Source organism: Rana temporaria, chromosome 5 (assembly GCF_905171775.1).
Source record: "Rana temporaria chromosome 5, aRanTem1.1, whole genome shotgun sequence".
Classification (NCBI taxonomy): domain Eukaryota; kingdom Metazoa; phylum Chordata; class Amphibia; order Anura; family Ranidae; genus Rana; species Rana temporaria.
Window position 1 is genome coordinate 157,977,371 of NC_053493.1, and position 288,358 is coordinate 158,265,728.

General features: G+C 43.8%; 2 protein-coding genes and 1 long non-coding RNA gene across 4 annotated transcripts; 2 read left to right on the plus strand and 1 right to left on the minus strand.

Annotated features, from left to right (window-relative positions):
• The first annotated feature begins 17,585 nt into the window (after positions 1–17,585).
• TRANK1 (tetratricopeptide repeat and ankyrin repeat containing 1) lies at positions 17,586–224,702 on the plus strand. Its single transcript, XM_040354425.1, is given in 27 exon segments — positions 17,586–17,688; positions 22,210–22,250; positions 42,733–42,864; positions 65,096–65,222; positions 66,105–66,255; positions 73,673–73,788; positions 82,923–83,009; positions 87,630–87,768; positions 90,487–90,627; positions 99,268–99,320; positions 99,323–99,508; positions 106,734–106,785; positions 109,014–109,160; positions 117,719–117,970; positions 122,551–122,727; positions 128,868–131,627; positions 150,522–150,721; positions 152,658–152,795; positions 158,659–158,802; positions 163,383–163,539; positions 168,828–168,916; positions 172,675–172,778; positions 177,912–178,044; positions 188,663–188,808; positions 188,934–191,857; positions 220,605–220,706; positions 224,053–224,702. Coding segments are annotated over 26 exon segments (8,769 nt in total). The 5' UTR covers positions 17,586–17,688; positions 22,210–22,224; the 3' UTR covers positions 224,139–224,702.
• A 3,827-nt stretch (positions 224,703–228,529) lies between these two features.
• LOC120939596 lies at positions 228,530–229,777 on the minus strand. Its single transcript, XR_005749294.1, has 2 exons — positions 229,368–229,777; positions 228,530–228,889 (listed from the first exon to the last, which is right to left on the minus strand). It is a non-coding gene; the product is annotated as an uncharacterized LOC120939596 (long non-coding RNA).
• An 11,469-nt stretch (positions 229,778–241,246) lies between these two features.
• Positions 241,247–284,111, plus strand: DCLK3 (doublecortin like kinase 3). 2 transcript variants are annotated; one of them, XM_040353297.1, is made up of 5 exons: positions 241,249–241,805; positions 268,944–270,721; positions 273,628–273,760; positions 277,720–277,887; positions 282,208–284,111. In XM_040353297.1, exons 1-5 carry the CDS (start codon positions 241,754–241,756, stop codon positions 282,375–282,377), a joined length of 2,301 nt encoding a protein of 766 aa, XP_040209231.1. In that variant the 5' UTR covers positions 241,249–241,753; the 3' UTR covers positions 282,378–284,111. The 2 variants fall into 2 exon arrangements, with proteins under 2 accessions (XP_040209232.1, XP_040209231.1); XM_040353298.1 differs by lacking the exon at positions 277,720–277,887 and having other exon boundaries at positions 241,247–241,805.
• Positions 284,112–288,358: the final 4,247 nt, after the last annotated feature.

Here is a 288,358-nt window from a genome sequence, read left to right on the forward strand (position 1 = left end):
GCCCCTTACAACTTGGCAGCAGACAAGACTTAGGGATACTGACAGCATCTGCCATGATGAGTGAAAGTGCAGCCTGGCCAGTCCAACCCAAAAGAAAGCTTCCTGAAGGGATATACAGTCCCTGCTTACTCCACTGGAACCTTTCCCTATGGCTGTCCCTGTCCCTGTCAGATGGGGAACCTGTCCCTAACCTACCCATGTGCATAAAGTTCTCCAAGCCCAGGAGCCAGGGTATTAAATAGACACTGCCTTACCCAAGATGGCCACTAGAGTCACATGGGGTGCCAGCATCCAATCAGATAGCTGCCTCCCTGTGACTGAGGAAGCCTCTTCTTCTTTTTTTTATGACAAAGCTCCTCTTACAGGCAAAACTTTTTCAGTTTTGGACAGAGTGGAAATGTATTAGAACACGTCAGTTTTTATTGCTGTCTGTGTCCTGTTAGGGAGAGTCACCCGATTTGTCCAGTTTACTGTTATCACCGAATGTAAGAATAGAAGGGAAAACTTCCAAAGAGGACGCAGGTGGCAAAAAATAAATAAAAAATCTGTCAGGGATTACAACTAGGTAGCACTGATACCGGTATCAGTGCCGATACTAAGCATTTGAATGAGCACTCATGCAAATGCTCCGATACCTAAAACTGATACCTATGCGCTGCAATTTGAGTCGCTACAGGATGAATGGGCTGAAATCGCACTGCAAAGAATCACAAAAGGAATGCGATTCCTGTCTGAATTGCATGCAGTTTGTCCCACCACTCCTGTGTGAACCCAGGCTTGTCATAGCGACTTTGGCCTGGGTTCACACAGGAGCGGTGGGGCAAACTGCATGCAATGCAGACAGGAATCGCACTGCATTACTGTTCAAATCGCATTCGATTCTTTGCAGTCCGATTTGAGCCCATTCATTTTGTATGGGCTTAATTAGCACTGCAAAGGTATCGGCATCGGAGAGTACTTGACTGAAAGTATCGATACTCAGTAAAAAAAACGGTATTGGTGCAACCCTAGCTTTAACCCTTTGTATAGGCTGGGTTCACACTGTCATGCGGAGCGGCTCGCGGCAGGGGTTCAGTGCGATCCTGTTCACCGTTTTCAGGTCCGATTTCGTCCCAGAAACCGACCAGAAGACGCACAGGATGCCTGTGCAATTAGTTCCGCAGCCATCCTGAAGCTGTGTGAACTGGCTACATAGAGATCCAGTCACAGTCTCCTGACATGCGAATTGAATGCAGGGATAACCACATCCAATTTGCAATAGTGTGAACCCAACCTTACTCTATACCCATGGTGCCCAATCTGCGGCCCTTTGGTATATGATGTGTGGTGGCCCCCTGCAGTTTGGAGTGTTAAAGCGGCGTTCCACCCATTTAAGAGTCAGCAGCTACAAAAAGTGTAGCTGCCGACTTTTAATAATCTGACACTCACCTGTCCCACGACCCAACGATGCGGGCTCACGAAGCCTCGCTCCTCTCCACGGCGCTGGCATTCTAAGACCCCATACACACACTATTAGATTGTCTGCAGATTTTTGTCTTCAGATTTACCAAACCCATGTAGTGCAAAGGCCTGCCTGATTGCATAACAATTGAAACTCTTAAGCTTTGACCTCATATTACATGGTTTTGGTAAATCTGAAGCCCAAAGTCTGCATGGGGCCTAACTGTGGGCACCCGGCTGTGCTTCACAGCTGGGCACGCACTGCGAATGGCCAGGCAATCTTCTGGGACCTGTGACATGTCCCAGAAGATTGCAGGGTGGGAGGGCGAGAGGTGAACTTCCTTCCAGCACCGCAGAGTCAGGGGAGGAAGTGGGAGCTGGGTGCCTGTAAAAACTGGGTACAGCGAGTACCCCCCCCCCCCCCAAAAAAAAACTCAGCTTAAACTAAAGGCCCCCTTTAGTTGACAACCACTGCTCTGTCCAAGCTGAATGAAAAGTTTGTTTTCCTTTTAGCTCTACACATGTGTACAGCAAATGGGGGATGAGGCTTCCATTTTGTCAGCTCCTCCTCTGCAGTGCTGCCCTCACCCCACCCACTGACCTCCTTGCTCAGTCACCCACAACTCCTGGGAGCTGCTTAAGGTAAGTACTGGCAGGGCACTTAATGAAGGGGAGCTTAGTATTTGTGCCATAGGGTGTCAATGGGCAGCAGCACTTTCTCTGGGCACACAGAATTGGCAGCAGAGAGCTGGTAGTACTGCAGGGTTCCTCACACAGGTGGTGAGGAGAGAAGGGAACACAATTCTTCACTTAGTGACCCTCATTTTATATTGGTGGCAGCAGCCTGACATTCAGCCACCTTCCTTTTATTGTCTCTATATGAAGCTCCCTGAAGGTGTGCCTATCGCTGCTCTGCCCTCCCTGTAATGTAGTCTGATAATGTCGGACACCACGTGTGTGAAAGAACACCTTCTCCTTCTAGAGTGAGGAGAGGCAGCGATTGGCTGTTCTGATCGTGGCCCCGCCCATGCCCTGGGACTTGCATGGAGAGAGGAGCTGTGCGGTGTAATGGCAGCCTGACTTGTCTTCCTTCCAGAGTTGGAGATCTTCCATCAAGTAATAAGCAAGTATTACACATACTAGAGAACGGGCATTGTTAGATGTGTGTACTGCAGATGGTAACATGAACAGCAGAGCATGTAAATGACAAATTCTGTATAAATAAAAAATAGGCCACCTCTGGAGTCATTTTTCCTATTACACCATAGGGTAATGTTCCCACTAAGCAATGTGCCAGGGTTCTTTCAGACTTGTGCTGCCCTCTGAAGAGCAATTCATGTTCAGCTCGCTTTTCAGAGCGCTTTTGACAGACAGTGAGGATGGATGTGTTACAACTACCTGTTTTTTCTTTTTTTCTTTCCTAATTGCGTAACGAAAAAGGGATAGGTTACTAAAGTGCCCAAAATTCTCGTACAGCAGAATAAAAATTCAGACGTGTTGTAGTGTATTTCTATTGTATTTTCAGACGACGACTGGTACTGATTAAACGAAAATCGTGCGAGAAAATTTTCGTGTTTATCCAATCGAATAACATCGGATGAACTGTCGTTATCAGCTCTCGAAAGCTGTGTACTAACGATCTGATTATTGGACCATCGCTTCAAATGCAGTATTTTTTTTGTCCTTTTTTTGGATCATGCGTATGGGCCATTAGGGTGGTAAAACCACAGCTCAGCTACCAATTATTTATTATATCCCCCCCCCCATCTTAAAGAGCATGACTGTGTGGACTGCTGCCAGTTTCAGCTTTTTTCAAAAAAGTTTTAGCGCATCGCACTGCTTACTTTTTATTTCAAGTGAAATGGGGGGAGGGGGGTTACTAAAACTGGAGAATGCAAAATCTGCTGCAGCTGTGCATATAAACCAATCGGCTTCCAGGTTTTATTGCCAAATCTTAAAGGAGAAGTTAACTTTTAAAAAAATGCACCTGCTATATGCAAACTGCAACCTGCATAGTTGTAAATCAGGCCTAAATGAACCAGCTGGAAGCTGATTGGCTACCATGCACAGCTACACCAGATTCTGAACTCTTCAGTTTAACCACTTACCAACCGCCTCACGACTATATAGGTCGGCACTTTGTAGAGGGATATCTCAGAGCCATCTGTAGCGGCGGAGGCAATCGGGTCCTGTCACTCCAGTGGTATGGATATGAGTGAGGGCAAGATGGCCCCCACCCGTCTCCATACCATAGCAGGGCGGAAGTGATGTAAAAACGTTGCTTCCGCCCATAGATTTTAAAGTGACGAATATATATATATATATATATATATATATATATATATATATATATATATATATATATATATATATATATATATATATATCGTATTTATCGGGGGAAAAGCGCGCACCCCCAACCTAGAAGGGAAATTTCAGGGAAAAAAAGAAAATACTTACAGTTTGAATGCCCCTCGTCAATGTCTTGCCCGGAGTCCATCGGCGGCCTTGTCATCCGTCTGCGGCCTTGGTGATGTTCTCCCGTGCTGTTTCTGAGCAGATCCCCGCGCTGTTTGAACGCCGCCGCCGACATATACTGAGCGCAGTACATTCGGGCACGCTCGGCTCCTCTCGCATAAAGGCTAGGAGGCGGCACAGGGCGTGACCACAAACGGAGCTGAGCCTGGCCGAGTGTACTGCGCTCGGTATATGTCGGTATCGGCGTATATCGCGCATCCACGATTTCCCCCTGATTTTAAGGGGAAAAAAGTGTGCGGCATACAATACGGTGTGTGTGTGTGTGTGTGTGTGTGTGTGTGTATATATATATATATAAAAAATAATTCTGAGGTCTTTTTTCCCCATTCACACCGTCGCACCCAGGCATGTGCTGATTAACGTCATTGCGCACCAACGCACCTGAAAGCTTGCCTGATGCTGCCATTATGAGTATTGGCGATGTTGCCAGTCATGCAGCCATTTCCCAGGCAGGGGGGGGGGGGGTTCTCTTAACAAAAGTGTCAATGGATGCAGCAGCAGGACTTGGGAGCACGCCTTCACAGGTGCCCCCATGGAATGTGGGTCTCTGAGGAAGCACTTGATGCGGGGAGGTGCCAGGAGCACTGCCAGGGGACCCCAGAAAAGGAGGATTGGTGCCACTCTGTGCAAAACCCTTGCACAGAGTAGGTAAGTATTACATGTTTGTTTTTTTTTGTTTTTTTTTAACAAACCTTTACAACCCATTTTAACATCTTGAACGTTGCACTAGCTTGGATGGGTCACATTCTGTGCGCATAAAGTGACAGGGGGTTGAATTCCGGCCACAAAGCAAAGCATCATGGCCACGGCATGTGTACACTCCTGGCCTCTGCAGGTAAAGTGCGTAGTGGTTGGGGGGGCATTTTAGCACTTGGACTCCTACCCCTCAGGGAATGTTTTATACAGTTAGAACAGGAGGTAATTGGGGAATATCCATTCCCCGCTGCCACTAATAAACCCAGAAGTGACAGGTTTTACGTCAATTTTATGTTCACAGTTGTCATTCCTTGGCTACTTACTGTACCTAAGGAGGCAGCTAATTAAGCATGACTTCTGTCTCCCAAAACTCTCATATAGAGGGCTTATTAGTCCTCTTGTGATAAGTTAAATAAAATAATAAAATAAAGAAAAAAAATATAAAAATAAATAAAAGTGAGTGAGAACAAAATAGATTTTTATTGAATAGAACACAAGGCAGTACAAGTTGCAATTGCATATGTATACAATCGATATAGAACAGGAGTTTCAGTCCTTACATCATTACATAAATGGTGGTGACTGTATAACCAACTCATCTAGCATATGTCTGAGAAGCATTGCATACTACCCTGAGTTCCCAGCTCTATGGGGAGAGTGTAAACAGACGAACAGTACAACAAACAAAGGAAATAAAATAAAAATTAATGAATAAAAAAGGTAAAAAATATAAAACCGAGTTAACTAAAAAGAAAAAGGTAAATCCAGCTGTCCAGGGCCATTTGCGGAGGTACCACCTCTGGGGAGTTCAACCAACTTTGCCAGATGCTCATAAACTTTTTTGGCGACTTCCTATAATGATAGGTGTGTTTTTTTTTTTTTTTTCCTGATTAGGATGGTAATAACCATTTGGATCCACTGTGTCTCCTTCGGGGCTTGTGCTGAAAGCCAAAGTCTGGCAATCGGCTTCCTAGCCAAGCATAGGAGTGACAATTAGCTTGGGGCATCCCCAGAACATATTGATGAGGTTGCCCGGATGAGCCTGACATTTTGGACATATGGTAGTCTCTCGTCTACCCCACTTATGCAGGTTAACGGTATACTCAGTGTAATATGAGTAGGTGCGACAGCCTCTGCACTGCGGACACTGCGACTAGCGGCCCCAGTCCCAAAATTTGATCCCATTGTTCCCTGTCAATGGGGCCAACCACTCGCTCCCATCCCTCCCTGCAGGGTAAACGGTCGGGGGCCTGCAAGTGTGATAGTAGGTGGGTATAAATCTGGGAAATTATACCTTTCATCTCAGGATCAGTGTATATGGATTCCAGGAATAATAGTTCTCTAGCTTCAAATTCGAGTGTTTACTTTGGGAGCGCATGGCATGTTTGTAGCTGTATGTATTGGAAGTGGTGACCTTTCAGCCCAGGGAATTCCCGCAGAAGTTGAAGATATGGCTTTAGGGCAGGGTCATTAAGTACTTGGTTGAGGAATCTAATCCCGCCCTTTTCCAGATCAGGTGTTTAGCCATGTTGGCTAAATCCATGTAAAAGCGGTTCTACCAAATGGGCATGTGACAGAGATACCCAGTTAGTCCAATGTGTTCCTGACCCCTTTCTGGATTTTCATCAGTAGCTGTACTGTGGGACAGACAATTAGATGGGACTCTATGGAAGCCCATTTCCATATGGGATAGGGCAGTGTAGTTTGTATCAGGGCCAAGGAGCAAACACTTGGAATAATAATAAGGGAGTTGTAGGGTAGCAAGCTAAATGTGCGCCTCTCCAGATGAGGGCCCTAAACTGCAAATCTATACGCCTGGTATCCACTGCCCTCAAGGAGTCCCTGGTATCTCCAAGGTACAGCATAGTTTTGTCTGCTTACAAGGAGATCTTGTCCTCTCTCTTCCTCCCTACAGAAGCCCAATATGTTGGGGGAGGCCCACACCATGGCTGCCAGGGGTTCCAATGCAAGGGCTTACAGCAGGTGTCACAATGGGCACCTCTGTCGTGTCCCCCGAAACAGAGGAAGAGGCTCCGACAAGGTATCATTTATCCTTATCTTCGCCGTAGGGGCAGCATACAGAAGTTGCACCCAAGATATGAACTTGTCTCCCAGCCAGAATCGATGCAGAACCGCCCACAAATGGTCCCACTCCACGCTGTCAAAAGCTTTGGCAGCGTTGAGGGAAACTATAGCCCTGTTGCCTGGGTTATCCATTGGGATTTCAATATTTAGGAATAACCTGCAGATATTTAATGCGGTAGACTGAGCAGGAATGAAGCCAGAGTGGTTGAAGTGGACCAGTTCCGCCACAATCCCCGACAGTCTAGTGGCCAACACCCGTACTAGTAATTTGACATACGTGTTGAGCAGCGAGCTAGGCCTATAAGAGTCAGGTTGTTCAGGTGTTTATCCATCACATTGTTATAATCCCCCAACACCCAGGTAGGGATGTTTGGAGTGTGAGACTATGAATAGCTGCGACTTTTGAGTGTGGATATAGAATTTTCCTGTAAGCACACCACAGCTGGTTTGTGGGCCTTCACCGTGGAGAAAAATGCCACCCATTTTACTCCATCACCCAGCCACCTCACATTCCATTAAATCAAAGTGCACACATTACATGGGACAACAAACTGGTAAGCAACTTGTCGGAACCTTTTCAGACGGTTTGAGTCATCAGGGGACTCCCCACATCTCCATTTAGTAACCTTAAGCAATAATCATAATGCGATTCTGGTTTCCCAGACAAAGTCCAGATGAGTGGGTGATAGTGACTGCCATAAAAAAGTATTCCCAGTTGGGAAAACAAGAAAAAAGAGCAAAATGTTCACCCTTTAACCAGCAGGTGTCAGGGGTGGTATAAAAAAAAAAAAGGAAGATAAACTTTAGGCAACCAAAAAGGAAAGAAGAAAAAAAAAAGGTCTTTGCATCCTTTAAACGCTGAAGCAGCTCAAAAACATAGTGCATGTCCACGCAGTACGGTGTTAGGGGGGGGGCAAAAGTCTCAGTTCACACAGGCTTGCGAGTCCAGGTCAGTGGTGAAATGTAGTGCAAACAACTTGCGTCTTCCTCTCCGCCTGAAAAGAAGAATTGAGAAAAAGAACAACATGCTCAAATCCACTCCTAATGCCCCGTACACACCATCACTTTATGTGATGAAAAAAAATGACGTTTTTAAAAACGTCACTTTAATTGACCGTGTGTGGGGGAAAACGTCGTTTTATGTCTTCTAAAAAACGACCAAAAAAAATTGAAGCATGCTTCAATTTTATGTGTCGTTTTTCAAAACGTCAACTTTTACTTCACAGAAATTGACCGTGTGTAGCAAAAACGTCGTTTAAAACGACGTTTTTTCACCCGCGCATGCCCAAAAGCTAGCTTCAATGGAAAAACGTGGTGAACGTAACCTCGCTTTGCTAGAACATTGTGAGAAAAACGATGGTGTGTAGGCAACTTCGTCTTTGAAAATTGAAGTTTCAAAAACGTAATTTTTTTCATCACATAAAGTGATGGTGTGTACGCGGCATAAGGCATCTGAACTCAGCAGTAGGAAGAAATAAAGGGTAAACCACAATCAGGCCATGGGTGCTGGTGCTCTCTTAAACGGTGTGCTCCACACAATCCAGCCAGTTGGGATGCATTAGAAGGGGTGTAAAAAAATTGTCTAGCCATTTGCTGTGATTAGAAGCTTGGCAGGATACAACATAGCGTATGCGACATCAAATTTGCGGAGGCGCTTTTTTACTTCAGTGAACTTGGCCCTGCGGCGCTGTAACAAAGCAGAGAAATCAGGATAAAATGATATGCGGGTGTTATCCACTTCACAAGGGCTCCTCTGTTTCTGGCCTGCTACTGTATGGCATCCCTGTCTTTAAAATTCAGCAGTTTGAATAGGAACGGCCTAGGAGGTTCTCCAGGTTTTGGTGGGACTCTGTGGGTCCTTTCCACCGCGAACATGGGGGGAGGGAAAGGAGTCCTTGCCAAATGTGTTTTCCATAAAGTCCACTGGATTTTTCCCCTCTGCCTTCTCCGGTATGCCCATCGCACGGACATTATTGCGTCTCTGCCTATTCTCCATGTCTTCTAAACGGGCTGAATGGCCTGTAATAATTGATTGCATATGGCGGACTTCCCTCTGCAATGGCACAACATCATCCTCCACGTTTCTCACCCTGTCCTCCAGGGCTGCCGTGTGGTCACGCAGTTTCTGCATATCCTGTCTAACTAGATTCAGCTCCAGCTTCACCTCTTTCTTCTCGGTTGTCAGGATAGTGATGGACATGTTACAGGAGGTATCTGCTGTGAAAATGTCTCTAAGGGTTGGTTCAGGGGCATGCAGCTCCTGGTCAACCTGTGCCCTGGCGGTGTTATGAGGGGCTGGTGTACTCGCTACGTCCCATGATAAGGCAGGCTCTGTATCCTCTGGCCATGCAGTCTCCGGATCTTCTGGAAGGGGTTTCTGGCCAGTGAAGTCTAGGTAGAAGGGAGGACATTTTAGGCAGGTTGCTCTTTTCAGGGAGCCACCGAACACCCTCATGGCCACCTCCTTGGCTGAGCGATGTGTCTGGGCGCCATCTTGGCCACCATGTTCTGCTGCAGGCAGAGAGTCTTTGCCTCCTTTGCGGGACATGTCTGCCGCCAGATCGTGGGAGACACAGCACCAACGTGATCAGGGAAGTTGTTGAGAATCCTCCGGGGTAGGTTAGGAGCGAATCGGGTGTGCCAGGAGAAAAGCCTGGATTCTCGGCGGAGCTGACACACCACGCTGCCTACTCCATCAGCCTCAAGCCACGCCCCTAGAGCAGTCATTCTAATATACCACAGTTAAAGTGGTTGTAATCCTTTTTTTGTGATTTCTACCTATAGGTAAACCTAGAAAAAGGCTTAAATATAGGTAGTAGAAATATCTCCTAAGTGTGCGCCGTTTAGGAGATATTTAATTTGTAGTCCGCCGATAATGTAAACGGCGCATGCGCTGGGAAGAAACAAAACTCTGTACAGTTTCTTCCCTAGTCTGTGCCGTCAATGGAGGCTCCCGTGCGCATGCGCAGGAGTGACGAATCGGAGCCGGAGTCCGCTGCCCGGAAGGAAGAGGGGCCAGAAGATGGACGCAGACTGCCCAGGGGACATGGCTGGATTATTTTGCAGGTAAGTGTCACATAATGGGCTAGTATGCGATGCATACCAGCCCATTATGTTTTCATTTGCAGGGAGCAAGGGCCCATTCACAGCTGAGCATTTCCAGTTCATAAAACGCCTATCTCAAAAGTTCCAAAACGTCCACCAAGCAAAATCGCATTCATTTATTTAAATGGCCTCTGTTCACAATCTGAGCCTGAAGCTCAAAATAGTACATGAGCTTATTTTTAGGCAGATTACAGGTGTTTTTACATTGGTGGCCTTTTGACCTGTGCAAAAACGTTCAACCTTTTGCCTAAAAACGATACGCTCAGGTATGAATGCAGCCTTAATTAATAACCTGTAAAGCCTTTTTAGGCCGGGTTCACACCTATACGAATTGGCATCCAATTTGCATAACATTATAAAATACATCGATTTTAATGAGGCTGGTTCACGTATGTGCGATGCATTCGCACTGCGCATTGCCCAAAAAAGTGTGCGTTTTCTAGGCATTGTGGTGCGGCTCAGGTGCGAATTCAGGCCCATTATCTTCTATGGGCACGCATCTGATTTGCACATGTGTTCCGTTCTGAACAGGGATCATGAGGGGGAACTCCACGCCAAATTTTAAATTAAAAAAACGGCATGGATTCCCCTCCAGGAGCATACCAGGCGGAATATGACTTGTGTCCCAATTGTATATGTGATATTATTTTTCCCCTAATCTTCTTTCAGGACAGCCACCTGAGAGACCTTGGCTCCACCCCTCTGTAGGAAACACCACGCCAGCCTTCTATAAATGTCTTTCTCTCCTGCTGTCTTCTCAGTTATTTGTGTTTCCTCCAGAGGGGAGACACCACAGGAATCGAGCCAGGAGAGCCAAAGGAGGCTCAGGCAAGCATGTCCTGAAAGAGAGCAGAGGCGCCTTGGACAGGCCAGGTCACTAACCTGGTGAAGATTCCCGCCCTCACATCCCTGAGTGTAGGAGGTGTAGGTCGGGGGGCTCCGCTTTCAGCACCAAGCGTGGTGGGGAGAAGTGTACAGCCTGCCGGCACATACCCCAGCAGCGTGTGCCATTACTGCAGTGTAAACCATGCTGGGTATTGGGACCGCTGGGAGCCGATGGCGGGTGATGCCATGTCCGGGAGACGGGGCGTGCACTTCCGGGTTCGCAGGTTCCGGTCGTAAATTATTAAAACTGAGCCAGGCAGAGGCTGGAGGGAGCCGCATATGCTGGGGAGACAGCAGAGGCTCCGTTGGTGACACGGGAAAATGTCGGAAGCAGAAGGAAGAGACAATGCTCCAGCAGAGACCAGCTCCAGCCATACAAAGGTAAGAGGGAAACTAGGGTGTAACTCCCCTGGCCTGAACCCACTACCCCTACCCCCGCCCCAGACTACAGGAAAAAAGGGAGGGGGTGTAGGTAAGGTCCCTCCGGTGTCAGAGGGTGGTTCATGGGGCCCCTGGTGAGGCAAGCCCGCATGAAGGCAGGGGAAGATTACTGGTATTAACACCGTTTTTTGTTTTTTTTCCCCCTTTGTCTTTTCAGAGAACAGACAAAAGCAGGCCTCCTCACAGCTTGCAAAGTCACACTTAGAGATTCATGGAAAAGCAATATGTAAGGATTGTATTAGCAAGCTAGTACAGGAACACTCCACAGAGCAGAGTGAGCTAGCGTCATCTGTTAAAGAGTTATCCAACACTTTTGAATCCTTTAAAATCTTCTTTGAAGGATTTTAGATCCCGCAGCTTCAGTCGGCTTCTCCTCCAGTACAGACAGCGTTAAATATACCACAAGTAATACCTTCCACCAGTGCAGACCCTTCAGTAACCCCTAGAGAGGAGGCAGAAGAGGAACCTGACAGCGCAGTGTCTGGTTCCCAAGAATCAGAAGTGGAAGCTCTGGAAGGGGATTGCAGGAAGCCATCCCGATATAAACTTTCATTAGAGGATGTCGATCATCTCTTGGGAGCCATTTATACCACACTAGGTATACAAACGGAGAACACTCTATCCCTGCATGACCAGATGTATGAGGGATTAGGGGAACAGGAAAAGAAGAATTTTCCAGTTCAAGAGGTGTTAGTAGAGGCAATTAAAAAAGAATGTCAGGAACTGAAAAGAAAATCATTTTTTTTCTAAAGCCTTAAAAAGACGGTTTCCATTCTCAGATGACCCATCATCAATATGGAACAAAATCCCAAAGTTAGATGCCGCCTTCTGTTTCAAGTGGCCAGAAATGTGGAGTTCTGGCTGAACCAGATCCAGGCACACATTGAGGAAGGAACTGCGAAAGAACAAATCCTCTCCTCCTTTCCCACACTGCTATGAGGCATAGCGTATATTGCAGATGCCTCAGCAGAACTGGTACGGATGGCAGCCAGCTCATCCGCACTAGCCAACTCTACAAGAAGGGCCCTATGGTTAAAGACATGGCAAGGGGACTGTGCGGCTAAGTCCAAACTATGCGGGATCTCGTTTACAGGGGACTTGCTATTTGGGCCAGGAGAAGTAGCTAGATTGTACAGCGAATAAAAAGAAGGCATTTCCGCTAAAACGCAAAGCAACCTGGAGTCAGCCACAACAGAATAAAAGGAGACAGAAAGGGGACACGACCCCGATATACAGCACCCAAGACGGATAACCAAAAAAGACCTTGGGTCCAGAAAGGGAAAGGTAAAGGAGGAGCGATTTTTCGTCCTCGAACAAACCCGCAACAAAAAATTACAATTTAGTCACAGTAGGAGGAAGACTGGGGTCCTTCCTCCCTCAATGGGAAAAAATAACCTCCAATTGCTTGTTTTTGAGAACAATAAGAGATGGATATCACCTAGAGTTCTCAAAATCACCCCCAAACAGACTTTACATCACAAAACGTCCGGAAAAAAAAAGGAAAGGCCAAAGGTTTAATGAGGGCCATAAAGGATCTCAGAAAACAGGAAGTAATCACAGAGGTGCCAAAGGAAGAAAGAGGACAGGGCTTTTACTCCCACGTATTTGGAGTACAAAAACCCACGGGGAAGGTCAGACCAATCCTAAACCTCAAACCCTTAAATGTATCCATAACTTACAAGAGATTTAGGATGGATTCAATATACTCAGTGAAGGCCTTATTACTCCCAAACAGTTTTATGGTTTCCCTAGATTTAAAGGACGTGTATCTACACATCCCAATACACCAAAATTGTCAAATTCCTATGGTTAGCAATAGAAGCAAAAAAGAAAACCATGCATCTACAATTCCGAGCCTTACCCTTCGGCCTTTCCTCTTCACCCAGAATTTTTACAAAGATTCTAGCGGAAGCCTTGGCACCCTTGCGAGTCCAAGGCATATCCATCATCGCCTATCTAGACGATCTTCTGTTCGCAGAATCTCCAGGAAGATTACAAAAGAGCCTCAAAAACACACAGACGTTCCTAAAAAAATCTAGGTTGGCTAATAAATATAGAAAAATCCAACCTACAGCCCACTCAACAGATAACATACTTGGGATGTGTAATAGATTCGGTCCAACAAAAAGTATTCCTGCCCAAGGAGAAATAGAAAAGATCCAAAAAGAAGTAAGCGCAATACAGGCAAACCTACCATGTACCATCATAAAGATAATGTCAACGCTGGGGTTACTAACTTCTGTGATCCCAGCCGTACAATGGGCAGCCTAACATTTTCGGCCACTGCAAATGTTCCTATTAAAAATATGGGATCACAAGCAGGAGTCCTTGGACACTCAGGTTCTAACACCAGCAAAAGTAAAAAGAACCCTATGGTGGTGGAGGACAGTAGAAAATGTAAGCAAAGGATGGCTATGGACCCTAACCACAGACGCAAGCGGCATTGGGTGGGGAGCACATCTAGGCTCCCAGATAACACAAGGGACGTGGGAAAAGGGAAGGGAGGATGAGATCATCCAACTGGAAGGAATTGAAGACAGTAGGGCTTGAGCTCCAATCCTTCCAGAAAGAGTTGAAAGGATATCACTTACAGATCAGGTCCGACAATGCATCAGTCATCGCCTACATAAACAAACTGGGAGGAACAAGAAGTGGAACCCTGTGGGCGTTGGCAGAGAAAATCCTGAAATGGGGAGAGAAAAACATACTCTCTCTATCAGCATTCCACTTAAAAGGGGATTTAAACAAAGTGGCAGATTTCCTCAGCAGGAAGCAAGTGAGAGAAGGCGACTGGGCATTTAAACAATAGGTGTTCAAACAAATTGCTCAAAAATGAGGAACACCTCAGGTAGACTTATTTGCCTCAAGAGAAAACAAACATCAGAACATTCTTTTCCCTAAAAAGAGAGGACGGAGCGCTAGGGGTAGATGCGTTGGCACAGAGTCGGACATTCAAAGTATGTTATGCCTTTCCCCCACCAGTACTAATACCAGCGATAATAAGAAAATTCCGCACAGAGAACACAACATTGATCCTCATAGCACTTCACTGGCCCAGGAGACCGTGGTTCTCTATGCTAAAAGAACTCGCTATAGAGCCCCCCTGGTTACTGCCAGTCCAGGAAGATCTACTCTTCCAGGGCCCAATATACTGCCCCCAAGTCAAAAGGTGGAACTTGGCCGCCTGGTATCTGAGGAGCAGCTGCTGAAATCAAGAGTTCTCAAGACTCTGCTAAAAAGCAGGAAAGTGGAGACACGCAGCATCTACCAGAGAGTATGGAAGTGCTTTAACAGATGGTGCACAGAAAACACCTTCAACACACAGAACTCTGTGGCAGTCTTAAGACGCGTACACACGACCATTTTTAATGTTCTAGAAAAAACGACGTTTTTCTCGCCGTGATTCTTGTCAAGCCTGCCTTGTATACACACAATCGTGAAAAAAAAATGCTCGAGCAAAGCGCGGTGATGTACAACAAGTACGACGGCACTATAAAGGGGAAGTTCCATTCAGATGCCACCACCCTTTGGGCTTCTTTTTCTGATTTTGTGTTAGTAAAGATTTTGTGAGACGATTCATGCTTTTCAGTATTCGTGCTTTTCAGTCTGTTACAGCGTGACGAATGTGCTATCTCCATTACAAGCTAGTTTTACCAGAACGAGTGCTCCCGTCTCAAAATTTGCTTCTGAGCATACATGTTCCCCCCCTCATTAAAGCCTACACACGACCGGTTTTCACGACGTGAAAAACAACGTGAAAAATTAGAGCATGTTCTAAATTTTTAATGGCTCTGGAGCCTACACACAATCGTTTTTAATGACCATTTTAAAAAATTGCATTTTTCACATCATGAAAAACGGTTGTGTGTACGCGGCATTAGAATTTCTACAGAGTGGCGTAGATAAAGGACTAAGCCTTAGTACATTAAAGAGTCAAGTGTCAGCAAAAAAAATTAGAATCCAATCCATGGATAATCAGACTCTTCAGATCCCTGAACAGACAAAAACCTATACAGAGTACAGTCTTTCCAAAGTGGGACCTGTCTCTAGTGCTGCAAACTATGACAACAGACCCCTTTTGAACCACTAGAAAATTGCAACCTGAAGATGCTGACACTTAAAGCAGTCTTCCTGGTAGCAATTACCACAGCCAAAAGGGTCTGTGAGATAGAGACCCCCCTTTTGTCAGATTTTTCCGGACTGCATAATTTTTTTAATGGATCTGGGATTTCTGCCTAAAGTAGTCTCGAGATTCCAGAGACCAAGAAATTGTCTTACCTTCATTTTGTCCGAATCCTTCTAAAGAACAAGAAATAAAGTTTCATAAATTTAGACGTCAGGAGATGCGTCTTACATTATTTAGAGGTAACAAAAACACTGAGGAAGACGGATTCCTTATTTATTTTATATTCTGGAGCTAAGAAAGGGCACAAGGCCTCAAGACGCACCATAGCTAGATGGCTAAGAGAAGTCATTGAACAAGCTTACAAGTTAGGAGGCATACAGATCCCAGAGGGTATCGGGGCACAGTCCACAAGATCAATGGCAGCGCCACAGGCAGAAAGAGCTGGAGCAACGCCAGAACAGATTTGTAAAGCGGCAACATGGTCCAGCTTTACCACCTTTGTAAGACACTATAGAGTGGATCTTTCGTCGGCTAAAAATCAGACCTTTGGACGCAAGGTCTTACAAGCCGTGGTCCCGCCCTAGGGATAAGTGCTCGGTTATCCTCTCAGGTGGCTGTCCTGAAAGACGATTAGGGGAAAAACGAAGTTACTTACTGGTAACGTTCTTTCCCGGAGTCTTTTAGGACAGCTGGGTACCCACCCAAATGTGTATTGAAAAAACATAAGATTTCCTTACAGGAAATGTGATATAGTTAACTATTTGTATCATATTATCTTGTGTCTTCCCAGCGACTGGAGGTGCTCTGGGAAACTGAGGAGCCAGCAGGGGAGGAGGAAATTTATAGAAGGCTGGCACAGTGTTTCCTATGGAGGGGAGTAGCTAAGGTCTCTCAGGTGGCTGTCCTGAAAGACTCTGGGAAAGAACGTTGCCAGTAAATAACTTCATTTTTTTTTTTCATTTGCTATTTTTTTCCCACCACAAAAGTAGTTACCCTCTTTTTAAAGTATGTTTTTTTTTCCAAAACAATTGCGTTCGAAAAATACCCTGTGACATATAAACTTGCGATGATCGCCATTTTATTCCCTAGGGTCTCTGCTAAAAAAAAAAAAACACGTCTGGGGGTTCTAAGTAGTTTTTCTAGGAAAGAAACACAGATTTAGGCTCTGTTTCCACTAGTGTGACCCCAAAGTCGCGCGATTTACAATGCAATTTTTGATGCAATGTAATGCGACTGGTGAGAACCATGGTAGAACAAGCCGCACCAAAGTCGGAACAAAGTAATACAAAAAACTTTTTTTGAGTCGCTGTGACTTGAGTTGCACCAATTAGAACGGGGATTCTGACTTGTCATGCGATTTCACATGTGTTAAGTCGCACAACAACTCGCAGTAGTGAAAACAGAGCCTTAAACTTGTAAACAAAAAGTGCCAGAGAAGGCTTGGACTTCTACTTTTTGGAATACTACCCCCCCCCCCCACTCACTTTTGGCACCTTTCAGGGGGAGGGGGGAGCAGATACCTGTGTAATACAGGTATTTGCTCTCACTTCTGGGCATAGATCGCAACCGCGGTGGCCTACGCCACTTCCGCCACCTATTCTGTATTCTGTCCTCCCACACTGTCTTCTGGGAAACACACAGGTCCCAGAAGACAGCTGGGACCAGTGAGGGATGCGCAGCGTGACTCGCACATGCACAGTAGCTAACCAGGAAGCGAAGCCGCTAGGCTTCACGTCCTGATTCCCTTACCGAGGATGGCGGCAGCAGCCGTCGAGAGCCGAGTGATAGATCGGCTTCGGCTGCCTACATCGCTGGCACCCTGAACAGGTAAATGTCCTGATATTAAAAGTCAGCAGCTGTAGTATTTGTAGCTGCTGGCTTTTAATAAAAATTTTTTTTTATATATATATACATTTTAAGGCAGACCTCCGCTTTAAGCTAGTGTGCATGGAGCCAAAAACTTCTGCAGTCCCCTAAAAATTGCTTGGCTTGGGTGTGGATTCAGACTTAATCATGCGGGTGAAAAGTCTTTCCTTTCACAGCAATTATGTTTATGATTTACAGTTTTCAAACTGAATTTAGTGCATATGCATGGAAAGGGTTAAACATTAATCAGCTTTGTGCTGTAGATGTGGCGCAAGCAGCTGACAGGTTTTGTTTATGAAAAAATGAAACCGAAACTCGGCTTTCTTTTCCCTTGTTTGACATCAGAAGACGGAAACGTTGCGAAGGGTTTATATAGCTCTGCCAACAAGGAAATGGTTAGATTGCAGCTGGAAAGAAAAAGGAGAATTGCTGCTGGATCCTGTTGTGGGACAGGTAGAGAGGCATTGTGCCTGTTTTAACACAAATTGCATTAACCATATAAAAAGGTATATCTTGATTTTATATTATTTATAGTTGCAGTAGAATTCTGTATGATTTGCTTACACAAAATAAAAGTTTTTGCAAGCTGTTCTGTATTTTAGGATTGTTCTGTTTTGGTTCCATTGTTTACTACTGTTTGTGTTTATGTAATTTATGTTTAAAGGGTGATAATTGGCATGAAAATAGGTCCCAGTAGAGTTGATTACATTTGGGATTATACTGTGCTGCTTTCCTAAGATATTTTTGTAACTAGCTGAGTTATTCTTCTTCAGTAGCAAGTGTCTGCAACTGTGTAAGGGCTTGTTGACACCAGAACATAGTGCAGGAAACCTGTGTTCCGTGTGCATTTTCTTGCACTGCGTTCATAATGCACTGGGTGTACGATCTACTGCAGGTGTCGCTGCGTTCCTAATGACACCCCAAACGCAGTGTGTTTGCCTGCACCGAATCACATGGTACCGCAATAATATGCGATCCTGTGCGTGCACTACTTTTGCTAAGGTTCAGTGCGATTTTGGCCCATTCAAATGAATGTGCTGGTAATCACTTAGTTGATAACCTCCATCCATCTCAAACATTAATCTGTGAAGAAAGCAACATTGTTTCCCAGTCTGTCAGCAAGTTCGCTGAAACTTTGCTGCGTAGCAAAGCTCCCAGGACCAATCCTATTTGACTACTCTGGTGTGTTAAATAATGGGGACCCTGCTGGCTTCTGTGGTTCCTCTTGCTGACCCCTAGTCACTGTCACTCTGCGGATTAGTGTAGCCTTGTCAGTGCCTATCAGTGCAGTTGCGTCACGTCGGTGAATTTTTTTCTTTTTTTTTTTTCTTTCTTTTTTGCAAAACTTTTATTTTTTTCTCAATTCTTCTTCTTCTTCTTCTTTCTTTCTTCTTTCTTCTGTATTTAGTTGTGGTTTGCGCAAAAGTTATAGCATCTACAAAATGGGAGATAGATTTATGGTGGCATTTTTGTTATTATTTTACTAGTATTGCCGGTGATTAGCAATTTTGGTGGGACTGCGACATTGTGGCGGACAGTTTAGACACTTTTTTTTGGTTCCAGTGACATTTATACAGCAATCGGCAAAACCTATACTGTGTTGGGAACCTGGTCATTGTGGCCAAGGAATCCCGTTGGGTTGATGACTTGTTTATAATGACATTTAAACGAACAAAATGCATACCAATATCAAAGGATCAAGGGGTTAATTGTGTCCTAGGGAGGTGTTTTCTAGGTGTGGCTAGGAGTACAGAGAGATCTCTGGGCCAGATCCACAGCCCCGCAGCGCAACGTAACTTAACAGATTTAAGTTACACTGCCGCAAATTTCCTAAGTTAGGTATCGATCCACAACACACTTACCTGGAAATTTGCGGCGGTGTAACTCAAATCCGTCCGGCGAAAGGCGTTCCTAATCTAATGGGGCGAGTCCCATTTAAATTAGGATCGCTCCCGCGCCGGACGTACTGCGCATGCTTGTGACGCAAATTTCCCGACGTGCTTTGCGCGACGTGACGTGATTTTTTGATCGGCGCGTAGCGTATTTCCGTATTCCCGTACGGCTTACGCAATCGACGTAAAATTTAAAAATTCGACGCGGGAAGGACGGCCATACTTTACACAGCAGTACGCCTGCTGTGTAAAAGTAGGGCTGCTTTACAAAAGTGTAACTAAGCGATGGGAAACTAACGTAGCGGCGATGTAGCGAACGCGAAAAAGCTTTGAGGATCGACGTAACTCCTCATTAGCATAACCGACGCGTAATTTCGACGATGAATGCCCCCAGCGGCGGTCGCGGTACTGCATCTTAACCACTTCCTTACTGGGCACTTAAACCCCATCCTGACCAGAGGACTTTTTGCGATTCGGCACTGCGTCGCTTTAACTGACAATTGCGCGGTCGTGCGACGTGGCTCCCAAACAAAATTAACGTCCTTTTTTCCCCACAAATAGAGCTTTCTTTTGGTGGTATTTGATCACCTCTGCGGTTTTTATTTTTTGCGCTATAAACAAAAATAGAGCGACAATTTTGAAAAAAAATAAAATATTTTTACTTTGTTGCTATAATAAATAGCTCAATTTTTTTTTTTACGTTTTTTTTTTTATCCTCAGTCTAGGCCGATACGTATTCTACATATTTTTAGTAAAAAAAAAAAAAAAAATCGCAATAAGCGACTGGTTTGCGCAAAAGTTATAGCGCCTACAAAATAAGGGACAGAATTATTATTTTTTTTTTTTTTTTTTTTTACTAGAAATGGCGGCGATCTGCGATTTTTATTGGGACTGCAACGTTATGGCGGACACATCGGACACTTTTGACACATTTTTGGCGCCATTCACATTTATACTGCAATCAGTGCTATAAATATGCACTAATTACTGTATAAATGCTTTTTTTTTACTAGAAATGGCGGCGATCTGCGATTTTTATTGGGACTGCGACGTTATGGCGGACACATCGGACACTTTTGACACATTTTTGGCGCCATTCACATTTATACTGCAATCAGTGCTATAAATATGCACTAATTACTGTATAAATGTGACTGGCAGGGAAGGGGTTAACACTAGGGGGTGAGGAAGGGGTTAAATGTGTACCCTAATTAGTGTTCTAAGTGTGCGGGAGGGGGGGTGACTGGGGGGGGGGGGTGACCGATCTGTGTCTCTATGTACAAGAGACACAGATCCGTCTCCTCTCTCCCCTGACAGCACCGCTGTCTGCGAGAGCCGGGAATGAGAGATGATCTCATATGTAAACATATGAGATCATCTCTCATTGGCCGCACAGATCGCCTAGGAAACGGCGATCTGTGACTGGCTGTGTCCGAGGGACACGGCCAGCACAGCAGTTCCCCGCTGCGCGCTCGGGAGCGCGCGCGGGGAACGCGAAAAGGGGAGGCCGTAAAAAGACGGCCTGTTAGAAATTGGGAGCCGCGCTGAGGCCGTACAAAGTCGTACGGCCGTCAGCAAGTGGTTAAGATCCGGCAGTGTAAAACTATTACACCTGCCGGATCTTCTGTCTATCTCTTGGAAACTGATTCTGTGGATCAGTTCCAAAGATAGAAACAGGGATACGCAGACGGAACAGCAGATCCGCCTGCGTATCTCTTTTGAGGATCTGGCCCTCTGTTCCTAATCTTTTGGAACAGACGATCACACTGTATTCCCCGGACGGAACGATGATCTGTTTTGTTTACATTGACAGATTCCCACTCTGCCTCTCTGGAGCGATCGTGGGTGGCAGCCACACGTATCAGCTTTGGCTCCGTACATGCGCCCACTATATCTGTTACACAAAGTGCTGCACCGATACGGAAATTTGCGCAATAGAGCTGCCCTGTCGCAGTATAACTGCAGACATGGTAAAGGAGACAGAGACTGCAGACATATCCATAGTGAAGCCACTGGGAAGAGGCGTACGGTCACCCCTGCCAAAATCATGATTTTTACATTTAGGAGAGAAATGCTAAATTGACCTGGGCTGGAAGTGGTTAAAGTGATTTGTAACGTCTCGTTTAGGTAAACTTGCTGTACCTGCTTTGTTGAAGTGTATTTGCACAGAACAGCAATAATCTTCCTCTTCTCTGGTCCCTCTTCTGTGCGTTTAGTCCCTCTCCCCTGTTGAGTGCCCCCACAGCAAGCAGCTTGCTATGGGGACACCCAGGTGAGTATTACATAATGAGCTAATATGCTATGCATACTAGCTCATTATGCCTTTGTCTTGCAGGTTTTAGTTTTTAAAAATCTGCAATTTTTTTTTTTTTTCTAGATGGGAGTTGCTATCTGTCAAATAAAAAAATAACAAACATTAGCTTTTAGCCAAGAGATTGGAGAAGGGTTATATTCTCTGTCAGGTTTTGGTGCAGTCAGTGTCATTGTAATTCCGTGCAATGGGGTGACACACGTTTTTTTGTAGCGTTTAAGAGACCAGTACATACAATATGAAAATCGGAAGTAAAATTTTGTCCGAACGATCTGCTTTTGTACCAACGATTGTTAGTACGGTGCTTTCGACAACCGATTCTGATTTTTCGTTCGACAAAAGCTGGATCTGCAGATTATAAAGTTTTTGTCGTACGTGAACTCAACGTCCAATTTCCGTCTTTAATTAGTACTGTTTTTGTCCAAAAAAATCGTAAGAGCAAGACTATGCATGCTCGGAAACAAAACACCACATACAAAACAATTCGACACATTGCATCACTTCTGACATTGTATTCTCTTACGAGAGTGTGTGTGTGTGTGTGTGTGTTTTTTTCTTTTAACTGTGTGTTCCTTCCTGCCCCAGTTAATTCTGCTGGAATGTAGTTTATTTTTTTAATTTTATTTTTTTAAATGGAATGTAGTTATATTGTGCTTACATATTACTTATGAACTGCCTGTTGCCCACCTCATTGATTTGGTACCAATTACATAAATCTTCCCTATTATAGCATGACTATGAAAATGTTGTTCTTAAACTTTTTGTTGCTTTATAAAAATTGTTTAATGCTTTTTACATCCTATCTTTTTCTTTTTGTCCTCTAGATTAGACTGATTACAATGAATAACATAAATGGTCCCCCATGGTAGGTAACGTTTGAATGGTTCTTTAATGAATAAAGGTTATAATGTTTGTGGTACATTATTAAGATTTTCTATGAGTTCTTTGAAGTAGAGGTAATTTATTTTATTTTTTCTTCCATAGAAGCTTGCCATTTCTATATTGCAGCTTACCAATTGGAAACTAAAAAAAACTCAATGGGAATGGGATTTTTAAGTCCCCATTCACATCTAGGCGTTTTGTCGCCTGTAGTGCGACGCCGCTGCCGCCAGAGGGATGAAAAGACATTGCCCTCTATGGAGATGGTTCACAGGGAACCATCTCCATAGAGGGGCACATCTAGGCGGACAATAGCGGCGTTTTGTCGCCGCAATTCGCGGTACAAAACGCCGCTATTTGCCACTGCAATTCGCGGGACAAAACGCCGCAAATTTGTCTGCCTAGATGTGAATGGAGCCTAAGGCAACAAATATAGAACAACAAGGTCATTAAAAAGTATAACTTTATTACAACATATAAATATATTAGAAAAAACAATATCAAAAGCAATTATAGAACTTTTCAAAAAATGCTGTCCGTCACCGCATGCCATCCGGTGACGGACAGTGATTTTTGAAAAGTTTTATAATTGCTATTGATATAGTTTTTTTTTTATATATTTATATGGAAAAAAACAAGATGCGCTACACATAATACAATGTAAACAAGTATCCAAAATCTAATGAAATAAATCATCCGTGAATAATTGTGGAATGTGAATGGACAGCAAATATTCAAAAACAGTCCTTAGTGAAAACAAAAAGAGTCCTTTCACCAGTGATTATGAAAAGAAAAGTCCGTATTGATAAGTGACAATCCAAAAGAAGAGAAGACCTCCACCAAACGAGTATTGGATCTGCTTACCAGATTCCCGGTGGTCTCTTAGTTAAAAGAAGACCCCAAGTAGCATGAAGATTTTAAACTCTGCAGGGTCAAAGCTTGAAGGGCAATCAGGCAAACGATCTCGGTTGCACTCCAGTGTTAGGGGATACGGTGACCATACAACATAGAAGATATAGGAGGCCACAATAGTGTAAATCCGTAAAGAATTATTTTATTTAAAAGTTAGTAACAAAAACGCACTTACAATTTAGTAGTGTTTAACAGGCTTATCAAGTAAAGCTCCGGCCGGAAGCAGACAAAACAGCCCATCAAATGGTGTGGAAAGTATGCAGACAACGGGGGGTGATACCGATGTGAAAGCACGTTCCGCCCGACCTGGTTTCGCGACAAATCGCTTCCTCTGGGGCACAGGCAACACACCGAATCACCCCCCTTAAAATAGCAAACAAACGCCAGAATGGGAGGAGCCAACGTCACCTACCACGCCTGCGCATGACTGGACGGTCCAAGCCTCATTCTGGGACCAACCAGTGCTAATGCGCATGCGCCGGCGGGACGCATGTCAGCAAACGCTTATGGTGGCGTTAGCAAGCTCCCATAGTGCATAGTTGCGACATAAACATAAAAAAGAGAAGAAGGATCTCGCAGCATAGCAACAAGCCGCTGCGGGAAACAATAAGCTAAAAAATCTTTACTGGGGCGCGGGGATTACTTCCGCGTCACGTGGTCACACACGACCACGTGACACGTCAGCGGCGTGATGACGCGACTGGGCGGAAGAGCTCCGCGTCCCAAATGAAAATTAAAAACAGAGATTCTGTATAGGGAATGTCAGCCAAGCCTCGTTTTGGTAAAAACCAAGGGAGCCGATCAGCTGGTCATATCCCAACCAATCGAGCAACTCCGTTGACAGAGGCCGGACAGACAATCCAAAAACCGGAAACAGCAAGAGAACCGGTGATTACAGCAAAAATAATCACTGATCTCATCTGCTGTGGCCGGCTTAAGTATATTTGTTAAAAAATATAGTATAAAATAAAATAAAACGGCAAAGTCGACATGACTACACAATATAAAATTTAAAAATTGACAATAACCCCTAAATATAATAAAAACCTAGAAAAAGGGGGTTATGTAAAGAACTGTGTCCCAATGTGGATGTTTAAGCTGGGAAACGAATCTTAATCAAAACATAAAGGTGACTAGCATAATAAACTTTCACTCAGTAAGGGCCCTAATAATGAGCACATACAGGTGTACAGCACCACATACTGAAAGGAGCAGACAAATCCAGGGTACAGACTATAATCACCTTATTCAGGACATGATTGAAACACTAATCAGAGAGACCATATACACTTGCATAATACATGGTATGATAATAACATCAGATTAAAAAAGGCACATGATGACATAATGTGACCTGGGTGAATAAATCTAAGAGTTGTTTATAAAAGCGTTAATATCTGTGTCGATATTCAGCCCAAATGGCGTGTAGGTTTTAACTCTATGGATCCATGCCATTTCTTGCTTAGATATTTCACGAACAAGGTTACTGCCTCTCCAATGTGGGCGGTATTTGTCAATCCCGACAAACAACGTCTTGGAGGGGTCTCTATTATGTTTCAAATCAAAATGTCTGGAAACGGAGTGTTTATCAAATCCTGCCCTAATTTTAGCAATATGCTCATTTAGCCTAACTGACAAGGCTCTCTTGGTGCGGCCAATGTACTGCAAGCCGCAAGGGCACTGAATAAGGTATATCACCCCCTTAGTTGAACAGGTTATAAACGGTTCGACCTCAAAAGTTTTATTGGTTGCCGTGGATTGAAAGGAACAAATCTTTCTACTTTGGCAGCTATTTAGAGAGCAAACTTGGCATCGTTTGCACCTAAAATACCCCGTGAGGTTCTCAAGAAATGTCCTAGTGGCCCTAGGGGGATCATGTACACTCGGAGCAATACGGCTCCCAATAGTAGACGCACCCCTAAACACCACATTAGGTCTAGCTGGAAGCAATGGCGCTAAGATCTGGTCAGTTGTCAAAATGTGCCAATGCTTCTGGATAAGTTTCTTGACACTGAAGTGTTGAGCGGAAAATGTGGTGATGAAGGGCAGAGAAAAACCCTCGGTTGGAGGCCCTTTAACCTTTTCTGCCAATAATGTAGGCCTATCGGTGTTTCTAGCTTTCTCCATTGCCTGTGAGAGAGTGGACCTATCATACCCCTTCTCCTCAAACCTCTTAGAAAGGACTAAGGCCTGTTCTTTAAACATCAGAGTGTTAGAACAATTACGTTTGAGGCGCATAAACTGGCCCAAAGGGACAGATTTAAGCCACGCTGGCAAATGGCAGCTGTCCAAAGGTATGTATGAGTTGCGGTCAGTTGGTTTAAAGAAGGTAGATGTCACAAATCTCCCATTATCGATGGTGATCTGGAGATCCAAAAAATGGATAGACTGTTGGCTGGATTCATAATTAAATTTAATGCCCCTGGTGTTCTGATTCAAATGGGTCATAAATTCAAGAAGATCAGATTCACCACCGTCCCAAAGGAGGAGGACGTCATCGATATACCTCGACCAGAGTATTATCTCTGGTCGACGTTGGCAATCGATGACGTCCTCCTCCCACTTGGCCATGAACAGATTAGCCAAGCTGGGGGCATATTTAGCCCCCATGGCCACACCCCTATCCTGTCTATAAAAGATGTTATCAAACAGGAAATAGTTGTGACTGGCCGCATATTTCAATAGGGTCATAATAAACTCTATCTGCATCTGTACAAGACCAGATTCTCTTGTCAGATATAGTTGTACTGCCTCAAATCCCAAATGATGTGGAATTATGGTGTAGAGGGAGGTCACATCAGCTGTGACCATCCATATACCTGGCTTGGGAGAGATACTGGCTAGTGTGTTAATCACCTGTTTTGTATCTCTGATGTACGAGGGGATTTTCTGCACAAGTGGTTGCAGGAAAAAGTCAATGTACTTGCCCACCCGGGACGTGATGGAATCAATACCACTCACAATGGGCCTTCCCGGGGGGCAAGTCTGACTTTTGTGGATTTTAGGTAAGTGATAGATGACGGGGGTCCTGGGGGCACTCGGTACCAGAAAAAAAGCTTCCTTACTGTTTAGAATGCCACCCTGGAATCCCTGCTTAACCAACCCTTCAAGTTCTTTCTTATAACTCACCACTGGATCCCTATTAAGGGGAGTGTATGTATCCTCATCGTCGACCAAACGATGCATCTCTTTCAAATAGTCGCTCTGATCAAGGATGACAATACCTCCACCCTTGTCAGCCGGTCTAATTACTAGCGACTTATTGAGACATAGGGATTCAAGACCATTAGTCAAGTCTCTGTTCAAGTTGGATTTGCGTATCTTGAGCTTATCCAAATCGTTCAGGACGACATCCCTGAATACCCTAATGCTCGGGGCCAAGGCACCTGGTGGGTTGAATAGTGAGGCATTAGCCAAAGGTGAGTGTTGAAACTCATTAATGGTCTGCTGACTAGAAAGGGGGTTGGAGAGAAAGTATCTCTTTATACTTAAGCGTCTGGTAAATTTGTGTACGTCCATATATGTTTGGAACTTACTAAGATTCCTGGGTGGGGCATATTTCAGTCCCTTATCCAAAAGCTTAGTCTCTGAATTCGTCAATGTCTGTTGGCTAAGATTGAAAATGCCTATTCCTAGGTTCTCTTTCGCTTTGGACGACTGGGCCCTCCTCCCCCCTCGGGTGCCTCTCTTCGTCCTATGTTGCCTCCCTGATTGGGAGGGACCCTGCGAAAATCCCAATTCTGGTTAAATGAATTGATAGGAGGGTTGACAGGATAATTGGGAGCCTGATGAGTCCCAGACATATCTAAATAACCTGGAGGGTAGGGGAATGGGTTCCCCATTGGATTGGGAAAACCAAAACCCTCCCTACCAGGTGTATAACCGTTCATGTTATCAAAATTGGATAAGGGCCGGAAGCGGTTCTGTGTTGGTACATTGGTACATTGAACCCATAGCCCCCTTGACCATAATCCTGTTGAAACCCATAGTTGGAACCAGGAAAGCCCATATTAGGAGGCGGTACTCTCTGGTTAGTTGGAATTCTCGTCCACGTCCGTGGGGATGATGGTTGGTCATAATGCACCACCCCACGTCCTAAATTGTTCCCATTATAGGGCCCTTTGGAGCCTTGTCCCCTCTGGTTAGGTCCCTTGGGAGGACCTTTAGTTTTCCGGGTGTTGGTGGAAACTTGGGTTGGGACCCCCTGACTAGAGGGGTGTGAAATGACACGTGGTACTGAGGAGATATTTAACAAAGAGGGGATCGCACCACTGGAAGGTAGTGGCGTGGTATCCATGGTTAAATCACCCTCATTGGTGAGGGAGAGTTTTTTCTGCCATAAGAATACAAGACCTGATTTGTAGTCATCACTATCCCTCATAAACTTCTTTTTCTTTTTGGCTTTTTGTTCTTTCTCCTCCTTATCCAGTGTTTTGAGCAGGTTGGTAGACAGTGTATTATACTCAGCTCCGTCTTTAAACGGTGTAAGGACCTCTTTAACAAGTTTAATGTCTTCATCCAACCTAGCCAACTTGTCGACCCTTCTTTTCAGGAGGAATCGCAAGAAGGCTATACCTGACTCATTAAAATAGTTGTACCAACCGACAAGGTCAGTGTCACCCTGGTGGGGCGACACTTCCCATCTGAGGCTTCGTGGTACCATAGACCCCTTAATGTAAGTCTCTAGGAAAGCGACATCCCATTGGGTGTGTATTTCAGCTACCAATAAGTTTTTAAGTCGCAAAAACAGACCCCCTACATCAGTACCTGGGGTAGTGGGGGTGGAGTCAAAAACCCCTTCCAAGTTAACTACTCGTTTGGAACGAAAGTCAAAAACATCCATAATAAAATGGAAAGAGAAAAAGCTGCGGTTGTGAGATATATAAAACAAGTATAGAAAAAATAGGAAAGCAACCGCGCTAATAAATTAGGTGATAAAAAGTGACTACTACTGAGTGGCAATCAAATGTGATACAAGTGAAGCTGCGTCTTACTGGATATATACAAACAGTGAAACATATGGAAAAAAACAAGATGCGCTACACATAATACAATGTAAACAAGTATCCAAAATCTAATGAAATAAATCATCCGTGAATAATTGTGGAATGTGAATGGACAGCAAATATTCAAAAACAGTCCTTAGTGAAAACCAAAAGAGTCCTTTAACCAGTGATTATGAAAAGAAAAGTCCGTATTGATAAGTGACAATCCAAAAGAAGAGAAGACCTCCACCAAACGAGTATTGGATCTGCTTACCAGATTCCCGGTGGTCTCTTAGTTAAAAGAAGACCCCAAGTAGCATGAAGATTTTAAACTCTGCAGGGTCAAAGCTTGAAGGGCAATCAGGCAAACGATCTCGGTTGCACTCCAGTGTTAGGGGATACGGTGACCATACAACATAGAAGATATAGGAGGCCACAATAGTGTAAATCCGTAAAGAATTATTTTATTTAAAAATTAGTAACAAAAACGCACTTACAATTTAGTAGTGTTTAACAGGCTTATCAAGTAAAGCTCCGGCCGGAAGCAGACAAAACAGCCCATCAAATGGTGTGGAAAGTATGCAGACAACGGGGGGTGATACCGATGTGAAAGCACGTTCCGCCCGACCTGGTTTCGCGACAAATCGCTTCCTCTGGGGCACAGGCAACACACCGAATCACCCCCCTTAAAATAGCAAACAAACGCCAGAATGGGAGGAGCCAACGTCACCTACCACGCCTGCGCATGACTGGACGGTCCAAGCCTCATTCTGGGACCAACCAGTGCTAATGCGCATGCGCCGGCGGGACGCATGTCAGCAAACGCTTATGGTGGCGTTAGCAAGCTCCCATAGTGCATAGTTGCGACATAAACATAAAAAAGAGAAGAAGGATCTCGCAGCATAGCAACAAGCCGCTGCGGGAAACAATAAGCTAAAAAATCTTTACTGGGGCGCGGGGATTACTTCCGCGTCACGTGGTCACACACGACCACGTGACACGTCAGCGGCGTGATGACGCGACTGGGCGGAAGAGCTCCGCGTCCCAAATGAAAATTAAAAACAGAGATTCTGTATAGGGAATGTCAGCCAAGCCTCGTTTTGGTAAAAACCAAGGGAGCCGATCAGCTGGTCATATCCCAACCAATCGAGCAACTCCGTTGACAGAGGCCGGACGGACAATCCAAAAACCGGAAACAGCAAGAGAACCGGTGATTACAGCAAAAATAATCACTGATCTCATCTGCTGTGGCCGGCTTAAGTATATTTGTTAAAAAATATAGTATAAAATAAAATAAAACGGCAAAGTCGCAGGGTCCCTCCCAATCAGGGAGGCAACATAGGACGAAGAGAGGCACCCGAGGGGGGAGGAGGGCCCAGTCGTCCAAAGCGAAAGAGAACCTAGGAATAGGCATTTTCAATCTTAGCCAACAGACATTGACGAATTCAGAGACTAAGCTTTTGGATAAGGGACTGAAATATGCCCCACCCAGGAATCTTAGTAAGTTCCAAACATATATGGACGTACACAAATTTACCAGACGCTTAAGTATAAAGAGATACTTTCTCTCCAACCCCCTTTCTAGTCAGCAGACCATTAATGAGTTTCAACACTCACCTTTGGCTAATGCCTCACTATTCAACCCACCAGGTGCCTTGGCCCCGAGCATTAGGGTATTCAGGGATGTCGTCCTGAACGATTTGGATAAGCTCAAGATACGCAAATCCAACTTGAACAGAGACTTGACTAATGGTCTTGAATCCCTATGTCTCAATAAGTCGCTAGTAATTAGACCGGCTGACAAGGGTGGAGGTATTGTCATCCTTGATCAGAGCGACTATTTGAAAGAGATGCATCGTTTGGTCGACGATGAGGATACATACACTCCCCTTAATAGGGATCCAGTGGTGAGTTATAAGAAAGAACTTGAAGGGTTGGTTAAGCAGGGATTCCAGGGTGGCATTCTAAACAGTAAGGAAGCTTTTTTTCTGGTACCGAGTGCCCCCAGGACCCCCGTCATCTATCACTTACCTAAAATCCACAAAAGTCAGACTTGCCCCCCGGGAAGGCCCATTGTGAGTGGTATTGATTCCATCACGTCCCGGGTGGGCAAGTACATTGACTTTTTCCTGCAACCACTTGTGCAGAAAATCCCCTCGTACATCAGAGATACAAAACAGGTGATTAACACACTAGCCAGTATCTCTCCCAAGCCAGGTATATGGATGGTCACAGCTGATGTGACCTCCCTCTACACCATAATTCCACATCATTTGGGATTTGAGGCAGTACAACTATATCTGACAAGAGAATCTGGTCTTGTACAGATGCAGATAGAGTTTATTATGACCCTATTGAAATATGCGGCCAGTCACAACTATTTCCTGTTTGATAACATCTTTTATAGACAGGATAGGGGTGTGGCCATGGGGGCTAAATATGCCCCCAGCTTGGCTAATCTGTTCATGGCCAAGTGGGAGGAGGACGTCATCGATTGCCAACGTCGACCAGAGATAATACTCTGGTCGAGGTATATCGATGACGTCCTCCTCCTTTGGGACGGTGGTGAATCTGATCTTCTTGAATTTATGACCCATTTGAATCAGAACACCAGGGGCATTAAATTTAATTATGAATCCAGCCAACAGTCTATCCATTTTTTGGATCTCCAGATCACCATCGATAATGGGAGATTTGTGACATCTACCTTCTTTAAACCAACTGACCGCAACTCATACATACCTTTGGACAGCTGCCATTTGCCAGCGTGGCTTAAATCTGTCCCTTTGGGCCAGTTTATGCGCCTCAAACGTAATTGTTCTAACACTCTGATGTTTGAAGAACAGGCCTTAGTCCTTTCTAAGAGGTTTGAGGAGAAGGGGTATGATAGGTCCACTCTCTCACAGGCAATGGAGAAAGCTAGAAACACTGATAGGCCTACATTATTGGCAGAAAAGGTTAAAGGGCCTCCAACCGAGGGTTTTTCTCTGCCCTTCATCACCACATTTTCCGCTCAACACTTCAGTGTCAAGAAACTTATCCAGAAGCATTGGCACATTTTGACAACTGACCAGATCTTAGCGCCATTGCTTCCAGCTAGACCTAATGTGGTGTTTAGGGGTGCGTCTACTATTGGGAGCCGTATTGCTCCGAGTGTACATGATCCCCCTAGGGCCACTAGGACATTTCTTGAGAACCTCACGGGGTATTTTAGGTGCAAACGATGCCAAGTTTGCTCTCTAAATAGCTGCCAAAGTAGAAAGATTTGTTCCTTTCAATCCACGGCAACCAATAAAACTTTTGAGGTCGAACCGTTTATAACCTGTTCAACTAAGGGGGTGATATACCTTATTCAGTGCCCTTGCGGCTTGCAGTACATTGGCCGCACCAAGAGAGCCTTGTCAGTTAGGCTAAATGAGCATATTGCTAAAATTAGGGCAGGATTTGATAAACACTCCGTTTCCAGACATTTTGATTTGAAACATAATAGAGACCCCTCCAAGACGTTGTTTGTCGGGATTGACAAATACCGCCCACATTGGAGAGGCAGTAACCTTGTTCGTGAAATATCTAAGCAAGAAATGGCATGGATCCATAGAGTTAAAACCTACACGCCATTTGGGCTGAATATCGACACAGATATTAACGCTTTTATAAACAACTCTTAGATTTATTCACCCAGGTCACATTATGTCATCATGTGCCTTTTTTAATCTGATGTTATTATCATACCATGTATTATGCAAGTGTATATGGTCTCTCTGATTAGTGTTTCAATCATGTCCTGAATAAGGTGATTATAGTCTGTACCCTGGATTTGTCTGCTCCTTTCAGTATGTGGTGCTGTACACCTGTATGTGCTCATTATTAGGGCCCTTACTGAGTGAAAGTTTATTATGCTAGTCACCTTTATGTTTTGATTAAGATTCGTTTCCCAGCTTAAACATCCACATTGGGACACAGTTCTTTACATAACCCCCTTTTTCTAGGTTTTTATTATATTTAGGGGTTATTGTCAATTTTTAAATTTTATATTGTGTAGTCATGTCGACTTTGCCGTTTTATTTTATTTTATACTATATTTTTTAACAAATATACTTAAGCCGGCCACAGCAGATGAGATCAGTGATTATTTTTGCTGTAATCACCGGTTCTCTTGCTGTTTCCGGTTTTTGGATTGTCTGTCCGGCCTCTGTCAACGGAGTTGCTCGATTGGTTGGGATATGACCAGCTGATCGGCTCCCTTGGTTTTTACCAAAACGAGGCTTGGCTGACATTCCCTATACAGAATCTCTGTTTTTAATTTTCATTTGGGACGCGGAGCTCTTCCGCCCAGTCGCGTCATCACGCCGCTGACGTGTCACGTGGTCGTGTGTGACCACGTGACGCGGAAGTAATCCCCGCGCCCCAGTAAAGATTTTTTAGCTTATTGTTTCCCGCAGCGGCTTGTTGCTATGCTGCGAGATCCTTCTTCTCTTTTTTATGTTTATGTCGCAACTATGCACTATGGGAGCTTGCTAACGCCACCATAAGCGTTTGCTGACATGCGTCCCGCCGGCGCATGCGCATTAGCACTGGTTGGTCCCAGAATGAGGCTTGGACCGTCCAGTCATGCGCAGGCGTGGTAGGTGACGTTGGCTCCTCCCATTCTGGCGTTTGTTTGCTATTTTAAGGGGGGTGATTCGGTGTGTTGCCTGTGCCCCAGAGGAAGCGATTTGTCGCGAAACCAGGTCGGGCGGAACGTGCTTTCACATCGGTATCACCCCCCGTTGTCTGCATACTTTCCACACCATTTGATGGGCTGTTTTGTCTGCTTCCGGCCGGAGCTTTACTTGATAAGCCTGTTAAACACTACTAAATTGTAAGTGCGTTTCTGTTACTAATTTTTAAATAAAATAATTCTTTACGGATTTACACTATTGTGGCCTCCTATATCTTCTATGTTGTATGGTCACCGTATCCCCTAACACTGGAGTGCAACCGAGATCGTTTGCCTGATTGCCCTTCAAGCTTTGACCCTGCAGAGTTTAAAATCTTCATGCTACTTGGGGTCTTCTTTTAACTAAGAGACCACCGGGAATCTGGTAAGCAGATCCAATACTCGTTTGGTGGAGGTCTTCTCTTCTTTTGGATTGTCACTTATCAATACAGACTTTTCTTTTCATAATCACTGGTGAAAGGACTCTTTTTGTTTTCACTAAGGACTGTTTTTGAATATTTGCTGTCCATTCACATTCCACAATTATTCACGGATGATTTATTTCATTAGATTTTGGATACTTGTTTACATTGTATTATGTGTAGCGCATCTTGTTTTTTTCCATATGTTTCACTGTTTGTATATATCCAGTAAGACGCAGCTTCACTTGTATCACATTTGATTGCCACTCAGTAGTAGTCACTTTTTATCACCTAATTTATTAGCGCGGTTGCTTTCCTATTTTTTTTATATATTTATATGTTGTAATAAATTTATACTTTTAATGACCTTGTTGTTCTATATTTGTTGCCTTAAAAATCCCATTCCCATTGAGTTTTTTTCAGTTTCCAATTGATTTAAGGGATGATGGCAACCACATGCCACTGTACATGAGCGAAACTTTTCTATTACAGCTTTCTATTGCAGCTTACCAATCCCTAAAGCGGAGCTCCAAGGGGAAGCTCTGCTTGTTTGCACCCTCCGCTACCACATTTGGCACTTTTTGGGTGGAGGGGGAGCAGGTACCTGGTTTTAATGGGTACTCGCTTCAATTTACGGGCAAAATCGCAGCATGATAGTCTGCGACATATCCGGCCCCTTCCTCTCCTCCCCCTTGCTGCCTTCTGGGCCTGTGTGTGACTTTTCAGAAAGCGCATGCGCAGTAGGAAACCAGCTGTGAAGTGTAAACGCTTGACTGCCGGTTATCCTTACTTGCAATGCGGGCGCCTGCATCCGAAGCTGATGGACGAATTGTCTTGGAGTGCCGACAACCTATGATCTTTGGACAGGTAAGTGTCCTATTATTAAGTCATCAGCTTCAGTATTTGTAGCTGTTGACTTTAAAATTAAAAATTCTCAGACGGCGCTCCACTTTAAATGTGGTGGCTCTATTATGACCTGGGAATCCTGCCAGTAACACACTTTCCTGTCTTAGGGTGTCTCTACTTCACTACTGCACTGGAGGAGCAACAGGGACACATTTGGAGAGCCGCATTGTCAGTCTCGGGAGGGTGTAGTGTTAGATGCAGATTTAGATGAACTTGACTGGAGCTGACCTCAAACACTTTTTAAACAATTGCAGCAACAGTTTTTTTTCCTTTTTTAAAGGTTGAGCTTGCCTTTCCCAGAACATAGCTGGTGTAGTCAAGGAACCCTAGTATATATTAAAAATCTGTGGAGTTACTCAACACCTCATTGGTAGAGGCAAACTATAAGGTGCTAGCGTGTTGGTAACTTGTCCCAACAAAGCTAGATAAACTATACCCTGCGGACAGGAAGGAGATATGTATCATGTCTGGTGTACTTGCCCGAAGGTCAGAGGTTTTTGGATCAGAATATTCAACCTGATCTATTCAGTGACAGGACAAAATATACCTAGAAAGGCCAAAACAGGGTTGTTTACAGACTTATCGGAGGCGATCCCCAGACATCTATGATCTCTCATATTTTTTTATTCCCCTAGCGGCTAAAATAACTATAGCCCTGCATGGAAAATTGCCTGTAATCAACGTTACCTTGGTGAAACATAAGTTGTCCTGGTTTATGATCAATGAAAAACTGGCCAGTATAAGACAAGATAGGCAAGCTAGGTTTGAGAGGGTCTGGAAAACCTGGATTGCTTGTCTCCAAGCTCCCTGAGAGCTGGGTTGATTGTGATGAGAGGCCGGGACCCATCCCTGTCTGTCCTATCTAATTCCTCTTTTCTCTTTTTTGGGGTATTGGTTTTGTTTATTTTTATGGTTTTTGTTTCTCCGTTCTTTTTTTTTTTTTTTTTTTTTTTTTTTTTTTTAGACCAGTGGTTCTCAACCTGGGGGTTGGGACCGGGACACCATCTGGGTGAAATTATGATTTGCCAGGGGTCACCATATCCTAGGCTGTTCCTGAAGCCTGCACCACTCTCCCAGCCTTTTCGTGGCTGCCCAGCAGGGCTGACCCCTGGAGCCTGTGGCCGCCCAGCTGGGCTGTTCTTGGAGCCCGCCGTCGCCCACACAGCCTCTTCGCAGCTGCCCATTCAATTCACAGCATGGCTGGGGGGAGGAGACTAGAGGTCAGCTGACTGGTGAGGAATCTGATGTGGGAGGGGCTGAAAGAGACCCTATCTCCTTATTTCGGCATAGGTTTCACTGCTACGACACACACCACAAAGTCAGAGACAGTGAATCCGGAGACACAGTGAGTAACACAATCTGTGATTAAAGTTGCCATTAAAAGTCCCAAATACAGTTCTTAGATCAGTGGACCTTGATCAAGAGCACCTAAGTTGGCTGATCAGAACTCCCCCCCCCCCCCCCCCCCCAGCACTGCCACTCATCCTATTCAGCCCCCCTCCCACCACCACCAAGGAGTAAGACCAGGAATACAAATAGGGAATACATGGAAGGGTGAGGAAAAGAGGGAGAGAACAAAGAAACAGGGAGAGAGAGAATACGAGAAAGAACAAGAATGGCGACTAGAGAGATGGCGGAAAAAAAAATTAGGATAGAGAGAGAGAAAAGGAAAAGAAAGGAGAACAAAGAGAAAGTGTGGTACATCCTAAAATGTACCATAGGGGGTTTTAATACTATACAAGTGGAAGGGGCTCAGGGGAGCGCTAAATGTCCATGAGTTAGGGGTGCAAATTATTTGTCTTGCCTTGGGTGCTGACAACCCACGCTATGAAAATAATTTTACTGTTGGGGGGGGCCCCACAACTTTGGAAATTTTACCAGCCGATCGTTCAGAACACAGGCAGAACGACGGTCTTCCTGTGTAAAGAAGGCAGATCGCCATTCTGTAAGAAGGGAAAGTTGTGATCCTGTGTTCCTACAAAGGAACTTGGATCTCTTCCTTTCTATAGTACAAGCACTCCTTATGTTAAAGGGTCACTAAAGGATTTTTTTTTTTTAAATAACAAACATGGTATACTTGCCTCCACTGTGCAGTTCGTTTTGCACAGAGTGCCCCCGATCCATGTCTTCTGGGGTCCCTCGGCGGCTGTCTCTGGTCCTCCCCGCAATTAGTCACCACAGTCATGCGAGAGCTCGCATGGTGGTCACTAATTGCGGGCGCGCTCCCGTGATACAGCGAGCGGTCATAGCCGCTCACTATCTTTTGGCCCCGCCCCTCGGCACGCCGTGTCACTGGATGTGATTGACAGCAGCGCCAGCCAATGGCTGCGCTGCTCTCAATCCATGCGCTCTAGCCAATCAGCGGTCAGGCTGAGCGGCGAAGAGGATATCGGGACTTTCGAGGGGTCAGGTAAGTATAACGGGGGCTCGGGGGGGGCCGGCAGCATCAGATGTTTTTTCACCTTAATGCATAGATTGCATTAAGGTGAAAAAACATTTTCCTTTACAACTCCTTTAACTCCTTTTCTGAAGGTGTCATTAGTACAGTGACAATGCATATTTTTAGCACTGATCACGGTATTAGTGTCGCTGGTCCCCAAAAAGTGGCATTTGGTGCCAGAATTTGTCCGCCGCAATTGTGCATTCCTGCTATAAGTCGCTGATCACCGCCATTACAAGTAAACAAACAAAAATCCTTAAATCTATCCCATAGTTTGTAGACGCTGTGGGGTTGATTTACTAAAGGCAAATCCACTTTGCATTACAAGTGCACTGCTAATGCACTTGGAAGTGCAGTCGCTATAGATCTGATGGGAAGAGCTGAAATGAAGGGAAGCTCAACTGATTTTATCATCCAATCATGTTCAAGCAAAAATTCATGTCCCCCTCAGATCTACAGCAACTGTGGATTTGCCTTTAGTAAATAAACCCCAATAACTTTTGAATAAACCAATTAATATACGCTTATTGGGATAGATATTGGCCTAAATTGATGCAGAAATTTTAATTTTAATTTTTTTTTTTTATTGGATATGTTTTATAGTAGAAAGTAATATATTTTATTATATATAAATTTATATTACACACAGTGGAACCAAGGATTACGAGCATAATACGTTCCAGGAAAATGCTTGTAATTCAAAGTACTCGCATATCAAAGTGAAGTCCCCATTGAAGTCAATGTAAACAAATATAATTTGTTCCGCATTGACTTCAATGGCATGCAATACCGCATGCTGCCAGAGGTGGAGGGGGGGTGAGGCGCCGGAGAGCCACAGAAAGGCCCGAGGACACCTCGGCAAACCTCGAAAAGACTCCGTTCCCGAGCCTTTCCGAGGTCAGCCTAGCTGTCCTCTGGCCTTTCCGTGCATTTCCGAATGGCGCCGCTCGGCTCCGGCGCCCCCCACCTCAGGCCAAACGCGGTACTGCACACCGCTTTGGCCTGAATCCTGCTCGTTTTGTGAGACAACGCTCGCAAACAGAGTTAGGATTTTTTTAAATACAGTGCTCGTATTGCGAAACGCTTGTTAACCGCGTTGTGTGTGTGTGTGTGTATATGTGTGTGTGTGTATGTATATGTATGTGTGTGTGTATATGTTATATATATATATATATATATATATATATATATATATATATATATATATATATAAAAAAATGTATTTTTTTTTCCTAAATTTTCAGTCTTTTTTTGTTTACAGTGCAAAAAATAAAAACTGCAGAAGTGCAAAAAATAAAAACTGCAGAAGTGATCAGATACTACCAAAATCTCTGAGAAAAATATAAATCGCGCTACCTCTAAAACATGTGAAAAAAGTGTTTAAATGACAAAGCATTGAAAATATCCAAAAAATTTGACATAAATAATGCATGATGGTATATGTAAATCACTCTCATCTATAGAGCACTCTCATACCCCCTCAATAACAGTGAATCAGTGATGACATTAATAATAAACATAAAAATAAATAAAATTAATTAAAATTATGCGTTCAAAAAAAATCTACTTAAAATTAAACCAAAGTAAAAAATTTAAAGTTATAAAATATTGTAGAAAATAAAGTCCATAAATGTTTAAAGTGGAGTTCCACCCATTTTTTTATGTTTGTCTGTGCTGCATGCCCTAATCTCATTGTGTTCAGAATGGACAATTTTTATTTATTTTGTTGCCTGTAAATACCTTTATTTTGTAGTCCTTCATTACTTCCTCCTCCTTATTAGCCCTAGGCTATTAAGTCACAAGGCTATTCGCAAGGGTTTCTGGGATAGGCATCATGTATCCCAGTAGTCCTTGCAAATAGCCTATTTGTATAGAGAAGGGGCGGCAACTTCCTCTGACACTCCCGTTGCTATGGAAACCTGACTGAAACCTATTACATCGCTTGTGCAGCACTGAGCATGTGCGAGATCTGCAAGGCTGAAATCCAGGAACTCATACAGTCTGGCTTCATGATGCCCACGGTCTATTTCTAGATTATAAACTTAACTAAATGCTCTAACAACCTAACAAAATGGACCTTAGTTTACAGACTAACTTTACTAGACTACATTAAGCTTGTGTATTACAGGGGTATTTATATTTAAAAAGTGAAATTGTGGGTGGAACTCCCCTTTAACACATGAAATGCTAAACACCCGTGCTCTGTGCCAAATTCCAGAATATGTTGAAAACGTGTCCAAAGAAAAGTGATGTATCCTCCACCAAACAATGAATTGACTTCTTACCAGATCGCCATGATCCCTTATGGCAGGGGATCATGAACAGCATATAATTGTTGGTCACTTCCAACCACGCAGTTCAGACAGATTCGATAACATTGGGTCTCATCCAAAAGTGATTACAGATCACCAGCATAAATGCCCACCATGTAAAAAACAATAACAGCTCCACATAGCGCATTAAATGTCTCTACCAGCTGCACATCTACAGTGAAATATTTGCCCATTCCTCTTTGCAGAATAGCTCAAGCTCTGTCAGATTGGATGGAGAGCATCTGTGATCAGCAATTTTGCCACAGATTCTCAATTGGATTTAGGTCTGGACTTTGACTGGGCCCTTCTAACACATTAATATGCTTTGATCTAAACCATTCCATTGTAGCTCTGGCTGTATGTTTAGAGTCGTTATCCTGCTAGAAGGTGAACCTCTGCCCCTGTTTTCAAGTCTCTTGCAGACAGGTTTCCTTCCAAGATTACCCTGTATTTAGCTCCATCTATCCTCCCATAAACTCTGACCAGCTTTCCTGTCCCTGCTGAAGAAAAGCATCCTCACAACATGATGCTGCCACCACCATCATGTTTCGTGGTGGGGATGGTGTGTTCAGGGTGATGTGTAGTGTTTTCCACTACCTTCCTTGCATGTCCCCCTCAGATCTATAGTGACTGCACTTCCAACTGTACTTTCAGTGCAAACTGGATTTTCTTTTAGTAAATCGACCCCATAGTGTTTTTTTCTTTTGGTCTTATCTAACCAGAGCACGTTTGCTATGTCCCCCACATGGCTTCTCGCAAACTGCAAACAGGACTTCTTATGGCTTTCTTTCAACATGGCTTTCTTCTCACCACTCTTCCATAAAGATGCCAGATTTGTGGAGTGCATAACCAATAGTTGTCTTGTGGACATATTCTCCCACCTGAGCTGTGAATCTCTGCATCTACTCCAGAGTTACCATGGGCTTCTCTGATTAATGCTCTCCTTGACTTCTGAAGGCAATTGGTTCCACTAGATTTTAGTTAGGGGTATCGGAGTTAAAGCGGAAGTAAACCCTTCTATTTTATCGTTTCAAAAAACAATTAACATTCCCGGCATGCCGGAAATGCTAGCTGTCACATTGGTTGTGCTCTCAACCAAACTGTCAAACCATCCAATGACCGGTGTCATAATGGATCACATGTGCAACATTATGGCAGTTGCAGATTAAACAGAGGCCAAGATGGCAGCTTCCTTGGCTGAAAACAATAGTAGGGTTTACTTCCACTTTAAGGAGGCTGAATACAAATGCACATCACAATATTCAAATATTTCTTTGTAAAAAAAAAAAATTTAAAACCATTTATCATTTTCCCACCACTTAACTATTATGTGCCACTTTGTGTTGGTCTATCTCATAAAATCCTAATAAATAATTTTTTATTTTTTAATAAACTGACGAAACAAGACACAATTAAACATCATACAAATTGGATCAAAATAATAAAGCAACTTCAAAAATCCAAATACATTGCATAGTAGCCAGCAATTCAAAATAGCAAGTTAGAGCACAAGACTCGAATGCGATCTAAACCATACCATTTATCAAATGGACGATCAACGCATATGCAATAAACGTAGATCCCCACTATCCATAGTGGCCCTGAACATCCAGTATATAGAGATAACTTTATTATAATCAATAACCCCCATAAACATTAGATGCTGTATACCAGCCACTTTGCCCAGACTTTGTCAAACTTACTGGGACAACCCATGTTCGTGTAGGTATCTCTATACAGTGGGATTATTATTTACCAATTGTTTCCAGTATAAAGAATGGGAGAAGAGAATTTCTTTCAATGCAAAGCAATAGCTTTTCTAACATAGATTAACGTTAATATTGACACTATAGGGAGAATAACCGCTACCAGACCCAACAAACATACAGAAATTAAACTCGGCAAGGGAGTAGAAGTAATACAATTCAACAAATCTACCACTTCAACCCAAAAAATAGCTATATGTGGACAGGTCCAGAAGATGTGTAAGAAATCCCCCCTGAACCGATCCACACCGCCAACACTCAGAAGAGCACTCAGAATTTACCTTCCAAAGTCTGTATGGCGTAAGATATGCTATATGTACCAATTTAAATTGGATCATACCGTCTCTCTAAGACACCAAAGATCGCAAAGGGTAATCCCACACTCCTCCAGTCTTCCATTTCCAGATCCGGTATGTCTCGAACCCACCTAGCCCTAAGACCCTCCAGTGGTAGTAGGGAAATTGGGTTAAGATGAGAATATACCTTGAGGGTGGACCTCTCCGTACATTCAGACTTTAGACCTAAGCACTAAAGAATAACTAAAGGCAAACCTTTTTCTTTAGTTTTGGATAGAGTGTAAAGGGATTAGAACACCTGGCAGTTTTTTTTGCTGCCTGTGCCCCCGTTGGGGAGATTGACTTGCTCTGTTTGTACTTTTTACCGTTGTCATTGAAAGCTGTCCCTCGAAAAGTAATAGAGGGTGAATCTTCCAGTGGGGTGACCTTGGGGGGGGGGGGAGCCCAAAGGATTCCCTTTTCAGGGATTTCCTCTCACTTCACTTCCAAGGAGTAAAGGTAAATCTCCCCAATGGGACACCATACAAAGAAATTAAAGGTGCCCTTGCATAGGTGTCTGTAAATCTAAATATAATGGAACAGTCAAATTGTAACGTACAGTCAACTTTTAGATGTACCAAAACTGTGTGGAGTGAAGACTTGCCTAACCAATCAATTAAAATTTTCAGTCAGGAAAACCCAAACAGTTCTACATATTGTAGCTGTTGGAAGCTCTAAGAAGGTTGTACAGTCAGATTGTAACCTGCATGGTCAGCTTAACACATGCGTGACTATATTTGTTTAGAACTGCAACAGTTTTTATCATTTTCGCTGCCAAGTCCATATTTATAATAATTGAAAGAAAATTCTGAAAGAACATGACCAATAGAATACAAATAAGGTGCTATTTATTTTTAGGGCAAAATATATTCACTACAAAATCTCTAAAATCATTAATGGCAGATATAATAAACACAAAATTCCTACTAAATATAGAAGCTTAAGCTGTATCTAGTTTATAACAAATTTTTGTATATTTTTTTTTTTTAAGGTTTTTGTTTTCCCTTAAAGCTTCCAGAGTTTGTAAAAGAAGCCCAAACCATAGTAAAACCTTGGATTGCGAGCATAATTCGTTCCGGAAACATGCTTGTAATCCAAAGCACTTGTATATCAAAGTGAATTTCCCCATAAGAAATATTGGAAACACAGATGATTTTGTTCCACAACCATTTATTCATAGGTCTTTCAGTTTATAGTTCATATAAAAAGATCATGGCAATGTGATAGGTTGTGTAACCATAAAATGTCCATTTACAAATGGCAGCCTCCACAAGGGGCTTGGAAGCAAAATCTAGCAGGAGCTACAGAGTATAAAAGAGAAGAGAGACGCCTCAAAGTGTGGCAATAATGGTTATATTTAATGAAGGTACACATGGTTGATGAATAAAACGGGCACATCGAAGTATGCAGGCATCTGGGGGTAAAGCTGTCAACAAATAATATCCTCTGCATCACTGGCTCTCACTGCTGTCAGTCTGCAATCGTGGCCTGGAAGACTACCCTACTGTATTTTCTGAAAGCATAGGACCAGTAGAATAAAAGGAAGGTGCTATTGATTTTTAAGACCTCGCAATATTTGCACAAGTGTTTACCAAAGCAATATATTGGCTAAAAATGCACTAAAATCATTATTTGCTGGAAATAATAAACTTTAAATAAATTCTCTCTTTTTTTTTTTTCCTTTTTGGCAGGCTGGTGTACTTATCGCTTGCAAATGAGATGAAAACCAAAGGAAATGAGTTTTTTAAAGCTGGTCACTACATGCAAGCACTTGATAAATATCAGCATGCCATTAATGCTATGACACACATTTTGCATCTTGGGTGAGTGTGTCAGTTATAATTTAAGATTCTGTGTCCTTTTTTTTTAAATCTGTGATCATTTATTGCTCCATTATCATTCAGTGATTTATTTTTACTTTATTCTTTATGCTATAATCTTGGATGACTTCACAAAGTAGCTCATCATGTAATACTCACCTGGGATTGAAGCCCCCGCTGCAGTGCCCCGTCACAACATCGGCCCACAACATATTGTCCCGGAGTTACTTCCGGGTATAGCGGCTCCGTCGCTGTGATTGGCTGGAGCCGCGATGACATCACTCCCGAACATGCGCGTGGGAGGCGCCAGTCACGGCATGACCTCCTTTAGAAAAGCCACGATCGCCGTTTCTAAGGTGTGCTACCGCCGTAGACATCAGCACACGTCTCTCTTGTAAATATCTCCTAAACCGTGGAGGTTTAGGAAATATTTCCAGCACATACAGGTAAGCCTTAATCTAGGCTTACTTGTAGGTAAAAGTGGTTGTACAGGGTGTACAACCGTTACTTTAACCACCTCAATACTGGGCACTTTCACCCCCTTCCTGCCCAAGCCATTTTTCAGCTTTCAGCAGTGTCTCACTTTGAGTGACAATTGCGCGGTCATGCAACACTGTACCCAAATGAAATTTTAATCAATTTTCCCCAAAAATAGAGCTTTCTTTTGGTGGTATTTGATCACCTCTGCGTTTTTTTTTTTTTTGTGCTATAAACAAGTGTGCAAAAAAAAGCAATATTTTACTTTTACTTTTTTTTGTTATAAATATCCCCCAAAAATATATAAAAATATATTTTTTTTTCTCAGTTTTGGCCGATACGTATTCTTCTACATATTTTTGGGGAATAAATATGCACTGATTACTGTGCAAATGTGACTGGCAGGGAAGGGGTTAACACTAGGGGGGATCAAGGGGTTAAATGTCTACCCTAGTGAGTGATTCTAACTGTAGGGGGAGGGGACTGACTGGGGGAGGTGACCGATCTCCTCTGCCTGACAGGACGTGGATCTCTGTCGCATCGGGTTCCCAGTGACGCGGCGGGTGAGCACAAGCACCCCCTAGTGGCTCGGGAAGGCGAGGACATCATGTGACGTCTGCCCAGAACGAGAGGCTTATCGTCCCGCCGTCATGTGATGCCTGGCGGTAGTCTAGTGCAGAGCACAAAATTTCAAGTCCTGAGCTACTAGCCAGGCCTCAAGGCATACTTGCCACCAGTTGCCCCGCCCAACCCCTATCATGTCCTGCCCCTAGACACGCCCTCATAAATCTCATGAAATTACACTTAAATGTTTTATGTAGAAATAAGTAATAAATATTAACAACAACTTAATCCGTGCCCAAAAATGCAGCCTGCCCATGTCTACCAATGCAGCAAAATGTCCCCATTTTCCAGCCAGAGTCCCCTGACCCACGGTGCAGCCAGAGTCCCCTGACCCACGGTGCAGCCAGAGTCCCCTGACCCACGGTGCAGCCAGAGTCCCCTGACCCACGATGCAGCCAGAGTCCCCTGACCCACGGTGCAGCCAGAGTCCCCTGACCCCCCCCCACATTGCAGCCAGAGTTCTCGTCCTCCCCCCCCCCCCCCCCCCCGCATCCTACCTGTGCTGGGTAGGAGTGGAGGAGCTGCCGCCGAATAGATCAAATCGTGGGGAACATTACAGCTTTCAATTCAATAGCTGTGTTCCCCGCAGCACGCGTCTTATACAGCCCCTCCCCTCTTGTCCCGGGAAACTTTGATAGACAGATCACCCATCCAATCCTGGTATGGGTGATCTGCCTATCAAAGTTTCCCGGAAGGGAGGGGCTGCATAAGACGCGCGCTGCAGGGAACACGGCTATTGTATTGAGAGCTGTAATGTTCCCCGCAGTTTGAACGCGGCGGCGGCTCTGCTCTGCTCCCCCCCCCCCGCTCCCAAGCAGCCAGCCAGACACTCGCCAGCCCTCAAAATTTACTCGCAAAATGCGAGCGGCGAGTGTCAGTTTTGAGGGCTGGTCTAGTGGTTAAAGCAAACCCATCTCTCCTCCGTGTTCTTTATTTCTAAGATTTTATCTCCAACTTATCTTCTAGCAAGGTTCGTAGTTTAGGGAAGTTGGCTCTTTTTGAAATTATTTGTATTCCCCTAATGTTTTTTGTTTGTGTGATTTATACTGAAGCCAATTGACCTGTGATCGATGTTTCCTAAATTGCCCCATATTTCCACATCCGTGATCAGGCCTATTGTATTCTCCCAGTACTATTTTCCCCTTAGCTTCTTCCCTTTTGGAGCCCTACCCTTTCACCTCCTCCCTTTTAAACATGTAACAAGGGTGCTCTGAGTTTCTGGACCTAGAAAATGTCTGCATTGGATAAGGGTATTCAGAGGATATGATCTTCAAACGCATCAGGCCGCACTCAAAGAGGAAAGCAATCTCTAATTGAAAAAACATAAAAGAAAAAGGTGCCTTTAAGTGCAGAATTAAACGTTTTAATATCCCCAAAAAGGATTAAAAACACTTGCAGCATCGAAGGTAAGACAGGGCATGTCATGAGTATGTACAATGGGTGATCCAGCATCACGAAGGTCCCAGTATATATAGCTTCCAGCAGAAAATCCAGGGAGACCAGCAGATGTACGCTCCAGGCACTGAAAACTGGTTAAGCAGTCCCACCATCTAGGTCAGCATGGAACAAGGATCACGGAAATGATGTCAGCAGAAGGGGACAACAACCAGCGTGGACCGCAAACAGGAAGTAGGTCATCAAAATGGGACGTGTTTCGGAACTACTTATTGGTTCCTTTTTCAGCCAATGACATCAAGTTAATAAAAGCTTAGCTTCTTATTGTCTGTGGGCGGGGGTGTGGGCGGTAGATCAATGGACACAGGGCTCCACAGTAAAACATAGAGACACACGGGATGCGTGCCACACACAGAACCGTCAAGACAAGTGCAACAGATATTTGCAAGAAAACATATAGGGGAAGAAGGCATGAACACACAGGACAAATGTAAAACAGAACACCGCATTCATACCGTGCATAGCTCCTAGATAGCAAGTGTCGCTAGAGATAAATCTTACATGGAAAATGCTTAACCGGTTAACGCCCGCCGCATGTATATGTACGTCCACAGAATGGCACATACAGGCATATGGGCCTGTGCTTATGTACGTCCCTGCCTTTCTGCCGGAAACCCCGCGGGGAGCGATGCCGGGACGAGGGGGCGGCTATTCGTTTCTAGCCGCCCCCTCGCGATCGCTCCCCGGAGCTGAATAAAAGGGAGAGCCGTATGTAAACACGGCTTCCCCGTGCTTCACTGTGGCGGCTGCAACAATCGAGTCATCCCTTTTTATAGGGAGACTCGATCGATGACGTCATTCCTACAGCCACACACCCCTACAGTTGTAAACACACACTAGGTGAACCCTAACTCCTTCAGCGCCCCCTGTGGCTAACTCCCAAACTGCAACTGTAATTTTCACAATAAACAATGAAATTTAAATGCATTTTTTGCTGTGAAAATGACAATGGTCCCAAAAATGTGTCAAAATTGTCTGAAGTGTCCGCCATAATGTCGCAGTCACGAAAAAAATCGCTGATCGCTGCCATTAGTAGTAAAAAAAAAAAAAAAATTATCCCCTATTTTGTAAACACTATAAATTTTGTGCAAACCAATTTTTTTTTTTTACCAAAAATAGGTAGAAGAATACGTATCGGCCTAAACTGAGGAAAACATTTTTTTTTATATATGTTTTTGGGGGATATTTATTATAGCAAAAAGTAAAAAATATTGGATTTTTTTCAAAATTGTCGCTCTATTTATTTTTGTTTATAGCGCAACAAATAAAAACCGCAGAGGTGATCAAATACCACCAAAAGAAAGCTCTATTTGTGGGAAAAAAAGGACGTCAATTTTGTTTGGGAGCCACGTTGCACGACCGCGCAATTGTCTGTTAAAGCAACGCAGTGCCGCATCGCAAAACCTGGCCTGGGCATTTAGCTGCCTAAAGGTCCGGGGCTTTAGTGGTTAAAAATGTGATTAGTGTAAACTTAATTTAAATATAAGAATTAGTTATAAGAAAGCATATATATAAAATATATATATATATATATATATATATATATATATATATATATACTGCAATTATCCAATGGGGGACATGCCCAAAGGGAATATGGGCACTGGAAAATGAGAATTTGATAGTGAATGAGGTTCTAGAGTATAGCACTAATTTCAAAATCCTCATTTAACCCTCCAGGGGCCAAAACATTCAAAGAGAAGATCCAATACATTTCTCTGTGGCAAAGCTTAAGGAAACGCTCAGCAGGGGGAGGTCTCTAGGCATCGCCTCAATGACCCAAACCAATGGACCATCATTGGATTTGTTATGGTGTTCAATGTAGTGCCTGGGGACGCTATGAATATCTAGTCCATCAGTAATGAAGCTGCAGTGGTCACCAAATTGTTTACGTAATGGTCTGATCGTTCGCCCAACATAAAAAAAGGCCACAAGGGCATGTCAGACAATACACTACATAGTCAGAGGAGGATGTGTGAAAACCTTTGATAGGATATGTTTTACCTTTCACACAAAAATCCTTCTGGCCATGTTTAACAAACCAACATGTCGTACATAGCCGCTTGCGGCACTCATACATGCCCGAGATGGTTAAGAAAGTTGAAAGGGAATACCCTGGGGGTAATGGCTTAACCTGAAGTTTGCTGGGTGCCGCCTTACTTTTAATATTAGGGGACTTTCTATAAGCAAATTTCGGCTTACTCGATAGAATAGGATTTATATATAATATTTTGTATTTTTTATATATGCTTTCTTATAACTAATTCTTATATTTAAATTAAGTTTACACTAATCACATTTTTAAGCATTTCCCATGTAATATTTATCCCTAGCGACATTTTATTGGGCAAAGCTTAGTGATAATCTGGTTGTTAATGAGTGGACTGGGAAGCTGGCCGGTGCATCCTTAGTCCCCTTTCACACTTATACGACTTGTCTCACGATTTTGTACTGCAAAATCGTATGACAAGTCATTCTCCATGATTTTCAATGAACACCATTCATACTGGCACGACTTTAAGTAGTGCCGACTTCAAAGTAGTCCCTGCACTACTTTGGTCCAACTTCCATGTAAGTTGATGTCCATAGACCTCAATGTTAAACCCTCAAGTAGCATGCCTGAATACTATAGACACGATTTCAGTACAACTTTGTAAGCACAAGCAGCTTTTTGACCCTTATCCCACCCAATCCTATTAGCATAGTAGCCCCCTCCCAAGCACATTTTTCCACCACACATTCACTTCCTGGTTATTCCCCCAGGAACAATGTGCTGCAAACGGGTAAAAAAAGATGTCCTTGATAATGAGCAAATCATTCAATTTATCTGGCCTCTTACCCACAGATTATGGCCCAGAAGAGACTGGAGACCTGGGGACAAGCTGACATTGAGATAATGTAGAGCTACATCCCTTCTCCCCCCCCCCCCTCTTGTTGCTGTGTCTAATTGTGTTGGTAAATGGCACATAGACAATGGTCTGGACTGGAGACATCTCTCTGCAGAGGATGTGTATTGAGAGGCTACCCGCTTACCATAATCCCTTTAGGTTTATCTGTAGTTTCTGTTTCAATGTACAAGTGTTCAGTTCCCATTGGTTGTTCCTTATCCCCCTACCCCCTCCCCTCTGACAAAGCTAAGGGGAGTGTCCCTAATTGTGTGTAAAAGTGAATGTCTTGTATTTAATAAACCGTTTATGCTCTGTATGTTTAACCCTCAACGCCTGTGTGGATGGTCTCGTGATTGAGGGGTTAAGGGCTGGTTATGGCAAATCTGCAGGCTGCGGGTGCGTTTGGAGTACAGGAGACACAGGTCTGGCGGATGTGCCCATCTGGGGTATTCGAGATCCGCCACAGGGACATTCTTCCCACTGATCACCAATGAAGGGGACATTCTTCCCACTGATCACCAATGAAGGGGACATTCTTCCCACTGATCACCAATGAAGGGGACATTCTTCTCACTGATCACCAATGAAGGGGACATTCTTCCCACTCACCACCAATGAAGGGGATATTCTTGCCACTGACCAACATGTGAACAACTAGTTCACATGGACATAGATGTTCTCACCTGTTAATTGACATCCGTGTATAGTTAAAAAAAAATCCATTATGTGCACGAAGATCATTATAGAGGACCCATATTGACCCATATCTTCACGATTAGCAATGATGGGATGTACCCAATATCGGCGTCTTATCCGCCTCCGCTTCTCCTCCTCCTCTTCTTCCTCATGCACTGCTGCTGCAGCAGCAATGACGACTGTTGTGGCAATATATTGAGTAGCAAACATTTTCTGTAACCGCACACCACACCACAACAACCAGGAAGCAAACAGGAACTGGAAACAACTATGTATGTTTTTATTGGTTAATGCCAAAGTTGTGGCAAAGTCGAAGTTGTACTGATCCCAAATCGTGGCCGCAAAATCGCACGACTTTGAAGTCGTGTAAGTGTGAAAAGGGCCTTAACAGATGAGTCATCAGCTGTCATTGGACTTGCCTGCTGACAGCCGAATTAAAAAAAAAAAAAAACATTGCCGGCAATGGAAAAATGAGAGAAAAAAAAAACCGACCTGGTATGAAGCATACCAGGCCACATACAAGGCACAGCAACTTGCATGGTTCCAGCAAACTGGAGAAATTCGAGATATGCTGTTTCAAACATTGGATTCAAAGTACAAAGCATCACATTAAAACCCACTTGCCCTGCTTGGGTTGTACAGCTCTTTGCCTCATATAGTACTCTTGTCAGGTATGCCTGTCCTTGAGGCTGGATGGCCAGCAGCCGACACCTGAGGAGCTAAGAGTGCTAGATGCTAGACTGATTGACATTTTGTGGGGAAAACTATCTGACAATCAGTCTTGTACCTGGTCTGAGACTCTTTGCATGCAAACCCTTGCATGATCCCTGTTATAAAATGACACAAAATCTGGGACACATTAATTTAGGAGTCTGGCTATATTGACACCTACAGGAGTTTGGAACACTCTCTATAACAGCCATCTTTTTTTTTTTTTTTTTTTTTTTTTTTTTTTGCTTCCCTGTTTTATTCTTTTTAATTTTTCACAAATGGAGCTTTATTTTGGTGGTATTTGATCACCTCTGCGTTTTTTTATTTTTTGCGCTATAAACAAAAATAGAGTGAAAATTTTGAAAAAAAATGCAATATTTTTAACTTTTTGCTAAATAGATATCCCACAAAAATATGTAAAAAAAACATTATTTTTTTTTTCTCAGTTCAGGCCGATACGTATTCTACAAATATTTTTGGTTAAAAGATAAAACGCAATAAGCATATACTGATTGGTTTGCGCAAAAGTTATAGCGTCTACAAAATAGGGGATAGAATTATGGCATTCTTATATTTTTTTTACTAGTAATAATGGGGGCAATTATTAATATTTTTTTATATCATGACTGCGACTTTATGGTGGACACATCGGACACTTTTGACACATTTTTGGGACCATTATCCTTTTTACAGTGATTAGTGCTATAAAAATGCAATGATTACTGTGAAAATGACACTGGCAGCAAATGGGTTAACCACTAGGTGGCACTGAAGGGCTTAAGTGTGCTCTAGGGAGTGCTTCTAACTGTAGGGGGCTATGTAGATGGGCTATGTGTGACACGACATTGATCACCGCTTCCGATTACAGGAAGCTGTGATCACTGTTCTGTTACTAGGAAGACTGGGAAAATGCTGGTTTACATCAGCATTTCCCCGTTCTTCCTCACCGTGAGACAATTGCGGACATCGGACCCGCGGTCGGGCTCATGGAGCTTGCACGCGCACCGCCCACAATGCCACGGGGACGTATATATACGTCCTTTTGCCTGTCCGTGCCATGCTGCAGACGTATATCTGCATGTAGCGGACGGCAAGCAGTTAATAAAGTTAATTACTTTTATATTTTTTTGTATTTGTACGATCTCCTGTGGGGATCCACCCAGAAGCCTGGATCTGGCCCTTGCTCAGCCTCTCAACAGGTTACTGAGAGCCTGATCCAGCTGCTTCCAATCCCTCTATGTGGGGTGAGGGGTTGGGGGCAGGGCGGAGCAGACAGCGGCGACTGTCAATTGCCAGCTCTCTGCTTACAGAGCACTGATAGCTGAGTGATCTGCAGTGCTTCATCCATCTTGGTAAGTATAATAATAATAAAAAAAAACATATTTTTTAATCATACATTACAGAACAAAGGTTCTTAGTCGATTTGGATTATGTAGCTACCTCCAGATAATTGGACACAAAGCTGTAAAGTACAGCCCTTGCATAACCTCTCCCACTTCCAGCAAGCCTCAGTTTTGCTAGTGTCCTTAGGTGTACAAACATCTTCTCTTTGCCCAGAGATCGGCCCAACCGTTTCTTTTATGGTTTTGTTTTTTCCTGCCTATTTTTTTTACATCATGCCACTATTAAGTTTGTAGCCCCTCCAGGCCACTGCTGCTTCTATTTTTGCAGCTTTCCGCATCTGTTGACTCCTGGGCTGAGCTTTGGGTGACCTGAACCTTGCTGAAAACTATATGTGGGGTGCCTATAATGTAGCTTTAGGCACTAATTCCTGCATTGGCACTCGCCTAGACTCTAGAGCAGGGATATGCAATTAGCGGACCTCCAGCTGTTGCAGAACTACAAGTCCCATGAGGCATAGCAAGACTGACAGCCACAAGCATTACACCCAGAGGCAGAGGCATGATGGGACTTGTAGTTTTGCAACATCTGGAGGTCCGCTAATTGCATATCCCTGCTCTAGAGCTTTGAGTTGCTGTACAGGTCAGCTGGGGAAAAAGGTTCATTATCCCACCCAGAGGCGTATCTAGTGAAAATGGCGCCTATGGCAAGCACTAAAACTGCGCCCCTGTCAAAACATTAGAAACCCATCTTTCAGATAACCTTAACAAAAAAAACAGCTGACAAAACTCTTTAATCTTCCCATTAACAAATTATGGATTGGCACTACATTAAAATTACAACTGCACCTTCCTTGCTTTCACTGATGCAAACTGGTCTATGATCTGCTCAAAGTAATTTTTTCTGTTTCTTCTCTTATATCAGCACCCATAAATGCAGTACCATCAGCACCCATAAATGCGGTCTTATCAGCACCCATAAATGCAGCCTCATAAGCACCCATAAATGCAGTAACATCAGCACCCATAAATGCAGTAACATCAGCACCCATAAATGCAGTAATATCAGCACCTATGATTGCAGTAACATCAGCACCCATAAATGCAGTAACATCAGCACAAATAAATGCAGTAATATCAGCACCCATAAATGCGGCCTTATCAGCACCTATAAAAGCAGTAACATCAGCACCCATAAAAGCAGTAACATCAGCACCCATAAAAGCAGTAACATCAGCACCCATAAAAGCAGTAACATCAGCACCCATAAAAGCAGTAACATCAGCACCCATAAATGCGGCCTTATCAGCACCCATAAATGCGGCCTTATCAGCACCCATAAATGCAGCCTTATCAGCACCCATAAAAGCAGTAACATCAGCACCCATAAATGTGGTAACAGCACCCATAAATGCGGCCTTACCAGCACCCAAAAATGCAGTAATAACAGCACACAGAAATGCGGAGGAATCGTGTGGTGTATGGGCACTTAGCATTAGGGAGAGAGAGTGGCCTCCTTGGGGGCGGATCATGCAGTGTACGGGAACAGCACTGGGCAGAAAGGCAGAGTGGAACGGAACATCAGAGACAGTGACTGCACACAGTGGAACACAGACAGGTCACACTCACTGGCAGTGGCACTGTGATGATCAGGGACACGCAGCAGTGCAGGGGATGTTTCCTCATAATGGATACAGTCCTCCGCCACTGCTGCGCCAGCGCCTCTGACACTGTCTGCTTAGCACACACGCACAATCGCACATTATGATGACTTTAAGGCAGGGGTCAAGTCCTGGGGAAAAAAGTGTGGGAACTCCCACCCAAGATCCACTCTCCCACCAAAAAAAAAAATGATACGCTCATATGCATAATTACTAAACCGCATGTTTTTTTTCGATCCACTGTACCTTAGTAATCCTTTATGTTACTGGCCGCTTCCTGTATATGGATTCATCGGGTGGTGTGCGGGTATTCCATCACTTCCTCGATGCCGCAATGTCTCCTGGGAGCTTTTGTCATTTTTCCCAGGAGACATTGCGGAGGTCTGCTGCGAGTTTTTGCAGGATTTAGAAAGAAGCAAGTTCCTCCGCAATGTCTCCTGGGGAAAAATTACAAAAGCTCCCAGGAGACATTGCGGCATCCAGGAAGTGACGGAATACCCGCACACTACCCGATGAATCCATATACAGGAAGCAGCCAGTAACATAAAGGATTACTAAGGTTCGCCTGCCCCTGACAATGACTCGAGCTGGGCATCGCCGCTTAGTGAAGGATTGGCTCAGGCGGCTCGGCTGCTCTAGTCCTGAAAAGGGAACCGAGTTCCTGCTGTGAAAAAAGTGCAGGAACTCTGTTCCCACGTGTTCCCACAGGACTTGAGCCCTGCTTTAAGGCCTATTTTACACTTGGGAGGTGGGGGCATTGGCGGTAAAGCAACACTATTTTTAGCGGCGCTTTACTGTCTTATTCGCGGCGCTATTCAGCCGCTAGTGGGGCTCTTTTAACCCTCGCTAGCGGCCGAGAACAGGTAAAAAAAACGCCCGCAAAGCGCCACTTTGATTTCAATGGGCAGAGGCGCTTTAGGAGCCGCTCCTACAGCGCCTAAAAGATGCTGCTTGCAGAACATTTTTTAATGTCCTGCCAGCGCTCCGCTCCAGTGTGAAAGCACTCAGGAAAAGCCCTGCAAAGAGCCCTAAAAGAGTCTTATTTCTTACTCCAATGTAAAAGCCCAAGGGCTTTCACACTGGAGCGGTGCGCTGGCAGGACGCTCAAAAAAGTCCTGCTAGCCACATCTTTGTGGCGCTGTAGGAACAGTGTACACATTGCTTCTGCGCCACCGAACCATCAGCAAAGCGGCGCTTTGCGGGTGGTTTTAACCCTTTTTGGGCAGCTAGTGGTGCGCTGGCAGGATGCTCAAAAAAGTCCTGCCAGCCACATCTTTGAGGCGTTCCACTAGTGGCTGAATAGCGCCGCAAAAACAACAGTAAAGCGCAGTTAAAATACTGGCGCTTTACCGCCAACGGCGCAAAGCCCCAGTGTGAAAATAGCCTAAGTCATAAATGTGCCAGGCACAGGTCCAAACAGAAGCAAGCAGCCAATCAAATATGGTGTCTGCTTGCTCAAAATGGTTTAAATAAATGATAATTATGCATAGCCATAAATATCATAAATAAAGTGATTTGTGCAAGTAGTACCTGCTGTTGCACAAATCATATTATTTATGATATCTATGGCTATGCATAATTACAGTTTATTTCATCCATATTGAGCAAGCAGACACCATATTTGATTGGCTGCTTGGCAGGTGGGCTGGCCTGGCACACTGTCACATCATATACACATGATGATAGCTATGTTGTACCTGCAGGCTGCCGCTGCTGCAGTGCTGCCTGGCTTGGGGGCTCGGGTTCCAGAGTCCAATTCCTGTCAGCTGAAGTTCTCCTCAGTGACGGCGACCTCACGTGACGTGACCGACTCGCTCGGGGAGAAGATGAAAGCCGCGCAGAGGAGGAAAGCTCCGCCACCGCCAGTTAGCCGAATCACGATGGTCTGGACAGTCACACTCATCTACAAGCATGGGGGCGCCCGCACCTGTCACTCTCTGAAAACACTGCCATCCAGCCAAGTAAGAGTACTACAAGTGAAGTGCTGTGCCTTCACCGGGGGCTATAGTGTGGGAGGCAGCCCGCAGGACTCGGAGGACGGGTGTGGGTGGGAATTTTTTTTTGTTTCTTTTTTTGTCGCCCCCCCCCCACATGGCGCCCATGGTACTTGCCATGGCTGCCATACCTTGGATACGCCACTGATCCCACTTCATACTTGCAAAGTCTTCTCTTAACACGTACTTAAAAAAAAAATCTGTATCCTTCCCTATCGTGATTAGCAACACTCTATTAAAGCGAAGTTCCACCCACATTTTTCAATCCTCACTAAATGTGCATCCTTAAAATGAATTGGCATTTTCTTTTTTTTCTGTTCACTTACCTGATTTAAAGGGGTTGTAAAGGTTTGTTTTTTATTTTCTAAATAGGTTCCTTTAAGCTTGTGCAATGTTGGTTCACTTATCTTTTTCCTTTTGATTTCTCTTCTAAATGTTTTTTTTTTTTTTTTTGTCTGAATTTCTCACTTCCTGTTCCTCCTCAGTAAGCTGTTCTGGCTGACTAACCCCCAGCCAGAACAGCTCGGATGAGGGCAAGCTTACTGAGGAGAAACAGGAAGTGAGAAATTCAGACAAAGAAAAAAAAATATTTAGGAAACATAAGGGAAATCGAAGGAAAAGGTAAGTGAAACAACAATGCACTAGCTTAAAGAAACCTATTTAGAAAACAAACCCTTTAAGCCTATATCTAATTTCACTTCCTCCTTTAGCAGCTGTGGACGTCCTTTCCGGTTTTGCATTGGCTCCTGGGAGGTCTTGATCAGCTTGGCATGGCACAGGCCCCCCTAATACTTAACATTGGCGTCTATGTAAAATCTTGGTCAGCTTGGCAAAAGACATATATTTTGTTTGGATACAACGTCGCACGACCGCGCAATTGTCAGTTAAATCGATGCAGTGCCGTATTGTAAAAAATGGCCCAGTCATTAAGGGGGTAAATCCTTCTGGGGCTGAAGTGGTTAAACAGAGTTTATTCAAATGAGAATGGATGTCTGTAAGAAAGGCAAGTTTGGCCCATCCATTTGGGACCATTTAAACTCTGGATGGCAACTCTGGATGGCAACTTTCTTGGATGGCAACGTTGAATTCAAAAATTTGTTGCAGAACTTTTACATGACTCAACTATTGCACATCAGTGGGTTCCTTTATCGTATTTAGTTTCAATTTTAAAACTGCTGGTGATACAAACCCCTTGCCCGGATGAAGTTCACAATCTCAGTGACTACTTTAATTACATTGACAAATCCTAGGGATTTTGCACACAGATGTTCCTGATGAATAATGCAGTGAGTGGTAGGAGAATTTGTATTCTCTTAAAAGTGCCACAAATCCATAATTCTTGCGATCAAACTTGGGGCTTTATCTGTCACCACTCCTACGAGATCTTGGATGCTCATCTGGTATTTTCAGAGGGTAGCTTTGGTTGCATTGAACATATTGACTCCCCTCGTAGTCCCTTTCAGTGGAGACATTACTAAAAGTTCTTTCAGCACTTCTAACTTGTCATCCATACCATGAATAGTTGAACAGTGTGGGTTTTATTTACTAAAGCTGGTGAGTGCAAAATCGGGCTCACTTCGGCATAGAAACAAATCCGCTTCCAGGTTTTATTTGTCAAAGCTTAATTGAACAAGCTCAGATTAAAAGCTGATTGACTACCATTCACAGCAGCACCAGATTCTGAGTGCGCTAGTTATAGTTCGCTAGATTCAGGTAGGCAGGCGTAGCGCTGCGGCGGCGTAGTGTATCGTGTTTACACTATGCCGCCGTAAGTTAGCGAGGCAAGTACATGATTCACAAAGTACTTGCCTGCTAAGTTACGGCGGCGTAGCGTAAATCGGGCGGGCGTAAGCGCGCCCAATTCAAATTTAGCTGAGGGGGCGTTTTTTATGGTAATGGGGGGTGACCTTACGTGATTGACGTAATTTACGAACGGCGCATGCGCCGTCCGTGTACATATGCCAGTGTGCATTGTGGCAAAGTACGCCGCACGGTCCTATTGGTTTAGACGTAAGCGTAAATTACCTAAATCCCTATTCACGGACGACTTACGCAAACGACGTAAAATTTTAGAAATTTCGGCGCGGGAACGGCGGCCATACTTAACATTACTATTCCAGCTATTTAATGGAATAACTTTAGGCCTGATAATGCGTTACGAAAACGGCGTATCTGTACTGCGTCGGCCGGGCGTACGTTCGTGAATAGGCTTATATAGTGATTTACATATTCTACGCCGACCGCAATGGAAGCGCCACCTAGCGGTCAGCCTAAAAATTACACTTTAGGATACGACCGTGTAAGACACTTACGCCGCTCGTATCTGAGCCTAATTTAAATGTATCTGGTTACCAGAATACGCTTAAATTAGTGCCGGCGCAAATTCTGAATCTAGCTAAGTAACTCTACCTGTTAAGTTGGTGCTTTCATCCAGCACTAAAGAATAACATAAGAAACCTATCCGTTTCTTCTACATTTTCAGCCAGTTCCTCTACTCTTCCTGTGACTGTCTGTCTAGATCGGCTTATTTTTTTTGAAGGCATCAATCTTCTTAAAGCGTTTGTTAACCCCCAAAAAAATTAAGAAAATGGATCCTGTTCCCTTAAAGCATGTTATACATCAAAGTGCTTGTGCTGTGTAATTTGGACCCATGTAACACCAGAAATACCTGGCTGATCCTGCCTGGCTGTACGCTGACTCCAATATATCATGGCTGCTGAGCCCTGACACCGAAGTCGGCATACTTTCCTCCATAATATGCAGCCTGCTCTTCTGTCTCCTCTGCCCCCCTTCTCTTCTTCCTTGTCTGCTTGTACAAGTGCCCCCCCGGTTGCTGCTACTCTTTTATCTGCAGCTTAATGCTGTAATCCTCTGTACCATTATAATAAGTATAAAAATCAAAGAGTTAATTGAGCGCACTTCTGGAAGAGTAATAGAAACTACTGCTATGGGAACAATGTAACTGTGGCTAAAGTCCATAAATCAATCTGAATAACCAAAAATAAAACTTCCGCAGAGATGGCAGCCTGCTTAACAGATGAAGGAAATCTGAAATGTAGCAAAAGAAAGAAAAAAGCGGCGCCTTCTGAGCGTAGTAAGTAAATTTATTAAAAATGTTTAAAAAACATATACGACAAATACACTCACAAACGAGCTTTTTAAACATATTTTTAATAAATTTACTTACTACGCTCAGAAGGCGCAGCTTTTTTCATTATAATAAGTATGCCTGTGTAATGTAGAAAATCGGCTGATCTGTACCTATATGAGCACGGCTCCCGTCACTGAGCTGACTGTCGACTCTCTCCCCTCCTCTCCAGCTGACGTCAGCGGCAGGGTTCGGCCCCGACCACTGGAACTGTGAACTGAGAGAGGAAAGAGCTGACAAGTCAGCTGAGCGCTGGGAGCCGAGCTTATATAGGCACAGATCAGCAGATTTTTTACATTGCACAGGGACGCTAATTATTAGGGTTGGACCGAGTACAAGTACCGATACTTTTTTTTTCAAGTACTCGCCGATACCGATAATTTATTTAATATACATATAATATAATATACAGTGTCACATGTATCATTTTTTTTATTTTATTTTTTACAATTTTTATGTTTAACTATTTTCTGTTCAGTTACATTGGTCCCCGGTGGATAGTTAGGGCCCTCTTGGAACACCAGCCTCTCTTGGTACTCCTCAGGTAGACTCTCCATGAACAGCTTCCTCTCACAGGAACAGACTGCTCAGGACTTCTTCAGATTGGGGACCCAGTCAATCACTGGGCCCCAGCCGCAGCTCAGTTGCCCCGGGCCAACATGGTCCCGGAACCAGGAACACTGCTTGGCACGCACACCCCGGCCTGGAAGGCCATTTTGCCGGGGTGCTGTTGTATGGCTACCCTGAAGATGGGCGCCACACGGGAAGAAGACCCAAGAGAATGGCGTCTGCCTCATAAATACCCCTCATCAGCAAGCACAGCGAGAAAAACCCCTCCTGATAGGCTGCTGGGAAAAGTATCCAAATCCTTAACTCCACTGCTGCCACCTGTCGGCCTGGGGTGTGACCCGCACCTCAGAAACAACAGAATGAACCCACAGCACAGCCAAAGCTGAGGCAAAGGCTCCAAATTTAAACAGATTAACCTGGTCAGACTCACTTAACTCTATGACCACCTCTAAATTTACACTAGCATCGGTTCTGAAAAGTAACCAGGCGCTACACATGTAAATGTGTTGGAATGGCCTAGTCAAAGCCCAGACCTCAATAAAGATTGCTGTTCACAAGTGCAAACCATCCAACGTGAAGGAACTGGTAGTGTGTGTGTGTGTGTGTGTGTGTGTGTGTGTGTCTGTGTGTATGTGTATATCCTCTTCTCCTATCCTGCTCTTCCTTATTTTTATTTTTTTTCATGCTACTCTTCTAGCTGGTTCTCTTTCTTCTCACCCTCACTCTCTTCAGCCTCTTTGTGGCTCGGGCCACATGCTTGGTCCTGTTGGTCTTGGACACATGATGCGCTGTTGTTTATTTTACAAATTGGCGAATGTTATTCTCTGTTATGTGCCTTTTTTAAGTTTGTTTTCCTTTTTGTAATGTTGCACATTGAATAGCCATTTTGCTTTTAAGTTCTACATATACTCCGGTGTGATAGCCGGTATGTCATCTAGAGCAGCATAATGTTACTTTAGCAGGACGCATGAGGTAGTGACATCCTATTGCTGGTCTTCTACGTCCGCCCTTGGATTTCTAGGAGCTGGATCAATCTCAGGAATACGGACTAACTTTTCTGACGCCTCCAGTTTTATACTTGTTAACTCATGGTGTGTCCACCACTGTTTTTTTTTTTTTTTCTGTTGATGTGTTTTCAATAAAACCCTTTGTTCAAGGAATATATATATATATAAAAAAAATCAGCTGTTTAAACAAAAAACGTAATATACTTAATCCAGATCACATGAAATAAATGTATTTCAAAGAGAAAACATTCATAAAGATAATGTGAAATCCACTTTTCCAACACCAAGAGTATCCAGAACTCCAAGATCTGTGCTCCCCAAGTGTGCTCACACAATGCTTACTGGATCTCAATGACCACCAAGCTGTAATGGTCATAATGCACTCAAAGGGTTAATGGCTCCTGTGGGTTAAATGCATCCAAAAACTGAAACTTTTTACCATGGTACAGCCACACACTGGGTCTCATATTTCTGCCATGTTCTCACCATAGTAAAAAGTATAATTTCCATAGGATAATACCGCTAAAAGTACCATTTATTTTAAAAGCAAAGTACGTACTTGCAAATCATTTTCATATGGTAATCTTCACAGATAGTCCTACATGGCAAACACCATCTGCCTGGTGTCTGGAAGCTGTGTGTGCTGATGTAACGCCTGTAGGCCCTACCCAATGCATTTTGCTGCAAACCTCAACAGGGGACTGGCCAGACTCGGTACACCGCACTGTTGTTATTTGTACAAAGGAAGTCGGAAACCTAAAAGCAACATTTTTAAAAACTGTCCCTATGACCAGATGGCCCTACAAAATTATATTTAATAGTGAACAAACAAATAATGTATTTATACCATGCCCCATCATGTGTCTGAGCGTAGACCACAATTTGACATACCGCATGGTTATTGCTAGTAAGGAGTACATGCTTGCTACTGTAAATGCTCAAATATTTAAAGTGGAAGTAAAGACAAAACCTGACTAAACCTACACTCAACCATATTCTAAGCCTACTCGACCTAGCCTTGTAAAGAAAAAAAATCGCTTTACTTGCATATTCTGCAGCCGATCTGGCCCGTGGGGCCAGGCTGTTCTGTCGTTTGTGGCTTCAGTGTACCGGAGAGGCAGTCAACAGAAGCTCCATAGCTTATCCTGCACGCAGAAGGTGCCGCTGGAGAGAAGACTATAGTAGTTTTTTTTTTTTTTTTTGCAGGACTAGATGGATTAGGATTAAAATGTGGTAGTTGTATATCCATTGTGTTTCTAATCGTAATATTTCCCTACATACATGGCTACCTCTCGAATGGGGTGTAATTTTATCTATAGCTAAAAATAAGAGTGCCAGTTACATCTTTATTATATTACCTGGCACAGTGTTTAGTTGGGTAATGTCCAGAATATCCTCTCTTAAAGTTCGCTATAGGCTCTTTGAGACACACATGCAGCACACGCACTGTGCATCCCACATACTGAACAAGAACATTGAATCATGTACCCCATGTTTTTTGAAGAAAATGTTAAAACATTTCTTAATATCGTAATGCTGATTTGTTGTGATTGTAAGGACATTCATTTTCTCCCCGCTTTATTATTGATAAATAATGATATACGGACCATTTTTGACAAGGATACAAACATACCATAGTGGCATAATCTTTTTTTTTGGGGGGGGGGGGGGGCAGGGACGTTAACTACACTTGGAGCTATTCTATATTGAACAGAAGGTATCCCCCGATATATTGCAGATGGAGTATCTGGTATAAGAGGTTTCAGTGTTTTTCTGAACATCTTTTTAATTGTGTAATGTTGTGTTTCTACACTTGTTATCAAAAAACAATTATTTGTATCATCTTCCACATCACTCACCCTGCATTTAACTAACATTTTTTTTGCAATCCATCTACCCACTTATTGTACAGAAAAAGTACAGTGGACAGTTTATGTGCCTCTGTCAACACGCTGTCTCTCCTCTCTCCCCCTCCCTCCCTGCCTGTCAGCTAGTCTGTGCTGATCTGCTTCCTGCCCCTCCTACTGCTAAAATAACTGTGTTCTATTCCTAGAATTCACTGTTAGATTTTGTGCCCCAGTGTACGTACTTTATAAGAAATATGTAGCTTTATACCTTATTTCATTCATGTGACCGCCCACTGCACTCCTCCCCCCCTCCTGGCTGACGTCAGTGGAGGATTCTCAGTCCCTCATTCTGTAGTTATCAGATCAGGGCAGGAGAGCGACGGGCAGTCACGTGACTACTAAGCAACACTATAAAATAAGGTATAAAGCTGTATATATATTTTTTTTAACAAGCACTTACACTGGGGCACATAATTTAATCCTACACAGTGGATTCTAGGAATAAGACACAGTGGCTTTACAGCCACTTTGTAGTCTTAAAAGTGCACCTGTTCTTGGCTTGCCTCATATTTAAGGCGAATGCCCCTGTCATGAATATTTAGGTTCTGTATGAAAAACTTGAGTGAACGCACATCACCATCCCAAAGGAGGAGGACATCATCTATGTATCGTTGCCCAAAAACTAGTCCCGGAGTGCTACTGCCATAAATAAATTGGCCATACTGGTCACAAATTTCATGCCCATCTCCACATCGCAGCTCCATAGTTAGTATTGGCAACAATTCCAATATAAAATCTTTTTGCTTCTCTAATAGGCTGCCATCCCGCTCTAAGCAATTTTCTTTGGCACTCAAACGAATGACAGGGGCATTTGCCTTGAATATGAGGCAAGCCGGGAACAGGTCTCATGAGACTGAGAAAAAATATGTTACTTGCCTTTGAAACGCATCTCCACAAGTCCAAGCAGTTGACAGCTCCTGCTCAGCTTTGTTCTAAAGGGAAGTGCGCAGTGGCTACAGTGAGGGATCCCCGGCTGCATCTGTCCTCGTAGGTTTGCATCCATCTATCTTCCTTCCTGGTCCCTGTATCTTGTGCTCCTTCTTTACTGAGACATGCCCATGCACATTAAATGCTTTTGAGTGTAATTTTATTTGCTAAAATCAAAGAAAATTATAAAAGTTCTAAGGTTTTTTTTTTTAGAACAGGACAGCAACCTGTTCATAATAGTAACCTGGAAGCGATGACGTGACATCACTTCGGTTTAATCGGAAACCATCAGCGCTGTTTTTTGAACACCAATCTTGGTGTTTTGAATGCTTTTAAGGGCAGAGGAGGAGCTCGCCACAAAGAGGACCCGCCACATGCCTATTGCTATCACAAGGATGTTTACATACCATGTGACAATAAAATCGATTTTAAAAAAATGTAAGCAACAGTGTAATAAAAATAATTATATTAAAAAAATGAAAGTCCTCCCGTGCTTGCGTGGAAAGGCAAACGCGCGCTTTGCACATGCAAACCACAATCTTCACACACGTGAGGTATCACCGCGTACGTCGGATCATGGGCAGTAATGGCGGGATATGTTTAGTATCTATTTACTTGGTGTGACGTTATATTTTACAAAAAACTGGGTTATTTATTTATATCTTGTATTAAAGTTTTAAAAAGTGTATCTTTTCCCAAAAATTGTGTTTGAAAAACCATTGCGCAAATACTGTGTGATTTAAAAAAAAATGAAAACCCACAAATTCTGTAGAGCCTCTGCTTTTAAAATATATATAATGCTTGTGGGTTCTAAGTAATTTAATTTAGCAATAAATGCTCATTGTTACTCGTGAACAAAAAGTGCCAGAAAAAGCTTGAACTGGAAGTAGTTAACCACTTTAATACCATGCACTTACGCCTCTTCCTGCCCAAGCCAATTTTCAACTTTCTGCGCTGTCGCTGTTTAAATGACAATTGCACGGTCATGCTACACTGTACCCAAACAGAATTCTAATAATTTTGTTCCCACAAATAGAGCTTTCTTTTGGTGGTATTGATCGCCTCTGCATTTTTTTTGCTATACAAATAAAGACTGAAAATTTTGAAAAAAAGTTTTTCTTTTTTTCTGTTATAATATTTTGTAAATAAGTAAGTTTTCTCCTTCACTGATGGGCACTGATAAGGCGGCACTGATAAGGCAGCACAGATGAGGCGGCGCCAATGAGGTGGCACTGACGATGGGCACTGATAGGCGGCACTGTTGGGTGGCACTGATGGGCACTCATGGGTGGCACTGATAGGCGACACTGGGCACTAAAAGGCTGCAATGGTGGGTACTTATGGGTGACATTGATAGGCGGCACTGCTGGGCACTGATAGGCAGCACTGATGGGCATCGATACATGGCACTGATGGGCATTAATGGGCACTGACATGCGGCACTGAAATGCTGCACTGATGGGTATCCCTGGTGGCACTGGCAGGGATTTTGGGTGGGCACTGGCAGGGATTTTGAGTGGGCACTGGTCGACAGCTGCCTTGGCACAGATTGGCATTCCCTGGTGGTATTGGGGGCATATCTGGTGGTCTAGTGTGGATGCATATCCCTGGTGGTCCTGTATGGTGATCCGAGGGGGGGCTGCGCTGATAAACTATCAGCACATACCCCTCCTTGTCAGGAGAGCAGCCGATCGTCTCTCCTCTACTTACGTCTATCAGACGCGAGTGAGGAAAAGCCGATCAGCGGCTCTTCCTGTTTACATTGTGATCAGCCGTGATTGGACACAGCTTATCAAGTGGTAAAGAGCCTCCGCCGTTGGCTCTATACCAAGATCGAAGTAGCAGTGTGTCAGACTGACGCACCGCGCGCGCGGCGGCTGTTATCCTGCAGGACGTCAATAGACGTCAAGTCAGGATAACGAAACCACTTCCCGCACTTTTTTTTTTTTTTCTTTTTCATTTTGTAAGGGAGGGTTATAACCCATGTAATTTTTTTTGCCATCTGTGACCCATTTGGGAGATTTGCCTTCACTCCCTGCCCCATAGCCAAAACAGAAAGTGACAGGAAATCCATGCAAATCTGAGGAATTCCTTGAAGCCTCCCAGGTGACCATAGCTAGTTTCCCCATTGGGAGATTTCCCCTCTCCTTACTTTTTAGGGGACATTGTAAAGTTTAGGATTTTCTTTGACTTTCGATAATAAGGGTAAAGGGGAAAAATAGGGAGGGTGGCTCTTCCTAACAGGGACACAGCATGAAATAAAAACCTTACAGGTTTTCTAATCAGTTTCAACTCTAGCCAAGCTAAAAAAAAATAAGTTTTACTGTTATACTTAATGTAAATGTTTTTAAGACTGTTTTGTTCCAGTTAGGGAGACTTTCTCCAGATTTCCTCGATAATATTTCCACTGATACAGGAACTACCAGAGGCACCAATACTATTTTAATTATCCCTACTCTATCTTAATGTAAAATTATTTGGGCTGGAGTTACACTGTAAACCCTGAGCAGATTGTGATGGCTGTTGTGATCTCATAAGCAGAATTTCCTTGACTTCCTTCCATCTATCCATTTGTACCAGCTAACTACTTACCTGTAACTTTATTCTCCACTCAAGTGGGAGAGTTTTGGTGGCATGTACAGATTCTACTTTCTCTTCTTTTTCACTGCATTATGCTTATTTCATAACTCCTTGTGCAATTTAATTGGTTCTAGGCAGATTTCCAATTTGTTGCTGTTTGTTCAAAAAATGTGGGGAGGTGTGGGTAGCGTAACCAGCCAGAAATGGGAAAAATAATAATAATTACATTTTTGAATTTTTTTCTTTCAGTGACTACAGTCATCAAATGGCAGTATTTTGGAATAACCATGCTAATGCCTTGTTCAAACTTAGAAGATGGCAAGAGGCATGTTTTTCAGCATCACAAAGTTTTACTTTTAATCCTTCTTTTGCTAAGGTATGCTTTGCTGATTGTCTTTATTGATTGGCTTTGTATTATTATCATTATTAGAATTTTAAATGCTTAAACTTAGGATGTGTATTAATAAAAAAACAGAAATGTGTGTGTGTGTATATATATATGTATGTGTGTATATATATATATATATATATATATATATATATATATATATATATATATGTATGTATGTGTGTGTGTGTGTGTATATATGTGTGTGTGTATATATATATATATATATATATATATATATGTGTGTGTGTGTATATATATATATATATATATATAATTACACACACACACTGATTTCATCCTAGGTGTGTGTCTGGAAACAGTTCATTCTGTCTGCCTCAGCTCTTTGCATTGTGCTGGGATATAGTGGTAAGAGAATGGTGGGACAACAAAGAGTAACATTTTATACCACAGGTATTTATTGAATTTCCCATAAATTTACAAGTCTTGTAACTAAGACAGTAAAAAAAAGTAAAAAATGCTGACGGACCTGTTACTGGGAGACAAATTTTCTTTACATTTCTGTACTTATGATCTGTATTTTTGGCTTAATTTCTTAAAACCTTCAAAATTGTTTATCAATGTTTTTTTTTTTTTTTTTTTAGAGGGCCTGTAGAATAAAATATGGTAGTGTATATTATAGTCATGCAATCATTGATCAAATTTGCAACTTGTAAGGTCTATGGTACTCAAAATTATCAATTAGAGACATTTTAAAAAGCTATTCTGCTTATCCCTTTAGAATTAAGTTGAATACAAAAGTGCCCAAAGCTGAGTGCATTTGTTGCAAAAAAAATTTTGTTGTCTCATTCTCCTACAAGCAGGTCTATAAAACTGTAATAATGGAGATAACTACTGTTCCCATTACAGGCGTATTTCCGTGCTGGACATTCCTTGCTGATGTTAAATAGCATACATGATGCCTTGAACATGTTTATGTCTGGCCTTATGATCCTTCGGGGCAGCGAGCAATCCAGAGATATAGTAGACTTTCTGCATGGCGTCTTCAAGACTTTTGAAGGTATTTCATTTGCCTTTTTTTTTTTTTATCAAAAAATATGTTTATTAAGAGGCCAAAGGGCACAGACATTACAATTAAGCATTCAAAAGAATAGGCCAAGTACAAATACATTGACAGTTGTACAAAAACAAGGAGCATAATACAACCATGATATTATTACTGAAAAGACCCCATGTACAACGTCCACCTCGCCCTTCGCTATATCTTCCAAAAGGAGGAACAAAAACACAAAACAGTGAAACAGGAAAAAATAAACAAATAAAAACAAAACTAAAACAGAAGCAAAACATAAATCTGCTCAACCTGACGACACCCGCTAATCATTATTCAAGTCACCCGACCCGTTAACCCCCTGTCCGTTAACCGTAGGAGTAGACCGGATTCAAAAAATGTGTCTATCTAAGTCCTTAGCACTGTAGCAGTCTGTTAAGAACCAATTGTGGGGGAGCTACGTCCGGGGAACCCAACCAGATTTGTTCAAACTTTCTTGGAGATTTTCTATGAGCGTATGTATTTTTTTCCCGTATTAGAATCTTATTCACCGCCTGGATCCACTGCCGGCTCATCGGAACTCGGGTAGACAGCCAATATCTCGCCAAGAGCTTCCTTGCCAAATAAAGTAATCTAAGCAGGGCAATATAGGTAGGAGGAGAATACAAGTCCTTGTCCAAACCCCCGAGCAAGCACACCAGTGGAGTCACAGGCAATTGAACTTGATATGTAGAATTAATTAACGCGACTACTGCATTCCGATATCCCACAAGTCTGGGGCACCTCCATAGCATATGGAGAAAATCTCCCGAATTAGTCTTACACTTAGGGCATATGGGGGCGTCACGTCTACCCCAGTGATGTAGCTGTACCAGAGTCCTATACACTCTTTGAAGAATGAACAGGTGTGACAGCCTCTGTGCTGCAGACACTGACACTAAGGGACCAGCTTGCAATATTTGTTCCCATCTCTCCCTAACAATGGACCCAATATCTCTCTCCCACTTCTCCCTACAGGGCAGAACATCAGGCACTTGTATATGGGCCAGCAGCTGTAGGTAGGTTCTGGAAATGATACTCCTCTTCACCGTCTCATCAAAGACAGAACCCAGGAAATTGGAGTCCTCCTAATGCAGGGATGAACAATTTCTCTGAGATCTAACTGCATGTTTCAGCCTAATATATAAGTAATGGGAATCACCCAATAAAGGGAACTCTGCTTTCAGCCTTTCATAAGATTTAAGATCCGCCCCATCAAAGATTTGGAACAAGTATTTGACTCCAGCTGCCTCCCATCGAGAGCAACCCGCAAATTTTGACAAGCTCAGAATAAAACCTGTTACGCCAGATGGGTGTACTGGGTAAAAAACCTGTGAGTCCTATTCTCTGTTTAATGTTACTCCACAGTTTCTTAAAAAGGCATACTGTAGGACACGTTGCAGGGGCAGCAGGGAAACCCATCTCCATATGGGATAATGCAATATATGAAGTGTCAGGGTCTATGAGCAAAGCTCTAGAGGGGTCGGTCACAGTCGGCTGATTCCACCCTGTAAAGTGTTGCATTTGAGCTGCATAAAAATAGGTCTGGGCATGAGGGACAGCCATCCCACCCTGATCCTTAGGGTACTGTAGGGTAGCAAGCTTTATTTACACTTGATTGTTCTAAATTAGGGTACCGAAATTGGGAGTCAATACGTTGGAACCAATACTTAGGAATCCACACCGGGGCATTATGTAAGACATACAACAGTTGGGCCCAAATCATCTTGGTCAAATTCACACGTCCCGTAACAGACAAGGGTAATTTACACCAGGCAGAACATTTAATTTAAAACTTTTATAGGAGAGGTTTAAGGTTAAGGGGCACATAATCTGTTGGGTCTTTAGTTACAACTATTCCTAAGTATTTAAAGGAGTCTACCAACTGTATCCTGGAAATACTGTCCGACAATCCTGAAGGGAGATCATCCAGCGGGAGAAGTACCAATTTATGCCAATTAATGGCAAAACCAGATAATTTTCCAAACTGCTCAATCAGTTGCATTGCCACAAGCAGGGATCCATCCGTATCCCCCAGGTATAAAAACGCGTCATCAGCATATAATGACAACTTATCCTCCCTATGCTTCCGTTTAAAACCTACTATGTCAGGTGATTCCCTTATTCTAGAGGCCAAGGGTTCCAATGCAAGGGCAAAAAGCAGGGGCGACAAAGGGCACCCCTGCCTAGTTTCCCGAAACAAAGGGAAGGCCTCTGACAACACAATTTTTTCTAATCCTCGCTGTTGGAGTTTTATCCATTTAATGAAACCCTCCCCCAGTCCAAATCCATGAAGCACAGCCCAAAGATATTTCCACTCCACGCTGTCAAACGCCTTGGCAGCGTCGAGGGAAAGGATCGCCCTATTCCCCGGATTCTCAACCGGGAGCTGAATGTTCAAGAAAAGCCTCCTGATATTTAACGCTGTAGACCTCGCAGGGATAAATCCAGACTGATCCACATGGACCAATCTAGATATAACCGGAGCCAGCCTATTTGCCAAGACCCTCGCCAAGATTTTGACATCTGAATTCAACAACGATATAGGCCTGTAAGAGTCAGGCTGCAGGGGGTCCTTGCCAGGCTTAGGAAGTACCACCACCACAGCTTCCCCCATAGAGGCCGGAAGACGACCAGTCTTAAAGGATTCATTTAATACTTCCAGCAGGCCCGGCAGAAGTGTCCCCCCATACCGCTTATAGGTTTCGATTGGCAAGCCATCTGTGCCAGGGGCTTTACCATTTGCCATTTGTGACACAGCCAATGAAAGTTCCTCTAATTTGAGTGGCGCGTTCAGCATCACCACATCCTGAGCCGTAGCCTTAGGCATGACACACTGGTCCAGAAAGTGGGAGACCGTCTCCTCAGTGGGATTCACTTTAGAAGTGTACACATCCCTAAAAAAATCGGTAAAAACCGAGGCAATCTGAGCCTAATCATTGACTGTGTCTCCAAGCGGAGTTTGAATGGTATTAATATGTGCCTTACCCTGCTGTGCTCTTGCAATCACTGCAAGAAGATGCCCTGTATTCTCCCCTTCATTAAAATAATTCTGTTGGATAAAGAATCTCTTATTCTCGGCCACATTTTGAGAGATCTGCTGATAAAGAGCCTGGGCTTCCAGCCATTTTCTTTCTGTAATGTCCGAGGGGTCCTGAACATATTGCGTTTCTGCTTCCCCTGCTAGTTGCATAACCGTGTTTTCCCATTCCTTAGTTTTAGTCTTAATGGTAGAGATCTGTCTAATGATAAGCCCCCTCATACGGGCCTTCAAGGCGTCCCACACCACCAAGAGGTCGGCAGTACCTCTATTAATGGACAGGAAACCTCTGATCTCCTCCGAGATGGGGTCAGGAGATGGGAATAACTCGAACCAAAAAGGGTTCACCTTCCACAGTCTAGTCTGCACCCGCTGGGAGAACTGAATGCCTAATATAAGAGGGGAATGGTCCGATATATTCCTAGGGAATGAGTTTCCTGCAGGCAGACGACTGCCACAGCATTCTTTCTCAGGGCACAGAACAGAGCCACTCGCTTTACTCCATCACCCAACCCCCGTACATTCCAGGAAACAAAATTAAGTAAGGCAGTCATTACCCAGATATATTAAATCATGAAACACAGGATAACACGCTATCACATGTTGTGCTACTACAATAGAACTCCCAGCAAAAAAGAACCACCCACCATAGGCCAGAAAATTGTTACCACAGGCCAGTGACTAACAAACAGGACAATAAGGGCGGAAAACAATAACCTCCCCTCTGCACATAACATAGACAGGTAAAATGGAAGTCGGTAACTATCAGGCACATATTTGTTAGGTATCACAGGTTGATCCCGGCAACAGGCAGGGAGTAAAAAAAATGCAGAACAAATCAAGCAAAAAAAAAAGAACCCAAACATATGTCAGAGCTTTGCTGCACAAAAAAGGGACCCTGTCTCTCCTAACAGCTGAGAGAACAGAGACCCACAGAAATACGTCCTCGCAGGACAGGTGGGGAACAGGGGGGCCCACGTCTTGACTCAAACCACAAGTCGAAGGAATTTGCATCCTCAAGCTTCACATCAGGACGCTTGCCAATCAAATTCTTCCAGAGTTCTGTCCATCCGCCTTAACAGGATTACAGTAATACTGTGCGCAAACAGGTAACAGAGCCACAGTCTCCGGCAGATAGAAAGAAAAAACAAAATCAGAGCAATTTCTGGGGCACAGGTGCAGGCGCTCTCCGAAGGGAATGTTCCATTCTGTCCAGCCAGGCAGAGGCGGTAGCCGGGTTCTCAAAGAAATGTGTTTCATCATTAGCCACAACCCGAAGCTTTGCAGGATAAAGCATGGCATATGTAACCGCATAATTCCTGAGGCGCTCTTTCACCTCCGTGAATTTAGCCCGTCGGCGCTGTACATCCGCAGAGAAATCCGGATAAAATGGCACTCTGGCGTTATCAATTTTCATGAGATCACCCCTGGTTCTGGCACACTGTAAAATCGCATCTCTATCCTTGAAGTTAAGCAATTTGAAAAGGAATGATCGCGGGGGTTCACCAGGTTTGGGAGACTTAGCTGGGACTCTATGAGCCCTTTCCACTGCAAACATCTTAGAGAAGGATTGTTCACATTTGCCTTTTAACTTGCATTGTATATGGTTTGCCATTGTAAATAGCTGTAATTGGGCAAGGAATGGAAAAGTATGTGCTGATGCTGCACATATTAATGCAACTTTATCTGTTATGTTTATAGAGCAAGGTAGAGTATGAGAACAGACTGATTAAGTAAACGCAACATTTTTTTTCATTCAGGTCTCTTACAGTAGGTGAACCTGATTTTGTGTCAATCTCGCTCTCTTTCTCGGCGAGATTGAGCACCTACGAGCCCCATCGCGGGAGCCAGCGCCGAGCTGGCTTGCCGCGATGGAGACAGAGCCGTCATAGAAGCGACGGGAGATCCGACTTGGATTCCCGCCAATTCTACACGTGTGCGGCGTTTGTTATGAATCCTGAAGGGGAAGTCCCCGCCGGATTTTAAATAAAAATCCGGCATGGGTCCCCCCTCAGGAGCATACCGGGCCCTTAGGTCTGTTATGGGTTGTAAGGAGAGCCCCCCTACGCCGGAAAAAACGGCGTAGGGGGTCCCCCTACAATCCATACCAGACCCGTATCCAAAGCACGCTACCCGGCCAGCCAGGAAGGGAGTGGGGACGAGCGAGCGCCCCCCCCCCCTTCTGAGCCGTACCAGGCTGCATGCCCTCAACATGGGGGGGTTGGGTGCTCTGGGGCAGGGGGGCGCACTGCGGCCCCCCAACCTCAGAGCACCCTGTCCCCATGTTGATGAGGACAGGGCCCCTTCCCGACAACCCTGGCCGTTGGTTGTCGGGGTATGCGGGCGGGAGGCTTATCGGAATCTGGGAGCCCCCTTTAATAAGGGGGCCCCCAGATACCGGCCCCCCACCCTAAGTGAATGAGTATGGGGTACATCGTACCCCTACCCATTCACCTGCAAGAAAAGTGGTAAAAACACAAATAAACCACACAGTGTATTAAAATATTTTATTTTCCTGCTCCGGAGGCCCCCCCTGTCTTCTTTATTAACTCTTTTACCAGGGGGGGCTTCTTCTTTGACGTCTTCGGGTGGGTGGGGGCCGCCGTCTGGTTCTCTTCCACCGCCGGGGGGGGGTGGCTTTTAAAAAAGCCCCCACCCCCCCGGCGGGTTTCCTCCGGCGTCTTCGGCGGGGCTCTTCTTCTTCCGCTATCCCGACGGGTCTTCTCCGCTATCCGGGGGGTCTCGCCGCTCTCCGCTGTTGACTCGTCGCACCCCGGTTCTTCGTCTCGCAGTCCGGTCCCTTCTTCCGTGCTGTACGTCTTCTTCCGTGCTGTGAGTTCTTCTTCCGCGCTGTGACGTCATGTTCTTCACTTCTCTTCTTCTCCCGATGTTGACTCGCCGGTCCTCCTCGCTGAAATGACGGATGCGCGCCTTGCATCGGACCTATATAGGCCTCACAGTCCCATCATGCTCTGTACCTACCCATGTGATACCTACCACGTGGGTAGGTATCACATGGGTAGGTACAGAGCATGATGGGACTGTGAGGCCTATATAGGTCCGATGCAAGGCGCGCATCCGTCATTTCAGCGAGGAGGACCGGCGAGTCAACATCGGGAGAAGAAGAGAAGTGAAGAACATGACGTCACAGCGCCGAAGAAGAACTCACAGCACGGAAGAAGACGTACAGCACGGAAGAAGGGACCGGACTGCGAGACGAAGAACCGGGGTGCGACGAGTCAACAGCGGAGAGCGGCGAGACCCCCCGGATAGCGGAGAAGACCCGTCGGGATAGCGGAAGAAGAAGAGCCCCGCCGAAGACGCCGGAGGAAACCCGCCGGGGGGGTGGGGGCTTTTTTAAAAGCCACCCCCCCCCGGCGGTGGAAGAGAACCAGGCGGCGGCCCCCACCCACCCGAAGACGTCAAAGAAGAAGCCCCCCCCTGGTAAAAGAGCTAATAAAGAAGACGGGGGGCCTCCGGAGCAGAAAAATAAAATATTTTAATACACTGTGTGGTTTATTTGTGTTTTTACCACTTTTCTTGCAGGTGAATGGGTAGGGGTACGATGTACCCCATACTCATTCACTTAGGGTGGGGGGCCGGTATCTGGGGGCCCCCTTATTAAAGGGGGCTCCCAGATTCCGATAAGCCTCCCGCCCGCATACCCCGACAACCAACGGCCAGGGTTGTCGGGAAGGGGCCCTGTCCTCATCAACATGGGGACAGGGTGCTCTGAGGTGGGGGGGCCGCAGTGCGCCCCCCCTGCCCCAGAGCACCCAACCCCCCCATGTTGAGGGCATGCAGCCTGGTACGGCTCAGGAGGGGGGGGGGGCGCTCGCTCGTCCCCACTCCCTTCCTGGCTGGCCGGGTAGCGTGCTTTGGATACGGGTCTGGTATGGATTGTAGGGGGACCCCCTACGCCGTTTTTTCCGGCGTAGGGGGGCTCTCCTTACAACCCATAACAGACCTAAGGGCCCGGTATGCTCCTGAGGGGGGACCCATGCCGGATTTTTATTTAAAATCCGGCGGGGACTTCCCCTTCAGGATTCATAACAAACGCCGCACACGTGTTGAATTGGCGGGAATCCAAGTCGGATTTCCCGTCGCTTCTATGACGCGCTTGCTGGGATGTGCTGTCACTATTCCAGTGAGTGCGAGATCTCGGCACCATGTCGCCGAGTATCAGCGCGACGCTGTCGTGCTAAAAGCACAATATCACAAACACCTACTGTATCAGTGTGAGTCACAATGTTCTTTTATTTATTTTTTGCCTGCCCCTTTATTCTTCACACTTTATTCGGTTGTTTCTTTTTTTTTTAACTTCTTTTTTTTATATATATTTTTAAGCAGGTGGTGGAGACATTTTTTTCAGAGAAGCATACAATGCTGTCTTGAGAGAAGGCTATAGCAAGGATGTCTGGAAAATGCTTATTTTTAAACTTGTGAAAGAAAATATGTATCAGGTAAGGCTTTATTTTTTTTCTATTTTTACCAAGTTTTTAATGCTTTTAAATTGGCCTTTAAAGCAAATCCCTTTTGTACAGGGGAAATCCTAAACCATGGCACTTGATGTAATTGTATGCTTGAAAACTCTGAGAGATTTCAGTTCCCTAACAGCTGCTAGTGTTACACATGGCACTTCCAACTCATTAAAAATATAAACAATCAAATATGTAATATACAGTCGTCTTGTCAATATTATTATTATTATTATACAGGATTTATATAGCGCCAACAGTTTGCGCAGCGCTTTACATCAGGGAAGATAGTACAGTCACAATACAATTCAATACAGGAGGGATCAGAGGGCCCTGCTCGTTAGAGCTTACAATCTAGATGGGAGGGTCAAGTGGAACAAAGGGTAGTAGCTGTGGGGGTTGATCAGATGGACTCAAATGCAAATACAGTTGTTAGTGTGGGTAGGATAGGCTTCTCTGAAAATGAGGGTTTTCAGGGATCCTCTAAAAGCTAATAGAGAAGGAGATATGCGGATAGATTGGGGTAAGGAGTTCCATAGGCTTGGAGAGGCTCTGGAGAAGTCCTGGAGACGAGCATGGGAGCAGGTGATGAGAGAGCTAGAGAGTAGGAGGTCTTGAGAAGAGCGAAGAGAACGATTAGGTTGGTATTTAGAGACTAGGTAAGTGATGTAGCTGGGGGCAGAGTTGTGGATGGCTTTGTAGGTAGTAGTTAGTAGTTTGAATTTAATTATTTGGGTGAGTGGAAGCCAATGGAGGGATTGACAGAGAGGGGAAGCAGAAACAGAGCGGTTGGTAAGGTGGATCAGTCTGGCAGCAGCATTCATGATGGACTGAAGGGGGGTTAGAGTATGCAGAGGTAAGCCAATGAGGAGGGAGTTGCAGTAATCAAGGTGAGAGATGACCAGGGAGTGAATTAAGAGCTTTGTGGTGTCATTGTTTAGAAAGGGGCGTATTTTGGAGATGTTGCGAAGGTTGAGGCGGCAAGATTTGGACAGTGATTGAACGTGAGGTTTAAAGGACAGTTCAGAGTCCAGGACTACACCTAGGACCTTGGCATGTGGGGATGGGCTGATAGTTGTGCCATTAATTTTGACAGAGAGATCAGGGGAAGAGGCACATGGGGGAGGGAAAACAAGTTCCGTTTTAGATAGATTGAGTTTGAGGAAGTGGTGCGACATCCAAAGTGATATATCTGATAGTAAATTAGTGATACGTGAGGAAAATGAACTAGTGAGTTGAGGGGTAGAGAAATAAATTTGAGTGTCGTCAGCGTAGAGATGGTATTGGAAGCCGTGGGAGGCTATCAGCTGACCCAGGGAGGAGGTGTAGATTGAGAATAGGAGAGGTCCAAGAACAGAACCTTGGGGGACCCCAACAGAGAAAGGAAGAGGAGAAGAGGAAGTAGAATTGTAAGTAACGCTAAAGGTGCGGTTGGATAAGTAAGTAGAGAACCAGCGAAGGGTACAGTCACGGAGACCAAAGGTGTGAAGTTTTTTGAGGAGGAGTGGGTGGTCAACCGTATCGAAGGCGGCAGAGTATATACAAGTATAGTGCAAATTATCATAATAGTGTTGAAGCTGTAATCGTATACACATAAAAAAACAAATGGTGCTGTCACAGACTCAGACCTTTTCATGTCTAAAATCATCCTATGACCACTAGGGGCATAGGATGCCTGAAGAATGATATCTTGGACTACCTGAGATGGGATTATTATGTATTTATTATCCACATTATATTCCAAGATCTGTAGGACTATTTTAAGTTGGTTGATTCTGAACTCAACGGGTTAACTGTAGATGTGACTCTTTCATACTGCTGGGTGTTAATGTCCTCACCTCCAGCAATCTCTCTCTTCTTTGTGCTAATTGCCTCTATTGTGTGTGTGAAGATGTCCTGTGTTTACGCTTAAGAGATTGTGTATTGTGCAGCAGATGAATGAAGAGTCGGGGTGTCTAGTCACCTCGCCTGGCTAAATGATTAGATAAATTAGCTCATGTTAATTATTCTGGCCACCTCCTCTTTACTGTATAAAAGATTGTGTTCTTGAATGAATGAATGAATGAATGAAAAACTTATAAAGCGCGGCGCATGCGAACTGAATCGCTTCTGGGCGCTAGTTGTTCGTGTCTCATGACATCAAAAGAGCAGAGTTTTGATCTGTCTTCTGAAAGTCAGGTGGTTTTCCTCCAACCGAATGCTGGTTGGTAAAGCGTTCCATAGTCTAGGACCCTGAAAAGCAAACCTTCTTTCTCCTTTGGACTTGTATTTGGTTTTTGGTACCCTGACCAGATTTTGGTCGGTGGATCGCAGAACGCGATTCGAATTGTGAGGTTCTATCTTGTCGCAAAGATATTGCGGAGCCTTCCCATGGATGCACTTATGTGTTCTTGTTCCTATTAAAGACTCCATACTTAGCACACATACAAGTCTCGTCTCGTTGTGTGTTACAAGGCAGCTAAAATATCTGGTATCTATGTCGAGACTATGGGAAGCAGTATCTGACGGAAGCATTCGGTCTGGATGCGGGGACCTTCCGTGACAGGTGCTGCCAAGCCCCAATTGCTAATAACAAATTTAATAAAAAACTCAATATAAATATATAGTTCACACATATATGTATACAGTGACACTAAAGCCCTGTACACACGATCGGATGTCTGATGGAATCTAATCCGATGGATTTTTTTGTTTGTATATCCAATGAAGCTGACTTTCATCAGTCTTGCATACACACTATCAGACTAAATTCCGACCGTGCCAAAACGCGGTGACGTACAACACTACGACGAGCCGAAAAAAATGAAGTTCAATGCTTCCGAGCATGCGTCGACTTGATTCTGAGCATGAGTGGATCTTTCTCCAATGGAGTTCCACACAGACGGTCAGACTTTTCTATTGTTTTTTTTTATCAATAGGAAAAATCTAAAACGTTCTATTTTTTAACACCGATGGAAAAAAGTTTTCATCGGACAAACCGATCGTGTGTACACAATTGTTTCTGGACAGCCGCACTCTGAAAAAATTGTAGCCTTTATTAAAAGGACAGCACTACAAATCACAGCAACATAAATTAAAACTCGACTGTTGACGCGTTTCGCACTGAAACTAGTGCTTAGTCAGAGCTATGGCTAGTTTCAGTGCAAAATGCGTCAGCAGTCGAGTTTTATTTTGTTACTGTGATTTGTAGTGCTGTCCTTTTAATAAAGGCTACAATTTTTTCAGAGTGCGGCTGTCCAGAAACAATTTTTGTTCCTGCTTTGCTAAGTGCATTGCCTACACCTGAGTTGTCTGCAACGGAGGATATTCATCTGGGTTCCCACCTGGAACGGCTACTCCCTTTTCCACTGGGAGTTTCTAGTTTCGTTTTACAAACCATCACTGCTCTATGGCTCTGTACAGCACAGAGGCAGGAAATAACATGCAAAAACGAAACTAGAAACTACAGGTACATTATATGATTAATTTTTATCTATTTGTAATCATTTTAAAAGGAATCAGTTAACTATTATGTCTATACCCTGTAAACAGTCATTTCGGCAAAAACAATTTTTTTTCCTTTTAGAGCTGGACCTCTTAAACTAGAGGAAGTGAAAGACATTACTTCCCCCTCAGGGATTGATCCATCAGGTTGCTTTGCACAAACTATCCTCACTAGCCTCCGCACCCCTCTTTCCTTATGCTGCTGCTGGGAAGCTGGATGCTTTGCTTAAAAGCAGAAAATAAGGGTCTGGAGTAGGACCAGAGGAGAGCTGGAGATCTCCTGGAGCTGCAGGAGAGGCGTGAGGGCCACATGAAATGGCCTGGAGGGCCGGATTCGGCCCGCGGGCCTTGTGTTTGACACCTATGCTGTAGTGTGTACCTATGCTCCTCCACGTAAGTGAGGTGGCAATTTAGTCTATGAACATAACTCCTAGTTTTATCATAAGACTCCATAAATAAAATGCAAACAAAAATGCTTTGTCCTGTTCTCAAGAGTGCAAACTTTTCAATCTTGTGTAAAAAAGCCATAAATAGGGCAAAAAAATTCAAAAAGTCAAAGAAGTGCTCTCAAATCGATGGACTAAGTTTTCCATTCCAAAAGGTTCTTCTAGCTTCGAAATAAAAGGAATTCTCTTGCATCCTCTCCAATATTAACCACCATTTAAAGTGTTTCGGGAAAGGGAATTCTCAAAGATAGGAGTTTCCAATGCTCACACCCCTTGTTTGGAATGAGAGATGATACCGCTCTAAAAACTGCTGATCCCCTGTCTTTGCTTCCGTCCTACTAAACCAAAAGGGTGCTGGCTATGCACTGGTGCATTGGATAGTAGGAGATCCTGGACTGCCGCACTCCTTAAAACGATGTCTTTATTGTACAAATAAAATCCAAAAAACAACCAAACTGATACAGTCAAAATGAAGTGAACAACAGAAAAAAGGTGGCTGACATGTTTCACATCATGTGATGCATACTCCTAGCTAGTGAACAATGACAAAAACTGTGTTTAAAAAGAGGAGGGGGGAAAAAGGTGAATGGGGTGTTTCACCAATTACCCACAGGTGATCGTTAGTCAATAGAACACTTTGATGAACCCTGATGTGTTACACATGGACTGCCATCGTGTATGGGATTAAATACAAATCTCATACCGGTGATAGATGATAAAAAGAAAGATTATTATCTATGTCTATGTGTGAAACAAATTATATATATCATAACCAATATGGTGAAAAAGGTGATGTGTGTATACCATAAATTTAATAAAGTATTTGACGCTCCACTCCACTTTTCTCTGGGGCCTGTGTGCATTCCATTGTGGCCAGAAACCGGAAGTTCAACACTAGATATTACATCACCTGTAGCAAACCATGCCACACTTTTCTCTAACCTATTGATATATTTTTCTGTGCTTTCCTTATTGGAACTGAAGCTTATGCCTACATTGCCAGGATATAATATACCGAATATCCAAACGGGTTCTCCTATAGATGCACATGGGGGACCTAAATTGATCATTGGATTTTTTGGGCTAGGTATACTTTACTTGCCTATGACTTGTTCAATGAAGGACGCCTTTTGGGGCGCCTCTGAATTTTTTAATATATAATGTACTTTTTAAGTATCTTTTCCTGTTCTAAATCCAGGTGCTACATTCTGGAATTTCAAGTACTTTTTCTCTATCCCTGTGTGGTTGGCAGACCTTCATGCTACTTTGGTTCAGCTCCTCTCTTGGGAGGTCAGTTATTGCTTCAGGAGAAAAGAGTTGTTACTACGTTTCTGCTCAAACCTGTTTGTCTCCATGGCTAAATGGGGCATGTAGAGAAGCATGCCCCTTCTTTCGGGGGAAAAGATTCCACATGTTATCTGCTCAGCCTGTCAATGCCTCACTTCCTCTGAGAGACTTTGTGGCCTTTATGGACATAAAAGATGCTGGTTCAAAGGTCCCCATTTTTTCCAGTACATAAACGATTCTCTTCAAGTACACAACTTTACCAACTTGTACCCTTTTGGCCTGTCTACTGCACCTTAGGTTTCCATGAAGATACTCCTCCTCCCCTTTTCCCTCTCTTGTATGTTCTCAAGCCAAACCCCTTGGATATGGAGACAACCTCTTTCTGAGGGAACAGTCTCCCAAACCTCCTTGTACAACCTCAGACTCTCTACTCAAGCATTTGTTGCCTGCAGTTTAGAAGCCAAATAACTCTCCACTTTGCATGTGGGTTTTGGGCCTAATAGTTCTTCGCTTGAGACAGATCCCTATGTCCATTTCTTACACAAAACTATTGTAACTCAACATTCTGGTAGCATGCCTTGGCATAGAGAACACACGTTTGGCACTGTAACCAGGAGTATTCCTTCTGTTAGAAAGGAGCTCAGGCTGGCATACATATTATTGGGCTGGAGATAGTCCAGGGTAACCTTTTGGTCAAGGATTTGGTTGTTGGAGGAAATTGCAGTAGGGTGTGTGTGACTCTTTGGATGCGCTCACGGCACTTTAAGTAGGTGCAGCAGACAGTAGTTCTTGGTGAAACAGATATATTTTTTTTCTACCAAGACTATATACAGTATATTTAGGCTACTCTTGTCATTTATGATATGTCAACCAAGATGGGACATCCTGCCTCTCTCTCCACTCTTGCTACTACTACTACTACTGCTTTTGGGTACCCCAATCATCCAACATGCAGTGTCCTGTAATGTATGATTAGGAAAATAGGGCTTTTGATGTACCAGTAAAAGCTTATTTTCGAGTCAGGACATGTCACTCCTCTCTGTTCTTTGCTCGCTTCAAAACTAAGGGTTGCCTGCAGTAGGAGGGGTTATATTGGGGCCCCACCCCATCTATATTGTCAGGTTTTCTCAAAAATGAGAGTTTGTGCTAGTCAGGAATGTGATACAGCCACAGAGGAGCAGACACGTTATTTCCTGAAAATCACTCTGTGTTGTCAACAGTCAGTATTTTTACTGGCAGCCAGTAAAAAGCAGGCTCTTTTCTCCTGCCAGTAAATGCCAGTGACAGGAAAAGGTTGCCAGTTAAAAATATGGCTGTGACGCTCGGATTGGAACTCCAGAGCCGGCCGAGACCATCCAAGTGCCTGCTACAGTGTGTTTAGGTGCCACTGGCAGGGAGACAAGTCTGGTGGAGGCAGTGCCTGAGCATGTTGTGTGATGTCATGGTGCAAGGGAGCCAAGTGGAGCATCCGGAGTCTCGAGCAAGGCAAACCAGAAGCGGGACTGTCATGCTTTTTGGACTGGAGTGGACTGAAGAGACCACCTGGAGTGGAGAGGGACTGTCGCTGTGACTCAGGAGGGGACGTGATCGTGAGGTGCTCGCTGCTCTGTGTGTCCATTCACACACATGCTCGGCCTGCCCCCTCTCTCCTCATTGGCTTACTGTATGTGATTGACAGCAGCAGAAGCCGGGGCTCTTGTGCACATCTCTGGATAGAGATGGGGCTCATGTAAGTATTAGGGGGATGGGCGGGGGCAACTTCACAGAAGTTTTTTTTTACCTTCATGCATTCTAAGCCTTGAGCCTTTAGAACCACTTTAAGGCTGAACACTTATGTTGGGTTAAAGGTTGGTGCAAATATGCTCTCCCACCATTTACCCAAGAGGAAGCACAATTTTTCATCTGCTTCTGAAGCACCACTTGGATTATTAGCCTGCGGTTTTGTTTCACTGCCAGCAATACAATAAGTTGGTCACTTCAGCCTGTCTGCCCCCACAATGGCACCAGCTGCTTGGGTTTCTGAGTATGCGAGACCTTGCTTAAAGCGGTGGTTCACCCTAAAATCCACTTTCTGTCACTAGATCCAGCATACTGCTGACATCTGCAGTATGCTGTATTTTTTTATTTTTTTTTGTACTTATCGGTTTATCCGTATGTCTGCTCCGGCTCCGAGCGGCGTATCCTTCCGGGTATAGGCGTTCCTAAGTAAAGCGCAGTTGATTGACGGGCTTGGATAGCGCGTCACACCTTCCGGAAATAGCCGACGTGACTCTCGGCAATTTACGGCGCCTGCGCAGTCAGCTCTACACGGCAGGCGCCGTATAGCGCCGTAAGCAGCCGAGAGTCACGTCGGCTATTTCCGGAAGGTGTGACGTGCTATCCAAGCCCGTCAATCAACTGCGCTTTACTTAGGAACGCCCATTCCCCGACGGATTCCCCGCTCGAGCCGGAGCAGACATACGGATAAAACGATAAGTACAAAAAAAAGAAAAAAAAATCCAGCATACTGCAGATTACAGCAGTATGCTGGATCTAGTGACAGAAAGTGGATTTTAGGGTGAACCACCGCTTTAACTATAGGCCCATTTTTCTCCCAAGAGTAAACTTGAGCCATTGAGCGTTTGGAACAAATTTGTGGAGCCATGTTCTTCAGTTGTGATGGCCTCTTACAAGCATCTAAGCTTGTGACGTGCATGTGGATAATGTCTAGTTTATTTGAGTAGGTCACTGCCCATGTGTCTGGAATGCTAATGGTACATCCCAAAAATATCTGACTCCGTTAGCTTGCAAGGACAATCTCTTGATACTATCATTAGTAAGGCCACATATGATAAATGTCCTCCTGCTACAACCCAGGAGGCCAGTGGATGGGGCAGAGGAATCATTCCCTTCATCTCCTACAGCAGTAGTACCTCACTGGCAGTCACAACCTACCTCCCACTTAAACCACAGGTCTCAAAGCCAGAGGTCCTATATTCTCCCTGATTTAGCTTTCTGCATGAAAGTGCTTCACAACTTTTGTATGTGGGAGGCTGTTTGTTCACTCTGCTGGGTCTTTTGGTATCTTGCTCACATCTTCCCTTGTAATCTCCATTTTAGACCCTTAAGTTGGGCACCTCCCTCAGCTGTCCCTTTTCACCATTCTGGAATTCTTGCATCTTGACAGGTTTGCTTGGACTCCCACACCCTGGGACCTCTGATTTTAATTACATTAGGAGACTGTACTTAGAAATGGTATCTCATTGGAGCTTGCGCTCTTCCCACAGGAGAATTCTATTACAGGTGGTTGTGCCCTTTATGGTGCTTGACTCTCTTCATTTCCCCTGTCCTGGAGGACCTCTTTATAGACAAACTTGACAGGGACCTGTCCCTGCTCCTTTTCCTAATAAGGACATCACCATTTAGTGTTATCTGTAATGTCTTACTTTATTATGGGGGTTTGGGTCCTGATGCATTAAGCAGACCTTGCTTTTTAGTGCAAGATCCAGTTTGTGTGGTATCTCTTGCTAAGTAATTTAAAGGTTATGTAAACCCAACATTTTCATGTTCCTGATATCTGCCTGCTGTAACATGTACTTGTATGAAAAATATTTCTGATCTAATTGTATTGCTTCCTTTGTGTGAAATGTCTGGTGTTCCTGCCAGAGTCCCTCTGCTTTCCTATTAAAAACTGACCACACTAAGCGGTAGAACACACTGTGGTCAGTTCTCTAGCTGTGCTGGGAACTCAGTCTGCTCTCCTTCATTGATCAGGCTTGTCCTGACACACAAATATTTTGCCTTTCATTTCTATTTTAAACTGAAAGAGTTGTTTCACAAGGTGAGGGTTTACATATTATATTTGAACTTAAATTGCCTAATCCTGATGCACATTGCTAACATGATACTATGTTCATTTTTTAGTCCTGCTTCTTTCTAATGAAAATGAAAACCAGACTGCCTAATGACGTTAAAGACTTGGATAAAATATCACTGGCAGGCATCTTTGAGGTATAGTATGTAAAAAATCAAAATCTACATTGATTAGTTTATATACAGTGTTTTGTGTGTCTGTGTGTACCTATTACGGCAACCAGTTGCCATTCTTCATTTTTCTGACCTGAATTTTTATTATTAATGTATTATACACAGCATTATTGTTTTTTTTTTTTCCATAAATCAGTATTGCACTCAAAAACAACCACTCCTTAAATGTGGTGGGCTGCATTTGTTTTCTTTTTCCCTGATGTTCCAGCCATTAACACAGCTCTGTCCGAAGATGTCTCCATCCACTCCACTGGAGGAAACCCTGAGATGGCAGCATTATAAATTTTGGGAGGGGATAGTGTTAAACCGGTCATAAAGAGGCTAAAATGTGTCCAGTTCAGCAGGAACTGGTCAAATATCAATTTGTCTATGGGCAGCCTGGTTGTACTGAAGTCGATCCATCAATTGATTTCTGTACAATCAGCCTCTGTTTTTTTTTGTGTGATCACTGCTGACGCTGGCAGTGATTATTGTATTCTCCTGGTGGCTAAGACTCCCCGCCAACATAACCCAATAGTTCTGCAGGATAGATTCCCCCATCAACACAGTCAGTCAATCTAGCCATTTCTTTTTTCCAACCCATGGTTGCATAATCTATGGCTTACCAAATCTGCTAGTGCAGCTAACAAATTAAGCCTGAACTCAAGCGAACAATTACAGAAACATTTTTTATTTTCAGTTTTTTCATTATGTGCTTTTTTTTTAAATGAGGTCCCATTCACACTTTGCATAGTGGAAACATGTGTTCCTGCTCACGTTTTTTTATTTTATTTTTCTGCATGAATTGCATGCTTTTTTTGGTGTTCACTTGAATGGGCACCCTATGTGTGTTTGTCACGTAAAAAACTCTTGCACCTTTTTGGGCGACGAGCTTCATGCGTTTTTTTTTTTTCACGTGCATGTTTTTGTCTTGCAGCAATTGCAGTGAACTTGCACCATGTTTGGGGTGCTGTTAAGATCAAAACACGCATTTTGGCACTATTCCAAATTGTGCAGGTGTAAATGGAGCCTATAAGTTTTACCAAAGCTAACTATTGTAAGCACCTCTGCCAGTGGTAAATTATTTGTCCTAATCCTCTGCCAATTTAATGGTCTGTTACATAGTTACAAAACAGATTATAGCGCACCCATGCAAAAATGACATTTATCCTGCTAGGCTAGTTAAAACACCTGAACATATTAAAAAATACGGGGGTTTGGTCACACTATATAGTGCTAAGCCCACTTACTGCGACAAAGTACCCCGAATTAGTGGGTCCTACCCTAGTAATAGAATGAAAGAACCTGGGTCTCAACCATGGGAGATAAACTCCTCTATGTGGGAGAACTGAAGGGATTCTTCCTATACAATGGTGGCCACTAATGTGAGGTAATGAAGAGGGGGAGGGGTGCTCCAGCCAAGAGACCTGGTCAGGGTCTATACAAAATACAAAAAGATACTTGGTGGGCACACCCTAAAAATGCTATACATCTAAGCTGGTGCTGCTATAAGACCTAATACAGTACAAAACAGATTATAGCGCACACATGCAAAAATGACATTTATCCTGCAAGGCTAGTTAAAAACACCTGAACATATTCAAAAATACGGGGGTTTGGTCACACTATATAGTCATATAGTGCTAAGCCCACTTACTGCGACAAAGTACCCCGAATTAGTGGGTCCTACCCTAGTAATAGAATGAAAGAACCTGGGTCTCAACCATGGGAGATAAACTCCTCTATGTGGGAGAACTGAAGGGATTCTTCCTATACACTGGTGGCCACTCAGGCTGGGTTCACACTACTACACGACTTTCATCCTACTTTGCTCTGCTACATTGGTCCTACATTTATCCTACATTGGTCCTACATCCATCCTACTTTCATGAACAGGATACTACTTTGGTCCGACTTCAATGATATTCAATGGGCCTGAAGTAGGATCAATGTAGGACCAAAAGTAGTACAGGGAGCATTTTCAAAGTCGGACCGACTTGTGTAGGACCAGTTAAGACAGCTCTCATAGGGAAACATTGATTTTCACACGTCATGCTACATGAGGCTCCCAATGTAGGACCGTTTGTCGGACAAGTGTGAACCCAGCCTAATGTGAGGTAATGAAGAGGGGGAGGGGTGCTCCAGCCAAGAGACCTGGTCAGGGTCTATACAAAATACAAAAAGATACTTGGTGGGCACACCCTAAAAATGCTATATAGTTAGTCTGACTGAAAAAATACACCAGTCCATCTAGTTCAACCAATATGTTAAATAAGTGGCTGGGGCAACAAGTGAAAATAGAGGAAAAAGCCTTAAAGTGGTAAGCTGCAGTTTATAAAATGTTTGTTTTTGAGTTTTATACTTCTTTAAAGCGGTTCTCCACCCTAAAGTGGAACTCACGCTGATCGGAAACCACCCCCCCTCTGGTGTCACATTTGACACCTTTCAGGGGGGAGGGGGGTGCAGATACCTGTCTAAAGACAGGTATTTGCACCCACTTCCGGCCACACGCTACGGGCGAAAGACGGGTTTTTCCTGACTTCCCGTCTGTCCCCCGTTGTGTGCTGGGAACACTCGGCTCCCAGCACACAGCGTGGGAGCCAATCGGCGGGCGCAGCGCGACTCGCGCATGCACCGTAGGGAACCGGGTAGTGAAGCCGGAGCGCTTCACTTCCTGGTTCCCTCACTGAGGATGGCGGGGGGAGCAGCAGAGAGACGAGCGATCGCTCGTCCTCTGCTGCGGACGGCGCTGGACTCCAGGACAGGTAAGTATCCTAATATTAAAAGTCAGCAGCTGCAGTATTTGTAGCTGCTGGCTTTTAATAATTTTTTTTACTGGCACATCCGCTTTAACAAAACTCAGTTAAAGGCTAAGTTCACCTTTAGGCCTCGTGCACACTAGGCATTTTTACAGGTGCTGTTTTTGGCTTCAGACATGTTATCCTATGCGTCCATGCACACATAGGCTGTTATCATTTGTTTTTTGGCAGAAAAAAATAAAAACTAAAACTAGTGGGTTTTAGCCTAGGTTCACATTGAAGTGATTTGGCATGTGATTTGACAAGCGCTGCCTCGATTCTCGCAGTTTCTGTACTACTCTTGGCAACTTCGGGGTGCGATTCTTGTATATACATCTGTGCAGCAACCCGCAGAGATGTCTCTGAAATCACTCCCGAAGTAGGGACTGACATGCGGGTATGAAATCGTGCGGGTTCAGCTGAAAAAAAAAATGCTTAAAAATGCTTAAAACGCTAAACACTGAAAAACGCATCTATTCTGCTTTTGTGGCATTATAGTTTTGTTTAAAAAAAATGTAAAAATGCTACAGCTAAAAAACGCTACTGCAAAAACTCATTCTACAGCGACAGCTTTCCACAGCTAAAACTACTTGTTGTTTTTATAACTTCCAGTGTGCATAAGGCTAGGAGGCAGCACAGGGCGTGACCGTGAGCGGAGCCGAGTGTACTGCGCTCGGTATATGTCGGCGGCGGCGTTCAAACACAGCGCGGGTATCGGCATATATCGCGCACCCACGATTTTCCCCTGATTTTAAGGGGAAAAAGTGCGTGGTATACGCCGATAAATACTGTAGTTGTGTAAGTTGAGCTGCAGTGTAGTATTTCTGAAAGTCTGGGACCCCCAAGTCTACCAGCTCCTTGGGTGCATACATTGTAGTCCGAACCAGTCTACTGCCCATGTAATGAGTACTGAGCCTGAAGACCCATTTGCACTGCACCCAGTTGGTTGACTTTCATGGCCCCCCGATTTTGGCACAGTTGACCTGTAGGCCCGAAATCTGACCAAATCTTTTGTAGTTTTCATTGGGAGAGTGTGTGCCAGGGTGACAAAACTGGTAGACAATTAAAGTAATTGTAAAGGCTCTTTGTTAATTAAAAAAATAAAAATAAAAAAATATGTTCTACTTACCTGCTCTGTGCAAGGGTTTTGCAGAGTGTCCCTGATCCACCTCTTTTGGGGTCTCCCGGCAGCGCTCCCGGCTCCTCCTCATCAAGTGGCACCATGGAGCCGCATTCCATAGGGGCACTCGTGAGGGCGTGCTCCAGAGTCCTACTGCTGCATCCATTGAAAGGGACAGTAGGACTCGGTCCAGTCCCCTGGCTCCCGTGTCACTGTATTTGTTGACCGCATCGGGAGCCAATGGCTCCTGCTGCTATAAATCTATCCAATGAAGACCCGAGACAGTGGCTGGAGCTGCTCTGCTCGACGCTGGAATGATCGGGCTCGGGTAAGAAAAAGGGGGGCTCTGGGGGGGCAGCTGCACCACAGACTGTTTTTCACCTTAATGCATAGAATGCGTTAAGATAAAAAACCTTGAGGGTTTACTACTCCTTTGAGACGGGGATTGAGTATTACCACCTTATAACAGAAAGTGATTGGACTTTCATCACAGGATCATCAGATATTTTGATAAAAGCAGCATATTCAGGAGATTTTTAAATGACATGAAATTTACTTTTGTGTATATATGATTATAGTGATTTTTTTATTTTTTGCTGTACAGTTTTCTATCATTTTACAATTTATTTAAAATTGTATAGCTATTAGGAGTTTACTTATTTTAATATATATTCCCTTGCCCATTAGACCTTTCTAAAGTCTTCCTCTTTCGGAAATATGAGTCGTGTTACAGACCTTGTCATGTGGCTTGTAAATATGGGTGCAGATGTGGATACCATTGGAGAGCATCCACTTCATTCTGTCATAAAGCTCTGCATGAGATCAGGTAATGTAAAGTTGATTCTGACTCTTAAATCATTAGTAGTTGAAAGGACTATGACATTACAACTCAACTACAGGCAGATAAAAGGACAAATGAAAGTGTCTCTGTAATCATTAAAAGGGTTGTAAAGTTTTTTTTTAGAATGTCGTGCAAAAGTTAATTTATTTCACTTATGCAACTTAAAAGGTGAAAATAATGAGATAGACTCATTGCATGCAAAGCAAGATAGTTCAAGCCGTGATTTGTCATAATTGTCAGGATTATGGCTTACAGCTCATGAAAACCCCAAATCCACAATCACAGAAAATTTGAATATTACATGCAATCAATAAAACAAGTATTGTACATAGAACAATATCGGACCTCTGAAAAGTAGAAGCGTGCATATGCACTTAGTACTGGGTTTGGGCCCCCTTTGCAGCAATTACTGCCTCAATGCGGCGTGGCATGGAAGCGATCAGCCTGTGGCACTGCTGAGGTGTTATGGAAGACCAGGATGCTTCAGTAGCGGCCTTCAGCTCTTCTGCATTGTTTGATCTCATGTCTCTCATCTTTCTCTTGCCAATGCCCCATAGATTCTCTATGGGGTTCAGGTCAGGCGGGTTTGCTGGTCAATCAAGCACAGTAATCCCATGTTTAATAAACCAGGTGTTGGTGCTATTGGCAGTGTGGGCAGGTGCCAAGTCCTGCTGGAAAATGAAGTCTGCATCCCCATAGAGCTCATCTGTGGAAGGAAGCATGAAGTGCTCCAAAATCTCCTGGTAGACGGCTGCATTGACCCTGGACATAATGAAGCACAGTGGACCAACACCAGCAGATGACATGGCTCCCCAAATCAACACAGACTGTGGAAACTTCACACTGGACTTCAAGCATCTTGCAGTGTGTGCCTCTCCATTCTTCCTCCATACTCTGGGTCCTTGGTTTCCAAATCAGATGCAAAATTTGCTCTCATGAGAAAATAGGACTTTGGACCGCTGAGCAACAGACCAGGTGTGTTTTTTCTTTAGCTCAGGTAAGACGATTCTGACGTTGTTTGTTGTTCAGGAGTGGCTTGACAAGAGGAATATGACATTAGAAGCCCATGTCCAGGATCCATCTCTGTGTGTGGTGGCTCTTGATGCACTGACTCCAGCCTCAGTCCACTCCTTGTGAAAGTCCCAACACTTTTGAATGGCCTTTTCCTGACAATCCTCTCCAGGCTGCGGTCATCCCTGCTGCTTGTGCACCTTTTTTCTTACACAATTTTCCCTTCCACATAACTTTCTATTAATGTGCTTTGATACAGCACTTTGGAAACATCCAACTTCTTTTGCAATTACCTTTTGAGGTTTTCCCTCCTTATGGAGGGCGTCAATGATTGTTTTCTGCACAACTGTCAGGTCAGCAGTCTTTCCCATGATTGTGATTCTTACTGAACCAGACTGAGATTTAAATGCTCGGGAACCCTTTGCAGGTGTTATGGCTTAATTATCTGATTAGAGTGGGACACTTTTAGCCTATAATATTGCACCTTTTCACAATATTCAAGTTTTCTGAGATTGTGGATTTGGGTGTAAGCCTTAATCCTCAGAATTATGACAAATCACGGCTTGAACTATCTTGCTTTGCATGTAATGCGTCTATCTCATATATTAAGCCCTGTACACGCGATCGGTTTGTCTGATGAAAATGGACCGTTTTCATCGGACGAATCGATCGTGTGGCCGCCTCGTTTTTTTTCCATCCGTGAAAAAAAAAAAGAACCTGTTTTAAATTTGTCCTATGGATAAGAAACCGATAGAAAAAAACGATCGTCTGTGGGGAAGTCCATCGGTCAAAATCCACGCATGCTCAGAATCAAGTCGACGCATTGAACTTTATTTTTCTCAGCACGTCGTAGTGTTTTACGTCACCGCGTTGGACACTGCAGGTAAGAAGGAAATGGAAGTTATATACACTCATCACAATTTTGTAAATATTTTATTATATCTTTTCATGTGACAACACTGAAGAAATTACACTTTTCTACAATGTAAAATAGTAAGTGTACAGCTTGTATAATAGTGTAAATTTGCTGTCCCCTCAAAATAACTGAACACACAGCCATCGTGTGTGTGGGCCACCTAGTTTTTTTTTTCCATCCGTGAAAAAAAAAAGAACCTGTTTTAAATTTTTCCTATGGATAAGAAAAAGATAGTAAAAAACGATCGTCTGTGGGGAAGTCCATCGGTCAAAATCCACGCATGCTCAGAATCAAGTCGACGTATTGAACTTTATTTTTCTCAGCACGTCGTAGTGTTTTACGTCACCGCGTTGGACACTATTGGATTTTTAACTGATGGTGTGTAGGCAAGACTGATGAAAGTCGGCTTCATCGGATATCCGATGAAAAAATCCATCGGATTAGATTCCATCAGATATCCGATCGTGTGTACAGAGCTTAAGTTTCACCTTTTACGTTGCATTAGTGAAATAAATGAACTTTTGCGCGATATTCTAATTTTTCGAGTATCACCTGTATATTGATCATCCTCTGGTACATGTTGCAAGTAGTAGTTGCTACTATGATGTTATGTACCCAAGTACTATAATCTTTTTCCCAAAAATGGATTGGTGTAGATATAGTGCATCCTCCTTGAAGTTTTATTTCACTTGGTTCAGCCAACTGTTTAATTTGCTTTTCTCATACATGAGCTCCAATACAAAAATAGTCTTGATGGCAGTTTTCCTTTTTTTCAGGTGACAGCAACCTCTTTAAACTTATCCTAAACAATAATTCAGCCAAGAAGAAATGCATCAACGAGAAAGACGCAGATGGGAACACAGTTTTGCATCTTGTAGCCTCCTTTCCTACAAATTCATATGATTATACACCAAAGTGTAAGCACCTTAACCGTTTATCTTACCTATATATGCATGTGTGTATGTGTTAAATTTTATAATAGATATTTAGGGGAATTTTCTAAGATCGCTGACATCCGATCCGCTGAAAACAGACGTGTGGGGATACGTCCCCTTCCGTCCATGGCGGATCGGGTAAGATCTGATGAAAATGGACATGCTGTCCGTTTTCATCAGATCACTCCATAGGAGACAGCGGCACCCGATAAGCACCTCTCTGCTCAGTGAGCAGAGAGGAGCTTGTCATCCGTCAGCTCAGCAGAGATCTGCGGACAGATCTCCCACTGAGCAGGCGGACTCAGTATCGACTAGTGTGAAAGGAGCCTTAGTGATTTCCTTTGCCTCAGAAAGGCAGGACCGGGCACAATGCCATGGAACCTCAAGTGGGCTTTCCGTTCGGTTCCCAGAAGGATGGAAGAAGATCATCAAGACTGGGGCAATCTGGAATTTGAGGTCCAACCACCTCAGTTACCCCAAAACGGTCATCATCTTCTATGCTTACGGCCGTGGAGAAGGTGGTGAAACATGACGATTCTGATTCTTCATGAAATTCTCATGCCAGTACCTCTCATGGAGTAATGCAGATTATTTTCATTTCAGGCTATTTATTGGTTTCACAGTGGTAATAAAAAAAACAAACAAAAAAAACAGACCGTACAAGTGTGTGTAATAAAAAATCAGCTTGTAAAACAAGAGTTCAATAGAACAAGATCCATTGCAAACAGTGTCATGACATTATTCAAGATTGCTAAAAGAGAACATGGAGGGTAAACTGCCATGTTCTTAATATCAGAGGCCATTCATGAATTGAGAAAAGGTATATAAACAGTAAATGACATGAGTAATGTACGGGGGATGCAGGTAAGAAGGAAATGGAAGTTATATACACTCATCACAATTTTGTAAATATTTTATTATATCTTTTCATGTGACAACACTGAAGAAATTACACTTTTCTACAATGTAAAATAGTAAGTGTACAGCTTGTATAATAGTGTAAATTTGCTGTCCCCTCAAAATAACTCAACACACAGCCATCAATGTCTAAACCGCTGGCAACAAAAGTAAATTGGGCCCAAAAGTCAATATTTTGGGTGGCCACCATTTTCCAGCACTGCCTTAACCCTCTTGGGCATGGAGTTCACCAGGTTGCCACTGGTGTCCTCTTCCACTCTTCCACTCCTCCATGATGACATCACAGAGCTGGTGGATGTTGGAGACCTTGCGCTCCTCCACCTTCCATTTGAGGATGCCCCACAGATGCTCATTAGGGTTTAGGTCTGGAGACATTTTTCACCAGTCTATCACCTTTACCCTCAGCTTCTTTAGCAAGGCAGTGGTCATTTTGGAATTATGGTTGGGGGTTATCATGTTGAAATACTGCCCTGCGCCCCAGTCTCTGAAGGGAGGGGATTATGCTCTGCTTCAGTATTTCACAGTACATGTTGGCATTCATGGTTCCCTCAATGAACTGTAGCTCCCCAGTCCCGGCAGCACTCATGCAGCCCCAGACCATGACACTCCCACCACCATGCTTGACTGTAGGCAAGACACACTTATCTTTGTACTCCTCACCTGGTTACCACCACACACGCTTGATACCATCTGAGCCAAATAAGTTTATCTTGGTTTAATGAGACCACAGGGCATGGTTCCAGTAATCTATGTCCTTAGTCTGCTTGTCTTCAGCAAACTGTTTACGAGCTTTCTTGTGCATCATCTTTAGAAGAGGCTTCCTTCTGTGATGATTACCATGCTGACCAAATTAAGCCAGTGTGCGGCGTATGATCTGAGAACTGACAGGCTGAACCCTCACCCCTTCAACCTCTGCAGCAATGCTGGCAGCACTCATATGTCTATTTCCCAAAGACAACCTCCTGGCTATGATGTTGAGCACGTGCACAGAACTTCTTTGGTCGACCATGGCGAGGCCTGTTCTGAGTGAAACCTGTCCTGTTAAACCGCTGTATTTTCTTGGCCATCTTGCTTTTTTTTTTTTCAGATCCTCAGAGAGTTCTTTGCCATGAGGGGTCATGTTGAACTTTCAGTGACCAGTATGAGAGTGAGAGCGATAACACCAAATTTAATACACCTGCTCCCCATTCACACCTGAGACCTTGTAACACTTATGAGTTACATGACACCAGGGAGGGAAAATGGCTAATTGTGCCCAATTTGGACATTTTCAATTAGGGGTGTACTCACTTTTGTTGATAGCAGTTTAGACATTAAAGGCCTGTGTGTTGAGTTATTATGAGGGGACAGAAAATTGTCACTGTTATACAAGCTGAACACTCACTACTTTACATTGTAGCAAAGTGTCATTTCTTCAGTGTTGTCACATGAAAAGATATAATAAAACTTTTACAAAAATGTGAGAGGTGTACTAACTTTTGTAAGGTACTATGAGTATGTGTGGAAGGAGAAATTGGGTTAAGTTGGGAATGGACCATAGAAATAAGTTTGGGTGCCAGGGGGCATAGTGGCAAGTGTGTTCCAAAATAGGGTAGTAAGCAGGTCTTTATCTCGAAGGAATGATATAATCCAATGCCTTAGTTGGGTGTACCATAAAAGCTTCAAGGACCAGCTAGAAACCTTTCTCCAAAAGGGAGTAGACTGTGGTGGATTTACGTGAATGGAGAGGATTTTATGCAACAATCTTTTTGGTTGCCAAAACAAATGGGACTTTTAGAAAGATATCATTAATCTGGAACATCTAAATCGATTCTTTAAGGGCAAAAAAAATAATCATAAAAACAATAAATTTGTCTATCAGTCTGCTTCGGAAAGGTTACTGCAATGCAACCCTGGAACTAAAAGATGCCCATTACCATGTGCCAATACAGCTAGCTTCCAAGAATGGTCTTAGAATAGCAGTGTATATGGGGGAAGAGCTGGTGCATCGTTAATTTCAAGAACTCCCATTTTGAGTTTTGTAAGTTACAAATCATTTTTTATTACAAAATAATGAAAAGTTGCAGTCTATTTAAAGCGGGGGTTCACCCGTACATAACACCTTTTCCCCTTAGATGGATGCTCGTTTTGTCTAGGGGAATCGGCTAGTTGTTTTAAAATATGAGCTGTACTTACCGTTTACGAGATGCATCCTCTCCGCCGCTTCCGGGTATGGGCTGCAGGACTGGGCGTTCCTATTTTGATTGACAGTCTTCCGAGATGCTTCCGACGGTCGCATTCATCGCGTCACGATTTTCCGAAAGAAGCCGAACGTCGGTGCGCAGGCGCAGTACAGAGCCGCACCGACTTTCGGCTACTAGTGACGCAATGGATGTGACCGTCGGAAGCCTCTCGGAAGACTGTCAATCAAGAAGGAACGTCCGCTCCCGAAGACCCATACCCGGAAGCGACGGAGAAGATGCATCTCGAAAACGGTAAGTACGGCTCATATTTTAAAACAACTAGCCGATTCCCCTAGACAAAACAAGCATCCATCTAAGGGGAAACATTGTTTTATGGGTGAACTCCCGCTTTAAAGCGGAGGTTTACCCAAAAATCAACTTTCTGCCATTAGATCCAGCATACTGCTGACATCTGCAGTATGCTTTTTTTTTTTTTTTTTTGTACTTATCGTTTTATCAGCCGTTGTTATCCGGCTCCAAGTGGGGATTTCTGTGGGTAATAGGCGTTCCTAAGCCAAGCGGATTTGATTGACGGGCTGCTAAAGCGCGTCACGCCTTCCGAAAATACCCGATGTGACACTCGGGTGTTTACGGCGCTATATGTATAGGTATTTTCGGAAGGCGTGACGCGCTTTAGCAGCCCGTCAATCAACTCCGCTTGGCTTAGAAACGCCTATACCCGGAAGGAATCCCCGCTCTGAGCCAGATAACAACGGCTGATAAAACAATAAGTACAAAAAAAAAAAAAAAACGGCATTCTGCAGATGTCAGCAGTATGCTGGATCTAATGACAGAAAGTTGATTTTTGGTGATCACGGCTTATCACAGAGCATTGCCGGTTTAATAAACGGTGATAAGGAGCAGAGAACACATTCTCCACTTCACATCACAGCACATGGATGTTTTGTCACAAACGGCCAGTTTAATAAACCGTGATCTGAAGCTTTTCACAGCTCTTCACCTGAAATATCTCCCTTCCAGATTCACCAGCTCAGAGGTGGAGAATCTGGGAGAGAAGCTGGTGTGATGAGAGGAAGAATGCTTATTTCTTCCTAATATCAGCACCAGTGAGTTAAAAATGAATATTAACAACATTAAAAAAAAAAAAAAAAATATATATATATATATATATATATATATATATATATATATATATATACACACACACACACACACACACACACACACACACACACACACACACGTGTGTGTATATAGATACTGTATATATGTGTGTGTGTGTATACATATATATACGTGTGTGTATTATATATATATATATATATATATATATATACACACATATATACAGTATCTATATACACATGTATATGTGTGTGTGTGTGCGCATATATATATATATATATATATATATATATACACAAACACATGAATATATATATATTCATGTGTATATATATATACATATATACTGTACATGTATATATTCATATATATATAAATATTGTGTGTGTGTTTTTATACACACACACACCCATGTGTATGTATACAGGATCTATAGTTATCACATGTCTGAAAACATGTAATTACATGTTCTTTTAAACTTTAGTTTCACTTTTGAACTCGGATGCACTGTAATCTCCCAATATCTCATGAGATTACAGGCAGCCCACCCACTTTTACACAGATCTCAGCCGTTTTCAGAGGAAAAACTTCTCCTCTGTTCTCCCTCTGAGAACTGAAGTTCTCAGTTTATTAAACCGGCTGCAGAGGAGATAATTTTCCTCTGAGAACTGCCGAGAACTGAACTGTGAAAAAACGTCACAGTTTATTAAACAGACACCTAAGAGTCAATGTTCTTGTCCCATATCTGAACAATCTGTTCCTGACAGCTCCATCCAAAGAATGCCTGAATAAGTTCCCCAGATATGTAACCTGCTTACCACTCTAGGATTCTTATCTGGGAAAAATCTAATCTTTTATCTTCAACCAAGTTATTTCTAGTTCTCCTTTTGGGTAAAGAGCAGGATATGTCCTTATGCTAAGAAAAAGGCAGTCCTCTTTAGGATATCTGTATTTAGTCAAAAACAGCTTGCTTCATTCCACGGGGCTATGTGTATCCTTGGCTTTTTGACAACCTGTTTTCTGGGAGTATCCTGGGCACAAGCACACAGCAGACCTCTTTAAAGTCTGATTTATTTTCATAAGTGTCCCTAAAATAGGCCAAAAAATAGTTAATGATCTGTGAAGCATGTTGTGTTGCAGAAAATGCATATATTCATTTAACCACTTAAGGACCGCCTCCTGCACATTTACGTCGGCAGAATGGTACGGCTGGGCACTTGCACGTACAGGCACGTCCTGTGCTAGTACCTAGCCGTGGCCGCGACCTGGTCCGAAGCTCCGTGACCCACGGACCTGATCGCCGCTGGAGTCCCGCGATCGGTCCCCGGAGCTGAAGAACGGGGAGAGCTGTGTGTAAACACAGCTTCCCCGTTCTTCACTGTGGCGGCGTCATCGATCGTGTGATCCCTTTTATAGGGATACACAATCGATGACGTCACACCTACAGCCACACCCCCCTACAGTTAGAAACACATATTAGTCATATATAACCCCTTCAGCGCCCCCTTGTGGTTAACTCCCAAACTGCAATTGTCATTTTCACAGTAAACAATGCATTTTAAATGCATTTTTTGCTGTGAAAATGACAATGGTCTCAAAATTGTCCAAAGTGTCCGCCATAATGTCGCAGTCACGAAGAAAATCTCTGATCGCCGCCATTAGTAGTAAAAATTTATAAAAATGCAATAAAACTATCCCCTATTTTGTAAACGCTATAAATTTTGCGCAAACCAACCGATAAACACTTATTGCGATTTTTTTTTTTTTTTTACCAAAAATAGGTAGAAGAATACGTATCGGCCTAAACTGAGGGAAAAAAATTTTTTTTTATACATTTTGGGGGGATATTTATTATAGCAAAAAGTAAAAAATATTGAATTTTTTTCAAAATTGTCGCTCTATTTTTGTTTATTGCGCAAAAAAAAAACTGCAGAGGTGATCAAATACCACCAAAAGAAAGCTCTATTTTGTGGGAAAAAAAGGACGCCAATTTTGTTTGGGAGCCACGGTCGCACGAAGTCAGTCAAAGCGACGCAGTGCCGAATCGCAAAACCTGGCCTGGTCCTTTAGCTGCCTAAAGGTCCGGGTCTTAAGTGGTTAAATATGCATTTAAGTGTGTTGGAAGCTATTTTTCTTTTCCAGCTGCTTGTCGGTGTATATTGAGTTACTAAACAAGAATGATGCACATGCATACTTCCTAACAGTTGCAGGAATACATACAAGACAGTACTACAGTGCTACAAATATGCATTCATTCATAAATAGATGCACCCATTCAGAAGCAGGTACTAAAAGTGACTAGCCCATCATTTATAGCTGGTCCATGATTTCCTTAGCCAACGCCACTGGGGGGGTTATCAATTACTGGAAGCAAGTTCTTGAACTTGGCACACATTCTCTTGAAGCTTTAGACCCCTTTCACACTGAAGCGTTTTTACAGTGTTTTAGCGTTAAAAATAGCGCTATTAAAACGCTCATAAAACGCTTTGGAGCAGCTTTTTGGCACTGAAAAAAAACGCTCCAAAAACGCCCCTCTCCATTTAAATGAATTGAAATCGCTGTAAAAACGCCTTACCCTTTCACACTGAGGCGTTGCACTGGCGGGGCGTTGAGAAAAGTCCTGCAAGCAGCATCTTTGGAGCAGCTTTTGGGCGCTGAAAAAAACTCTCCAAAAACGCCCCTCTCCATTGAAATAAATTGAAAGCGCTGTAAAAACGCCTTACCTTTTCACACTGAGGCACTGCAAAACCACCCTAAAACTTTAGGGTCTTAGCAGTGCTTTACCAGCACATTGGGATTGCAGATGAGGCTTTGCTCGAAAAACGCTCAAATAACGCCCCAGTGTGAAAGGGGCTATTTTCATTGGTAGAATCCCCTTTGTGTCCTATATCAATCTCTATATATCAGCATTTCTGTCTGCAAACTCTAGATGGCAGTACAGTACCATAAATGCCAAAGGTCAGCTATGTCAAAAAGTCAAACTTTTCTTAATGATACAGCTGCTGAAGACGGGTCCAGTGTTTTGCCTATAAAAGTGTGTACCTTCTCATCAAACCGTTTACAGTAGGTACACATGCACCAATGCTATCTTTAATGCAGCAAAACTGGTCTTGTGCAGACACTTGCTTATTTTAACAGTAGAGATGTCTGAGGAGGACGATTCAGTCTCTGACTTTGACAACTGTATTAGTAAAGTGTTTTTACAGTTTGGGAAGCAGACTGGTGAAAAGTGGCATGAGCACAAATTCAGTTTAGCACACCAGGTTCATTAAATGATATAGGATTGATGGCAATAAAAGTAAAGCTTTCATTATAATGAAACAAATGAAGCGCCTTAATACATTAAAGATTACTCTCAAAATAAAAAATCCATATGTATAGAGTCCTGTTTAGAATCTTTCTTGTCCCAGTGTGACTTTCACCATCCAGAGGGAAAGGAAGATCACCGCTTGTGACTAAAAAATGCCCCACTCACCAATTCTAAAAGCTGATGGTGCAGCAAATAGTGCATTTTTAAACAACACGCATCAGCTTTCCTCAATGGCAGTGATGGCGAACCTTGGCACCCCAGATGTTTTGGAACATTTCCCACGATGCTCAGCTACACTGCAGAGTGCATGAGCATCGTGGGAAATGTAGTTCCAAAACATCTGGGGTGCCAAGGTTCACCATCACTGCTCTATGGCAATCCAGGCTCCATCCATCCACCCTTGGTCCTCTCACTAAAGCTTTAACTCTGCACCACTAGGGGGAGTGAGAATGTAACTGTATATGGGAGAAAGCACTCGCCACATGGAGCCAGACACCAGGCTCATAGTTGCATAGTAGGTGAGGGTGAAAAAAGACACAAGTCCATCAAGTCCAACCTATGTGTGTGATTTTATGTCCAGTATTGCATTGTATATCCCTGTATGTTGTGGTCGTTTAGGTGCTTATCTAATAGTTTTTTGAAACTATCGATACCCATGGACCAGAGATGGCATGATGTCAGCGTATAGCCCCGCCTCTTTTCGCGCCAGCCATTTGCATGTCTTTAGGGAACCCTAGTAAGTTACTAGCATCCCCTGAAGAATGTGTTGGCACGCTACACGCTATACACTGATGTCACGCTGCAATTTCCAGTCCTTCATTTGGCAGCTTTCTATGTAAGTGCACTGCTGCTGTTTTTATGTTACAAGCATCTGATGTGTTTTTTGGACTCTGTTTGCTTCTAAGATTAATTTTTAATGTATTAGGGCACTACATTTTGTTGTATGCTTTTGAGGCATTTCCGTATATATACCCTGTTGCTAGCTGCCTTCATTTTTGGTAGCTTCTGTGGTTTAGCACTGACTACTTGTATATATTTTTTAAGATATCTGAAAGCTTGCATTATGTTTTATGTCCTGTCGTGTAGGTCAAACACAATATGTAAAAATGCTGCTGAATTATGGAGCTGACCCCTGCATTGTTCCAACGAGCACAAAAAGGATGTTGCAGCTATTCTGAAACAAAAAAAGAATTTCAGAGCAGAAGATGCCGTAAAAAAACATCTGGCAAGCCAACCTCACCTGTTTTTTTCAGTCAGAAGAAGTTACAGGTATGTGTTTGATATAAAAACAGAAAAGAATAAAACTTCCCTGCAATATTTTACTTATGTATAAAAGGAGAGTGATCATAAAGAGCACCCTCTGCTGTGTATACTGAATCGTCCTTGGTCAAAAGACGTATACAAGAAGAGGATTAAAGATTCACAAGATAGTCTAGGTACAAGGATCAATCGGTTTACAAAAATTACACAGCATTATTGGCACTTTTAAATATGATACATCTATACCAAAAAAAACTCCACCACACCAAGAGTTAAAACTGACAACGTTATCAAATGCTGGCCTATCGGCTGCTCACACAGCGCAAACTCCCATTATGTTGGATAAATGAAAGTAAGGCTGTACCAAATAGCGATATAGTAGTCACAGGGCCACCCTCCGGTGTATAGCCCCTTTTAAAAGTGGTATATAAAGTACAATGGTCTCTGGGATGCATATCTTAATCCCCGCTTGGATTCCTGGGCTGTATGATAATCGGAGAAGTCCCAGATGGAACACAGAGGTGAATGGAATAGGAAGTATGCTGGAAGGATATGTATTATTTCTGCATTACTATAGCTGGGGTAGGGGGATAGAGTCCTGTGTTGCACTCTCCTGCACATGTAGGCAAAAAGCTCACCACTCCTCGATAGTGCATCAGGCTGATTGAGTATCTCGTCCTCTCACTCATCAGATTTCCTCTGTACAGAAGTCCTACAGTAGCTTTGTGTTTAGAGCTTACCTCCAACCACTTTGCATATTATTTTATATATACTGTGATTCTGTACTATGCTGCAGAAATCTCCCTCCACTGAGTCTGGTTTGCAACCATTTTAACACTGGGCAGCTGAAGCTGCTGCCTGTTCACTTCCTGGATTTACACAGACACACACCTTCACCTCTGCAGCTCTCATTGGCCCTCTTATGGGATGCCTTGTCTTTACACGCACGTGAACTTTAATGGCATCCCAGTCGTAGTCCGTAGGGTTCAATATTTAGTTGGCCCACGCTTTGCAGCTATAACAGCTTCACTCTTCTGGGAAGGCTGCCCACTAGGTTTAGAAGTGTGTATATGGAAATGCTCGACATTCTTCAGGAAGCACATTTGTGAGGTCAGGCACTGATGTTGGACGAGAAGGCCTTGGCTCGCAGTCTCCGCTATCCCAAAGGTGTTCTATCGGATTGAAATCAGTACTCAAACCAGTCAAGTTCCTCCACCCCAAATTCACTCATCCATGTCTTTATGGACCTTGCTCTGTGCACTGGACCAAATCATTTGGTGGAGAGGGGATTATGGTGTGGGGTGTTTTTTTTTCAGGGGTTGGGCTTGGCCTCTTGGTTCCAGTGAAAGAGAAACTTCTAAGGCTACAGCATACCAAGACATTTTAGGACAAATTAAATGCTCCCAACTTTGTAGAACAGTTTTGCGGTGTCCCCTTCCTGTTCCTCAACATGACTGCGTACCCATGCACAAAGCAAGGTCCATAAAGACATGCCTGAGTGAGTTTTGGTGGAGGAGACTTCACTCTGGAGACTGCAAGCCAGGCCTTCTCGGCCACATCAGTGCCTGACCTCACAAATGTGCTTCTGGAAGAATGGCCAAACATTCCCATAGACACTCTCCTAAACTTTGTGGACAGCCTGCCCAGAAAGAGCTGTTATAACTGCAAGGTAGGCCAACTCAATATTAAATCCTAAGGTCTAAGATTGGGATGCCATTTAGGTTCATGTGCGTGTGAAGGCAGGTCTTCCTATACTTTTAATATAGTGTAGCTCTAGGAATGCTTGTAAATTGCATTGTGTTTAACCATTTAGGGATTAAGGTTCCCAGTCTATATATCCACATTTTCTCCTTTATGGATACAATTTTTATCTAAATCACCCTTCCTTGGCTCCCCCCCCCCCGTTTCTCAAAAAAAAATCTAAATAAATCTCACTCGCGGCTCCCGCGGTTCACCAAAAAACCCCCCCACCCCGCTTCTCAAGAATTTTTGGGAAAAATTTCACTCGCGGCCCCTCAAACCCCCCCCTTCACAACTTATTTTTCAATAAATGTCACTCGCGGCTCCCGCGGTTCACCCCCCCCCCTTCCGCTTCTCAAGATTTTTTTTGAATAAATGTCACTCATGGTTCACCCCCCCCCGCTTCGCAATAATTTTTTCAATAAATGTCACTCGCGGATCCCCCCCCCCGCTTCTCAAGAATTTTTTCAATAAATGTCACTCGCGGCTTCCCGCGGTTCACCCCCCCTTCTCAAGAATTTTTGGAAATAAATGTCACTCGCGGATCCCCCCCCGCTTCTCAAGAATTTAATTCAATAAATGTCACTCGCGGCTCCCACGGTTAACCCCATCTCCCCCCCCCTTCTCAAGAATTTTTTTAATAAATGTCACCCGCGGTTCACACCCCCTCCTTCTCAATACATTTTTGTCACTCGCGGCTCCCGCGGATGCCCCCCCCCCCCCCCCCCCTCTGCTTCTCAATAATTTTTTCAATAAATGTCACTCGCGGCTCCTGCGGTTTTACCCCCCCCCCCCCCACACTTCTCAATAAATTTTTCAATAATTTTATTTTTTTAATGAATTGCGATCCAACCGCAGCCCCCGCTGCACACCCCCGCTTCTCAATATTTTCTAAATGATCCGCACTCGCGGCACCGGCGGATCACCCCCCCCGCTTCACAATATTTTATAAATGAGACGCGAACACGCTGCCCCCCTTCTCAGTAATTTTTTAGGTCCTTCGATCGGCAGTAGCTGCCAACACCCCACCTTCTCAGTATTTTAAATGAGCTTCTTCACGTCGCTACTCAGTGTCTTGTGTCTTCTATGATGGCTGATCGGCGGCAAACACCCCCCCCTTCTCAGTGTCTTCTTTGATGGCCGATCGGCAGTACCCCCCCCCCCCCCCCGCTTCTCAGTGTCTTCTATTCTTCTATGATGGCTGATCGGGAACCCCCCTTCACAGTGTCTTCTTTGATGTCCGATCGGCAGCACCCCGAACAAGCCATGTCTTGATATACAAGTAGCCTCACGTAACAACTGAGTATAAAAGAGAAGATCGGCACCTCCAAGTGTAGCAAAATGGTTACATTTAATGAAGGTACAACATTTAGCAACTCACATGGTTAAAGCGGAGCTCCACCCTCAAATTAAACTCTGCATCAGCACTTTCTAAAAAATTTCATTAGCTGAGTAAAAAAAATAAAATTTTTTTACATACCTTAAAACGGTAGTTGCTAGGCAGACTTAGTCGCGGCCCCCCCGCTTCTCCAAAAAATTTTCAATAAATGTCACTCGCGGCTCCCGCGGTACACCCCCCCCCCCCCCCAGCTTCTCATGATTTTTTTGAATAAATGTCACTCGCGGCTCCCACGGATCCCCCCTTCACAAAATTGTTTTCAATAAATCTCACTCGCGGCTCCCGCGGTTCACCCCCCCCCCCCCCCGCTTCTCAAGAATTTTTTTTAATAAATCTCACTCGCGGCTCCCGCGGACCCCCCCCCCCTCCTCCAAAAATGTAAACTAAATCTCAAGAATTTTTTGAATAAATGTCACTCGCGGATCCCCCCCCCTTCTCAAGAATTTTAATTCAATAAATGTCGCTCGGTTAACCCCATCTCCCCCGCCTTCTCAAGAATTTTTTGAATAAATGTCACTCGCGGCTCCCGCAGTTCACACCCCCCCCCCCCCCTTCTCAATAACTTTTTCAAAAAATGTCACTCGCGGTTGCCCCCCCCCCCTGCTTCTCAATAATTTTTTTAATAAATGTCACTCGCGGCTCCTGCGGTTCACCCCCCCCACACTTCTCAATAAATTTTTCAATAATTTTATTTTTTTAATGAATTGCGATCCAATCGCGGCCCCCGCTGCACAGTGTCCCTTTTAATGGGCGATGTCATTGATTGTCATTTACTTTCAGCGACCGGCAGCAGAACCCACCCCGCGCTTATCAACTTTTAATGTGCAATGTCAGTGTCATTTATATTCGGCGATCGGCGGTTGATTGTCATTTCTCTCCATTTACTTTCAGCAATCGGCAACCCCTCCCCGGGTTATCAACTTCGGAGATCGGCAATCCCCCCCCCCATGCCCGCTTATCAACTTTTAGTGGGCGATGTCATTGTTTTTTTATTATTAACTTTTAATGTCATTTACTTTCAGCGATCGGCAATCCCTATCCCCTCCGCATATCAACTTTTAATGTGTTATTTCAGGAGAGGTTTGCATAAGGGGCGGCAACTTCGTCTGACACTGCCGTTGCTGTGGAAACCTGACCTGAAACCTATTACACTGCTTGTGCAGCACTGAGCATGTGCAAGGTCTGCAAAACTGAAATCCAGGAAGTCATACAGTCTGGCTTCATATGCCCACACTTAAGATGGCCACGGCCTAATGCTAGTTTATAAAGTGTCTAAATGCTGTAACAACCTAACAAAACGGGACCTTAGTTTTACAGACTAACTTACTAGAATACAGTAAGCTTGTGTATTACAGGGGTATTTATATTTAAAAAGTGAAATTGTGGCCGGAACTCCGCTTTAATGATTAAAACTGACACATCTAAGTATGCAGGGATCCAGGGTAAAGCTGTCTACATAGGCCATCCTCTGCACCGCTATCGATGTCCTCCTTTCCACGCTGCACTCCACGAGCGCTTCAAGCTTCCCTTTCAGGGTAGTCTTCTCAATCATGATTGCAGACTGACATCGGTGAGAGCCGGCAGTGTGAGAATGGTCTATGTGGACAGCTTTATCCCAGACTTGGATGTGCCTGTTGTAATCATCAACCATATGAGTTGCTAAATGTTGTACCTTCATTAAATGTAACCATATTGCTACACTCCTCTCTTTAAAACTCTGTAGCTCCTGCTGGATTTTGCTTCTAATCCCCTTGTGGAGGCTGCCATTTATGGATGGACATTTTATGGTTACACAACATGGTCTCAATGCTATAATCTTTTTATATGTACTATAAACTGAAATGAATAAATGGTCGTGGAACGAATCATCTGAGTTTCCATTATTTCTTATGGGAAAATTTGCTTTGATATACAAGTGCTTTGGATTACAAAATGTTTATGGAACATTATGCTCGAAATCAAGGTTTTACTGTATTTAATTGTGAAATAATTTAACCACTCGCGGGGCACTTAAACCCCCTTTCTGCCCAGGCTAATTTTCAGCTATCAGTGCTTTCACTCTGAATGACAATTGCGTGATCATGCAACACTCTACCCAAATGACATTTTTTCCTGACAAATAGAGCTTTTGTTTGGTGGCATTAATCACTGCTGTTTTTTTTTTTTTTGCAAAGAAAAAAGGCAGAAAAATGTTTAAAGAAAACAAATAGCAAACCCGTTTTATAGTTTTGTTATAAAATTTGGCACTGAAGGCATTGATAGGAGGCACTGATTGGCAGCACTGATGGGCATTGATAGATGTCACTGGTGGGCTCTGATTGGCAGCACCAATATGTACTGGCAGGTGGCACTGGTGGGTACAGATGAGATGGCGGTGGCTTTTACTGTTCGGGACTGATGTCCCCTTTGGCACATGCTGCTCATGCTGTCAGCACTGTTCTATCCACCATATGGGAGTGTGCTTGTATGTTTGTGTGATGTGAGCGGCTGCTAGGTGTGGTGGAGATTTTTTGATATGGATGTATCATATTTAAAGTGCCAAAAAAGCTGTGTAATTTTTGTTAACCGATTGATCCTCATACGCAGATTAGGTATGTATCGATGCAGGGCCGGTCCGAGGCAGGTGCGCGGGGTGCAGTTCACCCAGGCGCCACAGAGGTGGGGGCGCTCAAGCGCCAGAGTGCTCCACTCCCTCCTCCTCTCTGTCTGCGTCCCTCTGGACGCCGCTGGTCACCGCCGCTCTCTCCGCCCTGTTTCCAAATCCTGCCCACCAGCCCCTCCTGTCAGACGAGCGTGAAGCGGCTGTTCGGAGTTACCCGCTCTCTCGCTCAGTGACGCTGTCGGGGGCGGGGCAATCACCGTCGCTGGTCACCCCTGCTCTCTCCGCCCTGTTTCCTGCCCAAGCCAGCCCCTCCTGTCAGAGGAGCGCGAAGCGGCTGTTCGGAGAGAGACCCGCTCTCTCGCTCAGTGACGCTGTCGGGGGAGGTCCGTGCCAGCATTTGTTCTGGAATCTGACACTATGTTTCTCCCCCCGGGTGGCACGTCTTCACACTGTCATCCTCTTATCTCCAGCTGCCGCTCGGGTGGGGTTTGTCCTGAGGGGGGGGCTCTGTACTAATGGAGGGGGCTCTGTACTAATGGAGGGGGCTCTGTACTAATGGAGGGGGGCTCTGTACTAATGGAGGGGGGCTCTGTACTAATGGAGGGGGCTCTGTACTAATGGAGGGGGCACTGTACTAATGGAGGGGGCACTGTACTAATGGAGGGGGCACTGTACTAATGGAGGGGGCTTTTTCCTAATGGAGGTTTTTTTTTACTAATGGAGGGGGTTTTTTACTAATGGAGGTTTTTTTTTTCTAATGGAGGTTTTTTTTTACCAATTCGAGGGGGGTCTGTACTAATGGAAGGGGTCTGTACTAATGCAAAGGGGTCTGTACTAATGCAAAGGGGGTCTGTACTAATGGAAGGGGGGGGGTTTGTACTAATGGAAGGGGGGGGTCTGCACTAATGGAAGGGGTCTGTACTAATGGAGGGGGGAGGTTTGTCCTGGGGGGGGGGGTCTGTACTAATGGAGGGGGGAGGTTTGTCCTGAGGGGTCTGTACTAATGGGAGGGGTTTATATTTAGTGGGGAGTCTGCACTAACGGAGGGGGGGTCTGTACTAAGGGGCTACTATAGTTGGTGGAGGGGAGGTGACATCAACCCTAGTGACGCCACTGCAGCCGCATGGTCTTCTTTCCCCCTCCCTTGCCCCTCTCTTTGCGCTGCTGTACTAGTGAGCCTACTATGTTTCTTCCCCCGCCTTCATATCGGCTAGGAAGAAATAGAATAAAAAAAGAAGGAGGATTGTGGGACATATAATCCTGAGGAATGGCAGCCCCACTGTAACACGGAAACGGGCAGCCCACACAGCATGCACAGCTGAATGGGAGAGAGAGCCAGGAGCCCGGGAAAGCTTTCAGGGAAGTGCACCCAGGACTCCAGAGGGAGAGGACAGTGCTGAGAGAACACAATCAGAGCGAGAACCCCGCTGCCCTGCGCCACCAGAGGGAAAGCAACACAGCCTGGCGCCATCCCTGGCGGGGAAGGGAATGGAGTCATTGCCAAAATAAAGACCTGGACTCTACTCAGCGTAGTATCCATTGTCAATTCAGAGTGAGCCGACTCCTGATCAGAGGAACCGTTGTTGCTGTATCGCTGGGTCAGGTGAGAGGGGCGATCTGCCATTCTCTACTGTAGTATGTCTGCAGTCTCTGACCATCTCCTGTAATATGTCTGCACTCTCTGACCATCTCCTGTATTATATCTGCAGTCTCTGACCATCTCCTGTGCCATGTCTGCAGTCTCTGACCAGCTCCTGTGCCATGTCTGCAGTCTCTGACCGTTTCTCTTGTATAATGTCTGCAGTCTCTAACCTTCTCCTGTAGTATGTCTGGGGGCACTTTCTGACAGACTCTCTAAGAGAAGCCCTCTTTGTGTGCATTAGAGAGGTTCCCCTCCAGGTCTCATTAGTGTATGCTCTTCCTGTATTTTCGTTATTGTTAAAAGATCATGGGAGGATCCCAGGGTAACAAATTCTTCTTAGGGGAGCATCTCTGTGTTTGAGTCGTTGTCATAGAAACATGTTTAAAGGGGAGGAGTTGGTAAGATGACCACGCTCATGTGGGGGCGCCAGAAATATTTCTGCACCCAGGCGTCTGTGACCCTAGGATCGGCCCTGTATCGATGTCTTCATTCCTGTGTAACAGGGGAATAAGTTTGTTAGTTGGTTAAGTTGGTTAAGGGCGGGAAGTCATAAAAGCCTGTGTGATAAACTAGGGAATTGTTTGAACTTCTATCAGGTTTCTATTGATATCTGTATTGGGTAGATTTCTTCGAATTTTTTGGCGCAAAAATATAGCAGTTATGAGGAAATCTTTTCAAAGTTGAGGAATATATAAACATTTGACTGCTGTGTTTGGGACAGTGGCAATGAAAAACATTTAGATTTCCCAGTTTCTGTTCTGATCACAATGGTCAGAAGAAAAAGCATATTTCATATGTGGACACACGAGGCAGTTTTTAGAAAAGCCTGACAGACCTTATTTGTTTCACTTTACCTAAAAAAAAAATGTTTCTGGCGTTCCACATTAACCACTTAACCCCCGGACCATATTGCTGCCCAAAGACCAGAGCACTTTTTGCGATTCGACACTGCGTCGCTTTAACTGACAATTGCGACGTGGCTCCCAAACAAAATTGGCATCCTTTTTTTCCCACAAATAGAGCTTTATTGTGGTGGTATTTGATCACCTCTGCGGTTTTTCGTTTTTGCGCTATAAACAAAAATAGACAATTTTAAAAAAAATGAATATTTTTTACTTTTTGCTGTAATAAATATCCCCCAAAAATATATAAAAAAAAAAAAATTTTCCTCAGTTTAGGCCGATACGTATTTTTCTACATATTTTTCGTAAAAAAAATCGCAATAAGCGTTTATTGATTGGTTTGCGCAAAAGTTATAGCGTTTACAAAATAGGGGGTATTTTTATGGCATTTATATTAATATTTTTTTTTTACTAGTAATGGCAGCGATCAGCGTTTTTTTTCCGGTACTGCGACATTATGGCGGACACTTTTGACACATTTTTGGGACCATTGCCATTTTTATAGCGATCAGTGCTATAAAAATGCATTGGATTACTATAAAAATGCCACTGGCAGTGAAGGGGAAATCACTGATCCTCTGTTCATACATTGTATGAACAGAGGATTAGCATTTCCCCCCCTGACAGGACCGGGAGCTGTGTATTTACACACACAGCTCCCGGTCCCCGCTCTGTAACGAGCAATCGCGGGTGCCCTAGTGGCCTGCGAGAGAGCCGACTTAGAGCTACGGGCTCTCGTGCAGGGGAGCCGACCTGCCGCCGTAAAACGACGGCGGCAGGTCGGCAAGCAGTTAAGGCACACAGGAGTAAAAAAAAACACAATAATTACTGATTTGATTTTTAGATGCATTGTTGTCTATTGAACAATGCCCGCGGTTGAGTACAGATCAACAATGAGTACAGAGCTGTAAAACAAAAATAGAAAATGTTCTATTTGAGTGCAGTAATTTGCGCCCATACATGTGTTTACACTTCTAAACGCATGCTTATGCAAGTATAAATTGGATACTTGGAAATTACAACACTGGCAATGAAGAAGAATGTTACTCATCTATACGCTTACGCACCTATACCTGTGTTTACACAAGGTCTTTCTGGAACATTTTGTTCAGGAGCAATCTGTCAACAAGATCCAGAGTATAAACATCAGTAACCTGTGTGTAACTATGGGAGCCTAATAAATACTTGGGGTTTGTAAAAAAAACAGCTGTTTGCTTTTGTTGCATGCCGTTATAACCTTTATATATATATATTTATATACTTTTTTTTTCCTGACTTTGTCTATAGTGGCATCTAGTATGTCTGATGAGAGATCCTCGTTTGCCTTGGCTTTAGAGGGATTTGTAGAGCTCTGCAAGCAAACCAGTCCTTCAAATAAATTTCTTAAACAGCCAACTGTCAAGAGTTTTCTGACTGCATTATCTTCAGTGAAAGGTAACGTGTTATAAGATCCTGTTAGCACGATCAACTTGTTTTAGTTACCTTACAGTTTGCCTAATCTCTGCTATACCATTTGTTACTGCTTATGATTGGTAGTTATTTTAAAAACCAAAATAGTAATTTTTCTTGAAGTGATGCTTATGGTTGTCAAAAAAACTTGCTATACTTATCTGCTCTGTGCAATGGTTTTGCAGAGCAGCCCTGGTCCTCTTCTTTTTGGGTGCACCGCTGGCCATCCTGGCTGTTCCTCCCCCCTACCAAGTGCTCCCAAAAGCAAGCCTCTTGCAATGGGGGCACTCGAGCAGGCTCGCTCCCGCACTGTGCTCCTGTGAATGGACGTTGACATTGGTGATGGATGATTTCGCTGCTGAGAGCAGGTTCTGACCTAGGTTTTTCAAATTCCCTGGACGATTGAAAAAGTTGCTTGGATCTTCACATAAGACCTTTCTCCACTTGGTTGCATTGACTCCATTGAAGCAATCTGATTACAGCTGCAGAACTGCTCACTCGTCAGCAGCGCATCAGGAGGCTGTACTGCGACTACATGGAAGATGGGGGCAGGCCTGTAGTTTTGCCTTTTGACACAGGACTCTGTGTGTGGCGTTCACCCTCAATTTAGCGATGCAACACGGTACAGTTGGCTGCAGAGTGCTCTGCTATCCTGGTAGTTCCATTCCCTGAAGACCCTCTGTGGATGAGTTACTAGTATGCACTGCCAAAGTGGAGGAAGTAGAAAGTTCCCTCCTAGTGGTTTATTCTACTGCCTCCCTGCTTCATGCCCTCAAATCTCCACACCTCTACGTCGAGATTGCGGCCCCTTTAGACTGTCTTGCAAGCACTTCACTCTTTGAGAGTGATTGTACCACTTGTCTCAGAGTAACATTTTTAGGGAAATGTATCAAATCTATTTCTTTCCAAAGCCGAGTGGTGGCGCTCATCCCGTAATAGACAAAAGGTTCTCAACTTCTTGTGGGTCCAAAAGTTTAAAATCAAAACACCCGGTCTGTCTTTGCATTGCTGCAACAAGAAGAGTTTCTACCCCATTTTGCCTCTGCATCAGTAGTTCCTGCAATTTGTGGTCAAAACAGCCCCCAGTTTGTTCCGCTTCTTTTTTGGCCTATTCACAGCCCCCTGGAAGTTCATCAAGGTGCTTGCCCCTGATTCTTGCATTGCTGCACTCTCAGGGAATCCACATTGAGAAGCGTTCCTCCTGGGCCCTGCTTGCCAATGTGTGCTGGACGATGCAGACCATTTAGTGCTTCCGGTGGATTCTAAACCTACGGGAATGGGTGATTGATCCAACCCACTACTTGTCTTGGGCCAAATCCAAGACAAGTGTTCCTTACCCAGGAACTAGTGTTGATCGGCTGAGCTCATTTCTTGACCCTACAGTCAAAAAAGCTCCCTGCGGACTGATTTTGCATGAGGGTTCTGTAGTGGTGCAACGGATCATCACCGATCCGTGATCCGAACGGGTGTCACCCTGTTCGGATCGGCACACCACGAGATCCGCAGCCTCGGCCATAGAAAAGACCACGGCTTCGGCCTAGCTCCGAGCGGTGGCCATCTTGGTACACCCAGCGGCGGCTGTCTTGTCAGGAAGTGACGTTTCGTCGCCGCCATCTTGCTCCTGCACAGTAATGATAGTGAGAAGGGGGCAAGCGGACATCTTGTTACACCCAACGGAGTTTTAGATTTCACATTTAGTTAAATGTGAAAACCAGAGGTGTTCTGTCACATTAGCAAGCATGTATGGTCAGCAGGTTTGCTGCTGCTTTTAAAATGTAACATGTAAACAGTCAGTCAGATTTACATATACTGTATTTAAGCATATAAGCTCAGTTTTGTGTTGAAGATAACTGTGAAATCAAACTCCGGTGGGTGTAACAAGATTTGTCTTTTTTTTTTTTTTTTGTTGCTAAACCGATAAATGATTTGATCCGTGAGTCTGGTCCGAGGATCGATCCGATCCGTGAGTTTTTTGATCCGTTGCACCCCTAGGGTTCTGGGTCCCATGCTGGTGGTAATGATTGCCCGGTTTCATTCCAGACCTCTGCAACTCAATGTGCTTTTGACCTCTGTCCCAAGACCAGCATATTTCTGACCTAGTGGCTAACCTCCTTTATTCTCCTGTTGACCTGGATGGTTCTCAACAGATGCTGGCCTGTTTGGCTGAGGAGGTGTCCTAGGGACACAGACACTCCAAAGGTCAAGGTCGCTAAGGGAGTCTAGACTTCACATCAACCTTATCAAATGGAAGGCCATTCACCTATTTGTGCTGCAATGGACCATTCTTCGGGGGCAACTAATGAGGCTTCAATCGAACGATACCTCATGTATGGCTTACATCAACCAGAAGCTGCAATGCAATTTAAGAAGCAGAGCTTCATGAACTATATCTGTACTGTATGGTTGTTTGGCTTTGTGACGTCTCAATAAATAAACCACTCATTGTGGAGTGGAAGGGAAATTATAAATGGTTTTTATTTATTTTTACAAATAAATATCTGAAAAGTGTGGCTTGCATTTGTATTCAGCCCCCCTGAGTTAATACTTTTGTAGAACCACCTTTCTCTGCAATTACAGCAGCAAGTCTTTTTTGTTATGTGTCTACCAGATTTGCACATCTAGAGTGAAATTTTTGGCCATTCTTCTTTGCAAAATAGCTCAAGCTCTGTCAGATTGGATGGAGAGCATCTGTGAACAGCAATTTTGAAGTCTTGCCACATATTCTCAATTGTATTTGGGTCTGGACTTTGACTGGGCCATTCTAACACATGAATATGCTTTCATCAAAACCATTCCATTGTATCTCTGGCTGTATGTTTAGGCTCATTGTCCTGCTGGAAGGTGAGCCTCTTCCCCAGTCTCAAGTCTTTTACAGGCGCTAACAGGTTTTCTTCTAAGATTGCCCTGTATTTGGCTCTATCCATCTTCTCATCAACTCTGACCAGCTTCCTTGTGCTGAAGAAAAGAATCCCGGCAACATGATGCTGCCACCACCATGTTTCACATTAGAGATGGTGTGTTCAAGGATATGTGCAGTGTTTGTTTTCCGCCACACATAGCATTTTGCTTTTAGGCCAAAAAGTTAAATTTTAATCTCATCTGACCCCAGAGCACCACATTCAACATGTTTTCTGTGTCCCCGTCCCCCCCACATGGCTTCTCGCAGTCTACAAATAGGACTTATGGCTTTCTTTCAACAATAGCTTTCTTCTTGTCACGCCTCCATAAAGGCCAGATTTGTGGAGTGCAGGACTAATAGTTGTCCTGTGGACAGATTTTCCCTCCTGAGCTGTGGATCTGTGCAGCTTCTCCAGAGTTACCATGGGCCACCTGGCTGCTTCTCTGATTTATGCTCTCCTTGCCTGGCCTGTCGGTTTAGGTGGACAACCATGTCTTGGTAGGTTTGCAGTTGTGTCATACTCTTTCCATTTTCGGATGATGGATTGAACAGCGCTCTGTGATGATCAAAGCTTGGGATTTTCTTTTAACCTAACCCTGCTTTAAACTTCTCCACAACTTTATCCCTGACCTGTATAGTGTGTTCCTTGGCCTTCATAATGCTGTTTGTTCACTAAGGTTCTCTAACAAACCTCTGAGGGCTTCACGGAACAGCTGCATTTATACTAAGATTAAATCACATACAACTGGACTCTATTTACTAATTTGGTGACTTCTTAACCACTTGGTAACCGCCCTATAGCCGAAATACGGCTACAAGGCGGTTCCCTAACTCTAGGAGGGCGTCAATATACGTCCTCCCAGAGAGTCAGAATTGCGCGCCCGAGCGGGCGCGCACACGCGATCACCGGCGCTTGGCGGGTCCACGGGACCCGCAGCAACACGGATCGCGGTAAGGAGCCAATGGAAGCGGCTCCTTACCACGTGATCGCGCCGTCCAATGACGGCGCGATCACTTGTAAACAAACCGGCGTCATGTAATGCCGGTTCCTCCCTCTCCTCTCTGTACCGTTCGGTACAGTGTGAGAGGAGAGGGGGGGGGGGAGCGGGCGGCAGCAGCAGCTGCCGCACTGTGGGCTGGATCTGTGACAATTGCAGTCACAGATCCAGCCATCCCTGCGCAGTACTCTGCAATATAAAAATAATAAGCGCTAAAGTATGAGTGCAATACTCTGCAATACCCCACCCCATACTCTGCAATACCCCACCCCATACTCTGCAATACCCACCCCCCCATACTCTGCAATACCCCCCCATACTCTGCAATACCCCCCCATACTCTGCAATACCCCCCCCCCCCCATACTCTGCAATACCCCCCCATACTCTGCAATACTCCCCCATACTCTGCAATACCCCCCCCAATACTCTGCAATACCCCCCCCAATACTCTGCAATACCCTCAATACTCCAATACCTTGCAATACGTCGCCTATGGGGATTTTTAAGTAGCAACGTTTGGCGCAATTTCACGAGCGTGTGCAATTTTGAAGGGTGACATGTTGGGTATCTATTTACTCGGCGTAACTTCATCTTTCATATTATGCAAAAACATTGGGCTAACTTTACTGTTTTGTGTTTTTTTAAGCACAAAACTGTTTTTTTTTTAAAAACACGCGTTCAAAAAATTGCTGCGAAAATACCGTGCAAGATAAAAAGTTGCAACAACCGCCATTGTATTCTCTAGGGTCTTTGAAAAAAAGCATATATAATGTTTTGGGTTTCTATGTAATTTTTTAGCAAATAAATGATGATTTTTACATGTAGGAGAGAAATGTCAAAATTGGCCTGGGTGCTCCAGAACGCCTGATGGTGCTCCCTGCATGTTGGGCCTCTGTATGTGGCCACGCTGTGTAAAAGTCGCACACATGTGGTATCGCTATACTCGGGAGGAATAGCAGAATGTGTTTTGGGGTGTAATTTGTAGTATGCATATGCTGTGTGTGAGAAATAACCTGCTAATATGACAGAAACTAGATTTTTTTTTTTTTTTTTACAGAATTTTCAGTCTTTTTTCTTTTATAGCGCAAAAAATAAAAACCGCAGAGGTGATCAAATACCACCAAAAGAAAGCTCTATTTGTGTGAAAAAAAGGACAAAAATTTCAGATGGGTACAATGTTGCATGACTGAGTAATTGTCATTCAAATTGTGAGAGCACCGAAAGCTGAAAATTGGTCTGGTGATTAAGGGGGTTTTCGTGCCCAGTGGTCAAGTGGTTAAGGAAATTGGTTCCACTAGATTTTAGTTAGGGGTGTCCGAGTAAAGGGGGTTGCATGCCACATTTTGTCAGAGATATTTATTTGTAAAAAGATTTGAAAATCATTTTCCTTCCACTTCACAATTATGTGCCACTTTGTTGGTCTGTCACATAAAATCCCAATAAAATCCATTTACGTTTGTAACATTTCAAAATTTGGAAAATTTCAAGGGGTATGAATACTTTTTTAAGGTACTGTAAACAAGGAACAAAATGTAAAGAGCGAATCCAATAATCCTGTTGAGAAAATACACACAAATGATCAAAGTAAAAATAATAGAGGATGAGAGTTACTGCTCATTGATCCAGATAAAAGTCCATGCATCACAAATGCCTGTCCATAGTCCAAATGTAGAATGTCCCTTAAAGGGGTTGTAAAGGTTTTTATTTTTTCTAAATGGGTTCCTTTAAGCTAGTGCATTGTTGGTTCACTAACTTTTTCCTTCAATTTCCCTTCTAAATGTTTTTTTTCTTTGTCTGAATTTCTCACTTCTGTTCCTCCTCAGTAATCTGTTCTGGCTGACTAACCCCCATGGATGATGGGGGGCAAGCTTACTGAGGAGAAACAGGAAGTGAGAAATTCAGACAAAGGAAAAAAAACATTTAGAAGGGAAATGGTAAGTGAATCAACAATGCACTAGCTTAAAGGAGCCTATTTAGAAAATAAAAAACAAACCTTTACAACCCTCTTAAAGCAGAGGTCCACCCTAAAAAAAATTGCCAAAAAGGCTACAAAAAATTAGATAAAAAAAAAAAAAAAAAATTATACTTACCAGAAGTGGCTGTTACTAGGCAGATCTCCTAATCTGCCACTTCCTTGTCCGCGGTGGTCTTCTTTCTTCTCCTCCTCGCGCTGCCTCCTGGGAAATGGAGAGCGGTGTCTTCTGGAACCTTGTGTGTCCCAGGAGACATCCGCCCATTCACATAGCGCCGCACGGCTCGCGCATGCGCAGTAGGGAATCGGGCAGTGAAGCCACAATGCTTCACTTGCTGATTCCCTACCCGAGCATGGCAGCGGGGCAGCTGAGACCAAAGCGATAGCTCGGCATTCTTCCAATTACACCCCAAAATACATTCTGCTACTCCTCCCGAGTATGGCGATACCACATGTGAGACTTTTTCACTGCCTTGCCAAATGGAGAGTTTTAACATGCAGGGAGCACCATCAGACGTTCTAGGAGCATAGATTACACATCTAATTTCCTAACGACCTAGCAAATTTTTGAAGGCCCTGGAGCACCAGGACAATGGAATTGCCCACAAAATGATCCCTTTTTTGAAAGAAAACACCCCAACATATATTCTATGAGGCATAATGAGTCTTTTGAATGGTTACTTTTTTCCATAAGTCTTTGGAAAACATGAAAAAAATAAAATTTAAAACTTGTTTTTTTTTTTTTTTTTTTACACAAAGTGGTCAATTTATAAGATTTTTCTAACACACAGCATGTCCATAGCAAAAATTACACCCCAAAATATATTCTGCTACTCGTCCCGAGTTTGGGCGATGCCAAATGTGTGAGACTTTTACACAGCCTGGCCACATAGAGGTCCAACATGCAGGGAACACCATCAGGCATTCTAGGAGCATACATTTTGAAGGCCCTGGAGCACTGGGACAGTGAAATTACCCACAAAATTACCACATTTTAAAAAGAAAACAACTGGTGACAGGTACTCAGGTACTCTGATGGGCTGTGACAGGTACTTTTTATTTGGGGGGAGATTGGGCACATCACTGCACTTTTTTTCTTTCAGGTCTCCTCCTCACAAACGGTGCTACAGACGTTTTTATTGACATTTGTGACCGGCTGTGATTGGACACAGCCGGTCATGTGATAAAAAGCCAATTTTTCATTGGCTCTTTAGGCCTCTTTCACACTGGGCGGATCATCCGCCCCGTGAACCTCCGCTTGCTCAGCGGGGATCGCTCCGCTGAGACGGAAGGAAAAGTAGGTTTTTCCTCCGTCACACTTTGACAGACGGACCTGTACGGGCGCTCAGTGTGAAAGAGCCCTTACCCTGATCAGGGGTGGGCTGTGTCCGTGGGACATTCCTCATCCCTGATTGCTGCGCACAGGCCCCCCCGGCTGTGATTAGACACAGCCGGTCACATGGTAAAGAGCCAATTTAATTGGCTCTTTACCCTGATCGGGGGTGGGTTGTGTCCCAAGGGACATTCCTGATCCCTGATCGCCACGCTATGGGCCCAGGGGATCCAGCAGTAGCGGTGAGAAGCAGAGGACGTCATATGATGCCTGCCCAGGATAGGAGAGTGTTCTTGTGGACGTCATAGGACTATACGCAAGTATGGAAGTGGTTAAAAAGAAAAAAAAGGTCAGTGGTTTACTACTGCTTTTAAGATCTGTTTTTAACATTTACAAACTGGAGCTAAAGGGCACGTTAAAAGCGTCAACAAAGCTTGCTGAAAGCTCTTCAAGTGCTTTGTAAAAGCTTACGCACCCTGCTCCATGTAAAACAGGCCTGAGGCTCAGGTATTGCTCGAAATAGGAAAAACCCTAGGCCACCGTTGATTGCAGAATGGCTTAAATAGGGTTAGAAATATGGGGGCCATAGAGGACTTGGTGCTCTCGGCCCAAGATAGAAAATAGTAATATAATGAAACTTGAACATTAAGGAATGTATTTGTATATTCAGAAGAGGGGAAGAGATTGCTGGGGAAAACACAAGTTGGGAATAAGTCCGCGTGGCCTACACTATAATTTGGAGGTCCTGTTCCCTCAATGGGGAGGCGACTTGAAGAGGGGAGGAGGATTTTTTCTTTCTTTTTTTTTTTTTTTCTATTAGTTTTGCTAGGTTGAGGTTGTTCTAGACCTTGGTCTGGGGAAGGGGAGGTTCTGTAGGGGGAAAACAAGAGGGATGAGTGGGTAGCATATCGACATTTAAAGAATATGATCATCAAGATTAAGAGAGACATCTGAAGTCTAGATAAGGAGGGCATAGAACCCAGCCTGCCGGTACTGGAAGATATAGGCAGGGCTGGGCTATGTAAATGTGAGATTTGATGAGAAATTATTTGTATATATGTATATGTAATGGAAAATGTTGCAATAGATTACCTGTACATCCCTTTTTTTTCCTGAAAATTTAAATAAAGAATATTAAAAAATAAATAAAAACAGACCTGAGGCTGGGTAAAAAATATATATAGTATGAAGGGAGCTAGGGGCATCAATTTTGTTCAAAAATGGTAAGAAATAATATAATTTTTTTTAAATAGTAGTGTTATTGCCATATGTCCCCTTGGTTTAAATGTGTGCATTTTAATGATCAACTGGTGATGGTCTACTTTTTTTTTTTCACTAGATATTGTATCTGACGTGACGTGTGACATACCAGATTCCATTTCTGAGCTTCTCATCACACAGTTAATACAGCAACACAAGTGGAAAGAGGTTCTTCTTCTGCTAACTAGAGATGCTAGTGGGGAATCAATTCAGGAAGGGTTAATTAAAACCTGCCATCTTTCTAAAGTTGATGTGCACCATGTGATCTCTAATCTTGACCATACAGTGAAGTATCGGATGCCTCTAGTCAAGTTACTTTTGGAACGAGGAGGTATGTTATATGGTATTTTCCCTCAAATTTGGATCTTAGTTTATCAGTTTTTTTTTTTTATTGAAAATTGAATCTGCTGTCAGAATGTATATATGGTGTGTTTTTATATATATTCTCTCTCTCTCTCTCTCTCTCTCTCTCTCTCTCTCTCTCTCTCTCTCTCTCTCTCTCTCTCTCTCTCTCTCTCTCTCTCTCTCTGATCAAAAGTTTACATACCCCAGTTCCTAATACCGTTCCTAATACCTAATACCGTGTATTGCCCCCTTTAACATCAATGGCAGCTTGAAGTCTTTTGTGGTATTTGTGGATGAGGCTTTTTTTTTGTCAGATGGTAAAGCTGCCCATTCCTCTTGGCAAAAAGCCTCCAGTTCCTGTAAACTCTTGGGCTGTCTTGCATGAACTGCACATTTGAGATCTCCCCAGAGAATGATATTGAGTTCAGGAGACTGAGATGGCCACTCCAAAACCTTCACTTTATTCTGCTGTAGCCAATGACAGGTCAACTTGGCCTTGTGAAAATGTTCCTCCAGTAATTTATGATAACATACTGCATTCATCTTGCCATCAATTTTGACCACATTTCCTGTGTCTTTGTAGCTCACACATCTCCAAAACATCAGTGATCCACTTTTTTTTTTTACAGTAGGATGGTGTACCTTTCATCATAGGCCTTGTTGACTCCTCTCCAAATGTAGCATTTATGGTTGTGGCCAGAAAGATACATTTTGGTCTTATCACTCCAAATGGTTTTGTGCCAGAAGGTTTAAGGCTTGTCTCTGTTTGGTGTATTGTAAGTGGGATACTTTGTGACATTTGTGTAGTAATGGCTTTCTTCTGGCGACTTGACAATGCAGCCCATCTTTCTTCAAGTGCCTCTTTATTGCGCATCTTAAAACAGCCACACCACATGTTTTCAGAGTCCTGTATTTCATCTGAAGTTATTTGTGGGTTTTTCTTTGCATCCAAAACAATTTTCTTGGCAGTTGTGGCTGAAATTTTAGTTGGTCTACCTGACCGTGGTTTGGTTTCAACAGAACCCCTCATTTTTCACTTCTTGATTAGAGTTTGAACACAGCTGATTGTCATTCTCAATTCTTTGAATATCTTTTTATATCCCTTTCCTGTTTTATACAGTTCAACTACCTTTTCCCGCAGATTTTTTGACAATTACTTAGCCTTCCACATGACTCAGAATCCAGAAACGTCAGTGCAGCACTGGATGAAAGATGCAAGGGTCTGTTTGAAGTCCATAAACTCATTGACCTTTTTTACACACACACACACACACACACACACACACACTAATTACAAGCAAACAGATCACAAGTGAAGATGGTTATTTTTAATAGCCATTCAAACCCCTTTGTGTGAACTTGTTTGCATGTTATCAGGCCAAAATCACCAGAGTATGTACATTTTTGATCAGGGTGGTTTGGGTAGTTGCTGCTGTCATTGTGATTTAAAAAGAGTAAACACAGTTGATTGTTTTTGTTTTATCATTCATATTCTCTGAAAAATGGCCAAGAAATCATAAATTCTGCCAGGGTATGTAAACTTATAAGCACAACTTTATTTGGACACGGACACATTTTTTCAAACAATCCTAATTAATTTGAAGTGGAGATTTTCAGCTTTAACCACTTCAGCCCTGGAAGAATTGGCTGCCCAATGACCTGGCCATTTTACGCGATTCGGCACTGCGTCACTTTAACTGACAATTGCGTGGTCGTGAGACGTTGCACCCAAACAAAATTGAAGTCCCAAGTAGAGCTTACTTTTGGTGGTATTTGATCACATCTGCGGTTTTTATTTTTTGCTCTATAAACAAAAAAAAGAGCGACAATTTTGGAAAAAAATGCAATATTTTTTTAATTTGGCTACAATAAATATCACCCAAAAATAAATATCACCCAAAAACATATAAAAAAACAATTTTTTTCCTCAGTTTAGGCCGATATGTATTCTTCTTCATATCTTTGGTAAAAAATTGCAATAAGCATATATTGATTGGTTTGCACACAAGTTATAGCGTCTACATAATAGGGGATAGTTTTATGGCATTTTTATTATTATATATATTTTTTTAATAGTAATGGCGATCTGCGATTTTTATCGTGACTGCGATATTGCGGCGGACACCTTTGACACTATTTTGGGACCATTGTCATTTATACAGTGATCAATGCTATACAAATGCACTGATTACTGTGTAAATGACACTGGCAAGGTAGAGGTTAACCACTAGGGGGCAAGGAAGGGGTTAAATGTGTCCTAGGGAGTGATTCTAACTGTGAGGGGGCTGGGCTACAAGTGAAACGACAGGGAGCAGTAGATCACTGTCCTGTCACTAGGCAGAACAGGGAAATGCCTTATTTACATAGGCATCTCCCCATTCTGCCGCTCCGTGATACCAGCGGACATGGAGTCCGCAGGTCCTGCAGGCATGGTCACAGAGCTTGCGGCGGGTGCCCGCTAGGCAGATACCTGTACATTGCTTTGCCTGCCTGTGCCATTCTGCCAATGTTTATCTACGTGAGGCAGTTAACAAGTGGTTAATTCAAGGGGTTGAACATAAATATCAAGTACACTTTTTTTAAAAGACAACCATTTTTATACACCGTTCCCCCATTTTCAGGGGCTCAAATATAATTGGACAAATTAATATACGATCATAGCACGATGTAGCGCCTTTCGCATAGCTCAAGATCAGGGCCCTTACTACCAAAGGTGGTTAGGTACTTAGAATTATTTTACATTGTTCCCACATCGGTGTCAAGAGAGGCTGCAGGACTCTCAATTTGTATCCATAAATTGAATCGTTGAACATAAAAAGAGAAAAAAGGAGGGGAAGAAGAGAAATAAACTGGAGTACAATTAATTAAAATAAGAAAGAGGAGGGGGGAGGAAGGGAGGAGAGAAAAAGGAGAAGAGACAAGGTAAGGAATCCAAAGTAGGAGTCATTTCCCTCGGCCTAGGCCCCCCACTAAAATGTTAATTTTTTATATTTTGTTGAGAATCCTTTGCTAGTAATGACTGCCTTAAGTGTGGAACCCATGGATATTGACAATGACTGTGTTTCCTCCTTTCTAATATTTGCCATGCTCTAACTTCAGTTGTTTCTGGGTCTTTCTGCCTTTTTAGTTTTGCCTTCAGCAAGTGAAATGCATACTCAATTGGGTTGAGATCAGTTGATTGGCTCGGCTATTGCAGCATATTCCACTTTATTGCTTTCAAAAGCTCCTGAGTTGCTTTTGCAGCGTGTTTTGGATCATTGTCCATCTGTACTGTGAAGCGCCGCCAATCAATTTTGTTGCATTTGGCTGTATCTGGGCTATCTGGATAGTATATCTCTAAACTGCAGAATTCATCCAACTGCTTCTTGTCTTCTGTCACATCATTAATAAACACCAATGACCCAGTTCCATTAGAAGCCATGCATGCCCATGCCATCACACTGCCTCTACCATGTTTTACAGATGACGTTGTGCGCTTTGGATCATGAGCTGTTCCAAGCCTTCTCCACAGTTTTTCCTTCCTGTCATTTTGTTATAGATTATTCTTAGTTTCGTTCGTCGAAAGAATGCTTTTCAAAAACTGGTCTGGTCTTTTTAATGTTTTTTGGCAAAGTCTATAATCTGGCTTTTCTATTCTTCAGGCTTATAAATGTTTTTTACCTTGTGCTGAACCCTCTGTATTTGCTCTTGTGAAGTTTCTCTTGGTTGTAGACTTTCACAATGATACGCCCACCTCCTGGAGTGTCCTTCACTTGTCTGGATGTTGTCAATGGGCTTTTTTTTACCATAGAGAGGATCCTGCGATCATACATTACTGTTGTCTTCCATTGAAGTCCAGGCTTTTATAAGTTGCTGAGCTCACCAGTGAATTCTTCTTTCCTCAGACTGCATAAAGATTTGGTTGGACTCTGAATTTTCAGAAGTTACCGCTAAAAACGACCTTTTAGAATACGACCAATCCATTCAAACCTAGCAGGGATATCCCACTGTCTTCCACTCTCAAGCTTGGGACATTCCAATCATCTAAGACTAAGATACTGCGTTTTGTAATGCTTGATTTAAGCGATAGTAAGCCGCACCTTAAATTTTTTTTAATAAAAAATAATAATAAAAAAAAAATACTTTGAGACAATGACATAATGTGCTAGTATGCATTGCCTACTAGCACATTATAAAATATTACCTTAGAAGGAAGCCCTCCAGTGGCCTGCTGTCACCTCTGACATGTCTTCCATCTTCACCCGGTCTTCCTTCCAGGTTCAAGTGCTCCCGCTGTTTTATTACGGGAGTCACAACTGTGGCAAAGAGCTCTGAAGGGACGGCACAGGTATGCCGTTTCTTCAGAGCGCATGCGCCGATGATGTCACTGGCTGCATGCATTGTGAATATCTCCTAAATAGTGCAAGTTTAAGAGATATTCACTGTACCTACAGGTAAGCCTTATTATAGGCAAAGTCAAAAAGAAGACTTTACTACCACTTAAAGAAAATGGGTGGGCTGTTGGATAAAAGCTCAAAACGGTGTTACACAGGAAATAACTTTTTTCTATTCTTTCTCCCTCCACAGTTTCTCCGAATGGTATTGGCGACACGCATGAACATCCAATTTGTACTTGTTTAAAGAGCGATGATTTTGCCATGGCAGCTTTGTTGTTGTGCAACGGTGGAGATCCAGATAGTCTTTGCCGAGCTAAAGGAGACAACCCTCTGCACACTGCAGTTTCTATTGCCTTGAGTAACAAAGGTATGCATCTCTTTTAACCATTTTGCTGCCAGATAACTTTTTGCATTTTAGACTTGATGATTAGGAAATATATTTTATTGATGATTTTAACTAGTCAGCTGTGCATGCTTTTTAAAGCGGTAGTAAAAAAACACCTGTACGGCAATTGCGGCACCCTGAGAGGGCTGACCTCTTCCCTCTTTATTTCGGGTTTGTGCGCTCTGGCTATGTGATTGGCCAGAGCTGCAATAATGTCACTCAGTTTCTGGCTCTGAAGGTCTGGCAAGGTATACCGGACCTTCAGAGCGCATGCGCCAGCGATGTAACTGGCTTCGTCCGGTGTGAATATCTCCTAAACGATGCACCTTAACCACTTGAAACCCGGACCAAAATGCAGCTAAAGTACCCTACCCGGTTTTGCGATTCGGGACTGCGTCGATTTAACAGACAATTGCGCGGTCGTGCGACATGGCTCCATAACAAGATTAGCGTCCTTTTTTTCCCACAAATAGAGATTTCTTTTGGTGGTATTTGATCACCTCTATGGTTTTTATTTTTTGCGCTATAAACAAAAATAGTGTGACAATTTTTTAAAAAAAATGCAATATTTTTTACTTTTTGCTATAATAAATATCCCCCAAAAATATATAAAAAAAACTTTTTTTTTTCCTCAGTTTAGGCCGATACGTATTCTACCTATTTTTGGAGAAAAAAATCGCAAGAAGCGTTTATCGGTTGGTTTGCGCAAAATTTATATTGTTTACAAAATAGGGGATAGTTGTATTGCATTTTTTTTTTTTTTTTTTTTTTTTTTACTACAAATGGTGGCGATCAGCGATTTTTTTCGTGGCTGCGACATTATGGCGGACAATTTTGCCACATTTTTGGGACCATTGACATTTTCACAGCAATAAATTGTTTTCTGTGAAAATGACAATTGCAGTTTGGGAGTTATGTGTGACCTGAAGTATGTTTACAACTGTAGGGGGGTGTGGCTGTAGGTGTGACGTCATAGATTGTGTCCCCCTATAAAAGGGATCACACGATCGATGACGCGGCAACAGTGAAGAACGGGGAAGCTCTCCACGTTCTTCAGCTCTGGGGACCGATCGCGGGACTCCAGCGGCGATCGTGTCCGCAGTCACGGAACTTCGGACCGGGTCGTGGGCGAGCGCCGCGACCCAAGGCTGGGTACTAGCACAGGACGTACCTGTACGTGCATGTGCCCAGCCGTGCCATTCTGCCGACGTATATGTGCAGGAGGCGGTCCTTAAGTGGTTAAGGGGATATTCATTTTACATGCTCACCAAGTGTGTTTTACTACCACTTAAATAAATAAATGCATGTTTTACACGTTGTGTTTACATCTTTAGATGCTTGTTTCGGCCTCAAGGTTTTGCAAGCCTCTTTTTAGATAGAAGAACATCGGGTTCTTTAAACCCAGGTAAAGTAAGACCTTACTATCCTTGGACAGAAGATCCCAAACTGAGGGCAAAACTACGTTCGCTCCCCACAAAAGAAGATCTATCACTACTACCGAATAGAGGAGATCTGGAAACTGTGGCACAGACACCTGGATGAATTGGAATTATCTAAATCCGTAGTGCATCAAAAGTTTACCACAATTCATTCGGGTAGATGATATGGAAAATCATAGTCGGAGGAAGAACATCCATTTCAGGGGCATACCTGAAAATGTTGAAGGGGCAGAGCTGAGACCTACGATACATTCCATATGTAATAATATCTTGGGTAAACGCCCATTAGCCAAACTTTATAATAGAGTACACAGTCACCCCGTATAGAAGCCACCAGAAATCTAGTCCCTGAGATGTTCTTTGCTGTATACATTTCTATAGCATAAAAGAGATAATGCGTTGAGCGTGGCAGATGGGTAAGATTAAACATACAGGAGCATGCATTCTGATCCTCTTGGAAATATTTAGAAACATGACGCATGAGAGGATGCATACGACCACTTTTATATTATAGTAAATTTACAGGGGCAACATACACTTGAAGGTTAAGTGAGATAACCAGTCTTTCTCACTTCATACCCATGATGAGCTTCAAGATTTATTTTAATTTCTTGGGTGTGAACCAATACTAGTTAAAAACTGGTTGGATCTTATTTGAGCCTGCTGGCTTCTCGATAGTATTGGTCATCTTCATTTGTTATAGCAGCACAGTTGGGTATAGGCACACCCCCAAAAAGGTTTCTCCCAGTCCGTTTTGGAGAGTTTTCTTCTTTTTTTTCCTCTCTTGTCTTTTCTAATTTCAGTTACTCCTTCTGTCACTCCTACCCCCTCTTCTACATACCTCTTAGGGAAATCATGGTGTCCGAGCCTCTAGGGGCAGAACTGACATCCGTGGTAAGGTTAACTTCCCTTAACGTTAAAGGCCTCAATGTCCAAAAAAAGTATAGATTATTGAGAGACTTGACAAAAATGCGGAGTCAGATTGTTTTTCTTCAGGAAACTTTCATGCTATGAGAATTCTGAAATTGAGTAATAGAGAATATCCGGTGGCATACCATAGTCCTTCACCGATTTCTAAATCTAAGGGAGTCAGTAACCTTCTTGCAAGGTCTGTTTCATGGTCGCAAGGTAGATATATTGCTGATGAACAAGGTAGATTCTTGATTGTCAAGGGCCCTATCGGAGCAACCCGGGTAACATTGATCAATGTGTACTTTCCAAATTTGAATCGGCTGCTCTTTCTGAGGTCATTGGTCCCTCTGAGTTTGGAGCACAGCGATGGTGTATTGATTCTAGGGGGCAACTTCAACTTTGCATATGATTCACTGTTAGATGTCTCAAGGGGTGTATCCCATTTATAATTTTCATACCTAAAGCGACTGAAGGAAGAACTAAATCTTCAATTGGTAGATGTATGGCGCTTACAACACCCCAATGACAGGGATTCTATATTTTTTTCTCTCCAGTTCATTCAACGTACTCCTAGAATCAATTTTTTTTCCCTTCCATAAAATGATTTGGACAGAGTCCAAGCTACGACTATTGACCAAATTTTGATCTCTTATCATGGACTGGCTCACATGACTTTGTCTTGGAGGCTTAACAATGCATTATTAAAAGACACTATCACCATGACTGAGGCATTACAGGGACTAAAAGATTATTTTAGTCTGAATGATCAACCCAATACATCTCTGACACTACAGTGGGAGGCACATAAATGCTTTATAAGAGGAATTTTTCTCAAACATGGTGCAAGGATAAAGAAAAAAAGGCGGTCTGAAACCGCTTCATTATTTTTAAGATGCAGAAATAATTACTCTCCTTGCGCCAGCAGTATAATCAAATCACGAATTCGAAAGTGAGGGATAAATTGCGTTACTATAAACAGTCTATATACAAATATGGAAATAAACCAGGTGTTCTCTTAGCTAGGGCATTGAAAGGGTCACAAAAGAAACTGCATATTACCCAAATCTGGCACTAAGCTGTCTGATTCAGCTGCTATCGGCCAGGAATTTCAGAAATTCTAAAGGAGACTTTATAATATTCATCATTCCCAAACTCCGCAATGCCCTATTTGTGCAGACCGGATATCCACCTTTTTGTCTTCCTCGGGCATGCCTTCTCTTTCGCTATAAGTGTTATTGAGGAAATGGAAGCTCCTATAACAAAAAATTGGTTACGGCGTTAGAATCAGGAAAGGTCCCCGGCCCAGATGGGTGGAATCTTACTATAAAACTTTTCAAGATGTTCTCTCCCCCCTTTTTTTTACGCACTTACAATTCTACTTAAGCTAACTGTAAGTTGACAGATGACTCTCTCTGAGGGCTCACATCATGGTGATCACGAAGCCGGATAAAGATAATACTCAGTGCGGGAATTATCGGACTATAACCCTCTTAAATGTCGACCTAAAATTTATTTTCAAAAATCTTAGCGAATAGGCTACTGCCAAACATCTTGTCCATGCAGACCAGGCAGGCTTTATCCCTCAGAGAGAGGCTAGCGATAATACCATAAGAGCGATAGATCTGATTTACTCCGCCCACTCAGAGGCCCGACCTCTTCTGCTTTTATCAACAGATGCTGAGAAAGCCTTTGACTGGGTGGATTGGCAATTCCTACGATCCACCCTTGGACACATTGGCTTGGGGGAACGAATGCAGTTCTGGATCCAGGCACTATACACCTACAGCAGGTGTGCTGGTTAACGGAGCCCGATCAGAGTATTTCCCTCTGACCAACGGGACGAGATAGGGCTGTCCCCTCTCTCCATTGATGTTCGCCCTAACTTTAGAATCTTTCATCTGCAAAGTTAGATCAGATTCCATGATTCGCGAACTACAGGCCTCAAATATAAAGCATAAGATCGCCGTTTATGCGGATGACCTTATTTTTCCTCACCGAGCCGGAGGTTTCAATGCCACTCCTACTCCTAAATTTTGCTCAGTATAAGTATGCTACTAATTTCTCTATAAATTATGCTAAATGTGGAGCGATGTGTATTCTTCTACCTAGAGAGTGTATTACTAAACTACACAGCATCTATGGGTTCAGTCTTTTATGAAACATCTGGGGGTTAAACTGACCCCGGACACTGCCTTATTATATGAGATAGATTTTTGCCCATTATTATCTAAAATGCGACTACATCTTCAATTTTGGCAAACCCTCACTCTCACGTGGTTCGAGAGATGCATTGCATTTAGGATGACATTGCTCCCCCAGATCTTATATTTAATGTAAGCGATACCTATTAAACTACCTCAGGTCTTTTTTTACTAGTGTCGGACAATCTTGACCAAGTTCATCTGGAGTAATAAAGTGGCCATAATTCATTACTCATTGCTAGTTCTGCCTAAATGATGGGGGGGGGTCATATCCCTTCATACATATGTTGATGGGAGGCGGATCTACAAATCTCTTTTACAAGACAGCAAATTGGCAGATGGCGGGGGTGGCTTAGGTGGGGAATGATAATGTTGGACTCTTTAACCCCTGGACCATATTGCTGGTCAAAGACCAGAGCACTTTTTGCGATTCGGCACTGCGTCGCCTTAACTGACAATTGCACGGTCGTGCGACGTGGCTCCCAAACAAAATTGGCGTCCTTTTTTTTTCTCACAAATAGAGCTTTCTTTTGGTGGTATTTGATCACCTCTGCGGTTTTTAGTTTTTGTGCTATAAACAAAAATAGAGCGACAATTTTGAAAAAAATGAATATTTTTTTTTGGTACTGCAACATTATGGCGGATACTTCAGACACTTTTGACACATTTTTGGGACCATTGGCATTTTTATAGCGATCAGTGCTATAAAAATGCATTGGATTACTATAAAAATGCCACTGGCAGGGAAGGGGTTAACACTAGGGGGCGGGGAAGGGGTTAAGTATGTTCCCTGGGTGTCTTCTAACTGAAGGGGGGGGGTGGACTCACTAAGGGTAATGACTGATCGCTGTTCATACATTGTATGAACAGACAGTCAGGCATTTCTCCCCTGACAGGACCAGGAGCTGTGTGTTTACACACACAGCTCCCGGTCCTTGCTCTGTAACGAGCGATCGCTGGTGCCCGGCTGACATCGCACATGCCAGGCACGCGTGCCGGAATCGGGGACGAGTCGGAGGGCGCGCGCGCCTCCAGCAACGCGCACGCACCCCTAGTGGCCGATTCACTAGGCGACGTAGAGCTACAGGCTCTCGCGCAGGGGAGCTGACCTGCCGCCGTACAACTGCAGCGACTGGTAGGTAAGTAGTTAAATGATTGTAACAATTAGCTGGAACAATTCCCCGTATAGTGTATGGCCAGCAAAATTGGGGGCGATACTTTTTTCTAGAAATAATCTTGATTTGATTTGGTCATGAATTTTCATCAGGGTTTTGTTTTAAACTGTATTTGTTAGTTTATGGAATTTAATACGTGGGGCTGTTGATTATTTGATCTGGGTTGTGGGTTAGATTTGATCCCTATTCCAATCCATGTTTATTTTCTTAGTATTGTTTATATGCCTTGTTAATTGAATAAAGAATTATACTTAAAGTGAGATCTACTAATTCTAATGAAGTAATTTAAGTCATTAGTTGTATTCATTGCGTTTTATAAATTGTAAATGTTGTGCATATTTAATCAAGTGTAATTTCTGTAATTTTTATAAAATTATATTTGATTTCTCCTTCAGATTCTGATGGCATTCTGATGCTAGTATACCTCCTGGACTTGTATTCTTCTGACCCCACAAAATATCCACACTTAGACCCCAACATCCAGGACAAAGATGGGGATACAGTGATGCATAAAGTTTTTCAGAACAACAATCCCAAACAATATCGCAAGATAATGGATTTGCTTGCAAAATTTGACATCAAGCTAACAATAAACAATAGACAGGGTAGAGATGCAAAGTACAGGATAAAGAATACAGATCCACGTTTTATTGCTTGGAATGAAGTTAGAAAAAAATTCAAGCAAACGAGTACTGCTTCAAAGCCTGGTAAGGCCAATGTAAATAATATACAAGCTAAAATACAGGCAAAGCCATCATCTGTCACTCCCTTGCCCTGTAAGTCTGTGTGTAATCAATCTGTAATGAAGAACCAGTCTTCATTATCTGAACAAGTTGAACTCCTAGCAGAAGTTATTGAAAACACAAAAAGTCCTCTGACCCCAAAGGAGCACCTTGTACAAACGATCAGAAAACTGATAATATGTCTGGATCTGAGCAAAGCACAATCCTTGTTTGGAACTTTGAAACAACAAACAGCTGAACATCCTCCAGCGGTTAGAAGCACTGAGCTGCCTGTGGCTGGTATAAGCAGTTGTGAAGAAGGCGAGTCATTGCTTGATGGCCCTTTCATAGAAATGAATGGAGAAACTCAACAAATTCCTGAACTTGACAATAATGGAGAAGAATGGAATGGAGAACAACTGCAAGATATTGACCTTTCTAATGTAGACTTCAACACCATGTCATGGGAGATTGAATGTTCTCCAGAAGCCCTGAAAAAATTAGGCAGCAAGGCTGTACCTTTGTACATGAAAAATAAAATAATCCTTTCTATTCAAAAACTTGGAAATGGGGAATGGACACGCAGTCTGAATAAACAGCTGAAATTGAACAGCAGTATCAAGTTGTTTGAAGTAAAGTTGGATAAAGGTGCTAGGCTTCTGTGGGAACTTGCTGTTGATTTTTCCCCTCGTTGTAGTGAGGAACCAGAGAAAATGCTGGCCACTGAGTTTGTGTTACAAAAAAGTGGTAGAATTTACACTGAGATGATAAGGATCTGGGACATTGTTCTTGATCACTGCAAGCTAAATCATGCTATAGAAGGCATATGTAGTGCTTATAATAGAGGACTGTCCTGTATACTGAGGAAAAAATTAAAGGGCATAGCTAAAGATCAAATTTTCCCAAATACAAAAAAGCGTATCCCCAGATACTTTGTGGAAGACACCGAAGTGGAAAGCAACACAGAAAACATTCCTGATTATTTTCCACCTGCAAGTGCAGCTGAGACGGAATACAATATTATGAAGTTCCATAGCTTTAGCACGGATATGGTCCACAATATACTTTCCAACATGAACTCCAGAGTTGAATATCCATTTCGTGTTGGTGAGCTGGAATATGCTGTGATTGATCTTAACCCAAAACCAATGGAAGCTATCATATTAATTGGAAGAAGTGGCACAGGAAAAACAACCTGTTGCCTGTACCGCCTCTGGAAGAAGTTTCATTCCTACTGGGAACGTGCAGAGTTAGTTGGTGGCCCTTGGCTAGTGAAACAGACTTGGCAAAGTAAACAGTATAATGAAAACACTGAAGGAGAAATTGTGGAGGATGAAGACCCAGAAGCAGAGCTCTCTGATAGTACTGATGAAGAAAATGCCTCAGAAGATCTAGAGAATCAGGAAACGGAATTCACATCAAATGAGGAGGAAGACCAAAAATTAGAACATTTTCACCCAGTATTTATTACAAAAAACCATGTCCTTTGCCATGAAGTACAAAGAAATTTTCTGGAGCTAAGCAAATCTGCAAAGGCAACCAGTAAATTCAAGCCCATTGAGCCTAATGTGTACAAATTGCAAGATATCCAGGATGAACATTTCCCTTTGTTCATCACCTCCCAGCAGCTAATTCTGTTATTAGATGCATCTATGCCTGATCCCTTCTTTCCAAGAAATGAAGATGGGAGTCTCAAAAAGAGTATTGTTGGTTGGTCTACAATAGATGACACCGATATGCTAGATTTGTTGAGAGAAGATAATGAAATTGAACCTGACCCTGAAGATGAGGAAGAAGAAAGAGATTGTGAGCAAAAAGAGAAGGATCCTCGCATTTGTGTTACTTTTGAACTGTTTGCTAAAGAACTGTGGCCAAATATGATCAAGGGAAAGTCTTGTTACAATGCTGCTCTTGTCTGGAAAGAGATTAAGTCCTTTTTGAAGGGATCTTTTGAAGCATTAGGCTGTCGTCAGGGTAGACTTCCAGAAGAGGAGTACATTAAACTCGGAAAGAAAAGAGCACCAAACTTTCAAGGAGACCGGAGGGAAATTTATCGCCTCTTTTGCTTGTATGAGCACATAAAAAACAGTCGGGGATATTTTGATGAAGAGGATGTCTTGTACAATTTGTCTTGCAGATTGTCAAAGCTCGAAGAGCTCCCATGGTCCATCCATGAGCTTTATGGAGATGAGATTCAGGACTTCACCCAGGCTGAGCTTTTCCTACTTATGAGATGCATCAATGATCCCAATTCAATGTTCCTTACTGGTGACACAGCACAAAGTATAATGAAAGGGGTTTCTTTTCGCTTTAGTGATCTGAGATCCTTATTTTATTATGCAAATAAGAAGTGCTCGGATGACAAGAAAAAAAGCATTGTTCGTAGGCCAAAACAGTTGTATCATCTCTATCAAAACTATAGATCTCATTCTGGTAAGTGTGTGACTGTATCTTTTTTTTTTTTCTTCAATATTTTGTTTGCTTGAATATCTTAGATTCACAATATGCAAGTTTCCCAGCTGAATGGGCTTCTTTACCTATGGAAAATGCAGGGAAAATGCCCCTGCTCCTTTTCAAAATCTCAGCCAGAGGGAAATTGCATAGTGCTATGCACGATTCCCAGCATGGAAGAGCGCTGCCGGTTATCAGTGCGTGGGGGTGCTATTAACCACTTAGCCCCGGGCCATTCTGCTGACCAAAGACCAGAGCACTTTTTGCGATTTGGCACTGCATTGCTTTAACTGACAATTGCGCGGTCGTGCAACGTGGCTCCCAAACAAAATTGACGTCCTTTTTTTCCCACAAATAGAGCTTTCTTTTGGTGGAATTTATCTACCTCTGCGGTTTTTATTTTTTGCGCTATAAACAAAAATAGGAAAAAAATATTTTTTACTTTTTGCTATAATAAATATCCCCCCCAAAATATATATTTATAAAAACTTTTTTTTTCCCTCAGTTTAGGCTGATTCTTCTACATATTTTTAGTAAATAAAAATCGCAATAAGCGTTTATTGATTGGTTTGTGCAAAAGTTGTGGAGTCTACAAAATAGCAGATAGTTTTATGGCATTTTTTATTTTATTTTATTTTTTACTAGTATTGGCGGCGATCAGCGATTTATTTTTATTTTATTGTGACTGCGACATTATGGCGGACACTTTTGACACATTTTTGGGACCATTGTAATTTTTACAGCGATCAGTGCTATAAAAATGCACTGGTTACTGTAAAAATTACACTGGCGTTAAAGGGGTTAACCAGTAGGGGGTGCTGAAGGGGTTAAGTGTGTCCTAGGGAGTGCTTCTAACTGTAGGGGGATGGGCTGTGTGTGACACGACACTGATCACAGCTCCAGATTACAGGGAGCTGTGATCAGTGTCCTGTCGCTAGGAAGAATGTGAGACGATCGCGGGTATCCTGACCCATCCACTCTGTACGTAGCTCAATCCTGACCCATGCACTGTGTACATAGCGCAATCCTGACCCATGCACTGTGTATGTAGCGCAATCCTGACCCATGCACTGTGTACGTAGCACAATCCTGACCCATGCACTCTGTACGTAGCGCAATCCTGACCCATGCACTCTGTACGTAGCGCAATCCTGACCCATGCACTCTCTACGTAGCGCAATCCTGACCCATGCACTCTGTACGTAGCGCAATCCTGACCCATGCACTCTGTACGTAGCGCAATCCTGACCCATGCACTGTGTATGTATCACAATCCTGACCCCTGCACTCTGCTATTATTAAAACCAGTAGCAATTGAATGCAGAGGCAATTATTTATGATAATTGTGACGGTGACGGTATGATATCCCCGTCAACGTTCCCTTCTTCCCATAACGAAAATCACCCCAATATTCCACGAGGAGGGATATCCCTGGAATCGCCCAGAAAGCCACACATGAGACAAGCTTACTGCTTGAACAACACAGACTTTAATGTTATATCACACAGCTTATATGTCATTTCCAAAACTGTTACAATGACAAATCTCCGCCCCCCTCACACTGGGGCTTCCATACAGATTATAGGTAGACACGACGGGGCCGATGCTGAAACACATTTTCTTTAGACAATGACATCAATGACGCTGAGCACTAGCTGTACTGAATACATCAACCAGACCGCTCGACCCCGCATATAGAGAGATAATTACCACAATGAAGCAATCAGAATAATTAACCCAAGCCACTTAAACCCAGCTCTCCTTCACACAACACAATAGATCAATTAACCTTTAGAAATAGTGAGGGGACATTAGCACATCAATAACCTGGCTAGCAGGGAGCAGTAAACTGAGACATATAGGCAAATGTATCACAATGGCCCCCCTTTTGCTCCCTGCTCCGGCAAACCCGGTTGGACCTTCCCTGGTCCAGTAGGGTTGACGGGTTCAGAGCTATTAGTCAGAGGTTAACTCCGTTTGGCATGACTGACCTCCCTTGGCAACTGCTTCAGACTCAGGTATGTCACCGGGTCGTCAGATCACACGCCGGTCAGTCCCCAAGTCTTTGTGCGATCTGCAAAGTCACCAGAAGTCAGTGTGAAGACAGCGAATGGATCTGTGCGCCGCCGTCTAGGTGTCCCGCTATGGGAGGGGGCAGGTTATGGCTCTGAAGTGACAATCCCAGGAGATTCATAAAAAGAAAAAGTTATATTTGTTGAAATGCTGTAGCACTGGTGCTCAGAGTCCGGGGGGGAGGGGAATCAGAGCCCCATAAGGTCAGCCACCCCCTGCTCCCTCCGCAGCCGCCGGTTCTCCTCTTGGAGCTTCTCCAGCTCCATCTCCAGTTCATGCTGCTGTGACCTCAGGTGGTTGTTCTCCTCCTCCATGCGGCTTATGCACTCCTCCAGCTCTATGTACTCACGGATCAGCTCCTGCTTGCTCATGTCCTGCAGGCTCTCCACGTGGTCCTTCATCATCAGGAACTGGGTGGTGGTATAAGGGGCCACCGGTGGGCTCTTGGCGAACATCTCGGCACGCATCTGGGACGCCCGCTGCGACTCCCTCTCCTCCAGTCGCTTCTTCTCCTCCCAGGTCAGCTTGTTATACGGCTTCCAGGACCTCTTCTTCTTGAAGGGTGGCCGGCGGTGCCTCTTTCTGCCCAGCTCCCTCCAGGGCCCCTCCGGCTCAGGGCTGTCGCCCATGACCAGCTGACAATGGTGTTCCCTGTTGTCCGTAATAACAGATTGTACCATGAGGGCTTCGTAAGGGGTGCCCAATGGTTCTTCCTGACCCAGCTCCTTTGGATCCCAAGCCGAGTCTACACAATGGGCTGCTGCTGGTGGGCGGTACCCAGGTTGAGACCAATTTGACCTGGTGTTGTCATTCATGGGGCAATTCTGCTTGAAGTGACCCAGCTGTTTGCACCGGAAGCAGCGTTGTTCGTTGCCCTCCTGGCGATGATAGCGAGGGCTAGATGTCACCGGTCTGTTAGGAGGTTGGTATCTAGCGGTTGGTGGGTGTGAGGGCACCGTTTGTGGTGGAGGTTGTTCCTGTGGTGTGACCTGGTTCGTCTTGCGAGTATCTGCATATTCATCCGCCAACTTCGCGGCCTCTGGTAGAGTCATGGGCCTGCGATCTCTCACCCAATCCTTGACGTCCGTCTGGATGTGATTGTAAAATTGCTCCAGGAGCATTAGTTGCAAAATGTCCTCTGCGGTGGTGGCCTGGCTGCTGTTAGCCCAGTTAGAGGCCGACCGGGACAATTGGCATGCCCATTCCGCATAAGAGTCTTCCGTGGTTTTGCGTGAGTCCCTGAACTTCTGTCGGTGGGACTCTGGGGTTACTGCATAACGAGCCAGGAGCACTTCTTTAACCCGGGCGTAGCTATGAATATCCTGATCTGGCACGGTCCGGAAAGCATCAGAAGCTTTGCCTGACAGTTTGCCTGACAATATTGCAACCCACTCTCCTCTAGCTATTCGGTGCAGGTTACATTGTCGCTCAAAATCTGCCAGGTAGTTATCAATCTCACAGTCCTTTTCATCAAAAGCTTTAAAAGCGCTAAACGGAATCTTCCTTGCGTCTGCTGTGCTGTACTCACTGTTCGTAGAAGGTGCGGCTGCTTGTTGGACTGCTGCCAGTTTTAACTGTAGCTCTGCGTCCCTTATTTGTTTATCCTTCTGTAGCTCTGCGTCTCTTATTTCTTTATCCTTCTGTAGTTCTGCGTCCCTTATTTGTTTAGCCTTCTGTAGCTCTGCGTCTCTTATTTGTTTATCCTCCTGTAGCTCTGCGTCTCTTATTTCTTTAGCCTTCTGTAGCTCTGCGTTTACTAACATGTCCATCACTTTCAGTACCACATCTGGCGTTGGGTTCGGGCCGAACCACGCTAGCTTCTCTCTCATTAGCTTGTTGGCTGGCGATTCCTCCTCCTGAATCACTGGTGTCTCCATCTCTTGTACTGCTGGCGTTGCTGCAATCCCGTCCTCCTGGTCTAGCTCCATTGATTCTGCTATGATGACCCGCTTGGTTTTGTTGCTAGCAATCCTTCCACGAACTTCCAGTAGTTCTTCCAGTGTCTGCTTGGAATCCGGGTGTAAAGGGGAATAGAAGGGAAAAATCCCACTGCTACCAACCAATTGTGACGGTATCGGTATGATATCCCCGTCAACGTTCCCTTCTTCCCATAACGAAAATCACCCCAATATTCCACGAGGAGGGATATCCCTGGAATCGCCCAGAAAGCCACACATGAGACAAGCTTACTGCTTGAACAACACAGACTTTAATGTTATATCACACAGCTTATATGTCATTTCCAAAACTGTTACAATGACAAATCTCCGCCCCCCTCACACTGGGGCTTCCATACAGATTATAGGTAGACACGACGGGGCCGATGCTGAAACACATTTTCTTTAGACAATGACATCAATGACGCTGAGCACTAGCTGTACTGAATACATCAACCAGACCGCTCGACCCCGCATATAGAGAGATAATTACCACAATGAAGCAATCAGAATAATTAACCCAAGCCACTTAAACCCAGCTCTCCTTCACACAACACAATAGATCAATTAACCTTTAGAAATAGTGAGGGGACATTAGCACATCAATAACCTGGCTAGCAGGGAGCAGTAAACTGAGACATATAGGCAAATGTATCACAATAATAAAGAGCAGATGCATAGTCCTATACAACCGGCCCTTTGAGGGCAACCATACTGCTGATGCGGCCCCCGATGAATTTGAGTTTGCCACCCCTGGCATAGATGTAGTCCATGATGTATGAGTTTACCTCTTAAAGTCATTCTAAACTACATGTACACTAGCCTACCCCTGCCGTTGGAAAGTGCAAAACGTGTTTTTGCAGCGATTTGCATTTTCCCATGGCCAGCGATCAAAACATTCCTATCCTCAACGCAATTGTTCTAAACATGAGTCTGCTGAAAGTCTATGTGTACATGGATGCATAGGCTTTTATGGAGTTGAGTTTAGGAGTTTTGGGAAAAAAGACCAGAAGCTCCTAAACTCAGGTTTAGGAGCTGCCAGTATACATGAAGCCTACCAAGAGCAGTGTCTTTTTGTCACTCCTCTTGGTCCCTGTATAGGGAAACCAGCTTCCCCTTCCACCATTTCTCAGTGGCTTAGACATGTTATTGTTCAAGTTTATGGCCTTAAAGAGGGGGTTCACCCTAAAAAAAAATGGGCGTTCCTATGAAGAGGGGTACATGATTGACGTCCAGCTATGGCGCGTCATGCCTTCCGATAAAAGCCGAAATAGGACTTGGCTCTTCACGGCGCCTGCGCAGTCTGTGCGCAGGCGCCGTATAGCGCCGTGAAGAGCCGAGTCCTACTCCGGCTATTTTCGGAACGTGTGACGAGCCATAGCCGGCCGTCAATCATGTTCCACTCTTCATAGGAACGCCCATTCCCAGCGGGTGTCTGAAACGAAACTTACGGATTAAACCGTAAGTACAGCACAAAAAAAAAAAAAGGCATACTGTAGCTGATGCTAGTATGGATAGTACAAAGTTGTGTTTTTGGGTGAACCTCCCCTTTAAGCATAAAGTTCCTGTCAGGGCACACCACCAGATATTTAAGACTACAAGGGAGAAAAGAAAAAAGCGCCACTAAGTGTAGTAGATATAGATGCCTTTTATTTTGCTCCCATAATGGGCTACTCACAGGATAAAGATCATAAATAGGCTCATCTGGTGAGGTGGAGCTGGGTGCTGTATCAGTCTGTCATCTGGAGTGCTGCAACAACATTGTAGAGGAAGTCTGGTAGGGCCGGGAGCTGGAGCCGGGAAGACAGTGCAGAGACCCTGGGTTCTAGGTGGATCGCGGCGTGGAGCGCAACATGGCTGGAGTGGCTTGGGCAGTACAGATGTCATAGATCCCGGAATGCTTTGCAACGCATTTCGGAGCATGTGCCGTGCTACTTGGGAGCATGTGCACTCCTTTTTCAAGCTATAGATAGTGACGGGAGCCTACTATTTATAGTGAAACAACCAGGAAGTGCGAACATTAAAACAATGCAATATAAACCTGAACTGCGATAACAATATCAATTGCTAATCGGGTACGAAATACAAATGTCAAAGTACAAAGGAATATGCAATGGATTAATTGCTAAAAATCACATGTATATAGTAAAATATAAAATAATATTACATCATGGATTATTAATAACATTAATAGGGTGAATGAAACAGTAAATACCTTATTAAAACTAATTTTATTTTTTATTTTGTTATCCCAGAAATAAGGTTATAGATAGGATGGTCAAATAGCATATACATGTATGTACAGTATATACCATGAAGATGGAAAGTCATAAACTCATAAAATGATATAATAAAAATAACATTAATAATCACTATATGCTTTTGAGCAAGCTGAAAATGTCAGAATATATTTACTTACTGATGCAGGCAGTTCTGACCACCCCCACAAAATTATTATATTTTGATTTAAATTCCTGCAATAAAGAAATAGAGGGGGATGGTAGAAACAGATGTGTTATACCCATATTAATACAATTATTGCAAGGATATTAAAGGATGGTGCTGACGTCCAAGTCTTCATTTAACCCCCCCGGATAGAGGGTATCGAAGTTGATTATCCAAAAGGTTTCAATTTGGCAGAGCTTATGGAATCGCTCTGCCTCGGGGAGATTCCTGGATAAATCCTCCCCCACCCATACTTGTAACCCCTTAGTAGATTTTTTGTGTACTTCTAAAAAATGACGGGGACACTGTGTTCGTCGTTCCCTTTTTCAATAAACCAGCGATGATCACCAAACCTCTTGTGTATGTAATATAGGCCACAAGGGCAAGTAAGACAATATACTACAACTACATAGTACTAAATACTATGTAGTATTATGTCTTACTTGCCTTTGTGGCCTATATTATATAGACCACACCATCAGACCGCTATGCAAGAGGTTTGGTGATCATCACCAGGTTAATTAAAAAAGGGAACGATGACCACAGTGTCCCCCGTTATTTTTTTAGAAGTACACAACAAAAATACTAAAGGATTACAAGTATGGGTGGTGGAGGCTTTATCCAAGACTTTCCCTGAGGCAGAGCGATTCCATAAGCTCTGCCAAAAGGAAATCTTTTGGATATTCACCTTCGATACCCTCTCTCCCAGGGGGTTAAATGAAGAGTTGGTGCAAGCTAAAATGCTGTTTTTTTATTTTCCTTGCATGTCCCTCTCCGATCTACAGCGACTACACTTCCAAGAGTACTTTCAGTGCAATTTCAAGTGCAAAGTGGATTTGCCTTTAGTAACTAACCCCCACTGTGTTTAAAAGGTTGCCTACCCCTGCTCTATAACATATAGTGATTATCTTTGAATATTAATGTTATTTTTATTATATTATATATTATATTATATATTTTATTATATCATTATTTTATGAGTTTATGACTTTCCATCTTCATGGTATATACATAGATGTATATGTATATGCTATTTGACCATCCTATGTATATCCTTTGGGATTAATTATTTTTTTTTTTTTAAATAAGGTATTTAGGGCCGAAACAACTAATCGATTATGAAATGAATCGATTACAATTTTCATAATCGATTAATCGGCCAGTAACATAATGGGGTTAAAACAACTAAAATTAGCCCTTTATAGTACAAACAAGCAAATCCCACAGTAAAAATTTTTTTAAAAAACAAGGGGGGGATAGGGTTGGGACTTTAAATGAGGAAACATTGTTTATATTCCATATATATATTTAATTGCACACTGCTAAAAACGCATCTCATCTAAAGTCCCAACTTTTTTTGTATACAGTAAAAAAAAATGAACCCCTTACAGTAGCGATTATTTGCTGTTTTTGTACTTATTTCTGTTTTTTAACCCCATTATGTTACTAAAACATCTCAGGCCTGGGGTCACACCTCTGTTTTTTGGTGCTTTTTGCGGAAACACACTACAGTTCATTTACATGTTTTCCTATGGGACACGTTCACATCCATGAATTTTTTTCAGCTGCTGCGTATTTGGAAAGGGCAAGGACTTTTTAACGCAAAACGGTGCCATTTTGTTTTTTTTTGGTTCAATATACTTCAATGGAGAAGCTGCAGAAAAGCATGTAATGTGTTTTTGCGGCAATTTGTATTTTGTAATTTCCCAACAACAATTTTATTTAGGCTATTTTCCGATTAATCAAAACAAAAATCGGCCAACTAATCGATTATGAAAAAGTTGCAGCCCTAAAGGTATTACTGTTTCATTCATTCTATTAATGTTATTAACCCCCGGACCATATTGCTGGTCAAAGACCAGAGCACTTTTTGCGATTCGGCACTGCGTCGTTTTAACTGACAATTGCGCGGTCGTGCGACATGGCTCCCAAACAAAATTGGCATCCTTTTTTTCCCACAACATTCTTTTGTTGGTATTTGATCACCTCTGCGGTTTTTAGTTTTTGCGCTATAAACAAAAATATAGCAACCATTTTGAAAAAAATGAATATTTTTTACTTTTTGCTATAATAAATATCCCCCAAAAAAATATATAAAAAAAACAATTTTTTTTCTCAGTTTAGGCCGATACGTATTCGTCTACATATTTTTCATAAAAAAAATCGCAATAAGCGTTTGGTTTGCGCAAACTTTATAGCGTTTACAAAATAGGGGATAGTTTTATGTCATTTTTATTAATATTCTTTTTTACTAGTAATGGCGGCGATCAGTGATTTGTTTTCGGTACTGCGACATTATGGCGGACACTTTTGACAAATTTTTGGGACCATTGGCATTTTTATAGCGATCAGTGCTATAAAATGCATTGGATTACTATAAAAATGCCACTGGCAGGAAAGGGGTTAACACTAGGGGGCGGGGAAGGGGTTAAGTATGTTCCCTGGGTGTGTTCCAACTGAAGGGGGGGTGGGACTGACATGGGGAAATGACAAATCGCTGTTCATACATTGTATGAACAGACGATAGGTAATTTCCCCCCCTGACAGGACTGGGAGCTGTGTGTTTACACACACAGTTCCCGGTTCTCGCTCTGTAACGAGCGATCGCGACCGCCGAGCACGCGCGCGGGAGTCAGGAGCGAGCGGGGGCTCCGCTTCGCAAGGCGACGTAGAGCTACAGGCTCTCGCGCAGGGGAGCCGACCTGCCGCCGTAGAACTGCGCCGGCTGGTCGGCAACCAGTTAATAATCCATGATGTAACATAATTTTATATTATTGTACCATATACATGTGATCTTTAGCAATTAATCTTTTGCACATTCCCTTGTAGCAATTGATATAGTAAGTATTGCAGTTCAGGTTTATATTGCATTGTTTTAATGGTCGCGGCCAGCACTTCCGGGTGTTTCACTATAAATAGTAGGCTCCCCATCTACAGCTTGAAAAAGGAGTGTGCATGCTCCCATGTAGGACGGCGCATGCTCTGAAGCGCGTCACAAAGCATTCTGGGATCTGTACCGCCGGAGCCACGTTGCGCTCCATGCTGTGTTCCACCTGGAACTCAGGGTATTTTTAGTGTCTTTCCAGCTCCCGGCCCAACCAGACTTCCTCTACACCAGGTATATGCAATTAGCGGACCTCCAGCTGTTGCAAAACTACAAGTCCCATCGTGCCTCTGCCTCTGGGTGTCATGCTTGTGGCTGTCAGAGTCTTGCTATGCCTCATGGGACTTGTAGTTCTGCAACAGCTGGAGGTCCGCTAATTGCATATCCCTGCTCTACACCATTGCAGCGCTCCGGATGACAGACTGACACAGCACCCAGCTCCACCTCACCAGATGAGCCTATTTATAATCTTTATCCTATGAGTAGCCCATTATGGGGGAAAAATAAAATGTATCCATATCTACTACTTAGTGGCGCTTTTTTCTTTTCTCCCTTGTCTCCTTAATCTACAGAGTTGGCTATGCTCCTGAATAAAGCTGGCCTAAGTATATGAACTCTCAATTGATTACTTTGGACTAACTATTACTTTGTGTTTCTATGCCTCGGCACGTATTACCTATTCCCAGATTTTCAAGGCCATCACCTGGTCCTTTGTTCACATGTTCTGTGTTACCAGGGTTGATGTTCGAGTCTCATCTGCTTTCAAACATAATGGCCTTTAGACCGCTCTTTGAGCTTCAGGCAGCCCACACTTTCTTTACACTTAAATGTTTGCGCTTGATATTGTATTTACAATAGATATTGGTAGGAAATGCATATTGCGATTTGATCCTTATTTAAAATGGATTTCCAGATCTTGTAGTTTACTTATGAGAGTTCCATGGAAGGTACTAGTGACATTTTATTTTCAGTTTGACTCGTCATTACTCTGTTATGCAACACTGTACCTCAGTAAATTGCATATAATATCTTTATAGACACGGCTTTCTTTTGGTGCTATTCAGTAAGCACTTGTTTTTTTTAAAGCAGTAGTAAGTAGGAAAAAACTTACTAAACATTTAATTTCACTGTCAGGCTCACACTAAACATAATACAACATGTAATATTGGGTAATGACACCCGTCATAATTAGAGGTCGACCGATATGGGTTTTTCTATGGCCGATGCCGATGCCGATATTTAGAAATCGGGGCGGCCGATGGCCGATATACAATGCCGATTTTAGGCCGATTTCTTTACCCCCCCCCCCCCCCATTTCGTAAAATTTAACAGTTTAGTTAAATAATAAAGAAGGGATACAGAAAATTGCAAAATCTAAACATTTATTAAACAACAGAAGTACACAACAAGCTTCCAGTCAGTGCACATGTATGTAATTTAGATAAATAACTATGTATCTTAAAAATACACAAAAACAGGTGAGGTAATCAAAACTTTTGAAAGAAATCAACAGCAATAGATAATGAACATTAATGAGGTAAGTTTGTAAACAATACAAAAGTGCAAATTTTCTTTAGTTTTAGGCTTTCTTCTTCAGTTCCAGTCCCTCTCTCTTCTCTTCTTTCTCTTCTCTTAATACTCCCAGTTGAGGAGCTTCAAGTTGTAGTTCAGGAAACACAGTCTCTCTGCATTTTCTCCAGTGAGCCTGCTCCTCTTCTTATCATAGATAATCCCAATCTCACTAAACACCCTTTCACTGGGAACAGAAGAGGCAGGTGGACAGAGAAATTTTCTTGCCAGTGGTGCAAGGTGGCACAGGCGGGATGCATTCTGTTTCCACCATTCCAGTGGCAGACCAGTCCGTCTGTCTATTAGTGGCTCTCGGAGGTACTTCTCCAACTGCTCGGAAATTAAGTGCTCGTCACTTTCTTCAGTAGGAGTTCCATGAGCCCCCAAAATGTTTTCGTACATTTTCTCCAGAAGACTGGGTTCCTCCTTCTCCTCTTCTACCCTTGTCCTGGTCCGTTTCGGTTCTGGTCCTTCATCGCCACTTTTTTGTTGCTCGGACACAATGCTGGCGTACTCTTCTCGCAGCCAAGTTTTTGCTCTGCTCACTGTGTCGACTGCAAATACGTGGCCCTTGTACCGAGGATCAAGCAGTGTTGCCAGCACCAAACATTTGGTATCCTCTATCTTAGAAAAACGTCTCTCCAAGCTTTGCCACATGGTTTCTCTAAGTGTTTTTATCCCCCTTGTGGTGTGACCCTCTGCCTGAAGCACCATCTTCAGCACAGCTATGCATGGGATAATGCAGGAGATGGAGGCCTCTGCCTTGCTGATATCTAAAGTCGCTTCCTCAATAGGGCCCAGTGTATCTATTAAATTTGAGATGATATCCCATTGTTCTGCTGGAGGTATGGTAAACTTGCCATGTTCTGCAACATAAAAATTCAGGGCACGCTTCTGCTCCAGCATCCTCTGCAACATGTGTAATGTGGAGTTCCAGCGGGTGGGAACATCCTGAATGATGCTGTGCTGGGGGAGGCCAAGATCTTTTTGGATGGCTCCAAGACGCTGCTTTGCAAGCACAGAGTGGCTAAAGTGTGTAGCACAAGTCTTTAATTTGGCAATGATGTCCCCGACTACTCGCTGACTGCTGATGCCCTCTTTCACCACAAGCTGTAATGTGTGTGCACTGCAGCTTAAGTCTGGTATATCTGCCAGTCTGAGGCCTTTAATCATGTTGGCACCACTGTCTCGCAGCACAAGCACCACTCTGTCTTGGTTGATGTCCCAATCATTGAGCATGCTAAGAAACATCTCTCTGATATAGTCCCCAGTATGGGAGCCAGACATAGCCTTGACGTTTAGAATGACTTGTTTCCTTTCCCAGTTACTGTCTATAAAATGACATGTTAGGCTCATAAGCGATTCTGTTTCTCCAGACCAACAGTCTGTTGTGAAGGACAAATAGGGGCCAGCATTCTCTGTTGCAATTAGGGTCTTAATTCGCTGTGTAACCTTTTTGTACACGCTGTCCAGCATGTCTGCGCAGTAGTATTTTTCACTTTTGATCGAATATCTTGGTTCTATTGTTGCCAGCAAACGTTGGAAGCCACTATCTGCAACAACTGTAAAGGGCTGGTTGTCTGTGGCAATCATTTCTGTGATCAGGGTATCAATTTTCTTGGACCGGGGATCAGTATTTTGCCATTTTCTTTTAGCATCAAACATCTGTACTACAGTGGGCTGAAAGTTGGATGAAGAAGCAGCTGCATCTTCTTTCTCCCTCTGTGCATCTTTATAAGCTTGGAGGTGGTGGACTTTCAGATGATTCCAGATATTTGTGGTATTTTTAGCCTTTCCTTTTTCTGCTCCCATGCTCAGCAATTTCTGGCAGATATTGCACTTGGCCTTCCCCGATGTTGGCTCACTGAAATACTGCCATACTGGGTTTGATTTTTTTTCAGCCATCATTAGACTGAAATTATTAAAAAAGAAAAAAAAAAAATGTTTTAGTCATTTTAAAGGAGGGGCGGCGGGTGCTCAAAATTTTTGGGGGGGCGCTAACAAACTGAAAAAAAAACCCACCAAGTGCAGCCACTGACTATGCCTCATCAATTGCTGCCAGTGTGACCTATCAATTGCCACCAGTGTGCATTCCCCGCCCGCCCGGCACTTGCCTTGTCTTGGTGGGGCAGCGGTGTCCTCCAGACCTCCACGATCCTCAATGTCTTCTCCCGTCCTCTGTATAGGTGTCCAATCACAGCACCTGTTGTTTCAGCCAATCAGGTGACGGGTAACAGACCTGAGCACCTGATTGGCTGAGAGGCAGTTTAGTGTTAGGAAAGCGATTCATTCGCTTTCCTAACACAACTCTGAGTGAACAGCGAGCGCCCAGCATGGCGCCCGCTGTTCACCTTTTTGGATGCCTATTAGAGCCTATGGCTCTAATCGGGTGCTTCCAAAAAATACCACGCCAATGTGATTCAGGTGCCTGGCGCCTGACAAGGGGACAAGCCTGACACAGCAGCAGCAACCATAGAGATAGATTCATGCATTGCATGAGAAGTGACAGAGAGGTGGCGGCACTCGAGTGCCCCATATAGATGCACTGCCACTGGGGTACAGAGAGGTGGCTGTGGGGGAGGGGGGGTACAGAGAGGTGGCTGTGGAGGAGGGGGGTACAGAGAGGTGGCTGTAGAGGAGGGGGGTACAGAGAGGTGGCTGTAGAGGAGGGGGTACAGAGAGGTGGCTGTAGAGGAGGGGGTACAGAGAGGTGGCTGTAGATGAGGGGGGTACAGAGAGGTGGCTGTAGAGGAGGGGGGTACAGAGAGGTGGCTGTGGAGGAGGGGGGTACAGAGAGGTGGCTCCACAGCCACCTCTCTGTACGCCCCTCCTCCACAGACACCTCTGTACCCCCCCTCTTCCACAACCACCTCTCTGTACCGGGTGGGGATGCATTGTGGAGAGGGATGGATGGTGCGCTGCTGGGTGTGGGTGGGGATGCGTTGTGGAGAGGGATGGGTGGTGCTGCGTTGTGGAGAGGGATGGGTGGTGCTGCGTTGTGGAGAGGGATGGGTCGTGCTGCGTTGTGGAGAGGGATGGGTCGTGCTGCGTTGTGGAGAGGGATGGGTCGTGCTGCGTTGTGGAGAGGGATGGGTCGTGCTGCGTTGTGGAGAGGGATGGGTGGTGCAAGGCGTATGTGGTGCTGCGTTGTGGAGAGGGATGGGTGGTGCTGCGTTGTGGAGAGGGATGGGTGGTGCAAGGCGTATGTGGTGCTGCGTTGTGGAGAGGGATGGGTGGTGCTGCGTTGTGGAGAGGGATGGGTGGTGCTGCGTTGTGGAGAGGGATGGGTGGTGCTGCGTTGTGGAGAGGGATGGGTGGTGCTGCGTTCTGGAGAGGGATGGGTGGTGCTGCGTTCTGGAGAGGGACACTGCTGCGTTCTGGAGAGGGATGGGTGGTACTGCGTTGTGGAGAGGGATGGGTGGTACTGAGTTGTGGAGAGGCATGGTTGGTAGTGGTACTGCGTTGTGCAGAGGGATGCGTCGTGCTGCTAGGTGTGGGTGGTACTGCGTTGTGGAGAGGGATGGGTGGTACTGCGTTGTGGAGAGGGACACTGCTGCGTTGTGGAGAGGGACACTGCTGCGTTGTGAAGAGGGATGGGTGGTACTGCGTTGTGGAGAGGGATGGGTGGTGCAAGGCATATGTGGTGCTGCGTTGTGGAGAGGGATGGGTGGTGCTGCGTTGTGGAGAGGGATGGGTGGTGCTGCGTTGCGGAGAGGGATGGGTGGTGCTGCGTTGCGGAGAGGGATGGGTGGTGCTGCGTTGCGGAGAGGGATGGGTGGTGCTGCGTTGCGGAGAGGGATGGGTCGTGCTGCGTTGTGGAGAGGGATGGGTGGTGCAAGGCATATGTGGTGCTGCGTTGTGGAGAGGGATGGGTCGTGCTGCGTTGTGGAGAGGGATGGGTCGTGCTGCGTTGTGGAGAGGGATGGGTGGTGCAAGGCGTATGTGGTGCTGCGTTGTGGAGAGGGATGGGTGGTGCTGCGTTGCGGAGAGGGATGGGTGGTGCTGCGTTGCGGAGAGGGATGGGTCGTGCTGCGTTGTGGAGAGGGATGGGTGGTGCAAGGCGTATGTGGTGCTGCGTTGTGGAGAGGGATGGGTGGTGCAAGGCGTATGTGGTGCTGCGTTGTGGAGAGGGATGGGTGGTGCTGCGTTGCGGAGAGGGATGGGTGGTGCTGCGTTGCGGAGAGGGATGGGTGGTGCGTTGCGGAGAGGGATGGGTCGTGCTGCGTTGCGGAGAGGGATGGGTGGTGCTGCGTTGCGGAGAGGGATGGGTGGTGCTGCGTTGCGGAGAGGGATGGGTGGTGCTGCGTTGTGGACAGGGATGGGTGGTGCAAGGCGTATGTGGTGCTGCGTTGCGGAGAGGGATGGGTCGTGCTGCGTTGCGGAGAGGGATGGGTCGTGCTACGTTGTGGTAACGAAGATAATTGATTTGCAGTGCATTGTGAAAATGAATGAGGATGAGAGTTACATTGTGAAGAATATCTCCACAATGTAACTCTGATATACACCCAGAGTCATCCTCATCCATTTTCTCAATTCCAGCCTCAGCCAGGTTTCACTTTAAAAAGACATTAATAAATTCTGTAGGGGGCACAGTAGCACACAATTTTGCCAACTTACCCTCCATACATGCTGGTATCCTAGTCTATCTGCATGCACCTGATAGGCTAGGTGCATGCAGATGAGCTGACCAGCCAATCATTGATTAGAACTAGAGTGTAATGCAAGCAGACTCCGCCTCAGCAGGGACAGGAGACAGAGCTATTGCTGTCCACGATCTCCTGCTGGGGGGAGTTACTAAGTCAGGCAGCAGTTGTTACTATTTCTCCCTAATACAGCACGCCGATGGAGGGGGCGGGGCCAATGGTTGTCAGCACGGAGAGGGAGTGGGCGGGCCAATGGTGTTTCTCCCTAACACAGCACGCCGAGGAAGGGGGCGGGGCCCGCCGGACGGCGCGATTCCATTGAAATTATTAGTTCTGTAGCCATGCGGATGGAGGATACATGAATGCGGGGGCACTGGTGACTGGTCAGTACAATACTGCAGGCGGCCATTGTTATTTCTCCCTACTACAGCACGCTGATGGATGGGGCGGGGCCAATGTTTGTGAGCACGAAGAGGGAGTGGGCGGGCAAATGGTGTTTCTCCTCACACAGCATGGAGAGGGAGTGGGCGCCGGACCAATGGTTGTTTCTCCCTAACAGCACGCCGAGGAAGGGGGCGGGGCCGGGCGGACGGCGCGATGCCATTGAAATCTTTTATTCCGTTCTGTAGCCATGCCGATGGAGGATACATGAGTGCAGGAGCGGGGGCACTAGTGACTCACTGGTCAGTACAGTACTGCAGGCGGCAATGCGGGGCCGGATATTTTACCCGCGAATCGGCCGATTTTTCCACAATAATCGGCCGATGCCGATTTCACAAATATCGGCCGATATATCGGCCGACCGATATATCGGTCGACCTCTAGTCATAATGTAAACTGCAAATAACTGTGATAATACACATGTACCATAAATAGGCAGGCTAATTTGCCAGGTAGACACAGGCATTTATCTCAAAATTAAAAAATGTAAATTATATACAGGTATTTTTAATAATGTGTGATTTTGGTTGACCATTGAGGGATGGTGCCTCCTGTGGTGCGTTAATGTATCTTATGCTCCACGTCATATATTTTTTATTTTGAAAACTTTTATGAACACTTGGTGTTTACACTTGTGATTGCATTAGTTGGTTCACAGCGATCACAAGATACAGAGCTACTCTGATTGACTCATTGATTGTACATTTTGATTGTGATCTGAGCTGTCCAACAACATTGTAATGTGGGTAAAGAAAAATCGCGCTAACCACACCAATTGTGATAAAAAATAAGTGAATATGTGAAAAGGCAGCAAAAAGCGTGACAAAGCACAGGCATATATGGAAAAAAGAAAAATTTTGCGCCAATCTAATTGATGACATTCAAGTCCATTGTGAACAACACAAATAAATAAAAGAAAATCTGTGCCAATCTAATTATTGACCTTGAAGTCTATTATGAGCAACACAAATAATAGTAATAAGTGTCCAAAAATTGATTGATGATAATCTTGAGACAAACACCACCCAGTGCATCGAATTTTGAGAGTGAGCCACCACCACATAGACAGAGGCTTACCAGATGACAGGTATATAACAGCGTTGTAACACAATCCCCATCAGGATATCCAGGTATTATGGACACAGCACAGAATGGAATCCAATATACGACACAGATCCTCATAAGATCATCCACGGAGGCATGCAGTTGGAGCACAGACAGCACTGATCACACTTATGGTATCTTTCCAGAAACTCCACACCACAGCAGCTCAGCAGCATATCATGCAGAAAAGAAAGCTGCACATAGTGTAATACGTCCAACAAATAATTTATTAAAAGGATTAAAATCTACTTACATCAATGAATAATGTATAGCAGCATAAAAACAAACGAATGCCGGCCGGCATAGATGGGAGCCCTTCCTCCTCGTACACACGCGATGACGTCACTGCACGCCGTACCCATTACCGCCGTAACATTGTAATGTGTGAAGAAGCAGACAAAATCATTGTCTATCACTACAGAGCAGGAAACTGAGCCCGCGTATGTTATAAGCAATTATTGCTGCCTCATATACACAAATAATTAACTACCTATACAAAAAAAAACATTGAATGCTTTCTATACATTAAAATCTATTTTCAAGAATAAATCTTCCCTAAAATAGCATGCTAAATCCTAGATAAATGAATTTGAAAATCAGTCAATGTGCTTTATTGTTCACCAAACATTAAACTCTGATCATTTTCTTGGTGATTTATTCACCAATTCATCTTGTGTCTAAACATTAACCACTTCCTGACCTCCTCATGTACATTTACGTCGGCAGAATGGCACGGACAGGCACAATCACGTACCTGTACGTCCTCTGCTAGACGTGGGTGGGGGGTCCGATCGGGACCCCCCCGGTACATGTGGAGGTCGGGTCCGCTCGGGGAGCGATCCGGGACGACGGCGCGGCTATTTGTTTATAGCCGATCAGTCGCGATCGCTCCCCGGAGCTGAAGAACGGGGAGAGCCGTGTGTAAACACGGCTTCCCCGTGCTTCACTGTGTCGGCGCATCGATCGCGTCATTCCCTTTATAGGGAAGACACGATCGATGACATCATTCCTACAGCCACACCCCCCTACACTAGTAAACACACACAAAGTAAACCCTAACTCCTACAGCGCCCCCTGTGGTTAACTCCCAAACTGCAACTGTCATTTTCACAATAAAGAATGCAATTTAAAAGCATTTTTTGCTGTGAAAATGACAATTGTCCCAAAAATGTGTCAAAATTGTCCGAAGTGTCCGCCATAATGTCGCAGTCATGAAAAAAATCGCTGATCACCGCCATTAGTAGTAAAAAAATAAAAATGCAAAAAAACTATCCCCTATTTTGTAAACGCTTTAAATTTTGCGCAAACCAACCGATAAACGATTATTGCGATTTTTTTTACCAAAAATAGGTAGAAGAATACGTATCGGCCTAAACTGAGGAAAAAAAAATGTTTTATATATGTTTTTGGGGGATATTTATTACAGCAAAAAGTAAAAAATATTGCATTTTTTTCAAAATTGTCGCTCTATTTTTGTTTATAGCGCAAAAAATAAAAACCGCAGAGGTGATCAAATACCACCAAAAGAAAGCTCTATTTGTGGGGGAAAAAGGACGCCAATTTTGTTTGGGAGCCACGTCGCACGACCGCGCAATTGTCTGTTAAAGCGACGCAGTCCCGAACTGTAAAAACCCCTTGGGTCTTTAGGCAGCAATATGGTCCGGGGCTTAAGTGGTTAAGACCATTTATAGCAGAACTGATGTAGAGTAACCCTAACTGATGTATAGCATGGAAAAAGGGCCAAGCTGAAATGTGACTTACATTTATGTTATATACATAGGCATTCTCAACCTGGCTTCTAGTGTGGTGGACCTGTTACAACATTTTTTCCCTGAATCGTTTGATCGTCTTCCGCGTGACTGTGGCCTGTTCGATGGCCCAAGGCCTACGGTGCTCGACTCCTGCTCAGTTAGTGACTTGGCATTATTACTACGTGGGAACAAGCGGAAGACACAGCCAATTGAATTTGGAGCTCATCAGGTGTGTTTTCATTATAAAGGAGATTATATAAATGTTATAGCTACTGTTGATATCTGTGGTTTAAAAGACAACTACAGTGAGGAAAATAAGTATTTGAACACCCTGCTATTTTGCAAGTTCTCCCACTTGGAAATAATGGAGGGGTCTGAAATTGTTATCGTAGGTGCATGTCCACTGTGAGAGACATAATCCAAATAAATAAATCCAGAAATCACAATGTATGATTTTTTTAACTATTTATTTGTGTGATACAGCTGCAAATAAGTATTTGAACACCTGAGAAAATCAATGTTAATATTTGGTACAGTAGCCTTTGTTTGCAATTACAGAGGTCAAACGTTTCTTGTAGTTTTGCACACACTGGAGGAGGGATTTTGGCCCACTTCTCCACACAGATCTTCTCTAGATCAGTCAGATTTCTGGGCTGTCGATGAAAAACATGGAGTTTGAGCTCCCTCCAAAGATTCTCTATTGGGTTTAGGTCTGGAGACTGGCTAGGCCACGCCAGAACCTTGATATGCTTCTTACAGAGCCACTCCTTGGTTATCCTGGCTGTGTGCTTCGGGTCATTGTCATGTTGGAAGACCCAGCCTCGACCCATCTTCAAAGCTCTAACTGAGGGAAGGAGGTTGTTGCCCAAAATCTTGCAATACATGGCCCCGGTCATCCTCTCCTTAATACAGTGCAGTCGCCCTGTCCCATGTGCAGAAAAACACCCCCAAAGCATGATGCTACCACCCCCATGCTTCACAGTAGGGATGGTGTTCTTGGGATGGTACTCATCATTCTTCTTCCTCCAAACACGGTTAGTGGAATTATGACCAAAAAGTTCTATTTTGGTCTCATCTGACCACATGACTTTCTCCCATGACTCCTCTGGATCATCCAAATGGTCATTGGCAAACTTAAGACATGTGCTGGTTTAAGCAGGGGAACCTTCCGTGCCATGCATGATTTCAAACCATGACGTCTTAGTGTATTACCAACAGTAACCTTGGAAACGGTGGTCCCAGCTCTTTTCAGGTCATTGACCAGCTCCTCCCGTGTAGTCCTGGGCTGATTTCTCACCTTTCGTAGGATCATTGAGACCCCACGAGGTGAGATTTTGCATGGAGCCCCAGTCCGAGGGAGATTGACAGTCATGTTTAGATTCTTACATTTTCTAATGATTGCTCCAACAGTGGACCTTTTTTCACCAAGCTGCTTGGCAATTTCCCTGTAGCCCTTTCCAGCCTTGTGGAGGTGTACAATTTTGTCTCTAGTGTCTTTGGACAGCTCTTTGGTCTTGGCCATGTTAGTAGTTGGATTCTTACTGATTGTATGGGGTGGACAGGTGTCTTTATGCAGCTAATGACCTCAAACAGGTGCATCTAATTTAGGATAATAAATGGAGTGGAGGTGAACATTTTAAAGGCAGACTAACAGGTCTTTGAGGGTCAGAATTCTAGCTGATAGACAGGTGTTCAAATACTTATTTGCAGCTGTATCATACAAATAAATAGTTAAAAAATCATAAATTGTGATTTCTGGAATTTTTTTTTTTTTTTTGATTATGTCTCTCACAGTGGACATGCACCTACGATGACAATTTCAGACCCCTCCATGATTTCCAAGTGGGAGAACTTGCAAAATAGCAGGGTGTTCAAATACTTATTTTCCTCACTGTAGCACCTCTGTTACCAGTGTTCACAATCTAACCATACTTTTACTGACGAGAAACAAACGTAACATGTAATATAAAGTAGAATGTATTATTTTATTTTTTTTTAAGTGTTTATATGTAGCATGCATTTCATTACATTAGAAAATAATTGCCAAGCATACTACTACTTATAAGTTGTGGAGTGCAGTCTAAAAAACACATTAATTTGAGTGCATATAAAGATGGAAAATATACAGTTATTATGTATCCTTTGACATTGAATGATATTTTCAGGTGATCTTGGTGACTAATGAAATTGCTAAGGAAAATATTCCAGAAGAGTTGAGTCTTGCCTTGGTCCTGACCATTTATGAAGCAAAAGGATTGGAATTTGATGATGTTCTTCTGTATAACTTCTTTACTGACTCAGAGGTACCTATGTCTCTGTGTGAATATATGTGTCTGTGTATATAAATTATGAAATGAAATGTTTTTTCAGTAACAATCTTAGACTGGGAAGTTTGTGGGGTTTTGGAGGGACGGTAAGGAGCAGAGCTGGATGTTTGGTATGGGGGAGGGTCCCCGCCCTGAAGTGTCATGGCTGAGGAAGATGGCAGGATGACAGGTTGGTTGTGTGCTTCAAAATAAGAAATTGTGGGGGAGGGGGGCGGTGGATGCCAGAAGTCACTGTGACTTTGGGAGGGTGGGGCGGGGGTTTGGTGTTGAAGTGGATGGGAGGGAGGAGCTGCCAGTTAGGGCAGTTGCAAGAAGACCAGACCGGTGGGAGGAGGAAACCATTAATGAGACTTGAAAACAGTAGCACACTTGCAGTGTAGCAAACTCTGATCCTTTTAGACACACACAGCGTTGTCAGCATTAGATTTTCTGTGCCCCTCTCTGGTCTTCTCACTAGACAATGATCTTTCTAAAGATTTTCCTAACAAGCTGCAGAATCAGTGCCCTTATGGATCAGCATTGCTAATGCACTACCTTCCTTGCTATTCTTATTCTGTATTTTTAATAGCAAGTATGTAATGTACGTTTTAAAGTGAAAGTAATTAAAAAATAATTAAATAACAGGTTTATACTTGCTTGCTCTGTGCAATGGTATTAAACAGAGCTGCCCCTTTTGGGCCTAGGTTTATTTTCTGGATTCAAATACAGGGACCCGACTGCCCAGGTCACAGTTAATGGCCTGCTGCCCCCCTCCCCCTTTAGCCTGCATAGGGGCACCAGGCAGGGATGCCCCCTATCCCTGGGGCTTTTCGCCTTGGCGATCTTAATCCGTCAGGATCAGAGGGTGAAGGGCATACGTGTTGGAGTACTTCAGGAGAAAATTTTGCTGTATGCTGACGATGCCCTGCTGTACTTGGTTGACCCAGAACCCTCCCTCACTTCTGCACTTGAGATAATAGACCAATTTGGGAAATATTCTGGAGTTCGCATTAACTGGGACAAGTCAGTCCACCACTCGGGCTCCAGGGCGGTCATCGACGCACCACTCCAGTTTGTGGACGAATTTAAATACCTTGGAGTAATTGTCCGGGGGTCTCCTCAGGCGTACGTAGATAACAACCTTTCTCCCCTTCTGACCAAGGTTGGCAGGAAGGTTCAACTTTGGAAAACACTACCTCTATCCCCAGTGGGCATGGTGAACTTGTTAAAAATTATATATCTTCCCAAATTTTGTATACTTTTTTCAGGAATACTCCGTGCCTTCTCCCTAAATCCTTTTTTCAAAAAATGGACTCCATTGTCTCTACCTTTGTCTGAGCTGGGAAAACCCAGAGACTGACAAAGCGGACGCTCCAGCTCTCCCTGTTCCAGGGGGGATTGGCTCTGCCTAACTTCCAGCTCTTTTACTGGGCAGCAGTCCTGGTGACGGTTTGGTGGTGGTTTCACCAGCCCAGGCAGAATCCGCCGGTGACCCTCGAGGCGGCCATCCTGGGGACCTCTGCAGCATTTACCAATCTACCCTATAGAGGGCCTAGAGCCCATCACCAAGTGACGAGACTGATGCGCACGACCATTTAGGTATGGTAAAGGGCTAGATCTATCTACAAATCGGATTCGGTCATCTCACCCCATACGCCCTTATGGGGCAACCCAATGTTGCCACACATCTATGGGCTCCCCGATCCACAGTTGTGGACGGCTAGAGGGATAGTCACTATTAATCATACCTACACCGATGGGTCCTTTTCCTCCTTTGAGACACTAAAAGCTAAGTATCATATCCCTGCTTCTATGAAGTTCAGATATTATCAGCTCAGGCATGCAACGCAGGCCCAGTTCCCTGACCCTCCAGACTGACACTGTTAAACGCCTGCTCATTTGCTAAAATCATGGATAAGCCTTTGTCCTCCCTCTATTTTTACCTCTCCATTGCGTATATGACATCCCTGACAAAGGTTGACATCCCAGATTTGACTGACGAGACCTGGGAGGACGTGATGTCTGACTATATTACTAAAATTATCTCAGCAAAAGACCGCTTCATCCAACTCAAGTTCTTGCACAGGGCATACTACACCCCCCTGCGACTAGCCAGCATATACCCCGGAACGAGTGTTCAATGCCCTAGATGTGGTTAGTCTCCTGGCACATTCCTCCATATGGTGTGGTCGTGCCCTGTGCTGCGTCCATACTGGGAGGAGGTAATGGGTGTCCTGGGCACATTTGGGGACTGGTCTCTCAGCTTGGACCTAGCCTTGGCATTGCTTGGGGTTATGGAAAGTATTGAAGCATCAAGGCATGAACAATTGTTTTTGTTCTATGCCCTATACCATGGGTCTTCAAACTATGGCCCTCCAATTGTTCAGGAACTACAATTCCCATCATGCCTAGTCATGTCTGTTAATGTCAGAGGTTTACAATGCCTCATGGGATGTGTAGTTCTGCAACAGCTGGAGGGCCGTAGTTTGAGGATCCCTGCCCTATACTATGCCAGATGAGACTCCTAAAGTGGAAACAGCCCGGCCCTCCCACGCTCCAAACGTGGACGGCCACAATAAACTCTGTCCTACCTTTGTACAAGCTAACATATGCGAGTAGAAATTGCCCCATAACATTTGACAAGGTCTGGTCCCAGTGGATTGATGCACATGGATAGGAGCCCTAGAGTTCGTAATTAACTCCTTATGGATACTGCTGTCTCCTATATAATCTCCTGCTTGTGGCTAGGAATGCTGTTCTATCATGTGTTTTATATATCCCCTCCACCTCTCCCACCCTTCCCATCCCCTCACCTCTCCCCCCCCTTCCCCTTCCTTTTTTCTCTCCTCTCCTTACCCCTCTTTCTCTTCTACATTCAACACTGTTACCTGGTACTAGATTACAACTATGTATCAATTGCTTTATACTATCACAATCCTGAGACAACGATTACTAGCTTTATCTGACCTGTTCCATCAGACCTTTATGACCTTATGTATGTATTTGATGTCCATATACTGTGTCATTGTTAACTTTAATACTTTCAACCACTTAAGGACGGCCTCCTGCACATATACGTCGGCAGAATGGCACGGCTGGGCACAGGCACGTACATGTACGTTGCCTTTAAGAGGCCAGCCGTGGGGCGCGTGCACGCGACCTGATCCGAAGCTTCGTGTCCCGCGAATCGGGTCACAGGAGCTGAAGAACGGGGAGTGGTGTGTGTGTAATCACACCTTCCCCGTTCTTCACAGTGGCAGTGTCATTGATCGTCTGTTCCCTGATATAGGGAAAGACGATCAATGACGTCACACGTCCAGCCCGCCCCCTACAGTTAGAAACACATATGAGGTCACACTTAACCCCTACAGCGCCCCCTAGTGGTTAACTCCTAAACTGCAATTGTCATTTTCACAGTAATCAATGCATTTTTATAGCACTTTTTGCTGTGAAAATGACAATGGTCCCAAAAATGTGTCAAAATTGTCCGATGTGTCCGCCATTATGTCACAGTAATGAAAAAAATCGCTGATCGCCGCCATTAGTAGTAAAAAAAAAATTAATAAAAATGCCATAAAACTATGCCCTATTGTGTAAGCTATAAATTTTGCGCAAACCAATCGTTAAACGCTTATTGCGATTTTTTTTTTATTTGACCAAAAGTAGGTAGAAGAATACGTATCGGCCTAAACTGAGGAAAACATTTTTTTTTTTTTTAAATCTTTTTTTGGGGATATTTATTACAGCATAAAGTAAAAAATATAGAATTTTTTCTTTTTCAAAATTGTCGCTATATTTTTGTTTATAGTGCAAAAAATAAAAACCGCAGAGGTGATCAAATACCACCAAAGGAAAGCTCTATTTGTGGGGGAAAAAAGGACGCCAATTTTGTTTGGGAGCCACGTCGCACGACCGCGCAATTGTCAGTTAAAGTGACGCCGTGCCGAATCGCAAAAAGGGGCAAGGTCCTTAACCTGCATATTGTTCCTGGGTCCCAATGGCTCCACCTGTTGCAGCAAAGGTAGTGAGGGGAGAGAAGAACTGCAGACTAGAACAGCGATGAATCAAATGAGGGTTCATGTAAGAGGGGGGGGGGGGGGACTGTTGCCTAAACAATTATTTTTTTCACCTTAATGCAAGAAATGCAGTCAGTTAAAAAAACTTTAGGCTGCATAACCATTTTAACATTATGCATATTCTTGAGTTAGGCGGATGACAAGCAGGTGCACGGCAGGGAGGAACAGGGTCCAGGTGGGTGTAAGTGAGGCACTCTGACGGGAAAGGGGTGTGGTTAAGGTGATTTGAGGGGGAACAACAGAAGACATCGGTAAGAGATTAGAGGATGAGTAGCCGTAGATCTCCTCATATGGAGCCTGTAGAGCAGGGGACAACAGTGTGGGATTAGGGATCAGGGGTGGAAGACACAGCAGCATGGGATAGTGTGGGAGAGAAATGTGTGGGTGAGGGGGGACCCCACAATATTTGAAAGGAGGGTCAACGGCAGCGTTGGCTTGAGCTAAGGTGCAGGAGATGGCATTGCCAGATAAGGGGGTTGTGGAGTGGATAACCATTTTAGTATATGGGGTAAGTAGTGGGGGGGGGACTTTAGCGCTGAATAAGGGGGAAGTGGAGTGGCAGACGGAGGTATCAGGGATTGTGCTGGGGGGGGGGGGGGGGCACAGAAGTATCCAATGGGGAAATGAGCAGCAAGAAAATCGGTCTGATGGTGGTTGTAGGGCAGTTGCATTTGATGAGTAGGCAACGAGCATGCTGCAGCAGTGCCTGATATGGTTGTGAGCAGCAAAGGTTTGTAGCTTTTGAGGAAAGTGTGGAGGGGATTGGGTCAGGATTGGTTCCCAGAATAGTAGCCACTCGGATTTAGTCTTCAGCAGCAACAACAGCATTCAAGCTGTAGTCTATAAAGCTATCTGGCTGCCATCTTCTTCCCTGTGCCGAGCGAGGCCAGAACATTCAGAGTCTGCTGTCTGCAAATGGGAGGTGCTGGTGCTGAATGGATGTGCATTTTGTCCTACGTCTATTTTGCCATTGTGTTAGTGTGCCTCCAAACCTCAGTGCCAAAACGGAAGTAAGATTTTATTTTTCTATATTATTATGCCCCATACACACGATCAGGCTTTTGCCCGGCCAAATCACATCGGAATTTCCGATGGAATTCCATCGGAGTAAACTAGAACATGTTCTATATATAAACTCTGACTGAATTCCTCAGATTTCCAATGAAAAAACTTTGATGGGGCTACACACGATCGGAATATCCGATGGAAAAAGTCAGTCTGACTTTTTCCATCGGAAATTCCGATCGTGTGTACAAGGCATAAAAGGTTTAGAAAGGGTTATAAACAAGTTAAAGGATTGAGCCGGCAACACTGTAGTCCATATAGCGATTTTAATAGTTGGTTACATGAAGTTGCTTGTCACTTCATGTAACCAAACATTAAAATCGCTATATGGACTACATGTTTGCCGGCTCAATCCTTTTACTTGTTTGTGCTGTGGTGTGTAAAGACACACTGAGCCTGAGCACCTAAAAGAGGACCTTGCAAATTGAACTTGGGAGTTCCCCGTTGTGTGCGCTGTCTCTCTTCAAACTTAGAAAGGGCTATACTATTAAAGATTTAGAAAGTGAATGTTCTGTTTTTATTTATCTGCATAACAATTATATCGATTGTACATGTGTTGGAACTATACTAATTATAGTAATATAGTAACCAACCAAACAAAAATGTCACATGTAGATAGAAACCATCTCTGTTATGCTTTTTTGTAAACCTTTGGTTATACTGTATTTTTATTGCTTTAAACTGTCATTGTTTTATGTTCTGCGTAATATTACTTTTAGGCTTCTAAAGAGTGGCGAATAATCTCCTCTTTCATCCCAGTCATCTCTGCAAATCAAAACAACCAGCCGCTGATCGAAGTTCCATTGGATGGGGCATCCCATCATTCCACTAGATCATTTCCAGTGGATTTAGAAATGCACAAGGTACTGTACTCTGTAAAAGAGAAACTTTAAATTTTATATAGATGGTTAATCTGTTCCCGTCCGCGCTATAGCCGGATGACGGCTACATCGTGGACCTAAATTGCCAGGAGGCCGTTATGACGTCCTTCCCTTTGCACGCCCCTTGAAGGGGCCAATCCCGGGCCCTTAACACGTAATCAGCTGCCAGCCAATGACCAGCTGTTCACGTGATGTAAACAGAAGATCAGTAATCGAAGAGGAAGAGGCATAGCCACCTCATCTGCGCCCACCAGTGCCACCTGCCAGTGGTGCCAATCAGTGCTGCCTATCAGTGTCACCTACCAGTGCCCATCAGTGCCTACTATCAATGCCCACCAGTAGTGCCAATCAGTGCCACCTAGCAGTGCTGCCTATCGGTGTCACCTACCAGTGTCCATCACTGCCACCCATCAGTGCTTATCGCTGCCACCGATCAGTGCAACCTCTCGGTACCTACCAGTGCCACCCATCAGTGTCGCTTTATCAGTGACCAACAGTGTCACCTTATCAGTGACCATCAGTGCAGCCTCATGAGCGTAAATGAGAAAAATTACCTTTTTGCAAAATTGTATAACCAAATATAAAACCGTTTTTTTTTTCCCCCCCACAATTTTCGGTCTTTTTTTTTCATTTAAAAAAAAAAAACCCAGTGGTAATCAAATACCACCAAAAGAAAGCTCTATTTGTGGGGGGGGAGATCAAAATTTCATATGGATACAGTGTTGCATGACCGCGCAATTGTCATTCAAAGAGTTGACGGTGCTAAAAGCTGAAAATTGGTCTGGGCAGGAAGGGGGTTTAAGTGCCCAGTAAGCAAGTGGTTAAAGATACTAGGTGAGGTGTGAAGGTAGAAGCCTGAAAGGCTGCGCATAATACTACGTACCAGTTGGATGTAAGGACAGAACCTTACAAAATTTGACTGTGTTGCAGGGTTGCCAACCCCCAATGACTTTTTTTTTTTTTTTACTGGCAAAACATGGAACATTTCCTGACTGAACATGTTTTTTTTTTTTTACTCACAATGTGAAACATATGACAGAAACTCCTATTATGAACTAAGGCAATATTTAAAGGCTAAATTCACCTTTTAAGGGGAAAAAATATATAAATGCAAATATTTTTGTAGGGAAAAAAAAGTGCATTTATTATTTTTTCACACTGGTTCCTGCGAAGCATTGCACCCCCTGATCAGTGGATCACTGCTGCGGTGTTAACTTCTTCAGACACTTCCAGCTTTTTCAGGTAGAAAGCTGAAGGAAGTGTCAATGGACTATGAGTGCACTGAATGGATGTGCCGGCAGAGAGGGGGGAGAGGAGCGGAGCTCCGGGAGGCCGCATCGCTGATCCGTGGAACAGGTAAGTGTCTGTTTATTAAAAGTCAGCAGCTACACTTTTTGTAGCTGCTGACTTTTAATAAACCTAAAAAGGTTGGAACTCCGTTTTAAAAGCAGTTGACAAGGGGAATTTTATGGGCACTTTTGTTCTGTCCACAGACAGAGGACCGGATGAGAGTGGGGGGTGTTGGGAGAGAGATAAAGGGGTGAGAGAGAAAAGAGATAAAAAAGTGGTGGGTAAATATGAGTGGGGTGAGGGAGAAGGGGAGACATGTGAGAAAATTGCGGGCGGGGGGGGCCTGAGAGAAAAAGAGGGGAGAGCAAAAGAGCAGCAAGAAGGATGAGGAGAAGGGAAGAGGCAGAAATAGATGGGAATGAGAGACGAAGAGAGATAAATTGGGGGTTGGGCAGATAGAGAAGAGGAAGAGATAGGGGGAAGCATTTGGGGGAGGAGGGGACAAAGCTAGACAGAGGGGCAGAAACGGAGAAGGGGAGAGAGAGAGAGAGGAGAAAGAGGGGAAGAACGCAAGCATGGTGGGGAGAGAAATGAGAGAGAGGAGAATAGGATGGAGGAGAGAGAGAACACCTGACGCCTCTCCAGCCCCCTGCATCTACTTTTACCCAGTGTAGACTGCTTATTGACCAACATATGTTTGCAGCAGTCTCCCGCCAGACAAACCCAACAATTAATGACAACACAATGCTTCTACAGCTCTGTCTTTGTAAATTTAAAAGAAGTTAAAGAATCAAATCACCAAAGCTTTCTAATTTATTTATAGGTGGATCCTGGTGGGATAAGTAAGCACTTGTCTTTTTGTGTGTCCTATATATGTAAACTGTTGTTCACAGGGGCAGTGCCATGCAGCATAGGCAAAGCCTTCTCTAGTGGTATGGTGTGATTTTCTTTCCAGATGTTCCCCAATAAGCAACTCCACATATGGGTTTCCCAACTTATCAAGCCAGATGTCACCCTTATTATATAAAAAACAAGGTGCAATCAGCGCAAATATATAGATCAAAAAATTTATGATATTAAAAGTGTATTTATGTGATACAGACCCCCAGGGTTCAGATCACTGGTAATGCCAGCTGAACACTAAGGGAAATTCGCAAAAATCCTAAGCAAGTAAAAAATAAAATAGAAAAAGTGCAGCGCAAAACTCAAATATATAAATGATACTGGTATACTCAAACACCAATACCATAAGTGTGAATATGAATATGCAGAAAAAAAAATATATATATATATATATATATATATATATATATATATATATTAAAAATTAAATACAATTCAAACAAACAGTCCAAAAGTCCATAAGTGTCAGAAGATGAGTGAATTAAATGAAAATAAATCTCCACCACGTGACAATCCACCAAAATTTTGAAGTGATCCCTCCCCGGGATTTTGCAGAGTGAGGTGAGGGGATGTGCAAAATCTGACTTGCATCTTAGTCCGAACTTCTGGGAAAATCAGTAAGCCAGAACACCTTCAGGAGAGAATTTATTCCAACTGGTTCTTTGCAGTCACTTAAAGAGTAGAAATGAGTTCATCTGGGGGGTCTCTGATCTAATACATCAGCCTGGTTCCTGTTCATGACCTGCCTATTTGATTTGCTTTATTGACCATCTGTTAACTCAGTGGTCCATATATGAAGGTGAGAGTAGCCATCTACAACGGTGGAGGGATCACCCTTATTATGCCTGATTTTGCATACTTTTTCTCTCTCATGACTTCAACAGGTCACTGGCTTCTCACATTCAACCTGTGCCTTGCTGCTCCTTTATGTGGTTCCAACAATCTCTGCAGTTATACACTCTCTGCAGTCATTGTCGGTTCCCAGTCTCCCCTTACATTAGATCACTGACCCAGCTTGTAGATTCTCCTTACCTCAGACTCCCAGTTCCATTCTCTGCAGGACAAAGCAGGGAGGTGGAGCTGTAGAAGGCGTAGCGGATCTGGAGGCGGGAGTTACATTCTCTTCCGCTCTCAATGCTGGGACTTGTGCATGTCTGTCATTTGTAGCTAGGATGTAAGGCAGTTCTACAAACCAGTCTTTTTTTTTTTTTTTAAGATATTTTTATTAGGTTTAAGACAAACCAACAAACAGAAAAACATACAAAAAAAAACACCAGACAACCTGGTCATAAACGTTAGGCAATACACTCATCAAACATAGAAAAATAAACTGACATCAGTGCAAAATATAAAGTAAGAAACCAGTAATTTTGGCAGCAGTGGACCGTGGCCAGCGACGCTGTCAGTGGGATTTGGGACTAGTTATGAGTGTAAGCCACAGGGGAAAGTCAGCCTCTGTATTTTTACGAACCATTTTCTCCCATCCACGGACATTTACGGATGAGAGAAATTAGGGTGTTTGTTACAAACTGTCTGTAAATGTATGGACGGTTGTCAGCACCGCATCTCAGCCAGACCTGTGCATACATTCTGAACTCAGGCAGTCCTATAGACAGTTATTCCAGAGCTCTTCATAGGATTGGCTGAGAGTGCAGAGCACATAAGCTTGGGTCCAGCCATGATGATTTTGATAAGTGGCTGTGCAGTGCTAATGAGGTCCCACATCTAATATTGTATTTTATATTTTATGAGATCAGAGACAGGGCGGTAAATGATTGGGGGGGGGGGGGTTTACAAAATACCGTAAGTGAAATTACACCAAAGATGTAGTTTCCGGTTAAGTCATAAGATGTTCCAATTGTATATTTTCTTTCATTACTTTTGCACCCTAAGCTAGTCTCAAATGATTATAAGAGCCATGTAGAACATCCTAAGTATTGGTGATATTTGTATTTGGCTTATGTGATAGCCATAAAGGCCAACATTACTGTTGACTTCTGAAAATGCTAGCTGCTTGACTTTCAGTAGCTCTGATTTTACAGGCTTATTGGCTACATACAGTAATTGTTTTGAGTCTGTAAATAGACAGATACAGCCAGGCAATTATCAGTGCAATGTCAGAAATGACAGCCTAGTAATTTCTTTAAGCACAGATTTTCTTTAACATTCACAGCTTTACATGATTGACTGAATGTTAATTTTATTGTCAAATGCGGTCTGTAAACTCATGGACTTGGATCTGAATTTTTCTGTTTGTAGATATACTAACAAATTACATTTAATTTTGTTTTCTGGAAATTTAAGTTGACTCATTATTTTGCCTAAACTATATAGTAGTTAACATTGTGTTAATACAATACATTCTATAGATTCTGAATGGGGAACTGAAACAGTTATATACAGCTATCACAAGAGCCCGAGTAAATTTATGGATCTTTGATGAGAATCTGGAGAAGCGGGCACCTGCTTTTGACTATTTCTTGAAAAGCGATTTGGTCAGTGTTGTTCGGACTGATGACAGTAAAGGTAAACTGGCAGGTTTTGTCATTTTGTATTATCATTTTTCTTTTAAATGTATTAAACAGTAGTAAACTTTGTGTGTGTATGTATGTGTGTGTGTGTGTGTATATATAATATATATATATATATATATATATATAATGATTATAGGTGGCCAGACCAATAATTTTATACTGTTTTTTATTTATAGCTATGACAGTTTGTAAGTTACCACCCAAAACACACATTTTTTTAACTCACAAGCCTCATACACACGACCGGTTTTCCCGGCAGGAAAACTGCCAGGAGAGCATTTGGCCGGGGATCCCGGCTTGTTGTATGCTCCCTAGCAGTTTTCCCGTTAGGAAAACAGCAGAGAATCCAGACGGGAAAATAGAGAACCCTGCTCTCTATTTTCTTGTTGGGTTTCCCGGCAGAGTGTTTCCTGCCGAGAAAACCGGTCGTCTGTATGTTTACCTGTCCCAGGTAAACCCGCACATGCTCGATAAGAGTTTGACGCATACGCGGTAGCATACAAGTTTAGTGTGGGGTGCAACAGCATCGAATGTGACGAGCACCGGCTCGTCGTAGTCGATGACGTCACCGCGTTCTTGCAATTCAAAAGAACGACGGTTCTTTTGAATGGCCGTCTGTATGCACGGCTTTGCAAGACAATGTTGCCATGAGTCCTGTCAGAAAAAAACAACGTTTTTTTTCCTGACGGGATTCCTGCACGTGTGTACAGGGCCACAGGCTTGATGCTGTTCATTTTGCAATAGTTACAAAATTTTTTATCAAACTATATTTTCTATAAATATACAACCCCAATTCCCAAAAAGTTGGGACGCTGTGTAAAATTTAAATAAAAACAGGATACAATGATTTGCAAATTTCATATACCCTTATTTTATTCACAACAGAAAATTGAAAAAATGGAAAACATCAAATGTTTAAACTGACAAAACAGACCATTTTAAGAAAGGTCATTTTGAGCAACATGTCTCACAAAACTTGGGACAGGGCCATGTTTACCACGGTGTAGCATCCCCTCTTCTTTTAACAACACTCTGTAAACACCTGGGAACTAAGGAGACCGGATGCTGGAGTTTTGGGAGAGTAATGTCCCATTCTTGCCGGATATAGGATTCTAGCTGCTTAACAGTCCTGGGTCGTCTTTATTGTGATTTTAATTTCGAGATGCACCAAATATTTTAATTTGTCGAAAGGTCTGTACTGTAAGCTGGGCAGTTACATACCCAGACTGCACTAAAACATGGATATATCTTTCAGCATTGATGGTGCCTTTCCAGATATGAAAGCTGTCCATTCCATATGCACTAATGCACCTCCATTGACAAAAGCAGAAGTTTCTGTATCTGTGTCACAAATCCTCAGACAAATAATGGCCTTAATACAGCCATCTTTGTACAAGGCTAAAAAATATCACACCACATTCTACTCCCATTTCCCTTCTGGAGTTGTATCTTGATATGCCTGCCCTAGATGGTGCAGGCACAATAGGAGGAAGAGGACACTAAGGCAGTGTTAGTGGAAACTGTGAAAGATTTTTCCCTCCCAGGTTGCCACTATATTAAGTAGGAGCTTCTCGCAACATGCGTGCCAACGTGGAAAAACACACTGTTGCCATTCGCAAAATCTTCTGCAGATGGAGATTTTGGCTTGAAGATTCTTGCAGCGGCACTCTGAAGTTGGGTCCATCTAACCCTTGTTGTTGGCCCTGTTGGCACAGTTATATTTGCCTAGTTGTTGTCCACCCTTCTTATTCATTGCTTGGGTACATCCCAGGGTCTGTAAATTTCGACTTGCCTGTAAATTCCACATTTTGGAGTACAATACAGGACATTTTTCCTTCCATTCCTTGGTTATTTTGCATTGTTTGCTGCAAATAAGAGGGAAAGGTTATGGGGAAGGTGCCCAGGGGGTGTGTCCTCCAAATGTTTGCCAGTGTCCATTTAACCTGAAAGTATAAGTCAGGGTCTATGAACACTTTGCCTGTGTTTGTACTGTACTCCAGTATGTTATTTAAAGGTAAGGCAAAATGTGTATTCACTGTAAAGTCTTGTTCTTTGAGACCATTGAGGGACACAGGTCCAACCACTCTGTTTATGATCATGCTCTCGGTACTCCTTATACGATGAGCTGGCCTACAGATGTTTTGTTGGCCAATTTTTCATTTACAGTTTGGGGAACATGGTTACCCGAGGAGATGCCAGGAACCGTAAACCAGGCAGAAACAGAAATTGCCGTTAAAGCAGAGCTCCACCCAAAAGGGGAAGTCCTCCTCTTGAAGAATTGGCACTTTTGTGGAGCAGGGGGAGAGGGTACCTGATTTTGACAGGTATTTACTCCGACTGTCAAATTCTCTTCCCTCTCCCCTTCAGTCTTTTGAGACACGTGACAGGTCCCAGAAGACTGCCTGTCCATTCACAATGTGTGGCGCTGCTCACGCATGCGCAATGGGCATCCGACTGTAAAGCCTGCAAGCTGTCACTGCCGGGTGCCCATGGTGAAGGCATTGGGGGAAACTGGCAGGGGTGAGCACACCGCTGGATCGTGGGAGGGGTAACAAACCCTGGGATTTTAGAGGTGTCAAAATCTACATCAATAAGTCCAATATATATGATAAAAAACAAAATGTATTGTTTGACATATATACATTTTTAAAAGATCGAACAGAACATGATATAATCACAAAGGACATGGAAGGCTCAACAGAGAGCCACAAGGAAACCTGTATCAAGGATTCCCAACATGTTTCGCTCTAATCGAGCTTCATCAGGAGATAATACAGGTCATACTAGAAAATAGAAAAAACAATCCATAAGGAATAAAGCATTGAAACAATAAATCGCTACATATTCATTGGGATAGATTATTTTCAGAGAAAATACATTTACATGATTATTTAAAATAATAATTTTGAAGAGGTGATGATAACAATATTGGATACAGATACAAAACAGATGTAAATACACCAAATATTTGATATTGAGCAACCAACTCACCAATCTGGGCCATGTTCAATCCACACATATTGAATACGAAAAAATGATTTAATAAAAGTTCTACTGAATCCATAAACTGCCAACGCTCGCCTCAACAGGCCATACAACTCCGGTCCATCCAAAATATAAATCCAGGCTAAAGTAAATAGAAACAAAATATGTAAAAGGAATCATCAAATTGGCTGCAGCCAGAAGGCAAGCAAACCAATTGCATCTAAAATAGGGCAGAACAGCCATGAGTACACATACATAGTAAAAAGGGTACCTTGGTCCTTTAAGATCGTAAGTATGGTCAATGTTGTGTAGCTGGAGTGGTGTGAGAAGATTGAAACACACAGGAATTAAAGATCCCAGCTGCCATCAGGGTGTCAGCAACAATGGTGCAGTCACCCCAATTCATATAGCTGTTAAGACAGCAAAAAAAATGTTTTATAGTGGTAAAGCTCAATAACTACAGCAGAGATAGCCTGCATAACAGTATGAAGATTAAATAGATGGACAAAGTGTCCACTAAATAACAATCAAAAGGATCCATACCTGTATAAATAATTATGTCCGTGTGTGGAGATAGAGAGCTGTATCCACAGCCGTTCAGTGTCAAGAAGGGAACAGCTGAATCAGGGATGGCAGCCATCGCCTTGCTTCTAAATAGCCCCCCAGACGGCGTCTGACGTCACCGCCAGGGGCGGGCTAATTCACAATGCCTCAACAGACAACTCTGATAGGTTGCCAAGGACGCCACAGTGCCGCGCATGCGCACCGCACAACCGCCCGCCGGAAGGAGGTGCCGCGCATGCGCACTGGCGCAGAAAAGGCGTCACAAATGACGCCGATGCCCTCGGCGCAATCTTGGAAAATGGAAATCACCCAGAAAAACAGGGGAACCTGACCAAACCACTGGCCAACTAATGGACTAGAAAATAAATACCAACCAGAGTGTCCAAGGCATTGAATAGGGATCACCAAGGAGGACATAATTAACCACTTGTCCTTCCAGAAGGTGCGCCCCTAGTGCCCGTATAGCCAATACAATGTAAGGACGGACCGGAACAAAGGCACTGCAGAAGTAAACAGAGTCAGTCACAGATATTCAGCAAACTATAGAGTTGGCAAAAAGACCCCCCAAGTAAGTTAATAGAGGACAGGTGGATTAAATTAAACTTTGAATTGAGAAGATCAAAAGGTATCACTCTTATCAATGAATGGGGTGAACATGACCTAACAAAAAATATATATCAATAAGGATATATGGATTGAATGCCCAGAAAGCTGGGGAGGAAGCCCAACACTGCATCATCGTTATACAATAAATTGACTGAATTTGAAATTGATAAATGTTAATAGCAATACATATACATCCAAACCAAAAATAATATATTGAAATGAAAAAGAAGAAACAGAACCAAAATATAGATCAAAGAAAAGGTTTGAAACTGAATGCATCGTTGAGCCCTGGAACTTTCAGGGCAGACAGCTGATGTATCCACTTAGCTTCTTTCTGTAAGAGCTGTTTATCATAATTACCCCCCCCCCCCCCCCCCCCCCGATCACCTGGAGGGATGTATTCCAGTGCAAAAAATCGCATCTGGAGACTATCAAATTGATGGAACAAACCGATATGCTGACTAATCGGAGTTTCCTAAGGATGGGGCTGCACTGATCATCATTGCACTGATTATCAGAGCAGATGTCCCCACTGAGGAAAGCCTCTTATCAGCTCTCCTCTCTTCATGCACTGTCAGCGTAAGAAGAGGAATGCTGATAACCGGCACTTCTTATTTACACTGAGTCTCTTCCAACCAGCCACAGCAGCAACCCCTATCTGTATGGTCATGTGACCACTAGGAAACCATAAAGAAAAGTATTTAAACTGCTTATTGTAACAACCAGTGTGCAACGTTCGTAAAGGCAGAGGGCAAAATTTAAAGCTTTCTTTCTTCCTTCCTCTTTCCTTAAATGTAATGTGCAATGTGCCAAGGATGGCAGTGGAAATCGGGTAGAAGAGAGGCAGGGGAGATGCTAGATTATCCATTTACAAGACATAAAAATGCTACAATTCAGAGGAGGAAGAAAAGCAAAGGATAGCTAGAATCAGATAACATTGTGTTGGAGGCCAGAGCCCTTCAAGGGCTCTAGTGTCAGAGAGAATTTGAAGAGTATTGCATAATGGCATAAAGTAGAAGCTGTTAATTATGGTGTCTCTATGATGTAGTTTCTAATTGTGCAGGTATGTGTACTTGCTCCACTCTTTTGCACTACAGTTTTGTATCTCTGACTATTTTTATTCAGATCTTGACGATAACATGTTTGTGAAAACTTCCACCAAGAGCGAATGGATTTCCAGGGGAGACTATTATGCTAACCACAAGTGCTGGAAGGTACTTTTTTTTTTTTTTTTTTTTTTTTTTTTTCTTCAACATGTAACAATGTAATATTTTGGTCTTAATGCATTAAAATACATTTGCACTTGAATAAAAAGAAAATGTCGTAAATCTGAACTTGAAAATGCTCAGTCTGGTTTCACTGCGCACTGTTATCTTCTTATTGTGCATCAAAAGCTTCAGCAACTCAGATAGACCTTTCATTATTTCCTGACTGGAGGACTTCAAGCATCTATCCCTTAACTCCCCCTTCTCTGGCCAGCCCCCTTTATTCATTGATTTAATTTTTTTCAGTCGTAACGGCTCTTTACCTGGGGTGGTTGACTTGCAAATTGCGTAAACTTCAGAACAACATATTTAAAGAGGCACTGGGAACATTTAAACCTGTACACACAGTCGGATAAAAACACATCTTAATTATGGGGTTTTTCCACCCCCAAAACTGCAAATGTAAATGCTATTCTGAGCCCCCTAGAAGGCATCTTTCACACTGATGTGCTGTGGTTTACCTGCAGTGTATCTGCATCAGTGTGAAAGCAGCCCTATACTATTATGCCCAGTGTATTGCTTCACACTGACCTAAAGATGTCTTCTTTCCTGCTGCTGGAACCACTCTGGAGACCGCTAGCTGGGATAAGAGGTAGAGTGCAGTTGGCATCACTCTGCATGGGACAGGAGCCAGTGTTGGAGGAGGCGTCAGCTTAGGCGTCTCTTGCTCCCTACTACAGCTCCAACTTTACAAGTAGACCCTCTACATTACACTCTGTTTGATGCTCTAGAATGGTGGGTCAGCAAGCCTAGACCATGATCTAATTGTCACCTGTTCGCAATCTACAGGTTGCTGACCCCCGTTTTTTTTTTTTAATGCCAAACATGTTACACTGAGGTATGTGTGGTGAAATTACCATTTACGTGTGTGTGTGCGAGACCTATGTATGCATTCATATTTGCGCTTGAGCATTTGGAGAAGAGGCCACTTTCCATTTTTTTTTATTATTCTTTTATTTACTTTTTCTACACAGTTTCTTTAATGTTTTTTATTTTTTTATCTATTTTTTACTATCACAAGTGATAAACAACATCCCTTGTGATAGCATGAGCTATGACAGGTACTCGTTACTGAGAGATCTGAGATCTATTAGACCCCAGATCTCTCCTCTGCCCCTAAAAGCATCTTATCAAACCGAGATTAGTTTGATCAGGAACTTTACAAGCTTGCAAACAACAAACCAAAACCAGAAGTATCAAAATTATTTTAGTCCCCATAGCTCTCCCTCAGCAATTTTTGAGAATCATTAATGCCTTGCTACTAAACTATGTCTGGAAAAATAAGAAACACAGAATATCCCTCTCCACCCTAAAACAGGGCAAGTCACTCGGCGGTCTGGCAGTCCCGGACATTAAAAGTTATTACAAGGCGGCGGTTTTAGCGCGCGCGGTAGAATGGGCACGGGATAGGTCTGATAAAAGGTGGGTGCAAATTGAGAAAGCACTAACAAGTAAATATTTGAAAAATATTATCTGGATCCCCGCACAACACAGAGCATTAGATCACAAAATACATGATTTAACACGGGACACTTTAAGAATGTGGGACAGGACACTGACACAATTAGAAGGGAAATTCAACTCCCCATTAATGAATCTAAAAGAAAACCCTTATTTTGCTCCAGGCGAAAATAAAATTGGAGGGAATTGGATTAAGGTAGACACTGTTCACTTAGGTGATATTATTAAAGATGGAGAGATAATGTCCTATGAAGATTTGAGATCCAAAACGGATTTTTGGAATCTGGATAGGTGGCATTATCTCCAGTTGCATCACTTTGTGCGGCACCTCCCCCGCCCATTACGGACGGAGGCGGAGCTCACTCCACTTGAGAAGATTTGCAAATCTAAAAATTCAAAGGGCACTATCACTAAATTATATGGGATATTGGTAAAGATAGGTTCACGGAGTGAAGCACCTTTCATAGATAAATGGGAAAGAGAGTTAGGAATCACAAGAGGGACAAATAGTTATAATAGGATTATGCACCTAACCCATTCATCTGCAATCGATATACGAACTGCCGAAACAAATTACAAGTGTATCTCAGGGTGGTATATCACCCCGGAGAAAGCAAACAAATTTAAAGCGGGTCAGACCGCAGAGTGTTGGCGGGGCTGCTCAGAAAGAGGCACAATGGCCCATCTTTGGTGGTTATGCCCAAAAATACAAACCTATTGGGACATAATTCTGAGTCAAATTAAAACTATCACGGGCGAAGAATTAAAGAAAGACCCCTGGGTGGTGCTCTTTCATTGCAGCCAAGAGGGGGTAAAAAAATACAAGCAGTCTTTACTTCCTCACCTTTTAAACGCTGCTAAGAAACTTATACCCAAAAAGTGGCAGGAGACGGAATGCCCACACGTCTGGAATTGGATAGACGAAGTGGAGGAAACGTATAGGTTGGAAGAGTTAAAGGATAGTCACCTAGAGACGATCGGTGAACATAGGGAGAAATGGGAAAAATGGAGGGAGTACAAAAAAACATGGAGCTATGCGGAGAGAGTCAGGGTGCGACACTAACGAGTTGTATGTTAGTAGTTTTATAATAGAAACTATATCTATCCCTTCTATGGTCATTTCTTAAAGCGATTCATATACTTATTATTTTCTGTTGAACGTTTGAGACTGTTCTTGTACTCGAGGAAAAAGTAAGGAGATTCCTGGGAGCCATGAGGGGGAGGGGGGGGGGGTGAAAACAATTCCTAAAGTTGGCTATATGGTAATGTGCCCTGTTCAGTCTAGCTGGGACGTAGAGGGCTAAGGAAGTGGGGCCAGGACCTCACGGCACCAGCGGGCGGCTGTTACACATACTGTTTTGTATACTAATAATTTAAAGGTGGGAAAAAAAAAAAAAAAAAAAAATATGCATAGAATATATACCACACATGATGCAAACCACAAACCGAGACGTAAGAAGCATCAAATCATGAGCTGGTCTCTAGAATTTGGTAAAAGCTGAAGTGGAAGAAAAAAAAAAAAAATTATTTTAGTTTCATTCATTAAAGAGAAGGGGCAGCTACGGATGTACCTGCCTTTCCTCTCTGCGCAGCTGGCCACAGTGGATGCAGCAGTCCTGGGCTTTCTAATTGCACAGAAGAGCCCAGGAATGGTGGTGGGAGAGTGGCCCTGTTCTGCACCCTGTAGAAGTGATCGGGCAGTGGTAGAGCCGCTTGGATCACGTCTAGAGGAAAGCCCATTGCCAGTTGCAAATTTTGATGCCGGGATCAAGGCTGTAGCTGCTGGAATGATCCCAGTATAACCACTTCAACCTGAGAACATACCAGTACTACCTAAGGGCATTAGGTTAATATCCATTACCTTTGGAGTACAGACAGGATAGTGGAAAGCTGGTAAATTTATTGAAAAACAAACAGTTACCTGTACTCCAGTGGGTGAAGTGTTTTACTTGTGTAGATTGAATTGCATAAAGCAATTGTGGTTAGTAATTACCTTCACTAGATGGTGAATAGGCGCTTCTATTGATTACCACCAAATTTTTTTCCTGCTGTTTCCACTATACATACATGTGGTATGTGATGTCTTCCAGTCCTCCTTTTGAAAGTGTGCATATCATGAAGCGTCCTATAAAACAGAGTTTGGGAAACATAGACGTTGTAATGTTGGTTGCATACTGTTGAGTTTTTACTATAACTGTGAAATATTTTTTATTGACTAATGACTGGGGAGAAACCCCTTTTCTCAGGTTGCTGCTAAATGTTACCAGAAAGGTGGAGCAGTAGAGAAGGAGAAACTTGCCTTTGCCCATGATGAAGTTCTAAATTTGCAGACCAAAAGTGCAAGTGTAAGGTGAGTACATATTTTTCACTAGTTTGAAGGTTCATCTAAGTAACAGTTTGTTATTAAAAGGCTAACACCACCTTTTATACCAGGTCACACTCATATTTAGATATTGCATGTAGTACAATGCACATTGCCTGCACTGTTCGTTTTCTCCCAAATGGGCCCCAGTGCTCAAGATATTGCTGATTGTGGGACTGAAGTACGATATACACTTCACTATCTTGCATTCTTTGTCTTGCTCTTTGTTTTTATTGAAAAAAGCTCAAACCTTGTAAACCTAGCAGTTTTCGTACAGAAGTAAGAAGTTTCGTACAGCAAATTAGAAATCTTTCGCAACCAGTGGTAGAATGTTAATCAGTAGATTAACTGCTGGGTTGAACAAAACATGAATAAAAAAATAGTAGTGTGTACTAGGCTTAAGCTAGAGAAATACTTATATTTCAAAGAGACCCATTAGTGGATGATCTCATTCGAGAAATGTGAAAATACTTCCCTTTCACGGTCATCCATCAGAGGAGGGGGAGCCACTTGTATGTTGGAAAAAGTAGCAAAGGGAAGAAGCAATAAAAAAGAGAAAAGCAGGGTACAGAAAGAGGAGAGGGGAGGTTTCCCCCAGAGGCTCATATTAACCAAAACCAACTCAACAGTGCTAGAGTTACAGTTCCAAAAAGCATATGGTTAGCTGTGAAGATGAAAAATGATCAAGCCAAGGCTGCCAGGTGCATAAAAGTTGGTCACATGTATCATTATGGATCGATGTGAGTTTCCCGTTTTTGTACAGGTGTCGTGTATGCAGATTTTCACGTCGTCAAAGCTGAGGGTCAGTGACCTCCATGCCCTTGCTATTGTCTGTTTCATGGCCATAAAAATGAGTAATAAGCTTATGCTCCTGTTGAGTGATATCTATTGGTTGTGTAAAAGCGCTTTTCTGGGATTTTTGGGCAAGTTGAAGCGAAGGACTATATTGACCTTGACATATATTTGTATCCACAGCCTCTTGGCCAGGGGGCAAGTCCACCATACATGCTTTATATCCCCCAGGTCTGGGGGGCAAATACATTAAAAGACAATTTGAACAGAGCTTCCGACATATTTAAATCCTCAGGAGCTGGAGTGGTGTCAAAATCACGCTTCCATCTCAAGCAGTAGGTTGGGGCTTGTGTGTTAATGTTGCCCAATATGGAGAAGTACAGCAGAGAAAAAAGTTCTTGGGACGTTGAGCATAAATAGTATCTAAATTTGAAAGCTGTTGTGGTTGCAGACCGGTAATGGTTCTTAGTGAACATAATGATTCTACTAGATGGTGGATTTGAAGATAATGGAACCTTTCAAAGTCTGTTATGTCATATGAGTCCCTTACTGTTAGAAGGAGCCCTTGTTGCACCACCAATTGTTGCTCTGGGGATTTTCCAGCCCTGAGGGGAAAAGAGAGCAGTGAAGAGCCAAGTCCGCCTTTTAGTTTTATAAATGCACATCTTTTTTCAGGTAATTTTTTTTACATTTGTTTTTTAATAGGAGTTTTTTAAGCATTGCAGATCACAGGTTCAGAATCAGGCTTCTGCCGGCTGTTAGTATAGCTGTTTGACTGTACCTCATAAGGGTAGACAGTAACTGAATGGCAGGAAGAATCAAAAAACTACTAGATTGCTTACTAGCGCCCTTGTAGTTCATTGAGAACTACAAGCAGTAAGCCGTAATAGTTGATGGTTGTAGTCCTCTCATTTACAGAACTCTCTGAATCAATAATGTGGCCAGGGAACGGAGCCCCACACAGCTGTGCTCTGTTTAAATTGTGACAGCGGGTGCAGGGAGAAGATCCCATGCCTGCTGAAAAAACAGGGTCTTAGGAGGGTGCAGGGGCTGCTGATTTAATAACATGTTACATGTTAACACTCTGAATACAGGTGTAACATGTTATGAAAGGTGAAAAAAGTGTAAGAAAAAATTGCACTACTAATATCAGACAGCTACCAGCATTAGCAATAAGATTAATTGCATAAAAAAAAAAGGAAGATGTAGCGCTAAAAAAATATGTATACCCCAGATGGGTATCTGGGGATCGTATACTCAATACAAAGTGCTGTATAAAGTGCTAAATACATAAAAATTCAAGGAAAGATCCTAGAAGTGAAGCAATAGGAAACATGCAGTATAGCAAAGTGTTGTGTGCAGTGCTATGTGCATATCAATACAGGGGATAATCCTGAAAAATAACCATTCAAACTGATGCAACAGCACAGACAAAATATGCAGACATATGATGACCAAAATGAATTGCGCATAGAAGAACTTCTAAAAAAGATGATGTGAGTGACCACATGAGAATCCTTGTAATATAAAGTTCAAAATGTCATATTCAGTCCCTTGAACCTGGTCACAGGGTGCTGAAATTCATAGGATATAATCAGGGGTGTATTTAGGTTTTGTGCTGCCCTAGGCCTGGTGAAACTCGCGCACCCCCTACTTTATATATGACGCACCCCTTCCTTTTTAAGACCTGTCCCGTCATTTTCATTAGATGAGGACAGAGGGATGCAGTAGGATGAGGACAGAGGGACAGGGTGGGATGAGGACAGGGTGGGATGAGCACAGGGGGACAGGGTGGGATTGAGCACAGGGGGACAGAGTAGGATGAGCACAGGTGGACAGGGTGGGATTGAGCACAGGGGGACAGGGTAGGATGAGCACAGGGGGACAGGGTGGGATGAGCACAGGGGGGTGGGGTGAGCACAGGGGGACATGGTGGGGTGAGCACAGAGGGATAGGGTGGGATGAGCACAGGGGGACAGGGTGGGATGAGCACAGGGGGACAGGGTGGGATGGGCACAGGGGGACAGGGTGAGATGAGCACAGGGGGACAGAGCATCTTTTAATTTGGGGGGAGTGGGTGGTATGGGGATATGTGCTGGGGAGTGATTTGAAAGGGAAGAAGATATGTGCTGGGGGGGGGGGGAATCAGACTCCCCACTAGCACATATCTTCTTCCCTCACAAATCACTCCCCAGCACATATCCCCATACCACCCTCTCCTCTCCCATCACTTCATTCGTTCACCTTGTATCTGCCTGCCCCCCCTCCTTCCCTTCTGGTTACTGTGTCCTCTCTCTCTCTCTCACTGAAGTTCTCACAGACATACCAGCAGCACGGCTCTCTGTTGTGTCTCTCCTCGGCTCCTCCTCCTGGCTGTGTACACAGGAACATTGAGCCAAGAGGGGGGGGGGAGCCAAGGAGTGACTGTGTATTGCAGTCAGTGGAGAGAGAGGGACGGCTGCACTGTAAACCCGAATTACGCTGCGGGACCCCTGGCGGCAGATGTCCCGGGTGACCGCGCCACTTTGCGGGGGGCGGCGAAAAAGCCCCCCCGCGCGCGAACCCCCCCCCTCCTCCCGCACGGAGAGCCGCACAGCTGAATCCTGGAGTTCAGTGCAACTGCACGTTTCGGCACTGAATTCCAGGATTCAGCTATCCGTGCGGGAGGAGGGGGACGCTTTTTCGCCGCCCCACGCAAAGTGCCGCCCTAGGCCTGGGCCTTGTCGACCTAGGCCATAATACATCTCTGGATATAATACTGAAGCTGAAACATGCATAGTAATATTCACACACGGCACCCGGGAGTGTGTATCCAACACAAGGGGAAGGGGATGGGTACTCTTACCCTAAGCTGTGGACACACACACCAGCGGCGGTAGGTCGAACAGGCATAAACGACACTCAAGGACTCAATCTCAAACCCAAACTCCTGCAGAGGAATCGGCATGCGCATACACCTGCATCCATAGAGCCAAGGGTGACACATAGACCTGGACTTCAGTGGCGCAGTGTTCTTGGTAAAGGTGGTGCTCCTTACATCTGGGAAGCAGCATGGATCATAGGAAAAAAAGAAGGCCTCCACGTGCAGATGAATCCAACGTTTAAAAATGTATTCAAGTAAAAAAATATAAAACGGTACAAATATTGCATCAGATGTGTACAGATCGTGATCACAAGGTAAATAAAAACCAAGCATGGTATATAGAGCTGAGCAGGCTATGTACCCGATATGTTTCGTACCAAAGTACTTCAACTGTCCACAGCTTAGGGTAAGTGTACCCATCCCCTTTCCCTGGTGTTGGATGCACACTCCTGGGTGCCGTGTGTGAATATTACTATGCATGTTTCAGCTTCAGTATTGTATCCTATGAATTTCAGCACCCTGTGACCAGGTTCAAGGGACTGAATACAACCTTTTTTACTTTATTTTACAAGGACTCTCATGTGGTTTCTTTTCTGATTTTTCAAAAATAGTTTTTTTTTAGAGGTTATTCTATATGCAATTCATTTTGGTCATTATATGTCTGCATATTTTGTCTGTGTCGTATCACTTTGGTTATTTTTCAGGATTATCCCCTGTATTGATATGCACATAGCACTGCACACAACACTTTGCTATATTGTATGTTTTCTATTGCTTCACTTCTAGGATCTTGAATTTTTATGTATTTGGCACTTTATACAGCACTTTATATTGAGTACACCATCCCTAGACACCCATCTGGGGTATACGCATTTGTTTAGTACATCTTCCTTGTTTTTTTATGTTATGGAAGTTGAACTTATATTTAAAATATCTGTAAGAGTGAGAGGTATGGTGGCAACAAGCAGGCTGAGTAGTTAATCAAATCCCAAACTGTATATGAATTAGTACCTAAGTTAACCACTTACTGGGCACTTAAACTCACGTATAGATAACACTGATAGGTGGCGCTGATTAGGAAGCACTGGAGATGAAACACTAAGTAGTGACATTGATAGGTGGCACTAGCAGGTGGCACTGGTGGGCACAGATGACTCTGCAGCTGCTCTCCTTGATCGTGACCGATGTCTTCTGACAGCCGCCGGTGATTGTTTTTTCTTTCCTCCTCACGCTATCAGCGTGAAGAGAAAAAATAGCCGATTACCGACTCTGTTTACATCACACGATCAGCTGTCATTGGCTGACAGCTGATCACGTGGTAAGGGTCGGGATCGTGGGAATGGGTTTCGGGATTTTTTTTATAGGATGAAGGTATGCAGTGATTGTTTAAAAATAAAAGTTGTTTGCTAGATGTATATCTCATTTCAGCTTATGCAGTTGTATAATAATGAAACACTATTTTTTAGGGAAAAACAGCTTGGATATCTAAGACTTGCAAAGACATACTTGGAGTGCCGAGAACCAAAACTGGCTCTGACGTGCCTAAACAAATCCAAAGAATTCAGTCTCTGTGCAGAACTTTGCAAGAAAAATGGAAAGGTAAGGGTTATTAATTGATGTAGAAGAGCTGGAAACGCAGGCGTGATAGTCTGCTTAAAATGTTATAAAGGTTTAGAAATACCTAATATACTGGTTCAATGAAACTATGATGGAACAATGCACTTTGTTTCTTTTGATAGGCAAATGTGCCCATGTTTGATCTGCTAAGGATTTGGTGAATCTCGTTCAGCATTTGGCAAACTTGAACTTGGAGTCAAATCCAATTGAAGTTCATGGGGGTGTATCTTTAAACGTGCAAACACATAGGTAGATTCAGGTAGGGGTGCGCTAATTTGCGGCGGCGTAGCCTAGCGTGTTTACACTACGCCGCCTTAAGTAAGAGAGGCAAGTACATGATTCTCAAAGTACTTGCCTCCTTACTTAGGGCGGCGTAGTGTAAATGTGGCGGGCGTAAGGGTGCCTAATTCAAATGGGTTGGAGGGGGGCGTGTTTAATGGTAATGAGGCTTGACCTCACGTTTTTGATGTTTCTTTGGCTACTGCGCATGCGCCGGGCGCCTACATTTCCCAGTGCGCATTGCGGCTAAGTACGATGTACGGGCCTATTGATTTCGACGTGGACGTAAACGACTCCCGATTTGCGGACGACTTGCGCAAACGACGTAAAAAATTTGAACCTCGCAGCGGGAACGGCGGCCATACTTTAACATTATTCCACCTCATAGGTGGAATAACTTTAGGCCTCCTAAGGCCTTACGGAAATGGCGTAAATCGACTGCGGCGGCCGGGCGTACGTTCGTGAATCGGCGTATAAACTCATTTCCATATTCTACGCCGGCCGCAATGGAAGCCCCACCTAGCGGCCATCCAAAAATTTGCAACCTAAGATAGGACGGCGCAAGCCGTCCTATGTTAGATAAGTTGAAGCGTATCTCTGTTTGAGCATACGCTTAAACATAGGTCGGCGTAGATTCTGAGTTAGGTCGATTTATCTACTGATAAGTCGGCCTAACTCTACCTGAATCTACCTAACAGTCTCTATAGAATGGGTGATGGTCCAAAATTAATATTTAAGTGATGGTGCTCCGATAATTCAAAACGTGAAAAACCAAGTAGCGAAGAAGCCGTCACCAACTGAAAAGAGGCTTACCGGAGAGATTGAACCCTGAGGAACATATGTTCGAGAGGGTCAATCTAGCATGATATAGATGTATGGACCAACCAATGCTGCAGCTCACAAACAACCTCCAAATCTCCAAATGGTGTGCCTAAAAGTAGATGGTTTGATGTATGTGTTGAAGTGACCCAATTGTGGTCAAAAGGCAAGGCCAAAAAAGGAATATCCAGAAGAGGAAAAATAAAAAAAAGCACATAGCGTAATACTGTATTACGAGCTGTATTTTAATGCAGGTAGGAACACTTACATTATATGGTGAAATAAAAGCTGATCAGATAAAAAGGAACATATGTTCCTCAGGGTTCAATCTCTCCAGTAAGCCTCTTTTCAGTTGGTGAGGGCTTCTTCTCTTCTTGGTTTTTCACGTTTCACGTTTTGAATTATCGGAGCACCATCACTTAAATATTCATTTTGGTCTATCACCCATTCTATAGAGACTTTGCATGTTTAATGTTTGCATGTTTAATTAACATATGTATTCACAGATTTATAATATATACTATTCATGTAGTACAGGGGTGTCCAAACTCAAAGGGGGCCAGATTTGATGAGGTGAACGTGCTTGAGGGCCGACCATTTTTCCTGACATTCTGTGAACCATTAAAATTCAGTCTAAGTGTGTTAGTTTGAGTACTAATACACTGCTCAATAAGAATTCTCCTGCCTGTGTGTGGTGAAGAGATGAGCTTGGGCATGTTATTAGGATATACCGTATTTATCGGTGTATAACACACACCTTCACTTTAAGAGGGAAGATTCAGGGAAAAATCTTACATTTTAAATAAAGAACTGTAAAGCAAAATAAGTGTCCATTAATGCAGTCTCACAAGTGCCATAAATGCAGCACCCCCTGTTGTCCAGAATGCAGCACCCCCCTTGCCCTGAATGCAGCACCCCCCTTGCCCTGAATGCAGCACCCCCTTGCCCTGAATGCAGCACCCCCTTGCCCTGAATGCAGCACCCCCCCTTGCCCTGAATGCAGCACCCCCCCTTGCCCTGAATGCAGCACCCCCCCTTGCCCTGAATGCAGCACCCCCCCTTGCCCTGAATGCAGCACCCCCCCTTGCCCTGAATGCAGCACCCCCCCTTGCCCTGAATGCAGCACCCCCCTTGCCCTGAATGCAGCACCCCCCTTGTTCTGAATGGAGCACCCCCTTGCCCTGAATGGAGCACCCCCCTGCCCTGAATGCAGCACCCCCATTGACATGAATGCAGACTCACCATTGCCATCAGCCTGATTCATGTTCATTAAGGATGAGCTCTGGCGTGTTCGCATAGAACACGTGCAGAGTCCGCCAGGAAGTGTGCACTGCGCTAACAGCCAGGGAGACTTTTCACGATCCCTGCAGCCGAGCATCGGGACAATGTCTCCCTAGCTGTGATTAGCACAGCGCCGTGCACACTTCCTGGCGGGCTCTGCACGTGTTCTATGCGAACACGCCAGAGCTCATTCCTAATGTCCATCTGCAGCCTTGGAGGAGACAGGGAGGGGTCGGGATGAGCGCCTACAGACATACAGGGGAAACTCCTGTTTTATCGGCGGCCTCTTTAATAGAAAGGACAGAACAATCATCCAATGGCAGCACAGGAGACGGGACTTTCTTTTACAGAGGTCGCCGTGTAAACAGGAAATACTCCTGTGTACATGGCACTCGTCCCGCCTCCTCCCTGTCTCCTCCAAGGCAGCCAGCATGTATTTCTTTTGTGGCCCCTAGCGCTCGGGGATTCGTTGGAGGCCACAAAAGATATACAAGTCGTGGGCCGCGATTGGACCGCGGGCTGGACTTTGGACATGCCTGATGTAGTATGTTCATCAATTGTTTTTAATTTAGCGCTACACTTTATGTTTTGGATATTCTCAAGGTGTCAAAACGCAAGCAATTTCTTTATCGTACATCACGGGACACAGAGCAGCATAGCCATTACATATGGGTTATATAGTGGACCTTCAGGTGATGGACACTGGCACTCTCCGACAGGAAGTTCCCTCCCTATATAACCCCCACCCATAGTGGGAGTACCTCAGTTTTTTCGCCAGTGTCTTAGGAGTTGGTGCACGTTGAAGGTTGTGCCTGCAGTTTGTCCTTGGGACCAAGGCCAGCCGACCGGATCCGTCCAAGGTGCTTCATAGCCAAAGTGGACGGTACCCGGGCCCCAATTCGTGGATGGGGTTTTGCCTATAATGCCTCTCCTTGGAGGGCTGGACTCTGGGTTCCAGGACTGGGTTTTTAACCTATGGATACCTGCTGCCAGTAGTGCTGTATAGGTCCAGGTGTGTGGTGTTCCTGACTTGGACCCCGGTCCCTGAAGGTCTATGACCATACCCACGGTGAAGGGGGAAGATTGGGCCTCTTGCTTGAGCAATACCCTGCGGCATGGAAAAGGTAAGCAGGGGGCCTACGGAACTTGGTTTGTCAGTAGGCCCCCCACAGGGGACTCTGGGGTAAGCCTTTTTTTTATGCCTCTGTGCATGGGCTAAAAGAGAAACCACAAAGTCTGCATGACTGTATGGCTCAGACACCCAGGTATACTGTTCCTCTGGCTGGGCTAGTAGACTGCTGCTGCTGCTACAAAGGGTGGTTTTGCTCCATGAGATTGTAAAGGGGCATGTCAGGATTATAAGACTTACTTCCTGGTTGTCTGTGTGTGCTTCCAGCAGCTCCTGGGCTCCTCTCCCCACATGGCTTCCTGCTTCCTCAGAGCGGCGTCGGGAGCGCGCGTGCGCACGCACTGTTATAGACGGCGGGGCGCGCCGACGCTGCGTGGAGGGGGCGGGGGACGCCCGGGGAGTCCCCTCCCCTCTGTACATCAGAGGGGAAAACTCTATTTAGCCTGTCAGTCTGCTGTAGGCTGTGAAGGGACACGGAGCAGCGATGCTGAGCAGGATAGGTTTGCCTATGATTATGCTGACACAGTGACACCTAGTGGCCGTTTTTTTGTACACACCTTACTGAAGAGCTGTTTAAGCTCATATTTTCTCTAGAAAGCCGGTGTACTAAGTAGCAGTCAGAGTACCTTTATTATTAGGTGCTCTCCTAGCCCAGCATTAAGGGAAGCAATATTAGGATGTGATTAAGCCCTTGGGGCACAATATTGTTATCTCTTGTTAGGTTTTGGGAAGTTTAGTTTTTGTCTAAACATTACCCTAGCCTAATTTTTTCCTCATTTATTTAAATGTGTGTTTTTCTCCAGCTATTACAGTTGGTTGTATATTAGCGGAGTATCTCAGATTTGTTTATTATGGCTCCTAAGGGTGCAGGGAACACTAAAAATGCTAAAGGTGTTAAAAAGCCAAAGGGTTCCCCATCGGGCTCTGAGGATATTCCCCAAATTCCAGCTGCCCCTACCTCCCCGGAGGATCTGGAGGTTGCTGCCCTGGGTGAGCCATCGGGGTTGCTAGGTGCTACGGCTGGCCCTATTCAACCAACTCCTTCCTATGTCACGGAAGAGATGTTAGCCTCCACCTTGGGTGGATTTGAAAAAAGGATGGCCGCTTTTATTACGGCCTCTTTTTCCGGGAAGAAGCGGGCTAGGTCCCCGTCTCCCAGGTTTGAATCTCCTGAGGAAGATGTCCTTTCCACTGAGGAATTGGAAGATACAGGAGACCAGGCCGAGGATCACCTGGACCATTTAGGTTCTGAAGATTCTACTATAGAAGAACCTTTTTCAGCTTCTCACGCAGAAAAACTGTGGGTTCAGTCCTTAACGGATATGGTGCGGTCAGCTTTTAAGATGCCTTTGCCTCAGCCTCTGGCTTCCGCTGTGTCCTCATTGGGCTCCCTAAAGGCGCCCCAATCCAACTTGGTGTTTCCGGTTCATCCTTTGTTAAAGGACCTGATATTTCAGGACTGGGTTAAGCCAGACAGGATTTTTTTGCCTCCTAAAAAGTTCGCAGTTATGTACCCCTTAGAGGAGGAGTTTTCAAAAAAAATGGGCTGTCCCCACTGTTGACGCAGCCATATCATGTGTCAATAAAGCTTTAACGTGTCCAGTGGACAATATTCACATATTCAAAGATCCTGTGGATAAAAGACTTGAGACCTTACTGAAGGCATCCTTTGCCACAGCGGGGGCAGTGGTCCAGCCAGCCGTAGCTGCCATTGGCGTCTGCCAGGCTTTAAAGGACCAGGCAAAGCAGGCCCTAAAGGACCTCCCGGCTCAACAGGCTCAGGACTTGGCTGACCTACCTAGAGCTTTATGTTTCGCGGTAGACGCTATCAAGGATTCAATCCAACAGGCGTCCCGCCTATCTCTGTTTCTGGTTCACATGAGGAGATTACTTTGGTTAAAAAACTGGTCTGCAGAAACCCCCTGCAAGAAGCTCCTTACAGGATTCTCCTTTCAGGGAGAGAGATTGTTTGGAGAAGATCTTGACAAATATATACAAAAGATCTCTAGTGGTAAGAGCACCCTCTTGCCGGTTAAGAAAAGGTTCCGGGGTCCCTCTTTTAAGCGTCCAACCTCTCCAGTCCCAGGGCCCTCATTCTCTAGGCAGTATCGACGGCCTCCTGGACGCGCAGCTGCAAACAGGCCACAGGGGCAAGCTGCAGGGAACAAGAGACCATGGAACCGTAAGCCGGTTAAAGCTGCCCCTAAGGCAGCCTTGTGAAGGGGCGCCCCCACTCTCTCGGGTGGGGGGAAGACTCCGGTTCTTCTCGGAGTTGTGGGGGGCCAAAGTTACCGACCAATGGGTTCTGTCCTCAGTGACTCAGGGATACAAGCTGGAGTTTCGGGAGTTCCCCCCTCCTCACTTTCAAGCGTCAAGACTTCCAGGCGACCCTCAAAAGCAGGCATCGCTTCTGTCCGCCCTAGAGCGACTCCTATCTCAAGAAGTGATTATGGAAGTACCAGCAGGGGAGCAAGGACAAGGGTTTTACTCAAACCTCTTCATTGTCCCAAAGCCAAACGGCGACGTCAGGCCTATTCTGGACCTAAAGTCATTAAACCGCTTTTTAAGAGTTCGGTCCTTTCGAATGGAGTCCATTCGCTCGGTGGTGGCCGCCCTTCAAGGAAGGGAGTTCATGGCCTCCATCGATATAAAGGACGCGTACCTGCATGTTCCGATTTTCCCAGGCCATTACAGGTTCCTGCGTTTTGCCCTAAACTATCGTCATTTTCAGTTCGTGGCCCTTCCGTTCGGACTAGCCACGGCCCCTCGGGTTTTTACGAAAATCCTGGCCCCTGTGTTAGCCATCCTAAGGGAACAGGGCATTCTGGTCATGGCCTACTTAGACGACCTTCTGGTAGTCGACCACTCAGCGGCCGGCTTAAATCGGGCAGTGTTGCTAGTAGTAAACTGCCTAGAGCCCACAAGAAGGTTGGAGTATCTAAGTCTAATTTTAGATACAAGACGACAACGGATCTTCCTGCCCCAGTCCAGAGTAGACTCGATAAGGGAGTTAATCCAGATAGTCCTAAGCAGCACAAGGCCATCTATACGCCTCTGCATGCGCCTGTTGGGAAAGCTAGTGGCCACCTTCGAGGCAGTGCCCTATGCCCAGATCCATTCTCGGAGGCTACAGAGAGCAATTCTCACGGCCTGGGACAAAAGACTCCAGGCCTTGGATCTTCCCATTTCTCTTCCCTATGCGGTAAGGCAGAGTCTGTGTTGGTGGCTAGTCACAAAAAATCTTCTGAAAGGAAGATCGTTCAGTCCCCCCTCATGGAGGATAGTAACCACGGATGCCAGCCTATCGGGCTGGGGTGCAGTCCTAGACGATTTAACCCCACAGGGGAAATGGTCAAGGGCAGAATCAGCCCTACCCATAAATGTCTTAGAGATCCGAGCAACTCGGTTGGCTCTTTTGGGCTGGACGGAGATTCTGCAGGGCTCCCCAGTAAGGGTACAATCCGACAATGCCACTGCCGTGGCTTATATAAACCACCAGGGCGGCACCAGGAGTCAGGCAGCCCAGAGGGAGGTAGATCGGATCTTTTCATGGGCAGAAGCCCATGTCCCCTGCATCTCAGCTATCTTTATCCCCGGGGTGGACAATTGGCAAGCGGACTTCCTCAGCCGCCAACAGATGTCCCCAGGGGAGTGGTTTCTCCACCCCGAAGTGTTCCAGGACATCTGCCGGAAGTGGGGTACTCCGGAGGTGGACGTTATGGCGTCCAGATTCAATGCCAAAGTAGCAAAGTTTGTCTCTCGAACGAGGGATCCATTGGCCTGCGGGACGGATGCCTTGGTGTGCCCTTGGCATCAGTTTGCGCTAATCTATGCCTTCCCTCCAATACGGATGCTACCCCGTCTTCTTCACAAAATTCAAAGGGAACGCAAGCCAGCGATTCTAGTGGCCCCAGCGTGGCCCCGAAGACCTTGGTACTCCTTGATAAAAAGGATGACGGTAGAGGAGCCTTGGGTCCTCCCTCTACGTCCGGACCTCCTCTCACAAGGGCCATTCTACCATCCTGCCTTACAGGCCCTAAATTTAACGGCCTGGCGGCTGAGTCCCTGATTCTCAGAAACAGAGGCCTTTCAGGGCAGGTCGTTTCCACCCTTATAAGCGCAAGAAAACCAGTTTCCAGGTTAATATACTATAGGGTGTGGAAGGCCTATATTACCTGGTGTGAGACCAGGAAATGGGATCCCCGCAAATATACCATTGGGAGAATCCTGGAGTTTTTACAGTTGGGAGTGGAAAAAGGTTTGGCGGTCAGCACAATCAAGGGGCAGGTGTCTGCCTTGTCGGTCTTCTTCCAGAGACCTTTGGCTGCCCATTCTTTAATGAAATCCTTTTTACAAGGTGTTATTCGGGTGAATCCCCCGATTAAAGCTCCCCTGTATCCTTGGGATCTAAATTTGGTTCTATCGGCCTTGCAAAGGCAGCCCTTTGAGCCCTTGTCCGCGATCCCTTTGGTCCTTTTGACTAGGAAACTAGTGTTTCTGGTGGCCATGGCATCCGCCAGAAGAGTGTCGGAGTTGGCAGCCTTGTCATGTAAGGCACCTTATTTATTACTGCATAAGGACAGGGTCGTTTTGCGGCCGCTTCCGTCCTTCCTGCCTAAGGTGGTGTCTAATTTTCACCTTAATCAAGATGTGATTCTTCCATCATTTTTTCCAAAACCTTCTTCTAAGGAAGAGAGGTTACTACATTCCTTGGATGTAGTTAGAGCTGTAAAGATTTACTTGGAAGCTACAGCCCAGATTCGTAAGACGGACGTCTTATTCATTCTGCCAGAAGGGCCCAAGAAGGGCCAGGCAGCGTCTAAAGCCACTATTTCTAAGTGGATTAGGCAGACAATTATACAGGCCTATGGCCTGAAGGGGAAGAGTCCACCCTTATCGGTTAAGGCTCATTCCACTAGAGCTGTGAGTGCCTCTTGGGCAGCGTATCACCAGGTCTCTATGGCTCAGGTCTGCAGGGCAGCGACCTGGTAGTCTGTCCACACATTTGCAAAGTTTTATCAAATGGACGTTAGGAGAAACGCTGATTCAGCTTTTGGGCAGGCGGTCCTCCCGGCCGCAATTTAACCTCCTCCTGTCCGGTGGCACCTCCTGTTTGGTTTTTTTCTGGTTGTCTCCCTCCCCTCATGGAGCATTGCTTGGGGACATCCCATATGTAATGGCTATGCTGCTCTGTGTCCCGTGATGTACGATAAAGAAAAAGGGATTTTTAATAACAGCTTACCTGTAAAATCCTTTTCTTGTAGTACATCACGGGACACAGAGCTCCCACCCCTCTTATGGGGAATTTTGGGATGCATATTGCTTGCTACAAAACTGAGGTACTCCCACTATGGGTGGGGGTTATATAGGGAGGGAACTTCCTGTCGGAGAGTGCCAGTGTCCATCACCTGAAGGTCCACTATATAACCCATATGTAATGGCTATGCTGCTCTGTGTCCCGTGATGTACTACAAGAAAAGGATTTTACAGGTAAGCTGTTATTAAAAATCCCTTTTTTAAATATTTTTCAAAACTCCTAAGGTACACCTGCAAATCTCATGCGGCATACTAGTGTGCAATGGCACACCATTTGAGAATCAATGGTTTAGAGATATACTATGAGCCCAGATTCAGCCAAATGCAGCAAAGTTGATTGACAGGACTTCACAGTACAGATGGACAATGATCCAAAACGCACTGCAAAAGCAACCCAGGAGTTTGAAGGAAAAGTGGAATATTCTGCAATGGCCGAGTCAGTCACCTGATCTCAACCCAATTGAGCATGCATTTCACTTGCTGAAGGCAAAACGGAAGGCAAAACTGAAGGCAGAAAGACCTAAAAAAAATAAACAAAGAACAACTGAAGACAACTGCAGTTAGAGCCTTTCAAAGCATTAGAAAGGAGAAAACAGTCTTTGGTAGTGTCCATGGGTTCCAGACGTAAGGCAATCATTGTCAGTAAAGGATTCTCAACAAAATATTACAAAATAAACATTTTATTTATGATTATATTTGTCCAATTACATTTGAGCCCCTGAAAATAGGGGGGATTGTGTATAAAAATTGTTGCAATTCCTAAAATTTGTACTTGCTATTAATGTTCAACCTCTTGAATTAAAGCTGAAAGTCTGCACTTAGATTATTTTGTTTTATTCTGGTGGCATTCAGAGCCAAAAGTATGAAAATTGTGCCTGTCCAAATATATATTGACCTAACTGTATACAGGCAGTCCCCGAGTTAATAACACAATAAGGACTGTATGTTTGTTCGTAAATGGAATTTGTTCGTAATTCAGAACACTGCTTTTTGTAAGTGTAACTTCCGCCTGTGCATGGATGTGGGATGTTCTGGGCGCTTGTTATGTCATCTGGGGCTCTTCTGGCCATGCAGTGCATGTAGTACTGCAGTGTGTGATGTGTCCAGAGGTGCTCGGAGGTATTCAGGACCAGCGTGGAGCACAAGTGGTTGGCATTTGATGCTGTTCGTAAGTAGGAGTCATTCATAACTCGGGTGTTCATAATGCGGGGACTGCCTGTATATAAATATTATATGTATGTAAAAAAGCAACATACGACGCACACCGCCTTCATCAATAACTGCCATTTCACTATCCACTACTACACTGTAGGAGGGGACCCCGTGTCATTCAATCCAGTATATTACGTTACTTTTACTTATGGGTTGTTAGGTGATGTGGTCTTTGTTATTCAGTGTCATTGTCATGAATAGTTATGCTATGCTATTCATTGTGAATTATTTTTTAAATTGTATTGTATAATTTTTTAATAAAGCTTAAGAATTTTTTATCTAGTCGTGTTGTGCCCATAAAGTCCATCTGCCAATTCACCCATTCCAATCAAATACATTTTCGGAACGTGGCACTGTATATAATTCATCATATCCCCAGTACCACTCTGGGATGATATGACCTCCATTTATTCATGTATGTAAAAAAGACAACTAGTATAGATTCACATGTGATTAACATAATTGTCTGGTTATATATGCTGTGTCCTGAGCATTGTATGACTTTGTTTTTCAGTGTAGTTATGTGAATTCAATATGCAAAACTTTGTGTTTTTGTGTTTATAGATTAAGGATGCAGCATTCTTCTACAAAAAAGCACAGGATCATAAACTTGCTGCTGAGTTGTATGAGCAGGCTGGGGAATATGAAGCAGCACTGAACTTGTACTACCGAGAAAAAATGTATGAAGAAGCTGTTTATGTTATTGACAGGTATACAAACTTGAAATCTTTATATAACACTACCATTACTGTTTTGTGCTTAGTTTATCTCTGTTTTCATGTTCTTTACGTGTTCCATTGTTTTTAACCTTAACATTTATTTAATGTGCTTTTAGACGCCAAAAGATGTACCCCAGTGCACCATTACGGATAACTGAAAAAAAGTTCTGTTTGGAAGCAGCTGCAAACTTCTTCAGAAATAGTAATCTCAATAAAATGACTGAAATGCTCTCTAAACTTGATGTCGAAGATCAGTTGGTCTTCCTGAGGAATCGAAAATGTTGGACTGAAGCTGCAGAATTGCTCAAGAGTAACAATAGATGTGAAGAAGCAGCATCTCTCATGAGAGAACATGGGAAGTTGTTAGAGGCCGCAAACCTAACAAGAAGAAGAGAATTTCGAGCATCGTGTTTGCTTGCAGCAGCACGACGCAGCCTGGCAAATAATCAAGACCCTGATGAGACACTTTTTGAGGCTTTATGCATTTTTAATGATACAAACAACAAAGTTGAAGCTGCAGAAGCTATTCTTATTCAAGGAATCTTGGAAAATAGCTTTTACAAAATAAAAAATTCATTTCATGAATTTAGGAATGCCTATCACCATGCAGGTGTAGTTGAATCACTCTTTCATGCATTAACCTGTGAAGAATCACATCCAAAACTGCTGTTCATGGCTTCATGTGGATTAGAGCTTCTGCTACAACTAGTAAAATCGCTCAAGGAAACAAGAACCAATGCAGACAGGGAAATGGTAAAGTCCTGCCTAGATTTTTATGGAGTTGTGCAGTTGGAAGAACAACAGTGCTCTATTCTGGAACATGAGGGGGCAAGATTTTCTCAGATTGAAACAGAGCAGGGTAGTGAACATACAGAGCTGAAGGATGTTAAGCTATTGCTGGTAAAACACCTTTTAAAAAGGCTACACAAAATTTCTACCAAGATTCTTGAAAAGGGTTGTGCTGGTATCTGTAGCAATTTCATTGTAGGTCTGGTGTGTGATGATGAGAACTGCTCAAATGCCCACCAGCCTCTACAGCATTTCAACTTGAAAGATTTGTTGAGGTGCAAGATGAATTTAATAACTATCTCTGGATTGTTAATTGAAGCACAGAAGCTCAGTTACGACTTGTCTGAAGAGTTCCAAACAACTGGTAAGACTTATGGATTTAAATACTGTGAGTCTCTTTTAAACTCTGTGTTTGCTAAACATTTCCATATGCGTATCCTTTTCGAAAATCCCAGAAAGTGCAGTGAGATCTTATTCAACATTTCAGTGCCAGCTAAAACAATGCTAACCATGTTTCTTAAATCACTTTTGATACAAAGTAAACGAGATCGAAGAGAATCAACCGACCTTTGGATACAAATAATGCAGATTTGTAGCTTATTATCACAATATCCAGATGTTCTGCAACGCTACCTACATGAAGAAGAGGTACAATATGAAAGTGAATATGAAAAACAGAACAAAGTGAATGATTCACAAGGAGATGGCAAAAGAGTTCGATATTTAGAGGGCAGGCAAGGTATGTTAAAACCTGATACCTCTGGTGACTTGTCACAAATGCCTCACGTCCATTTTTTTAGGCTACTGCAAGCTTCTGTGGATGAACTGTACATCAACAAAAATCCAGATGGATGCAAAAGATATTTTTACAGATTTATGAATTTTGTAGTGAAGAAATGTATTGAACCTTTCATACCCAACATTGGAAATACTGTGATGTTGCTAGAATTCCAGTTGATTTTCTGCTGTGCAGTACTGATGAGATTTTCTACTTGTACTGTGCTGCTTCCAAAGAGTTACATTTCCATTCTCCACTTCTGGGAAACCTTGTTTAGAAAGAAAAATTCACTGAAGGACACATATTCAATTTTGTGGGAATATAGACCCAAGGATGTAGGTCGGCTTACAGCACACTTCCAGTATCATCTTACTTATCTTGCTTCTGTCCTTTGTGGTCATGCAAATGCTGAGTTCAATGTTCTTTTAGATGCTTTTAAATGTGTGGATTACATTTCTTCGGGAGAAGCTGAAAGAAGCCTGGTGTTTTACTTGGTAATGATGGTGAACCTTCAGGGTGTTGTCAGTGAAAAAGCAAAGCCAATACTTAGAAAGAATATCCCACAACTACAGAAGAATATTAAAGATCTTCAAAAGGAATTTCCACTGCTAATTCCTGGACGATTAGTCAGTGCTGTGGACAGAGTGACCTCAACTGATAAGGAAGAAGATCTAATCGACCTTCTTCAGAATTTACTGGAACAGCGTGATGATGAGCGCCTAGTAGAATGCTCATGGAGATGGGACACAAACTATGTCAAAGGGCACATTCGTGGTATTTTCTTTGATGACAAATTCAAGTATAGAAAACATGGCAGTTTTCAGCAAAAGGTACATGATTTCAAGCCTACTTACATGGAGCCTGAACAAGACTTTGAAGATGAGAAAGCTGATCTATTGGTAACTGTGGCTGCTCAAGTACGGAAACAAACGGCTCGTCGAAAAATAAATATGCTGTTTCTTTTTGCATGCATCTATACAAAGTGGAAAAAAGCTTGCAGAAACAAGTTGCAAAAACACATGGAAGAATCTATTCCAGACAATTTTAAAATTGCAAATGTTGACAAAACTCAGTGTGACTTGTGTGGAGTAAAATTTTCTAAAGCAGTGGGGGTTTCTGACCCATCTGAAATAGAAGATGACTTGGAAGAAGTTGCAGCTTCAACCATGACACCTATTGAACTGGAAATCCCTAGGATACAGAGCTTAAATGAAGGTTATGAAGATCACATACTCCTTGAAAAACATAGACAGCAAAGCAAAGCTTATGAGCAATATCTTCTTTTTTTTAAATTTGAAGTGGATGTGGTGATCAATGAAGCAAAGTCTCTTGTTCAAACAATGGACACAAAATCAAAAACAAAACTAACATCACATGAGGAGTTTCATCTTGTACAGACTAAGATTGAGAACAAAATGAAAATTGTTGCTGATTTGGTGGAACATATCTATGAGCACAAAACCTGGTCTCAAGGTAAGATCTCATTAGGGTTTGTGTATTTTGTATGTATTGGTCTCCTCTTTACTTAGGCTTTAGTTTTCTCCCAAGATTCAGATACACGGTTCAAGGATACCTCTGACTATTATGGCCCATGGACATAGTTTGTAAGCTCCTGATTGACAGGGACTGATTTCAATGCATAATTCTATGCAGGGCTTTTCTTTCTGGCGGGGCTCGACAAAACTGCGTTCTAGCATGTCCGCTAATGGACACTGGAAGTGCTGCAAGTAGAACAATTTTTTAATTGAACTGTTTCACTGTGAGCACTGATGCCGCTGGCCATTGAGTGAGCAAGCAGGCAAGCTGCATTTTCCAACACTGCTTTTGTACTTCCAGCCAGTGGCTGCAGCAGCCCTGTAATGATATTCAGCTATCATCCTCCCTTCATAGGATAGCCTTATCTCTGTTTTACCCACTCAAGTGCATTTTGCTGTATGGCTCACAGCATGTGTGCACAAGCCCTTAAAGTGATACTAAACACACGGGCAGATCCTCAAAGATCTGCACCGGCGCAGCGTATCTGAGATACACTACGCCGCCGTAACTTACCTGGCTTTGGTTTGAATCCAGAAAGAATTTGCGCCGTAAGTTACGGCGGCGTAGTGTATTTCTCGCAGCGTAAGGGCACGGAATTCAAATGCGGCGAGTAGGGGGCGTGTTTCATTTAAATGAAGCGTGTCCCTGCGCCAAACGAACTGCGCATGCCCCGTCCGTCAAAACTCCCAGGGTGCATTGCTCCAAATGACGTCGCAAGGACGTCATTGTTTTCGTTGTGAACGTAAATGGCGTCCAGCCCTATTCACGGACGACTTAGGCAAACGACGTAAAATTTTCAAAATTATACGCGGGAACGACGGCCATACTTAACATTGAGTACGCCACCAGATAGCAGCTTTAACTATACGCCGGAAAAAGCTTTAACTATACGCGGATTACGACGTGAACGCCACCCAGCGGCCACCGTAAAATTGCATCTTAGATCCGACAGCGTACCAAGTCGGATCTAACACAGATGCCGTCGTATCTTGATTGATGGATACCAAAACAAAGATACGACGTGCAAAATTTGAAATTACGCGGCGTATCAACAGTTAGGCCGCGTAATTTATTTGAGGATCTGCCCCAGACTGTTTAATTTAATTTTGCCCTTCTATTTCTATATATGGATGATGTAACTATTTAAAAAAAATTGAAGTACCTTTTTCCTTATCAATGTTCAAAAGAAAAAAAAGAAAACCGCCTTTGGATACAGAGTAAAATAATTATTATCAATAAACTGTTACAAATATATATTTAAAATCCGATCTAAATTATTTTGTCAATAACCTAGTGTGGTTCAATTTCTGACAGTCACGCCCCTCAAGTCTGTGTCTTAGAATAACTGGGAGGAGAAGCCTCCATCAATCAAGATATAATATTCCACCCCCACTGTGTTTAGCTGGTTAGTGGGTACTGAGAAGAGAGGGAGTGGGCTCTCATTTACCAGTGTATATGTGCCCACATGTGTGACGTCTCATGGGCTGCTCAGATGTGATGAGGACGAAATCGCAGGATCAACCACGTTTTTTGCAAAATACAGAAAACAAATCTCATAGTGAATTAATAAGTTGATGAAGTGGGTTTAGTGACACTCTGGGGCTTATTTACTAAAGGCAAATCCACTTTGCACTACAAGTGCAAAGTGCACATGAAATTGCACTGGAAGTGCAGTGACTGTAGATCTGAGGGGGGACATCAAGAAAAAAAAAACAGCATTTTAGCTTGCACATGATTGGATGATAAAATCAGCAGAGCTTCCCCTCATTTCAGATCTACCCCTCATATTTACAGCGACTGCACTTCCAAGTGCATGTTCAGTGCCATTTTTAAGTGCACTTTGCATTTGTAGTACAAAGTGGATTTGCCTTTCGTAAATAACCCCCTTTGACTCCTTTTTTACCCACCAGTGCAATAGTGCAAAACACTATTAAGTTTGTAAATGCATTGGGCTAGTCTGAGTTCTGAAGATGCAAAAACTGGAGCTCATCTGAGGTCAAAATGTAAATTTTGCAATTAAGGCCTCGTTCAGACAGACATTGCACCCATACTGCGTGCAGGCTGCCTTTATTGTGGCGTTGTTTGCTAAAAGGGGGTGATGTAGGAGCTGGGCAGAATTGGAGACAAGGGGCAGTGCTAGGTGGGTAGGTGCAGAGACAAGTGTAACCAAAAGGAGGGGAATGCGTTCCTGCTCCTATTCACTGCAGGAACTCGGGAAAAGCCCTGATTCTATGCATTTTGTAAATCGCAGCTTTATACTAATGCATTTACCAACAGTTATTTTCCAATATCCAAAGTTCAACTTTCTTTTGATTCCTATGATGGAGAAGACACTCTATAGCAGTTCAGTTGGGTACCCAACACCTTTGTTAGACCTTTTTTGAAAATATTTAGGTAGGGGGTGATTAGTTTTTATTGATGTACATTTGTTACTTCAAGTCAAATCTTTTTCTTTTGCTTATTGTCAAACAAAATGACATAATGTGTGTAATTTTCCTTCCCCCCCAATCTGGTTCTGAATATGCAAACGTGGTGTCATTGTTTGCATTGAATATTCAATGAAGCCGGGGCTTGCACCCGTGTGAGGAGTCTTATATTATTCATTGTGCCTAGAGTTTCCCACCTGGAGCAGCGATTTTCTTTTGCTGTCTACGTGAGGACCGATAAGGCAGGGTCCCCCTGTATCTGATCGTAACCATGAAAAAAAAAAGGGACAATGTTTGTAATGTATTAATTTTACAGTGTAAACTTTAAAAGAAAATTTTGCTAAACATTCAACCACTTAGAACTTAATCCTATGTGGATGACCATTTGTTACATCACATCACAGGACTCACACTTTACTGCCGTTTCTGCCTTCCACCATTTTGCTACAAGAATTTGTAACAGGGCGGTCTACACCCGAGTTGCTGCATACTCCTTGCAGACAATCGTACCCTGTATTCCTCGTCATTTTTCGTGATCAAAAGAGAGCAACAGCTAAACCTCATGTGAACATCTGCTCTGCTGAAGGTCTGTCTACACAACACTAACCCTCAGAATGATGATGCGATTCCCTTACATTGGAGCAGAAACCGATATCCACACCGGTCTCTGCACCTGATTCTTGCTCTTTTTCAGGCACACAACAAGTGGTCAACTTGACAAGAGAAAACAGTTTTCTGTATCTGTGTCACTATTCATCAGACAACTAATGGTGTGTATATATGAGGGGGTGCTAATAATGTTCCGGGTCCCAGGCTTCCGGTTATCATTACTCGGCAGTGGAACACACACTGGTCCCTTGAAGACCTTATGCTATAGAAGAAGTTATGAACTGTAATTTTATAAGGGCTCTTTGATTCAATATCCATTTATATTGTGTTGCACATTTGTTTCAACGAAGTTTGCAGTCCAAGCACATTGCACTTTCTTTTTTTTTTGTATCACAGATGTATAAATTGTTAAAGTGGATGTAAACCCAAATTTTATTTTACTTTTTTTTTTATGTCACAATGTACAGTGTAAGATTTCCTATCATCTGTGCCCAGTCTTGCCACACAGAGTTAATCCAGCTCTGATCAATCCTCTTTTATTGTTCAGTGAAATGAAACGGACTTGCAGAGAAAAACCTTAGTCCGTTCCGCCCCCTTGCTGTGAGTGACAGGTTATTTACATATCTCATGCACTAGCATGAAGACAGGCATTATTTTTCCCACCCCCACTCCTTTTCTGAAGTCATGTGGTTACTTTTCTGGATTTTGACTGGATGTTAGTGACCATAGCAGAATTTAGTGAAAGGAATGGCTTTCCTGTACATTTACTGCTACAGCCCATGTTTTTTTTGTGTGGCGGGAGTCCATTTTAGATTGCACTGAGCTCTATGCTGTGGAGTTTGATGTCTCATCCCCGCCTCCTAGCAGATTTGAAACACCATTTGATCTGTGTTCTTTGGAGGACCCTTATGTGGGAGGGTTTGCTTTATTATTCTGTATCACCTGAGGCTTGTCATTCTAGTAGACTCATGTAAATGTAACTACCACTCTAACTAGACTATTGCTACTCCATAGAATATTATCCACCCCCTTTAAGGTTTTTCAATATGCACATGGCTCCTGTGGAGGATAATCCTATGTTTAAATATTTGGTAGATATGAGGTTAGTGGTCTTCCTTAAGTCAATCAGGCCCTGCCATGAAACCTTCAGTTGTATCTATGGCAGTTTGTCAGACCATTGATGTGTAGGTTATGCACATGGCCCGATTTCTCAGCTGTCTGCAAGGATCCCTCTGTCCATAGTCAAATGGAGCTTTTGCCTTCTGCTACCTTGTGAATGGCATGGTAGACACCCTTAACCAAATTCCTAAGTTGAGTCTTGTCTCGGTATGCACATGCAGGATTCTGTGGCTTACCCTTTAAAGGCAAACACTTGGTTCCTACTTGGATGTACATTTAGATGATCACATGGCATAACAATATTCTCCTCCCCCAAAAGGAAAAGGTTTGCACCCTTACCAGTAGGATGTCTACCTCCTGAAGTTAGGAAGTGTTCTCTTTTTTTTCCTGTCAATTTTCCTAACTCCGGAACAATTTTTTTTGTGAAAGACGTAGCCTTCCAAACCAGCCAAGACTGAAGCTAAAGCCTCTGCACATTGATGGGGAGCCCCAATTTTAAAAGTGGGGAAGGAATGTCTGTTAGTCTTCTGGGCTTACTGGTCCCAGAATGTCTCCAAAGATCTGCTTTTGGCTGTTCTATCAGCTTTTAAGCGCAGCAGTCAGTACCCCTGTACCGCCAGGAGAATGCTTTCAGGGGTACGCAAACCTTTGAAAGGTTAAAAAAAAGAATAGAGAAGTTCAGCCTATTCTTGGGGTACCTGGATCTGATGATTGACACAGATTTGTCAAGAGCTTGTCCCGGGGCAGAAAGGTTCTAGACAAACAGTCTTTTCATACTCCTACCGGGGCCTTTCGGATCCAGAGAAAGCCCTCAGTTCATGCATTTATGACGAACTTTGGTGGCACCTGGTGCCCACTTTCACCCCAGACTGTTGCAACTCCAAATTTTGGCTGTGTGAGACGGACAGATGCAGTCCTTGGACTGCTTAATGTGCCTTAACCCCGGGACCAAACTGTCCCTGATGTGGTGGATTTTCAAGCTGGTACTGAAATTAGTAAAACCTTTTCCTCCACCATTGTTAGGGGTTCTCAAGATGGCGATTGGCCTTATTGGGCTCGGGATCTAAACAACTCATCTGTGCAGAGAACTTGGTCATCAGTGAAGGATCACCTTTCAATCAACATTCTGGAATTTATGGCGATTAAGTTATGCCTTTAATGCTTGACACCCCCTATAGCATGATCGCCGGACAAGAATATAGTCAGTCAATGCCACAGCTGTGGTTTATATCGGTCCTTAAGTAGGCACCAGAAGTTGGGCTACTCTGTAGGAAGCAGTCTTTCTTGAGCAAAACTCATATGCCTGCCCTGTCCACATCCCCAGATGTGGAAAATTGATGGCGAACTTTCTGAGCCGTTGGTGTCTGGATCCAAGGTAATAGGCTGTCCATCCGGAGGCCTTTCAGGTTCTTTGCCAGAAGTTGGGAACACCAGGTGTGAACTCAACAACAAACTGATCAGGTATGTCACCCTTGGGTCTTTTGCAGTGGACTCCCAGATGACACAGTGGGATCAGTTGCATCTGATATATGCCTTTCTGCTCCTCCAGATTCTTTCCTACCCTACTCCACAGGTTCAGGAAGGAGGACATCCATCACTCTAAATTGGCCCAGGAGGACATGGTACTCGCATACTCCGGCAGACATTTCTAAGGCACTTCTGGATTATCCAGACCCTCCTGTCTCAAGGGCCAATGTTTCATCCTGGTCACTGGATTTAATAGCATAGCTGTTGAAGCCATGGTTCTGAGGGACAGGGCTTTTTAGATTGAATCATCCCTACCCTCTTGAAGGCTACAAAGCCGGCTTCTTGTACAGTCTACCATTGCAACTGAAAGATCTACTTTGCTTAATGAAAGTCAAGGAATTTTCTTGTACAAAGGTTTTTTATTAAGAATCAATTCAACAGTACAGCTCATCACATCTATGGTCACAGAGGAGATACACATAAGGTATGGTAGACAAAAGGAAGGCAGATAAAAAGGGGACATATAAATATTGCCCTAACCACTAAATAGAACAATTGGGGGATGTATGTCACCTCCTAAATCTACATCTACATTTTCCTAGAACGCGCTGCATAAAGTAAATGTAGGGAGCGCCCAAATGGGCACTTGCCTACAACGCTTTAACAAACCAACTATATTATGGAGATAAGTTCAAGAGAATACAAAACGGAAACGCAGTATGTTAACCATGTGACCATATCAGCCAGGCTCAAGCCTGGAGGCCTGATGAGGTGGAAGGATGTAAAAAAGAGTAAGGGAAGAAAGAAATGAAAAAGGAGGAAGAAAAGAATGAGTAAGTAGGGGAAAAAAAGACAAGTAGGAATAATATGAGAGAAGGAAAGGAAAAAAAAAGAAATTGGGGGGGGAATCCGTGGGGTGGGGGCAATATTAGATTGATAGAAGCGAGGAGTCGAATCAGGTGGGTTGTATATATGCAACCTAAGGTTGCCTGATCCTGAGAAATTTATTGTGAGTGTCTAAAATTATGGCTGACAACTTTTCATTAATCATAATGTCATTCATACGATGCTTGACCGCCTCAAAGCTAAGAATGGGTGTCTTCCAGGATTTTGCTATGGTCAGTTTAGTTGCAGTAAACAGATGCGAAGCTATCTGGCGTTCGGGATGCAGTAGCTCTAAAATCGGTTTGCATAGGAGAGCTTTAAAAGGGTCCCTTTTCAAGTTAGGTTGAAGTAGGGTGCGGAGAAGAGCATAGACTCTGACCCATAATCTGCAAGCTCTTGGACAGGTCCACCAAATGTGTGCCATGGTACCGGCCTGAGAACATCCCCGGAAGCAAAGAGGAGAATAGGTTGGAATGAAACGACCTAAACTAGCTGGAGTATAATACCATCTGTATAGTAGTTTGTATGCATTCTCCAGAAAAAGATTTTTTTTGGAGTATTTGGATAGAGCAATAGTCATGACCTGCCAATCATCCGGATCAAGCCGCCTCCCAGTGGAGGTGGTAAGGTCTAATCGGTGGTCTTTTAAAGGAAATAATTGCTGCATAGACTAAGGAGATTAAGCCCGAAGATTGGGGCCGGGACCTACAAAGGCTTTCGAAAGGGGTCAAGGTGTATGGAGTAAGTCGGGACTTGATGAGCTGTTGTAAGAAATGGCGAAGCTGTAGGTAACTAAAGTGTTCCCGGATGGGGATATTGTGTGAGGAACGCAGCGCATCAAATGTAATTATCCTGGTGGGGGTAAATAGAGAATGGATATCAACAAAACCGTTATTAGTCCACCAGGAAAACTGTTGCGGGTTATCACAGCTTGACGGGAACAAAGGACACTGAAGGAGGCGGAGTAAGGGAAGTTGAGGAGAAATCGGACCCACCAGTGTTTGGGGGGAAGCCAGGGCAGGGAGGCTAACGGAATCGGATACAAGTCCATGGTGGCCCATAACGGCATTTGATGCTTTGCGTGGAGATGAGACAGTGGGGCTATATTCGCTGCTGTATAGTAAGCTTGAAGATTGGGAACTGATAGGCCACCATTAATCTTGTGGGCGTATAAAACCTGTTTGTTGATTCTGGGTCTAGTGGAACCCCAGACAAATTTCAGGATTTTACATTGGTGAATACGCAGAATATGCGCAGGGACTGGGACCGGCAAAACACGAAAAAGATACAGTATTTTGGGTAAATAAGTCATGTGGACCGCCACAATCCTGCCGAACTAAGATAATGGGAAATGGGACCAGGAGGACAACATATCCGAAAGCTTCCTGAACAGAGGGGGGAAATTGGCCTGGTAAAGTCCCTTATACGTCGGAGTGAGCCTAATCCCCAGATAAGGCAAAGAAGTGAGCCATTGGAAAGAAAATGAATTTTTTAGGGTTGCCAGCTCCAAGGGTGGAAGATTAAGAGACATAGTATTTGATTTGGCAGGATTAACCAATAGTCCTGAGAATAGCACAAAGGTGTCCAGGAGGGAGAACAGGTTAGGTAAGGCGATGTGGGGATTAGTGAGGGACAACAGAATATCATCCGCAAACAATGACATTTTATGAGATACCCGCTATGTCCACTCCCGTTATGTCTGGGTGAGAACGTATCGCCTCCGCTAAGGGTTCCAGGGCTAAGATGAAAAGAAGTGGGGAGAGTGGACATCCCTGCCTGGTCCCCCTCCTGATAGGAAAGAGAGGCGATTCAAAGCCGTAGTACTTTACCTTGGCCTGGGGAGAGTCATATAAAGCCGAGATCCAGCTCAGGAATGAGGTTCCAAAGCCGTAACGGCGAAGTACGGTCATCAGGTATCAAAGGCCTTGTTCATGTCAAGAGACAAGAACATCGTCGCCAAAGATCTGTTGTGTATTATATGTTGGATTTGAAGGAGACCTCTGGTGGCATATTCTGCCTGTCTCCTCGGGACAAAGCCCACTTGGTCCTTTTTGATCAAACGTGGTAAAAAGGAGTTTAAGCGGGTTGGCCAGAATTTTAGTTAAAATTTTCATGTTTATGAGAGAGATCGGCCTAAAGTTGGCCCAAGATGAATGGTCCCGGTCAGGTTTGGGGATCATCACTATATTGGCGGTAAGAAGGGTCGAAGTAAAGGTTTGGCCGCTTTTCACAAAATTAAACATAGAGGTCAAGTGAGGGGCTACCATGTTGGCCATTTTCCTATAGAAAAGCACCGTGAAGCCATCCAGGCCCGGTCTCTTGCCCACTTTCAATTCTGTAATACATTGTAAAACCTCGGAGACCTGTATGTCTCGGTCCATAAGTGACTTATGAGTATCAGACAGGGAGGGTAGTGTCAGGCCTCGTACACACGACAGAGTTTCTCGGCAGAATTCACAGAGAAACTCGGTCAAAACCCGGATTCTGCCGAGAAACTCTGTCGTCTGTACAGTTTTGGCTCGATGGAGCCGCCGAGGAACTCGACGAGAAAATAGAGAACATGTTCTCTATTTTCTCGTTGTCCTCGTTCTTCTATGGGAGAAGCCGGCCCGCCGAGCTCCTCGGCGGCTTCATCCCAAAACTCGACGAGGAACTCGACGTGCCAAGCACGTCAAGTTCCTCTGTCGTGTGTACGGGGCCTCAGACTATCCAGAAAGGTGTCCAATCCGTGGGTGGAGGACCGGATAGGGGGCGAGTATAAAGCAGAAAGGCTGTGTCGGAATTCGTCCAGGACCCGCGTAGGGTTGCCTGTGAACAAATTATGGCGTGTGCAAAAAGTAATGGGGGTGTGGCCTGGAGAGAAGACACGCAACCTGTTGGCCAACGGTTTATTAGGAAATGTGAAAAGGGGGAAAATACTGCGCTAATCTAAAAATATAAAGTGAGCAGCTACACAAACAATATGACAAAAATTGGAATGAAAAAATTATTTTACAAATTGCAAATTAAGCATCAATGTGATGAAAACACAGTGACCTGTGAGTGAGTGTCCATTTGAAACATCAAACACAAAGAAAAACATAAAAACAAAAAGTCCACCAATAGGGGGTGTATGACCACATCCTCATCATTGGAAAAACTTTCTGCACGATAAAATCAGGAGTAGATGGAATACTCTTACCAGATTCTGTGGATCTGCTTGTCAGCGACAACAGATCGTAAACGCATGTAACGACTCCACACGACTCTGCTCTGCTGGACGATGGCACGATGTTAGACTCACCACGGGGTATCCTGATGGATGGCTGTGAGCCTGAACTGGAACCTCACCGTGGGTATACTCGCTCCAACTCCAATTCATGAACCGGGACAGAGGGTCAGCTTGTTGAAACGCCAACTGGTGATGTGAACAGTGGTGTCCACTGATGCAAGGTGCACACAGACGTGGAGTTTGAAAAAAACTTTGTATCCAAGCAAGTCATGCAGGGAAAAGAAAGAAAAACAATGCTCCGGATGGTGCAGGTAAAAGAGGATAGGTTTTATTTTGATAAAACCAAACATATAAAAGTGATCACTTCAGTATAAAAAGAAGGTAAAAGCAATATGGGGTGCAGATATAGCAGGCCCGACGCGTTTCGTCCAAGTGGACTTCAACTGGGGCATCTACCTTCACCCCCATATTGCCACATATATATAGTAAAAATGCCTGGTCACACTGAGTGGGCGGACCAATCAGGCAAGCTCAGTGATTAGCCAATCGGATCGGGCAGTGCTCCTGACCCAAATGGTTATCAATCATCAATCAATTATTCAGGACAGGAAATGGATCAACATAACCTTATCACAAAACATAATAATAAAACAGAAGAAACAGATATTCCGCCATTCCTAGTATATAACCTATATTGTGCTTATATTGATGGATTGGCAAATTAATAGGTTACTTTAAACATAAACCAGAGGGAAGGGGGGTGGGGAGTGGAAAGGGGTGTTGACCACCTGTATCAAGATTGCCCTCAATGCTCGCCACCTTTTTGTTCTATCCCCCCTATGGTGAATCTTCATTTAAAGCCAGGCTGGCTTATAACGATGCAGGAAACATCAAAAATGAACTGTCTGGGGACACAAGCCAGAGCGCCGCTCGATCCTCCATGCAGCGCAAGTCTGGCGTCCCCAGACGTCCAGGAACCACCCTGGAACGCAGCGCCCTTGTGTGAGTCGCGCCGCGCATGACGTCATCGCGCGACGCGAAAGCACATGACGCTTGGTGGCCAATAGGAGCGCGGCATGTCCGGCGTACGGATCTAACTCCAAAACGCCGCACGTCCGCGCTCATCAAGGCCCAGTCATGTCTCGATGTACTGGCAATACTGCCAGGCACTCTGCAGACAGGACAGATGGTTGACAAAAAGGGGGAGTTTGCTTTGTATCTATGGCCAGTAGAATAGCCACCCCTATGCGCTCCTGGTTTGAAGCACACAAGGGGAGTCAAAGGGGGAATGTCGCCCTCAAGGGGGGAAAAAAGGGCAACACAGCACCAAGACACATTAAACACAAGCAAAAAGTACTTTATAACATAAAAAATTATACATAAATCTATGCACTGAAAACGTATAACTAGAAAAAACTGAAGACAGAACATGGTTCCTGAATCCATTGAGGGTCCCAGTTGAATAGGAAAAAAATATATCTATAATTTACCTTACGGTTTATTAGGTTTATTCTCTTTGACATACCACTTCTGGTGAGCCCAGCGAAGAGTTCGTTCCGCCTTGTCCGTCAAACATAAGTCCTACTCCGTACGGGCCTGGTCCAGTAGCTTGCGGTTAGCAGGAGTAGGGGATTGTTTAAAAGACGCTGATAGTGATTCTAAGTGTGTCTCCAGGGTTCGCCGAGTCATCTGGCGTTCCCTATTACGCTTAGACGTCAGTTGAATCACACGTCCCCCAAGAACTGCTTTGTATGCCTCCCAAAGGGTCACCGGAGAAGAAAGAGAACCTATATTAAGGTAAAAGTAGTCTACAGAAGCTTGGTGAAGGTTCTTTAGTATCTCCTTTAAAGGACAGAAGAGAGTCATTCATGACCCAGGGGGAATATTGAGGTTTACAGAGCAAGGAGTGGCAAACAACCATGACAGGGTCATGGTCAGACCATGGAGCTGCTAGGATAGAGGTGGAGACGATTACAGGAAGATGTTTCCTGGACACAAACAGATGTGATCGATACGGGAGTGTGAGCGATGGGGATGGGAGTAATGAGTGTAGTCCCTACCCAGGGGGTGAAGTTCTCTCCAGACGTCCACCAGGTCATGACTTCGCAGGGAGCATAAGAACTTTTGAGCATCTGGAGAAGGTGCTTTACTCTCCGCGGGGAACTTGTCAAGCGCAGGATTCAGAGTCACATTAGAGTCTCCTGCCAGGAGGAGAGTGCCCCTTTGGTGGGCCTTCAGCAAGAAGCAGACATGGGTCAGGAAGGGCCCTGGGTTTACGTTTGGAGCATAGTATAAGTCGAGGAATTTTCATCTAAAAAAGTACTGCTTTGGACATATTCTGTATTTCCTCCACTCTCGTCTATAACAACATTTGGCCTCGAGCACCATTAAGAGACAAACCTCAGCCTTGTCTGTTATGTTTCAGAGACCTTTGGCCTCTCACACTTTAGTTAATTTCTTGTTGAGGGAGTAGCTCACATCCCTCTCCTTGTTCATTCCCCTATATCCTCTTGGGATTTCAGTCTGGTTTTTTAACCTCTATAGAAGCCACTCGTTAAACCTATCAGGGATATTCCCTTATCTGACCTTACCTATCCTTACCTGTATGTTGGCTTTTCTTGTGGATATCGCCTATGCAAAGAAAGACTGAGATAATAGCATTATCCTCTAAGGAGCACCTCTTAGTGTTGCATAAGGACAAGGTTGTCTTGGTGCCCTTGAGCCTTTCTTTCTACTGAAGGTCATCTGTCTTCCACCTTAATCAGGATATTGTCCTTCCTTCCTTTGTGTTCTGCTCTGAATCATCCTAGGAAAATTTCCTTTATTTCCTATTTTCCTTATACTGCCTGGATAAAGTTCTACTGCTTCCTTTTGGAATTCCGATTCCATGTTTATGCTTATCGAGGGCCTTCCTGCCTCTCACTCCACCATTGATAGGTGGATTAGGCAAGTTTGGTGCTTTTTGACTTTCCAGCATCAGGCATTTGCAAGCCTCTTCTGATTGTGTTTTTGTGTACAGGTGCAACAAACTGCCCTGTGTCTGTCAAGCCCTTCTTTTTCTTGTTTGTGATATGGGCCTTCTGGCATTGTTTGTTGTGTTGCCCCTTGGTTGGACTACTCTTGAACGTCTCAGCCATAATGATTTAAGGAGGCCTGTGTCAGTCCTGTACAATCAAGAATTTAGGATTTTTCTATTTTCCAGTAAATCTGTTTCCTGGAGTACAGTACAGGACACAGGGCCCTCCCCTCTGTTATAATCCCCCTATTATTTGCAACAAAAAACTGAAGTTGGCTGGGAATGGAAGGGGGTTATATTGGGGGATTTTCCAAAAGCCTTGCTTTTTGCCAGTGTCCATTCACCTGAAAGTAGCCGCATATAACGGTCCTTCAGGTAAAGCATTTAACTGGTAAGTCAGAAATATATATATATATATCCTTTTGTCTGGTGCTGATGTTTGAACTTCAGACATTACTGGCAGAAAAAAAACGCAAGAATCCGCTATATTGTACTTACTGTAAAAATTCCTCAAGCTTTTTTAAATCAAGGCACATCAAAATACTGACCAACAGGCACAACAAAATACTGACAGCAGATTTTTATTTTCTTCTTTTTACTGATCTATACGCTGCGCAAGTTTGTCCCTTTGCATACAGGCCCATTAAAAATAATGGGCTGCATTTAGATCAGTAAAGAGTTCCTGAAACTTGATATTTTTAGGTGCCTTGCGTGCAAGAGGCCTAAAAGCCGGTTCACACTGGGGCGACTCGTCAGGCGACTCAGCTGACTGACAAGTCGCTTCCCGTTCTATTCAATAGAACCGTTCTAATAGGAGCGACTTGCGAAAATGGCTCTTTTCTACGCCTTTGATTGCAACAAAGGGAATTTGGGACTTTAAATTAAACAGTGGGTTAAATGGGGACAAAGTAATGAAACAAACCATAGATGAAATGTTCATGTATTGAGTAAATAGAATATTTGATAGAAACAAATAGCTTGTACAAAAGTACAGAACATATATTTCATACATAATACAATAGTTGGTATAAAAATACATTGAATAAATAACAGTCGATGACAACATATATAACCACATAGAGGTTGAGCATAACCACGCAATAGGTGAAGTATAAAATGTAAATAGATAATAAAAGTACTGGTTGATCAGAATGGGTCCCATAAACGCGTATAGCTACATCTTTGTAAGCCCGACGCAGCGTTTCGTGTATATGAAAACCACTCATCGGGCAGATGTAGTGGGATATCTGGAATACAGATTTGATTAGTGATCAAGGTATTAAAATTGGATCCACCAAAAAAGAGGTAGTAAGTCAATTCTGGTTACTTACATAGTATGCCAAAGTGGTAATGTAAATACAATTAAGACCAAACATATGCCCGTCCCGGGACAGGGGTGGCAGACAGCAGGCAAACAGAGCGCATAAAGCATCCTTCCCAGACAGCACAGCGACCATGGGTAAAATAAAATTATAGTGTATCCTCATAGTACAGGTAGGTATCTGTAATGAATGAATAGGTCCATCAAACAGTGACCCACATGGTAGGGGGATAAGGGCATAACAAATACATAGAGATTAACAAAGGATACCTGGAATGCTAGTGACAGCTGTAGGCCTGCATAGAAAATGGCCACTGGCTAAATAGCTGGGAAGGTGCTTAAATACGTCCAGCAAATGCACCATACTGCCCCCAACGTCACGTCAGCTGGACAGTGTGGGGGCGGGGCCCTCAATCAGACGGCACAATTGCCTGTACTGAAGAGATGCTAACACACACCCACTTGATCAGCTGTGATGGATACTGGCCATAAAACAGGGCGACGCCCAATAAGGACATCATCCGGATGACACGTGACGCTGATGCACTGACGGTAACCGCCCGTACCCCCAAAGGGGAGAAAGGGAAGCACAGTGAGTGCATCGCGATCCCGGGATGCAGACAAAAAAAAAAAGGTCTAAACAGTGCGTGATGTTTGCAAGCAGCTTAGTGGTGTGTTCAGCAACTGAATGGCAAATTAAACCATAATTAAAGTATGCCGTTTGTGTGGACAGATTATGCACACTTTGCACGGACAGCCCTATATAAGGCTGGCAGGGGAACACTGCCAGCTGCCGACCACTGTTTCCATCCCTGGTACGATAAGAAAAAAAGGGGGGACCACCCGAAGGTGTTTGGGACTTTAAATGAGAATACCTCTGTGATGCATCTCCATCCTTGTGTCTGGACTTTATATGAGATTACATCCATACTATATCTCCATCCCATATGCGGAAAATTGCAACAAAGGGAATTTGGGACTATAAATGAAACAGTGGGCTAAATGGGAACAAAGTAATAGTGGGATATCTGGAATACAGATTTGATTAGTGATCAAGGTATTAAAATTGGATCCACCAAAAAAGAGGTAGTAAGTCAATTCTGGTTACTTACATAGTATGCCAAAGTGGTAATGTAAATACAATTAAGACCAAACATATGCCTGTCCCGGGACAGAGGTGGCAGACCAGCAGGCAAACAACAGAGCGCATAAAGCATCCATGAAGCACTCACTGTGCTTCCCTTCCTCCCCTTTGGGGGTATGGGCGGTTACCGTCAGTGCATCGACGTCACTTGTCATCCGGATGATGTCCTTATTGGGCGTCGCCCTGTTGTATGGCTAGTATCCATCACAGCTGATCAAGTGGGTGTGTGTTAGCATCTCCTCAGTACAGGCAATTGTGCCGTCTGATTGAGGGCCCCGCCCCCACACTGTCCAGCTGACGTGACGTTGGGGGCAGTCTGGTGCATTTGCTGGACGCATTATTTTAGCACCTTCCCAGCTATTCAGCCAGTGGCTATTTTCTATGCAGGCCTACAGCCGTCACTAGCTGTGGCCATCCTACTCGCATTCCAGGTATCCTTTGTTAATCTCTATATATTTGTTATGCTCTTATCCCCTTACCATGTGGGTCACTGTTTGATGGACCTATTCATTCATTCATTACAGATACCTACCTGTACTATGAGGATACACTATAATTTTATTTTACCCATGGTCGATGTGCTGTCTGGGAAGGATGCTTTATGCGCTCTGTTTGCCTGCTGTCTGCCACCCCTGTCCCGGGACGGGCATATGTTTGGTCTTAATTGTATTTACATTACCACTTTGGCATACTATGTAAGTAACCAGAATTGACTTACTACCTCTTTTTTGGTGGATCCAATTTTAATACCTTGATCACTAATCAAATCTGTATTCCAGATATCCCACTACATTCGCCCCTGATGAGTGTTTTTCATATACACGAAACGCCGCATCGGGCTTACAAAGATGTAGCTATACGCGTTTATGGGACCCATTCTGATCAACCAGTACTTTTATGATCTATTTACATTTTATACTTCACCTATTGCGTGGTTATGCTCAACCTCTATGTGGTTATATATGTTGTCATCGACTGTTATTTATTCAATGTATTTTTATACCAACTATTGTATTATGTATGAAATATATATTCTGTACTTTTGTACAAGCTATTTGTTTCTACCAAATATTCTATTTTCTCAATACATGAACATTTCATCTATGGTTTGTTTCATTACTTTGTCCCCATTTAGCCCACTGTTTCATTTAACCACTTGCCTACTGTGCACATTGACCCCCTTCCTGCCCAGACTAAATTTTAGCTTCCGGCACTGCGTCACTTTAACTGATAATTGCGCGGTCGTGCGACGTGGCTTCCAAACAAAATTGACGTCCTTTTTTCCCCACAAATATAGCTTTCTTTTGGTGGTATTTGTTAGCCTGTGCGGTTTTTAGTTTTTGCGCTATAAACAAAAAAAGAGCGTCAATTTTGAAAAAAAAAACTAAATTTTTTACTTTTTGCTATAATAAATATCCCATTTAAAAAAAAAAAAAAAATGTATCTCCTTTTAGGCCGATACGTATTCTTCTACATATTTTTGTAAAAAAAAAAAAAATCGCATTAACCGTATGACTGGTTTGTTATATTGCCTACAAAATAGGGGGACATAATTATGATTTTTTTTTTATTTATTTTGTACTAGGAATGGCGGCGATCTGCGATTTTTTTTTTTTTTCGGGACTGTGACATTATAGGGGACACATCGGACATTTTTTGACACATTTTTGGGACCATTCACATTTATACAGTGAACAGTGCTATAAATATGCATTGATTACTGTATAAATGTGACTGGCAGGGAAGGGGTTAACCACTAGGGGGCGGGGAAGGGGTTAAATGTGTAGCCCGATCAGTGTTCTAACTGTGGGGGGGGGGTGACCGATCTGTGTCCCTATGTACAAGAGACACAGATCGGTCTCCTCTCTCCCTGACAGGAAGTGGAGCTCTGTGTTTACACACAGTGCTCCACGTCCCCGCTCAATTACGGGGCAATCGCGGGTGCCCGGCGGCCATCGCGGCCGCCGGGCACGCGCACAGTGTTTCCAGTAACGCGACGGGTGCGCGCACCGCCAGCGGCGCGCGCGCACCCCCCCTAGCAGCTTCCAATGACAGGACGTCATATGACGTCCTGTCAGAACAACAGGGGATACCGCCCGCCGTCATTTGACGGCGTGCGGTACTAAGGAGGTTAAAGTCCCATATTCCCTTCGTTGCAATTTTCCGCATATGGGATGGAGATATAGTATGGATGTAATCTCATATAAAGTCCAGACACAAGGATGGAGATGCATCACAGAGGTATTCTCATTTAACCACTTAAGGACCGGACCAATATGCTGCCTAAAGACCCAAGGTGTTTTTACAATTCGGCACTGCGTCGTTTAACAGACAATTGCACGGTCGTGCGACGTGGCTCCCAAACAAAATTGGCGTCCTTTATTCCCCACAAATAGAGTTTTCATTTGGTGGTATTTGATCACCTCTGCGGTTTTAATTTTTTTCGCTATAAACAAAAATAGAGCGACAATTTTGAAAAAAATGCAATATTTTTTACTTTTTGCTATAATAAATATCCCCCAAAAACATATATAAAAAAAAAAAATTTCCCTCAGTTTAGGCCGATACGTATTCTACCTATTTTTAGTAAAAAAAAATCGCAATAATCATTTATTGGTTGGTTTGCGCAAAATTTATAGCGTTTACAAAATAGGGGATAGTTTTATTGCATTTTTATTATTTTTTTTTTTTTTACTACTAATGGCGGCGATCAGCGATTTTTTTTCGTGACTGCGACATTATGGCGGACAATTTTGACACATTTTCGGGACCATTGTCATTTTCACAGCAAAAAATGCTTTTAACCACTTCCCGACCGCCGCATGTACATATACGTCGGCAGAATGGCACGTACAGGCACATTGGCGTACCTGTACGTCCCTGCCTAGACGTGGGTCGGGGGTCCGATCGGGACCCCCCCCCCGCTACACGCGGCGGTCGGGTTCCCTCAGGGAGCGATCCGGGACGACGGCGCGGCTATTTGTTTATAGCCGCTCCGTCGCGATCGCTCCCCGGAGCTGAAGAACAGGGAGAGCCGTATGTAAACACGGCTTCCCCGTGCTTCACTATGGCGCTGCATCGATCGAGTGATCCCCTTTATAGGGGAGACTCGATCGATGACGTCATTCCTACAGCCACACCCCCCTACAGTTGTAAACACACACTTATGGCCCATACACACGATCCGAATATCGTACGATGTATCGTACGATGTTTTCCGCTAGGTGGTCGCATCGGGACCAGAATTTCCGAAAAGACTCCCGATTATGATCGTACGACCAAAATTGCCTACGTTCTTTGCGGATTTACGTCGTTGCGTTGTGATGTAATGTACGGTTGACCCCATTGTAGCCACGCCCGCAGCATAGCATTTGTGAACCAGCATTCTTTCGGGCTACTACGTACTTTCCTGCGAACTACGGTAGCTCGTTCGGGCCACCACGTCCTTTCTTTCTTGCCGAGACGTATTTTCTTTCGGAGTGGCACGGTCGTTCGGACAGGATGGAGCCGGGGCACCAAAATACCAACATTGCAGTTGCAATGATTGGAGTCATGGCCATCCAAATGTCCTTAACCAGAAGAAAAAAAAAAAAAGAAGGACATGGACCAAACAGTGGCTGATGAATCGTGAGAAATATTCCCACATGTCCTTGCTCAGGGATCTTCAAGAAAAAAATCCAGAAGATTACCGAAATTATCTGAGAATGGATGATGATTGTTTTCAGCAATTACTGGCATGCGTCAGACCACATATTCAGAAGCAGGACACTGTGATGCGTGAAGCGATAAGTGCTGATCAAAGGCTCATAGCAACTTTACGGTACTTGGCAACTGGACGCAGTCTGCAGGATTTAAAATTCTCCACTGGAATATCTCCACAGTCACTGGGCAAGATCATCCCTGAAACCTGCGAAGCCCTTATCCAAACATTGAAGGATGAATATCTAAAGGTACAGTGAAGTTTATTATCTATGCATTTTTAGAATTACACATGTCAGTTTGGGGTCACTTGCAAGCAACGCTACCATTCTTGTTTCTATAACCTCAATGAAGTGTTGCCGCAATTTCCCTGAAGATGTAAAGTGTCCTAGGTAATAAACACATATATGAGCAGGCTTGTGCTCAATTGGACTAGGAAACACATGACACTAAAACTACCCCTAACGTCAAAGTGACAATTGTTTAGAAGCCATACAAATATAGGAGAACAAACAAGCCATCAGCAGTTGTAAACCTTGTTTTGAAAAACATATTCATATATTTTTTGCATACTGAAACCAAATTAAAGACTGTTTATCTCTCCTTTTCCTCCTAGTTTCCAAGAAATGCTGTTGAATGGATGGAGATTGGGCAGAAATTTCAAGACCAATGGAATTTCCCCAATTGTGGGGGCGCAATTGATGGGAAACACATAAGGATCTCACCACCCCCCAATTCTGGTTCTTACTTTTATAACTATAAAGGCTTTTTCAGCATTGTCCTTCTTGCCGTTGTCAATGCCAATTATGAGTTTTTATATGTAGATATTGGAAAAAATGGACGCAATTCCGATGGAAGTGTGATTGAACACACTAAATTCTACAAATTACTTCAAAGTGGGTCTCTGAATCTGCCATCCCAAAATGAGACCATGGAAGGTCTAAACTTTGTGTTCATGGCAGATGATGCATTTGGTTTAGGAGACCATCTCCTCAAACCCTTCCCACAGCGCAACCTGACCCCTGATCAGAGGATCTATAATTACAGGTTGTCAAGAGCACGTAGAGTGGTGGAAAACGCTTTTGGAATATTGGCCAACCGTTTCCGTATATTCCAGACGACCATTAATCTGTCTTTAAAGAAAATTGACCAAATTGTGCTATGTTGTTGTGTACTACATAACTTCCTGCGGCGACATGCACAGGGATACATTCATGCGGATCAGCAAAATGATCGCGGGACAATATCATCAGTCCAAGCTGTGCGAGATAGCAGCAATGCCAGACCGACACAATTGACACCACTGGCTCTGCCACATTCCAGGCTGCCATCCCAAAGTGCCCGTCAATGCCGCCTGGACTACATGAATTATTTTATAGGTCAGGGGGCAGTGTCATGGCAGAATCACATGTGAGATGTTTTAATACAGGACAAATCCACTGTTCACACTCCATCTCTTTAAAAGGACTGTTTGTCAAGTTTTATGCTTATATGTGTTTTTTTGCTCTTGGATGACATTTCCATGTCAATAAAAAAAATACCTGAGTATTTGTTTGTATGTTACATATTATTAAGGTGTCTGCAAAGGTGCTACATCTTTGCTCATTAGTTCCACGTCATATTGGGCACCCAGTGCCACCAAAGTGAAATCATTATGTGCCAACTTTAAATCCCAACAAGTGCCACCTATCAGTGCCCACTGTGGACACCTAGCAATGGTCACTAGTTTCACATGTAACTGCTCTAATCATGCATTTCCGCGCCCACCTTTAAATAGACTTTAGTATCATATTTTAATTGCCCATCTGTGGCCACTTTTCTATGGGCACATTGTGAGTTCTTCACCTCAAAAAAAATACCAACACCAAAAAATGCATCAAAAGCTCCTGATAATTGTACACACCTCATTCCAGGGAAATTATTTCATAATGAAATATTTCACGGTTCATACTGTGACTTTTCCTAATTTGGAGTAATAAACACATCATGTGGTGGGAACTAACCATTTAAAACACAAAAAAAAAGGATCAGGTTCATGACATGAGTGTGCTTTTTATTAGGTACCAACCAAACCCGTTGTGAAATCAATGACAAAGTCAAACTAGATAAATTGTACAGCCATGCCAACAGTTGACTAAAACCATTAATAGCAGACTATACAACAGACATTCCGTGCGCGCAGCCTACGAAGATACGTTGCCTATGCACTACGTTCGCATTGTAGTGAAGTCATAATAAACGGACGGCAGACGTACGCTCGTGTGGTGAATGAAAACCGGGCGCGACAACAGCGAACGCTCCCGGAAAGAACGCTGCTACGAACTGTAGTGTAGCACGAACTGAGGTAAAATGTTATGACAATGTTGCTGGATGTTATGTAAATATTGTATAACTTAACCAATTGTCAGACCTCATTAAAACCTTCTCTTGCAGGAATCATGCCATTCACCTCCCCTGATTTTTTATCCCAGTTTATTGAAATGTACAGGCAGCTGCCCTGTTTATGGCAAGTAAAATCCAAAGATAATTCCAACCGTGATAAAAAACATGAAGCTCTGAGTAAACTTGTCGAACTGTGTAAAGCGGTGTGCCCAAATCCAACAATTGATTATGTGAGGAATAAAATTGCCAATATACGAACCGTATTCAAAAAAGAACTGAACAAGGTTCGTGTTTCACAGACGTCTGTGGCAGGAACAGATGAGATTTATGAACCACGGCTTTGGTATTATGAAAGTCTGGATTTTTGACAGACCAGGTTGAAGCCAGAGCATCAGTGTGCAGCCTTTCAGGAACATCTGCTGCATCTCCAAACTCAGAGGATGAGGAACAGGACAATGTAGAGGATCTACCCATATCACAGGTCAGTGTATAATGCCCATTTAGGCATATAATATTCTTTTTGTATAATGCTTTCTTCCTAATAAAGAAAAGGTGCTAGTATCAACATACTAGCACATTATGTGCCACATAACGTTTACAAATGAAAGGAACAGTGCACCTACTGCTGGGCACGTTTCCATGCACTCACTTGGGGGAAATGGAAGTGCAGTTGTAATCCCTTGGCTGATCACATCTGTCTTTAAGTCCATCACAGCCGGATTTTTAAGGTGCGTTTAGTGAAGTGACTAGCAATGATGAAAAGGGCTAAACAGTTCATGCATATAGATAGAATTCTGCATGTTGAACCACATGTAATGATCCAATACATGGCTCATGGTCTCCAAACTTCACAGGGAATTGTGATTTTAACCTACATTATCTAAAGATTGGAGCACTTTAGAGCATTTGCTCCATCACCAAGGATGGCTCACACCTAATACATATGTGCAACTTTTATTATCTATCTAGATAGATGTATGCTTTTATCTATCTAGATAGATGTATGCTTTTATCTATCTAGATAGATGTGTATGCTTTTATCTATCTAGATAGATGTGTATGCATTTATCTATCTAGATAGATGTGTATGTAGATAGATAAATACATACACAACTATCTAGATAGATAATAAATACCCATTTATCTAGATAGATACATATATACACATCTATCTAGATAGATAAATACACACACATCTATCTAGATAGATGTATATATCTAGTACTAATAGTAACTATATGTTCCTGAAAAGTAACAAAGTACAGTATATGAAGATATTACATTGTTGACAAAATTAGGTTACAATAACTGCCCCGTCATATACACAATGTGATTATAACTGACAATTTCAATGCGATTGATGTCCAAATGTTATTGCTTCTGCAGGAGCAAGAATCACAAGAAGACATGTTCACGTCCAGGCCTGCTCTTCCACCCCTGGCTAGGAAGAAAAAAAGAAGTCTAGATTCGGCTACATGTTCCTTTCTGGATAAGGCTGCATCTGCATTGCAGAACAAGTCAGATGAATCTGATGGGTTTGGAGTCATGATTGCCAACAAGCATAGAAAAATGACTGACCAACAAAGAGAATTTGCAGAGGGACTGGTTTTAGAAGTTCTTGCAAAGGGTACCAGAGGAGAATTGAGCGCTAAGACAAAATTAATAGAGGAACAGCCACCAACAACTTACCAGGCACCCATGCATTTTGCCCAAACGCAAGCATCGAACCACCAGACTGGACAATGGCAATATCCCTCCGGCCAAGTTCATAGTTCTCCTTGGGGTCCAACTTATACCAACATATAATTTTTCATCAAATGTTGGAGTTGTAGTGTAAGGTTTGAATTTTTGTAGAAAAAATATTACACAACGTATGCCTGATCTATGTTGAGACAATACATTGTGAAATATTTAACACATAGCAAAATTGTTTGATAATGGTTTTATTTATTCTGTTCATTAAATCATATATTGTACTCTTTATCTGTGCACATCCCTCCCCTTCCCAAAAACATGCAAGGAGTCATGTGAAGTGTAAATTCTTTTATTTTTGCTTTTAGCATGTTGTTTGCTAAACGTGCATATGAAGGCATGATATGCATATTATATAAAATATAAAAAGTGTGAAACATACACAAACATTGTGCAATTTTTAAGACTTACATGTTTAAGAACAAACATATTTAACATTATGAGGTTGTGTAACATACACACTCACATTTTCTTATATATATATATATATATATATATTACCGCAATCCATCACAGACCAATGTGTGGGAGAACAGGGGATACATGTGAGCAGGAATATGTTAGCTGTCTGTTTTAAATTACTCTCTGCTGCCATTAAATTATATATGGTCAATCCTAGGCCATTCCATATTGTCCTTCACTTTTTTTGGTCTGTCCAAAAAAAACTACACGTACAGTCACTCATTGGTGCAAAAATTACAGCGCCTACTGATTACGGGAGATGATGCAACTTTTAGGGGTAAATAATTGGTGTTAATAGGAATGGCGGGTATATGTGTCCTTTTTGGGAAAACAACAACATTACACCATAAAAATATGTAATATTCTAAATATGTTTGGGATCATTCACATTTCAACAGTGAACAATGATAGAATTAAGCATTAATTACTATATAAATGGGACTGACAGGTAAGTGGTTAACCACTATGTGCTGGTGGTAAAGGGGTTAAATGTGTATAGACTAATGAGTAATTATAGCTGTAATGGTGTGGGGGGCATAATTTATGACCCCATGTACAAGGAAATTAGCTTCTAGCTTCTCTCCCTGACAGAACATGGTTATTGTGTTCACGCACATGACTTCTTGGGCGCAAAGACGTGTGGCCATCGGACGCCTGGCAGGCGCATTAACGTGGAGCTTGGGGTGTAAACACAGAGCTCCATGTCCTGCAAGGGAGAGGAGATCGATGCCATGTCCCGTGTACATAGGGACACACCTCCGTCACCTCCCCCAGTCACCCACACTCACCCTACAGTTAGAACACTCACTAGGCTACAAATTTAACCCCTTCCACGGCCAATTCCCTTCCCAGGCAAACACATGTACACATTAATCACTGCATATGTCCAGCACCATTGACTGTCCTGATATTGGTCAGAAGAATGTGCAATGTGTTCCCTATAAACTTGCAGCTTCTATAGAAAAACTTGATCGGCGCCATTCCTAGCAAAACCCCCCAAAAAAAAAAGTATTGACCCATGTTTTGCACGCAATAGAACTGTTGAACAAACTAGTCAATATATGTTTTATGGCGAGTTTGTTTTATTGAGATTTTTTTAATAAGGGTGCAAAAAAATGAAAAATGGGTATTGGCCTAAACTTTACTAACAGAATGTTTGGGGGTTTTAAGCAATGGGCTATTAAGGAGAGCAAAAAGAAAGTTTTATTTTGTATTTTGCAAACATGTTATTTTTTTTTGGGTTAAAAAAAAAAAAAGATGATCAAATAACACCAATTGAAAACTTATTAGTTTGGGTGCAAACACAAGTACGCCTATTTTTATTAGGATCCACATTGCATGGGCTTGCAAATGCTAGTTATAGCTACGCAGTGCCGGAAGGTAAAATGTAGTTGGGGTAGGAAGGGGGTGTATGTGCACATGAGGTCAAAATCAATCTTGTGGTTTGAACATACCTGTCGCACGCTGAAGCAAAGGATCATTTTCGTTTTCTGCTGTAGGATTTATTCTTTGGGCGTTTTTTTGCTTATTTTTCCCTAGAAAACAAAAAAAAAAACATTTTACACAAAAACTAAAAAAGAAATGTTTACAAAGATTTACATTCGTAACATCACATTGCAACTTACTTTTTTCTATGAGCACATGGATTTTTTTCAGTTGGGCTTGTTCCCTATTTTTCAAATCGGACCATCTTTTCTTTAATTGGTCTTTGGAGCGCAGAATCCCATGTTTTTTCTCGATAACTTGTATGACTTTCTCCAGGATCCGATCCTTCCGTGCATTAGGCTTCTGGTAAGTTTTAAGCTTACCGTCATAGTCAAATTTTTCAAGAAAGCTCACAAGCTCCAGCATCTCCTGCCTGCTCATCGGTGTGGCCTTCAATGCCTTTTTTGGGCCGCGATTTTTCTTAGGCCCAGCCGTGCTCTGCTCTCCCTTCTCCATGCTGCTGCCTCGCCCTATGTCGCAGACTGATGTGTGATCAGGAGGCACAAAGGGGCGGAGCTTACGACACATGCGCCGAGAGTCTGCTTAATGAAGTATCGTTCGCAGGACGTTCTTTCGGAGCGTTGATTGCGTACATGTGCTGCTTCCGGATTGGTTTTGTTATTGTCCTTCCGGGGTTATTAGCTGCTTCCTGTTATGCACAATCGGTAGTTTACGATTTTGAACGTACGATCGCTGTACAAATTAAACGTTTATCGTGCGTTCTGCTATCGTGCGATAAAAATTATGGAGCTTGCTCCGTCGATTTTGATCGGTTCCACGGTCGGAATCGGGTGTCGAAAGTAGTGTACACACGATCCGAATATCGTACGATCCATCATCGCACGATCGTTTCCGTACGATATTCGGATCGTGTGTATGGGCCATTAGACTGTAAGGGCCAGATCCTCAAAAGAGATACGACGGCGTATCTACTGATACGCCGTCGTATCCCTGGGCCTGATTCTCAAAAGAGATACGCAGACTTAACTGCTGTTCAGTCTGTGCCTAACTTTGGAAACGATTCTCAAAAGGCTTTTTCCAAAGTTAGGCAGAAAATCTGACATGTGTAAGACACTTACACGGTCAGATTTTAGGATGCAGTACCGCATCCGCCACTGGGGGCATTTCTCATTGAAATGCAGCTTTGCGTAGGCATCACCGTCCCATCATGCTCCGGCAGGTACCCACGTGGTGGGTGCCTACCCACGTGCACCCACCACGTGGGTACCTACCGGAGCATGATGGGACGGTGATGCCTATATAAATGGGATGCAAGGCGCGCTTCCATCATTACAGCGACAAGACGCGACGAGGCAACATCGGAAGAGGGGAGAAGAACAAAAGAGAAGACCCTGACGTCACAGAAGACCGCGCCGGCTGCCTGTTAGAAATTGAGCTAACACACACAGATAGCAGGCAGCCAGCGCTGAAGAAGAAGGCACCGGACATCTGCAGAAGAACCGGGGTTCGCCGAGTCAACAGCGGAAGAGGGGAGAAGATGGAAGAAGACCCCCGGAGTCCGGAGAAGCCCCCCCCGGAGAGCGGAAGAAGAAACCCCCCCCCGGAGAGCGGAGAAGACCCCCGGAGAGTGGAAGAAGGAGCCCCCCCTGCTAATAGAGCTAATAAAGAAGACAGGGGGGGGCATCCGGAGCAGAATAATAAATTATTTTAAAAAGCCTTGTGTTGTGTGTTTACTAACTTTTACTTTTTGCCTCCAGGTGAATGGATAAGGGGTACGATGTACCCCATATCCATTCACTTAGGGTGGGGGGCCGGTATCTGGGGGCCCCCTTATTAAAGGGGACTCCCAGATTCCGATAAGCCCCCCTCCCGCAGACCCCGACAACCAACGGCAAGGGTTGTCGGGAAGAGGTCCTGTCCTCATCAACATGGGGACAGGGTGCTCTGGGGTGGGGGGGCCCGCAGTGCGCCCCCCTGCCCCAGAGCACCCAACCCCCCCATGTTGAGGGCATGCGGCCTGGCACGGCTCAGGAGGGGGGGGCGCTCGCTCGTCCCCACTCCCTTCCTGACTGGCCGGGTAGCGTGCTTTGGATACGGGTCTGGTATGGATTGTAGGGGGACCCCCTACGTCGATTTTTCGGTGTGGGGGGGTCTCCTTACAACCCATACCAGACCTAAGGGCCTGGTATGCTCCTGGGGGGGGGAACCCATGCCGGTTTTTTCTTTGAAAATTGGCATGGAGTTCTCCCTCTCAGGAATGCATGCTGAGCGACGCTGTCATTTTTTTTTATAATTTGTTTTCCCGGCGCGTCTTTTTTTTCACCCGTCGCAACTTTAGTGTCCCGTCGAAATTCTCAAAGCCGCCCGGCGTTAATTACGTTTGCGCGCTGCACGTCGGGAAAATGACGTCACACGCATGCGCAGTACGGCCGGCGCGGGAGCGCGCCTCATTTAAATTTTAAACGCCCCCAGGAGAGGAGGACCGCCTTACGACGGCGGCACTTAAGTTACACGGCCTGAAATTTCTAGGTAAGTGCTTTGACGATCGGGCACTTAGGTAGAGATTTTAAGTCAGTGTAACTTAACTGCTGAAATTTAAGTTAGGCTACGTTTTTGGGAATTTGGCCCCCTGTTTCTATCTTTGGAACTGATCCACAGAATCCGTTTCCAAGAGATAGACAGAAGATCCGGCATGTGTAAGGGACTTACACTGCCGGATCTTAGAATGCAGTACCGCATCCGCCGCTGGGGGCATTTCGCGTCGAAATGCCGCCTCGGGTATGCAAATTAGCACTTACGGAGATCCACGAAGCTTTTCAGCTTCGTTTTTTCTCCGTAAGTATTAAGTTGCATGTGTAAAATTAGGGCTGCTTTTACAAAGTGTAAACTGTTTACACCTTGTAAAAGCAGACCCTTTTGTCCAGCGACGCGTTTTTTTTTTTTTGTTTTGAATTTTTTTTTTTCGCCGTATCTTTTTTTTTTTTTCCCGACGCAACTTTATTGACCCGTCGCGATCCACAAAGCTCGGCGTAGCGTAATTTCGCGCTATGCATGTTGGGAAAATTACGTCACGAGCATGCGCAGTACGGCCGGCGGGAGCGCGCCTAATTTAAATGGGAATCACCCCCAGTTGAAGAGGAACGCCTTGCGCCGGCCGGATTTAAGTTACACCGCTCAAAATTTCTAGGTAAGTGCTTTGTGGATCGGGCACTTAGAGATTTTGCGGCGGTGTAACTTAAATGGCAAAAGTTACGTTGCGCCGGGTTTTTGAGGATTGGGCCCTAAGCTCCTTGCGGGCAGGGACTGATGTGATTGTACAAAATATGTGTAAAGCGCTGTGTAAATTGACAGTGCTACATAATTACCTGTAATAAATACATCTGTAAAATTATTTTCATATAGTTCATTACAGAACATTAGTTCTGCCTCTTGTTTCTTATAATCTACTCCTATTGCTTACAAAACTGAGGCTGAAGGGGTTATGCAGGGCAGTCTTAGTGTCTTTGCTTTGACAGTGTTCAATCTTCTGATGGTAATTCTGCATTCCTGAAAACCCTCTTGTGTCCTGTAATGTACCCCAAAAAAAGTATATATCAGTAAGACGCCTTACATGTAGGACAAAAAGCCTATTTATTGCAGTTCTAGAACTATATTTGAATGTATTCAGAGCAACTAGGGCCAGATTTTCAGTTTATTTGTCTAGGTGATGAGTATTTAAGTATATGGCCTTATTTTGTTTGTACAGCTGAAGAATTATTGAAGAATCCAGTGAATGATTTAAGGGCCAGCATTTATGAAGGTCTTGAATTGCTGAAGAAACCTGAGCAGCAGCCCTCAAAAACATCAGGTAATCTTGACTGTACTTTTCATTGTGTTAATTTTTATTATTCCTTCATTTAAAACTAAATTGTTTTTAAAGCAAAGGCTTCCTCATCCTCAGGCAACCCATTGCCAATGGAGAAGCTGTTTGGCTCCCCTGCTGGCAAGTCTAATAGTATATCTCAGGTGTACCATATCCTTGTGAAAGAGGCAGAACCCATAATACATCTGTATTTAGCGAAGTGGGAGCAGGACTTGGGCATAGAAACTAACCACACCCTAGAGGGTGAAAATATTAAAACTGGTTTGTATATCTACAGTTGATCTTAAAATTATTCAGGGAAGTTGCGTCGCCTGTATATTGGAGGGGGCGTGATTTGCCTGGAACCTTTGCACATTTGGTGGAGCTGCCCTAGAATAAACATATTTTGGGAAAGACCAAGTTTAATTATCTAAGATATATTGGGACAGGGGATACCCATGGAGCCATGAAGAATCCTGTTTCATTACACGAACGTACCGGTGGCCCAGTATAAGATGTCTCTTCTGCCACATTTATTAGACGCAGCTGAAGGGTTGATCCCTAGGTATTGGTGGTGTTCACATAAAATCCCTACAGTGAAGGAATGGCTTCTGAAAGTAAATTATACATGCAGTGTGGAAGAGATAATCCATAGGTGGGAAGATACTTTGGTACATTTTTCAGAATTTTTAAATATTAACAACTTGCCAACCGTATAAAATAAATATATGGCAGCAAGGTGGCCCTGCTGCGCCAGATCACTTACCTAGTTTGTGATCTGGCACTTGTGGGTAGGGGTCGCTCTCATGCGCTGCCGGCTTGCTTTAGTTGTCATTATAAGCCAATTGGTGGGTGTTGGGTACTTCTGTTCATTGGCACCTGCTGATCAGCAAGGAGAGAGACAGAACTGCTATCTGCCTATGTAAAGGGGGGTGGGTAGAGTTTGTGTCCCTGCAAAGTAGGGAATAAATATGCCATAGTTTGTAGACCCTATAACTTTTGCGCAAACCAATTAATATACGCTTATTGGGATTTTTGTTTACCAATAATATGTAGCAGAATACATATTGACCTAAGTCCATGAAGAAATTCGTTTTTTTTTTTTGTTTTTGTTTTTTAGCGCAAAAAATAATACTCTACCAATAAAATAAAGCTCTCTTTATGGAGGAAAAAAAATGATACAATTTATTTGGGTACAGTGTCATACGACTGCACAATTTTCAGTTAAAGTTGGCACAAAAATAGCCTGGTCATGAAGGGGGGGGGGGGGGGTAAACTTTCTGGAGGTCAATTAGTTAATCAATTCTCCCAGGTGGCTTTAGATTTCTCCAAACTACTTTGTGCAGAAGAATGTGATTGAGAATGAAATATAATAAGTATACATAATTATTGGGTATTTCCCCCCCCCCCCCCCGTTGATACACTATGAAGGGAATAATTGTTTAGTGCTGAAAACCGGATCCAGAAGATTTTTTTTTTTTGCGCTTTCTTTCACTTTTCGCGATTCTGCCCATGATTCCAGAAATTGCGGAACATGTTTGCGATGCCATTATTTCTTAATGGCACCCCGAACGCTGTGTGATTTGCCACGATTATCGTGCGACAAGACGCACAACATTCACGGCAAAAATTGCACCTGTAAATGCTTGGCACGCTAAATTTTTTGGAGCGGAGGGAGGCCCATTGAAATAAACGGTACTGCTCCAAAAACGCTCCGCTAAAAAATAAAATAAAAGCACTGCATCATCTGTCGCTGCCCTACGCTCAGGTGTGGGTGAAATACTGAATAGAGGCAAGAATAATGGACCTTATAGGCACCAGAGTACACAAAATTAAAAAATGTATATCTTTATTACAACAATGACAAACATAGTGAAAATCTTTAGCAATAAAAATTGCTTAATATGTGTAAATCACATCACCAGTATTCTGACTGAGCTCTACATGTTTATGTGCTTCAGAGGCTCAAACATAATTATATTTCTGATGTACATAAATTTAGTAAGGACGTGGACGGTTATCTAAAACGACAACGGAGGGCAGTATATCGCATTACCATTATACTAGGCATGTGTGGACGACGGAGGTATGAGCTGCTGGTCTCCAATGTGGTAACCTGCTGCAGTGCCTTCTGTTATTATAGACAATAAGGAAGCCTTATATCTACATCATTAAGGCCATAGCTAGAATACTGGAACCCTCCTCCCACAGTGGTAATCTCCTTATCCCCCACTTAACTTACAATGAGGTTTAATCATGTTTGATGAGTTAAAGGGGTATTAAAGGTTTGATTTAAAAAAAAAAAAAAAAAAAACATGTCATACTTGCCTCCGCTGTGGCAGTTCGTTTTGCACAGTGTGGCCCCGACTTCGTCTTCTGGGGTCCCTCGGCAACTGTCTGGGCTCCTCCCCGCTTCTGATAACACCCTCTGGGAAGCGCTTTTCCAAGGGGGTACCTTGCGAACGTGCCACCCGAGTCCTACTTTTGCGTCCATAGACACCGGACTCGGCCCTACCCCCCCCAGCATCATTGGATTTGATTGACAGCAGCGGAAGCAAATGGCTGCGCTGCTATCAATCTATCCAATGAAGAGCCGAGAAGACTGGGCTGAGATCCAGCGCGTTCTCAACGCGGGACTTTTGAGGGCTCAGGTACGTAAAATGGGGGGGGCTGGGGGGCCTGTAACTATCAGATGTTTTTTCACCTTCATGCATAGGATGCATTAAGGTGAAAAAACTGAAGGTTTACAACCCCTTTAACTCTCTATCTAACTCGTATATGACCTTGGAGACATACCTGGTGATAAACTGCCGCTGCCTCCTTTGTTGTTTTGGATAACTGTCCAAATAAAGTGGTGGTGGGGGAGGGAGGTGACGTGAAATGAAGTGATACATTCTGGGGTGGAGAGTTTAGTGACCCAGTTAATGTGATTTGCATGGATAGGAGGGACAGCCTAAGTTTTAAAGAGAGCAAAGATACAACCTGTCCACCGGTAAGATATGTATTCTTTTACCAGGTGGCTTAGTCTCCTTTCTTTTTATGCTAGCAACAGAGTTGCTTTAATATGGAAATTCCAACATTTAATGAAAAGTGTGATCTTTTGTAGGTAAATTATGCACTTTTTTGAGTTTGTTGGAAATAGACCAAAGGGCTTTGGACATTGTTTTCTTGCAGAGTTTCTGGCCCGGCTTGAACAGTTGCTGTTGAATTTTTAGTGGAAATGTGCATGTGCCTAAAGTATCTCTCTTATTTTCATATAACTGCATCCATATACAATGTTGTACCACAAAAACCTATACTTTGTCACAATTATCATTCTTGTGCACTGTTTTAACTATCTTGTTGGTTTCCAGGATTCTAGAAGAATATGAATTAGACTATGGAGACTTTGAAGAACTCTGTAGCAAGAAAACAAAGAGAGCCAAAGCGAAAAGCTAAACGACATTGATTCTGCTGATTCTTTACCCAAGCATAATGGCTGTTTGAAATATAAACAAATCACTGGAGGCCTTTTGTGCCACAAAAACAACCATATTGTGTTGAAAAGCAATTAACTCTTAAAATTCGAAGTTCCGGATAATGAACTTGGAAGACCCAAATATTACACAGAAGTAGTTGGTTAGGAGGCTAGTTATGGGTTTTAATAAGTTAACAAGTTTAACTGTGATATTTTAATTTTTGTTTACCAGGGGATGCGATTTGATATTTAACTGAGCAATGTTGGCATTTGTATTAAAGCCTCATCAGCCTGAAATACTTTGAAATGGTAACATTTACTAAAAATCAGTTTATTAAATCTTAATAAAGCACATTATTTTATTATGTTAGATCACTTGTGATATTGCACTTAAGTATGTATAATGCCAATGTTTATGTTGCATTAAGCAATTGAAAACAATAATTTGAGTCAGTTATGGGATAATCTCAAATTATTGTAGACTTTTTCAAATTTCTCATTTATTTGTTTATATACGTATGATAAGGATGTAAAAATGAGAAGAAGGCTAAAGTGGAGCACCAGGAAAACTAATTTGATATACACATGTTAACTTTTTTTGTTTTTAATTCTGTTAAGCCAGTTCGGTGATTCACACACATCTGTCTTGCCAGGAAGGTCAGCTTAGTATTTTTGGTCAGCTTTATAACTTCTGAGTTAGAGATGTGACTCCGGAAGTTGCAAGCTGAACCAAGAAATTGGATTGTAGCCTTTCTTGTTGGGCCTGGGACCTGCCATTTTTTTATGTTTATTAAAAGTCAGCAGCTACAAAAAGTGTAGCTGCTGGCTTTTAATAAACATACACTCACCTGCTCCATGTTCCAGCGACGCGCCGGCCGGGGCACCTCCCCTCTCCGACCGGCGTCTTCATTCCAAGTGTGGGCACGCGGCCGTGACACCTTTCGGCTTCACGGCCGGGCACCCACTGCCAACCAATTTTGCAGGTAAAACAGTTTCCGAATATGTGTTTCACCTATGTATTAGACCATTATGTGGAGTTGCGTGTTAACCAAAATCTTCTAAGCAACATTGCAATTTATCAGGCATTCATTGATGTAACCAAAAAGTAAATACAGATGCAAAGGTTTCTACAAACCGAATACCGTATGTATACACTTAAAAAATAATGAAAAATAATCATCTGTGTTTTCATGATTGGTGGCTTAAAGGGGTGTTCCAGACATTTTTTTTATGTTTATTAAAAGTCAGCAGCTACAAAAAGTGTAGCTGCTGGCTTTTAATAAACATACACTCACCTGCTCCACGTTACAGCGACGCGCCGGCCGGGGCTCCGCCCCTCTCCGACCGGCGTCTTCATTCCAAGTGTGGGCACGTGTCCCAGGCGATCGCCTACAGGGAGGGGCTGCAGAAAGGCGATTAGACTATTCGCCTTAGCAGCCCCTCGGCGGAAGGAGGAAGTGGAACAGGAAGTCCCACTCCTCCTGAAGCCCCCACTCCCCCCCCAAAAAAATTACATGCCAAATGTGGCATGTAAGGGGGCGAGGAGTGGATTAAGCGGAAGTTCCACTTTTGGGTGGAACTCCGCTTTCAGTGTTTAGAAATTATTATTCATGAAAAAGCTGTAATAGTTCTGTTTTTTTTTTGTATATTGTTGTTTTTAAGTTTCACTTTTATATTTTAAAATCATAAAATTGTTATAATAGCCCAAGTTCTGTTTGCACTAAGTTTCTGATCTACTGATGTTGTTTTAAAAGACCACCAAAGCATTTTCATTGAATGGAAGGTCAGGTAAAGAGTGTATAAACAACTTATACCTTTGTTGAACCAGGGTAAAGTCCTGAGCTGTGCTCTGCTGTGTTACTTGTCCTCCAGTACAGCTTCCTTTGAAAACATGGGACCTTGCTTATACGAATTGCCAAAGATGGACTGGAAGATGACAGGGCTAGAAGTGAGAACCTGGAGCTTTCAAATCGGAGCCAGGTTCATAAATGACTTAATTTTATCTGCTAAAGAGTTTGTCTTACTTCAAAAAGGCTACTGTTATATGACCATTGACCTTAATAGCTAGCTCCTTTTTAGTCTTTCATAGCACAGCAGATTTGCAGTATAGGATCAGGCTTTGAACAGCCCCATAGCTCTTAGGTGAATGTGGATGGTAATGAGCTGGGGGCTGTAAAACAGATGGAAATCTTATACTTTCAAGAAGGGTCAATTTAAAATAAAGTGTTCAAATAATGTTGTGTTACTTAAAAAAAAGCATATTTTTTTGTTTACAGAAAAATCTTTTTTTACATTTTCTATTGAGATTTGGTTACTTTGAAGTTGTATGTTTGTAGTTGGACTTTTGTTGATCACACCATGTTTAATAAACCAATTTCTTTGAAAACATTTATGTGTGTTCTTTATAACTAGATTGTTGTAATTATGATGAAGAAATAAAACATTTTATAATCTTTTAGGCAGAGATGTTAAAATTCAAGTAGGCCTCAAGATAGATGGACTAAAGGACTTTGTGATTTCATATGTTTTACAAGTTTCAATGGATCAACGTACAAGTAAATCAAAAGGGGGGATATATGTCAGGATATTTCTATTTCTATAATTACAAAACCAATGAACTATGATTTTGCAATAATTGAATTATTCTTCTCTTGGAAACATTTAAAACAAGAATGATAAATAATGGTTCTTCAAGCACTCAATGTATTGCGAAACAGAAACCCAGAAAACATTTACCTGTCCTTGTTGAATGGATAAGGACAGAGATGCAAATATGTGGCCAGTCTGGTCACACATAGAAATCACCCTTTGCTAACAGAACATATTGAGTTAGATGTTAAGAGTTATATAGATAGCTAATCCATCTCTAAATATCCATTGAGTCTGTCCAAAGTTCTTTCAAATTGTGCAGTCAGTATTATGTTTAAAATACATGCGTCTTTCCTAGATAGACCAGTCTTTATAAGATATACCGTTATATATAGAACTATTTTATATGATGGTGATTATTCAAAATTATACTGAGCGTATTTTATATCAGACCGGTTACCAGAATACTTAAAGATATATATTCTTCTCACCAATATACAAATGCACATTATGAAAATATAACATTTTATTTAAAAGATAGTTTAGAACACATTTCTCTGCTCTCAGACATGCCTAGGGGTTGAAGGTGATATTACCTGAAACTCACTAAAAAGTAAATCATTCGATTTGTAACCAATGAAAAAGAAGCCATACCTTTTGGGCAGAGCTTATTATAATTTTTATTATCTTATTGTCTGAGATGGTTTTTAGAAGCAAGAGAGATGAGGGACTTGCACACTCAAGAAGACTCAAAACACCTGATTACCATCAATCATACACACAGACACATACACCATTCATCAATACACATTTTTACATTCATGAAGATTCCTGAACACCTAATGCTTTAAAACTCAGAGGTCACAAGAAGTAATTCCTCTTTAAGAATATCCATCTTGAAAGCCACGGCAGCCATTCTAAAAACTCTGGTAACCAGCAATTCAGACCAGTAACCGTTTTGGAACGGGTATTTATGTTGTGTTAATTTTTATCTTGTATTCATTTGTGTTCTCTTAAAGCGGAGCTCCACCCTAAAGTGGAACTTCCGCTCATCGGAACCCTCCCCCCCTTCAGTGTCACATTTGACACCTTTCAACCTGTCAACGACAGGTATTTGCACCCACTTCCGGGAGTCCTCACTGCGCGTAGTGCGTCACTTTTCGCCCCCGCCCGTTGTGTTCTGGGAAACACTCGGCTCCCAGAACACAACAGGGACCAGTGAGAACGGCGCTGGGGGCAACGGGATCCCTCACCGATGATGGCGCTGGGGGCAGCAGATAGACGAGTGATTGCTCGTCTTCTGCTGCAGACGTCGCTGGACTCCAGGACAGGTAAGTGTCCTAATATTAAAAGTCAGCAGCTGAAGTATTTGTAGCTGCTGGCCTTAATATATTTTTTTTTTTACAGCGGAGCTCCGCTTTAAATATTGATGTATTGAATATTATACAATTGATCATTTTTCTCCCGAATCAATAACGGCCATGTAGATTTTTCTCTAAAGATTACATTTTCAGTATATTTTTCATTTTCATAGTTTCCATATTAATGACATAACAAACGTCTAATTTTATTTCACGTTGTTAACCACTTGCTTACCTGCAAGAATTTTGAGTATAGCCTCCTATACATAGGGTAGTAATCAATAGGGGTGTACCATCATCCGGGAAAGTATATAACAACAGAAAAGGGCGGGGAAAGAGGTACAATAGCTGAAGTTGGCCCAATAATGTTCCCTCCCCCTAAAATTTAAGGACTGTCTTGGTACAGTAAAAAATAGCATACATATAATTTAAAAAGAAATTTATTACATAAAGGATTGTACAATAAATACATGATTAAAATTGAAAAAACAGAGGCCTAAGATAACTCGAGGCAATTTCTGTAATTTACAACCATATGGAATGATCTGAGTCTCGACTAGTTTCGTGGTTTGACCACTTCTTCAGGAGAATCATTCTACAAAACAATACAATGAAAAATAAGACAAGAAAATTGGTAGACAATAATTCAGCTGAAGATTAATATAGACATTAGAGTTTGATTGGAACTGGCTTACCCGCCATATATGGTGGTCATGCGTGGCACCAACCCGCCGGAGCAATTTACCCTGTGCGGTGGACTGGGGGGAATATGCGAGGATCTTCTAGGGGGGGCATAATGTGAAATAAAGGTTAAGGCGAGGAGCACTAGTGGAGTGGAGGGGACCACCAAGTGAAGGGGAAGCGAAAGGGAGTGAGAAGTGAGGTGGGAAGAGGGAGTGAGGGGTAAGGTGGAAAGGGGGGGGGGGAGACAAGGGGAAGGGGTGGAAAGAAAAGGGGGGGGAAAAAAGGAGGAAGGAAGAGAAAGGGAAGGGGAAGAGGGATGTGAAGGGTTGGGGAGCAGGTGTAGATGAGGAGAAGGGGGAAGGGGAAGAGGGAGGGAAAAATAGTGGAATAGGGACAAAGGGGAGGGGGAGGGAAGTGAAGGGTAGGGATGGGGTGTGAATAAAAAGGGGTGAAAATGGGGGGCGCCAAGGGAAGGAAGGAGAAGAGTGTGAGAAGGGCAGGGGAAAGTGGGGGGAAAAATGCCCATCACCTAGGTTAGATGAATTAACACGGGAGACAATGAAAAATTAGGCTCACCGATAAATGGGGATGGATTGCCAAAACAAATGATAGTAAATAGTACTGCGTGGGTAGAGGCATGATGGAGGTAGGGGGTAACCAAATGCAATGGTAAATAAACATACAGTGGGTAAACGGTATGTGTAAAGATAGATATTGCAAACCAGATGGCTGTGGGAAACAGGTTGGTTAGCATCTATGGGTAAAAACAAGGGGATTGCAGTAGTGGTTACAGTGGAAACTTACATGGCGAAAGTGCCAATAAGAACCAGGGCCATACCTCTGGGGAGCCGCTCACAGGTTAGTAGCAGTCTCCAGCCTCTACCCCGCATAATGGACATATCCATGGAGAGATCCTTGCGTGCTCATCCACGGGCGGAGGCCCGTTAAATGAGCTCCCCAACCCGGGGACGCCAGACACGCCGCCGGAGGGCAGCGCGCGTGACGTAACCAGGTCAGTTTCTCCACGTGACGCGGGTGCGTGATTGACGCTACCGCGCATGCGCGTTCGGCCCGAGCTACGGAGCCATAAGCCCAGCACGGGGAGAACAAGAGGGGGTGACAAGGGTCACCCCCGCCAGGAGAAACACCGGTCCACCGCAGGGGAACAATCCGGACGGCAACGGGCCACACTGAACCACCGAGGGTTGCCAGTAGCAAAATAAAAATGAGCATAATGAAATAAAAATATGGATATAAACAAAGCAGTATGCAATGTAGGGGGGAGGAGTATATCCCCCCAATGTTCGATTACCTAATGTGGGTAAAACATATGAGGAGATGGTCACAGAGCAAAGGCTAGTTGGTCATAGGGACTGTAAGGCAATGTAGGACTGATGTTAGGGCAGATACATAGGATCAGGGCTAAGGATCGAGGCATATTGATCTAAATGAAGTAGCCTATTGTGAAGTGATAAAGGTCAATTAAGTGAAGGTGATGTGTAAAATGGGTGAAGGGGGGGAGGGGGCCGGATAGGCCCGCAATTGGGGTGATGTAAACTAACATTGGAGTTGAGAAAAGAAAGTGGTAATAATGGCTAAGTAAATGGGGAGGGAAAAAACCGTGACAAAAGTAAGCAATTAGTAAAAGGGAAAATGTATAATTTAACCCTAATAATCAGTGGATAGGTAATAGGCTTTTTATTCACACCCCTTCCCTACCCTTCACTTCCCTCCCCCTCCCCTTTGTCCCTATTCCACTATTTTTCCCTCCCCCTTCTCCTCATCTACACCTGCTCCCCAACCCTTCACATCCCTCTTCCCCTTCCCTTTCTCTTCCTTCCTTTCTCTCCCCCCTTCCTTCCTCCTTTTCCCCCCCCTTTTCTTTCCACCCCTTCCCCTTGTCTCCCCCCCCCCTTTCCACCTTACCCCTCACTCCCTCTTCCCACCTCACTTCTCACTCCCTTTCGCTTCCCCTTCACTTGGTGGTCCCCTCCACTCCACTAGTGCTCCTCGCCTTAACCTTTATTTCACATTATGCCCCCCCTAGAAGATCCTCGCATATTCCCCCCAGTCCACCGCACAGGGTAAATTGCTCCGGCGGGTTGGTGCCACGCATGACCACCATATATGGCGGGTAAGCCAGTTCCAATCAAACTCTAATGTCTATATTAATCTTCAGCTGAATTATTGTCTACCAATTTTCTTGTCTTATTTTTCATTGTATTGTTTTGTAGAATGATTCTCCTGAAGAAGTGGTCAAACCACGAAACTAGTCGAGACTCAGATCATTCCATATGGGATGACACCCTAGGGAATAAAATGGCAGTCATTGCAACTTTTTTTCTCGCACAGTATTTACGCAATAATTTTTCAAATGCCTTTTTTTAGGGAAAAAAACAGTTTCATGAATTAAAAAATAACAAAACAGTAAAGTTAGCCCAATTTTTTTGTATAATGTGAAAGACTATGTTACGCCGAGTAAATAGATACCTAACATGTCACGCTTTAAAATTGCGCACACTCATGGAATGGCGCCAAACTTTGGTACTTAAAAATCTCCATAGGCGACGCTTTAATTTTTTTTACAGGTTACTATTTTTGAGTTACAGAGATGGTCTAGTGCTGGAATTGTTGCACACGCTCTAACGCACGCAACGATACCTCACATGTGGGGTTTGAACGGTGTTAACATATGTGGGCGGGACTTCCATGCGCGTTCGCTTCTGCACGCAAGCGACCGGGACAGGGGCGTTTTACATTTTTTTTTTATTATTTTTTACTTCATTTTTTCATTTTTACACTTTTTTTTACAATTTTTTTTTTTTATCACTTTTATTCCTATTACAAGGAATGTAAACATCCCTTGTAATATGAATCACTGTGACAGGTCCTCTTTATGGAGAGATGTGGATAAGACCCCACATCTCTCCTACAGGCTTACAAGCATGAAATCGGTGGGAAAAAAAATCACAGATTACATGCCGACAGCCGCGATAGCGGATTTGTTTACTTCCGTGTACCGGGCGTGACGTCATAACGTCGCGCCCGGTCCTCCGACGGTAATAGAGATGACTGTGACCGTCTGGTCACCAGTCATCTCTATGCTTCACCAACGAGCGCCGGCCGATTCGCTCTCCGGGCCCTTGATGGCATGGGAGAGCCCGGAGAAGCACCGGATGGCGGCGGGAGGGGGGGACGTCCCCTCCCGCTGCCTAGAACAACGATCGAGCGGCAGAACAGCCGCTTTGATCGTTCTTCTGGTGCACAGAATCGCCGGCAGATATCACCGCACAAAACCGAGGACATCCCAGGACGTCCTCCGGGTCTGAAGTGGTTAAATCATAAATACTGTTTAGGACAACTTTCCTAAATAAGCACAACAAGATATACAACTACTTATCCGCAGCAAATAAATGTACGATAAGTGAAGATATCGTTATGGAGTTCCTTACCAAGTGGGGAAAAAATGCAAACTCTTCTCTTTGGCCTTGTTTTGTATAAAAGCAGTTTGTGAACAGCAAATAATTTGCAAAGATTTCAACACACTTCAAGCAGCTTTGTTAAATCCTATATATCATCCCTCAGCACCTACCTGTATGGGGATATTGAACACAAATAATAATGGGAGTGATGACTGTCACTTTATACAAGTTCGCTACCAGGTTTCAGTAAAACTTGAAGATTATTTAAAGCCTGCTTACTGCTGACCGCATAACGCGTATATGCAATGTCAAGAAAGATGGGCTTGGACACCCAGCTGCCGCAGATATGCATCCATTGCGGCATGCTTAAAGCACGCTCACTACACACTCCCAGCACACCGCCTGTGCTGTCACTGGTATGTCTTGGTCAAGGCTTCTGATTGGGAACAAGGGGGATATGGACATCCGATCATGTGATAGCCAAAGTGGTCCTATGATACAGCAGCTGTAAGTGTCTTAAAGGACTTTTGGGAGGCAGCATTAAGGGGTTAAAGTGAGTCAGCACTCCCATTAAGATCTTTTAACATCACTACTTTCATAAATTATTGCTGTCCTCTGTTCGTTTTCCCCAATGTGAAAAGGCCGTGCGGGCCAAGATGTGAGTATCTGAGGCCTAGCTGTGTACCCTCTGCAAAGTTGACTTCCACCTTCTAGTGCAACATATTTGGTACTTGACACATAGTGACAGTCCCACTGTACCAGGTGGCTCCAGCACACCAATTGTTCTGATGGTGCTTGACACTGATGGTCTTGAATATGCCCTCTGCTAGAGTCTATGCCATCCTATTATTCTTTAGCTCCACCTGGCATTGGTACTGCCTCGGCCCCATCCTGGGAAAATTTTACTACAGTCATGCAGGATATTATGGGACAGATAAAACATTTAATTTTTTTTCTGCATGTAGCAGCACACCAAGCGGCTACCTTTAATCACGAGTGGATGTCCAAGCCTAGATACAGTCAGATGCTTCTAGGCTTTGATATCTGTCCCTAACCTGTAAGAAAATTGGAAGTCTCCTAAAAAGTTTGTCTCTTCCAAATGATTAGCAGCCTTGCACCATTGAGGAGGACTTTGTTAAAAAGTGAATAAAAAGAAAAGGTTATGGGACTTTATATGAATCAATGACCTGGTACAGTCAAATGCCTCCATCCCTAACTATAGAATAAGGGGGAAGGAAGGGGAGTGGGTCTTTGTATGAAACATGCAGCTGCAGGAAATACAACAGTAAATATATATAATATCGCATTAATTCATATAACACTATATATAACAAGGTAAAGAGCAGTAATTCAAAGTAGTATTAATATCCCATATTTTTTTTAATATATATATATATATATATACACATACATACAATTTTGAATAATACCTCAGTAGTTACAAATCATTATAATTATAACCTCAAACTCTCCAATGCACATCAGATATAAAATAAAAATATTTGCATAAAGGATCTTGTAACCACAAAATAAAAAATGGTACTAGAAAATACATAAGAAATTAAACATGGCATCTAGTTAGCTTGATGCATTTTGTGGTTTGTACCACTCTTCAGGAGCAAGCACATGATATAAGTCGGAAATACAATAGTTTCCATATAGAAAACTGGCATCTGTCAAAGAGAATATATGTTGGAGGTGCGGTACTGAGAACTAGGAGCCCACCGGGGTCATCATTCTTGGTAACTGTGGCAACCAACTGCAACTCAACCCAAAGCATCGTCCAAAGCGGACAAGCATCTGCGGAACATGGTCAGAGGTGTAATCAGAACTATCTTATGTAAAAAAGAATTGAATATGTTTAAGTCCACAGTGCGCAATGTATCCCAGTATAAATGGTAGAAACTGAATAAGTACATTTGGTGATAATAAGACCCCACATAGAATAAACAAAGTAGAGTGGTATGGAGATGAGTGAAAAGATAATGCAAATATCTACCAGACCTAGATGAAGCAAGAGGAAAATGAGGGGAAAAAAAACAAGGAGAGCTACTGACGACAAGGTCAATAACAAGGGAGATACCTTGTAATCAAATATAGCAACCGTGATCCCCAGGAGTGCATGGTGTAAGGAAAAACAAGACCAGGATGCTGGGCCACCAAAGAGCAAGCTTATATGGGGGTAACCACAGCACACCACCAATGTCACGCATCAGGTATAGAGAGAGTGGGAGACGGCACCCCCACCTGAACAGCTAGACCGCCCAGCATGTGGTGCAAATTCCACCCTCCCACAATGCGCATAGAGTGTTAAACAAGCACACCGGCATATCAGTGCCACATGGTGTGACCCTGCACATCTGGCGCAAAGGGCGTGGCATCAATGTGCATTGCAAGGGCGTCCACCCACCCCACGTCAAGAGAGACAGAGGAGGAGGGGCGGGAATTAACCTGAGGTACACATCTTTGAAGGTAATGTGTTGGGGCGCTCGCTGATTAAGAATAATAATTAGTAAATGAATAATCTAAAATCCCATGCAATTTCCGTGCACTAAGTGCATGACAAAATACAACATCAAAAATGTGCAGCACTAAGGTGCATGATAGGTAATAAATGCTAATCAGGTGCATCCATACATTGAAAATAAATTCAAGCAAACGGCACTGGATGTGCAAAATAAGTCCAATGTAAACAAATATATATATATATATATCTTCATGCAATTGTGCAAAAACGCATTAAAGGTGCAAAATTCCAAATCAATTAAATAAGTGCTAATCAGGTGCATCCATACATTGAAACTAAATTCAGCAAACGGCACTGGATGTGCAAAATGAGTCCAATATAAACAATACAAATAAATATCTTCATGCAATTGTGCAAAAACGCATTGAAAGTGCAAAAAAAAAAAAAAAAAAAGGGATCAAAAATCCAAACATGCAAAAAAATATGTAAAAAGTAAAGTCCACAACGTTTTCCAAATGTGTAGTGCTCAGAACTAGCTCAGAAAGTGCTTCACTCCCCACGTGCCCAGTCTCGCCAGCCTCTTACCTCTAAGGCCGTGTACAGACGACCAAACATGTACGATGAAACCGGTCCGCCGGACCGTTTTCACCATACATTTCTGCCCGGGGATTTCTGTACGATGGCTGTACTAACCATCGTACAGAAATCCGCGTGTAAACAATACGCGGAGCGTGTCCGCGCCGTCGCCGCGACGATGACGTGGCGGCGTGGGCGGCCCTGCCAGTTAAATGCTTCCACGCATGCGTCGAAGTCTGGGAATGCCCAGTGCTAACACCGTTTTGGTCTATGGTTAGCAAGCATATATCAAATGGCCTGGGCATAGACCTTCCAGCCTTGCCTAAACACTTCTTGCTCCATATCCCCCCCATGCCTTTATCTCGCTACAAATGTAGTGACCTCCCCCACCTCCTCAACGCATCTAAGCATCTCATACCAATACACTGAAAAAGCTTGCGTCTCCCAAGCAAGCTCGACTGGCAGGGGAAGGTGGGGGAGATTATGGAGACAGAAAATTGGCTCACTACCTGTAAAGATACCCGAGAACATTTCGAACTTGCATGGGCAACCTTGAAAAAACACCTACATGGAACAATCACAGCTTCATCTAGCTTAGACGTTGCCTTACTCACCTTAGCAGACCCCTCCTTTGGGAGACTTGTCCAAGCGAACCATCTCCCAATGACCAGCGGCTCTACATACGATTTGCCCAGTCAGCTTATGAACCTGGTGAGAACTCTCTTCTCTTACTATATCTTCCTTCTTTATTTTCTTCTACTATCTTTGCTGTCCCCCCTCCTTTTTTTTTCTTTCTTCCTCTCTCCTTTTTTTTTAATACCAGTTTAATGTTCCCGTTTTCAAGCCATCCGAACGGTCACTCATTGCTTGAATGTTCATGGTACCTCAAGTTTACTCAAGTTATCAATGCACTGTGAGTCATATATGCACCACCTTCAACTTTCGGGTTTGAGATCACTCTACTCTCTCCCCATCTGGGAGAGGGGCTTGTCCGGGACATGGAGGGTGCCCTTGTTGTCACAACATATTGTTATGTCTCCCTGCTATTACTGTTGCCTTTATTGGTACCTTACTAAATGAACCCCATCCTTCCCTATTTCCCCTATTTGTGTGACCCCTTGTTGTAATTACTAAATGTTCTAAAATTAAAATAAAGATTATACAAAAAGAAATACAGGCAGATACTTATCCATCATGCCATGGCATCAGTGGGGCATGTGATTGGCCCCAAGGGAGCAGCACAATGACTCCAAACATACAGCCATTAGCATTAAGAACTATCTTCAGTGTAAAGAAGAACAAGGAGTCCTGGAAGTGATGCTTTGGCCCCCACAGAGCCCTCATCTCAGCATCATCAAGTCTGGGATTACATGAAGAGACAGAAGAATTTGAGGCAGCCTTACATCCACAGAGGATCTTTGTTTAGTTCTCCAAGATGTTTTTAATAACCTACCTGCTGGGTTCCTTCAAAAACTGTATGCAAGTGTACCTAGAAGAACTGATGCTGTTTTGAAGGCAATGGATGGTCACACCAGATATTTATTTGCTTTGGTATTCTCTTCTGTTCATTTTATTTTTTATAATTTTGTTTAATTGATAAAAAATAAACTAGGAATACTTCTATTTCTGAAAGTTTTTGTAATTTAAAGGTACCGTGTATAAATGGGATATATATATATATATATATGAATGAATGAATGAAAAACTTATATAGCGCGGCACATGCGAACTGAATCGCCTCTGGGCGCTTTATGTTTCGTGTCTCATGACATCAAAAGAGCAGAGTTTTAATCTGTCTTCTGAAAGTCAGGTGGTTTTCCTCCAACCGAACGCTGGTTGGTAAAGCGTTCCATAGTCTCGGACCTTGAAAAGCAAACCTTTTTTCTCCTTTGGACTTGTATTTGGTTTTTGGCACCTTGACCAGATTTTGGTCAGTGGATCGCAGAACGCGATTAGAATTGTGAGGTTCTATCTTGTCGCAAAGATATTGCGGCGCCTTCCCATGGATGCACTTATGTGTCAGGCAGAGTGCTTTAAATACAATTCTGTCTTTTACTGGCAACCAGTGAAGGGTTCTCAGCGAAGGTGAGATTGATTCCCATGTCCTTTTCCCAGTCACCAGTCTGGCGGCCGTATTCTGTACGACTTGCAGACGAGCGATTTGGTACTTTGGGAGCCCGAGGTAAAGGGCATTTGCATAGTCCAGTCTGGAATTCACGATTGTTCCCACCACGACTGCTACGTCTTCTTTGGGGATAAATGGAATAAGTCTGCGTAGTAGGCGCAACAAATGGTGCGATCCGCTGACTACTGACCCTATTTGTGCGTCCATTGTCATGAAGGTGTCAAAAATGACTCCTAGACTTTTGACTTTGGAGCTAGGGGTGATGCTTTGGCCCAGAATGGGCGGCGGTGTCCAGGTTGCTGCCAGTTGACTCTTTCGGCTGGCGTGAAACATAAGATGTTCTGTTTTGGAACTGTTGAGTTTAAGATAACTCTTAGTCATCCAGTTTTCTATCGAAGAGAGACATTTCTCTAAACTGAGATGATGATCCTTTTTGTTGCAGATGAGAAAATACAATTGCGTATCGTCTGCATAAGAGTGATAAAGTAGTTCTTGGCTACTGATGATTTCAAAGAGAGGGCGAAGATAGATGTTGAACAGTACCGGTGACAGGGGGTATCCTTGGGGGACTCCACATGGCACCGTGCGGTTTTCCGACGTGAAAGATCCCAGTTTCACTGTTTGTGATCGGTTTTCAAGAAAGGAGGAAAACCATGGTAAATCACCTTCTGCGATTCTGGCTACCTCGGCCAGTCGCATCAGTAACATTTTGTGGTCTACTGTGTCAAAGGCTGCGCTTAGGTCCAGCAGAACCAGGAGACAGGATTCTCCCTCGTCTGCGGCCTCGAGGGCATCGTCCCATATTTTGAGTAAGGCCGTTTCTGTCCCGTGTCGGGGACGGAAACCTGATTGAAATGGATCGAGTAGATTGTGGGTATCCAGATGCTGTTGCAGCTGTTGTACCACTATTTTCTCCATTATCTTGGAGAGAATATTTAGGCCTGTTATGGGGCGGCGGTGAGTTGGGTCCTTGGGATCCAAGTTAGGTTTTTTCAAGATGCGCTTGATTGTGCCCTCTTTCAGCAGGGATGGCACTATGCCTTCCTTAAATGACTGATTTATAAGCTGTGTGATGGGAGGCGCCAGAATGTCGGCGCATTCCTTCAGCAGCTTGGTGGGAATGATGTCATTGGGTGCTGTGCTGTTCCGCAACGCACCAATGATATTTTTGGTGGTATCGATGGAGATGGGTTCCAGAGTGAACTTAGTTGATTGTAGAAGGTTTCTGTTGGTGTTTTGTAGTTGATTGAAGAGGGGGCTGAGGGGGGTATTATTTTGCAGAATACTTACCCGGATTCTTTCGATTTTGTCGATGAAGAAATCCGATAGTTCATTACAGAACTCTTGGGTGTCTGAATTGGGGACTTCAAGACATCCCGGATTCATGGTCTGGGTGACCATCTTGAAGAGTTCTCGGGGGCGGTTCATGGCGCTGTTAATCGTCATAGAAAAATGATGTTTCTTGGCTTTGAAGATTTCTTTATGATATTGTGTTGTTATTGCCTTGTAGATGATGAGGTGATCTTCTGAAGGGCTTCTTTTCCAGGCGGCTTCCGCCCTTCTGCGCTCTTGCTTCAGTAGGGACAGCTGGTTGTTGAACCAGCCGGACTTTTTTTTCCGGATGCGGACTTTGCGTTTCGGTGCTACTAAGTCGGCTGATTGTAGCAGAGCTGCATTTATGGCATCCAGTGTATCTGAGGCTGTTAACTGAGGATGAATAGTTTCGATTCGGTTTCCCAAGGTAGATTTGAAGAGTTCCGAATGGAGCTTCTTCTGAGATCTAGCCCAGTGTATTGTCACCGGCTTGGGTGCTTTTATCACTGGGGGAATTTTGGAAATTATGAAACTAATTGCATGGTGGTCTGTCCATGGCAAAGGTTCATTTCCCAAAATGTTTATTTTCAGATTTTGTCTGAAAATTAGGTCGAGTGTGTGACCTGAAGCATGCGTGGGTCCGCATATAAGTTGCTGTAGTCCTAATCCTTCCAGGTGTTCGATGCAGGCATCCGCAATGGGATCCTGTGAGGAGTTGGCCCACAGATTGAAGTCCCCGAGCAGCAAAAGATGTTTGCTGTTAAGGGTATAAGTGGATATGAACTCCGTTAATGATGGTAGAAGCTGCGATTTTGGCCCAGGTGGCCTATAGCAGAGGAGAATGTGAACAGTCTCCTGGGGGTTAGTTTGAAGTTGAAGAGTAAGGGTTTCCATAAATGGAAGAGGATTTTGAAGGACCGGCTTAGTGATTGCAATATGAAACTTATGGATCACCGCCAGGCCTCCTCCTCTTTGCCCTATTCTGTTTTCCGTTATAATTCGATAATTTTCTGGCACCAATTCTCCAAGAATGGTGTTGCAGTCGTCTGAAAGCCAGCTTTCTGTGATAAAGAGGCAGTCTAGATCGTTTTGTAGTAAGAAATCGTGTATTTCTGATCGGTGTTTTACTGCCGATCTTGTGTTGATCAAAGCACATGATATGTGCTTGAGCTGGGTTAAATGGTTGAAATTTTTGATGGTTGATCGAATCTCAAAAGTTGATCTATTTTTAAGGCCTTTTTGGTGACGACTGGTAATACTGTTGCGAATTGTCTCAGACCCTAAATCGTTTCTGCAGAGTATCGCAGTTTAACCATTGTTGCCAGTCACCGGGGGGGGGGGGGATTAATTGCAATAGAGGGAAGATTCGCTGAATCCTCTCGCTTGGCCTTGGTCCAGAGGAAGGCAAAAAAACCCTGGCAGTGCTAAGCCAATTTGCTGCCGCAGGGAAAAAAATTCCTTCCTGATCCCTGAAAGGCGATCGGACGAAACCCTGGATCAAGTACTGTTTGGAATGGGGGGGGGGAAGGGGGGGAAGAAGGGTGTCACTGTAGCTGAGGAGTACCAAGATGGCCGCCGACCGGGCCACAGGCCTCAGGTTTGGGGGCTGTTTGGCTTGGTGGGTATGAGCTGGTTGTTAATCCAGGGGAGGATGGGATCCTCCAGGGATAGGGGGATGATCCCTGACAATTCCAGGAAAATTTCCAGGCTGTCAGTGCTCCTTTTTGCGGCGCGCCGCTAGGCCGTGGCTGAAGCCGTGGTCTTTCCTAATTGCGGCGGCCGCGAATAAGCCCTGGTCTGGCGCGAATGCGGGAAAGAGCCGCAGATCGCTAGAAAAAAGCGCTGCTATGCGCAGCGGGTGGCCGGGGTGATTATGGGTGACTGATTGGGGTGCATGCGGCTCTAAGAGAAGGTAAACAGCCGCAATTTGGATCGCTGGAGTGGCTGTCCTGAAAAGGACGGTCACTAGCGATTCCTGGGGGTGGAAAGATGGCCCTGAAAGACAGGGTCTTACCTGAAGAGAGGGGCCCACGAAGGGAAGGAAGGAGCCGGTCCTATGGGCTGCAAGTTGATTCATGCAGCAAAGATTATAGGAGCCTGTCTGCGGTGTCTAGCTGGCTATCTGTCTGGTCCCTGGAGAGAGCAGACTCGTCGGGAAGTGTCCTACTCCCTCACTGAACTGACACTGACTGATTATCCAGCTAAGCCTTGTCAGCTGTTGTCTGAGAGAGCACATCATTAAGCCCTCTGCTAGGTGCTTTGATAGGTTTGATAATCATTTTTATTTATTTATTTTTCCATACACAGTACCGTGTTTTAGGCAGGTATGAAAAGAAATGCTATAAATTAAGAAAGCTTTCATAAATAGAAGTGTTACTAGTTTATTTTTAAAATTTATATATATATATATATATATATATATATATATATATATATATATATATATATATATACACATACTGTATTGTATGTCATCTAAAGGTTGTCCCTACAGTGGTTTATAACTTGTATCATTTACTACGGTATCATGTATAAGTATTTTATATTTGTGACTATCTTGTATGTGAGCTGGAAAGGTTGCTAAGTTACCTCATAAATATCCAGGGTAATGTCCTCATCTCCTGCTCAAACCCCAGTAGAGCTGCATAGTTTAGCTCCCTTAGTTCTGTTGCTGAGTGCAACTTGGGAGAGACTGAAACATCCTATAGAAAAGAACATGTTGTTGTTAACACTGCTGTCAACAAAAAGCCAGTCAAATTAAACCATGAACAATAAATACATAGTACATAGATACACTAATACTTCAGCCTGGTAACCTCAGAAAACATGTGGTGATCCCTCCTCTATACACTTTCTCTGGTCACTGCCTCCCACCACACTTCTCCAGAACAAGAGAAGTTCATTATTTATTTCTACCAGTTAAAATGCACTAGAAAGTTACTACCCTGGTTTGTACACGCAGACATCCTGGATGCAGCAGAAAGAAGGCTGAGCTGCTGGTAGATTCATTGAATTTATATTCCTGCCTATATTCAGTTCTGCTTGCTTTGGAAAAAGCATGCCAGGAGGGGGCCTGGTAAATGCTGCATCCTGCACCTGTAAACACCATGGTAAATATAATTTTACTATTAGTATTATTAGACGCATACTCATAAACATATTGAGATACATTTTTGTTTAAAACTTTCATTCTTGTATGTTCTTAGATTAGGTTTCAGTTTGTCCAGACACTCTTGCGGTCTGCTTATCTTTGCATCAAACACAAAAAGTTTATAACGTCATCATCCTTAATATATTTATGTTGCATTCCTGACTGCTTAAATTTTAAAGACATATACTAATAAAAAATACTATAGAGAAAGCAACATGTGTTATACAAGTGCACTGAATCAATACATTTGTTTTTCATATGTTTAAATTGTTTTACTGAACAAATCCAGCTTTATACTTTATTAGTAAATTAGGGAAATGGCTGAACCATCTGACTTTGTATGTTGATAGTCTATTTTATATTGGAATATGCATACACAACATAAAATAAATGCTCAGATGAGAAAAATGTAAAGTTCCCCTTATCTGACTAAACCTTTATGATTTTAGCTTCTATTTGTGTTTTGTAATGTAAATACTTCATAAACAATATTTATTATTTTACACCACTGAACTAACCTGTCAACCAAACGTCTATGGTGCTATATCCAGGTTAGTTCCGTTGTGTAAAATAATAAATTAGGGTGTCTTTATACCAATAGATCTAGTAAAATATTTTATAGTTTTGAATATGAAAGTTGCATAGCCCATTTTATTATGTATAAAAAAGGCTAAACAAAACAAAAACAGTATTGAATAGGACCATGAAATGTTGGCGATATAAAGAACTGTTTTCAGATTTGTCACTAAAACCAAGTAGCTTTCATGGGAATGTAGGCTATACCAAGCTATTAAAAATACTAAATAAGAGAACCAAACCAAGACCATCAAAGATGGTGATAAATTGGCCGCGGCACCTTTATTGGTATAATCTATAATACAAACATTAAATATATTTAAATAATTATCTTTATTAAAATATCAATACATAAATATTTAATTTCAAATATATTTTTTCCAATCTTTCAAAAATCTCACTCAGTCATAAGACTTAGGCCCCATACACACGAGAGGATTTATCCGCAGATACGGTCCAGCGGACCGTATCCGCGGATAAATCCTCTCGAGGATTTCAGAAGATTTCAATGCGATGGCGTGTACACACCATCGCATTGAAATCCGCGCTGAAATCCTCTGCCGATGACGTGTCGCGCCGTCGCCGCTATTATGACGCGGCGACGGGCGCGACGCTGTCATATAAGGAATTCCACGCATGCGTCAAATCATTATGACGCGTGCGGGGAATCCCTTTGGGCGGATGGATCCGGTAAGTCTGTACAGACGAGCGGATCCATCCGTTGGAATGGATTCCAGCAGATGGATTTGTTGAGCATGTCAGCAAATATCCATCTGCTGGAAATCCATTCCAGGGGAGATTTATCTGCGGATAAATATCTGACGGAGTGTACACACCATAGGATCTATCCGCAGAAACCCATTTGATGGGATTTATCTGCGGATAGATTCTATGGTGTGTATGGGGCCTCAAGTGAGTGCCATAAATAAAATATCAACCAAGTCCCCCCTTGATTCAAGGGTGACAGACCACATAAAAGGTGCTGCGACAAGGGTGGGGGGGGATGGGGAGCTCTTAACCTGTAAGGTAAAATTTGTAACTTGACCCCTACACCTGTGGGCCTTATATACCCCTCTTCAGCACGTGTATGAGTCATCAGTACACATGTTTTTCCCGCCTGAACTCACATGTACTTCCCGCCCGAAAACACGTGCAAATCCCGCCTAAAATCACGTTTTTCCCTCTCAAAAACATGTGCCTACTGATTCCCTATTTAAAACGAAGTAACCCAGTTTTTTTTTTTTTTTATTCTTTTGTGATAGCCACAATCCCATGTAGTGGGCACTAATAATGCCCCCTTTTTCATTCTCATCTATGTGCCACACATTAGTAAGCAAGCATTTCATCATCATCATACATGATTTACCTTACCATTTATTTTACTATTCTTTAAAAAGAATAGTTAAAAAAAAAGAAAACAAAATTCCCATGTTTGTTCCCTGTTTTTTCTTGCCTCTAGTGCAGTTAACAAAGCAGTATAACCATGTTTTTAGTGTAATAGACATATAAAGCAAGCTCTGCAATATTTAACATAATAAAGTCATAGGATAAAATGCAAGTTGGTCTGTAATAACATGCGGTCTTTAAATCAAGGAATCTAACCAAAAAGGTATTAAACAATACAAATTTGCCATAATAATGATGCTCTTGTTTCATGTGGTTTGTGCATTAAAGGGGACATAGAGAGATGTAGCAGCTTGCTGTTAAATAAAACCAGGTTTGTCAGTATCTAGATTCACCTTTGTAATGCACAAGTGTACATTCTGCAATGCCTTTTTGAATAACCATCTAGAGCTTTTGATTGCGGACAAATACTTTGACAATTCTTATTAAACATTTGTCGCTGAATATTTTTAGTTGTTTTACTAATGATCAGTTATGCAATAAAATTACACTTTTTTTATTTTTCCATAAGGGAACAAACCACATAGAGTCAAGTGAATCCTATATTTAGCCATACAAAGAATACACTGGGGTAGATTCACGTAGAATGGCGTAACTTTGTGCGGGCGTAACGTATCCTATTTACGTTACGCCTCCGAAACTTTTACAGGCAAGTGCCGTATTCTCAAAAAAAAGTTGCGGGGCGTAGCGTAAATAGGCCGGCGTAAGCTCGCCTAATTCAAATTGTGAAGAGGTGGGCGTGTGCTATGTAAATCAGGCTTGACCCGACTTGATTGATGTTTTTCCCGAACGGCGCATGCGCCATCCATGGAATTTCCCAGTGTGCATTGCTCCAAAGTACGCCGCAAGGACGTCATTGGTTTCGACGTGAACGTAAATGACGTCCAGCCCCATTCAAGGATGACTTACGCAAACGACGTAACTTTTTCAAATTTCGACGCGGGAACGACAGCCATACTTAAAATTGGTACGCCGCACTTACGCCACCACATAGCAGGGGTAACTATACGTCGGGAAAAGCCTAACGTAAACGGTGTAACTGTACTCGTGAATTTGCGTATCTAACTGATTTACATATTTTGACGCATAAATCAGCGTACACGCCCCTAGCGGCCAGCTTAAATATGCAGTTACGATTCGACAGCGTAAGAGACTTACGCCTGTCGGATCGAATAGATATCTATGCGTAACTGATTCTAAGAATCAGGCGCATAGATACGACCGGCCGGACTCAGAGATACGACGGCGTATCTGGAGATACGCCGTTGTATCTCCTCTGAGAATCTGGCCCACTGTATTGAAATAATCTCCAAGCTGAAGGATTTACAATTATGAAGAATTTAAAATATCTTTCAAAATGGTAGGGGTTGTGTCACTTATAAGAAAATGTCATCTCAAAGAGTGACCCTCTAATCAAAGACGATTAGACGTGTTGTCAATGGTTCTGTATGTGGACATTTGTCCAAATGACTGGAGTTTAGATACATAAACAAATAAATGGATGTGTCTGGTGTGAAGGAACTGCACAGACCCCTAAGAGCCAGTTCACACACAGGCGGCATGACTTTGGGGGCGACTTGGCAAGGCGATCTTAAGACGACTTGAGAGGCAACTTGCAAAATGACTTCTGTATTGAAGTCAATGCAAGTCGCCCCCAAAGTCGTACAGGAACCTTTTTCTAAGTCGGAGCGACTTGCGTCGCTCCTATTAGAACGGTTCCATTGAACAGAGCGGACCACGTCTTGTCAGGCGGCTGAGTCGCCTGACAGGTCGCCCCTGTGTGAACCGGCTCTTACGTCAGCCCCATAGCACACCTTTTGGATTAATTAAAATGGCAACTACGAGCTAGGTCTTCTTATCCAAAATCAGTATCTGACCTCACAAATGTTTTTTTTTTTTTGTATTCAATAGCCACAATAACTTGTGAAAAGATGTTTAAATATTTTGTGGGGGCTGTTATAGCTGTAAAATTAAATGGGGAGGAGGGACCCCAATAATACCAATAGGGTTTAGGGATCTCTAACATGCTTAGATGGTCAGGTTTAGATCAGTATAGGGCCTGAGGGTAGAGGGGAAAAAAGAAAGAAGAAGAGAGAGAAAATCAAAGATTGTGGAAAAGGAAAAAAAGACTGACAGGAGTGGTCTCTCCCTGTCCACACACTAGGGCCTCGATGCTAAGCAACTACAAGGAGACAGAAAAAGCGGGTCCCTAGGTAACAGTGTGAAGGCTCATTGACACAATTTCTTTTATTTTTTCTAAAAACACTACTAAGATAATAAGTAGGCAGTTGGCTCTTTGGAGAGTAATATAAATCTGTAACTTTGTCTAGAAATATTTTTAAAATATGAGTATACAAGTGTAGATTTTTCCAGCTTTGCAAAGATTTATTATATATTATTTTATGAAGAGAACATCTGACTCATAAATGAATCATACCAGACTGACCCTCATTTACAAAATGCAAAGTGAGTGAACAGAAGAAAAATCTAAATCAAATCCATATTTGGTGTGACTATGCTTTGGCTTCAAACCAGCATTAATTCTTATGCACTGATGGGTACCGATAGGCTGCACTGGTGGGCACTGATGGGCACTAGTAGGTGAGACTGATGATGAGGCACTGATGGACATTGATAGGTGGCACTGGTAGGCACTCATAGGCATCACTGATATGCACTGGTAGGTGACACTGGTGTGCACTGGCAGGTGGCACGGGTGGGCACTGCATAGCAGCAGTGGCTCTCTATGTATTGGACCAAATGTCCCTCCGATATAAGCCAGTAATTGCCTTTTTCTTTTCTTGCGCTGTCAGCGTGAGCAAAAAAAGAAGCCGATTACGATCTATTGTTTACATCACATGATCATCTGTCATTGTCTAACAGCTGTTCACATGGTAAGGGGCTGGGATCGGCCCCTTACTCCGATCTGTGATCAGCCAAGTCTCATTGACTTACTGATCACAGAGAGCATTTGCATGTGCCCTGCAGGGGGGAACGCAGGTGGCGCAATCTCGAGAGGCTCTGTACCAAGTTCTGTTCTGTTCTATTTAATCTATATGAAAAACAAATAAAGCTGCGCCAAAAAATTAAATTAAATTAATTAAGACATAAAGGATGGCTCCTAGAACAATAAAAATAAAAATAGTTCATATAAAATAAATAAATTCAGCAGTCCACAGTGAATGTTTGAACAGCAAGGAATGGTTGAAACGAATCCTCCAGCAGACACACTCATGCATATAATCCTTAACAGACCACCGCTAAGTGAGAAAATGTATTTGACTGAAGTGATCCCTTCACCAGTAAAAAGTGGCTGCTTACCAGAGGGCAAGCCAATTATGCTTGTGGCTATAACCCAGCCGCGGCCTTTAATCCACCAGTTCACAATAGGGGAAGCAGCACTCAGGAACCCGCTAGATGACACTCTCCCAAATGCAAAGTTTGGAAACAGAAGAAAGATGCACCATAGCAGGGCCGGCGCTCCCACTAGGCGAACTAAGCAGCCGCCTAGAGCGCACTTCCGCCAGGGAGCGCTGCCACAGCTGCTGGGTCTTCTACAGAAGATCAGTTCCTCCTCAGCTGATGGTGACTGATGCGGCTCTATATGGCTGGCTGCAGAGTGACTAGGCAGGGAGAAGAAGCAGACAGATCGTCCCCTTCGCTGCACTAAGCCAGAGGTGACCATGCTGATGTCCTGCAGGCAGCAGCAGCCGTGGGTGTCAGCTCTCTGCCCGCCCCGCCTCCCTCTCTGGGTGATGTGCAACCATTGGAGGAGCAGGGCATAGACACCCAGAATGGATCCACCCAGGCCTAGACTGGCCACACGCTGGGCCGAAGCCACTTGTCCTGGAGGAGTGTGGAGCCCAAAGCAAAGCTGATCCTGCAGCTTACCCAGCCTGTGACATGTGGAGGGAGATGGAAAGAAGTGCTCCAAGGTAGGAACTTGTCAGGTGGTGGGGGAAGCGCTGGGGATGATCTTATCACTGGTGTGTGACCCCCTCCACTTGGTTCCATCCACCTAGCTGTCCACTTTGCTATATTCTCCCTCCACCACGCTGCACCCCCCCCTCCCTCTGCTGTCCACCTGGCTGCACTTTCCCTCTTCTGTCCACCTGGCTGCACCCCCTCCTCTGCTCTCCACCTGGCTGCACTTCCCCTCTGCTGTCCACCTGGCTGCACCCCCCCTCTGCTGTCCACCTGGCTGCACCCCCCCTCTGCTGTCCACCTGGCTGCACCCCCCCTCTGCTGTCCACCTGGCTGCACCCCCCCTCTGCTGTCCACCTGGCTGCACCCCCTCCTCTGCTCTCCACCTGGCTGCCCTTCCCCTCTGCTGTCCACCTGGCTGCACTTCCCCTCTGCTGTCCACCTGGCTGCACCCCCCCTCTGCTGTCCACCTGGCTGCACCCCCCCTCTGCTGTCCACCTGGCTGCACCCCCCGTCTGCTGTCCACCTGGCTGCACCCCCCCTCTGCTGTCCACCTGGCTGCCCTTCCCCTCTGCTGTCCACCTGGCTGCACTTCCCCTCTGCTGTCCACCTGGCTGCACCCCCCCTCTGCTGTCCACCTGGCTGCACTTCCCCTCTGCTGTCCACCTGGCTGCACTTCCCCTCTGCTGTCCACCTGGCTGCACTTCCCCTCTGCTGTCCACCTGGCTGCCCTTCCCCTCTGCTGTCCACCTGGCTGCCCTTCCCCTCTGCTGTCCACCTGGCTGCACCCCCTCCTCTGCTGTCCACCTGGCTGCACTTCCCCTCTACTGTCCACCTGGCTGCACTTCCCCTCTGCTGTCCACCTGGCTGCACCCCCCCTCTGCTGTCCACCTGGCTGCACCCCCCCTCTGCTGTCCACCTGGCTGCACCCCCCCTCTGCTGTCCACCTGGCTGCACTTCCCCTCTGCTGTCCACCTGGCTGCACTTCCCCTCTGCTGTCCACCTGGCTGCACTTCCCCTCTGCTGTCCACCTGGCTGCACTTCCCCTCTGCTGTCCACCTGGCTGCACTTCCCCTCTGCTGTCCACCTGGCTGCACTTCCCCTCTGCTGTCCACCTGGCTGCCCTTCCCCTCTGCTGTCCACCTGGCTGCCCTTCCCCTCTGCTGTCCACCTGGCTGCCCTTCCCCTCTTCTGCTGTCCACCTGGCTGCACTTCCCCTCTGCTGTCCACCTGGCTGCACTTCCCCTCTGCTGTCCACCGGGCGGCACCCCTCCTCTGCTGTCCACCTGGCTGCACCCCTCCTCTGCTGTCCACCTGGCTGCACCCCTCCTCTGCTGTCCACCTGGCTACACCCCCTCCTCTTCTGTCCACCTGGCTGCACCCCCTCCTCTGCTGTCCACCTGGCTGCACCCCCTCCTCTGCTGTCCACCTGGCTGCACCCCCTCCTCTGCTGTCCACCTGGCTGCACCCCCTCCTCTGCTGTCCACCTGGCTGCACTTCCCCTCTGCTGTCCACCTGGCTGCACCCCTCCTCTGCTGTCCACCTGGCTGCACTTCCCCTCTGCTGTCCACCTGGCTGCACCCCTCCTCTGCTGTCCACCTGGTTGCACTTCCCCTCTGCTGTCCACCTGGCTGCACCCCCTCCTCTGCTGTCCACCTGGCTGCACCCCCTCCTCTGCTCTCCACCTGGCTGCACTTCCCCTCTGCTGTCCACCTGGCTGCACTTCCCCTCTGCTGTCCACCTGGCTGCACTTCCCCTCTGCTGTCCACCTGGCTGCACCCCCCCCTCTGCTGTCCACCTGGCTGCACCCCCCCTCTGCTGTCCACCTGGCTGCACCCCCCCTCTGCTGTCCACCTGGCTGCACCCCCCCTCTGCTGTCCACCTGGCTGCACCCCCCCTCTGCTGTCCACCTGGCTGCACCCCCCCTCTGCTGTCCACCTGGCTGCACCCCCCCCTCTGCTGTCCACCTGGCTGCACCCCTCCTCTGCTGTCCACCTGGCTGCACTTCCCCTCTGCTGTCCACCTGGCTGCACCCCCTCCTCTGCTCTCCACCTGGCTGCACTTCCCCTCTGCTCTCCACCTGGCTGCACTTTCCCTCTGCTGTCCACCTGGCTGCACTTTCCCTCTGCTGCCCACCTGGCTGCACTTCCCCTCTGCTGTCCACCTGGCTGCACTTCCCCTCTGCTGTCCACCTGGCTGCCCTTCCCCTCTGCTGTCCACCTGGCTGCACCCCCTCCTCTGCTGTCCACCTGGCTGCACCCCCTCCTCTGCTGTCCACCTGGCTGCACCCCCCTCTGCTGTCCACCTGGCTGCACCCCCTCCTCTGCTGTCCACCTGGCTGCACCCCCTCCTCTGCTGTCCACCTGGCTGCACCCCCTCCTCTGCTGTCCACCTGGCTGCACTTCCCCTCTGCTGTCCACCTGGCTGCACCCCTCCTCTGCTGTCCACCTGGCTGCACCTCCCCTCTGCTGTCCACCTGGCTGCACTTTCCCTCTGCTGTCCACCTGGCTGCACCCCCCCTCTGCTGTCCACCTGGCTGCACTTCCCCTCTGCTGTCCACCTGGCTGCACCCCCTCCTCTGCTGTCCACCTGGCTGCACCCCCTCCTCTGCTGTCCACCTGGCTGCACCCCCTCCTCTGCTGTCCACCTGGCTGCACTTCCCCTCTGCTGTCCACCTGGCTGCACTTCCCCTCTGCTGTCCACCTGGCTGCACTTCCCCTCTGCTGTCCACCTGGCTGCACTTTCCCTCTGCTGTCCACCTGGCTGCACCCCCCTCTGCTGTCCACCTGGCTGCACCCCCCTCTGCTGTCCACCTGACTGAACCCCCCTCCTCCTCTCCACCTGGCTGCACCTCTCTCCACCTGGCTGCACCTCTCCTCTCCTCTCCACCTGGCTGCACCTCTTCTCTCCTCTCCACCTGGCTGCACCTCTCCTCTCCACCTGGCTGCACCTCTCCTCTCCACCTGGCTGCACCTCTCCTCTCCACCTGGCTGCACCTCTCCTCTCCACCTGGCTGCACCTCTCCTCGCCTCTCCACTCCACCTGGCTGCACCTCTCCTCTCCACTCCACCCCACCTGGCTGCACCTCTCCTCTCCACTCCACCCCACCTGGCTGCACCTCTCCTCTCCACTCCACCCCACCTGGCTGCACCTCTCCTCTCCTCTCCACTCCAGGTGGCTGCACCTCTCCTCTCCACCTGGCTGCTCCACTCCACCTGGCTGCACCTCTCCTCTCCACTCCACCCCACCTGGCTGCACCTCTCCTCTCCACTCCACCTGGCTGCACCTCTCCTCTCCTCTCCACCTGGCTGCACCTCTCCTCTCCACCTGGCTGCACCTCTCCTCTCCTCTCCACCTGGCTGCACCTCTCCTCTCCACCTGGCTCTATCCCTCCACCTGGCTGAACCCCTTCTCCACCTGGACCAGTTCTGGTGCTAAAATTTAATTCATTTTAATTTTTTTTTTTGGGGGGGCGCAAGTAGCTGGTCTCGCCTAGGGTGCAAAATAGTCTAGCACCGGCCCTGCACCATAGTGTAATCCAGTAATAAAAGGTATTTAATAAAGTACGGTTGAAAATGTACTTACAAACATCGCAGTAAAACAGCATTCATTTTAAAATCAAAACAAGCCGGCCGGCAAGGATAAATGGTGCCCTTCCTCCTCAAAGTGGTGACGATACTGCCTGTCCTTCTCAGACGCGTTTCGTCATCATCTGATGTTTTCAATGGGGGTGGGGGTGGTGTGTTTGATGATGACGAAACACATCTGGGAAGGACAGGCAGTATCGTCACCACGTTGAGGAGGAAGGGCACCATTTATCCTTGCCGGCCGGCTTGTTTTGATTTTAAAATGAATGCTGTTTTACTGCGATGTTTGTAAGTACATTTTCAACCGTACTTTATTAAATACCTTTTATTACTGGATTACACTATGGTGCATCTTTCTTCTGTTTCCAAACTTTGCATTTGGGAGAGTGTCATCTAGCGGGTTCCTGAGTGCTGCTTCCCCTATTGTGAACTGGTGGATTAAAGGCCGCGGCTGGGTTATAGCCACAAGCATAATTGGCTTGCCCTCTGGTAAGCAGCCACTTTTTACTGGTGAAGGGATCACTTCAGTCAAATACATTTTCTCACTTAGCGGTGGTCTGTTAAGGATTATATGCATGAGTGTGTCTGCTGGAGGATTCGTTTCAACCATTCCTTGCTGTTCAAACATTCACTGTGGACTGCTGAATTTATTTATTTTATATGAACTATTTTTATTTTTATTGTTCTAGGAGCCATCCTTTATGTCTTAATTAATTTAATTTATTTTTTTGGCGCAGCTTTATTTGTTTTTCTTGTTGTATTGTGTATCACACGTTTGTCTGCAGCCTCAGTAATTTCTGATTAGCGCAGTTTTTCTGTTTCCATTCTATTTAATCTATATGTAAGTGATTTAAGGTTTATTGGGCAAGGTATGTCTTTTTGCTAATGACCAAAAGGTGTCTGTAACATGGAACATGATTTGGCATTGCTGGAAGATTGGTCAAAGCAGTGGAGACTGCAGTTCAATGTTTATAAATGTAAAATAATGCACCTAGGGAAAAATAATCCCTTGAGAGAGTACAACATTGAGCATCCAGTCTTAGCCAGCACTACAGAAGAAAACCATTTGGCCGTACTTATTTCAGATGATTGCAAAATTAGCAAACCGTGTGACTAGGCAGTGGGAAAAGCAAATAGAATTCTAGGATACATCACTAGAGGGAGGAAGGTGGTCCTGTTTCCTCTATATAGATCTTTAGTGAGACCTCATTTAGAATACTGTGTCCAGTTCTGGAGTCCTCATTTACAAAAATATATTAAAGCGGGGGTTCACCCTAAAAAAAAAAATCTTTATCTACCATACAAACTAGCATACTAGCGTCAGCTACAGTATGCCTTTTTTTTTGGCGGTGTACTTACGGTTTAATCCGTAACTTATGTTTCAGACTCTGGCCGGGAAATGGGCGTTCCTATGAAGACGGGTACATGATTGACGTCCAGCTATGCCTTCCGAAAAAAGCCGAAATAGGACGCGGACATATACGGCGCCTGCGCAGTCAGCTCCTAGTCTAGTTTGGATGGTACAAAGGTGTGTTTTTGGGTGAACCTCCGCTTTAAGATAGAACAAGTCCAGAGATGGGTAACAACAATAGTGACATGTCTGGGGAATAAGTGTAAATATGTAAAGTCTTGAGGAAAGAAGGGAAAGAGATAACATAATTGAAACCTTTAAATACATCAAAGGAGTGAATAAGGTTACAGTGGGTAGTTTTTCAATATGTAACCAAAATCAAGAACATGGGGATATGACCTCAAACTAACTGGAGGAAAGTTCAAATCTAATTTTAGAAAGTGTTATTTTACTGAAACGTTAATTGATGCTTGGAATAAACTTCCAGTAGAGGTGGTGAGTCAGTCAACGGTAAATGGCTTCAAACATGCTCAGGACAAACATAGATCTATACTCAGAAGAACAAAATAAAAGGCAAAACCCCAAAAAAAAAAAAAAAAGGGGCAGACTTAATGGACTACTCTGTCTTTTTCTTCCGTCACTTTTCTGTTTCTATTTTTAACAGGAATAAAAACCTCAGATTCTGGCATATACCTGTCATCCACTTCTGAGCACTGTAAAATTCCCAAAAACCAAGGACATTCTGAAATACAAACACCAGCTTGGAGAAGAAAAGATGCAGGTTGGCTCTCCCTCTCCCACATCTTCTGTCTTAATAATGTTTACTAAGTCTTCCTATTGCACTTAAAGCGGAAACTCAACTATATCTGAGCACCACAAACTGATAATGCTATTTAGTTAATATTTTTTTTATACATTTTTAATATGTAGAGCAAACCAACCCATCCATTAATGTCTCCATGCTCTGGGAACACTCGGCCCCCAGAGCATAGCGGGAGCCAATCAGCAGGCGCAGAGCAGCTCGCACATGCGCCGTAGGGAACCGGGCAGTGAAGCACTTCCTGGTTCTCTCACCGAGGATGGCGGGGGGGCAGCAGAGTGACGAGCGATCGCTCGTCCTCTGCTGCAGACGGCACTGGACTCCAGGACAGGTAAGTGTGCCGATATTAAAAGTCAGCAGCTGCAGTATTTGTAGCTGCTGACTTTTAATATTTTTTCTTTCAGCAGACATCCGCTTTAAAGCCAGCAAAACTTTTGTGGGCTTTATACTATAAAGTGAGTGTTAGCAGCACTGCATATTTCAGGTCAGGTTAAGTACTTTGTAGTTCATAAATGTAATTGTCTTACTTTTTTGACTGTGATTATAGGACATTGTCTACATCTCAATGTTCTGTATGTAGTAAATCAGTAGAAAATCAAATACAACATAAAATACTAATAATAATTTATTTTACTTCAAAGTAATTGCATATATATATATATATATATATATATATATATATATATATATATATATGTTTGTATATATGTTTGTATGTATATTATATTCCAAATGTAATATAAATAAAATGTGACGTACTGGATTAAATAAGAAAACAGTAGGGGGCGTGTCCGGATCTGAACCGAGAAAGACGTGTTGCTGTGGAGCTCCACATATCCTGACTCCATCTACTGCCTTCCTGTGCACCCACTGACCTGGTGAGCCTCCAAAACTGCCCTGCGGGTTCCTAGATGCCCCCTGCATTGGCCCCAGCTGAAATTTCGGATCCTGGCCGGCTATCAGACTTGTCATTAGGCCCGCGATCGGCTCCATACTCATCAGGCCCGCCTCCATCTTGTGGCCTACAGACCTCCCTGCATCCTCCGGGCTGGATTGCCGTGATCCGTGGGACGAGCGGAGAGCCATCCGCGTCCGCCTGGGAAGCCAGCTGTGGAGAGGTGGTCTGGGACTGTGCTGGATCGCCTGGGGATCTGGGAGCGCTTTTTCCCTGCGGCCCGCCACCATCTTGCGGCCTGCCGCCCTCGCTGCAGCCTCCGTGCTCAATTGCCGTGATCGGCGGGACAAGCAGCGAAACATCCATGTCTGCCTTGGGCACCATCTGTGAAGGGGGTGACCTGGGGGTGTGCTGGGACGGCCTGGGGATCTCAGAGGGCTGATTCCCTGCACCCGCGGCCTACCACCATCTTGCGGCCTGCGTCCCCAGCTGCATCCTCCGAGCACTGTGCATCGGCCATCCCTCCCCCCTCCTGTGAGCCAGCATCATTGCGGGAGATTGACTGTTACTCCCCACCGCCTGTGAGGGGGGTGAACACTTCCTGCTGGGGTCTCAATCCTGTGCCTGCACCTACACAAGCCCTCATAACTACAGCCTCCATCCTGCTCCCTGGACCAAGCCCTCTGCCCACAGGCTCCATAGAATCCTCCTTCATCTCAGGGTAAAGCTTGGATGGGCTACCCTCATACCCCCCCCCCCGGCGCCGGCTGCTTCATCGGCGCAGCGGTCCAGGACTGGGATGACGGCCAGTACACAGACGGCCGCGGAATCGGGGGTGACAGCTGTCCCCATGGGAGCAGAGATCCTGGCGGCCAATACATCCTGCAAGGAAGCCCTGACAACCAAGATCGACTTCTTGACAGTGGATGTCGGTCTCATCCGCCAGGATATGGATACATTTCGCTCCCGCATCGCGGAGGTGGAGGACAGAGTCTCCACAGTGGGGGATATGGTCCGGTCAGACTCCAGGGAGGTAAGGGCCCTGCAACTCCAAGTGAAAGCGCTTCAAGAGCGCACAATAGACACTGAGAACCACCTCAGACGAAACAACATCCGCATACTCGGATTGCCTGAGAGAGCTGAGTGTTCTAGACCCGCTGAGTTTACTGAATGGTTACTGACCACTCTGTTCGACCTGGGTGACATGCTGTCCACTTTCGTAGTGGAGAGAGCCCACAGGGTTCCGCCGCTCCCTCCGATGCCTGGGGCCCCCTCCGTGCCCCTTCCTACTGTGGCTGCTGAATTATCGCTACTGGGATCGCATTCTGGTGGCGACGCGTGCCATGCCTGAAATTAAATATGAGAATACCAGACTGTTCTTTTTTCCAGATTTCTCTCAGAAGGTACAGCAACGGCGCAAGTCCTTTACTGATGTGAGGCGCCGGCTTCGGGAGAAGGGAATACGCTTTGGCCTTTTGTACCCCAGCAGGTTGAGGATCACTGATGGCGACAACACACGTTTCTTTGACACCCCAGAGGCTGTGGTGGCGTGGCTGTTGTTTCCTGATGACTCCCAATACTACCCATTTTCTGTGCCCAGTCCTTGTCTCCCTGCTGAATTCTACATTTATCCCATTTGTATGTCTGATCATTTTTGCTGGCTAGACTGCCGTTTACTCCAGCTCCAACAGCAACTACCAAACTGCCTCATTCTTGAACCGAGGTGCCCCCGGTTGTCGCATGTTTCCCCCTCCTCGCTTTGGATCCCCCACCCAAGGCCGTGACGGACTTCCCCAAAAGTCCTTTATTCACCTCCGGCCCTAGGGGCCAGCTTCTAGCGGTCCCAGTGACCTAGGGATCTTACTCTATTTTTGTTATGGGGCGAAACCCTGCATCAGTTTTTATGGTTCTTTGGCTTATTTTTTTGGCCTCTGAGCTAGGTTTGTATAATGTCTGGGTAGGGTGTTCTTTGTTTTGGGGAGAGGGGTTTCTCTTTTTTGAAGATCTCGATAAGTACTGTACTGCTCAAATGCTTTATTGGTCTCAGACCCTACTGACTATATATGCTAATGGGTTTGCTTACATGTATTGGCTTTCTGGGCTCATCCTGCTCCTGTTTCCCCCTGGTGTTCCATGATGGCTCCCTCAGATGTTGAGCTACTGACCATTTTGTCGTGGAACGTCAGGGGGCTTAACTCCAAATATATGAGATCACTAATATTCCAATATTTAAAACTGCATAATCCCCACATAGTGCTGCTGCAGGAGACGCACTTAACTGGTAGCAAGGTTCTGGCTCTGAAAGAACCTTGGGTGCAAAGGGCGCTTCATGCGACCTATTCTTCGTATTCTCGAGGGGTGTCTATACTGATTAGCAAACGTGTACCATGTGTAATTCATGATGTTCATCTGGACCCCCAGGGGAAATTTGTTATGGTAGTGTTGAGTATTTATAATAAGAAATATGTTATTGTGAATGTCTATCTGCATCCCCCAAGCCAGATACAGATTCTGTACACACTCTATGAGAGGCTAGCTCCGCATTGCCCAGCACAGGTTCTGTTCATGGGAGACTTCAATGCTACACTGTCCAGTGACCTGGACAGGCCTTCCCCCCAATCTACTTTTAACCCTGATCTCGGGGGGCGTGGGCTCAGGCAGCGGAGTTCCAGGAAGCATGGAGGTGGTTTCACCCCCATGATAGAACGTATTCATTTTTCTCAGCTACATTTAAAACCTCCTCCTGCATTGATCTAGTGTTTGTCAATGCCGCCATGCTGGTCAGCATTCAAGAGGCGGGTTACCTCCCCTCTGGCCTCTCCGACCACCACCCACTTAAATTAACAATTAGGACCACCAGGTCACGGAACAATGCCCTTTGGAGGTTACAACCCAATTGGGTTAATAACGAGGCAGTTCACGACAGAGATTTTTTGCCCTTGCGGGACTATTGGGCACACAGTGCAGGGTCAGCTTTCCTGGAGATGACGTGGGATGACTCCAAGGCTCACAGCAGGGGCCAATATATCTTGTCTGTGGCATCGGTGAAGGCAGAGCTGGGAGACAAGGTCTCTTACGTGCAGCGTAAGGTTGATGAGGCTTTGAATCAGTATTCAGCCTCGGCAACAGTCCCCAACTTCGAACACCTTTCATCGCTTAGGCGAGAACTACATCTTCATGTGTTAGATACCACTAGGCTTTGTATATAACGTAGCAGACAGGAATACTTTGAGCATGGAGACAAGAATACCAAACTATTAGCGATGTTAGCACAGCAAGACAGGCCCTTAGCGGTCATATCAGAAATCCTCAAGGCAGATGGCGTTTCAGTCACCTCTCAGGAGGACATCCTGTCGGCATTTACCATGTTTTATCCCTCCCTGTATAGTTCCTCACTCCCGGTAGGTTTTGACTCCTATGGTGTCTATGTTGGACACGCTGGCACTGGGATGGCTCTCTGACACGGAGAGGAAACTCCTTGTCTCAGAGATCACTCCGGAGGAAGTCACACTGGCCATTAAGTCTTTCCCAGCAGGTAAAACCCCAGGGCCGGATGGCCTGCCCATAGAGTATTATAGGGCCCACACAGAACTAGCTCAGATGTTCCAAGCCTGTCTACGACAAGCCTCCTTACTGCCCTCTATGAGAGAAACCCATGTTGTTCTCATTCCAAAGCCTAATAAAGACCCTAAGCTTGTGCGCCTCCTACAGGCCGATTGCGCTTCTTGATTGCGATCTCACAATTTTAACCAAGTTACTGGCCACTAGACTTAATAAAGTAATACAATCCCTGATTGACCCTGACCAAACAGGCTTTATGCCCGGTAGGTCCACAGACATTAATATACGTAGATTATTCTCAAACATACATGCCCCCATACTAACCAGGGTACTAGGACCATTGCCACCCTGGACATGGAGACACATTTGACACAGTGGAATGGGTGTATCTGTGGGAGGTGCTTAGACGAATGGGATTCCCGCTGGAATTTATAGCTTGGATGCGCACATTCTATACTGATCCCACGGCATGCATCAAGCTGCATGGCTTCCTGTCTCCTCCGTTCTCCCTGCGGAGGGGCACCAGACAGGGATGCCCTTTCTCCCCGGCTCTCTTTTCCCTGGCCATGGAGCCTATTGCTGAGGCCCTCAGAAGCTTGGCCGAGGTCCGTGGTCTTAGAGTGGGCTGGCTGGAGGAGAGAGTGGCTCTCTATGCGGATGATCTGCTGCTCTTTTTGAATGACGCTGGTGACTCTCTGCGGGGTGCACTGGAAATCATGGATGCCTTCTCCACCTTCACGGGGTTGAGAGTGAACTGGCACAAGTCTCAGTTGTTCCCAGTGGATGTGGGGGCCAGGTCCTCCTCACCCTCCTCTCTCCCACTTCAGTGGGTTGAACAGTTCACTTATTTAGGTGTAGTTGTTTCAAGAGAGAGTGGGAACTTTGTGCGGCTCAATCTTGACCCTGTCTTGGTAGTTATTAAAAACAAATTAAAAGCATGGAGTAATCTCCCGCTTTCCCTCATTGGGCGCATTAATCTTCTCAAGATGAAAGTACTCCCTAAATTTACATACATTTTTCGGAACTCCCCACAATGGCTGACTAAAGTTTTCTTTAATTCTCCTAGGCAACTCTTCCTCTCCTTTATTTGGGGGTCCAGGCCACCCAGATTCAAATATACCACTTTGACTAGGCCTGTGGACAGAGGGGGCTTGGCTCTCCCTGATTGCCACAAGTATTACTTGTCCACTCAGCTTGTGACCGCCCATTGGTGGCTGCAGCCGGACCTGACCAACTCTGCGACAGTGTTGGAGGCGGCCATAGTGGGTTCTCTGGAGGCATTGAGGGGGTTGCTATTCAGGGGGCCTAAAACACCTCACCAGCTCACCCCTTCGATGCGTACCACTATGCGGGCATGGAAGGTGGATGAGGCACTGAGGACACCCCAGCCAAACTCTTGGTCTCCTCACACCCCCCTGTGGTTGAATCCTAACCTATCGCAGTTCTATGCCATCCCAGATCCGCAGGCCTGGGCCAAATACAAAATACTTACCCTTGAACATGTTATCACCAACAGAGAGCTCACTCCCTTTCACATTTTACACACCAAATTTAATGTACCTGCCCAGGCCCATTATAGGTATTGTGACAGCAAGTCAGGTAAATCTGGGGGTGTTGTCACAGACGGGAGATACATTTCTGCCTTGTTTAGAAAATTCACCAATTACTATCAGGTGTCGGCTGCAGAGGTAGCCAGAAAGGTTTAAGGACGTTGGATAGCTTCAGCTGTTCAGAATGGACAAATTAAGGCCTCTATAAGTTGTCCAGAGGATTACTACTGAATGCTGCATCCTGAGGCTTGTTGAGTTAAGGAGAGCAGTGAGCTGAGGAAGACTTCTGAAGGTGAAGTGGTTGTTTATATTTTCGCTGTGTGATAAGAAAATCAAAAGACTATTGTTTTCTGCTGGAAGACCAGCAGTGTCTGCCCAGCAGTAGGCTGTGCCAGACTCCATAGGTAGGTTCCTGTGTTGTGAAGGTAGACGGCCCAAGTGGCCAGGGTTTATTTTATGTTTTGTTTTGTTTATGCTGTTTGAATGCTTGCACTTGTTTCCAGCAATATGGAAGAATAAATCATTACCCTTGTTTTTTCAACCACCCACAGCTGCCTCTCTGTATAATTCAGTGTGTAGTGAACCCACTCAGGAGGTCACACACCCCCGCTACCGAGCTAACCCCTTACAGTATCTTCAAATTGCTCATGCCTATAGGTGTCCACCCTCCGGGTAAGGGACTTAGAGAAGCCCACGTCTCAGCTCTATGGATCCCTGCTGGTTGCTGCCGAGCTGTCCTCCCTCCGCAGGAAATGGGTGGGGGATATACCGGGGCTGGATGAGGACGACTGGAGGGAAATTTGGGACTTTCCCTTCTCCCCTCTGGTCTCAGCAAGGGATAAATTAGTCCAATACAAAATTGTGCATAGAGCCCACTACACACCTCACAGGTTGCACAGATGTCGCTGGCACATTCTCCGGCGTGCTGGTGTTGCTCCTATCGACCGGGTGACTTTTTTCAAATTTTTTGGGTCTGTCCGGCAATCAAACTTTATTGGAAAGAATCTAGGTGATCAATAGGGTCACTGAGACTTGTGTTCCTTATGATCCTAAATATTGTCTATTGAGGCTGGTGGAACAAATGTCAGTGATTAGAGCCAGGAAGATACTCATATCCCTGTTACTATATTATGCTTGTAAGGCCATTACGATGACCTGGAAACAATCGTCTCCCCCTTCTGTCAGGTTCTGGAAAAGCCTAGTGAATGCTAGTTTGCCCCTGTATAGGGCCACCTACTCGGGCAGGGGATGCCCACAAAAAATTGAGAAGGTATGGAACTGTTGGCTAGATAATAACACCACGGCAACTGATGCAGTAGCAAATGCCTAGGATGACAATAGGTCTGCAATTTATTCGTTTATCAACCCAACTATTCTCATGCTGCACTCTCCTCTCGACACCAATTTGAGCATAGATTATCCTGAAATTACCCTCTCCCCACATAGTATAAGTTAGGATGTTTAAGATGTGTGTTGTGCCCTGTTGCGGCATGTTGTCACAACAGAGGTACTGCCCCTGCGTGGGCAAATGTCCGGCCCCTGCGTGGGCCAGTTTCGTATGCCAATGTAAACCTCAATAAAAAAGATTTTGCAAAAAAATTAAAAATAAATAAGAAAACAGTAAATGTTTACCTGAATTGGGGCTCAAAGCAAATCCTCCTTTGTAATATAATGGGGTGTCCACATAAAGTGGGTATACTTTACCAAAAAAGAATAATCATAAGGAAAAGATTTCAGAAAATCTCTAAATGAAATATAATATACTGGTTAAACCACCACAAGTATAGGGACAATAATAAACTCAGTAAAATCAGTAAGATAAAACCAATGTCTGACGCTCCTTTTCGTTTAAGCTCTGGGTGGTGTTCCTAGGTGCCCACTGGTGGGTAGCTCTGATTGCACGTGAGCCACCCTAGCAGAGCCAGATAGCTTTTTCAATGATTCCTTAAAGAAGCTGTAAATTCTCGAGGTTTTTCACCTAAATGCATTAAGGTGAAAAACCTTATGTCATGCAGCTGCCACCCCAGATCCCTCCTTTTACTTACCTTACCTGATTTTTCCATAGACGAGAATGAGCCCAGCAGCTCCAGCCGCTGTCTCGGGTCATCATTGGATAGATTGATAGCAGCGGGAGACATCAATGGATGCAGCAGCAAGACTCGGGAGCACGCCCGCCGGGGGACCCCAGAAGAGGAGGATAAGGGGCCACTCTGTGCAAAACTCTCACACAGAAAAGGTAAGTATAACATGTTTGTTATTTAAAAAAAAAAATCTTTTCTAACTTCTTACTCTTGGGGGACTGAAGACACAAGTGCTTGGTGTCTGTTAGATTCAGGCTGAAGTTTAGGATTTTTTTGGGGAGGAGTGACTCTTTAGGCGCACCTTCTAATGGCACGATCTGAATATCGTACGAAAACTGTCGTCCAAAGGAATAGGGATGAGCCGAACACCCCCGGCAGAACATGCGAACGGACCAAAAGTTTGTGCTAAACATTCGAACACCGTTAAAGTCTATGGCCCAGATTCTCATAAAAGCGCCTATCTTTAGGCGGGCGTAGCGTATCTCAGATACACTACGCCGCCATAACTTAGAGCGGCAGGTCCCGTATTCAGAAACATCTTCCACTCTAAGTTACGGTAGCGTAGTGTATCTGATACGGCGTAAGCCCGCCTAATTCAAACTAGGCTGGTAGGGGGCGTGTTGTATGTAAAAATCCGCCCCAGGCGCCCATAACTCTGGTTACGCACCTGCCGCGACGACTTTGCGGCTTTCGCGGCCGCCCCCGCATTTACATAGCCAGGTGCGTGGTCCATCTACTCTTGGTCCGGCCCCTGGGTCCAATATTTGAACCCATTGCGGCCCTCGAGTCAAAAAGTTTGCCCACCCCTGGTCTAGGGTCAGAATTTGGCATAAACAACATAAAGGCATGGATCCATCCTGCCTTCTATCAACAATTAAGACTTGTAGTGCAATGTTGTAGGGAATATTTTCTTGGCACACTTTGGGCCCCTTAGTACTAATTGAGCATTGTTTAAATGCCACTGCCTATCTGAGTATTGTTGCTGATCATGTCCATCCCTTTATGACTACAGTATACCCATCTTCTGATGGCTCCTTCCAGCAGGATAACACACCAAGTCACAAAGCTCAGATCATCTCAAACTGGTTTCTTGAACATGACAATGAAGTCACTGTACTCCAATGACCTTCACAGTCACCAGATCTCAATCCAATAGAGCACCTTTGGGATGTGGTGGAACAGGAGAGTTGCATCATGGATGTGCAGCCAACAAATCTGCGCAATGCTATCATGTCAATAATCATGTCAAAATCTCAGAAGAATGTTTCCAACACCTTGTTGAATCTATGCCACGAATCATTAAGGCAGTTCTGAAGGCAAGAGGGGTCCAATCTGGTACTAGCAAGGTGTACCTTATAAAGTGGCCGGTGAATGTATATTTGAAAACTATCATACCTGTTTTAAAGATTTGTAATGTTGTTCAGACAGTACTGACAATAGACCTCTGCCAGCCAGCATAGCCAGGACCTTCAATAACTAGTACATCTTGGTCAAGTTCCCCCTTTCCTCACGACTTCATAGGGTATGAATAAACCTACCACGCAATATACCCACTCTGCTTTCTCTTCCTATCAGTAATTTCCAAGTGTTAAATTGACAGTACAGTAAAACCTTGGTTTGCGAGCATAATTCGTTCCAGAAACATGCTTGTAATCCAAAGCACTTGTATATCAAAGCATTTTTTTTACAGGGTATAAAAGAGAAGAGAGGCATCTCTAAGTGTAGCAATAAGTTGCTAAATGTTGTACCTTCATTAAATGTAACCATATTGCTACACTTAAAGGCTCCTCTCTTTTTTTTTATACTCAGTTGTGACATGACGCTACTCTTATATCAAGACATCGCTTGTATATCAAGGCAAAATGTATTAAAAAAAATTAGCTTGTCTTGCAAAACACTCTCAAACCAAGTTACTCTCAAACCAAGGTTTTACTGTACTGTGTTTTGCAGCAAAGACTTATTGGCTCAGTGCTGGCCTTCTTCTTTCTTTCATTGTTATTCAGCTATTAAATGTCAGATGCCTAGTGGCCATTAAAGACTTTTGTATTTAAAAGTTGAATAGTAAATAGAAGTGAAGACCCTGTGAAGTGAAGTCCTGGGCCTAAAATTCATGGGGATCAAATGCGACACACATACATTTTAAGTCAATCACATATATTGTAAGGTATAAGGTAGATTGCTATATCTTAGACATTTTTTAGGTCACGACAGGTAAAGTAGAAAAATGTATTGACACTACTCCTTAAATTTGGTTTAAGTGATACTACATTTAACGGTGACAGCGGGTGCTCCATTTTTTTTGGGGGGGGGGGCAGCAAACAAGCCCCCCGAGTTTGGTTGAAAAGTCAAACCTGCCACCCCCCAACGTGTCGCTTGCTCGTCCACCCACCAGCCCCGCACTTACCCCATCTAGGGCGTTACGACCAGCTTCGGCTGCTTCCTTCTTTCCTCCTCCTCAGCAGCCTCACGGCAGATTCACCCTGTGTCTCCTCCTCCTCAGTCACCGCTGACAGTCACCGCTGACCGGTGACTGTCAGCGATGTGTATGGGGAGGATAAGGGAGAGCGGCGTGCCATGCGGTGGTAAAAATCCTGCAATTTGATATCGGGGACCTTTACCTGGGCTCCTCTCTTTACAGAGTGAGTGCATAACTGTATGATCAGCCATTGCTCCACACCGGACTCCCATAGAGTTATACGATGAACTTTCCCTATTTTATTTTTTCCATGTTACTGCCCATCTGCTACTGAGAACCTACTAACCACCACAAGGATACCTCCATAAGGTTGCAATCACCTCTTCCAGTGTACATGCTGTTACATCATCAGCAGTGAGGTGAGCTGCTTGCAAGCACAGAGGTGTCTCACACTACAGGCTCTGCTCAGCACTGTATGGCGCATTTGGTGACGGGACTTATTAGACACCCAGCATTTTGGTAATTTATTGTGTGGTTCATTATCTTTCATTACCATCATTTTTTACTATCGCTTTACACACTTTTTTGGATTTTTACACCACTTGCTTTGGGACTATTCATTACTGGATTCACAGGACTTTATTATCTTCTTTCTTCTTTTTTTTTTTGATGTAACACATGTGTTTTTATACTGTTTGATTTAACACATTCAGTATTGTTTATCACTGGATGCATAAGAAGTGTTCACCCATGACACATTTTATTAGTTTGTTTATTGCCTGATTGCATCATTGTACACATTATAGATCTATTGGTTATCTATATCTTATTCACTGTCCACATAGGGGGGTAAGCATTTAGATTCTTAGGCCCCTTTCACATGTGCAGACCGTATGTCCGCATTTTCATCTATCCGTTTGCGGATGAAAACGGGACATACATTGGTCCCTATGTGATTGCGGGTGTCAGCGGATGAACATCCACTGACACCCATAATAACCCGCCTCCGCAAAGATCCGATTTTGCGGACGGAAGAAAACCCTATTTTTCCTTCCGTCTGCGGATCGGATGAACGCGGACACACGGTCCGTGTTCATCTGATCCCCCATTGGGGAGAGCGGAGAAAAGACAGGGCGGTCCCTGCACAGTGTGCGGGAACCGCCCTGTCGCCGACGGCTCAGCGGGGATTTTACGGAGGATCCCTGCTGAGCTGAAGGACACACGGAGGCGGATCATTACTGATCCGCCCTGTGTGAAAGGGCCCTTAACCCTGATTTTTATCTTTGTTTCACAGCGCAATCACCATTACTTTTACATTCCCTCTCAGTGGCTTCACCCTGCGTCTCTTCCTCCGCGGCTTCACGGCGACTTCATCCTGTGTCTCCTCCTCTGCGGCTTCCTCCACGGCAGCTTGACCCTGTGTTTCCTTCTCTGCGGATTTCCTCTTCGGTGGCTTCACCCTGCGTCTTCTCCTTCACCTTCTCGGCGGCCAATACGAACGCTTTTCCTCTCGGCCAATCGAGCCCTAAAGCGGAGGTCCACCAAAAAAATTAAAATAAATTAAAAGCCAGCAGTTACACATACTGCTGCTGCTGGCTTTTAATAATAAGACACTTACCTGTCCTGATGTCGGCATCGTAGCTGATGTTTCCATCAGCTGTCAGGTGCTGCCGCCACCATTGTGGGTAAGGGAACCCGGCAGTGTAGCCTTACAGCTTCACGCCAGGTACCCTACTGCGCATGGGCGAGGCCCTTCTCATCTCTTCTACCGGCCCGGCGGCAGGGGGAGGAGAAGGGAGCCCTGCGTTGACGTCATGGGCCGCAGCACGGAAGTGGGAACAGGATACCTGTCAGAGACAGTTTTTAAGCCAGTTAGAGCCTCAGGCTCTAATCATGTGCTTTGAGAAAAAAAAAACATTGAAATCCATGCGTCCAGCACCCTGCATGTAGTTTAGGGACCAGGCGCATGGATTAGGGCCACCACTGATTTCTACTATTTACCCTATGAGCCTGTCATAAATGTAATAACAACAAAAACCTGGGGAATGCCCAGGGAAAAACCAAGCCTACTTACCGACCAGCTTGCAGAAAACCAATTAACCTGTCTACAGTATGCGTTAAAAACAGGGGTTCGGTCCGCACGCATTTGCAATCGCATGCGTGAGCCACAGAGCTGCGCCAAGGCACCCTGTAATCTGTGGTCCTAACACTAAACAATGAGCGTCCCCACGGTGGAGGCACATGCATTTTAATGGATAGACAGGGGCAGGTGAACTGAAGGGAAGCCACCCCTCCTTTAAAGGTACAGGAGCACACCAAGCACCCAGCATGTAGCACAATGGCTGCAAAGGTGTTGGTGCACTGATGGACCAATCAGGGTACATCCTGTACATCCTGCCTTGGCGCGGGTACAGGGTGCCTTGCACAGGGTACAGGGTGCCTTGGTGCGGCTCTGTGGCTCACGCATGCGTTTGCAAATGCGTGCTGTCATAAATGTAATACACTAGTACTACTAGTAGAGAATGTGTGCCTGCAACTTACATGCCCCTTTTCCACTGAACAAGAGCTGACCTGACAACGTGAATTAAAAAGAAATAATATATCCCCTTATAGTGTAACAATGATGTAAAGAGCCAAAGGAGGCTTCTTAATGGCAAGACAGTATAACCTTACCATCTATTCTTACCAGAGTATTTATCATTGTAAGGTGCTTTAGCAGTAAGTTAGAGACAAATAACAATGCAAATATCACTTCCAAATATCACAAATAGTGATTGCATTCCAAGTATTATTAAATTGAAGTATTTGGGTTGATGGTTTGCTATGGTCTACACTTTCCCTATGTAAAATTTACTTACTGAAAGGGAATGCCTGTGATAAGATTTATTTCCATCACACTATGCAAATGTAATAAGGAGAGTTTAGTTACAGTACAGATCATTTTCGTATTGAGTTCAGCCCTAGTTATACCATTCTCTTGCACTTCACTTGCACTGTTAATTATTTACATTAAAACCACCAGTGTCATTACTGATCTTATATTACCTGATGTAGATTACACCTTGCACATAATGGAAGAATGTGTGCAACTTAAGCAAAGTAACATCAGTATTTAAAACTCGTTCATTAGGAGCACATGGATCAGACATGCATATCTCCAAGCAGAGAGGAGCAAAGCCAGTGTTCTGTGTTATTGTTACTTGTCACAGATACCTTCAATTGTTATTCGGATTCTAGGTTAACTTGTATGCAGGTGGTGAGAAGTAAAATTGTTGTACTTGGTTCACGGTGTATGCATTATAACAGATTATTTTAACATTTTCAGTATGCTGATAGATTGTGAATGTTTTCAGTTTTAAAGCCCATCGCCAGGATGCCTTTTACAATAATCTTTCTTGTTGGCTCCCTGTTTCTTAATCCCCTTTTAGTTATCCAGTACCCAAAGCTGATATATATATATTTATATCTATATATATTTATATCTATAGATATATAGATATATATCTATATATCAATAGATATATAGATATACATATACAGTATCTCAGAAAAGTGAGTACATCCCTCACATTTTTGTAAATATTTTATTATAACTTCACGTGACAACACTTAAAGCGGTTCTCCACCCTAAAGTGAAGTCCCACTGATCGGAACCCTCCCCCCCTCCGGTGTCACATTTGACACATTTCAGGGGGGAGGGGGGTGCAGATACCTGTCTAAAGACAGGTATTTGCACCCACTTCCGGCCCGGCATTCACGGGCAAAAGACGGGCATTGCGTCACATCCCTTGGCCCCCCCCCCCCCCCTTGTGTGCTGGGAACACTCGGCTCCCAGCACACAGCGGGAGCCAATCGGTGGGCGCTGCGCGACTCGCGCATGCGCCGTAGGGAACCGGGCAGTGAAGCCGCAGCGCTTCACTTCCTGGTTCCCTCAGCGTGGATGGAGGGGGGAGCAGCAGGGTGATGAGCAATCGCTCGTCATCTGCTGCGGACGCCGCTGGACTCCAGGACAGGTAAGTGTCCTAATATTAAAAGTCAGCAGCTGCAGTATTTGTAGCTGCTGGCTTTTAATATTTTTTTTTGGCGGAACATCCGCTTTAAGAAATGACACTTTGCTACAATGTAAAATAGTGAGTGTCCAGCTTGTATAACAGTGGACATTTGCTGTCCCCTCAAAGTAACTCAACACACAGCCATCAATGTCTAAACCACTGGCAACAAAAGTGAGCACACCCCTAAGTGAAAATGTCAAAATTGGGCCCAATTAGCCATTTTCCCTCCGCGGTGTCATGTGACTTGTTAGTGTTACAAGCTCTCAGGTGCGAATGGGGAGTAGGTGTGTTAAATTTGGTGTTATCGCTCTCACTCTCTTATACTGGTCACTGGAAGTTCAACATGGCACCTCATGACAAAGAACTCTCTGAGGATCTGAAAAAAAGAATTGTTGCTCTACATAATGATGGCCTAGGCTATAAGAAGATTGCCAAGACCCTAAAACTGAGCTGCAGATTGATGTCCAAGACCATACAGTGGTTTAACAGGACAGGTTCCACTCAGAACAGTCCTCGCCATGGTCGACCAAAGAAGTTCAGTGCATGTGCTCAGCGTCATATCCAGAGATTGTCTTTGGGAAATATACGTTTAAAAAAACACATGACACTAACATGTCTGTGTTGTCTCATCAGAATGTGTAAATCTCAGGATGGCTTGACAGAAGTTACAAAAGCTTTGGCAGGTAATGCATATATTTACTGTATGCATTACATTTTTGTATTTAACTGATTGTTTGGAGTCAATCTTGATATGTGTAAGGCTAAGTCCTTTAATGATATTATTGTTTTTTGTTTATAGTTTGTATTTAACTCTAAAGAACTGGTTACCTTCAATATTACAATTCTCATTTTTATTTAACGTATATTTTCATTATTTCAGGTCATCAAACACTTTTTCATCATTTATATACCAATATAAATTCAAGGCCTGCAGAGAGGAAACACCAAGTCACATGTCCACCTATAGGCCATGCAACACATGGAAAACAATTTCATGGACTAAACAGCTATACATCACCGTATTTTCACTCTCAAAATGGTTTTCACACAATACATTCTGAGAACAGTCCAGTAAAACCAAGAATTGTGACAGTAGTTAAACCAGGAAATCACCCTTTGAAGAAAATCACTTTGCTTTTGAATAGAAGGTCAGTGCAGACCTTTGAGCAGCTTATTGCCGATATATCTGAAGCCCTGGGATTGCCTAGGTGGAAAAATGACCATGTGAGAAAATTGTATAACCTGAAAGGCAAAGAAATACGTAGCGTGTGTGATTTCTTTCGTGGGGATGACATTTTTATAGCTTTGGGTAAGGAACAGCTGACCACTAAATGCATTGAAATTGTGTTTAATGAACTTTATCCTGATAGGCTTTTAACAAAGAACCCAGATCATTATGAAAGACGCAGATGCAAATTAAATGAAAATGGACAAACTATAGATAGTGGCTATGAAGACACAGACTTGGTCAACAAATGCGACACTATGTCTCCAAGACTGACAACCAAACATGATGCGAAGGGTTATGTCAAACAAAAGCCAGAAGTAACAAGGAAATCCAAAAAACAAGAAAAGATCAAAAGTCATCAAGAAAATTTGTCTGGGAAAATGAAAAAACTTGAACTTTGCCATTGCAAACCAAATAAAGTCTTGACTTCAAGTTTAGATTGTGCCAACCAATGTGAGCAACGTAAGGAGATTACAATCAAGCATAGACTGTACACTGAAATGAACACAGATACGTCATCAGGCAATGCTGATTTGAATGAAAAGTGTAAGATATTACCAATTGGAAGCTGTAAGGAAGAAAGGCCATTGTTAACATGTGTAAACTGTCATAACAAATGTAGGAACAAAAGAGATGCCAATGACTTACAGGAAAGAGGGGACAGCAGCATAGAATTGTATGAGAAAACACACTATCCTCATTCCAGAATGCAAAGTCATAGTATGCAAAGGCATGAGTGCTTTAAAAATAAATGCCAAAGAGACAGAAGAAAATTGGGTGGGAAGCATTCTGACTGCATAACAATAAAACCTAGTGGTAGGCTTATTGAAGATTTCCTGGAAGACACAAAGGAAAACATACAAATAAAAGTAGACAAAATAGAGGCGGACAATGAATCCAACAGTAAAAAGGACATAATGAACAATATTGACTCAACAGAACAAAAGATTGAAGGCGGACTGCCGAGAAGAGATGACGAAAAGGCAGTTTCTAGCACTAGCAGAATATGCTGTATAAAAGACCATCTGGATGTACAAATAAATTATGAGATTGGCAGGACTATTGGAGATGGAAATTTTGCAGTTGTCAAAGAGTGTAGACTTCAAAAAACGAACGAAGAATATGCCATGAAAATTATTGATAAGGCTAAACTAATAGGTAAAGAGGATATAATTAAAAATGAAGTTAGCATAATAAAAATGCTTTCCCACCCAAACATAGTAAAACTAATTGATGATTTTGAGACTGACAATGACATTTATTTGATATTGGAGTACATTAAAGGGGGAGATTTATTTGATGCTATTACAGAGAGCGTTAAATTTACTGAACATGATGCAGCACTTATGATGTCTGACTTGTGCAAGGCTTTAGTATATATTCACAGCAAGAATATCGTGCACAGGGACTTGAAACCTGAGAACCTGTTGGTGAGTTATTTTTTTATGGTTAATATGAAAAGGCATATTGTTTTGTTTGTGTGTGCCTGTTTTAAATGATCACTTTCAGTAAAACACTGTGCTTCAGTAAGATCCCATGTGGGGTAAAATGAATTTAAGCAGATAAGGCATGTTATGTTTAGTGCAGTTTAGGAAGAATATAAATCTAAGCTTCTATAATTTGCTTCTGCCTGCAAGTTTACAAGTTTTTTTCTGCAAATACAGTGGTGCTTTCTCATCAACCTAAACCAGGGGTCTCCAAACTTTCTGGAAAGTTTAGAGACCCCCGGTTAAGGGAGTTGAGAAATCTAAATCTAAATCTGCAGATAGTACTTGCAGGCAGAAACCCTTTATAAAGCAAATTAAAGAAGCTTAGGCCTCGTACAGACGACCGCACAGTCCGCTGAAAACGGTCTGCCGGACCGTTTTCAGCGGACATATCCGGTTGGAGATTTCTGTATGAAATTGTACACACCATCATACAGAAATCCGCGCGTAAACAATACGCGGGGACGTGGCCGCGCCGTCGCCGCGACGATGACGCAGCGACGTGGGCAGCCCTGGAAGTTCAAAGCTTCCACGCATGCGTCGAATCACTTTGCCGCATGCGAGGGATGGTGGCCGATCGGACATGTACGGTGAGTCTGTACAGACGACCGAACATGTCCGACGGACAGGCTTCCAGCGGACATGTTTCTTAGCATGCTAAGAAACATTTGTCCGCCGGAAAATGGTCGGCTGGAAACCTGTCCGGTCGGCCATACACACGACCGAACATGTCTGCTGAAACTGGTCCGCGGACCAGTTTCAGCAGACATGTTCGGTTGTGTGTACGGGGCCTTAGAAGCAAAGAGCCAGTCTACTGTCCTTCAGGGGAGTCACACTGCTGCCACTGGTAGTAGAAAACTTACTGAGGTCAGTGGGAGTGAACTATGTCTCAGGCTTGTTGGTCAGTGGGAGAACCTGTGGTCAGTAGGAGGAAGAATAGTGCCCCATCATTGGTATTCGTGGGAGGAATAGTGCCCCATCATTGGTACCAGTAAGTGTAATTACACCCTGTAGTTGGTGTCAGTGGAAGGAACAGTGCCCCATCATTGGTATTAGTGGGAGTAAAAGTACCCCATCCTTGGTACCAGTAAGCAGAATTACACACTGTAGTCAGTGGGAGGAACAATGCCCCATCGTTTGTGTCAGTGAGAGAAATAGTGCCCCTATGTTGGTGTGTCAGTGGGAAAGATAGTGTCCCATCATTAGTGTGAGTGGGAGGACTAGTGCTCCATTGTTGATGTCAGTGGGAGGAATTATGGCCCACTGTTTGGTATCAGTGGAAGGAATAGTGTCCCAAGGGCTGAATAAAGGCAATGAGCTGCATCTGGCCCACTGGCCACAGTCTGGAGACCACTGCCCTAGTCTTATTGTAAGGATATGCTTTGACTTGGCCCTGGAGTTTCTGGCAGACTTAATAGCAGCTTGCTGAGTGCCAAAGCAAGCTGGTTCTAGAAAGTAGATCTCTAGATTGGGAGAATGGAGGTACATGTACAGTACATCATTACATTTACATGAATCCAATCGAAAGCTCATAGTTGCTCTCCCAAGCAGAGAAACCGGAAATAAAATAATAGAGTTACAGATTATCACGCAGCTTTTGTTTTTCTGTTACAGCTATTTTCATAGTATGGGTAGTTACATCATGTAGCCTCCTTACAACCTTCTGCTTGGATGTTTAAAGTGGTTGTTAAGCCACTCTAACCGTTTTTCGGATTCTAAAAAATGAATTTTTTTTTAACGTCATTAAAAACGATCATGTGTGGGCTTCAGAGCATTTTTCGGGTTCTAAAAAATGGGCAAATTTTTTTTTGAACATGCTCTATTTTTTCGGTTGTAAAAAATTGTCTTATGTGGGCTTTAACGACGTGAAAAATCTGCGCATGATCAGAAGCAACTTATGAGACAGGAGCGCTCATTCTGGTAAAACTACCATTCGTAATGGAGTAAGCACATTCATCACGCTGTAACAGATAGAAAAGCGTGAATTGTCTTTTACTAACACAAAATCAGCTAAAGGGTGACGTCATCCAAATGCAACTTCCCCTTTATAGTGCCGTCATACGTGTTGTACGTTACCGCGCTTTGCAAAGCCATTTTAATGATCAAGTTGAAAAAAACTTTGTTTTTTCTAGAGCCTGAAAAACTCAGTTTTTTACAACCCGAAAAATGATCGTGTGTATGTGGCATATCATGTATGCACCATCAGTGCTGTCTCCTTTTGCAGTGCCCCACTCTGTGTGTGTGATTTATAAAAAATAAATGCTGTATATACCTAATTTCAGAGCCGAAATCCACGATCACATGACCAGCTGGCTCTCTCCTTTCCTCCTCTGACAGATGTAGCAGGTGGGGCCAAGATTCCCCCTGCTGACGTCAGTCGGGAGGGGTGGAGGAGCAGAAAGCTGGTTGTGGATCTAGGCTCTGAAATTAGGTATATACAGCATTTATAAATTACACACAGAGGGGGACACTGCAATAGGAGTCAGTGCTGATGGTACATAAATGTTAGAGTTATTTAAGCAGCAGGAAAGGAAGAGGCGGGCACTGTCACTAGCTGACAGGCAGAGAGGGGAGGGGGATAAGGATACAGGAGCCCAAGGGAGACAGGGAGCAGGGCTGCAGATGACAGAGGCACATAAACTGACCAATGAGGAGGGAGAGACCTGGGAGAGCCGAGCCTTTTGTGCACATTGCTGGATCAAGACAAGGCTCAGGTAAGTTTTAACGAGGACTAGGGGCACTGATGGACGGTAAAAAACCTTGAGCATTTAAAACCACTTGCATTAACTATTTATTTAAATGATGAACAGATAAATCTACATATTTATGAAGTGATTTTTTTTTCTCAGGTGCAGCAAAATCCTGATGGATCTGCCACTCTGAAACTGGCTGACTTTGGGCTTGCTGTATATGTTACAGAGCCTATCTTCACTGTATGTGGAACACCAACATATGTGGCTCCTGAAATACTGCTGGAAAAAGGTGAATATTTTACAATATGGTACTGTCAGTCACTGGCTCTCCTTTTTACCTCTATAGCAATCCCTGGAGCGTCAGGCTGTGCAGGGGGCAGGAGCAGCTGGCTCAGGCTCTCAGCTGCATGCTTAGATCCTGAGCCAGCTGCCAGTCAGGGATCTGGGTGGATCCCGACATTAAAGTCGGGATCCCCTCAGAGTCTGGACCGGCTGAGTGACATCAGCCAACTACAGACTTTAGCTCGCTGTTGGTTGAATACAGATCATAGGACTGCAGAAATAAGTGCACTTCTGTGATCTACAGGAAAAGCAGGGTCAAAAGAGCTTTGGTCCTACTTCTCCTTTAATTTTGGTTTTGACACCTTTATGTGTAACGCTAACCAAGTGGTGGTGGATTATGTGCACTCTTTAATCAATTCCTGCCCAGGAGAAGAATAGTTCCCTGGATTTAGGTGGCACTTTGGATACAGGATCCACCCCATGGTATCTCTTCGAACTTGCTAAAACCTGAGCATACTCTGGGAGGCTGTTAGACTGGGCTAACCAGCACCCTACATTTTGTCTGTCCCATTCCTTCTTTGTGCCTTATGGCAATAGACCCCAATGACAGCTTCACTCAGCACCATCTATTTCCAGAGCACATCCTCATCTTAAGTTAGGAGAAGTAAAAATCCAAAAAACTGAAGTATTTTAACTCTTTACTGAGTTGATTTAGGTAATTACATACTTCAGTCATCTCAACCCTGACAGCACATTCCTTTAAGGTTTCAAAGGTCCAGAACAAGAGGAGAGCCGAGTTGATGAGACTTTACCTTTTGAGGGTTTTTCCAGAGTCCCGTATCCCATGTAAAGGGGAAGCAAATAGTCCCAATAGTCCTGCATTTTCCCTCCCCTTCCTCCCCATTAAAGGGAAACTCCAGGAGACCGAGCATCACAGACAACATCCTTTCTGTATCCTAACAATTGTATTCAGCAAAATCAGCGTCATTGTCATTTGTTCCATTTGTTCCATATAGTGCTACAGCTGTGTGCTCTGAACCTATGCTTTTTTTTTTTTTTGAGAGCTTAATAAGTGCATGGAGAGGAATAACCGTTTGAGTGCAATATTGAACAACTTTATAGGTGTGAGTCACCAGGGAACTCGTGGAAAGAGAGAAAGAAATAGAAAAAGGAAAGGGGGGAAAAAGAAGGGGAGAGAAAAGGTAAAAGGTCATCCATCTGTTGCATCGGTTCAGGGTGGGTCCTCCCGGCGGTGCCACAACTCCCAGACCTCATCACGGGCCTCCAGTCTGTGCTGCGTTCTGGCTGTCATCCTATCCATCAGTTCCACATCTTTAATCCTGGCATAAAGAGCCTCGGTAGGGGGGTGGAGCTGCGTTTCCAGTGCAGTGCCACCAAACAACGTGCTGCCGTGAGTACATGACGGGTCAGTTTTTTGTAGGGGGCAGGAATTTTTAGTGGGGATAGTCCTAGTAGGCAGAATTTCGGAGGAAGGGGGATCGTCCTTTCGAGAAGCCGAGCCAGCAATTGATGGACCGAATTCCAGAACGGGGCAATCAGCTGGCAGCTCCATTAGATATGGAGGAGGGTACCCCTAGCCCCCTGGCAGCGCCAGCAGCGGTCAGATGTAGTAGGATAAATGGTGAGAACGTCAGGGGTCATATACCAAAAGTAAAGGATTTTGTACATGGTCTCCTTGTACAATGTACAAATCAAGCCTTTTGCTGCCTGAGCCCAGATCACCCGCCATTGCTCCATGGAGATCTCCTCACCAAGGGCCTTCTCCCATTTAGCCATGTAGGCATGTTTGCCCATAGTGTCCACAGACCAGGCGTTCAAAATTTTATAGATTTTAGAGATCAGGCCTTTCTGTGTGGAACCCGCCAGAATCAGCCTTTTAAATAAAGGCATCGGGGGAGAAAATTGCAAATTTGGTGCGATAGACAAGGCGTAATGGCGTATCTGGAGATATCCATAGAACTCTCAGTGCGGCAGATCATATTTGGCCTGTAGCTCAGCAAACGGGCGCAATCTGCGGGTCAGTGGGTCTACCAGATTTCCAAAGTGGAAAAGATTCCGTGTGGTCCACGGCGAGGACATTCGGTGGGTAAGGCTATCTGGCACCTTGGGGTTGCAAGCAAAGGAGGTCAGAAGGGAGCTGTCGGATGTCAGCTTATGTTGGCGGATCAGTTTGCGCCACATTCGCCGGAGGTGGGTCATGGGGCCCAGCATGCGTTCGGGTTCTACCTCTACGTCTGCGCTCCACAGCAAATTGTTTGGGTGCACCAGGGCAAGCCATAGCTTCTCTATTTCCGTCCATTTATTGTATGAGCACAGGGTAAACCAGGAGGCTATGGCCTTCAGCTGGGCTGCCTAATAGTATTTAACAAGGTCAGGAAACGCTAGGCCCCTGTCTGAGCGTGCTGCCTGTAACACCGAGCGAGGGATCCTATGTCTCTTGTAGTTCCAAGTGTACTGGAGCAGGTCAGTCTGGAGTTTTCTCAGGTGGGCATAGGGCACCGGGCACCGGGATGGGCAGGGTTTGGAACAGGTATAGTATTTTCGGGAGGATCATCATCTTTACTGACGCCACCCTCCCGAGTAGAGAGATGTGGTGTTTCTTCCACTGCAGGAGAAGGGCCCTTATAGAGCGGAATAAGGGGGGGAAGTTCTGCTGGTACAGGGTGGTGAATTTCGGGGTGATATGGATCCCCAGATACTTCAAGGAGGAGGATTTCCAGTTATATGGAAATTTTGCTCGCAGGTGGGCAACCTCCCCGTCAGGGATATTAATCTGGAGCGCCTCCGATTTAGATACGTTGATTTTGTAACCCGATATAACCCGGTATCGGTCTATTTCTGCATGCGGTTTTGGAAGGGAGGTCCTAGGTTGGGAGGGAATGTTAGGATTATATCATCTGCGAATAGAGAAATTTTAAACTCCCGATCCCTGACTAATACGACCCCTGAGAAGACTATTTTTAACAGAGCCCTACTTCTCATGTTGCTGCACACTAGCATGGGCAAACACAAACAAAATTAGACCAATGTACTAAAGAAATTCCACATAATACATTAATTTCACTTATCCATGTTTGTTGAAAACCAAATCCCGGTTTACTTATTTAAAATGCACAAGATTGGATAAGTGAAATTAATGTATTGTGTGGACATTGTGAATTTCTTTATTACATTGGTCTCATTTTTGTTTGTGTTTGCAGAAAACGAATGTACTAAAATTTCTTCTGCAGTGGAAACGTCTAACTAGAAGTGTCATAAGTGTGGATCTCTTACAAGCCCATGAATTGAGACTACTGGAATCCTGTGTGTACATGCATTTGAATGTGTCTGCATTGGAAAGTTTGTGTTTTTACTTATAGGGGTTGTAAAGGAAAACATTTTTTTCCCTAAATAGCTTCCTTTACCTTAGTGCAGTTCTCCTTCACTTACCTCATCCTTCGATTTTGCTTTTAAATGTCCTTATTTCTTCTGAGAAATCCTCACTTCCTGTTCTTCTGTCTGTAACTCCACACAGTAATGCAAGGCTTTCTCCCTGGTGTAGAGAAAGCCTCTTGAGGGGATAGGGGGCAAGCAGGCAAGTCAGGACACACTCTACTTTGCAGATAGAGAAAGGAGCTGTGTGTTAGTGGGCATCCTGACACTCCTGCTCGCCCCCTCCCCCCTCAAGAGGCTTTCTCCACACCAGGGAGAAAGCCTCTCATTACGGTGTGTAGTTACAGACAGAAGAACAGGAAGTGAGGATTTCTCAGAAAGAAATAAGGACATTTAAAAGCAAAATTCGAAGGATGAGGTAAGTGAAGGAGGACTGCAGTAAGGTAAAGGAAGCTATTTAGGGGATTTTTTTTTTCCCTTTACAACCCCTTTATTGTTGGGCAGCCTTCTGGTAACGTTTATTTGCATATAAACCGTGGCCAAATCAACATAATAATTAATTTTATTCAACAGGCTATGGGTTAGAGGTTGACATGTGGGCCACCGGAGTTATCTTGTACGTACTGTTATCTGGCTTTCCCCCTTTCCGGAGTCCAGAACGCAATCACGAAGAATTATTCCAGATAATCCAACGTGGAGAGTATGAATTCTTGTCACCGTACTGGGATAACATCTCAGATGGTAAACATCCTAATCAGTAATGTAATGAAAATGTTACAGATCACAAGCTTGTCTTTACCTAATTTTTTAAGGCAGACGTTGGGTACTTATTCCTGCAATTATTTAAAATACATTAGTTGTTTAGTTAATACATCATTTCATTCGATTTTTTTGGGCTCCAAAATATACCAGTTTTTACAATGGAAAGTTTGAAGGCAATTAGTGATAATTAAAAAGAGGAAGCGGACTGTGCTAGTTAGTGTGAACTATCATGTAGTTATTGTAAGCCTTATTGTAATGCCGTCAATGTTTATGGTGTGGGTGCCATATTCAGCATGCAAAATGTTGCCACTATGTATTGCCAGTTTATGCATGATTCTAAACTTAGGGCTTTGACATGTTATTTGTCAGTATAAAATCTCTGGGGTCTGCATTTGGAAGAGTTTCAAAACTGTTCACTTCATTACATCCACGCAAACTTATTTACATTTCATAGCGTAATGTTTTCAGTGAGACATCAAGGGCTTATGGCAGCCCTTGATGCACATGTTTAGCTCTTTGAATAAACCTCTCGAACTTCTACATGTATTTCCATGGACTTGTGTGTGTGTGTGTGCTTGAAGACAAGTCAGGCCAGACAAGGCTTCACAGTGGCAGTAGTTGGGCTGAGCTGTAGATGTTTAACCAGTCTCACAATAAAAGAAAAAATAGTGCATACATTTGTCCAAAAATGTTATCTTTTTAGGGAGTTATGATCATATTTGATTTGTATTGTAACTGTACTGTCTGCCCTCATGTTGTAAAGCGCTGCGCAAACTGTTGGGGAGTTTAGTTTAAGGTTTAGGATTATAATTAAGGTTGGGATTTTAGGTGGAAGTTGAATGTTCAGGGCTCAATTTAACTGTCTAAATACATGTTAGAGTTGTAGAGTTATGGGTCTATTGTTAAGGCATAGGTCAGATCAGGATTTTGAGGGAGAAGTCTTAAGCTGCCAACATACCAGTAGATTTTTTTTTTAAATGTTTGATTTTAGAATTTGTATTTGATTTTAGAGGATTTTAAAGTAATGACACGAAAGAACGTTTTGGCAAACTATTTTTCTATACATGTTTGAATGAAAATCTAACTGTATATGGCCAGATTAAGTGTTAAGGGTGTGCCATAAGGTTTTAAAGTAGGGTAGGTGTAGTGTTATGGGGTTTTCCAGCAGTAGGGGCATTTTTTAACATCTGTGCAGTCAGGGGACTGGAAGGGAATGTTCTCACTCCTGATGTTGAAAGCTCCCTGCTGAACCCCTGGTGTACCCGTCTTTCTCCTTTCTCTATTTACCTTTCCTCTCTTGTTTTTTCTCTCTCCTTTTCTATTTTCCTTGCTGACTGCCCTTTCGTACTTCCCTTCCTCATCATTGAGCTCCTGTAGGCTCTGGATGAACAGTATATTTCCCCTCTCCCTTTTTTTCTTTTGACCAGGCCTCCCACTCATATCTTAATTTGTGCCTCAGATTTGTGAAGACATAAGTGGTTCAGACTGCATGATATTGCCTCGATTGCCTGGATGTGGTTCTTTTGCGATGTTCTGTGAACAAATGACCCTTGTGTCTTAGACGCTGAACTTATTCCCACAAATTGATGTCTCGTATGACCTGTCTAATCCATGTTCTTTTATAGTATTAGATTGTTGCCGCTCTCATTTTGCTTTTGGGGAGCAATACTTGTACAAAATATACTGGTATTATTTTATGGGTACACTTAGTTTCTGTACTGTCTTATTTCTCTTGTTATACTGAAATTTTTTAATAAAATCTCAGTTAAAGAAAGCTCCCTTCTGAAGACTACTAATAAGAAATGTTTAAGTAGACAGTTGCCACTACATTGCCTTTTTAGAAAATGTTTAGGGAAGATTTTAGAATTAGTGTTTTGATATCCAGCTTTTGAGGAAGCGATCTTTATCTGTGATCATACCAACTTTTCCATTAGGAACCACAAACACAATTAAGTAAACATTGAATATTGTGTTAAATTTCTGATGTCTTTCCTGTTTTCTACATGTATTGGTTGTTCTTGGTTTAATAACCAGCCTGAAGGATCCTATACTTTTTCTCTTAACCTGTTAACCTTTTCTATTCATCAAAGAGAAAGAAATGGATGAAGACTTACATTATCTTTAAAACAAGCTAACATTTCTAAGTTCTAGGAAAAAAATTGTCTAAATTCTGATCAAGAATTTAAAAAAATATAATTACATTTTTTACCCGCATTCATACTCTTTTAAGAACTGTCAACGTGTGTGCTTAATTGTTTTTTGGGTGCAGCATATTTCACAGAGGAATAAATTGAACCCCTGTGTAAGCATGCAAGTCAGTCAAGGTATTGTAAAATCAAAACTCTTCATTGGTAGACATGGTTTGAGTAAGTAACCTAAAAAATTCTAAAGTATTTGGATTAGCGTGTGTAGCGCTCACCCCCGAAGGAGCCGCTGGTTGAATTTGGGATCGGCCTACTGAGTAACCCTGGCGGTGTCTAGGGGTGTAATTGTGAGAACAGAGGTAGTGAGCGAAGGTCCAGGCAGTGAATAAAGTTTTTTTCAATGCTTTATTCTCCAGGCCAAACACGGCCGACATCAACATAAATTGGGAAGGTCAAGGTTGATGAAGGAAGAGAGAGAGAACCTTGCAGTATCAGGCCTGGATATTAAATGGAGCAGTCAGTACTGCTCTGTATAGTACCAATTTGCAACTCTTCGCCACTCTGCTTGGAGTGGGTGAAGTGCCCCCGGACAGACCCCTGCCACAAGCCTGGCAGCCGAGGTGTCACTTTAGATTTCTGGGAGGAACAGGCCTCTCTCACAGACCTGGCTCTAGGGCCTCTGCCACAGGCCAATTTCAATAAAGGACTTAGGTGGATAAAGAGAGAGCAAATCCTCCCAGTAGACTTTTCAATATAGGTCCCCGGATGACAGCAAGCATACCTGTCAGTGGTCCGGTCACCCGTTCCCAGCTTGGGATTTTTTTCAATAGGAAGCACTGGGGTCCCCTCTCGCCTCCAGATGAGGCTCGATGCAGTCTGTAGCTTTGGCCAGGTAGGCCGCGCCGGCGGGGTCCATGGATGTGCGCACCCTGAAGGTGGATGCCGCACCTGGAACGGGGACCCCGCGAAGATTTTAGAACACATGACACCTGTCACAGATATACTCCTCTCCAGCACGCCCCGCGAGGGAAAAAGCTCCTCTAATTGGCTGCTGGAGAAACTTACTCTGCCAGAACCCCTCTGGCGCCAACTGCCAGCCAGGGATGGTATTGCATCCCTGGACCACAGATTGGCCCAGTGGAAATTTCTGAAATGACAGGAGTCCCAAATTTCAAACAAATTACGAATGGGAGCAAAGTAACTCTCCCATTCCCCCATTAACTTTAGCGTAGTGCCCATGCTGAAAGCAAGGGGGCGCTACACATGATACTAGGATTGCCGCCTCATCCCTTATAAACCCGAACACATATGCATTAAACAGGTTCTGAGGCTAATTTAATGCAGATAAGGCACCGAGTAAGTTTAATTACCACCGTAATCATCCACAGAACCTATGTAATTCATATGTGTTCAGGTTTAAAGGGATGAGGGGGCAACTCTACATGACACACAGGGAACTCGCATATCAGCAATGGCAGCCTACTTACTTCATTACTACAGATTTCCTGGTGTGGTGAGTGAGAAATTGAAATTCTCCTTAAGCCCAGGTTCACACTGGGTACGATTTGCTTTGATTTGAGATGCGATTTCACATGTGAAATCGCATCTCAAATCGGCAGCATTTGCCGGCAATTGTCGGCAATGACACCGTCCTAATCAGTGCGACGCCGCATCTGTGGCGGTGCACCGATTTCAAAAAGTAGTTCCTGTACTACTTTTTGCGATTTCGGGCCGCGATTTACATTGACATCTGTGCAGAAACCTTAAATCGCGTCCGAAATTGGGACTGCCAGCGGGAGTGAAGCCGTGCGAGTTCAGCTGAACTCGCACGGCTTCACTCCGGCAGCCCAGTGTGAACCAGGGCTTAATATGCATAGCAAATACTGGCAGATACGTAGAAGCTGCCCAAACCCTGAGCAATACTTTACCATAGCAACAATGTAAAATGTTGTATGTGTAGAGCTGGGCACAAAATCAAGGATATATTCTTATTTAGCGCGATCTCTTCCTTTTTTATATATTCTTATACCTTCACATCAATTTAGTTGGTTATTACTCATGCTATTTTATTTTCTTAATTTTTTTCATGTCATGTTACAATCTTGTTGATTTTTCTGAATTGTCCCTGACAAACTTTTATCCTTTATCATTGCAGAGGCTAAAGATTTAATCAACAGCTTGCTTGTGCTCAATCCTATGAAGAGGTTTACTGCTAGGTGTGTTTTACAGCACATGTGGATCAAAACAAGTGGGCAAATGAACAGTCATAACCTGCAGAGAGAAGTTAGCATGAATATTGATCGCCATTTCCGCAACCATATCTAGAAACCTGGTACAAAAAAATGAACTATAATTTTGTAGTATACGATCTCTGTATTCACACAATGTAAAATCACATATTGTCATATTGTACGTATCAAAGAATGTTAATATCTGTACTGAATAATTTTAGAATACTGTTTGGATGTAGATTAAATCTAGGATGGGAATTTGTCAGTTGTGGAAGAAAAAACTATAAGCTCTAATTGTTTGACTACCAATGGAAGTTTTTGCTTTAATATACGGTACTGTTACTGATAACTTTTTGAAGACACCTTTATTAATTTCACCGTTTCATAGGTTGTTCTGGTGATCAGTGTCACCAGAATAAAAAGTTGTGGATAATAATCCAAAATGTTACAGTTATCACACTTGTTCTGCTGACTATTGCGCTACTGCCATGGGTGATCTTTCCAATGGGACATAGACAGCAAAACAAAGCCTCTCAGGTTTTTAACTATTAACTAAATCTTAAAGCATATCTAATCCCAAAAACAAAACAAAAAAATACATATTGCATCTTACAAATCCTTAGATGTGATGGCTGCATTTCTTCTTCTTTTTTTATTTTATTTTTTACACATGACGATCGGGCCAGAAACACACCTCCTGCCTTAAGCTGGCAATGCACTGATTGAAAATCGGTCAGTTCAGAAGGGACTGGCTGAATTTCTTTCAGTGTGTGGCCTCTGCTGCTCGACAGAAGTATATTATTTAACCAATTTCTGTTTATGGGTTTGACATGTTGGAACATTTTGAAATGATCAGCAGCTGCAGCCACTATTACAATATAGATCAGTATTTTCTGACACAAAGTAAAACAAACAATGGCCCATGGGACTTTAAATGAGATGTTCATAATGATCAAAGGGTAAACAAGATGTACGAATGTATAAACTAACACAGTTTATTGGAATAGTATAAATCTTCTAGTATGGGATTATTGGTACAGGCTTCTTGCTCTTGTCCAATCATAACCTATACTCCAATTGATACTTCACTTATTTTTACAGACATTGGATATACACATCAGCCCCTGATGAAGCGAGTAGAGCTCAGGAAACGAGTTGGGTTATAGATGTATTATTTATATCTGTACTATTAATATTTTGTGATTATATACCATTATGGCTATGTTTAGAGGACGTTTATGCTATGTTGCTGCTTTTATGAATCTGTCACCCATGCTCATGTCTTGTATTGGATGATGTTTATACTATTCCAATAAACTTTGTTACTTTATACATTTATACATCTTGTATACCCTTTGATCATCATAAACACCTCATTTAAAGTCCCACGGGCCACTGTTTGTTTTTACTTTATGTAATATGGGGATGGAGGCGTTTCATGTCGGGGGGCAGCTTTCAGACCTTCTCTAATTTTGAAGTATATTCTAAAACCAACGAATGCGGCTGTCAGAATGCAATGCCCTGATGTGTTTTTCTTTTTGGGTTAAAGGATTTAACTAAATTAATAAAAGCTGACAATTGTATGCACTGCTGTAAGTGTTTAATGTTTATTCTCAACCCACTAAACTGCACTTTTGCTGGATAGCTTGGTCTGTTAAAGAAATCTGCAAACTATATGACTTACTGGCAGGATCAACAGGTAATAAAACTATATTACCGAGAGACCAAGAAGAACAAAGACTGCTGTGTTAATGATATTGTCAAACTGCATCATATATGTCATTTTTGATTTTGCCCATAGTCCCATATTAAAGTATATCTAAAGTTTTTTTTTTTTTTTTAAACAAACATGTCATACTTACCTCCTCTGTGCAGTTGGTTTTGCTGGAAAGACTGGGTTCAGGTAAGTAAAAGGGGGGCTCCGGGGGACAGCTGGATCACAGGAGGTTAGATTGCATTAAGGTGAAAAACCCTGAGGGTTTGCAACTCATTTAAGTTAAAGCCCAATTGAACTTTCAAAGCAGCCACAGAGTAGAAATGCGTGTTCCTTGTCAGCATCCCAATGACTAGAGAAAATTACATATGCTCTCTGTAATGGCATTTTAATTTTACTTGTATTTTAATCTTTTGTAAAATGCCATTTTAGATTCAGTTGTATTTTAGTCATCTACAGTAAATTTTGCTAAACACAAAAAGTTAAGTTAATTTAAGAGTAATAAAAAGTATGGATCCCAGTCAATGCTTTTTACAGGGAAACACATCATTAGAAAAGAGAAGTTTGTGACATCACCACACACCAGCAGGCAATATGATTTTTTTTGCAGCTGAGTGTTTTTTATACTATCCTTTTTTAATGTGCTTGGAAAACTTTTTTATAGTTGGAAAAAATCCCCTAAAAGAATTTACCGCACATGAGTTCCCCTCTGTTTTTTCTCCTTCTATAAAATCTGAATGGAACTATTGAGCTGACACATTAAGAACGGCTTTTATCTCTGGCTATACACTCTATGGAGTAATAAGACCGAGAGATCTGTGGGTCACTATCCAGGAAACATCCCTGTGTTCCAGGAGAAAACACAGGTAGGTGTATGTGCAGCTTACCAGGGAGCGGAAGATCAGAAGCTGATTCCTTCAGACCTTCAGACACTCTTGCAAGAACAACTCCCGTAATTAGGAGTCCATCAAATCCGGTAAGAGGCCATCTGGCTGCTCGTTTTGTCCCCTGCAAGGAGTGATGTGCCTGTGCAGGATGAATAGGATAGCGCTTCAGTGTTTGTAGGACCACACAAGCCGGTTTCTTTTTCTCGCTCTGGACTCCCTTTATAAATATAATTTTATGGCAAACAGGAGGCTCATATTATGCTATAATCTTTCTTTACTGTCATCCAGCAGCAAGAGAGTTAATGAAAAGAAAAAACGTTACACAGATAGGTATGCAAATGAACATAGGTAGACTGTCCAATCAGGTAACAGGAGTATGTTATAAAGGTGAGGTACATGTGATATTCTTTCTCTTTCTTGCTGCTCCAGCCAGATAAGTACATTGAAATTTTTTCCTCAGGTGCTTCTACATATATTATATATATATATATATTGTGACAAGGTCGCACGGAATAGCGGTAATGTAATGCAGCAAAGTCGCTGAACTTAGGCAATAAATATGGCTTTATTGCACTCAAAAGAAATAATACAAAAACAAAACGGCCTACTCCAGCTTAGGAGGCTAACTAACAGTACGGTCCCTGACTACTGTGTACTGGAGGGGCTATTCCAGCCTCCAGTATAAAACAAATAAACAAATAATAGTCCAAATAAGTGTTTGTCTGTGACAAAGAAGACAGTCTCCAACCTGTCCTGTTCAGCTCAGCATGCCTCTCAGACTGAGCTCTCCCTCCTCCAGTCTCTATCAGGTGTTGCGTAATTAATAGGGAGAGAGAGGAGGTTTTCCTGTTGGCCAGGCTTAACCCTTTCTAAGACAGAGAAAGCTGATCTTTCCAACCTCTCACTGACATACATGGAATCATGTACCCTGTCACAATATATAACTCATTACATATACATATATATATATATATATATATATTTATATTCATTTTCTGCAGAGTTTCCCTGCAACCCTGCGCTTGTCACAGTTTGCAGGGCCGTACTTTTTATCTTTAACGGCAGTCCCAGCATTGCCCACCCCCCTTCTATTCATTATGTTCCCAGGTGGTCTCCTCACCATTCCAATACCCCCGCTTACAGCACACTCACTTGTTCTCTGACAGCCCGCGTCCCCTCACCGCGGCCGTTCGGCGGTATCCCGGCAGTCCGGGATATCGTTTCCTCACAGCTGGTGCTCAGCTGTGGCGCGGTCCCACGCGGATTCGCGGCCCGACACGCAGTGTGTCTCCTCCCTGCGCTGCTATACCGCCGTTTCCTGACAGAAAGTTTCTGTCAGAGACACAGGCAGGAAGTCCGTTCTCCTGTGTGGGTGTGTGCCTGCCACATACCAACCCTGAACCCTGTTTAGGTTCAGGGGTGTATGTTTGGCACACACACACACATAGTAACACATTTACACAAACAAATTTAAATAAACATATGTTTGTTCATATGGATATATGCATATAGATATATGTATATATACTTTTATATATATATATATATATATATATAGATATATGTATATATATATATATATACATATATACTTACACACTTTGAACTGCAGTCAGTAATAAATATATATATATATATATATGTTTGGGTATACACTCATAATATATGTGCCCTCTTGCTGACATATATATTGTCTGCTGATACAAAAAATATATATAGTTCTGCTGCATATATATTAATTAGTTGTTCTATTATATTTTCTCTTTCAGAATAATTTGTCTTCAGTCAATCACATTTACTCACACCTCACTATGTCTAATAAAGATTCCACTACTGTTACCCCCTCAGATATCCCTGAGGAAAACCAGAAAATCCAATCCATAGTAGATAAATCCATCCAATCTGCTATGCAGACGGCCATATCTTCCATGCATGATTCCATTGCACAATCGGTAGTCATGGCCCTGTCTCAAAGTAAACCTCAGGTTACCCCTCAACCTTTACCTATTACCCCATCTGACATTTATTGGTCAGCGGAGGACTCTATATCCCACATGATTCAGGGAATGAAAAAAGCGGGTAAAGTGTCTCAAAAACGACATCATATATCTCATACCAGTCCCTCCCATTCTAAAAGAATGGCCCTGATGGAGAACCAGGGTGAATCTTCTAAGCCTCCTAGTAAAGGAAAGGCTACTGCCAGTGACAAGAGGTCACATGTTATACCCTCTGCCCGGGAGTAGTTGATCTTACAATGGGTAAAAATGGCCTCAAAGAGGCAAAAACCAGACTCTTACCGTACCTCTTCCAGCAATTCTTCTTCTGATGAGGAATCTTTATCAGAAGAAGGAAGAGACTCTGAATATGAGAATGTCTCTGATGCGGAAGAAGGAATACCCCTTGAAAAGGAGGAATCCGAGGATGCTATTATAGACGGCTCTGGTGATCCGTATTTCGACCCAGGTCAAATTAAACATCCCCGTTCAGGGGAATGGGTTACCCATTCCCTAGTTACGAAATTTTTAAGCCTCTGGATCCAGAAACCATTAGATAAGAACGAGGCTAGTAAGTTAAGAGCAGAGTGCCCGAGACCGTCCCTCCCAAAGAAATTAGCCAATACACCCTAATTAGACCCTGCATTAGTTAAATTCCTTCTAAAATCAGGAAAACACCCAAAAAAGGGGGTGGACAGATCATATCGTTTCTGTCAAGATAAATTATTAGACATGTTAGGCCCCTTAGCTAAGATTCTAGATTTAATAGAAAAAGCAGTTTCATCTAACACCCCAATAGATTTAAATGTCCTGAAAGGTTGGGCTCAGCGAGCCATTGTACTATTTGGCAACGCCAATGCGGCCATCTCTAGCAAAAGGAGAAGATCGATTCTGATGAAGCTGGATCCACAGCTTATGCATCTCGCTTCATCTCAACCATCTTCCATCACCGAGGGTCTACTTTTTGGTGACTCTTTTATTAAAGAGATCAACAAATACGTAGCTCTCTTTACTTCTTTAGACAAGGGCCAATCATCACTCAAAACGATTTTCCAACCAAAAGTTTTTCCCAAAGCTGGGAAACGCAAGGGCCGATTTCCCAACAGATCTTCTACCGAAGGTCATTTCCCCAGAGGCCCTCTGAACACCGTGTTAGGTTACCAGATAGATTTCACCTCTTTACCGACTCAAAGTCAGGATCCTATTCCAATAAGGTTCTCAGAAGAGGACAAAAAGCTCATCTCACTGGAGATAATAGAGCTTTACTCCAAAGGGGCCATAGTTCAAGTTCCCTTGCAAACTCCAGGTTTTGTGAGCAACCTGTTCCTGGTCAAAAAGAAGGATGGACGTTTCAGACCAGTAATAAATCTGAAATATCTAAACAATTTCGTCCATTACCGCCATTTCAAAATGGAAGGTATTCACCTGTTAAAAGACCTTTTATTACAAGGAGACTGGTTGGCAAAAATAGATCTGAATG

Bases quoted from the DNA above. Each gene is read 5' to 3' on its own strand.
- DCLK3 (XM_040353297.1), top strand. From the start codon at position 241,754: ATGCCAGGAGGGGGCCTGGTAAATGCTGCATCCTGCACCTGTAAACAC. The intron at 270,722-273,627 runs GTGAGTTATTTT...TTTTTTTCTCAG, and splicing joins TGAAACCTGAGAACCTGTTG to GTGCAGCAAAATCCTGATGG. The intron at 273,761-277,719 runs GTGAATATTTTA...TTTATTCAACAG, and splicing joins TGAAATACTGCTGGAAAAAG to GCTATGGGTTAGAGGTTGAC.